A 243793-nucleotide genomic window follows, 5' to 3' on the forward strand; every position below is an offset into this window, starting at 1 on the left:
AGTGACTACCTACTGAGATCCTGCCTCGAAAGCAAACAAACTGCCACCACCAAGACACACACACTAAATTAAGTATTAAATAAGTATTGTCAAAACCGGCATAGTGGCACACGGCTCTCATCCCAGCACCCAGAAGGCTGAGGACAGAGGATCTCACGTGTAAGGACAGTTAAGGATATTCACACCATGTAAAGAAAAGGAAGGAAGGAAGGAAGGAGACACAAATGGACGAATGATAAATTGCAAACAGAGGAGACGCTGGGAGCCGGAGAGATGGCTGAGCTGGCTGCTTTGCAGCGCTGCTTACTTTTCAAGAGCTCCCTGGTCTGATCTCGAGCACCTACATGGCTGTCTGTAATTTCAGTTTCAGGACATCTGACTCCTTCTTTTGGTCTCTGTGGGTACTGCATGCAAGTGGTCCTCAGATGCATACAGGAAAAACACCCATATACATAAGTTTAAAAGAAAATTAAGACAGGGTCTTTCTTTACAGCCCTGGCTATTCCAGGGAGATCCGATGCCCTCTTCTGGCCTCCAAGGGCAGCAGGCACTCATGTGGTGCACAGACATACATCCAGGCAAAACACTCACACTCGCAAAAAATACAAAGAAATAGATCTTTGACAAAACAGTTAGTTTTCATTGCCCTCTTTCTGGCAAAGCCAGCATCCCAGGAGCACCGACTTCTGCCCCTCCCACCTCCAGCCTACACAGCATCACCCCTCAGTGGACCACCTCCTTCAGAGCCTCCCTGGCTGCTCTGGCTCACTGGTCCCCAACCACAGGGTGCACTGGTCTTTCTCCTCATTTCACCTCCACTCTGCCTGCACCCCACAGCCAGGTGTTGATTTGGGTTGGAATCACTTTTGTTTTTTTTTAGCACTACAGCCTTGGACAAGATGCTTATCTTCTTCAGGCTCCAGTTTCCTTGTCTGTCAAATGGGCAAATGTAACAGTACTGCCTCTGGAGATTTCTTGTTAGAGTTAAATACAGTGGAGTGTGTGAGAGAAGCGCTCAGCCCCCTCCTGGAGGTGCTCAGGGACTGGGCACTTCCTCTGCCTTGATTGTCCCCTCCCTGTCAGGCAGTAAATCATCCACTTGACCAGGAGCAGCCCCTGGCTTCCCAGCCCAGCACTCCTCACCCCTCCACCCACTAATGACAGGGCCATTGGCTCCTCATTAAGAAAATGACAACGAGGCCTCTGTGCTTAGCTGGGGTCCAATTTCGAGGCTTGTCCCAGTAAATGGGGAGTAGAGCAGGAACCAGGTCTAGGGGGGTGGCAGGAGGAAGGCGGACTCTGCCTCCTCGGAGAAGCAGCTTCTGCTCTGACCAGGGCAGATGAAGGTCAGGGGTCCTATGAAAAGGACTCGGCTTCCATAGTGAGGAAAAACAGAGCTCCTTTCTATTGGGGAGGAGGGGGACCTTGAGTACCAGCCTCAGTACCCACTCAGGGCTCAGAATTGAATGTCTATGGCAGGGGAAGATCTGAGGGTAAAAAATTAACTCATGGGCTGGAGAGATGGCTCGGAGGTTAAGAGCACTGATTGTTCTTCCAGAGGTCCTGAGTTCAATTCCCAGCAACCACATGATGGCTCACAACCATCTGTAATGAAATCTGGTGCCCTCTTCTGGCCTGCAGGCACACATGCAGACAGAACACTGTAAACAAAATAAATAAATAAATCTTAAAAAAAAAAACTCATGTACATTACCTCTGCATGTTCTTTATTTTCCACGTGAGGGGAAAAAGTGAAGTGAAGGGGCGCAGAGAAGAAGAGAAATAGGGGGGAGAAGAAGAGGAAGAGAAGGAGAAAGAAGGAGAGTAAGGGGGAGAAGCAGCAAGGAGAAGAAGAAGAAAAAGGTGTGATCTCTACGAGGTTTCTAGCTTTCACAAACATAGTTGGAAAATTCTATAGGCAAGGACAATAATAATATGCACATCAAAATCACAAAAAGGGCTGATAGAAACTGACAAAGCTGTACTCCGGAACAGATGATGCCACCCAGGAAAGAGCCAGCATCCAAGGGGAAGTACCTGGCACCCCAAACCACTAGATAAAGTTACTAAACACCCCAGAATCCTGGATTCACCCATTCTCCTCATCCAATCTCTTTTGTGATAACCAGCTTTGGGACACCCAGGTTTGTTAGCAAAGTTGGGGCATGCTGCCTTCCTGCTCAGTGCCTGCCTTCTATAGAAATTTCTCTGAGGTCTGTCAGCAGGTAACTTTGTGGGACTGTCTCTATGTAAATTTGACTGTTAGAACGAAGAGAGAATGTTTTTGCTCTAAGGCCTCATGGTATGGGGGAATGGAGCAAGGTCACTCCATTGCCTGTGTAGAAGCTACATTGCTCAGGTGTTTTAGGAATGAACCCCATTTTAAAAGGAAGAATCACGGCTTCACACGGTTTTTACAGATATGACAGTGACTTTTCCAAAAGACAAGTGTTCCCGCAGCTCTGCAAAACCCCGGTGCCCCATAAGTTGTATCCTGTGGGTCTGCCTTTATGAATCTGTCAGCTGTGCATTTACTCCATAGTCCTGTGGGCTCCAACACCTTTCCTGGGTTCAGAAGGCTGAATGACAGAGGTGGGCTCAGCGATGGAGATCCTTGCCCTCCCTCAGTCTAGGGTCTGGTGAAGTAAGGTGGGGTAGACCAAAAATAAGCTTCCAGTGCTGTAGATGTACACAGATGAGCACAGGGGGAGTGTAACTGTTAGCTTTCCCCCTGCTACCGGAAATCCGGTATCAACCTTTCTGTTCCGGTGGGTGTTTACTTCACTGTCTCCAAAGGTGTCTAGTGCCACATCTCTGCCATCAGCCATCAACCAACTGTGTGTAAGGTCTGGCTGGCCAGGTTCATTCTTCAGAATTGTCTTGGGTGTTCTAGGCTCTTTACACTCTTGGGTTTTTTTGAGGGGAGGGTTGTTTTTAATATGTAATCAAAACTTCAGGATGGAGAGATGACTCAAGAGTTAAAAGCATTGCCCGCCCTTCAGGGGACTCAGGTGGTACCTGAGTTACACAACCATGTGTAACTCTAGTTCCTGGCCTCTGACGCCTCTGAGGACACTACGTGCTCATGATGTGCAGATCCACATGCGGGCAAAACACCCATATACATAAAAATACATTTATACTGAAACCTTTATTGTAAAGAAGTTTCAAACTAAAAAAGCAAATAAGCAAATAAAAAATGCTAACCAGATCCAAAGTGTATACATTTCAGTGAACTTGTTTATAGTTAGGTGAGCCATTCTGAAGTTGTGGGGACACACTCTGTATTTTATACTTTCACTATCAATTATATTTCTATGTACTTAACCACCACACACACACACACAAACTCACACCACACACACACTGAAAAAACCGTGATGGTTAAAAGTAAAAGAACAATTAGCCTTATGTCTTCTTCCATGACTCAAGAGTCCATTACCTGGATTCTATCCTTTCTCCTCACCCACCATTCAAAGAAATTTAAGAATCCCTTCATGTAGTTCCATGACTACTGTATGATTAAAAACGCTTTTTAAATTGCTTGTTTAGTGTGCACATGTGTGTCAGAAGACAACCTGTGTGCATTGTTTTCTTCTTTCCACTGTGTGGGGTTGAACTCGGGTCACCAGATTTGGCAGCAAGCACTGTTGAGTCCTCTCACTATCCCTAGTCTGTATTTGTTTTGTTTTGTTTTGTTTTTTTCCTATTTTTTCAAGACAGGGTTTCTCTGTGTAGCTTTGGAGTCTGTCCTGGAACTCACTCTGTAGACCAGGCTGGCCTTGAACTTACAGAGATCCGCCTGTCTCCGCCTCCCAAGTGCCAGATTAAAGACATGTGCCACTGTGGTTTCTTTTTAAATCCACCCCTATGCATCTTTCTTTCTCAAGATGACTTCCCTAGTGTTGAGAGCGAAACAATGCCACGGTAATTCTCTAGTTCACATGCATACTCCATTGTGCACAAAAGAGAAAGAGAATGACCAGGCAGCTACCCCCTCCAAATCCTGACCCAAAAAGATTGCCGGCTAATGTGATTTCTTTTAAAACAAGATTGATTTATTTTTATTTTATGTGTGCGGGTGTTTATGCCTGCGTGTGTGTCTGTGGACCACACAAGTACAGTGTCCAGAAACGCCAGAAGAAGGCATGAGTTATAGATTACTATGCGCCACCAATGGATGCTGGGAATTGAGCCCAGGTCCTCACTCTAGAAGATGATCCAGCGCTCTTAACCACTGAGCCACCTCTCCAGTCTCTTGTTGCTTTTGTTTGTTAAGGTGGGGTCTCTGGGTAGGCCCTCTCCTACCTCAGCCTCGGGAGTGTGAAGGTTGCAGGTTGCCCACCATGCGGGACTGGGTTTAAACCAATAGGCTTGGCAAGAGTTGAGGACATGAGCAGTCATTCCCAAGCCTCACCTGCAGTACACTGGAACGTGGTGTGCGCAGATTCAGTGGGCTCCCCTCTGGCGTGTGGTGTGCGCAGACTCAGTGGGCTCCCCTCCCAGCCTGCCCCCACACAGATTCGCTTCCCTCTTGCCCCTTCCCTTTCAGAGTTGCCCAGCCATGCCACCCACAGGCTGGAAATGGCAGGGCTACCCGACAGTGAAGTCCAGACCACAGAAGAAACCTGGCCAGGAAGAGTGATTGGCTGGAAATACCCTCGTCGAAGGTGCATGAACCTCAAATAACTTTTTATGTTCAAGTCACTGATACTGGGAACTGACCTACCACAGCACCTAGAATTACCAGAACAGGGAAATGTTTAGATGTTTCCCCTAAATTTGATCCTAGCTCCTTGTGCAGTAGGCAAGGCAGAGTCCCCTTCAGCCAGCGAACAGTGCTGAGATTCAAAGAGCCCATGCATTTGCCCAAGGCACACAGCCACGACGGAAGCAGGGCAGGAAGGATGTGGCAGCAAAGAGGCAGGATAATCTGGCCCAACACACTCAAAGTTCTGGGACAGGTGGCCAGGAGTTTGAGTCCTGCAGGAGCCACGGCTTGCCAGTCAAGTGACCTTGTCATTTAATGGCTTCCTTCTGCGAGGACAAACTTTCAGGACTGTTCAGGAGATAATAATACGTGTAAGACTCCTAGCACCTAATAGGCATCCAACAAATATTTGATAAAGGAGTTAAAGTAGCGTTTAGTACAACTCGCAGAACGTTACCCATTGTTTCTGTTTAGATTTACTTCAAATATAAATATACTACAGCTTATTACTCTCAGGGTCGTCATCTCTACAAGATCCTGGAATTTGGAAGCCTCTCAAGCCCCCACCTCCCCAGGCTCCCCCAGACTTGCAGGCCTGTGCCTTTGCTTGCACCATAAATCAGGCCCCACAGGCCTGTAATTAAGGAACCACGAAGGCGGGCTGAGCCCACCCTGTCCCAGGGGCTTCCTGCACCCCGCCCTTCCATAGGGGGAGGGACGGGTTGGGAGCTGGGGGGTCCCTCCGCAGGCCCCTAATTTATGGTCATTCTGTGTGAAGGAGATTTACGAGCAAAGACCTGGAGCTGGACCAAGGTGGAAACACGGGGAGCGCGGTGCAGGACACTTGCTGACAACCGTGGGTGTCCCGCGCCAAGTGGGCCCGTGGACAGGGTGACTGCTTTCAGAACACTGGCTCCTGGCTCCCGGGGCAGCTCCTCGCGCTTGATGATTCTGTAGGACATCCAACCGTGTCCTTAGATCTATCACCTTGATTTTCAGATGACAAAATAAACGTGAGATTGCCGTTTCCTTGACTGCAAAGCTCAGAGGTCTCTGGCGAGCCAGTCACAGTCGCCCCCCAACTTCGGCTTCCTCACACCCCTAGTGGTAGGACTTGGCTAGGACAGGGAACAAAAGAGGACATCTTCCAGGTCCCGCAGGTACACTTAGATTTTAATCCCCAACGCTTGACATATCTGTTTGTTTGTTTTGTATTTGGAGACAGGGTCTCTTTTAACCCAGGCTGGCCTTGAACTCATCATGTAGCCGAAGCTAATTTTGAAGCTCTGATCTTCTTGCCCCAACTTCCAAATGCTGGGATTCTAGGTATGCACCGGACCTAGGTAGTGTCCGGCCTTCATGGAAGTGGAAACAGCTTCCAGGTGGGCACGCAGCTCAAAGTGAGCAGGTGTCTGAGTAACTTTGGGTGTGGCTGGAAGAGACCTGGGGCTACTGGTAAGACAGAATACATTGAGGGACACAATTCCTGGAACAAAGGGCCTTGGGACCTGGGGTGTCAGCAGCGGGAAGAGGCCAAGAGGCAGTTTAGCAGGTATAACCAACCAGATCTTTCTTTTCTAGGAATATGCTTAACAGCCACACCTAGGGTGGGCCATGAAGCCTGTTCACTGATGTAGCATTTAACCCTTGCCAAACCGAAATATACCAACTTCTGCAAGGGGTTGGATTTTTGTGCCCAGCAGGGGTTGAGAACCCCCATAGTCATCTAGGCAGTCATGCTAGGAGGTGTTCAACAGGGATTCAGACTCCCCCACTTATGTTGGGAGGTGCTCAACAGGGGTTCAGAACCCCCCAAAGGTGCTCAGCAGGGGTTCAGAACCCCCCATAGATGCTCAGCAGGGGTTGAGACCCCCACAGTCATGCTAGGTACTCATGCTAGCAGGAGTGGACATGACCCTTGCTGACCATTTTCAGTCCAAGAAAGAAATACTTTCCAACAGATTTTTTAAATGTTATCTTTTATGCGTGTGGGTGTTTTGCCAGCATGCATGTCTGTGCACCACATGCCTCCCTGGTGTTGTGGAGTCCAAAAGAGAGCACTGGATCCCTTGGAACTGAAGATACTGACCTCTGTGCGTTGCCTTGTGAGTGCTGGGAACTGTACTCTGGAAGAGCACCTAGGGCCCTTAATCACCCAGTTGTTACCATCCAGCCACAATGGTTACCTCTTTGTTTGTTTATTTTAGAAGGTAGCTCACGTGATAGCCCTGGTTGGTCTTGAACCTGTAGAGGTCTGTCCTGCCTTGCCTGCTGTGAGCTGAGATTGTAGGCACGCACCACACCTGGTCATCTGTGAGTGACGTCTGACTCGGACTCAGGTTTCATCTGAGGCAAGTGATTTACCCTCTCTGACCCAGATTCCTCATTTGAACGATTAGGACAATAAAAGCATGTGGTGGTGGTGGGGAACCGCTGGGGAGATGGCTCTCCTAGTGTAAGGACCAGAGTTCAAATCCCTAGCAGCCAAGGGGGGGGGGCACTTTCATCAGGAAAGAACGCTTGTTGCCAAGTCCAACCACCTGAGTTCAATTCCTGAGACCCATTTTCAAGTAGAAAAGAGAACCCACTCCGCCAGATTGTTCCCTGACTTCCACATGTATACATAGCATGTATATGGGCATCCATACACAATACATAGTAAATAAAGGTAACGAAAAATAAATAAGACAGGCAATTTGTGTGTAGCTATGCATGCCTGACCCCACAATCGGCAAGGCAGAGACAAATGGAGCTGAAGTGTCCACTGACCAGCTACCTTAGCCAAAATGGTGAACCTCCAGTTCAGTGAGGACCCTGTCTCAAGATGGTGAGGCTGAGGGGAGCATTAGAGAAAGACACCGTACATTGTGCTCCAGTTTCCACACGTGTGTGCACAGCATGTACACCTGCACACCCACAGAGCATGTGCCACACACACCATACAAAACACACACACAGCCTGCACACTCACAGAGAGATGTGTCATACACACCACACAAAACACACACACAGCCTGAACACCCACAGAGATGTGCCACACGCACCACACAAAGCACACACACAGCCTGCACACTCACAGAGATGTGTCACACGCACCACACAAAACACACACACAGCCTGCACACTCACAGAGATGTGCCACACGCACCACACAAAACACATACACAGCCTGCACACTCACAGAGATGTGCCACACGCACCACACAAAAACAAACAAACAAAAAAGTCAGGCAGCATCACATCAGAAAAACTAAAACTAAATCTTAAATAAACAAGGGCAGAGGGAATGGCTCAGTCATTAGCACACTTGTGCTCTCAACATGGCGGTGAGTGACAGATGATGATGTCACTTGACCCGTGATCTTTATGTATGCACACATACACACACATGAACATATGTATACACATGAACATACGCACTTCCATCTCCTTAATATGCATATTTGCTTCTTTTTATTTTCTGGTTTTTTAAGACAGGGTTTCTCAGTGTAACAGCCCTGGCTGCCCTGGAACTCACCCTGTAGATCAGGCTGGCCTTGAACTCAGAGATCTGCCTGCTTCTGACTCCTGAGTGCTGGAATTAAAGGTGTGCACCACCAACACCCAGCTGCAAATTTGCTTTTTAGTGTTTTAAAGTTTTTTCCTTTATTTTTTATTTTACATGTATGGGTGTTTTGCTGGTCCCTGACACATAGTTTATTAATTAAGGAAGAGCAGGGGCTAGAAAAATGGCTCAGTGGTTAAGCCCTGACCACTCTTCCAGAGGACGTGGATTTTATTTCCGACACCCACATAGTGGCTCACAACTGTCTGCAACTCCAGTTCCAGAGAATCCAATGCCGTCTTCTGATCTCCGTGGGTACCAGGCATAAACATAGTGCATCAACACACATGTAGGAAAAACACTCAGACATACAAAATAATAAATACGTGTAATTTTTTAAGAAATTAAATTTAGGGGCTGGAGAGATGGGTCAGCGGTTAAGAGCATTGCCTGCTCTTCCAAAGGTCCTGAGTTCAATTCCCAGCAACCACATGGTGGCTCACAACCATCTGAAATGAAATCTGATGCCCTCCGCTGGCCTGCAGGCAGACACACAGACAGAATATTGTATACATAATAAATAAATAAATATTTAAGAAAAAAAGAAATGCAAAGAAAGAAATTAAATTTAAAAATAAATTACATACCAAAGAATTGTTTTAAAATAATTTCTTTGCAAAAGTTTAGTATTTATATCTTTTACATACTTATGTATCCAAAACATACAGATAAAAATTTCTAACGTGAAAAGAGGTCATGAGTGGGAAAAATGAGGTGGGAGAAGTGTCTGTGACACTGTTTCACTATGTAACATTGGGTGACCCGGAATTTGATAAAACAGACTGACCTCACACTCACAGAGATCCACCTTCTTCTGCCTCACTAGGCTGAAGTTAAATGCATACACCACCACACTCATCTCGGTGGAAAGATTTAAAACAGCCGTGTATGGATGACGTGCCCAAATATACAATCCCCAAAGGAGCCCAGGAGCATCCTGCATCCCCTCACTGCCTACTCTACCAAGCCTATGGTCCACCAAGGTAGTCACACCCATCGGGACTTGTTCTCCGGTTTGTCTGCTCTTCCGCATATGTTCCAACATACACACTTCCGTAGTTAACTAGTTACAATCAATCAGAAATACAACAGAACAGAGTGGCATTTGCCTTTAATGCCAGTTGTCAGGGTGGGGTTGGGGTGGAAGTTATAAGCAGAAGGCAAATCTCTCTGAGTCCCAGGCCAGCCTGAGACTGTCTTTAAAAAGGGGGAGTGGTGGAAGCAGGGGAATCCAGCTTAGCCCCCGGCGCTAAGCAGACAGAAATAAGACTCCGTTGACGTGTCACCATTGGTGTGACACTGAAAGCTACCGTACAGAATCCACAACCCTCACACAATGGGTCCTCTCCTTTGTCAGGAATTCCCAGCATGAGAAGAGGCTTAAGAAGCAGGCGTCAATTCTTTCTTCTTGGAGCTGTCACTTAAGCTGATTCACCGAGTCCCTTGTCCTTTAAGCATGGGTAACTCATAAAACTTTTGCTCCTAAAATCGAAAGCTCTGGAACTTTGGAAAGGGTACCTTGGAAAGGAGAAAGAAATTTTAGATGGCTCGCTTGCGCTCTCTGCTGGTCAGGATGTGGAACTTTAAAGCGATGCACAGTTTTTGTGCAGACACGGGCTCAGGGTCTTGAGACTCTGGGGTGACAGCAACTGTAGTTTATTCTCGCATGTCGCCTAGCTCCTGCTGCTGGTGGGAGGGGGGCTCCTTCAATTCCTTGAAGAAGCTTTCCCTTCTCAATTTATTTAAAAGGGATTGGGGGTGATGTGGTTTGGGGTTTTTATCACATACCTTTATTTACTGTGTGTTCCTGCATGCACCTTTATTTACTGTGTGTACATGCATGCACCTTTATTTATTGTGTGTGCATGCATGCACCTTTATTTACTGTGTGTGCATGCTTGTACCTTTATTTACTGTGTGTACATGCATGCACCTTTATTTATTGTGTGTGCATGCATACATGTGTGAGAGTGCCACACTGCATATGTAAAGATCAGAGGACAATTGGCAGGGATTGGTTCTCTCTATCATGACCTTACCAGGGATCAAATTAAGGTCAACAGGCTTTCAAGGCAAGTGCCTTTACCTACTGAGCCATCTTGTTGCTTTTGTGGTACAGTTCATCAAATCTTGGTTCTTGCCCATTTTTAAGATTTTAAAGAAATTATGTGTATGTGAAACTGAACAGTGGTGACACAAGCTTTTAATCCCAGCACTCAGGCGATAGAAGCAGATAGATCTCTGTGAGTTTTGAGGCTAACCTGGTCTACAGAGTGAGTTACAGGACAGTCAAGGCTACACAAAGAAACCCTGTCTTGAAAAACCAAAAACTAAAATGCTGCGGTAGCACATTCTGCTACTTCAGCCAATAGACTTTAAGATACCAACCCACTTGGGCATGGTCTCTTATACTGTAAAAGCAGCGGTAACCATGCACCCCCTCCTCTTGCTTCTGGCTCCTGGACTCTGTTCCTGTTCCCGCAGAGGACTGTTGTCTAGGACAGTGGTCTGTAAGTTTTCCCCTTAAATAAATAACCCTTTTATTATTCATAATTCTGAACTGGTGTGTTTTGTTTTGTGACTTACACCATCACTAAAATGTGTGTGTGTGTGTGTGTGTGTGTGTGTGTGTGTGTGTGCATGTCAGTGCAGATTCCCATCGAGGCCCGAAGGGGACATTAGATTCCAGTAAAAAATTATCAAGTGGGTGCTGGGAGTTGAACTCCGGTCCATCTGGAAGATCAGCCGGTGTTCTTAACCACCAAGCCATCTCTCCAGCACCTATCTTTTTATTTTAATATGGTGCTAAAGATTGAACCCAGGGCTTTAAGTATAATAGGAAAGCATTGTATCACTACAGTTCCAGCCTTGGCAGCATCGTCTTGCATATTAAAAATCGGACTGGGGGAAGTGGCTCATAACTGCAATCCCAGTACTCCAATATTCCAGAGGCTGAGGCAGGAAGATTCTGAGCCAGTGACAAGAGACTGCCTCTCATAAAAGCAAAAACAACCACGCAAACAGAAAACACAGACATTGAGAGCCATGTATGGTGTGTGCATACATGGGAGGCTGAAGCAGGAGAATCATAAGTTCAAAGCCACCTTGGGCCACACACAGAGTTCAAGGCCAGAATAAGCTCTAGAACAAGACCCTATCTTAGGGGCAGGGAGCAGGGATCAGCAGTTTAAAGCACTTGCTATTCTTGCAGAGGATCTGGATTCGATTCCCAGCACCCACAAGGCAGCACACCACATCTGCAACTCCAGTTCCAGGAGATCTGGTGTCCTCTTCTTGCTCCTTCAGGTACCAGGCACCAACATGGTGCACAGACACACATGCAGGTAATACACAGATGAATAGAAATGGGTTAAAATGATATATAAGAATTAGACAATAAGAAGCTAGAGCTAATGGACCAAGCAGTGATTTAAATAATATGGTTTCTGTGTGATTATTTCGGGGCTGAGCAGCCAGGAACCAACAAGCAACTCCCTTCAACACTCCTAGAAAGAAAAGTTAGTATTTAAACTTCTTTCCCCAGGATGTAATATGGAACAGTAATGATAATATAAGTAATATTTGCTAGACTCTGACTGTGATTCAATCCTGCGCTAAGTTCTTGGGCAGATGCTACTCTTGCCCCACTTTACAGATGGGGAAAGTGAGGCCCAGAGAGGCTTGAAGCGTGCTAGAACATAGCCGAGATAGAGTCAAACCCAGACACTTAGTCCTCTCATATTCCCTTGCCCAGAGTCACCACTTTTAATAACATTGTCCTATTCGCACGACCTTGTAAATCTTTTTCTTGAACAATTTGAAGATGGCAGACATGCACCTCTCCTCCCAACACTTTATCAGGAGTATCCTAAGAACAAAGACATCTTATCATACAATCCTAGTAAGGGCTGTCAAAGTGTGGTGTTCTTGGACACAGTCCATTTGAATAATTGTGCCAGTAATGATCTCAATACCTCAACTCGCACCCTTCTGGGGCAGTGCCTGATCTGAGATCAGTGCTGTGTGTGTGGTCGTCATATGTGTAGCGTGTTGTCTCCCTCAATAGGAGACCAACTTTTTCAGCCTTTTTTTTCACCTTACCACACCCATCCCCTTTCTGCTATGCCTCTCTGACACTGACTCAAGAAACATTATAAGGGGCTGGGGAGGGGGCTCAGCAGGAGAGCATTGGATGCTCTTCCAGAGGACCAGGATTTCATTCCCAGAACCCACATGATAATTCACAACCCTCCACAACTCCAATTCTTCAGGACCCAATGCCTTTTTCTGACCTCCAAGTGCACCAGGCATGCCTGTGGTGCACATACGTAGCTGCAGGCAAAACACTCAGATATATAAAATTAAAAATAAATAAATTTTTAAAGGGCTTAAAGGAAATATTATAGGGCCAGCAAAATGGCTCCTAGGTAAGGGTGCTTGCCATCAAGACTGACTATCTGGAACCCACGTGATAGAAGGAGAGCACTGACTCCTTTAAGTTGTCCTCTGACCTCCAAATGTGTGCCATGGCGCATGTGCGGATCCAAAACCAAGCAGAGTCTTAAACATTAAGTACCTTACCCACACAGTCACTTCCCATCTCTCTCTCTCTCTCTCTCTCTCTCTCTCTCTCTCTCTCTCTCTTCTTTTTATTCCTCCTCCTTTCTTTTTTGAGACAGGGACTCACCATGTAGTTAGAAACTCTATAGATCATCTGGCTTTGAACTCACAAAGATTCACCTTCCTCTGCCTCCTGTGTGCAGGGAATAAGCTGTGTTCCAGCATGCCTGGCTTTTATATATAATTTATAAACACATATACATGTGGGGGGGTACAGGAGTGCATGCCACACTGAAGACACGGAGGTCATAGAAGACTTCTGGTGCTCAGTACACAACTTCCACCTTGCAGGCTAGGGGCAGGGTCTGGGCTCTCTGGTCTCTGGGTTTACTGTTTACTCCAGACTAGCTGATCCAAGAGCTTCCAGATGATTCTCTTGTCTTTCTCCCCTTTCTCCAGAGGGGTTCTGGGATTTCAGATGTGTGCCTCCACAGCCAGCTTTGTAAGTGGGTTCTGGGGATGGAACTCTGGTTGGCAGGTCTGCATAGTTACGGCTTGTACATGCAGAGCCACCATCCTGGCCCAGTCCCAGTTTCTTTGGGAGTTAAGGCTGAAAAACCTTTGAGTCCAAATTTAAGGTCAGCTTGGGTAACATAGTGAGATCCTGTTTTTTAAAAAAAAAAAATGGAAAAAGAACCAAAAAGCCTACAGCTTATCAAAGAAAAATTCTGGCTCTGCAGAATCAGATGTCCCCAGGTCCTCAGAACATCCTGAAGGATGAGAAGATAAAACCCAGAGCAAACACAGAGCAATGGGAAACTGTCCCTAGGGCCCCAAGAGCTAGAAACATTTGCTTCTGCTCCTGTTTCCGGACGGTAAAAGACTACACTTGTTTGTATTTTGTTTGGTTTTGTTTGAGATAGGGTACCCTGTAGCCCACACTGGCTGCAAACTTACTGTGTAGCTGAAGATGACCTTGAACTTCTGATCCCTCTGCCTCCACCTCCAGAGTGCTGGCTAGTTTTTTTCTCGTTGTTTTTGTTTTTTGAGACAGAGAGGGTTTCACTGTGTAACCTTGGCTGTCCTGGAACTCGTTCTGTAGACCAGGCCGGCCTCAGATTCACAGATCTGCTGTAAGTCCTGCCAATTGCTTGTTATTTTCTACTTAAAAAAAAATGAATGTGTGTGTGGCACGCTCATGCCATGGCATACAAGCGGAGGCCAGAGGACAACCTGGTGAAGTTGATTCTCTCCTTCCACTTTTATGTGGCCATGGGGATTGAACTCAGGTCACCAGTTCAAGGGGCAAGCATTTTTTACCATCCAGCCATTTCACCAGCCCTATTTTTGATTTTCCAAGACAGAGTCTCATGCAGCCAGGCTGGCCTCCATCAGCTGAGCCTGCTGCCCCCACCTCCCACGTGCTGGGATTAGGGAGGTGTTAGCATTGCTAGACCTCTAAACTTCTCTTTCCTTTTTTAAAAATTAATTTCTATTTATCTGTATGTGCACGTGTCTGTGTGGATGTATATGTCACATGTGAGCATATGCTCACGGAGGCCAGAAGGCATCAGATCCCCCTGCGGTGGGCTTTCAGGCAGGTGTGAGCCTCCTGTGTATGTGCTGGGAACTGAGCTCCCATCTTCTAGAAGATAAGCAAACGCTCTTTCCTTTGTACGGAAGAGGACTCTGAAGGGAACAGGCACTCAGATAAGATGGCTCTTAGTCACTAAGCCATCTCCCCAGCTCTAGAAACTTCTTTCCTTTATAAAGGAAGCCTGTCTTAGGTATTTTATTACAATGATAAAAATCTAATGCAGGCCTGGATCTCAAGACCACCGCCTTGCAGCAGCAGAATGAAATCTAATCTATCTAATTGCTCTTTATCAATAAAAAAATTGAGAGTCAGATATCAGGGTAAGAACCTGAATGATCAGAGCAGTGGAGAAGCCACCAATGACCTCCTCTCTCTCCAGTTCCTCAATGGAAAGGGGCTGAGATCCTCTCTCTGCCCCAAGCCTTACTTCTTCCTGTCTTCTATCTGTCCGGTCCTCTAAAACCTCAATGGTTAATTTTGGTCAGCTAGTGGCTAGCTCTGCCCTCTGACTCAAAGAGGACTTTACTGTCAGAATGAAATCAAAATATCTCACAAGAGCAGAACACTGACTCAGAGAGTGAAGTCGGACTGTCCGCATCCTCTCCGAAACTAACAGCTTTGCACGGAAGCGGACCCTGAGGGGAGCAGGCGCTCAGAGCTGGTTGGTTCCTGCAGCATGGTTGTTTAGGAAAGAAACAGATCCAGAAAAAGGCTGAGAGAAAGGGAAAAGGATAAAAAGGTATACTCTTTGTTTTATGGTTGTTGAGACACAGTAACTCCTCAATTGCTGGGCACCTTGTAAACATTGTAACACTGGGAATGAGGCGATCCTGGCGACTGGCAGGATCCAGACTCTTGCCGCAGCCTTACAGATACAGCCAGGCTCCCTCTAAGATTGCTGTCTGTGGGTCTCCGGGTAACAGACTATCATGTCATGTGTTGGGATTTCCCTCTGGAGGGAAATTGCAGGTTCCTGGATATCAAGGACTTCAAAAGGCTACTTCCTGAGGACCTCACATCCTGTTCTCCAAGCCCCCATCCCTGTTGCCTGACTGCAGGCTTGTTCTGTGAAACACCCCCCTTTCCTCAGAGATCTGTAGGGAAGGACCCAGACTCCACCACAGTGGCATGATTCCACAGTCTCTGCCTTTCGAGGGCTGAGATTAAAGGCGGGGCTACCACCGCCAAGCTGGTGTCCTTCTGACACATCTGAATGGAGGTAACCATTCAAGCTGAGATCCTGGGGCTAGGAAGACAGTTTTCCTAGTTAGCGCGCACTGTCATCTTGACACAGCCCAGAATCTTTTTTTTTTTCCTTTTGGTTTTTTGAGACAGGATTTCTCTGTAGGTTTGGGGCCTGGAACTAGCCCTTGTAGACCAGGCTGGCCTTGAACTCACAGAGATCCCAGCCTCTGCCTCCAGAGTGCTGGGATTAAAGGCGTGTGCCATCACTGCTTGGCAACCCACAGTCATTTAAGAGGAAAACCATAATTGAAGAACTGTCTAGATTAGATTGTGGGAGACTGCTTTGATTATTAATTGATGCAGGAGGGCCCAGCCCACTGTGGGCAGCACCATCCCTAGGCAGGTGGTCCTGGGTTATAACTAACTAAGCATGTCCTGGGTTATAACTAACTAAGCATGTCCTGGGTTATAACTAACTAAGCATGTGCGTGCAAGTGGGCTGCCTAGGAAGCAGCATCCTTCCTGGTTCCTGCTGTATTTTCTTGAGTTGCGTGTGCATTCTGTACTTAATGAATTAGCAAGCACTCCTCCCTTCAGGTTCCTACCTTGAGTTCCTGTCTTGATTTCCCTCAATGAAGGACTTTGTGACCTGGATGTGTAAGATGAAATAAACCCTGACCAGAGATTATTATTTCCTGACCAGAGAGTTTTATTTACCATAGCAACAGAAAGGGAACTGCTTTTTTTTTTAAGATTTATTTATTATGTATACAGCATTCTGCATGCCTGTACACCTGTATGCCAGAAGGGGGCACCAGATCTCATTATAGGTACCTGGGAGGCACCATGTGGTTGCTGGGAATTGAACTCATGACCTCTGGAAGAATAGCTAGTGCTCTTAACCTCTGAGCCATCTCTCCAGATGGGCAGTGGGAACTGCCTTCTTGAGCCTGCATTCAGACTGACCCTGAAGCTCTGGGCCTTGTATTCTGCTGAGTCTCACCTAGGGCTCACTCTTCATGTCTCAATTCCACAGGGAACCTTTGCCCCTCCCTGCTGCCTTCAGAGTCCCCAGTCTCCCTCTTAGGACTCCAGGGAAGGGGCCAGCATTTGAGGTCCTCCCGCCATGTAGAATGAGCTTCTGCTGAGCTCTGGGTGGCACAGGAGACTGGTGTGAGCTTGGGCAGCAGGGGAGGTTCTAGAACAAGGCTATTTTTAACCTGGCACAGATGGCCTCGTCCTTGCTAAGGGAGGGGGTGTGGTAGGTGGGAAGCAATCTTGCCTTTATGATTTACTATTTTATTAACCACTTAGGATGCTGGTGCAGGGGCCATCGCCTGGGTTCGCGGCTAGTTTTCCTTGCCACAACTCCTTACTGCTGCTTCTCCAGCAACCTTCTCCCTGCAGAGGCCCTAGAAGGATGGGGAGAAAATGGTATTGACCAAGTGATGATGAATAAGGGTAAGGAAGGGGTAAACATTCTGTCTTGTGCCGTCAGCAGTGGGAGTGGATCCAAAAAAAAACACTTAGCCCCTTGAATTGCTCACTTATCCTCTCTATAGTGAGCTTTCTCCAAATGGCTTGGAAACCCATTGCAGCTAATCAAAGGCAGCTGGAAGAAGGCCAGGCTGGACCCAGCAGGGGTCTGAATTGAGCCTGCATCCATTATCCTTATCCAGTCCAACGTTTCAGTAGCGGGTTTTCGTTTGATTTCAGGGTGAGATGGTTAGGTCGTTATTTGTTAAATTATAGCTTTTAATTAGTGGATCTATTAAAATGAAAAGCCCGAGAGAGGCACACAAGCCTCTAGGTTTTTATTTGGAATTTATAATTATCACTGTTTAGAAAAGATTAGTTGGGGGCGTTAAAGTCTTTTAAGAAAATCCTGTTAACAGAGATGCCAATAAGCGGAATATAGACCCCCCTGCTGCAGCTGCTGCATCATTATCCATGTCTCATTACTGCAGGAAACGGAGGAGGAAAGGGTTGAGGTCTAGCTCGGGGCTAGAGTACTTCTCAGCATGCTGGAGGCCCCAAGTCCCTGAGCTCCATCGCCAGCACTGCAGAGTCTATGAACTATCATAGAGTATTCTTTTTTTCGGTGTTGGAGATGGAATCCAGAGCCTTGCGAATGTCCACAAACACCGCCGACCAATCTCAAAGCCGTTCAGTACTTTTCCTAAGAATGGGCCCAACTGGTCACCCATTCCTTATTACTCTCGGATTCTTGGGTAGTAGGGAAGTTGGTGGCGGTTGGGAGAGCGACTTACTGGATCTGCCTGCGTAAATTTAGGTCTGGGGGATTTTTGCTTTGGAAGTAGCAGGACTAATATAATCAATCCTATTTGGTTCTGAGTTTCCTTCCTGTCGCTGTCCAACCTAGCTCTGCAGATTCTGCTGGGTGCAGAACAGCCTTGTTCCAGCAGAGGGCGCGCCACCGCCTATTTTAGATGCTTTCGCCTCCAGGACAACACACTCCCACCATCTGTGAGAGCATGGCTCTCTTTTGACTGTGTAGTTTTTCCGTCTCTGCTAACAGCAAGGAAGCCGAACACAATCTCTGCGCACGTCTGGCTTCGGGCTATCAGAGGCTGGCAAGGCACACGCTCTGGCTTTCTTCATCTTTTTACATAAAAGCAGAACCTTGCTGCTCACTGCACCAGGGGCTGAGACAACAAGGCTCTGGGCATCTAAGCCACTTCTTCCTAGACTTCCAGCTCTAAAAAAACCCTCCTTCCAGATGCTCTGTGTTCTGCAGGCCCCATTGACAGCAGGTGGAGCGCCTCTCCACAGCCTGACACGAGCCCTTGTCCACTGTCCCTTCTCTAACCTACTAGGCTTCACCACCTAGCGCCTGTCAGGGACCACAAACCCCACCAGCATAGCCCCTAGGGGCATCTTCTGTCCTCTATCTCCAGCAATCAGCACAGTGTCTGATACAGATACTCCAGAAACACTTAAATAACAAACGAGTAGTCGTGTAACTCACGTGAATCCAAATTTCAGTTCTTCCCCCCACCCCCAATACCATGCAGTGGGGAATCAGACATAAAAGGCACAATTCCTGTCCTCAAAGAGACTGTAACCAGAGGAAGGCGGACATGAATCCGGGCAGCTTGAATTTCCAGTTTCCTCTGGGTTGGTAGTTAATTTCACACTATCACAAAAGAAGGTTGCTGGCTGGCCAGACTAATGACAGCCCTCTGAAATTCGACCACCGTGAACTTGACTCCCAACCTCCGCCGGGGTTCTGTTACTCTGAAGCCCCGGCTTACACTCTGATCCTTCCTAGGAAACCAGACCACCTTGCCGAGGTCGTGTGACTGTGTATCGGGGTTTGTCTGGGTCTAGTGTCCTCACCAGGAACAATGAGAAAATCACCCACTGATGGTATGTACTCTGAAGGGGTAGGACTTTCGCTGTTGGTGGTGTGTGTTGTGGTTTCTTTGGTTCGTTTTGGTTGAGACAGGGTCTCACTCTGTATCCCACAATGGCCATAAATTCATAGTAATCCTCCTGCCTAAATTTCTCATATGAACCACCACACCCAGCCTGTTGGCTTGATGTTGCAGAATCTGTGGCCAGACCTGGTGTTAGCCTTTCCATGCGTTTGTCTCTATGCTTACTAACTGCATAAAGGAACAGTCAAGAGAAACCTGCTCCCTGCGAGGGCCAGCAGCAAAGACATTGAGGGCCAGAGCCCACAGATAGGCATTGCTTTCTGATGAGCCAATGCCGCACTCTGCAGATAAAGCTTTGGGATAGGAGCAAGGGCTGTTGTTATGGCCTGAAGCAACTCAGACTCTTCTGCAGAGAGCAGAGTAAATGTTTGGGAAATGGTTTTATGCAAAAATCTGGCTTCTGAAAAAAGGCCAGAGCATGAAATGAGTCGAAGAAAAGACTTCAAAGTGGCTCCCTCTTCGCTCAATTATTGGCTCTTTACAGTATCACAGTGTTGAAATTTTACCCCAAGTAAATGCTTTGTTTTTGTGGTTGGCATTGTTTTTCAACCACACAATTGTTCCAGCTACAGCTGTGTGCAGTGGCGTGCATCAAATGCTATCTGTCGTTTGGATTATATGTCTCCCCTCCGTAGCCCCCAGCAAGGGTCCCAAGGAACACAATTAAACCATTCACTGGATGGTTCACAGAGCAATTCTATCAAACCTTTGAAATGAATATAATTCTAAGGATTGCTTAAAATGTTATAGACTAGAGAGGAAAGAATACATGAGCACAAGACGGATACCAAACTCAACAAAGACTTCCAAAACTATGACTGTGATTAACTCACTAACGAATAGCAGAGCAAAAAGGTACAAATGAAACATTAATATGTATTACAACACAGAGTACTATAATTATATAGTATTTACCCCAGGAATTCAAGAGTGGTTTAGCGCAGGAAACTCTACCACCATCACCTAAAACTCCTGGTCATAGCAGACTAAGTTATTTGATGTTTTGTTTTGCTTTTGCTTGAATTTTCAGTTATCGTTATTGATTTTTGCATTGCTGTGATTTGAACTTAGGATATTGTGTACGCCAGGCAAGTGTTCTACCACTGAGCTATATCACAGCCCACATAGATAATTTATGAAAGTCTTTTTATGTATGAAAAGTCAGGAATTTACTTTGGTGACTAGAGGACCTGGCATCACTTTCCCCAGGAATGTTGGATAAGATTCTAAGGTATGTCAGACACAGTTTGCACCTGCAATCTCAGCGCTCAGAAGGCAGGGGCAGGAGGGTTATGAATTCAAGGTCCTTCTCAACTATATAGAAAATTCACGGTCCCCTTTGCCCCCATGTCTAATGACCTGAGTTCAGTTCCCGAGACCAACATAGCAGAAGGAGAGAATGGATTGCCAATAATTATCCTCTGGCTGCCTCCACGTGTGCACCATGGCAGGTGTGGGTGTGCACACACACCATAAATAAATAATATATGTCATTTTAAAAGTTTAAATGAAGATGCCTGGTAACAACAAACCCAAGTAACTGTCTGAATTAAAGCAGAGGTGAGATAAAGAAGTTCTGTTGTTTGCAGGAAAACGGAACCAGAGATAATCGTGTTAGTGAACTAAGTCTGTTTCAGAAAGATAAAGTTTTCTCTCTTGTACTTTCTTGATTTTATGTAGATACATCAAATCATGTTATACATAGCATAGAGGCTGAGATGAAGTTGTCTGGGGTTAAGGGGGACAAAGAGGAGGAAAGAAGAGGGGCACAAAAAGTGAGGGTAGTGGACACTGGGGGAGCATATTCAATGGATAATAAATACTTTGCATAAACTTAAAAAGAAAAGAGGAGAGAGGCTGGAGAGACGGCTCTGCGGTTAAAACTCTGCTGCTCCTTCAGAGGACCAGAATTCAGGATGGCACCCCCACCAGACAGGTGACAACTATCTGCAACTCCAGCCCAAGAGGACCTGGCACCCTCTTTTGGCCTCCAAAGGCACCCACATACATGTACACGTAACAGAAATAAACACACACCCATAAATCAATAAATAATAAAACTTAAAAAAAAAGAACCCCTGGGTATGGTGGCTCGCACCTTTAATGTAAGGTAGGTACAGGAGGTAGAGGCAGGAGACTTTCTGTGAGTTTGAGGCCATCCTGGTCTATGTAGTGAGTTCTAGGCCAGCAAAGACTACATAGAGAGACCAGGGTGATTTAGATGACAATGGTCCCCATAGGCTCATGTATCTGAATGTTTGGTTCCTAGTTGGTAGACTGTGTAGGAAGGATTAGGAGGTGTGGCCTTGTTGAAGGAGGTGTGTCCCCAGGGGTGGGCTTTGAGATCTCAGAAGTCCACAGCAAGCCCAGTCTTTATCTCTCTGCCTGTGGGTCTTATCTTCTGTGCCAACATTGTGCCTGCCTGCTGTCATGCTTCCCGCCATGATGATCATGGGCCGTCCCTCTGAAACTGTAAACACCCGCCCTGCCCCGTTGTTTAATGCTTTATTCTATGAACTGCCTTGGTCATGGTGTTATGTCATGGCAATAGAACAGTAACTAAGAAGGAGACCCTGTCTCAAAAAAGAGGAAGAAGGAAACTAATATATTTTTATTGTAACTTGTATGTGATGTACATTTAAAATTCTCTAGCAGGGTAAATAAGAGACGGAGCAGGGTCATGGCACCCAGCGACCAAGCAGAGTGCAGACAGTGGGGGAGCTTTTATGACAGTGCACTTTGTTGGAGGTTTGAGCCATGTGGGGTGTCTTATCTTTCCCAGCTGTGCTGTGACCTCCCGTGTCACCATGCAGTATTCTCACCTGCTTTTAAAGCAGCAGATGAACCGTATTTCCGAGCAACCAGGAGGTGCTGTCCTGAAACAGGCTCTCTTCCAGCCAAAGGCATTGATTGTTCCTTTCATCGGCTGGGCTCCCTGGCCCGGGGTTTCTGAGAATGGAACTTGTTGGTCTCTCTTAACTGTTGTCTCTTTGACTTAAATAAACGGTTTTTGACTTGGGGTCTCTCTACAGAACCCTGACTGGCCTAGAACCCACTCTGTAGACCAGATTGGCCTGAAACTCAGAGGGGTCCTTCTGCCTGTGCCTTCTGAGTACTGGGCTTAAAAGTGTGGGCTGCCATGCATGGTGACTACAATTTTAAGTTGTATTAAGGCACGCATAGAAGGTGGGGATGCTTGCCTAGCACACATAAAGCTGAGTTTAATCCTTAGCACCAAATAAAACCAGGTTCAATAGTGCATATCTGCAATCCTGGCACTTAGGAGCAGGAAACAGGAGGATCACGAATTTGAGGCCAGCCTGGTCTACAGAGTGAGTTCTAGGACAGCCAGGGATACACAGGGAAACCCTGTCTCAGGGTGGTGGGTTGATGTACAGTTTAGCGACATAAAGTACACTCACAATGATATCCAGCTATTCCAGCTCTCTCTAGAAGAGTGGTTCTCAACCTGTGGGTCACGACTCCTTTGAGGAGGGTCAAGTGACCCTTCTACAGGGGTCGCATATCAATTATCCTGCATATCAGGTGTTTACGTTATGATTCATAAGAGTAGCAAAATTACAGTTATGAAGTAACAGCAAAATAGTGGTGCGGGGAATTGTCTGTATTCTGTCAATCGTATTTTTTTTTAAATATTTATTTATTTATTATGTATACAATATTTTGTCTGTGTGTATGCCTGAAGGCCAGAAGAGGGCGCCAGACCTCATTACAGATGGGTGTGAGCCACCATGTGGTTGCTGGGAATGTCATCAGGACCTTTGGAAGAGCAGTCAGTGCTCTTAACCGCTGAGCCATCTCTCCAGCCCTGTCAATCGTATTTTAAATAAACGCTGATTGGCCAGGCAGGAAGTATAGGCAGGTCAACCAGACAGAAAGTAGAGGCAGGGAGACGAGAACAGGAGAATGCTGGGAAAGAGGAAGCCCATTCCTCCCAATTCCTGCCCAGATCACCGAAGAAACTGGATGTGACCTGCCCTGCTGAAAAAGGTACTGAGCCATGTGGCTAACATAGATAAGAACAATGAGTAAATATATGTTATAAGTGCTTCTACAAAGCCTGAGCTAATGGGCCAATCAGTTTATAACCTAATGCAGACTCTCTGTGTGATTTTTCTTTGGGGTTTACTGGCTGTGGGAACTGGGCAGGACGGAAACCCCAACTAGCAGGCCCTTATCTTACAAAACAGTTTTATTGTTGATGTTCTCCATGACATGATGTCCTAAGGGTGGCAGCGTTTGGGAGGCTGAGAACCACGTTCTAGAGCTTTCTCAAGGATTCCATACTGAAACTCCAGACTCTTTAAACAAACCCTCCACTCCCTCCTGCCCACCCCTTGGCCATTTAGTTCCTGGTAACCACGGTGTCTGAAGAATGTGCCCATGAAAGTGTGAGTCACACATGGCTGCTCTTTGTCTGACACATTTCATTGCACAGCTCATCCACACCATTGCACACCTCAGGAGCTTTTCCTTATTTATGGCTGAGTACTATCCCATTGTATAGGTGTATCCTGCTTTCTTTATCCATTCATCTATTGATGGATATTTGGATTCTCTCCATCCTCTTATGAATAATGCTGCTATGAATATTGATTCATACTTGCACAAGTAACTGTTCGAGTTCCAAATCTTTGGGATATGTGTACTTGAGAGTGCACGTACTCTCATTTTGATTAATTGGCTTAAATAACCCAGAGTGATACATCTCTAAGATTAAAGAGGATGTTAAAAAGAGGGCAGCCGGGCAGCAGTGGAGCACGACTTTAATCCCAGCACTCGGGAGGCAGAGGCAGGCGGATCTCTGTGAGTTTGAGGCCAGCTTGGTCTACAAGAACTAGTTCCAGGACAGGCTCCAAAGCTACGGAGAAACCCTGTCTCGAAAAACAAAAAATAAACAAACAAAAAAGAAGGTATCAGTTTTTCAAAAGGAACAGAAAATTGAGAAGGTGAAAATGCAGTCAACACAATATAAACAAATTTCTTCTCAATATAATGTATTCTAGGGGCCTGGAGGCGTGGCTTGGTGTTTGCAGCTGGGTATTTCTCCTTCAGAGGATCCAGGATTCACTTTCCAGCACCCACAGGCTAATCACAACCGCCTGCTAACTCCAGTTCCAGAGGATCTGATGCCCTCTTCTGGCCTCCATGGGCACTGCATGCATGTCGTACCTAAAGATACAATCATTCACTTAAATAAGTCTTTAAAAAGTTTTGTAAGTAAATACATCCTTTAAAAAAAAAAACAAAAAAAAAAAACATGAAAAGCTAGGCTTGGTGGCACACACCTTTAATACCAGAACATGAGAGGCATGTGAGTTCAAGGCCAGCCTGGTCTACATAAAGAGACCCTGTCTCAAAAACAAGCAAACAAATAAAGCATTACAGCTAATGGTCACAGGCTGCACTATTTCACCACTGTTCCTTTGTTCCTACAAGCAGACCTGTGTGTTTGTATCTCATGCCAACGCTCATCCCCGAGGCCCAAGGATTTCAGAAGCCACCTGACACCCACCCCTTCCTGGCTTGCACCGGAAGGACAGACAGACGACCTGCTGTGACCACCTGCCAGCACGTAAACAGCAAACAGAGCCAGGTCCCTAATGTTGCAGGTGCGATTGCCTTGGCACCTCGTGAACTTGGCCCGGGGACACCGATACAGCTGTGTGCTAACAAGAGCTCTGGAGAGGGCTGCAAGCTCAGTCATTGGCTGTCACTCCTGACCGCTGAGACGGCTTTTGGGAAGGGCACGGACACTGGTGTCCTGAAAAGTGAGGCTCCCTCTGCCCACTCCCTTCCCTGGCATTAGCTTCTCCTCGCTCTGGGCATTTAGTCTGCCTGTTCCAAGGTTGCTTGCTCTAAACCTCTGTACAGTGGGTCACACTTACTTACCCTCCACCCTCAGCTGCACAGCAGGCTGTCAAAGACGAGCCTGTTAGGTATATATACACAGCTGCTCACCGTCACCATGGGTGCAGCGTCCACATGGCAGGCAGATGGCAGAGCGAGGCTCACCATAACATCAAAAGTTAGCACACGGGTGCTGTGTTCATAGACAGTCTCCTCGGCCTAGGCCAGGGACAGACCAGAGTGAGCCATCTTAGTTCAAGCCGTATATTTTCTTTTTTTAAAAAAAAAATATGTGTTTTACATTACATTTATTTATTTACACATATATGTGTGGGGCACACACACATCACCACACATGCATGGAGGTCAGAGGACACCTTTCTGGAGTTCATTCTCTCCTTCCAATGTGAGTCCCCCAGGAATGGAACTCAGGTCCTCAGGCCTGGTGGCAGGCAACTTTACCCACTCACTGGTTCCTAACCTATCCATTTTCTTTTTAAAAAAAAATATTTATTTTTATTTTATGTGCATTGGTGTTTGCCTGCATGTATGTCTGTGTGAGGATGCCAGATCCCCTGGAGTTAGATTTACAGACAGTTGTGGGCTACTGTGTGGGTACTGGGAATTGAACCTGGGTCCTCTTGAAAAGCAGGTGGCGTTCTTAATTGCTGAGTCATCTCTCCAGCCCCCTAACCCATCCACTTTCATTTGCCATCCTCCTTTTCCTTTGCCAACATTGCCCTGATTTCTCATGGAGAAATTAACTTTCCCAGATAATAAGCCACAGAATGGAGGCTCTGTTAGCCCAACTCCCAGGTCTACAACTGGATCCTGATTGGTCTAAAATGGAGTCCTAACCTTTGACTGTGCAGATTGGTCATAAAATGCCACTTAAGGGGCCTGGAGAGATGGCTCAGGACAGGAGTTTGGTTTGGTTTCCAGCACCCACATCAGGTGGCTCACTATCACCTATAACCCCAGCTCTAGGTAATTGGACGCTTTCTGGCCTCTGTAGGCACTGACAGCCACAGAAAAATACCTACACACATACACACACAATTATATTCAAAAATAATAAAAAAAATTTAAAAATAAAATGGCGCTTAACCCAAACCAGTAAGAGGATGCTGGTGTTGCTGAGGATGAAAGGCCCTCCTCTTTGGGAGAAGTGTGCAAATAAGTCGGGATGTAAGCCTGATGTAGAGGCGTGTCTTTAATCCCAGCGCTTGGAAGGCAGAGGCAACTGGAGCTCTGTGAGGTGAGGCCAGCCTGGTCTACAGAGTGGTTCCAGGACAGCCAGTATGATATAGTGAGACCCTGCTTCAAATATCAAAAAGAAAAGACAAAGGCAAAGAAAGGTACAGTAAAAGATAAGGGTGAAGCAGTTTGAACTCATTCTGGGCTCAAGACTTACCCAGAACTCTCTGTCTCTGCTTCTCTCTCTCTCTCCCCACCTTCCCACCCACCCCCCACACTGTTACTATTGTTTAACTGTTTATATTTGGGCTTTTGGGAAGGGAGACTCACTGAGGAGCCTATGCTGGCCTTGAACTCCTGGCAATCCTTTTGCCATGACTTCCTAGTGCTGGGATTACAAATGGAAGCCATCACACCGAGCCTCCCAGCCATAAAATAAATTTTTAAGGGGGAAAAAAAAAAAAAGAGAGAGAGAGAGAGAGAGAGAGAATAAAGTGTGCAATTAGATCTCAAGATCTGTTTCATTGTTCAGCCTCCTCTGGAGCGGCTGAATGTTCCCTGGGCTTGCGGTCTGACACTGACCATTTGTAAGTAGGCTCCATGCTGTGAGCAGGCCTGCTGACACACGCCTGTGTGAGCACATCGTGTCCTGTGTCCTCAGCTGTCACTCTTGGTGTTGCCTGTATAACTCACTGTGGCTGTCGACAGACTCGGCTAAGCTGCAGCCGCTGGCACTATAGGTTAGCTGTCCTAGAAGATATGGTCACAGGTGTTGGTGCATGCCTTTGATCCCAGCACTTGGGTATGAGACCAAGGATAAGTTGGTCTATAACACAGTGAGGTCCAGGCCAGTCATGGGTTATATAGTGAGACCCTGTCAGAACAAGGGGAAGAGAGGCAACTTGAATTTCCTCTCTAAACAGGTAAGATGAGTAATACATTCACATTTTGTTTATTTTTACCCTTAAAAATTTATTTATTCTCTCTCTCTCTCTCTTTCTCTCTTTGTGTGTGTGTGTGTGTGTTGTTAGCATACCTGTATGCAGGTGTTTGTACCTGTGCATGCACATAGAGGCCAGAAGAAGGCATGGATGGGTGCTCACCTCCATCACTCGCCTCAATTTTTTTTTCTGATTTTTTTTTAATTTATTTAATTTTAAGCACATTGGTGTGACGGTGTTAGATTCCTGATCCAAACTGAGTTTCAGACAGTTGTGAGCTGCCATGTGGGTACTGGGAGTGTTTGAACCCAGGTCCTCTGGAAAGGCAGCCAGTGCTCTTAACCATTGAGCCATCTCTCCAGCCCCTTTTTTCTGATTTTTTTTGAGGCAGGGTTTCTCTGTCGCTTTAGAGCCTGTCTTGGAACTTGCTCTGTAGTCCAGGATGGCCTTGAACTCACAGAGATCCACCTGCCTTTGCCTCCTGAGTGCTGGGATTAAAGGCATGCACCACCACTTCCAGGCTTCTCTTCCCTATTCTTTTGAGTCAGGATCACTTCCGTGAACCTAGAGCTGTTTTCTCTACTAGGCTGAAAGCCAGTAAACCTGAGATCCTCTTGTGGAAATCCCATTCCTGGGGTTAGAGGAATGCACAGGTCATACAGCATGTTGTGTGGCTGCTGGAATCCAAATTCTGGTCCTTGTTATTATACAGCAAGACTGTGGAGCCATGTTTCCATATTTTGTTTTTGTTTTTGTTTTTGTTTTGTTTTGTTTGAGAGGGATTCATGCAGTCCAGGGAAGGTTACTCTTGCATTTTGGATCCTTCTGCCTCTATGGAGTGCTGAGGTTATAGGCATGTACCACTACATGTAGAGACCAAACCCAGGACTGTGTGCATGCAAAGCAAGTGCTCTGCTAACTGAGCTACACCCCGAGTCTGGCTTAGGGTTTGTTCTGTCTTTCACTTTGCTCTATGAGAGAAGCTCACTGTAGGCAAGCCATGCTCTTTTCAGAGCTCAAAGCTCCAGAGCCTCACTCCACTCTGTTAGAGAAGCAGTTTTGATTACAGAACACCTGAGCTGTTTATGATTACTGTGTTCCTCATCTCTTGACCTTTTAATCTTGACCACTTTCTTATAAAGTTGATAATATTACAATCCCTGTTTTACAAATGAGGGAACAGGCATAAGTCATGAAGTGGCTTCCTTAAGAACACGGTGTAAACAATGGTATTCAATCCCAGGCTCGCTCGCTCTCTCTGGTTCAGAGTCACTGTACTTTTCTGTTTCTATGGACACCACGCATGCGTGTGTGTGTGTGTGTGTGTGTGTGTGTGAGTGTGTGTGTGCACTCACCTTTGTCTCAGTCCACACACACTGATCCTTACAATCTGGATCTGCTGCTGTTTGGCAGTTCAGCTGGGCTGACTGGCCATCTAGGTTTTCTGAACAGCTTGGCCTAGTCTGGATCATGACCATGCCCTTTCGGGCTGGCTTCACCGTACCTATACAGGACACCTTTAAACACTTGTTGTCACAGTTAGGAGTGGGTTGGCTCTCTGGGGATGAATTCTCTGTGGCTGATGCTGGTTAGTTCTGGGGCCACAAGTCCTGATGCAGGAACCCAGATGAGAAAGTGAGTAACTGAGCAATGCTCTCACTTCTAAACAAGGAACACTTTTTTAAAAAGATATTATTGTTGTTGTTGTTGTTGTTGTTGTTGTTGATTTTTGAGATAGGTCTCTCTACGTAGCCCTGTCTATCCTGGAACTCTCTATGTAAACCAGGCTTGCCTCCTACTCAAAGAGATCCACCTCTCTCTGCCTGCCTCTTAAATCCTGAGATTAAAGGCCATGTGCCACCATTCACAGCTAAAAATAAATCTTTAAAAAATACATCCCTCTCTCCCTTTTCCCCCCAAAACAGGGTTTCTCTGTGTATCCCTGGCTTTACTGCAACTCACTCAGCTGACCAGGCTGGCCTTAAATTCAGAGATCTGCCTGCTTCTGCATCCCGAGTGCTGGGATTAAAGGCTTGTGACACCACCGCCTGGCTCCCTCTCTAATTTTTTTTTTTGAAAGTAATTTTATTAAATTATAAAGAGTTTCCATTTACGCCCCTCCTCCCAACGCCCTCCCACTCCCCCCCTCCCTCTTCTCCTCCCTCTTTGTCCCCAAGGGCAGTCAGGGTCTCCTGCCCTGTGGGAAGTCCAAGTTCCTCCCCCCTCACTCCAGGTCCAGGAAGGTGAGCATCCAAACAGACTGGATCCCAAAAATCCAGTATATGCAGAGGAAACCAGTCCCAGTGTCATTGTCAATGGCTTCTCAGTAAGACTGCAGGCCAGCCACATTCAGAAAATCCAGCCACATTCAGAGAATCTGGTTGGATCACATGCTCGTTCAGTCACGGTCCATCTGGCCTTGGTAAACTCTCATTAGATCCGACCCCTTGTATCAGTGGGTGATAGTATCCCTCGCAGTCCTTCGTCATTTTCTTCCTTCCATTTGGATCTTGGGGGGCTCAGTTCCGTGCTCCAACGCGGGCCTCCATCTGTATCGTCATCCAACGCCAGATGAGGGATCTATGGTGATAAGCAAAATATTCATCAGTATGGTCACGGGCCAAGGCCGGTTCAGGCACCCCCTCCTCTGTCCAGAGAACAATCTGGGGATCTCTCCTTGGACCTGGGATCCCATATATAATCAAGTTTCCTGTAAACTCTAATATGTCCCTCTCTAATTTTTAAAAGATAAGATCTTCTTATAAAACCCAGGCTGACCTCAAACTCAAGGTCCTCCTGCCTCAGCTACCAAACACCATCATAGCTGACACAACACGTTACTCTTAAAATGTGGGTGCCTCCTGGAACACCTCATGTACACGAGGCAGAGGGGGGTGAATCTCTGTGAGTTGGGGGACAGTCTTGTCTACATAGAGTTCAGGCTAGCCAGAGCTACACAATGGGACCCAGTCTCACACTAAAAAAATAGATTTATCTGTTTTTATTTTATGTGCATGAGTGTTTTGCTTGGACATTTGTGTGAACCTGTGTCTGCAGAGACCAGAAGAAGGTGTCAGATGCCCTGGAACTGGAGTTACAGATGCTTGTGATTCATTATGTGGGTGCTGGGAACTGAACCTAGGTCCTCTGCAAGAGCATCCAGCACTCTTAACCACTGGGCCATCCCTCCAGTGCGAGGTAATTTATGTATTTGAATGTGCATGCAACACACAAGCATTCACATAGGCAGACAGCGAATGTGTTCATGTTCTGTACATGATGACCTGCAAGATGCTCAGTAAACAAACCTATAGCATGCATAGCCAGTAAATAAATGTATCAGGGATTCATGGGTTGGAAAACACACTACACAGACGCCTGGAGTCTGGGAAGTGCTGGAGAATATCAACACTAGGGGAAAAGGCTTAACCCGGAGACTGGGTTAATGCAGACACACCTTCCAGACTCTGACTTTCTAGGAAATGCTAAGTCAAACTCCGCAGAGTGTCGCAGCTCTGCAAAGACCTCAGAGTGGTCTCTTCCACTTCGTCAGCACACAGACAAAGATGGAATGACACAGAGCGTAGCACAGTCTAGGCTGGAGTGACATATGACAAATGTCAGGTGACCACTCTGTGACTAATCGAGTTGGTATGCCTGAGGACAAGAGCTCCCCTCCGAGCAGAGGAAAATGAGAGCTTTGAGAGTAAGTCAAAACTCTGTCATCTTGAATACTAATTGGTAAATTTACCATACACTCATATCATATGCAAATAGGTATCTCCTGGTTTTGTCTACTGAACCAACCTAGCAACACACACACCTCTAATATCCTAACTGAGGCCTCTAAAATCCGTGTCTCACTGAAGAATACCAGGGCTCTTTTGAGAATGGGGGATGTCTGGTTTGGTTAGAAAACGTACAAGATAAGCTAAGAACATCATGCCAAACCAGAAAGTCAGCGACAAATCTACTGAAGATGCAAGGGTGAATTGGCCTTGAAAGCCAACTCAGAAAGCCTTCACTAGCTAAAGATGGGGCAATACAATTTACATCATGAACAGAGCACATACACATATTTTGGTGCCAAAGTTATTATTGTATTAAAAACAGTTCAGAACAAAGGAAAACCTCACTGATTGTCTTTCAGGAATACTAGTGAACCAACTCATTGTCTTAAAATGTATCTATTTAATTAATTTATTTTGTTTTCTTTGAGACAGAGTTTCTCTATGTAACAGTCCTCTCTGTCCCAGAACTCACTCTGTAGACCAGGCTGGCCTCAAACTCATAGAGATCTACCTGTGTCTGCCTCCTGAGTACTGGGACTAAAGACGTGCATCACCGTAGTAGCTTAAATTTATTTCTTAAAGGTTTATTTTTAGTTTCTATATATATGGAGGGCTGGGGAGGTAGAGACAAGAGGATCCCTGGAACTCACTGGCTAGTCAATCTAGCAAAAGTAACATATGTTCTTAACCATTTAGCCATTTCTTCAGCCCTGGAACTCATTACACAGAGCATGAAGGGCTGGCTTCGAACCCGCAGCAATCCTTCCTCTGCCCTTGACTGCTGGGAATTCTAGGTGCATGACACTGTGCCCAGCTCTCCCCTCTTACTGGTTTTTGTTTGTTTGTTTGTTTAGCAGCATCTTATGTAGGTCAAGCTAGCTCCTCACCTTCTGATCTTCCCGCCTCCACTCTCTGAGAGCCGGGATTACAGACGTGTGCTACCAGACTTAGTTTATGAGTGCTGAGGGCTGAACCCAGGACCTTGTGCATGCTAGGCAAGGACTCTATCAAGCTACATACCTTTCTATTTATATGTGTGAAATTCCCTACAACAAAAATTATTTTTAGTCAAAGGTATCCAATATTGGCGAAGACTTAGAGGACTGGTCTCTCTCATAACTCTGTATATGTGAGTGTGCCGCTGGGTATTGAACCTTGCCCGTGCTAGGGAAGTGCTGCACCACTGAACTATAGCCTCGATTCTCACTCACTCTTTAGTTTGCAACCAGGTCTTGTATCCCTCCTGGCAGGATGCTGGTAAGGGACTTCAGGTCCTCTGCACCAGCAGTACACACTCTTAACTAGCCAGCTCTCTAGCTCCAGGAGATGGGTTATTTCAAAGAGAGAGACTTGCACTATCAGACTATAGAGACAGTGGACTCCAGAGGGTTACATTTCCCCAGGAAGCCCATGCTGGAGAAAGAGAGGCTGAATTCCTTGTGCCCACCAGAGAAAGAACTTGTCTCTCAGAAAGGGATTTTACTCAGTTCTGATGACAAGTCTGTCACCTTGCAGGATGCCCTGAACCCAAGCCAATGATGGGTCAGTGGTGGGCAGGACCACCCCTTCACCAGGACATGCCTCTTTAAGTCTAAATCTTTAGTCAATGCCCTGAATTGACCTGGAGGGTCACTGGGTTCCTTGTTCCTTGTCTCTATGTGGTCACATTGAATAGATCTCCTTTCTCTGCTAATCACTACTACTGTCTTTTTAATTGGCATTCTGGGGGACAGACTGCTGAGCCTAGCCTATAGAGCTGTCCAGGTTTTGACCCTAAAATCTTTGGTGTACTGACTGGTTTTGTGTGTCAACTTGACACAAGCTGGAGTCATTAGAGAGAAAGGAGCCTCCGCTGAGGAAATGGCTCCTTGAAATCCAACTATAAGGCCTTTTCTCAATTAGTGATCAATGGAGGAAAGCCCAGCCCATTGAGGGTGGTACCACCCCTGGGCTGGTTGTCTTGGGTTCTATAAGAAAGCAGGTTGAGTTGGGTGGTGGTGCACACGCCTTTAATCCTAGCACTCAGAGGCAGAGGCAGGTGGATCTCTGAGTTCAAGGCCAGCCTAGTCTACACAGTGAGTTCCAGCATAGGACCATTACACAGAGAAATCTTACCTCAAACAAAACAAAACAAAGCAAAAAAAAAAAAGAAAAATAAAGAAAGAAAAAAGAAAGGAAGGAAAGAAGGAAGGAAGGAAGGAAGGAAGAAAGAAAGAAAGAAAGAAAGAAAGAAAGAAAGAAGAAAGCAGGTTGAGCAAGCCAAGGGAAGCAAGTCAGTAAGCAGCACTCCAGGGCCACTGCATCAGATCCTGCTTGAGTTCCTGTCCTGACTTCCTTCAGTGATGAACAGCAATGCTGAAGAGTAAGCCTAATAAACCTTTTCCTCCCCAACTTGCTTTTGGGCCATGGTGTTCCATCACAGCAATGGGAACCCTAACTAAAACATTTAGTAACTGGCTTACTAAGATGCCCTGGCAGATCTTGAACTCTCTCTGTACCCCAAATAGAGCTTAAACATGGGCTCTTCCTGCCTCAGGCTCCAGAGTACCAGGGACTATAGACCCATCTTCCTCATGCACTGTTAATGAGACGACAAATTGGCTTAGTTTGGGGTGGTGCAATTTAGCAGTGTCTGTTCAAATGTCACAGTACATATTCTTTAACAGAGGAAGTCCTCTCTGGGGCATGTAACTTACAGTCATACAGTGACACTCTTGACGATGTTCTTTTTGTAATAGGAAAACCACCAACTCCAATGTCTATCGATAGGGAAGATTTAGTCAATCATCTTTGGTACTAGCAGGGATAGGCAAAGACCTGTGGTGCCTGGCAATAATAGGAGATAGTAAATAAAGCAAGGTCCACCTATATCACAGAATTCCCCAAAGTCAAAAGAGGACTACCCCCACCTATGACGCAGTGAAAAATAAATATTTGCTACCCTTGGTTGTGACATAGAATCTCTATAAAAGTTTTGGAATTCACTGAACATTGTATTTTAATGAAGTGACTCATGGGGCTAGTAGGCTTCTGGACGAGGTCTGATGGCCAGAAAAACTGAGCAGGAGACGAGGGCCTTAGAAATTTCATGACTCTCAACCCCCAATAAACCATGAAATTTTCATGAAAATTAAAAGAAGTTCAGAGAGTTTCTGAGTTGTTGAACACATGTAGGAAGGAGACACATCCCAGTCCCCAGAAGCGATGGTGTCCTCCAGCCCTTTCCTGGGGTCCTCTTCTAGTGTCTGTAGTCTTTAAAGTGCCCCATCATTGAGACTAGCCTGTTCCTGTGATCCATTCTAGTGAATTATCAAATCAGAGGAGGGAGGCTGTGGGAACTCTTAATACGGCTGGGCAGAGCTGTGGGGGTAACGAGGACACACCATTGGCCGCTGGTTCCTGAATAGACCAGGGCAAGGATCAAGGCTGGGGGTATCTGGAAGGGAGGGAGTGAAGGAGGAGGGAGTCGGGGAAAGAGTAAGGAAGGGAACAGAGAGACAGGGAGAGGCAAAAATCTAGATGAGCTAGAATTAACGTGATGTGCTGTTGGAACCGAAGTAAGTCCTTCTGTAGAGGGTCATGCCTAACTGGACCCGGGGAAAGAAAGGTTCTAGAGAGAAAGTCATGAGGTGTCTTTGCTGTAAAGAGACACCATGATCAAGGCAACGTTTACAAAAGAAGCATTTATTAAGGGCTTGTGTACAGTTTCAGAGGGTTTGTCCGCTATCATCAAGGAAGAAAGCATAGTGGCAGGAATGGGGCTGAGAAGTAGGTGAGAGCTTTACATTTTGATTTGCAGGGAGGAAGAGAGGGAGAGGGGAGAGAGGAGAGAGAGAGACAGGGAGAGAGAGAGAGAGAGAGAGAGAGAGAGAGAGAGAGAGAGAGAGAGAGAGAGAGAGAAACTGAGTGTGAGCCTGGCTTCGGAATCTCAAAGCCCACGCCCAGCTATATGCCTCCTCCAATAAGGTGACACCTACTCCAACAAGGCCACACCTCCTAACCTTCCTAGTCCTCAAAGAGTCCTTCTGGGTGAGTAGGCATTCAAATGTATGCACCTCTGGGGGTCATTTTCATTCAAACCACCACAAAGGGTTTTTCAAAGGGATCTCTTTAGAAATAGACAAGGTGAAGGAGGATAGGGAACACCAAGGAAGGGCTGGGCCAAGGACAGGGGTGTGCATTATTATGGATATAGCAGAGAGAGTGTGGGGACACTGGGGGTGTCTTAGTGAGAGGAGTAAAGTAGAGGGCTTGAGGATTTAGAGTAAGGGAGAAAGAGACAGAACAGAGGGAAAGGCAACAGAGAGCTGCTTACTGATTGGGTCTCCCTGCTATGAGCAATAGGGCTCATTTCTATTAGCAACTTCTTTATTTTATTTTTTGAGACAGGGTCTCAGTATGCAGTTCTAGCTGGCCTGGACCTCACTATGTAGACCAGGCAGGCCTCAAATTCACAAATCTCCTGGGGTGCTGGGATTAAAGGTATGCCTCAGAAAGACCCTCAAAGATAGGAGCCTAGCAGTATGGTGGTGCACGTCCCTAATCCCAGCACTTGGGAGGTAGAAGGAGGAGGACCAGGAGCTCAAGGCCAGTCTTTGCTACCTAGAAAGTTCAAGGCCGGCCTAGAAGAAAGAAAGAGAGGGGTATTGGGGGAGACAGGAGCTGGGATCATTTACTAACCAATGCCTATTTTATGAGAGCTTCCCCATGGAAGTTTCTAGCTGAGCCACTCTTGAGAACATTATGATTTGAGAGAGAGAGAGAGAGAGAGAGAGAGAGAGAGAGAGAGAGAGAAATGGTGCATATCCAGGGTGTTAGCACATGCCTTCAATCCCAACTCTGGGTATGGGGAATATTTTTGTTACAACAAAAGTAACAGGCTACTTAAACTGCCCCTCCCCAGAGAATGAACACGTGATCTCTGGGTTTTGCATGGTCTCCCCCTTTCCTCTCTTCCCCTCTCCATGCTTTTCTGGAGCCACCCAGGAGCATTGCATTAAACATGGGCGTATTTTAATTTGGTTAAATTTGGTCTGATTGGAATTATTTGCATTGGCAGAGAGGCTCCTCTTAAGGAAAACCTAACAGACAATACCCCTTTACTTCCCCCTTTTCCTTTCTATTCCCCTCTACTCCCCTCTACTCCTCTCTACTCCTCTCTACTCCCCTCTGCTTCCCTCTACGCCCTTCTACTCCACTTTACTCCCCTCTAGTTCCTCTCTACTCTCAGAAACTTGATGTCTTGGAGCTATGACTCCCTTCCTCTTCTTTCATTTGCTTTTCACTGATTCTTTCAAAACAAACTAGTCAATCCTGAAAGACTGTGAGGTTCATCTCCAGCTAATGTTGAAAAGACAAAGTCACCACCAGTTAGAATAGAACCCAAGTGAACCTCCTACTCCAGTGTGCTTGCTAGCCCCGCTTGGGTTCTGGTGAATGGTTTTTGCAGAAAAGAAATGGTCTTGCCTCGCTGCTTTCATTTTGTTCATGTATTCTTTTGTATAATACTGAGATTGATTATTCATTGTTTGATTCAAACATCAGAAGGCAGAGGCAGGCAGATCTCTCTGAGTTCAAAGCCAGTCTGGTCTACAGAGAGAGTTCCAGACAAGCAGGGGCTACATAGTGGGATCTAGTCTCAAACAAAACAAAGAATGTTGTGGGGGTTTGCCTTTGAGGTGAATTTACCAGCAGTCAGGTGGGGGGGGGGGACTGCCCACCACAGCTGCTGCAAAGGACGCCTCCACCAGATAGCCCAAGGGGAGGTGACATGGGACATAAAATCATCTTCTGCGGAGAGGCACTCAGGTTGAGGATTGAATGGGTGCAAGCAGAGAACATGCAGGAAATGATGTGGGAAAACAGGCAGGCGTTAGAGTGCACACAGGGGAGAAGCCAACATGCCAGGTTATAAAGTTTAAACCTCCTTTGCCTGGCCCTAGCGCCTCCCAGGGGCTCAGCACATCTTCACTGGGAGAAGAAAAGCCAAATGCGAAGCTGCTGAACTTCAGAGCTCGGCAGACTAGCCATGACCTCGAGCCTCTGTGACCTTCACTCTCTGAAGGCAGCAACAGTAGCTCTCTCTTTATAGGGTAGTTGTTGTGAGGAATTAGACAAGATCAAAGCTGTGCGTCAACTGGAATTGTGGAGTTAATAACTGTCAGCCACCCTCCTCCTATCCTCGGATAACCAGAAGCCAGGGAACAAAGCTGCACCACTCACCACCTAGAGACAATGGAGGCTGTTGGGGACCTTTTGTGGAAGATGTATGCTGTAGCTCCCAGCTATATAGGTCCTAGTGGGAAAAATTAGAGGTTTTGGTAACAACTTCCTTGACTCAAAAGGAAATCATAGCACTGCTTTAATTAAAGGGCAGAGTTAGAAGTATCCTCTCTGGGAATTTAAGCATTCAGAAATTGATGCTTATGATGACTTAGAGTTTTTCTTCTTTCCTTGTTTGTTTCAGTATACACACCGCAAGCAAGATCTTTGAATTAGTGTCTGGGGCCATTCATTTCTACTGAAATCTTCACAGAGGCCACAATGCCTATAGATTCTGATGGAATGTCCCTGAATTGGTCCTTTGCGGGGATAGGGAATGCCTCAACCTTCCCAGGAGATAAAGGAGGTTGTGGTGACCTCTGTGACTTCAGGGTATAGAGCGAAGGTGAACGAGAATGAAGCAGAGGGAATAACTAGGTGAAGGACTTCAAAGTCATTCCAACTGGAGATTATGAACCCTGTGTATTTTAAAAGCTTTTCAGCCCTGTAATAGTCTGACATGACGACGCTATGACAACCATGCCAGTGTCACACCAGATCAGGAAAAAAATAAAACAGAGAAGGAGGAGGAGACAGTAGTAAAATCAGTGAACACAGACTTCGACAAGAAAGAAAATTCCAGAGTGGCGAGCCTCTGGGGGAAGCACATTTGGCCCATTTCTGAAGGCTGCAGAAAATGAGTTGAGCGGGAACAGAAAGGTGTGTGTGTGTGTGTGTGTGTGTGTGTGTGTGTGTGTGTATACATGTGCATGTGAGTGTGTGTGTGTGTGTGTGTACTCAAGTGGGCATATTCTGGCTGATAATTCCTTTATTCACCTCCCCCCCCCCCGTCAACAATAATTGGCCATCTCTCTCACACTCTGCAAGAGGCAGCAGGGACACAAAGTGGGAAAGAATCAACCTGTGCCCCTGGGTACTTCTTTAGAGGAAACAAAAAGTGTCACTAAATGTAACACTTGTAGGAAGTCAAAGGCAGCCTTGTGCAGGATCCAGTGGGGATAGGAGCATGCTGGGGAAGGCTGGAAAAAGCTTAACAGAGTTGGACCTCTTCAGTTGCAGGGAGGGGTGGTGTGTGTGTGTGTGTGTGTGTTTCAAGAAGAAAAACCACACATAAAATAACTTTTAGGGGTGGGATGGAGACTGGAGAGATGGCTCCATGATAGAGCCCCCCTTTTCTGTTTGGATTTTAACTCACAGACATCCACCTGCCTCTGCTTTGCTGAGTACTAGAATTAGAAGTGTGTGCCACAATGCCCAGCCAAAAATAAATATTTTTTTTATTAAGGAAACTTTGGGAACGGCATTGAGTTGTTAAGGCTAAAATACAGGAGGAAGGCAGAGACAAAACCTGGCAGGGCCCTCCATGCCACCCATTGAGTCTGGATTCCACCCTGCTGGTGACAGGGACCCAACCACTGAAGGAGCTGGAACCAAAGCATTGACACGATCTTGTTTGTGGCTAGAACATATCTAGCCAGCCGGGAGATGGTTCAGTTTATAAGATATTTGCTTACAAAGCACGAGGAACTTGAGTTCAGACTCCAGTACTCATTTAAAATCTGGCCTTAACCACAGGGGAGAGCAAAATAGGCAGATGGGGGGGGGGCTTACTGGCCAGCATGTGGAGCAACAGAATTGGGGAGCCCCAGGTTCAGTGAGCTGCCTGGTCTCAAAAAGTATGGTGGAGGTGGAAAGTGATAGACACCAGACCTCCAGCCTCTACTAGAGTAGGCCCTGCCTGAGCCATATATATAGGTATTCCCATGCTTGTGCATTCACACACACGTACATGTATACACACACACACTCCAGAAGAAGGATAGATCTTAGAACCTCGAAGTATGAATTGGATTAAAAAGAGGGAGCTGGGTGGCTTGTGTGGTTCAGGTGACAGCTGGAACAGCAGGAGGCTGGAAAGAAATCGTGTCCCGTCCCGTCCCGTCCCGTCCCCCCCCCCCCCCCCCCCCCCCCATGCTTTTGTTTAGCTCCAATTCCCAAAGACAGCGCCGAAAGGAAAACTCTCCAGCTCTGGAGTCACGTTGCTTCTGTGTAGTGTCAATTTCCTCAGCCTTGAAGGGAAGGAACCATGAATCACTGATAAGGTCTCCTCTCTCCAGCAAGCACGAGACAAAATATCAGGGCCTCAACTGCAAGCTGTCAACCTCACCAGAGGGTTAAGCCCCTACGCGGCCACACTTGTGCCTTCCCCCAGCTCCTATTTTCGCTCCCCACCTTCAAGAGTGCTGTCTGAGACCACGAAGAGAAAGTGGAGTGAAGGGCTATCCACTAGTCCTAGGCCTCCACAACCATGGCTTGCCTCAGGTTACTCAGGAACGTCCTCAGCTTTGAGGTCACAGGACCATCACAATTTCCCCTCCGGAAAATCTCTAGGAAGCAATGACTAGAACATTTAAAGGGATCCAAATACCAAAGTATTAGCTTCAATCTTGGATCGAGCTGCTCTATGATCTTGGACTAATTAATCCAAGGCGATGGATAAATCCTGGCTCTGGAGAGCCCAGAGGAACTTGCCACATGACCCTTCCCGCTTCTTTCTCTCCTCAGTCCCAGGTGCCAGGCTGACCCAAGGCAGGGTCTTGGAGAGCTAGGAGAGCAGGGCAGGTGTGTGTGTGTGTGTGTGTGTGTGTGTGTGTGTGTGTGTCACGGGGAAGGCTTAATTGGGACCCATGGCGCCCCGCGCGCTCCCTCTCCCCAGCCCCCCCCCGGCCCGGCCGCGCGCTTGGGTGCAGGGAGGGTGCAGGGAGGGGGCGCGGACCGGGCGCTGCGGCTGGAGCTGCGCAACCCGTTGGCTCTCCCGGAGGGTGCGAGCCGAGCAGCGGGCAGCGCCCGCGCCTCAGAGGTGGGCCACCTCGCCAGTCCTCCCTGGCGTAGCCCTCGCCAGGCTGTCCGCGCGGTTCGGAGGCGCGCCCGCAGGCTCTGGCCCTGCGCCACCGAGGCTCCGCCTCCGCCGCGGCTCTCCGCGCGCCCGAGCCCACCGGGCCGAGCCGAGTCCTGCGGACAGCGGTCTCCGCGCTTGCGGCCCCAGGCCCCCGCCCCCGCGGCCGAGTGGCTGCTTACGTCAGGGAGGCGAAACCCAGAAGAAGAGGAAAGGGGAAAAAAAAAGGCACGAGGGCGGAAGGGGAAAAACTTTATTTCTTTTTCTCCTCCAGGCACTGAAGCGAGGGGCAGGCGACTCCGCCAGCGCGCGCTTCCGAGAGAGCCCCAGGCGCCACCTCTGCCTGCTGAGGCGCACGGGAGCCGGGCCCCGGAGGCCCGACGGCGCGGCCGGGATGTGGGACCCGCAGGAGTTTGAACGCCACTGGCAGGCCGAGTTCCCCGGGGAGGAGGCTCCAGTCATGAGGCTGGAGTCGGTGCCGGACATGGAGCGCGAACTCGAGCGTTGCAAACTCAACCTGAAGCGGCTGCAACAGGTGTTGGCGGAGGAGAAGTTCAAAGTCTGGTACCTGCAGGCGGCCCTGAATGGAGAGAAGGTGGACCTACGAGACGGCCGGCCCGAGGGCGGGGACGCCGGAGGCTGCGGCGGCAGCGGCGACAGCGGTAGCAGGGGAGCCTCGGTGGAGGAGCAGGAGCCTGCTGGGCCCTTGCGCGCGCCGCCACTGCGCGACGAGGCGGGTGCAGCGGGCCGCGACCCAGATCCCCCAGGTCCGGAGGTGGCGACACCGGCCGAACCAGCTCCCTACGTGTGCCTGGACCTTCCTGCCTGGCCCGGGGCGATGGAGGGAGGGGGCGCCGTGCGCAGTCTGACTGCCGCCATCCACCAGCAGCTGGTGCAGCCTCGTCTGCTCTTCGGGCTCCGCGAGGACTGTGCGCCCCCCGGCCGCGATGGCGTGGGGTCATCCGCACCTGGAGAGGAGCGCTCCTCTGGGACCCATGCAGGGCGGGGCTCGGAGGAAGGCGAACCGGACGCTTCAGGTGGGGATGATGGAGGCGACGGCAGTGACCACGACTTCGAGATGGTGGATTTGAATGAGAAATTCGTCCTCGGCCACCTACTTGTGGCCCCCTACCGGTTTGGGACCCGCGATGAGGGCGAGAAGCCGGCGCGGCCGTGCAGCCCCCACCGGTGGATGCACCTAATCCCCGGAGGCTGGCGGCACCACCGGCGGAGTAGAGACCTGGAGCAGCTGGAGGCGGAGGATGAGCCCCCCAGGCGCGGGGCGCGGGAGCATCTCGCCCAGTGGGGGCGCAAGAGGTTCCTGCGCGTGCCGGACCGAGACTCGCCCAGTCACAGCTCGCCCGAGAGAGGCAGTGACTGCAGCCACAACAGCTCAGACCACGAAGACGGCTTCTCCGCAGGTAGGCGTACCCCCTCTTTAGGTACAAGAGCATGCAAAGTGACTCTGGGGTTCGGGTGAGTTTATGAAAATAAGCATGAGCAGGAACTGATGGGACGATGCACTTGACCAGACCTTGGTAGAACCTTGGTCTCCAGCCCTCCTCACAGGTCCTCCAGACCCCTTTGCACCATCCTGATGCAGAAACTCCAGAAGCCTCCCAACCCCCGAGATTCCTTAGTATGGAAGTCTTACTCTTTTCCCTAAATGTTCTGAAGTTGTCTTGTATTTTCTCGAGCTTGCGTCTCATGCTGGAGGCCTAGTTCACTCCTGGAGGTGCCCAAGGCTCCTCTTTGAGGGACTTCTCTTTGAGAAGGCTGCTTTGGGTCTGCTGGCTTCCCAGGAGAGGAGGGACAGGCTTGGCATCCCAGCTTCGAGCCTGTCTGGTTCTTAGAGAGCGGCTTTGATCCAATGCCTTCACCTGATAAAGAAGGAAACTGAATCTCAGATGTGTTCGAGCAGGTGACCTGAGACCTTTGCTGGTGTCTGCTGTCCTTTGCTTCCTCTCCTATCTGCCTTCTTTCTTGAGAACAGGGTCTGGTCTTATTTGTCTTTTAATCCCCTTGTGGTCTTCACAGTGCTCAATAAATAATGTCTGAACTAATGAGTAGCTGCATTGAATTTGAGAGGCTGCCCAGCTCCTCATAGGTCAGGGAGTAGAAATAGGTAAGGAGAAATAGATAACGGGGCTGTGAGGTGGTATACCATCTTTTGCTGCATTTCAGCACTGTTAGGGGCTCCTCAGGCATGCAGAAAGCATGCGTTGGTGTCTGGTTTGATTGAGTTGCAGCAAGGAACTCAAGATGCCTTCTTGCTCCGTGAATGGGGTGGTGTTGGGGGGAGCATACCAATGATTCTGGGATTGTTCCAAAATCTCCATTATTAGGTCTTATCTGGGTGAGTTTGCATTTGAATGAAAAACTGTCCACTCTGCTAAAAGCACATTTGGAAGATCCATCAAGTCATCTGTTTTGATCAATTACACTTATTCATTAGCAGCTATTGGCTGCTGTTCCCATAGGTAATGCTTCTGCCACCCCTGCTAGTAATCATTTTTATGTTCCCCTTTCATTTAAAGCAAGAGGTGAGGATTTTCCTCTAGTGCCAAGTTTCAAATGCCCTCCGCAGAGGCTGAAGTCTCCTCAGTTGCTGTATAGTTGGCACCTGTCCCATGGCTCCCAAGGCCCACATCAGTCATTCTGTCAGAGATGCTCAGTGCTCTGGATTGTCCCCAGGAGTGGTTGTTAAATCTGCAAGCAGTCTGTTCTCCAGCACCTTGATGCAAATTAGAAATTAGCACGGACTTGGGGCTAACTGCACAGGTGGCTCCTCAGGATGGATCAGGGATGAAAAGGATTCTCTTTCCTTTGGACTAAAGACTGCAGCCAGAGCACACAGTCTAGCACCAGTAGGCCTAGGCGTGCCAAGTCCAAGTCCCTCTAGGCTCTCTTCAAGGCAAATTTGTATAGGAACCCCCCCCACCCCGCCCCCTGCACTGCTGCAGGTGGAGATCCTCCCTTCTCTCTTCTGATGTCATAGGGATAGAAGCTTAGCATGCTCAAGGCCCTGGTTTCAGCCCCTAGGACCAAAAGTAAGAAGGAAGGAAGGGAAGGAGGAAGGGAAGGAGGAAGGGAAGGAGGGAGGCAGGCAGGAAGCATTACACGTGGTTAGTACCACTGTTTTACAATTTTGTTTTAATGACATAAATATTTGGGTAATTTGGATGCCGGGGTGATGGCACACGCTTGTTATCCCACACGCCAGAAGGCTGAAGCAGGAGGATGGAGAGTTCTTGGCTAGCCTAGACTACAAAGTAAGACCCGATCTAGAAAATGTGTCTGTGTCCAGAGGACTTAACTGTAGGTCAGATTTTATTGGATAATGTATCAAGCTTTGCCTTAGCCACAGGGTTTTAAGGAGAGAAACTTGTGAGGTAGCATATAAAAAAACTAAGGGTCTCCCCTCCATGCAATAGGGGTAGTCTTGAGGTTGAAGAGGCTTGAAGGACGTTCCACCGGTCACACAGCTTACAAAAGGAGTACACAGGGTTTGAACCCAGGCAGTCTGGTTCCCAAGTTCATGCTTTCAAACAAATGCTAAGCTTCTTGCTACACATGTTAGTATGTACCTCCCAGGATAGTTGTGAAGATCGAAATCAGGAAACTGGGAAGCTTTTTAGATGGGTTAATAGCACACTTGGTGTATGACCGTGAAGTCCATACATGTTTGTGTGTGTTGTTATAGCCTTCATTATCACTGAAGTCCCTACAAGACCTGAGATCATCAGGAGCTGGGGTCCCTTCTCAGGGCTGCCACCTTTCTATGGAGCTCCTGTCAACTGGGCCTTGTGAAGTAGCAGGCCACATGTTAGATTTCAGACTTCCCCTTAGTGGCCAGCCAGTCCTGAGCACATATAGCTGGATGTTCTCAAATGGAGGCTGGTCTCCCCTCTTGTGCTTGCATGCTTCTGCACCACCCCTGTCTAGAGTCGGCGGCTCTGTCCCCAGGAGTCACAAGTTCCTTCTGGAGCCTGTGGTTTCCTTTGTGTGTCTGTACTCCTTATGGACCCAGATGCTGTCCCTTTAACAAAGCTCAGAGGTGGCCTTTCCGCGTCCAGCATCCCTTTGACTGTTAGAAATTATTCATCTGATATTCTGGCTTCAGTTCAAATGCCAAAGTAAATATCATTAATATTGTAAATAGGTGGCATTTCCTTCTTGCATTAATTTTGCTCAGTGGAGGGAGTTTTCTCCACACACCCTTCCCTTGCTTCTGAGGTGGGGGATTGAACCCAGGGCCTTGTGTGTACTGAATAAGCCCTCTACCACAGCTACCGTCCAGTCTCACTCTCTGTTTCTCTATTTTTGATGGTCCTTGGCCGTCCATCCATCCGCCCATCCATCTGTTCTACTCAGCAAGCATTTATCAAGGTCGTGCTTCCTTCATGCAAGCAGTGTTCAGGACTAAAACTGCTTGGGTTGGTGGCCCAGCCTCATTATTGTTACTGTCTTTTTGCTGGGTAGAAACTTTGATTTTTCGGTAAAGCAGCAGCTTTCTAATGAACGACTGCTGTTAAATCCTGAGTTAAGGAACCAGACACAGGGCACATGCCTATAATCCCAACATTTTGGAGGCTAAAGCAGTCATGAGTTTGGGGCTACCATGTTTCAGAAAAAGAAAACAATTCTAAAGAATTAGGAGCTGGAGAGAGAGCTTAGTGGGCAAGGTGCTTGTAGCCAGCTGTGGAAGCCTGAAGATCTGCCCTTGATCCTGGAACCCGAGTCAAGGTTGAAGGAGAGAATCAACCCCACAGAACTGTCCTGTGTCCTCCCCATGGGTTCCACCTCCCAGTAGTAACAAACATTTAAAAAATGTCTAGACCAGGGAAAATCCTGAGTTGACCTGTGTCTGTGTCTGTCTCGGACAGGTGAGAACCCTGGACCATAAAAACAAGTTAAGGTCACGCTCAGGATCCTGAGGAGGTCTTAGGAATCGGAGCTGGGCTGTCCTGTCATGTCAATGGCCTTTTCTAGGAATCTAATCAGAGGACACAAAAGCTGTAGTCTGTGGGAGGCCAGGTGACAGAGCAGCAGGACATCTGAGCCTCGGCAGATGGCAACGGTTAGTCCCAATTTACAGGTGGCCAGTTCAGGCTCTGAAGGAGCCAATGAGCGCTATGGAGCTGGCATTGGGACACTGGTTGGTCCAAGCTGGCACAGAGCATACTGCTTACAACGTCATGCTGGACCAGCTGTTCAGGGCCTGGTTTCTTTCATTTTCTTTCTTTTTTTTCTTTGATTTTAGAGACAGGGTTTCTCTTTGTAGCCCTGGTTGTCCTGGAATTTGCACTGTAGACCAGACTGGCCTTGAACTCAGAGCCTGCCTCTGCCTCTCAAGTGCTGGGATTAAAGGTGTATGCCACCACTGCCCAGTTTAGGGTCTCGTTTCTATACCTGGAGGCCTGGCTGTTGGAGTCGGCTGGCTTCTGCTGGAGACCTTTTATTTTTAATCTTCATGGAAAATGCATTTCCTGCTGGATGCTCATGTTACCCTCGCTCATTTGTAATCTGACGGTGTCCTTCCCCTCCTCCCCCCTCGCACTTTCTGGCAATGACTAATAAGATTGTTGCTCTGAGAAGAATTCCTTGCATTCAGGAATGTGTCTGAATAACTTAATTCAAATTGAATTTTTAGTGGTAGCTGTAATAAAATAATTCTGTTATAGTCCCTGTCTTGGAGAGATATTAAAAAACCATTTCATGCCAAGTGTGGTGGTGCATGCCTGTAATCCTAGCATTTGTGAAGCTCAGTGGAAGGATTAGGAGCTCCAAGCCAGCCTGTGCTGTGTCACGAACCCTGCCTCCAAAACAAAACTACTTGAGACACATGCATTGGTGGTTTGTCAGGGTTCATTGGTGGCTGAAGTTGGCACTGAGTCACTGGCTTTTCCAGGCTTGCCTCCTTCCACCACTTAACCCTCGTCATTAACAGGTCCTTCTATACAAGCAGGAAATGCCACCAGCCTGGAACCCGTGACTCTTCTGGTCTGATTTCCTTCTGGTGAAGTGTTTTGTATTTGCCTCTAGATCCTTCTGTCATATATCAGGATTGTTCAGTGTGTGGGTACATGTATATGTGTACACCATGTACATGCGTGGTGCTCATGGAGCCCGAAGAGGGCATAGGGTTCCCTAGAACTGTAGTTAAGGACTATTCTGAACCATCACAGGGAAGTTGAGAACCGAATCCAGGTCCTGTGTAAGAGCAGTAAGTGCTCTTAACTGCTGAGCCCTCTCTTCGGACCCCACTTTCCCATCTTTTAAATATTGGTATAGACACTTCCTCTTGACTGGAGTGATGGAACACACACAGTCCCTTAAACTCTTATCAACAAAACAAACGAACTCCACTTCTCTTGTCTGGACAGCAAACAGGGCTTGAGGGTTGTGATACTTCCCTGGGATGACTTTTCCGACTTCCTCAAAGCTTCAGGTTCTTGGTCTGTGAGATGGGGGTGGCAATAATAGGAGTGCATCCTAGACTTGTTATGAAGCTTTAATGAGGTAATGTGAGGAAATCCCACAGCACAGCACTGGACACACTGTGTTGAGCAACTCTTAGATGGTTACTGTAACTGCAAATCCAGAGACTGTCAGTTGACTGAGCTGGGCTCCTATTTACAGCTTTTCTTTTTTTTTTATATATATTTATTTATTTATTATGTATACAATATTCTGTCTGTGTGTATGTCTGCAGGCCAGAAGAGGGCACCAGACCTCATTACAGATGGTTGTGAGCCACCATGTGGTTGCCGGGAATTGAACTCAGGACCTTTGGAAGAGCAGGCAATGCTCTTAACCACTGAGCCATCTCTCCAGCCCATATTTACAGCTTTTCTTTTCTTCCTTTCTCCCTCTGTTCATCCCTTTGTCTCTCCTTCCTTCCCTCCCTGCCTTCCTCCCTCTCTCCCTTTCTTCCTTCCATGTTGGACATGGAAGCCAGGCCTCAATGCATGCTGGGAAAACACTCCATCATGAGCTGCACCCCCGTATTTGCCTCGCTTCACATAAAGAAGCTCTCACATCTCTGTGCTTGCTTGTCTTCCCTTCTCCCTTCTTACTCAGTCCATATTTGTGCTGTTCCTTCAGAGGAGACCAACTTTCTTGGTTGTTTGTGGTCTCTGGCCCTTCTCTTTTCCCAAGCTTCTGCAAAGCCACCAGCTGGGCTCTCTGTGGCTCCTGCTCTCCCCACCTGCTCCAGCTAACATTCTTGCTGATGATGCTTTTTCATGTGTTCTTCCTGGCATTTGAAATACATGCCCCAGATCAACCCTTTGAGGCCTGCCTCTTCCTTAGAACCTGTGTTGGTTAAGATAGAGGGTTACTAGACTTGATAAAATCCTACATTGGTATGTAAGCAAGATGAGAGTTTTAGTAATCTCTCCCATGTGAATGCACTCCAAAAGTAAACGATATAGGGACATTATGGTGACTGCGTAATCATCAGGGATTCAGGCTGGTTTTGATCTGTCAGTGTCATGATCCAAAATGGCTACTGGAGATCCACCCATCACATTTATGCTTCAGGCAAGGGATTTCCAGAGCAGGAAAAAGAGTGAGTGGCAGTTGTTGGGTCTGCTATTTGCGGCACTTTCCTAGAAACCTCTCTTGACAGTTTCTGTTTTAAATCCCATCAGCCACCTCTAGCTACCAGGGAGCCCGGGAAATAGAGTACTGTATCTGGGCATGCAGCCCTCTCAAATCAAATGGGGTCTCTGTTACAAGGAAAAATGGAAGAATAGACAGTGAGTGGGCAGCTAGCAGCCTCTGGCACAAGCCTTTCCAACTACTCCATCCCGTCTGTGCTTCTTAGAGTGAGCCCACACTGCACAATTGTTTTTATCATTGCACCGTCTATTAAATCATTGACCCAGTGGACAAATGACAACAGAACCCCTTCTCTCTGCAAGGCAGATGCCTGTTATATTCTGAAGCATCGCTCTCAAGCCAAGGGGTTGGCTGATTGCTGGAGGGCGGGGAACGGGGTCCCTCTCTCTCGGCAGTGTCTTTCCCAAGACTGAGCATATGGCAGGCACTCAAAAAGCACCAGGTTGATTTTATAGTGGTCACAGGTGAGAAGCCCAGGGTGAAAAAAATAACGACAGCAAAAACCTCCTTGCCTTAGTTCTGTGGTAGAAAAGTCTGGTGTTTTGCGTTCCTTCTAGTTTTGAGGGTAGGCCGTGAATCATCTCCAAACATCAGAGCTGTGTGCTACAGCCCAGTTGTCGATTTTGGACACTGAGCTGCATAGCAAACAAGAATTCCGAGCAGAAGTCTCTATGCCCACCTGCTTCCCTCACCACTGTTTTGCAGAGCTGTTTCTGCCTCGTGAATCTCCCTTGTTACCTCTGCGCCACGTAGCTGCAGAGAAAATCTGCAGTGTCTCCGAGAGAGTCTGCTTCATTTCCCATCCTGTCTTCCTGCTTGATTCTTGCTATCATCTGCCTGAGACGAGGCTGTCTGGAGGAAGGTTGCCTGGAGCTCGAGGCACATCTTGTGATTGCTGAGCAAAAGATAGCTTTAAAGGCTTATTGGCACCTAGGTGAGAGGGAACTAAAATATATTTAGCACCTACTGTTTTCTTTGCTGTGTGAAGTGCGTTTCCCATTGTCATGGTTAATATTCAGAACAATCTTCTCTCCTGTACAGGCCTGAAATCCCAGCTACTCAGAAAACTGAGGTGGGAGGGTCAGAAGCTCAAGGTCAGCCTGAATAATTTAAGGAGATTCTATCTCAAAAGAAAAAGAAGGCTGAGGGGGTAGCTCAGTGGCAGGGTGCTTGCCCAGCATGCAAGTGGACCCAGGTTCAATTCCCAGGATGGCAAAAAACAGAAAAAGAGAAGGAAACACTACTTCTCATTCTACAGATAAGGAAACTGGCTGGATTAATTAGCCAGCCCAAAATTTCTCAGTGTTGTGATTAATTTTTTTTATTGAGAATTCATATACTATTAAATTGGCCTCTTTATTGCATTCAGTGATAGATTTTAGAACATTCACAAAGTTATGAAATTACTACTATCCTCGTAATTTCAGGGTTTTTTTTTCCTTGCAGAGGATTGGGTACATTTTGAGCATAGACTCAAACCTCAAATCCTACCATTGCATTTCTTCATTTGGCATGAGGTGTGATTTAAAATACCTGAAACTGCTCAGTTGGTAGAGTGCTTAAAACATTCACAAGACTCTAGGTTCAATTCCAGCATCAGATGAATGTTAAATGGAATCTCATGATTCATGGCCAGTGACCCCAGCACTAAGGAGGTGGAGTCTGGAGGACCAGTCTTTCAAGGTTATCCTTGGCTACGTAGTATGTTTGAGGCCATGCTGGACTACGAGAGATTCTGTCTCAAGAAAAAATATAATTTAAAAAAACCTGATAAATGGGAAAACATCAGAATTTTTGCTCTTTTCTTGGGTGATATATACACAAAAGGGCTGTTAGGGACCTGGAAAGATGGATCAACAGTTAAGAGCTTAACAATATATACTTTTTTTCAGAGGACATGAGTTTGATTCTTAGCACCCATGTTAGGTGGCTTCCAAACACTTAAAACCCCGTTTCCAGGGGACCTGAAGCCTTCTTCTGGTCTCTGTGGGTCTCTAAACTCACACATGCACCTTGTCTTCATCCATCCTTCAAGCCTAAGCTAGGAGGCTCCCTGCTCTGTGACGTTTTCTTTGTCTCCCCTATGTAGAACTAGGACTTGACTCTCAGTTAAGAGATGACTAACCAAGAAATGTAAGTGTCCTCTAGAAGCCACAGAATGCAAGGAAATGGCGAGTTTTCTATTCTCCAGAAAAGAACTTGACCTTGCTGGCACCTCAGTGTTAGGCAGTAAATCCTAGGCTAGCCTGGGCTACAGAATAAGCACCTCCTCAAGTTTTCAAGGTACAGAACGCTAAGACAGTAAGTTGATGATGTTGTAAGCCACTGTGTGCCGCAATTGGTTAATAGCAACCACGGGGTTCACACAGAGACTTCATGGACTAGGGATTTGTTGTTTTCCCATTGCAAGGACTGTTTGGTGGGTTATAACATCCCAATAGGGCCTTTCAGATCCTTCCATTGTCTTACAGTGGGAAGATGTTTGTCCTCTTGCTTGTGACATAGAGTTTGATATGTGTATATACTATATTACCTTGTGTGTGCTTGGAATTTAGGGAGGAAAGGGGAATAAAGGACTCTGGGTGGTTGTTCCTGTAAGAATGGAGCCCATACTTCTCATGCCCATACTTCTAGCAGGCAATTGGTCTCAGTTAGTTCTAGACCTGCCTGGGCTACAGAGTAAGACCCCATCTCAAACATAAGTTAAAAAACAAATAGTGATAATGTCATGGAAGTCTTACCTAACAACTCCTGTTGTCCACTTTTGGGCCAAACTGGGTCACATGGCCATCTTTAGCTGCAAGGGAGGCTGACCAGGAACTTCAGCTCTTCAGCCTCACCATGAAGGATGTAGGGGGAAAGGAACTGTGAATGACTTTAGGAAAACAGCTCAGTGTTGGCCCTGCCATCCTTCCCTGGACTTTGCACACTGGTATGTTAGGGCAGCTATATAACTGTTTTTAAGTGATTCATCACCCTCCCCACCCTCTGTGCTCAAGTCATTTTTTTTTAATTGTGGTATTCCTGCCTCTTAGACAATGCTGGCATAATTTTTCTTGTTGAACAAGTAGAAAAATGATTGTATTTGTTTTGTTGGGTCTTTATATTTTGAGGTAGGATCTCATTTTGTAGCCCAGGTTAGACTTGAACTCATGATTCTCCTGTTTCTATCTCCTTGGTGCTGAGATGACAGGCATGAGCTATAGCACCTGACTGATCATGTATTTTCAGGTAAGGATTTATTTTTACTTAATTTATTTTATGTGTATGGGTATTATGTCTGCTTGTATGTCTGGTGAGGACCTGCGGCTTAAGGAGGCCTGAAGGTGTTGTGAATTCCCTGTTGTTACAGATAGTTGTGAGCTGTCATTTGGTTGCTGGGAATTGAACCCTGATCCTCTGTAAGAGAAAGAGTAGCAAGCGCTCTTGACTGCTGGGCCATCTACCCAGACTCTTTTTGTTTATTTTTATTTTTATGTGTTATGGATGGTGTTGTGGTTGAAGGAGCTGTCTCGAATAGGTCTCAGGCATTTCAAAACTTGGTTTCTAGTTGGTGGCTGTTTGGAGAGTATCAGGAGGTACTGGATCTACTGAGACTGGTGTCACAGATGGTTGTGAGCTAACATGTGGGTGCTGGGAATTGAACCCCAATCTTCTGGAGGAGCAACTAGTGCTCTTAATCACAGCACCATCTCTCCAGCCCTTCAAGCGAGGATTTTGTGGGATCTGGAATACCTAGGCAGGCTATTGATTTCTAAGAATTAAAAGAAAAGACCTTTTCGTTCTTCTCATCCCTATTTTTTTCCTCCTCTTCTTCCTCCTGCTCCTGAAGCTCAGGCTACACCCCAGTCTGTATAGCTAGGCTATACAGTGTGACCCCCCTGGCTTTCCTCTCCTTATTGCTGTTTATTTTCTTCATCCACATCTTCTCTTCTTCCTTTTCTTTTGTACTGCTTGAGAGCTGTGGTGGATTTTTCTGTGTCCCTCCCTCCCTTCTTCCTTTCCTTCCTTTAATTTATTCTCTCTTTTGACAAGGACTCACTGTGTAGCCTGGGCTGGGCTGGAACGTGCTGTGTAGTCCAATCTAGTCTTGAACACACAGAAGTCTACTTGCCTCTTGGATGTTAGGACTAAAGGGATACACTAACATGCCGGGTTTATGGTGGATTTTTCTTATTTTACCCTTTTCAGACTTTACTGCTCCCAAGTTTCTAATTTATTTGTATAACTGTCTGCCTTTAATAGAGCTGTTGGAATGCTGACTTGATGATCAGAATACATTTACACATGGAGGTTTCTTTGAACTGATTCTTTTGCCTGACCTCAAGGACTGTGATTGCAGGCATTTATCACACACTCTTGCGTGTGTATGTAAGAGGTGAGCCTCACAAAAGTGAAAAACCGCGGTAGAAGTAAGTGGCTAAATTGTTTTTCTCTTTCCCCGTCAGCATCTCTACCCCACTCTAACCCATTCTCATGCTTTCTTCTCTTTTGAAACAAGGTTTCACTGTGTTGTCACTTTGTTCTGAAGATGTTCTCAAACTCCCGGGTCAAAGACATCCTCAGCTTCCTAAGCACTGGGACCCAAGGCTGGTGCTGCTGCGGCAGTCTTGATTTGCTGCAGCCTAATTCAGTAATTTACTAGGATAATATAATCCTGATAGCTGTGTGTGCATGTATAATATACTGTAACATTTTATTTATTTTGTTGTTGTTGGGTTAGTTTTTGTTTTTTTTTGTTTGTTTGTTTTGTTTTGTTTTTTTGAGATAGAGTTTCTCTGTGTACCCTTGACTGTCCTGGAACTCCTTCTGTAGCCAAGGCTGGCCTTGAACTCAGAGATCCACGTGCCTCTATCTTCCAAGTACTGCAATTAAAGGCGTGCACTACTAACACCTGGCAATAGATTTTATTTTTTTATGTATATGGTTGTTTTCGTGCATATGTCTGTGGGTTATATCCATGTGTAGATGGGAGGTCAGAAGAGGTTGTTGGAACTGGAAGTGGAGGTGGTTTTGAGCTGCCGTGTGGGTGCTGGGAATCGAATCCTGGTCCCCTGGAAGAAAAGCCAGTGCTCTTCTGAGCCATCTCCCCAGCCCTGATCTAAGTTTTCGTGTTGTTTAAAGGAATCTGACAAGCCATTATGTCAAGGTTCATGGCCCCAAATACAAAATCACTAAATCACTAGCAGTAAAAAAAGATCCTAGAATTTAAAACCATGCAAATCTGTTTTGTTTGGCTTCACATGGGTCTATTGGTATATTGCTTACTTGGGAGAGTGGAAGGTGTAAGTGCCCATTGTCCACTTTGATGAGAAATATGATTTCCTTGAGAGTCTCACATATTTGGAAGTGGTGGAACTACAGGCATGCAGTCTTAATGTTGGGGTCCTTGTCTAATAATTAGATTTTTTTTGATACAGGATCTTGTTGTATATCCCTGTCTAGCCTTGAATTCACTGGGCTCTACATGCTTCTGCCTCCCAAATGCTGGGATTAAAGGCGTGCATTACCATACCCACTGTAGATTTTTGGAGTCATCCTGGGCAATTTTTTTTTTGAGACAGGGTTTCTCTGTGTATCCTTAGCTAACCTGAAACTCACTCTGTAGACCAAATTGGCCTTGAACTCATAGAGATCTGCCTGCCTCTATGCCTTGCCTCTACCCTGGAATTAAAGGTGTGGACAACCACTGCCTGACCCTTACATTATTATCTCTAATCATAAATAACAGATTTATAAACCAAAGTATGAAGCTATCAATCTGTAAGTTAGGGACTACATTATTATTCAAAGTATATTTTATACTCATACTTTCTTTTGTTATTTTTTGTTTCTCACTTTTGATAACTATTTAACATCAATTACTCTCTTTGGTCTGTAGTTCTTTGAGATGGTGCTAGTGACCTTGCCCGTTGGAGAGGAGTCAGGTGACTTATCCTTCAACTGACTACCCAGAGCTGTTTTGTTTTGTTAGTGTATGTGTGGTGGTACTGGTGGCGGGGACGGGGGTGTTAGTAGTTCCTCATGTAGCTTAGTTGGCCTTAAACTTGTTATGTAGCCGCGAATGGCCTCAAACTTCTGGTCCTTCTGCTTGTACCTCATGAGTCCTGGCGTTACCATCATGTTCCACCATGCCTGGTTTGCATTACTAAGGATCCTGCCAGGGCTTCATGCGTGCTGGGCAAATGCTCTCCCAGCTGAGCTGCAGCTTCAGCCCTTGCCACTCCCTGTTAATTTCTCCAGACTGTAGGTCTGAAACAACGTGACTGCGCTAGATGATTTTCCAACCATAAGTTTTATGAAATCCAGTAAGTTAAATGAGCTGGGACTCTGAACCTTGCAAGGTGGAGCCTGGCTTTGGATCAGAGGAACTTGAGTTATGGTGTAGACCTGAAATGTCCCCAACAAGTTCATGTTTTGAACTTTTGTTTCCCAGCTGGTGACACTATTTGTGGATGCTGTGGAACCTTTAATTTGTGGGCCTTGGCTGGGTTGTGGTGGCACAACCTTTAATTCCAGCATTCAGAAAGTAGAGGCAAGCTGATCTCTGTGAATTCAAAGCTAGAGCGAGTTTCAGGACAATCAAGGCTACACAGAGAAACCCTGTCCTAAAACACAAACAAAAGCAGAGGTGGGTCCTGGCTGAAGGAAGCAGGTCACGAGGGGCTGGCCGTTGAAGATTATGATGGGGTTCCTAGTTCCCCATCACTTGCTGCTTCTCAGTTCATTGCTCTGTGAGCAGCTGTATAAGCCTGTGTTGTCTTGGACTAAGATGTTCCCAGTGCCTTCCTGTGATGGGCTGCAACTCTCTGAGACTGTGAGCCAAAACAAGTTATTCCTAGTGTAACTAATGGACTAGCTTTACAGCCGTGCCTCTGTAACTATTTGTAAATTTGCTCTATGAACTGGATTACTTCTCCTCTCTGTAGAGATATTTTCTTTTCTGAACATTAGGGATGATTTTACCTCATTTTGTGTTAAGATTAAGTGAGGCCTGGGGATGTAACTCAGGTGATAGGGGACTTGCCTAGTAGGTGTGAGGCCATAAATTTGATTCCCAACATCACACACATGCACACACACACAGTTTTAAAAAATAATGTACAAAAAGCAAGTGGCACAGGGCGTGACTTACAGCCAGAGCTGTGTAAATGCAAAATCCTTAGTGCAATAGTCAGGGTCTGGGGCTACATGACTTAGACGCAAGTCCCAGCTCTTTCACATAATTGTTGCGTGACCTTGATAAGCTTCTTGGCCTTTTTGTGTCTTAGTGTCTGTATCTGTAGACCATGGGAACCATACTAATATAAAATCCATGTCTAATTAAGTTGGGTGAAGACTATACAAATCAGTATGTATTTATCAAGTGCTTTGGACCTGGTACATAGCAGACACTCGTTGCAGGCTGGCTAACCTTGTCACTGTCATTACTAGTGTGGCCATGAGCTTTGTTGAAATAAACTGCCAGGCTGAAAAAATAGTATTATGCTCATCATGTTGCCTGGTCATATCCTTAATTGAAACCCGAGGCTTCTGGAAATCCTGCACTTTGAATAATCTAAGAGCTGGAGCAATGAAGCATCCAATTACAGATGCCTCTCGGCTGCAGCCCATCAAGGAGACCTCCACAAGGTCTAGCTGGGTTGTGATCCTATTATGGAGAAAGCCCTGCTTTGTATGCAGCTGCCTTGTCTTCGCTTGGCTGCATAATTGTGCCTTTTTGTCTTATTTTAAAGCATCTCGAGGAATCTGGAGCCCACTCCCACTGACAGCAGTGAAAGCCACCGCATGTCACAGCACTAATGAGTCTTGCAGACACTCTGAGGCCCCACTGAGGCAACTAGACCAGAGGAGGTGCACGGGCTAGGCCAGTATCCACCTCTTCCTTTGAACACCTCACTAGATTTCAAGATGGGGCTCCCCAAGGCCCCCTAGGATCTCCCACGCCTGTCTTCTTTATCTTAGAAGGGCATCAAGTTGCTTTCTGAATGTTGGGCTTGTTGGTAATCTTCGTGGGCAGCAATGCTAAAACTAATTATTCATATCAGTGGGCCTGAAAGGGCTATTGTTTGCAGAGGGAACTCCCTCTGGTCTCTAGAACCGCAGTCCCTAACGGAGACCTTTGGTCAGGCAGGAGGCAGCTGTGGCAGTGCTCCAAGTTCAGAAGTATGATGACCTGCTTTGTTTGAACTGCAGAGGGTTAAAATAAAATGGATTTTTTTTTTAAAATTTGGAGATTTTTTTCTGTGAATATATTTACTTCTGTCTTTTCTTGACAGATGGGAGACTGACAGGTAGACTAGATGGAATTTTGCCAGGGATTCTAACCTTTTTCCCCAGCCCTTTTATCTACTAGCACTGAGGGTATGGAGGGCAGTGGGCAGAGCAAAACTCAAGGGTGGGGGCGGGGGTTGCTTCCTGGCCTTGTGTCTGCCTCTGCTTAGTTTAGCTGCATGACCATAACCAAATTACAGAACTCTAGTGGCCTCACTTTCCTTCCCTAAAAAATGGGGTTTATAATAGTTTGCTTCATGGGTATGTGAAAGGAAATGGGTTAGTGTGTGTTCAGCCTGGCACATACTAAGTGCTACTTGGATATCTGTATCTACCAGTGTTACACTAGTCACTATAGACATTTGAGGTTACATTCCTTGTGTTAAGGGTTTTTTTCACAGAAGTCAAAAATGTCTTTTTTTCATAGTGTACCTCTGAGCTGGCTAAGAGTCTAGGTCTCAGATCTTGGAATGTAACAATTATGTCCCTGGATTGTAGTAATTATGTTAGGGTAACGCCATCTCAGGTAGCCAGACTTCCTCAGTGTTCTGGTAGCTGAACCTCGTGTGTGTGTGTGTGTGTGTGTGTGTGTGTGTGTGTGTGTGTGTGTATTCTGTTGCTGAGATAAAAACTATGACCAAAACAACATGGGGTGGAAAAATATTATACTTCCATGTCGTAGTCCATGATGGAGGGAAATCAGGGCAGGAACTCAAGACAAGAACCTGGAGTCAGGACAAAGTCCTTGGGAGAACGATGGTTATTGGCTTGTTCATGGCATACTTACCTTGCTTCCTTATAAGTCCTAGGACCACCTACCCAGTGATACCACTCACAGTAAGCTGGGCCCTCCCACATCAATCACTACTACCTAGCTTGTCCTTGAACTCACTACGTAGCCAGGGCTTATCCTCCGGCCTCCACTTTCCAAGTCCTGGGATCACAGGCGCCTAAGTCGAGATGTTAACCTTTATTTGAGGTTGAAGACTCTCACCAGCTGATCACTGGGTGTACGGATGGCACTTCCCTTATGACGATTGGTAGGCACGGTGGTGTGCCTGACCACTGCCTGTCCTGTCACTAAGGGCGAGACAGAAGTGTTGCTGCGACTCACAGTAGCCTCTGAGAAGCACAGAGGACAAACTCAATAATGTAGATATGCACTGAAGTGACCGTGACCAAGTGTCCTCTTGCTCTGACGGTGACCCTGACCTAGGTGTGCTGTTTGGGTCTCAGACTGAGTGACAGCTTTCTCTGTCCTCTAAATCACCATCTAGGGGAGTCAGATCTGGCACAGGTTATGGGAAAAATTGGCAGAATCTGCAGTTTCATGTCTCGCTGGTTCACAGATTGGCTTGACTCCTACCCTAGTACATGGTGAAATCAAGAAGCTTTAGAAACTGTACTGTAGAAATGACAGGTCTTCTCCTCTTCGGGGCTGAAGCTCGCTGGGAGAAACCCTGTGCTGCGCTTAGATAGGATGAGCACATTGTTCGTAGCTCTAGTCAAGGAGAATTTTATATTCCTTTAGTTGTTTGGCAAACAATTAAAAAAAAATCCCAAGCTGGGCAGTGGTGGTGCACACCTTTAATCCAGCATCTGGGAGGCAGAGGCAGGCGGATCTCTGTGGATTAGAGGCCAGAGTGAGTTCCAGGATAGCCAGGGCTACACAGCAAATCCCTATCCAAAAAAAAAAAAATCTTTTGAGTCAAACCCCTATTCCAATTATATCTTGATTTAACACCTGTTTGATTCTGCTTTACTGAAAGCAGATACTGGCCTCTGGGGGTAAAGGCTGCAGGCTCTGGAGACAGACCACTACCTTTACAACCGTTCTGCCACTTACTAGAGTTTACTTGTTTATCTGTAGGTTTGTTCTGAGACAGGGGCTCATTGTGTAGCTCAGGCTGCCCTCAAACTTGTACTGGGCCTTCTAACTCTGCCCCTCAAGAACTGGGCTTGCCACTGTGTGCTACCATGCCTCGTTTACATTGTGCTGTGGGGGGCTGAACCCAGGTCTTCCTCGATGGTAGACATGCGCTCTGCCGACCGAGCTACATTCCCCGTCTTCAGTTGTGAAGCTGAGCTAGAGAACCCTTGGTAAACAGCCCTGACACCCAGTGATTCATGGGTAAATACCTATCAGTCACCTTTGTTTTCCCGGTAGCTACTGGAGCATCACTTGCCACCTATCTACCTGGGAAGTGTTTGCTGATTAATCCTAAACAGAGATTGAGGAAATTACTAGACCGTTATTGTCCCTCTGCTTCTGAAGTAGTCTAGATAAAGAATTGACTAGACGCTCGAGAGATGGCTCAGGTGTTAAGAGTGCTTCCTCTGCCATCAGGAGGGCCAGACTTCTGACCCAGCACCCATGTAACAAACTGGGTGTCTGGTGCACACCTGTAACCCCGCTCTAAGTAAGGGTGGAGACAGGAGGATCACTGGGGCTTTCTGGGCCTAGCCAAGAAAAGTACAAGCCCTCATTTCAGAGAGAGAGACCCTGCCTCAAAGCAATTGGCAGGGAATACCAGGAGGACACTCAGTGCCATCTTCTGGCCTCTGAGTTGTCTGTCTCGGTGTCTGTCTGTCTCTGTCTCTCCCCCCCTCCCATGCACACACACACACACATACACACACACAGAAAAATGAATAAATTTTTTCAAAAATTGACTGCTTGTTAAATCATCTGTAAGAACATTCTAAGACAGGAGCTTCAGAGGCTGGAGAGATGGCTCACTGGGTAAAGGCACTTGATGCTAAGCCTACCAACTTGAGTTCGATTCCCAAGACCCTCATGGTGGAAAGAGAAAACTGATTCCTTAAGTTGTCCTCTGATCTCTGCACGGAATCCTCCCCCAAAAAAGTAAATAATGTGATTTTTTTTTTTTAAAAGCAGCTTTCTAGGCAGGCATGATGGTACAATGATACACACCTTAATTCCAGCACTTGGAAGGCTGAGACAGGAGATTTGCAGTGTTTTCTTTTTTTTATCTTATTTTTTAAATATTTATTTATTTATTATGTATACAATATTCTGTCTGTCTGTATGTCTGCAGGCCAGACCTCATTATAGATGGTTGTGAGCCATCATGTGGTTGCTGGGAATTGAACTCAGGACCTTTGGAAGAGCAGGCAATGCTCTTAACCACTGAGCCATCTCTCCAGCAGTGTTTTCTTATTTGTTTGTTTGTTTTAATTTTGGGGGGTGTTTTTTGCCTGCATGCATTTTGCCTGTGTATTGCATGAGTATTGTATACCTGAAGAGACCAGAATAGGACATTGGATTACAGATAGTTATAGATAGTTGTGAACCATCAACAGTTGGGTGCTGGGAAATAAACATGGGTCCTCTGTAGGAGTAGCCTGTGCATTTAACCTTGGAGCCACCTCTCCATCCCTAGAATTAGAGTTTTGAGGCTACCTGGGTTACACAGTGAGGTAATGAATGAACAGATTTCTTGTACCTGTATGTATGTATGCGTATACACACACACACACACACACACACAATTTTTAGGGTCAGATTATCTTTTATTGAAGTTCTCTTGCTACTTTTTAAGTAGCTGGGTACCCCACTGCACCACTGCTGATGTCATCTGTGATGTCATTGGGGTGGTGCCATCCACACGGCTGTCTACAAACTAAAGTGCCGAGGGTCTCCTAAGTAGTTCCAGAAAGTCTTTTCCTCTGGCTAAAGACTGGTGTTACAGGTGTGGTGTTGCATACTTTAATCCCACCGCTCAGGATGCAGAAACAGAATGATCTCTGTGATTTCGAAGTCAATCTGGTCTACATGGCACGCTTCAGGATAGCCAGTGCTACATAGAGAAAACCTGTCTCAAACAAAAACAACAACAACAAAAAAAGATCAACAAAACAAAACAGGTGAAAGATCTGTTGGTCAGGTTGTCAGTCTCATCAAAAGTGTTATTTCCACTGTGTTTTATGTTTTTCTGCTGCTTTTTCTCCCCATTCCTCAGGGGCTCTGGTGATCAGGATAGGGCAGGAGGTATCACCTCATCTGAGTCTGTCCTGAATGATCGATCACCATTACTGTAACCCTTAGACCTTTCCAATCACTTGTTGCCTTGGCAGTATCATCACCATTTTTTTTTTAGACAGACCCAGGGTGGATGTGGACTGGAATCATCCCCTGTGAACTTCAGGAGCACGACTTTGACCTCACTGGGGTCATATTTGTATGGCATGGTGGAGGCAGCTGGTGTTGGCTGAACCAAGATTTGGGACTACTGAAGAAAACGTGTGTGTGTGGTGGTGGTGGTGGTGGGGTGTGTGTGTGTGTGTGTGTGTGTGTGTGTGTGTGTGTGTGTAAACATTTAAAATTTAAGAAAGTATTCATTTTGGGAGTGTACAGGTGCCATAGCACATGAATGGAGGTCAGAGGACAACTGGTGGGGTTTGGTTCTCTTCCATGTGTGTCCTGGGGACCAAATTCAGGTCATCGCCTTTGCTCACTGAGCTGTTGTATGCCCTCCCTTCCCCTTTAAAAGGAGCCTTGCTTTGTCTTCCATGCTGGCCCGGATCTTCCAGCCTCAGGAAGCCATTTCTCTGCTTCAGCCTTTTGAAAGGCTGGCACTATAGGCGTATGCCATAGCACCAAACTCTAGAATCTGTATTTTTATTCACCCCAGGGGATTCTAAATAGCCAAAGTCCAGACACTAGGGTTTGGCAGGCTTCCCTAAGGTTTCTGTCAGGTGGTAATGAATGTCTAGTGAGTTTAAATATAGGTCCCTTTCTGCCCCCACAACCCAAAGGTTGACATTGAAAAGAAGCCAAAAAGAAAATAAAAAAGAAAAAGGCACCAATTTTCTTAAGAACTTAAAGCATTCCAAATAAAACAGGGTGGGAAAGTTCTTTTTGAGTTGTGTGTGAGTAGATAAGGCATTGTGAGACAGCTGATAAAATAATCCACTTGTGTTTGGAGCCTGCAAACAGAGGGGGCCCACAGTGACCTTTAGCTCCAGAAAAACACAGTAGCCAGCCCTGTGCTCAGCTTCTGTGATTATACCTACTCTCTCTCCCCTAGCTGAGCCTCAGGGAAGGGGGATTCCCGGGTAGTGTCAGATCTTTCTCTCCAGGTGACAAGTGACAGCCCCACAGTCCCAAGGTAACTGAGCTTCTATGTCTATTTTTTTCCCCTTGCCCAGAGAAAAGTGCCTTCTTTAATTTTGGTGTGGGTGGCATGGAAAATGTGTGTGTGTCGTTCAGGAGTAATTATGACTCTTTGCTCTCTGTAATTATGACTGCTTTGCTGTGGTCTCTTAAGTTTGCTGAATTTATAAATAGTTGGGTGTACCTGCTGGACTTTGATAAATGGAACCTTTCCTGATGTTTTAAAAATCATTCTGTAGTGCTTATAGCCTCCAATCCAATCAGTAAAAAGTCAACAAAAGACTTTTTGTAGAGTTCTCAGTGTTGATGGAGTAACCAAGCAACCAGGAACCAGAAGGTTAAAAAAGAAGGATGTAGACAATAAAACACACCCACTTCAGAGCAGGTCCAGAGAGTAAAGCATTGTATGACTTTATGGCCCATGGGAGATCAATTCTGGGCTACCATAAACTACTCATATCTAGGAACAGGGATGCAGGCACCGTTGACCCAAATGTTACTGATCTCTGGTTGTGCTGGGCAGCGCCACAGGGCTACATTCTGCTTCAAGGACTGGGGTCCTCCTGTGAGACCAGGTTGATAAATGGTATTCACTACATAAATGCTGTCCACAGAAACCTTCCTAAGAGCACGGATGCAGACAACAAGATAAGGGCTTGCTGTGTCTAACTGGCTTACATGACTCAAGGTTGCTCTTTTACACAGTTGGCAACCACTGCTGTTCAAAAGACAACAAATGGCACACCTTTGTTGGCTGACCAGAAGGCACAGGAGTGGCAGTATCTGGTCCACTATCTTTCACACATCCTTTGGGATTTTGCCATATTTATTCAGCTCCAGTGTCCACAGAAAACTCAGCAGCCTCCTCCTGGAGCTCCTCTCCCAGTCAGAAAGGAAGCCACGTCAGTGCTGATGGCCTCCTAGGCTGGCAGGGAACCTGATCTTGCTAGGAGCCAGCACCTCACTCTCATAGGGAGATTCTAAGACTGCCTTTCACAGGCCAGCAAGTTTTGGTGGCGCATGCTGGTGAGAAACCCAGCACAGCTGCCGCTGTTAGAGAAGATACTGATTCCTCAGTACTTGGGTGGCTTGGATGCCCTGGATGGCTGCTCCTCACACCCACTTTGTTCCAGATTACACATGGAGCTGTCATGTGACACCCTTCCCAGGAAAACCTCTCAAGGCAGTTTCTAGCCTCCACCACATCCTGGGCACGCCAGGGGCTCGCTGGAAGCTTCTTTAACCCTTAGAACTCAATGGGTCTGCTCACACCTCTTTCCTAGACAGTAACAGGGAGGTCAGTCTGATAGCAGTGGTCCCAAAGTGGCTCATCTTCTAAGAGGTGCCACCTAAGGAATTATAAAATGACAAGGTTTATTCTTCCAAGATCTCCTCTAGTCCCCCCTGTTCTTGGGGGCCCATGGAGATAACCCTAGAGAAAGGCCATGGGAGATAGCACTAATTTGTGGCAAATTACCTCAGGAATTGCTATTCCAAACAATACTGCAATGAGAAACCAAAGGAAACAATAGGTCACACAAATGAATGTTTCCTTAAAAAAGAAAAGTATCCAGAAAGAAAAGTATCCAGGAAAGATGGCTCAGCAGGTAAGAGCTCTTGCTGGTATTCCAAAGGGCTTGGGCTTAGTTCCCAGCATCCATTCTTTGGTTATTTCTTCTTTGTCATATTCTTTGCCCGTTTTTGGATTTAATGTGAATATGCCTCATGCCTCAAGATCGAGTAGCGTGATCATAATCTTTTGACTTAAGGAAGTTTCTTGATCTTTTTATTTCTAGTTTCCTAGAGCCATTTCCCTATCATTTTAAAGCAGAAATAGATGTTGACGTGTAGTAAGGAGTTGCGGGCAGGCCTGCTTTTCGCCTCACCCGGCTCCTGCACGGCTAGCTTAGCCCCGGAAATAACAACACACAAATTGTATTCATTTAAGCACTGCCTGGCCCATTATCTCTAGAGAGTTAGTTACTGGCTAACTCTCACATCTTGATTAACCCATTTCTAACCATCTATCTAGCATCACAAGGTCGTGGCTTACCGGGAGAGATTTAGCATGTCTGACCTGGTGGCTGGATCCATGGCGTCTGCCTCATTTCCCTTCTTCCCAGCATTCTATTCTGTTTACTCCACCTACCTAATTTTCTGTCCTATCAAAGGGCCAAGGCAGTCTCTTTATTGACCAATGAAAATAACACAATAGACAGATAACCCTCCTCCATCATTTCCCCTTTTTCTGTTTAAACAAAAAAGAAAGGCTTTCATTTTAACATAGTAAAATTACATATAACAAAACAGTTATCAAGCAAGAATTACAGTCACAATATTTATAACTATATCTTTATCATAATAATGGAAAACTATAACTATGACTATCCATTCTTCAACTCCATCAAAGACTCCAGAAGGATATAATAGTACCTAAGTAAACAAGAAGTAAGCAACTTCCAAAGCTCTAGAAATGACAGAGACATCTCACTGCCTGGACAATCACCCAAAGTTTCTCTGTATCATTGGGGCACCCATCTTCGGCCTTCAGGCCCATAATATCCAGAGACATTTCCATGAAGCAGGAAATTTCAAAGGCAGTTCAGTCACTATCTGCTATATCCTGCAGAATGTCTCGCAGACTCTTTCATGAATCAAGAACCTCGAAAGATCATCTCACCTTTAGGCAAGTTCAGCAGTCCTCTCTCTGCGGGTTCTCTGTGTCCAGTTTATATAACAGTCTAGGCAAGAGCAGTTTCTTGCCCAAATGGCTAACCAACTCCATAAGGAGCCTCTTCGATGCCCATCTTCCTCTTGAAGTAGATTGGTGCTGCCAGGAGCAGACGTGTCTCATTGTCCTAAGTTATTAAAACATTAAATGCTATGTTCTGTAGTCTTTGAAAGATATGAAGAATGTCTCTCTGAAATATATCTATGCACATCTAGAAAATCAGACTAACATTACTACAAGCTTGACTATTATCGTTGATTATCCATTAACAACCTATATTTTTAATTATACATTGCATTTTTAAATGAACTACACAATCAAAATCAGAAATATATACACATATAACAAAATTGACCTTAAAATCCATACCAATGCAAATTATTCATATCTATATCATATCCCCCTTTAAATGTAAAAGAACGTTTATAAACAATATTTGGGAATATGGACGTGACTTCCATGGCAAAAGTTTTTTTACTAAACACTCGAATTATTTTTTTCTAGAGTAAAAAAAAAAAATAAATATACTGAAATACTTGCACTAGAACATGCCAGTTACCCCAGGGAACTTGAAGTTAGTGGTGTGTTCTGTGCTGTTCATCCTTCATTTTCTCCCTTCATGGCTCACTTTCAAGGGTTTGTATCTAATCTGTGCACTGTTTGATTCTCACAACAACCATAAGGGGCGATTGTTATTATTACGGAGTCCTGGCTAACCTGAACTCCCTGTGCAGCACAGCCAGGTTCTTAAACTTCCAACCCTTCTGCCTCGGCCTCCAGGATGCTGGGTTAACAGGTTTACTAAACCTGGTGAAAGTTTGTATTAGAAACCTGCTTTATAGAAGAGAAAACTGAGCCCCGACCCAACAAACTAATGGGCCATCTTCTCATTTTAAAAAGAGCTGGTGCCTTTCTGAGAAATAGTCCACAGCTCTTGAAAACACATGAAGGAACCTTACTTCGGAGAAGGAGAATATTTTGTGTGTTACTGCCTGTGTTTGATCTGCTTTTTTTTTCTTTGCCATAAGGCTTCCTAACAGCTCAGAACTGCCTGCGTAGACTAGGCTGGCCAGCTCTTGCTGGCACCGGGATTACAGACTCACCATCACACCCAAGAGCTTTTTTGTTTTATTTTGTTGGTTTCTTTTTAACATGGATTATGGGGGTGGAACTGATTCCTTGCTCTTGTAAGGGAAGCAGTAACAGCCCAGCTCTCTTCCCAACCCCAGGAGTATAGTTCTTAAATGCAAGATTGAACTGAGGCAGAGATACTGGGTGGGACTGAGCCCTTCAACCTGTTCCACTCTTCCGTCTCAGAGACCTGAGCTGGACAGGGCCTTGCTTGATTTGGTCCAGTCAACCTTGCTTGGGCTTAACCTTTCTCTTTGGCGGGACCATTTTAAGTTCTACACAAAGACATGTTTAACTTCTGCCAGGGAAGGCTGTACAAAATGTTTATTCCAATATGTCTCTAGGGGAAATCCAAGTATCAGATACCAGCTCAGTGAGCTGTAAGGGGACCTGAGAGGATGTGGGCTGGCCCTGCCCCTGGCAGCTGGGGCTGAGCCTTCTCTTTCTTGCCTCTGCTCAAGAACTTAGCCGCCAACCCTACACTGGAGTCTAGGAAATGAAAACTCTGCTTACTTTAAAACCTAAACAGTGTCATCAGGTGTCACCCCCCTTGAGCTGGCACCTCCTGGAATGCCCCTTGCTGCCTGGCTGCTGGCCATTACTGAGGGAGGTGGCAGGGTACACCCCCATGTCACATCTCCTTTCCCCTGGGCTTTCCGTCACCTCCCAAAACAGAGACCCCAAGAAGGTTGCTGCAGCTGCCTCTTAGGAAGGTTCTAAGCTATGACAGTGTTTGCATCTTGATTACTATCTAAAGCCCAGAAAACAGGCTGCTTCCTCCATCCCCATACAGCAACAGGGCTTCTCCTTTGATGCTAGACTAGTCTTGAGTACAAAAGAAGGCAATTCTGCTTGCCCTCAATCATCCACTGTGGGTGCTGGGTTTCATGTTTAAAAGCCACAGGGCCTGCTCTTGACCAGGACCTCCCTACCCTGCCAAGGGACCATTCACTGGCTCTACTGGGGTTGGAAGCCATAGCCAAGAGTTCCCCCTGACCTGGCGACCTGACATTCACCAGGACAAGTGGAGAAACTAGCTGGGGCAGGGGAGGCAACTGAGGCCTCTTGGTGACTTTGTCTCCAAACCGTCAGTTTGTAGTTTTTAAGGTCTGCAACCTTGTGGAGATTTTCTCAAGGGGCTGCAGGTTAGAAACAGTGACTGGATTATCTTCCCTTTGCTAACAGGATCTTCAAATGCCCCATAACAGTTTCTAAGAGGTAGTACATGGAAATTTGAAGAGAATGTTTCGTACACTGAAGAGCTCAGGAGAGCTGGGATCCACTGAGAATCAGACCCGCTCATAGACGCGCCCTTAGCAGTGTGAGGCGGAGGCAAGGCATGCTTGCTTGTATTTGAGGACTGTGCGCTGAGAAAATAGGAAGTGGTTAGGGATAGTCATTCAATTTGTAACTGAGAATGAATGGTCACACTGAAGTCTAACATGAGTAATAGAAATAGAGATTTTCTTGTTTGTGTGCTGTGCTGGGGACTGAACTCTGGGCTTATACATGACTGGCAGGCATCCTATCACTACACTACATCCCTGGCAGCCCCACCCCCACCCCGTACCCCATTCCATACTGCCTTTTTTTTAGTCTTTAATTTTTAAATGGTTTTGTTTAAGTAGGCTAATCTGACCTTGAATTTACTATATAGCTTCCCAGACTGGTCTGCAAGCTTAGGCCCTCCATCCTTGGTCTCCAAACAGTCAGGATTAGATACGTGCCATACACCACAGAGATTTCTGTTGAATCTAATCTGTGGGGCTCTAGAATAGCTAGGTCTGATATCAAAGACATTCTTCTGGGAGCCAGGCCATGGTGAAACGCACCTTTAATCCCAGCACTTTGGAGGCAGAGGCAAGTGGATCTCTGAGTTCAAGGTCAGTCTGGTCTATAAAGTAAGTTCCAGGACGGCCAGAGATTCATAGAGGAACCCTGTCTCAAAACTAAACCAAATCAACCAAACAAACAAGCAACAAATAAAAGACATTCCTCTGAGTTGAAACATTATCTTTCTCTAATGTTCAGACCTATCCCAAGGGTGTGTGTGTGTGTGTGTGTGTGTGTGTGTGTGTGTGTGTGTGTGTTGGGGGAGGGAGCTAGGGACCAAACCCAGGACATCATATATGCTTAGCATTTTAACTTTAAGGTTAAAACATTTCTTTAGATATATTTATTTTATGTATATGGATGTTTTGACTGCATATATGTCTGTATGCCACATTTGTGCCTGTTGCCCAAGGAGGTCAGAAGAGGGTGTCAGACTCCCTGGGGAGTTACTGATGGTTGTGAGTCACCAAGTGAGTGCTGGGAATTGAATCTGGGTCTCTGCAAGAGCAACAAGTGCTCTTAACCATTGAACCATCCCTTCAGGCCCTCTTCTTGTTTTTTGAAGATAATGCTTTGCTATGTAATCCATTCTGGCCTTGAACTTTATTTTATGAACAATTTTCTTTTGGTTTTTCAAGACAGGGTTTCTCTGTGTAACAGTCCTGGTTGTCGTGGAACTCGCTCTGTAGCCTAGGCTGGCCTCAAACTCACAGAGATCTGCCCTCCTCTGCCTCCCAAGTACTGGGATTAAAGGCGCGCACCACTACCACTCAGCTAAAAAAATTTTAAAGATTATATGTTTGAATATTTTGCCTGCATATATGTATGTGTACCCTGTATGTGCCTAGGTACTTGATGAGCAACATTGTGGGTGCTGGAAACTGAATCCTGGTCCTTTGCAAGAATAGCAAGTGCCTAACACCTGAGACATCTCTACAGACCCATGGCCTTGAACATTTGACCCTCCTGCCTTAGCTGCCAGTGTTCTAGGATTGCAGGAATGCACCATGTCTAATATATGTAGTGCCAGGGGTTGAATCCAGGACTTCATGCATCAGCAAATACTTTAGCAAGCCTATTATGTACCTCTCCTGCCCCAAAGTTTTATATATAAGAAAATGATTCTCTTATCTATTCTTTTTGAAAATATTTAGACACTCTGAGTCTTTGGACTTTAGTTTTTTATTTGCTCTGGAAGGGGCCTTCACTTTAACACCCTGGAGAAAATCACTTGTTGAGGAAGTTTATATTAAATTTAAATCTGTATCTCTTGTTGTCTTTAAAATTTTTCAGAGACCCTTGTCAATCTCAAGAAGCCCTTGCCTCTTTCAAACATGACAGCTCTGAAATTAAGGTGAAGGGATTATGTTCCTTTTAGATGGATCTTCTTATTCTAGTTACTCTTGAATAACAAAACAACAAAGAAAATACACTTAGTAGGGACTAGCAGGCAAGTTGTTCACAGGTCTGAGGCTAGCCTGAGCTATGTAGTGAGATCTTGCTTCACTCAATAACTCCCTCCACACACACACACAATAACGAGGAATGGCACGGTCCTGCACACCTGTGTATGTGTGTGTGGCATGTGCAGTGAGTGTTTACGGAGGCCAGAGGCATTTTAACCCCCCTTGGGGCTGGAGTCACAGGCAGTTAGTTATAGCTGCCCTATGCGGATGCTGAGAACTGAACTCAGGCCCTCTGCAAGAGCAGTATGCGCTCTTAGTCTCTGAGATACCCTTCCAGCCCCTGTGCTGGAGGATGCCTGTGCTTGCTGTCTCTTATCAGTTACCTCATTTGTCCTCTCAGCCATCTCAGTTGAGCCTATTACCACTGTTATCATTTTATGTGTGTGTGTGCATGCATGTGGGTATGATGCTCAAGGAGGCCAGAGAGGGCGTCAGATCCCCAGAAACTGGAGTTTCAGGTGCTTGTGAGCTGCTCAACACAGATTTTGGGAACTTAACTTGGATCCTGTGATGGTTTGAATGAGAATGCCTTCATAGGCTCGTGTATTTGAATGCTTAGTTGGTGGAACTGTTTGGAAAGGATTAGCAGGTGTGGCCTTATTGAGGAGGTGTGTTATCATTTCTAGTTAGCCCTTTCTCTGCCATGTGTTTGTGGATCGTGATATAAGCTCTCAGCCACTGCTCCAGTGCCATGGCTGCCTGCCTGATCTCATGCTCCCTGCCATATGGTCACTGACTCAACCTCCGAAACTGTAAGTTCCAATGACCTTTCTTCTATAAATTGCCTTGGTTGTGGTGTCTTCTCACAGCAATAAGAAAGTAATGAAGACAGTTCCTCTATAAGAACAGTATGTGCTCTCTTAACCATTGAGCAATCCTTCCATCTCCCCGCCTCAGCACTTTTGAAGGGGGAGTCTTGGTTAGGGCTACTATTGCTGTGAAATTTTGTTGAAATATTGTTGAAACATCATGACCAAAAGCAACCAGGACAGGAAAGGGTTTATTTGGCTTACATATCCTGAATCACAGTCTGTTGGGGTAAGTCAAAACAGGAACTCAAACTGAGTAGGAACCTGGAGGGAGGAGCTGACGCAGAGCCCATGGGGGAGTGCTGCTTACTTGGCTTGCGCTTCATGGCTTACTCAGTCTCTTTTACAGAACACAGGACCACAGCCCAGGGCATCCCCACCACAATGGCTAGACCCTCTTATCCATCACTAATTAAGAAAATGCTCTACAGGCCTGCCCACAGCCTGATCTTATGAAGGCATTTTTTCAATTGAGGTTCCTTCCTGTCAGATGACTTTAGCTCACATCAAGTTGATATCAAACCAACCAAGACAGGGGGCATCGTAGAAAGGACTAGCCTCACTTAAAAAAAATTATTATTGTGTGTATATGTTTGTGAGTGTGCATGCATACTATGGTGTGTGTGTGTGTGTGTGTGTGTGTGTGTGTGTGTGTGTGTGTAAATCAAAGAATAACTTTGTGGACTCTTGTCCTTCCATCTTAATATGGGTTCTGGGGATCAAACTCTCTTCATCAAACTTTAGTGGCAAGCACTTTTTTCTGTGGAGCCATCTCTCAAGTCCTGTTTTGTTGTTGTTGTTTTTAATTCTTTGGGGCCCCCTGCCACCCAGCTCCCAAATAAATCACACACAGAGGCTTATTCTTTCTTATACATGCCCGGCCTAAGCTTGGTTTATTTCTAGCCAACTTTTCTTAAATTATCCCATCTACCTTTTGCCTCCAGGCTTTTTCCTTGTCTTACTGCTGTAGTCTTACTTTCATTCTTACTCAGTGACTGTCTTGCCCCTCCAGTCCTCCTCTCCTTGTTCTTCCTGCTTCTTGATCTCCCCTCCCAGATTTCTCCTTCTGTGCATTCTCTCTGCCTGCCAGCCCGCCTATCCTTTCTCCTGCCTTGCTATTGGCCATTCAGCTCTTTATTAGACCAATCAGATGTTTTAGGCAGGCAAAGTAACACAGCTTCACAGAATTAAACAAATGCAACATAGAAGAATGCAACACATCTTTGCATCATTAAACAAATGTTCCACAGCATAAACAAATGTAACACATCTTAAAATAATATTCTACAACACTGTTATCTTCATTTGACAGCCAATGAAGTCTTCAGGGAGTTTAAATTAAGAGACAGCAGGTGTTGAGCCGGGCGGTGGTGGCACACACCTTTAATCCCAGCACTCAGGAGGCAGAGGCAGGTGGATCTCTGTGAATTTAAGGCCAGCCTGGTCTACAAGTGCTAGTTCCAGGACAGGCTCCAAAACTACAGAGAAACTCTGTCTTGAAAAACCAAGAGAGAGAAAGAGAGAGAGAGAGAGAGAGAGAGAGAGAGAGAGAGAGAGAGCAGGTACTGAGTCTTAATGAATCCCACATCTTAGCTACACTGTTGAACTCTCCAGCTGCCTCGGCCTCAGCAGCAGCCCAGACACTAGCTCAGTGAAGCTGGTATGAACGGCTGTGAGAGGAGCACTACACAAGCTGCACATACACTGTGGTAGTGCCCAGTGCAATTAGATATGCACACTCCAACCGGGATGGGAGAGCCAGCCGAGCCAGGCAGGGAGCATGAGAAGAGAGCCGATGCTGTGTTGGTATCCCTGCTTTTAAGATTAAAGAAACTATCAGTTCTGACCTTAGTACTAGGCTTGTAAACTTCTGACTTGGGGAGGGGGTGAGGATCATTTTTACAAGATTGCCTAATGTCTGGCACAAGCTGGGCTGTGGCATTCCCAGGCTAGTGGTGAAGCTCTATCAGTAACCACACCAGCAAGATCGTATCCTCCTAGCAAGTGTGTCCTAGGCCTCATTATCTGTGTAGGTGAACTGACCTAGACACCGCCTCTTCCACTGTTTTTGGTTTGGGTAGCTGCCTTGGAGGATGCCATTGTGTGGAGGCTTCAGAAGTCAGAAATGCTGAGCTGATATAGCACATAGCTGTTTGGGTGTGGTGGCACACAACGTTTGTTAGTGTGTGCCAACATTTGGTAGGCAGAGGCAGGCAGATCTGTGAGTTCCAGACCAGCCTGGTCTACAGAGTGAGTTTTGGGCCAACCAGAGCATATAGGGAGACCGTGCCTTAAAAACAAACAAACAAATAAATAAAATAAACCATATTCCTGCAGTCCCAGAACTAGGGATGGATGCTAAAGCAGGTGGATTTGCATTTAAGGCTAGCCTGGGCTGCTTGAGACTCTGTCTTTAAAAACTAAAATGAAAACAGATGTTTATGAAGTTTGCAGCCAATGGGAATGATTAACTAACTGGGAGTTCAAGGTTTTTCCCTCCCTCCCAGAGTTTCCCTATGAACGTGCCCAGAGTGTGTTAGAAATGTGAGGGCATAAAGTTCCCCGCCCTTCATCTTGTCTCTGCCCACTAAGAGCTGACTCAGCCTGATGGTACTGAGCATATGCTGTCATTTTCTCGTCCACAGAGCAGCAAGAATGGAAGGCACCTCTGTCTTCTGTCAGACTGGGACTGAGGTTTGTGTGGTGGATGCAGCCTGTTTGCATAACAGTGCTTCCTGCACCCCATCTCTCTCTGTTTCCGTTGCTAACAAGCTCATGCCACGGAGACAGCCCTTGCTGGGGTAAGCCGTGGCAAGTGGATGGCAAAAGGCTTTTTTCCAATTAAATGATAAAACTTTGAACTTCTAGCCTAAAGGAAGAAATAGCTCAAGGCTCTGGCTGTCAGGAACAGTTCCTGGCTTCTTATCAAGGAGTACTACAGATTAGACCTTATCCCTGGTGGCCTGGACAGCCCGGAAAATCCAGCAGTACTCCTCACCCTCCGGAGGCCACACACATCTCACACTGTGAGCACATTCGGATGATGTACTAGAGTTTCCACACACAGTCTCATTTTTGCATCTGTGGCCAGACAGGCCCTGAACAACGTGAGGTGATTCCTCATTTATGTAGAAATCACCCTACTTGATGTAATAGGACAGTAGAAGAAAATGAAAGACGATGGCCTACCCACCACGATCAGGCTGAGAAACTCCGGAGCTGTCCGCAGAACCACTCTGACTTAAAGACCGTGTTGTGTACTAAGTGGGGGTGGTGCATTTGAGTCATAGTTTGCTCTTATTGTCTAAAAGAAGTATTTTTTTCCAGCAGCAGAGCTTTGTGTGTGTTAGCTCTATCCCTGAGCTGCAGCCCCAGCCCCCATCAAGAGGAATTTTTGTTGTGACTCTATGACTTTTACAACAGAGAAAATTAAGTTACTGAGTAAACATGCAGTTAAGACAATTATGGACGGGGTGTGGTAAGATGGCTCAGTGGACAGAGGCACATTAACCTGATGACGTGAATTTAGTCCTTGGATTCCACAAGGTGGCAGGAGAGAACCAGCTCCTAAGAATGATCCTCTGACCTCTACTTGTGCACATCTCCCCACACACATACAAAAATAGTAATAACAAAATATGTTCTAAATCAGGGGGTTGGACATACAGCTCAGTGGTCGAGCATTTGCTCAGCAAGCACAAACACACAGCACCACAAAAAGGAAAAACCAAACAAGAAATAGCCAATATACTTCATACTCTGTGCGGCCTCCTGGCGACATGTGAAATGCATACAAATGAGCAAATGACAGGATGCTAATTGTGGGGTGGCTTCTGAGCCAGCAACTTGGACATTCTTGGGGGCAGGACCTTGGCACATTTCATCTGTCGGTCCTCCCTGACACCTACAGAGCTGGAGAGAGGTTTTGCTCTCTAAAACAAGGTGTCTGTAACCCTGATGATTCCCAAGCAGTGTTGTCACCCTCACTGGCTTGCTCAGAGGATGAGGGCTGGGTAGGGGTGGTTGCCTCGTGCTTGGACACAGATACCTTTGCTAGTATCAGGTGAGTTGTAGGGAAAGCCAGCTTGTTTGTGTCTCGGGGCCATAATATTTTTTGGCAAGAGAAGAACCTCTTCCTTTTTTGGTCCTGAAATCACACTGGAAATCCTCAGCAGCTCGGCTGTGGGTAGATGTCCCCGTGGTTACTGGTGTTGGGGTTTAGTGGTCTTCGCAGAAGTCAAGGTTCCTGTCAGGCCTGGGAGGAAGTGTGGCCTGTGTTCATGCGCAGCTCTGTGTGTGGCTCCCGGAGAGTGAGCCTCTCTGTGGTAAGCTTCCTCTTCTCTGCTTAACTGTGGTGGGACACAGAGAGAGTCTCTCTTACAAAAACAACCCTGAGCCCCCCTGAAGAACTGACCCAAGCATTGAGGTGCCAGTCAGTCAGATGCAACAACAACATGTTTCCATCTGCTCAGCCTGCAGTATTTGATCTCATGGTCTTAGGGCACATTTGCCCCTCTGAGAGGAAGAGAGCACTTGGAGCCCAGGTCCTCCCGAGTATGCAGAGGAAAGGAAGGGCGTTCTGGGGAACTGAAAGCTGAGCCATGATCTTGTCCTGGCTGTGGTGGTCCCCTGGACTGAGCCAATACTTAGAATGGTGGCTACAGGAAGGCACTACCCACGGTTTTGAGAATGGGATCCAGAATAGGACTTCTCAGCATCCTTCCTCCCTCTGCTGGTGGCCTGTGGCTACCATCATGTGATAAACATGTGGTTTCCTAGGAGAGAAACTTGCACAATCACACAGAAATAGGAAACTGGGAGTTATTTCAGTGTGGCACATAAAGAATTAGGCAATGAGTTGTCTAGAAGACGACTTTGGGTCTTGAGAAGGGAGCCAGGTTTCCTCTGAGTCGTGTCTGTGTCCCAGGAGGCCCCTGGAGCCTGAACTATCTCATTAGGCAAGAGGCACAGGCCCAGTGTCATCAGTTCGCTGCCTGTCAGATGAAAATTGGGCACAGGGCTGACCTGCTCTGGCAGAGGCAGGCAGGGCAGAGATTGGAGAGCCACTGGGCTGTTGCTTCGTCACCCCAGAGCAGATCAAGCAGGGCCCGTGTTCTGATTGCTCTGAATTATCCATCTTCATGTGCTCCCTGGGCCCAGAGACGACTGCTGCTTGTGAGAAGTGCCTCCTAAGGCAGGTCACTCCTGAGCACTGCACAGGGCCTCTGCCCGGCTGGCTCTGTAGGGAGCTGCAATACCTCATGGCCTCTGTGCTTCCAGTTCCTGTGTGCGGATTTCTCAGAAGCACAGCTGCACCTCCTTAGGAAAGTGAGTCACGTGGTGTTGTCTTCGCATCCCTGTTCAGACGAACAGAGGATGTTCCAGGACGTTCAAGCTCTGAGCAGCAGAGCCATGGAGACTTGGGAAGGGGTCTGGGTGGGACAGGCTATAGAGCTAGTACCTCAGTTTCCTCCCGTGTTCCTCTGAGATACTGTCCCTCGAAGTGTTCATTGTGGGGGCCGGTGAGATGGCTCAGCCAGTACAAGTGCTTGCTCTTCAAGCCTGATGACCTGCTCAGTCTTCAGAACCTACAGCGGAAGGAGAGAATCGGCTCCTGAAAGTCATCCTCTGACCTCCGTATGTGTGTGGTGGCACCTGTGTACCCACACACACCTCACACACACACAGACATGGGCACATAAAAAATTAAAATGCTCCTCATATGGGCTTGAGGGTGTGCTCAGTGGTAAAGCATGCACCTAAAGGCCCTGAATTCTATCTCCAGTAACAAAAGAAGAAGAAAAAGAAGGATCTTTTTCTTTATAATCCTTACTTAGGTGCCTGCCAGGTTGGGACTGCCTATGTGAGAGAGATGCCTAGAGGCTAATTAACTCCAAAGTCGGTAAGTGTCCTTACCACCGGAGACTCTCTAGGCACAGGCATGTGCCTGAAGACCCCAGGGTATATCAGACCTCCTTTTAAGGAGAAAAAATAGAAGTCCATCTTTGTTCCTTTCTGATTCTGCCAGTTCCCTTGACAAATAGCTTAAGAGCTCTGCCGGTGCTGCACATCCTATAAAATCCTAGCACTCAGGAAGCTGAGGCAGGAGGATTGCAAATTTGAAGCCAACTTAGGAATGCCACTGTATCATGAGCACACAGCAACAGTGGATACACGCACAAGATTGGGCCTTTCAGCATGGATAGAAGTGCCCATGAGGCCTTGTCGCATCCTGAGCGCTATTGATTGTTAATGGTTTCTGCAGGGGCAAGGGTGTGTCATTTTCTTAAATGATGTAGCCACTGGGGAACTAGATGGGAAGAAGAATGGCTGCAGAGGAAAAGGAAATGGGATAACAGAGGGTAATGGAAAATGAATAGAATTGCATACATTGTATGTATGGATGGAACTGTCAGAAAATCAAACAGAAATAAAACCTACAAAAAGCCCTGCTGGTAAATTCACATCAGCATCTTGTACCTGTGCTGCCTCAAGTGCAGCTTCTCACCAGCCATTATCAGCAGGGCATCTGGTGAGGATGCTTGTTGAAGCCTCATGACTGGTAGCCAAACCACAGTGTGAATATCACTCTGCCCTTTGCTGGTCTTGTGACCCAGGGTCTCTTCTTCAAAGTGGGGGAAATGATTCTGTCTTCCACAAGAGGTATTACATACTAGAAAGGTGAAAGCAATGTGTTTAACATAGTCACAGTGTCTAGAACATAAATCTTGGTGACACTGGGGACATGTTAACTAAAGGGCTTTTCTGTAATTGAATAGTGGAAATTGCCTCTAAGGTCTGGTGTGTATTGAAGGGGAGAGGTCAGGTCTAAGAAGAGCTGCAAATTCTGTTGGGTATTGTCTTCATTACTTCTCTATTGCTGTGACAAAACCAAGACAGTTTATAGAAGAAACACTTTATCAGGGATTTTTTTTTTGAGGACTAATGCCTGACACCCAATGGCACAGGATAGCAGGCAGGCAGACATGGCGTTGGAGCAACAACTGAAAGCTTGCATTTTGAGGCAATAACCACCAGGCAGAGAGAGCTAACTGGGATTGGTGTGGGATTTTGGAACCTCAAAGCCCACCTCCAGTGACATACCTCTTCTAATAAAACCACGCCTTCCAACCCTTCCCAAATAGTTCCGCCAACTGAGGACCAAGTATTCAAACATGAGCCTATGGGGGCCATTCTCATTCAAACCACCACAGGTCTCTGAGCTCATACCATGGCAACCCCCTTGAATAGTGTCTTCATTAGGGACCCATTCTAGTTCCCCCATGCCTTTTCTTTTTCTCCCTCTTCCTCTTCTCCCTTCTTATTTAATATATCTCAGGCTGGTCTCCAACTTGTTATGTAGCAAAGAATTACCTTGCATTTCTGATCTTCCTGCCTTTACCAGCCAAGAGCTGGGATTACAGGTGTACACCATCACACTGGGTTTTATGTGGTGCTGGGGCTCAAACCCAGGACTTTCTGCATGCTTCGCCTGCATTTTACCAAGTGGGCTACATCCATAGCATTACACTAATCATTTTATTTCTTTTTTTTTTAAAATTATTTATTATGCATACAGTGTTTTGCCAGGATGTATGCTTACATGCCAGAAGAGGGCACCAGGTCTTATTATAGACTGTTGTAAACCACCACGTGGTTGCTGGGACTTCTGAGCCATCTCTCCAGCCCCCATTTTTTTTTTAAATTTTTATGATTTATTTATCTTTTATTTTATGTGCATTGGTGTGAAAGTGTCAGATCCCCTGGAACTGGATTTTCAGACAGTTGTGAGCTGCCATGTGGGTGCTGGGAATTGAACCTGGGTCCTCTGGAAGAGCAGTCAGTGCTCTTAACCGCTAAGCCATTTCTCCAGCCCCCCCCGCCCTTTTTTTAAGATAATGTCTCACTGTGTTGTCTAGACTGGTCTCTAACTGGGCACAAGTGATCCCTGCCTCAATCTTCGAAGAGCCTGGCTCTCCACCTTCATTTTTGCCTCTGCAGTTGTTTACGCTTTTCCTTCTTTCCCAGAATGCCTTGCCTCTCCACCCTTTTATCTTTGCCAGTGAAACATTAATTGTCATTCCAGGCCTCACTTCAAATTCCAGGCCTCTTTAGAAAGTGTGCTGGCTAGTTTATACCAATTTGAAACAAGCTAAAGTTATCTGAAAAGAAGGAACCTTAATTAGAAAATGCCTCCATTAGATCTGGCTGTAAGGCATTTTCTTAATTAGTGATTGATGGGGAGGGCCCATTGTGGGTGGTGCCAACCCTGGGTTGGTGGTCCTGGGTTCTATAAGAAAGCGCAACCAGGGGAAGCAAGCCAGTAAACAGCACCCCTCACCCCACTGTGGCCTCTGCTTCAGCTCCTGCCTCCAGATCCCTGTTCCAACAACACTGTAGACGGGTAAGCCAAATTAACCCTTTCTTTCCCAACTTGCTTTATGGTGTTTCATTGCAGTAATAGAAACCCCGGCTAAGACGGAGGCTTTTGGTTATCTACTCAGTTGGAAATGGTGACCACCTGACCCATAACATACCGTCCAAGCTGTATCCTGGATCCACCAGGCATTGCCTGGGCTCTTATTTCTAGGCCCCTCTCTCTCTCTCTCTCTCTCTCTCTCTCTCTTTCTCTATCTCTCTCTCTCTCCTTTTTTCTTTCTTTCTTTTTTTTTTTGTTTGTCTTTTGAGACAGGGTTTCTCTGTATATCCATGATTGTCCTGGAACTCACTCTATAGATCAGGTTGTCCTTGAACTCACAGAGATCTTGTCTTCCTCTCCCTCCCTAGTGTTGGTATTAAATGTGTGTGCCACCACCATCCAACTCCGGGCATGTTTAAAACCAATAATTACAAATATACTTGTCAAATAAACAGTCTTTAAAAAATTATTAAGTGTATAGATATTTTATGTATATAGGTATTTCTGTATGTATGTCTGTACACCATATGTGAACAGTTCCCTCAGAAGCCAGAAGAGGACATCAGACCCCCTGAAACTGAAGTTACGGACAGTTGTGTGGTAACATGTTGGTGCCTGGAATTGAACCTGGATCCTCTGAAAGAGCAGGCAGTGCTCTTAACCATGGAGCCATCTCTTTGGTACCCAGAAACCCTGTCTGAATAGATAACTTTTCCAGTCTTCAGTTCCATAGTATACTTAGTTTAATGTTCTTTCTCTTCTGCTGGAGAGAGATGTGTCAACAGATGTAGGAAGGAGAAGGCTGAGGGACTGCTGCATGGATTCTGGAGAGGCCTGGGCTGCTGTGGCCCCCGAATGTCTTGACACATATAAACTGCTTACAACATCACTAGCACAATGAACCTTAGTATTCTTGGTGTGGCGTATCTCACTCTTCTCATTAACGCCTCTCCCGGGTGCACTTTATGTAATAAAGCTTCCCAGGCTGACCACTTCATAGAGCGTTATTTGCCTCATAACTTTGGAGGTTGCATCCAAACAGCATAGCCTAGGTTCTGAAGATGGTTCACCTTGGCTTCATGATATCCTGACAGGAGCACACTCTCCCTCGCTTCATAAAGCCACTGGGATTCAATCATGAAGCTCTCTCTTAATGACATAGCCATTTCCCAAAGTTCTCTCTTTTCAACTTTTTGGCAGAGTGATTGTCTAGAATGTGAGGCCCTGGGTTCCATCCCCAACACTGGAAACAAACCATAAGACAAAGTCCCTACTTCTAAAGACCATACGCAGATTAAGTTTCTACCCTCTTTTAAAAAGGATTTAGTTAAATATGTAGGTAAGTCTCTATCTCTCTGGTCTGTCTCAGAGAAAGAGGGAGAGAGAGAGAGAGAATGCTGGAGTTATAGGTTATTTTGAGCTTTCAGATGTGGGTGCTAGGAATCAAACTCAGGTGTCCTCTGCAAGATTAATACACAGTTAACAGCTGAGCCATCTCTTCAACCCTGAGTTTTTATCGTCTTAATATTAACATATGTCCATATACATCTAACCGTCTGGAATATGGACTCTGATAACCTCAGGTGGCTTTCTGAGGCAAAGGACCAATACACGAAACCTTGCAACCGCCAACAGACCAGGCGAGTCCTGTATTCTCTGAGACTCTTTGGCCAGCTCAGCAGTCACTAGGGATCTAGGCACTTAACGTTGTAGAAGGACTCCTTAGCCAAGCCGCTGCCCCCTTCCCCGGTCAGACTTCTTGTAGACCCTCTCAAGTGAGCACAAGTCCAGAATGAGTTTCCACCAACTTCTCCCATCACTGAGCTGGAAAGCAGGTTCAGTCTGCCCGGTGAGAAGGCCTCTGGAGATGAGAGTGCATAAAGTCACTCAGGATGTTGTGTGGTGTTTCACTCTTTCCTCCTTAGGCTTTTTGATCTTTTGGGGGGGCCAAAGGAAGATCACCCAGCTCCCAGATAAATCACACACGGAGACTTATTCTTACTTATTAATGCCAGGTCTTAGCTTGGCCTGTTTCTTTCCAGCTTTTCTTAAATTATCCCGACTACCTTTCTGCCTCAGGGCTTTTTCCTCTTCTTACTTCTGTATGTCTTACTTTCATCCTTACTCTGTAGCTGGATGGCTACATCAGTCACCTGGATGGCTAGGTGACTGGCCCCTGACACCTCCTCCCTTTGCTCTCTTCTCCTCCTCCTCTTCTGTTTGCCTTCTATTTATTCTCTCTGCCTGTCAGCCCCACCTATTCTTCCTCCTGCCTCACTATTGGCCATTCAGCTCTTTATTAGATCATCAGGTGTTTTAGACAGGCACAGTAACACAGCTTCTCAGAGTTAAACAAATGTCACACACCATAAATAACGTTCCCCAACACTGGGAGGTGCCCTGGTTCAGCCCGTAGTTCTCTAGGCAAAGCAGTTCAGCGTCACTACCTGCACCCGAATCTTCTCCCACAGATTCCCAGGGTTTCCACCCTACTGAGAACAGAGGATTCAGGCCAAACAGACTGCCTCCGGAAGCTGTCTTCCTCCATGAAAACGACAGTTCACTTCCCTACTCTCCATAACCAAATTGCCTTGTAAATTTGGGACAGATCTAGGAGAAAGACTCCAGCTACGGAGACTGAAATTCCCTTAGTGGGCTGAATCTTTTCTAGGTTTCTATTCTATTTCCATGTTGGAAGCTGATTGGGTGAAAAAGAGTTCGACAAAGAATGTTGGCTGCTTAGCAGGGGAGGCTGTGCATTGGGGAGTTTTCAGTTGGGGCTTTGTGTGAGCAGTTAGAAAATAATTAGAGCAGTAATTGTCCTGCTCCAAATCTGATTTTAGGTTCCCCTGGAGTCATTACAGTGAATGTGGACACATGTCAACCGTCCAGGCCAGTTCATTTCCAGTTGTGGAACTCGGCTAGCTAAATATCTATATTATTTAAGTCTAGACTCTTTGTTGCCATTCATTTGAACCACTATTTGAACAACATGTTGGAGTTGCCGAGAAGAGAACTTTCTGTCTAGCAAGAGATGGCCCTGAATGATCTTTGATTTTTTTTAAAAGTAAAGCCATTATTTTATGCATATGGGAATTTTGCCTGTGGATATATCTGGACACCACATGTGTGCCTGGTGTCCCTGGAGGCCTGAAGAGGATGTTGGATCCTTTGGAACTGGAATTGCAGATGGTGGTTAGCCACCATGTGAATGCTGAGAATCAAACCTGGGTCCTCTGAAAGAACAACCAGTACTCTTAACCCCTGAGCCATCTCTCCAGGCCCTGAATGATTTTAAGAGCAGCAAGGAATCAGACAAGAGAAACAGGTCCCCTGACTTGGTTGTTAGGGAAAACACCTTAGAAGCCGTGATGTTTCAGTTTAATACCATGAAGTAAATAGTAGATGGTCAGGCAGAGTACAGGAAGCAGTATTTTGGTTTGTTTTCTTTTCTTCCTTCCTTTTTTTTTTGTTGTTTGTTTTTGTTTTTTGAGACAAGGTTTCTCTGTATCTTTGGAGCCTGTCGGAACTCACTCCATAGATCACACTGGCCTCAAACTCACAGAGATCCACCCGTCTCTGCCTCCCAAGTGCTGTGATTAAAGGTGTGTGCCACCACCTCCCAGCTTGATTTGTTTTCTTAACAGAGTCTCATTATGTCAGTCAGGCTGACCTTGTGCTTACTGTGCCTTCCTTTCAACCTCTCAAGTGTAGGAATAATGGGTATGTGCCACTATGTCAGCATAAGGAATGAACATCTTCTTTAATTTTTTAAAAGATTTATTTTATATGTACGAGTGTTTTGCCTGCATGTGTGTATGTATACCACTTGGGTGCCTGGTGCCACAGAGATCAAAAGAGGACATCGGATCCCCTGGATCAGATATTGGTGAACCACCATGTAGGTGCCGAGAATTGGACCCAGGTTCTCTGCAAGAGCAACAAGTGCTCTTAACCACGGAGCCAACTCTACAACCCTCAGGGCAGAACATTTTAACCAGTTATATCAACTCGTGCAATAGTTCAAAGGCAGCAACAGCAGGATGGAGCAGGGTGGGTGTGCTAGGTGATCCAAAGTAGTCTGCAGGTAGGGCCACAGCACCTGGTAGGCCATGAAAATAGTAATGGGGGGTAGGGTTGTAGCTCAGTGGAAGAACACCTGCTCAGCTTGCACAAGACCCAGGACCTGGTCCCTTATATCACAAAAAGAGAGAGAGAGAAAAAAAAATAATGCGCTATCTACAGATAGTGTCATGAGTGTACCTTAGAAAGAGGAGTGGGGCTGGAGAGATGGCTTAGTGGTTAAGAGCACTGCCTGCTCTTCCAGAGGTCCTGAGTTCAGTTCCCAGCAACCACATGGTGGTCACAACCATCTGTAATGAGGTCTGGTGCCCTCTTCTGGCCTGCAGACAAACACAATACTGTATACATAATAAATAAATAAATCTTTAAAAAGAGAGAGAGAGGGAGAGAGAGAGAGAGAGAGGAGTGGTATTACAGTTGTATTGAGTTGTATTGCAGCATGCTGTCGTGGCTTTGAGATGTAGAAACTTTCATCAGAACTTAAGTTCTGTGACGTCAACATAATGAGCTTGGGGCTGCTCAAGCCAACAGACCCTTGACACCTTTCACTGACTATTCTGTCCCATTTTTTCTCAGTTTCCCTCCACTCGGATCTCTGAGTCATGTCTGTTGGTCTCTCCTGTCAGCATCAGGTTATGTGTATGCCATGGAGCTGAGAAGCCTAGAACGAGATTCAGAGTCACGACATTCTGTAATGAGAAGCTGAAAGCACGCCTTGTGAGCAATGCATAACCCGGGACAGTTCCTGCACACAGAGCATGGCTGGGCTGAGTCAGCCCCTTCCACATTAAGATGACGGGGTGGTCCCTTAGGGGATTGTGATGGGAGGTCTTATGGTTTCTCAGTGATCATCTTTGGACTCCTGAGGATCTACCATACCAGCCTGTCTGTTTCTCCCTTCCCCAGGAGTGGTGAACCAGAGGGGGTTGACTGGATGCAGATTTAGGTGCTTGGCTTCCAGGCAGGGACAACCTTTAACACTGGCACCCCTTGTAGAAGTGGCCTGGGCCAGACCAACCCTCCCCCATCAACCCCTACATTTATAAAGGTGATGTTGGGCCAACAAGATGGCCAACTCAGTGGGTAAAAGAGCTTGCTGGCCAGCCTGACAGCTTGAGTTGGATCTTCAGGATCCATGGGGTCGAAGGAAAGAATCCAGAACTGGCTCTGGAAGTTTCCTTTGACCTGTTTGTGTTTGGTTCGGGAAGACACCAAAGGCAGCATTATGGGGAAAAGAACGTGGGTTTTGGAATTTGCCAAGGAGCCATTCTCTTTCTGCTAACCTCAGAGTGTCATCAGTACTGTTGACATTAAGGACATAATACTTCTGCCCATTGAATGGCTCCTTCACGTTAAAAACAATACTGTTTGGTACTGCAATGGCAGCTGCTCCTCTCTCAGTTAGGAACCACTGTCTTGTGATGACAGCACAAGGTTATATTCGGCTACATCTCAAGGCCCTGTAGCTAGCAATAGGGAAGCAAGGAAATCTCATTTAAGATGTTACCGGAGGAGTTAGAGATACCTTATCAGTTAAGGGCACTTACTGCTCTTTCAGAGGACCTGGGCTCAATTCCCAGCACCCACATGTCACAAGGCTTACAACTGCCTATTAACTCCCAGCTCCAAGAGAATCTGTTCTCCATGGGCACCCACAGACACGTGCACATAACCCCACACAGATACTTAAGCATACACATCAGTAAAAATAAAAAGTATTCTTTAAGACGATATTACTGGAGGATTTGTCCTCTGCTTACACCACTCTTGTTCCTCCTGGCCTTCTCAGACTCTTTGCTCACAATGGTAACCTGCAGCCCTAGATAGAGTCTGGTAGAGAAGCTGAGATTTGAGTCCAAGTCCTTGGAGGCTGCCTATCTAGAACACCTCGTGAGGCTGAGGTGCTACTGTGTTTGGCCACCAGATGGCACCTGAGAGTCCTTGTTTTCTGCCGCAGGACCAGTGGTTACAGGAGTTCACTGCAGAGAAAACTTGCCTTAAAAGAGGTCCGATGCTTAAAGAGACACTGTCACATACCCTCGGACTGAACCCTTAAATCTATAGAATGAGACTGAGCCACCGCAAGCACCACTGTCCAGGGTCAGTAGCTTCTTTGTCTTTGCCTTGCTGGATGTTGTTCCAATCTCCTTGACCACTCTCAGTTCCTGCAACCACTCCTGAGGCTGAGGGGACAGAACCAGCCTGGAGGGTGGTGTCAGAGCTACTGGCAGAAAGAACAATGTTGGTTGGCACTGGGATGCATCTGCAGAACTCAGAATAAAGAGTGGGAACCACAGCCGCCTTCAGGGAGGTGATGAGCACAGGAGGGCAGAGGGCCAGCTTGTGAGTGACCTCTGCGGGACTTGACTCTGCTTCTTTGGAGTGAGGAGACTGGAGCCTTTGAATTTGATCTCTGGGTTTTGGGGATTTTGAGAGTCCTTGTGTCTTCTTCCGCTGGCATCTTTCCGAATGCTGATGGGGACTCAAAGGTAAGTACATGAGGGAAGGGGCTCTAGACTTCACTGTGGAGTCATTTCACCAACTGTAGGAACCTTCCCATGTTGACCCCTGGGTGGTGAGGGCTGACCGCTGTTGGATGAGGGCCACATTAGCTGGAGCTTGGGAAGGGACCCTGCTCATCTAAGCCTGCTGCTCTGCCATGACGCTCTTTTTGGTGCTTGGGGGTAGGGATACAACCTGGGACATATGACATGAAACTTCTGTAGAGAAACGAGCTGGGTTTAGGGTGGGAAGGGGGCTTGAAGGTAGTTACTGTTGTCTGTAGATCTCATTGTCTTCTGGGAAAAGCCAGGAGACTGGACAGGGACAGGTAGGAAGAGAGCAAAGGACAGAGTCTTAGGCCAAGTCTTCTTTAATTACTTTAAATTTACATTTATTCATTCACTTACTCTGTGTATGTGTGTGTGTGTGTGTGTGTGTGTGTGCGCGTGCGTGTGTGTATGCACGCCTGTTCACATGCATATGAGTGCCACAGTACAAATGTGAACATCAGGAGAGCTCAGAGGGCAACTTGTAGGGAATCTGCTACTTACCATGTGAGTCCCAAGGATCAAACTCAGGTTTGCAGGCTTGGTGGTAAGCACACTGTGGGAATTTTCTTCTTCCCAGACCTCAGAACTGAAGGTGGATTTTGAGAGCAATAAATGCTGTTTTGCCTCTACTGAGAAAATGAAATGAAGTAGGGAGTTAAAACAGGCTACTTGCCAGGCATGGCAACACATGCCTTTAATCCCAGCACATCCCTGTGTGTTTGAGACCAACCTGGTCTATCGACATAGTGATTTCTAGTCCAGCTAGGGCTACATAGTGAGACTCTATCTCAAAAGAAAAAAAAAAAAGACAGAAAATCCAACCACATACATACTCACCAAACAAACAACAAAAACCTCATCTGGGAAATAGAAAATCAGGCTACTCTGGGGTCTTTTGGGAAGCAGAGTTTATAGTCTTTCAGGGCTAATAAGAGACCTGGAAGTCATGTACCTGACCTACCTGGGTGCCACCTTCTGCACCTGTGAAAACTAAGGTTGGAAAAGCTTAGGCATATAAGCTGAGGGCTAGGGACCTGGCCTAGCAGCCTGTCATTGCATTGCTTTCCAGCTTGTCTGCAGGGTCATCTGGCCTGTTGGAGATGTGGTTTTCTTTGGGAAAGAGTTTTCTGTTTGCTTACATGTTGGTGGCTCCTGGGAGTTCTAGAATGACACCATCTTACTTTTTTATGTAGCTCCAATTTCTTCTTCCCTGGGCTTAACTCTTCTGTATATTCATTTGTTCATTCACAGGCTTGTGTAGCACTACACACATGGACTCTTGGGCTCAGACTTGATTCATTTTCAAGTGTCTCCTGCAGGCTGGCCAGTGGCTTAGCCTTTCTGTAGCTCCGTTTCTCTGTGAAATGGAGCTAGTCGTAGGACCTCTCTTGCTTACCATAAGGCTAGGCCAGAAGAAACTTGTAAAGTATACAGAGCAGCACCTGGCAGTCAAGAAGCAGTGTTAGCTCTCACTAATTTTTATGACTCAATATGCATTTTAAAAATATTTTTATCTTATGTGTATGAGTGTTTTGCCTTCATGTATGTCTGTGCATTGTGTGTGTGCCTAGTGCCTGGAGAGGCCAGAAGGTGTCAGGTCGCCTGGAACTGAAGTTACAGATGGTTGTGAGTCAGGATGTAGATGCTGGAAATCAAACTTGGGTCCTTTCAGAATGGCTGGGATCACGAGTGTGCATGCACTGCTACACCTGGCTAAACATGCAATTTTGAGTGCCAGTTGGCTGTGCTTTTGGCAAAATCCTGTTTGTGTGTGAAGTCACTTGCTGTATAGCATTTTTGGAGGGTTCACATACACAGATGCTCCCTGCGTGGCCCCAACAACAGGACATTTTCATTTCTTTTTCTCTTTCTTTCTTTCTCTTTTTTTCTTTTTTGGGCCAGGAGTGACCACTGGGTGATCAGAGACCTTTGGGCCCTTCCTGTGGTGCACAGCGAAGCTGTGTTGCTAACACAAGAAGGGAAGAAAAGTGGAGCTACCTAGTTTGCTCTAGGGTACAATCACCCTGTTTCTTCCAGGCCAAGAGGTTGTAGAGCGAGGTCTGGTTGTAGGGAAGCAATGAGTAGCACACCCCGGGAATAAAGGGGGGCGGGAGAGCTGCTGGTCTTCAGAACGGGGTGCATGTCTTTCCAGTCAGCCCCTCAACACCAGCACAACACTCAAAGCTAACCTTAAATCCTATGATGAGGGAGGAGCAGGTAGGTAACCATGGAGATGGGGGGTAGGATAAACTGAGTGCATAGGTTGGGGATATGGATAGGGAATGGTTGCCAGGGGCTTGGGGAAGTGGTGTATTGAATGCTGACTCAGCCTTGGGGTGAACCAGGCACTTAGCTGAAATCAGGGAGGTCTGTCCGCAAGGATACCTACCTCCCTGCTGCTCTGACAGATCTGGCTGATAGCTGGGGTTAAGAGCACTTCAGGATAGCAGGCCTTGGGCAAACTACAGAGAGGATGCTCTTTAACCCCTTAGTTCCCAGAGTGTGTGTTGAGTTAGAATTTCCCCAGCCTTTCTCTGCCCTTGGTGCTCCTTGATCTAACTGGAGGCATTTATTACAATCTCAAGTCACCCAAGTGGTCTAAAGCCCATCCACTTATCTCTGCAAACAATGTTAGAATCAGACTGTGTGGTGGAATTCTTCAAGTAGCTACCTTTCCCAAGACAGTATAGGTCAGAAGTGGTGTTGTGACGAAACTTTTCCTGAAGAGACCTAACTAACACACGTCTACTCACCCCATATAGGGAGCCCATGACAGAGCAAAGTATCAATGAAAGGACCAGCATCTGCACAAGACACCCAAGACCAAATTCACCCCTCAAAGGGAAACCAGTTTGCCCCAGAGGAACCAAGGGCAGGGAATAAGAGACAAAAACAGGAGATAGAGGACAAGGGAGAAGAGGAAGGGATATTTGCCCCAGAGGGACAAAGGACTGCCTCTGGATGGAGAGGAGACAGATGTGGCCTGTGTGCAAGTGGCAATTTATAAAGGTAAAAGGGGAAACCCTGTGTTAGGATGATGTGTTTAATTATGAATTAATTAAATTGGGAATATGAATTAGGGTAGTCTGAAGGGGGTTTTTGATTGCTGGACTTTAATACTTTGATAACTGGACCTTGGTAGTTAGCTTTAGGAGCAGGAAGTGAACAAATAAGGGACTAGACCTTGGTGACTACAATCTAACGGTTTTAGCAAGGCAGAGGGAATGGGGCAGAACCTTCCAGAGCCATGTTTGCTATACTCAGGCCAGCTTGGTGGTCCACAGGTTTTATTGGGGTTACTACAGGAGCAGAAATGACTCCATCAAGGCCCACCCCAGCAGGGGTGAAGAGGTGACAGTTCACCAAAGTTGGGAAACCTAGAGCCCACTGCACAGTCTGAGGGTAGCTCAAAAGGATGGAGAGCCTTTCCACATGACTCTGGTCTAAACCTCCTTAGGTAGCTGGACTGGTCTGAGTCTTTGCAGCTCAGCTTCTTTCTTTCTGAGGAGAATTCTCAGCTTTTATTGCTTACTCTATGGGGTGGGGGGTTTGGGGGAGTTGGGGGATTGGGGAGGTGTCTAGTGAATCTGGTCAGTTTCTGGAACTTCCTGAAGCTGTTTTAAGTTGTTTATCTCCTAGTTAAGGAGTTTCCCAGCAGGAAAGAATGTTTCAGTCTTGGGGAAAACTGTTACACAACAGGTGGGCAGATGGTTATGGAACAAAATTGAAAGGGTTGTAGCAGATGGTCTCTCACTCATGGAGAAGGAAAGATTTTCAGGGACCTTCAATGCCTAGGATTACCAGTCAGCTGACAGAGAGGTGGCATGCATAGGATCCTAGCCCACACTATGTGGTTGGGTCACTGAACTGTGCCTCAGTTTTCTCATCTGGATAAATTCAGAAAACTGAGATAAGAGCTGGGTCTGGATGCATAGGTCTCTAGTTCCAGCTTTTGAAACCTCAAAATTGGCCCCTCATGGCATACTTCCTCTAACAAGGCCACACCCTCTAACTCTCCCCAAACAGTTCCAAGGATTGAGCACCAAATATTTAAATATATGAGCCTGAGGGTAATATACTCATTCAAACAACCACACTATCTCAAAAGATAAAAGGACAGAGAGTTGGAAGCCAGGCAGTGGTAGTGCACACCTTTAATCCCAGCACTTGGGAGGCAAAGGCAGGTGGATCTCTGTGAGTTCAAAGCCAGCCTGGTCTATGGAGGGGGTTCCAGGACAGGCTCCAAAGCTACGCAGAGAAACACTCTCTTGAAACACACACACACACACACACACACACACACACACACACACACAAAGGCTGGAGATACAGCTTTGGGGTAGAGTGCATGAGTAAGGTCCTGAGTTCAGTTCCTAGTGTGCAAAAAGAAAGTGGGGCGGGGAGGAGGATAAGGGATAAGAAAGGAAGGAAACTGAAGTAATATCACTGTTTGCAAGATTGTCTCTGTACCCTACACTGTACTGTGGAGGGGACAATCCTGAGCAAGATTGTCTCTGTACCCTACACTGTACTGTGGTGGGGACAATCCTGAGCAAGATTGGACAGACAATACTAGGGAAAGCAACTGCAACGTTTTTAGTTGTGGGGTGGGGGTGCTGAAAATAGCTTGCTCAAGCCCTCGTAGATAAAAATGTAAAATGTATGCAAATGTATGTGACTCACATAGAAACATATATCCATGGCTTCCTCACAGTCAGCACCGGATATGGAGATGTGGGGCTGTGGCCCACAGGAAAATCCCTCTGGTGTAGAAAGAGGGCCTGAGCTGCCTGGATATTGTGGGGAGGGGTCTGTGTTGCAGCCTTCAAGGGTTTGTAGCTGATCCCCAGGCATGTTTTCTCTGTCTCCTGGGTTCTGTGCCTTCAGAAAGTGATGCATAAGAATAAGGAATGTCCTTGTCCTTGCTCTGCTCCTCAGAAAGCCTGCTTGCTCCCTCACCCATCCCACCCATCCCGGAACTCTATTTCTGTATAGTATGGCTAGAGATGCACCGCCCCCTTCCTTGCCATGCTCCTGGTGTAGGCTTGGCCCTCCCAATCTTATATGCCAGCCAGGGACAGTGGGAGGGTAACAGTTGAGCAGGGAGGGCCAGCAAGCCACAGAGCCAGAAGCTTGGGTTAGGACTGGAGTCATGAGAGCTGAATGGGTACAGGAGGGCCTCCGTGTCCTGCAGGCACCTGTAGGGGCTTCTATACACAAGAGCATCTACCCTTGAGCCTCCCAGAGCTCCAGTGGCTCTGTCCTGTGCTCTTCTTAGGCAGCTGTGGAGGTTGGTGTCCACACAGACAGCTGGACACTTTACAAGGCTGGACACAGGTTTCCATATGGCACTGTCCTTCAGAACTATACCTGTGCTTGTTTGGGATGAAGAGGAGTCCTCCTCTGTGCTTTGTAGGCGCTAACAGCATTGCCTTCCATAGAGGTCATAGGGGAGCTTAACTCTTTGTAGACCCCTGTATTCCTGGAGTCCAAGAAGGTTTTTGCTAAGCTGTCTGAAGATGGGATGGGATAGGAACTATTCCCTGAGTAGAAATGCTACTATCCTGGCATAGAAAAGGTCTAATCCAGGTCTTCCTTGGTGGGTTTGGTTGCCTTCCTTCCTGGGAATTCAGGAAACAGGCTTTGGCCTCTGCTGGCCTGGACCACCCTAGTCTGGGTCCCTTTTAGTCCAGTTCTGTCTCCAAGTCACTTGGCCCAAGGAGATCTGTGTACCTAATATATGGGAAAGTTGCCATGGGTCCCATATCTTAGCCCCACTCCCCACCCCCAAGCCTTCAGTGCTGTTGAGGTCACTGTTAGGAAGGACTTTTGTTTAAGGTTTGGTTCTCTGAGGCATCTGACCTCTATCTTCCATTAACCCCTATGTGATTATGCACATATGACAGGCCTCCTGCACTGAGGCCAGGGGTCTGTCATAGGGCTTCTAGAGAGACTGTTTGACCCTGACCCCTGCGGTTGACCTTACTTTAACTACCCACCCCTGGTGGTGTGAGGCAGGAACTGAGGAGCTCTTAGGCCAAGAATGTCTGAATAGACGCGGTGCTTTAAGGTTTGGTAGGAAACAATCTCTGGGTGGCCCAGCCTTCCAGAGGGATACAGGACATCATTAACCCAGTCCATGCTGTTGCCTATGCCTGCCTAGAGGTGGGGCCTGGCAACTGCACCAGCCCTAAAATCGTGCTTAGAGATCCTGGGGTGGCAGGTGATGTCACCCCTGCGGGTCCATAGGTCTCCCTAGTCTGCAGGTTGCCAGAATTTCTGCTGAGCCCAACCGGAGGAGGAGGGGAGCCTCTGGCCCTGCGCCGCCGCCCGGAGACCCCGCGGGAGCTCTGTGCGCCGGCTGGAGGCCGTCGGTGGGGCTGCGGGCTGCTCTCACACCCCACCGGCCCTCTGCGGCTGGGGGTGGGCGCGCTGAGCCTCACGCCGATTGGCTGCCGCCTCCGCCCCCCGCCCCGGGCTCAGAGCAGCCCCGGGGAAGTTGCTAGTTGGCGCGCGGGCTGCGGAGCCGCAGCTCCCAGATCCGCAACGGGTCCGCGGTGGCCGCAGCGGCACACTGGACTCCCGGTGGCGCTCCCCCGCCCTCACTTTGGCAGCTCGGGCTTGCTCCTCCCTGCTACCTGTTTCCCTGGCGCGCCTTCCTCCACCCTGAGCTCTGCAACTTCGGCCTCTGAGTCTGGCCGCCCCTCCCGGCACCCCGCCCGCCGGCACCCTCCCTCCTTTGTTGTGCGATGAGGGTCGGGTTTCCCATCTGACCAAGGAGCCGCTGCCGCGCGGAGTCGCCGGCATGGAGCCGCTTAGCCACCGGGGCCTGCCGCGCCTCTCCTGGATCGACACCCTCTACAGCAGTACGTGTGCGCCTGGGCAGGGGGGTGAGGTGGATGGGTGGGAGGGAGACCCTGCACCCTCCCAGGATCCCTGAAGCCCTCGGGATCCCAGGTGCGGCCAGGCAATGGCGAGGGTTTCCCGGCACGGTCCTCCAGGTGTGCAGCCAGCCAGGAGGAGGAGCGGCAGCGGTGTGGGGTCCTTAAAGCAGACTTCAGGTGGTGGTAGGGGGCCTTGAGTGGACCGGTGCCAGGGGGAATTGTGCCACCCCTCCCACCTGTTGTGTAACCCAGCACTCCAGCGCTCTGGGAGTGGGGAGCGCCCTTTTTAGGACGCTTCCTCGGCCTTCTGTCTTGGCAGCTTTTCTCCCCACATTGAAGCAGAAAGGCCATTTTGGGAAAAAGTCTTTGGCGCTCTAGTTTAGTACCTCAGGGACATTCTGAAGCGTGTGTGTGATTCGGGTAGATGATGGGATCAGGTTGGAAGAGAGACTGTAGGTACGGATCTCCATGGGGGCCATTTGGATGAAAGAGCCACCCCCTAGCTCACCAGTCTTTCTTGTCAGCCTCATCGCCACCCCCATTATCATCACTACCACCACCACCCCCCCCAGAAAAGCAAATGAAGAAAAAAAAAAAAAACCTCCGGTACTCCACCCCCTCGTTCCCAAATCAGCTGCGATCATGTGATTGCTCTTGCACAGCCTGGGGGATGTGTAGTTGATCACTAGGATTTACTCAGAGGGGAATCATTTCCCCCCAGCCCTTGCCGTAGGTGGCAGTGCCATGCCGTTCCCCTCCCCCCTACTCATTGACATTCTGTGGTGTAGGGAGATGGTCCTTCTGGCCTCTAAGGAAGACAGTGGGTTTTGCTTTTTCTTGTGAAAATGCTGGGAACCTTCTCACTCTCAGCATACCCCAGCCCCGAGACAGGTACAACTAGATGGTGACTGTGAACGTTAGATGCCACAGTACAAGGACATTTTGAAGGGTTAACCTGGCTTGAATTTTTATTTTAATAGTCATATTCTAGCGGTGAGAGGAGATGATGTTTTGAGCTTGGAGATCTTGCCTTGGTGTCTCTGCATTACCCAACACCCAGCTCTGCCCTCTGCATGCCATTGGGTCTAGCCTCTGCCTTCTGCTCCCTGCAGGTTCAGCCTCTGCCTTCTGCCCCCTGCGGGTTCAGCCTCTGCCCTCTGCTCCCTGCGGGTCCAGCCTCTGCCCTCTGCTCCCTTTGGTTCCTGTTCTTCTTATAGCTTCTCCCCAGCCTGTAACCCAAGTTTCCTACCCCTCCTCCCAGGAACTCTCCTTATAATGGTTCATTCTGCTTTGGGTTTTCAACATCAAAGAAGCAGATCTGGTTCCCCTGGGTGTCCATCCTGTCCGAACCCAGCCAGTCCATCTGCTCTTTTCCAGTAGAGGCCAGCATTACTGGGTGAAGGTCAGGGCTCACAGCTGTGTGGCGTGTGTGTACACGTGTGTCTGTGCAAATGGGGACACACATCTGTTCAGGGCCCTGATGCAGATCAGCGCCTGACTCAAAGGACGGATTAGTGACCTCTGCTTCACTGAGCTCTTGCAAATGACAGTCATAACAATGCCTCATATTCATCTGCTGCTTACGCTCTTGGATATTTCTGGCTCTCTGCAAAACCCATTCCTGGTTTCCTTATTTCCCAAAGCATAAACTCCTATGGAAAGCAGTTTGTGATTTTCTCTCTATTACTAAGTTAATTCTATAACTTGGTCATCCAAACTCCAACTCTAGTCCCAGCCTGGAGTTGAGAGGCAAAACTACCTTGAGAATTCCTGACCAGAGGAATGTCAGAGTAGGGAGTCAGGTCAAAGGCCTCTTTGGGGGTGTTCTATAAACCAATCCTCACTCCGACAGCCTGGCACCTGAGCTGTCTAACCTATTGTAAGATCCTGGGCAGCTGGAGGTGAGAGTGGTGGGCAGGGGCACTGACTTGATTTAGTGCGTGGTGTCCCTGCCTCACTTTCGGGAATGGCTTGTTTGGGAGTCTGTAACAGAAGGCTTCCTGGGAAGGTTCTATGCAGTCATATTTGGGCTATCAGCCATCAAGTTTTCTTTTTGACAGGAACCTAAGTTAAACAAATACTCAGGCTGCCATTTGCTAGGCAACATGGTTCTGTGGTTCCTAGGGAAGTTCCTCTGCCTCTGTTGTTCTGCTTACCAAGCTCACAGACCCCCCACAAAAGCTAGATTGGGGAAATGTAAATTGGGGCACAAATGGCAGCCACTGTGACTGCTTAGAGATGTGAAATGGTACAGTGATAGAGGCTCAGGGTGGTGAAGTTCATGTACTCATGGCCTTTCTGGGCTATGCAGTGTGCCAAGTATGTCCTAGGTCCTTTCTACCTCCTATTCCAAACCTCACGGCCCTGGACTCTCACGGGAGTGTGTGTGTGTGTGTGTGTGTGTGTGTGTGTGTGTGTGTGTGTAAACGTCAATCATTTCCTCCAAGTCACACAGCTAATAAAGGGCAGAGGGGAATTCAGATCATAGATTATACCCTGGCCAATGAGGAAACTCAAGTACCTCCCAGATACGTCTGAGCTCTCTCGGGGGCCCTTTGCTGTCGAGCAGTTGGGGATACCTGTCTCTTTAGTCCTTTCTTCAGATGTTTCCCTGAAGTACTCCAGCTGGGTGAGTGGCTCTGATAACTGATAGGTGCCATGTTCTGTATCTGCATCTGGTTTTGGAGCCCATGCCAGGTCAACTAGAGGGAGCTTTAACCCCTAACTCCTTCCTCACAAACTTCTCGTTATTGGAGTCCTTGGCCACTTTTCCCTGGTGGCAGCAGCTGTGGGAGGAGAGTGTCCACTTTATCCCAGGTTGTGATGGTGGTAGCAGAAAATTCCCTCTGCTTGTCATTGGAGTCCTGAATGGCTGGGTCATGGAGATTGGTAGGCATAGTGTTAGATCATGGCTGCCAATGTGATCTGGGACTGATTGGGGCAGGATTCTTGGCCCCGATAAATAGCCTGAAGTGGCAGCCAAGGGCTGCAGCCACCTCAGGTTCCTGCCTCTTGTCATTTTCTGTATGGATATAATGTTGCCAGCTCCCTCCCTAATGCTTTGTCTTGATTCTTCCCCAGTGGCTGGCATGAGTCTCTCTGTGGGCTTATCTTCTTTCTCGGAATTCCTCTGTCTTTTCATCAGCCACCCTGGCCACTAAACACTTCCTACCCTCTCCACTGTACCATGGAGGTGATCTGGACTAAATTAGGTTCTGTGAGGGAACAGAAACATGAGGGTACTCTGAAACTCTGCCCGTCCCTCCCAAGTAGAGACAGCCCTCCAAGCAGATCGTCTGAGGCACATATGTGCACCAGGCAGGCTCATCATTTAGCTCCCCTTCAGACGGGAAATCTTTAAATATGTGCTCTAGATTTATTTAGAAAGGGGGCACAGAGCTGCATTCAGGTCTCCTCTTTTGCTGTTTTAGCCTCCTTTATCCCTAGCAATTCAGTACAGATCCCAAACATACCTACCCTACTGAGCTAAGCAGAAGCCATTCCTTTTTGGACTCCATAGGAGGCAGAACATGACCAGTAGTTACAGGAAACCCACCTTATGGAATTAATGTCTCTTACTCCAATAGCATTCAAAGACTAATTAGTCTCTCGGGATATTTTCATGCCTCTTATAGACCCAGCCTGTATGCCAGGACCTATGAGGCTATAAACTCATTTCTGATCATCTTGAGCTCACCTCAGGGTCTCATCCGAGCCCAATGTTTGCTGGGTACCCTAGAACCAAGCCACTAGCACTGAGTTTACTCAGTAGCTCGCTCAGCCAGGCTCCTGATGTTCCAGTGAACACCTGCAGATGGGTGTTCTCCGCTGAGTAGTAATTTATTCCTCCTCATCAGCACCAGTCCATATTGGTCAAGACAGTTGGAGTCTCAGAGGTAGATTAAGTCTAATAATAATTCAGTCATGTGTTCAATGAAAGTTTATTGTTGTTGTTGTTGTGACCATTGCTGCTGTTTGGAAAAAGGAAGGAGTGGTGTGAATATTTGTTGGGAATTGGCTAGAAGATACTTCTTGGGGGTGGATGAGATAGTGGAGAGGATGTTGAGAAAATCCATTTTGCCTTTGTCATGGGGGCAGGACGGATGCTTAGGCTGTTCTCTGAGGTATGATGTGTTTCCTGGGGTGATTCTGTATCTTCCTTGTGCCCACTCCTCTGTGGAGTAATGTCTCTCAGGGGTGTCATGTGGATCGGTTAGTTAATAATGTCCGCTAGCATCTGTGAGGATGAGGTACACTGCTGAACTGTCAGACTGTTCAGCTTATCACAGGCTCATCATGGAACAGGTTTTGCGAGAGCCTTACATCTGAGAAGACGGTGAGGGAACGGATAGGAGCCGAGTGCTGTGCAGATGTTCTGCTCAGCAAAACCCACAGAGTTCTAGGGAGTCCCTAGCTAGTAGCTCCTGTCTAAGCCCTCAGTAGTTTTGGGTGGTATAAGTTTGAGAGAGCAAATATTTTACCCCCTGTGGGCTGGTTTTTTGTTTTTTGTTTTTTTTTTGGCTCCTTTAACTCCTGACTCTACCAGCAGTCCCAGAAACACATCTGGCCCATTCATGAATTTCCGGGCATGTGTATTTGTTAATTGTAGTAGTGTATAGTGAATTTGGAGACCCCCAGGGGAGTCCTGTGCTTTGCCAGGGCCTGTGATTGGAAGACTTCTCTGCTGTGTTTGTGGTGCAGCTGTTTGACTAAGCTTGAGCCTTGTGGGAAAATCTGGAGGTAGACTTCAGAGGGCTCCAGGACAAGCCTGCTTCCTTTACCTCAGGTGAGATTCTAGGCTGTGGTGGGCTAAGGTGAAATGTGGGGATATTGCCCACTATGCCCTTACAGGGTCTTAGCACTTTTCTCTGAGGGTTGCATGGATCTGTGAGAAAAGCGTGCAGGCCTGTCTCCAGAGCTGTTGAAAGGAAGACAAAGTCTCATGGATCTGATGCAGGTCTTGACCTCACTGTGTAGCTAAAATCTTGAACTCTTGATACTGCCCTCAACACTTGGGATTATAGGCTTTATGCAGCACTGGAGATCCAAACCAGCCTTTCATGCATTCTGTACAAGCACTCTACCAAGTAAGCTGTATCTTGAGCCCGACTAGGTTGTTTTTGGTTTTTCGAGACAGGGTTTCTCTGTAGCTTTGGAGCCTGTGTCCTGGAATTCACTCTGTAGACCAGGCTGGCCTCGAACTCACTGAGATCTGCCTGTTTCTGCCTCCCGGGTGCTGGGATTAAAGGCATGCGCACCACTACCCAGTTTCAACCTTGTGTTTCTTAAGGAAAGATTTAGTCATCTGGAGCTGCGAGGACCCATGGTTGGTAGCAGGAGTCTTATGTTGGTCTTGAAGCTTGGCCAAAAGGTATTAGTGGGTAGGAGAAAAGAAACCAGGGCAATGGGCTGCCTACACGGTACCCATATGGAAGCTGATGACAGATGCTAGGTCCTGCTAGGTGTTTGGAAAGAGCCCTTTGAGGTGGTACCTTAGATGGTCCTATGACTCTTTGTGGATGGGGCACCCAGTTCTCTGGGCCCTAGATTCAGACCTGCTTTAGTTTCCCTCGGCTCTCTACCTCTGTACATAGTTGATGTCTCCTTTTATGCCCCCACCACATGCCAGAACAAGAAGAATCTGACTTTGTGGTTTGTATAGAAAATGTCAGGATCACCTGGCCCTCGGAGATGAGGCTAAATGGGGTGAGTTCTATAGTGACCTAGTTGGCCAGGTCCAATCCCGTCTTCCTTGTCTCTGCCTCAGTCGCATGCCTTAATGTGCCTTTAGACCACATGACACAGAGATGTCATTTTGCTTCAAGTGAGCAAGGTCTGCAGAAGGGGTTGGGTTCCTAGGAGAGCCTAGGATTGTTGAGGGATCTGTGGTTTTACTTAGGACTTCTGGGGAAGGATGTGGCTGTAATTAACTTCTTGGGATTGAAGGGCTGGTCCTGTTAGTGTGCTGGGCTAACCCCTTCCTCCTGGGCATTGCCTCCCAGGCAGCAGTAAGAGTTTAATGGATCCAGATTACACAGCATAAAGATGCCGTGTAATTAAGCTCAGTTACCTCCCTGTCTGGGGGACATCACCACACAGCACCAATTGAGTTCTTCCTTTGCGGTTACCTGGGTTGTTGGTGGCTATCTTGAGTGTTTTTTCTCTTCTTTTTTTTTTTTTTCCTTTTTCAGTGATTCTTTCCCTTGAAGGCACAATTCTAGGAGAAAGGCTCTTTTATGATGAGTTTTGGGGGTAGGTGGGAGTGTTCTGTGATGGCACCTGAAGAGAAAACTTGTCCTTGAGTCCCTGGATGACATTGTCCAATGAAAAGAATCTGGGAGTCCTGCTGGACTCAGAGAAACTAGGCTTTCCCATTTCAGAAAATCTGTCTTCCAATTTTTAAAAATTTGGATTATTGTTACTGAATGTATGTGTGTATGGTGGCTTGCATGTGGAGGTCAGAAAACAATTTATGGGGTCAGTTCTCTCTTCCACATTTTATGTGGATTCTGGGGGTTCAGCTCAGGTTGATAAGCTTGTTTGACAAGCACCTTTACCCAGTGAGCCATCTCGTTAGCCTGTTTTCTTCAGAACAACTGAAAGTGTGATCTGGTGAGATAGCTCTGGGTAAGTGTGATCTGGTGAGATAGCTCTGGGTAAGTGTGAGCTGGTGAGATAGCTCTGGGTAAGTGTGAGCTGGTGAGATAGCTCTGGGTAAGTGTGAGCTGGTGAGATAGCTCTGGGTAAGTGTGAGCTGGTGAGATAGCTCTGGGTAAAGTGTGATCTGGTGAGATAGCTCTGGGTAAGTGTGAGCTGGTGAGATAGCTCTGGGTAAAGTGTGGGCTGGTGAGATAGCTCTGGGTAAAGTGTGAGCTGGTGAGATAGCTCTGGGTAAAGTGTGAGCTGGTGAGATAGCTCTGGGTAAAGTGCTTTCCTGGGATTCACAACCTCACAAAATTTGAGTGCGGTGCCACCCTGGAAGATTCAAAATTCAAGGTTAGCCTTGGCTGTATAGGGGGCCTGGGCCACATGAAACCTTGTATCTTGGAGCTGGATGTGAGGTCTCATGCCCGTAAATCCAGCAACCGGAGACCCTCGGGCATGGTTTTGAGGCCAGCCTGGGCTGCATAGTGAATTCCAGGATAGTCTGGACTACTGAGTGAAACCCAAAGGAAAAGGTGAAGAAAATGTACAATTTAATTAGCCCTTGATGTTTTCTGTGTATTATCTAGAAAAACCCCAAACAGGTTAGTTTCTCATTTCCTGATAGAGATGGGTAAATGGAGGATCTGCCGGGTGGTGGTGGTGCAAGCCTTTAATCCCAACACTCTGAGGCAGACAGGAGGATCTCCATGAATTCGAGGCCAGCCTGGTCTACAAAGTGAGTTCCAGGCTCCAAAGCTAAAAAGAAAATGGAGGATCTGAGAGAGTCAGTACTGGGGCGAGTATCCCAGCTTGGGCTTGACCAGATTCAGTGTTCTAATTCCAACGACCACTCCGCTTCCTGCACAGTATCAATACAGCAGTGCTATGCAGTACATGCTGCGTGCCAGCCCTTGACGCAAGCATTCCACACATCACCTCTGCTCTTCTAAGCACAACACGTGTGCAGGCGCAGTTCCTCTATTTGATGGGGAGAAAGCTGGACTTAGTGGAAAGTAGGCACGGGGCTGGAATATCAGGTTGACCCTTAAAAACCTGCTCTACTTTCTACACTGGTCCCTTTCACAGTGGATCAGTCAGGGCCACAGCAGCTACTGCTTCAATGAACTGCATAGATCTGGTTCTCTCTGACCAGTATGTCAACTGTGAAGGTTTTTTTTTTCAGGGTGTGTGTCGGGTAGTGATGATGGTTGGACCTAGGACTTTGTGTGTGGTAGGAAAGTGCTATGCCACTGAGCTATATAGCCCTAGTCCTTCTTTACCTTCTCATTTGAGGCAGTCTCTTCCTAGATTGACAAGACTGGCCTTGTACCTTGATCCTCCTGCCTCAGCTTCCCAGATAGCTGAGATTGTAAGCAAGCACTACCAAGATTGTCTTGTTTATCCACGGTGTGTGAGCAGCTCAGCTCCTTGGGGTCCTTTATGTGCCTCACCAACTGGCTGTCTTTTCTGAGGGCTGGTCCCTCCCCCAATGGATATTTGGAGCTCATATCCCTGCATGACCTCATTTTGGGGGTTATTGGCAAGAAATGGTACTTGGTAATGAGAGGGGGAAAGTGGGAGAAGGAGAGAGAGGCTGACCATGAATCTATCTAGGCTTTGGAAGTGGGAATGGGATGTACTCAAGGCCTTGTTTTCAGAGCCCTTGGAGCTAGGGGTAAAGAAGTGGGAACTGGAAGAGAGGACTTGGCAGTGCCAGAGTGTGCTGGCCCTGCTCTTGAACCATTTAAAATTCACCTCCACAGTTCCAGAAGAAGAATAAAGAGCCCTCAGCCATAAATCAGGCCACTGAGCACCAAGGTCCCTTGCCCAGGCCCAGGGCCTGTTGGGTGGAGATCTGGCTTATGTCTGAACTTGCCCAGTCCAGCATGTTAATTATGGGTGGTGTGACGCAGGGGTGGTAGCCTCCAGCTCCTGTCTCTACACCCATGGAGGTCCCCGAGTCCAGGGAGCCCCTTATTGAGGGGTCAGTCCTCAGGGAAAGGCTGAGCCTGGTGACTCAGACCTTTGTATACCTCCCTTTGGCTGGGGCCAAAAAGGTCTAAATAAGACTGAAGGCATCCTTTCGCAAAGGGTTTGTGTGTGGTGCGCAGAGGAAAGAAAGCCTAAGCAGGGATCAAACGCAAAAGGTGGAAGCGCATCACACACACACTCACGTGGATTGGGGAAAGCTCTCCTGCTCCATTCCTTCTTTCTGTTGGTGTTCAAAATTTCAAGGACAGCTCACATCCTGTATTGACTCAGCAGTGTTTTTTTTTAGGAACCTCTGCTTGCTAGGGTGTAGGGATATAAGGACCCCTGTATCTCGTCACATATTTTCCTGTGGGGACACATGCAGTTCCAGCTGCTTTGAGGGCCTCTCTCCCTCCTGATTCCACTTCTCCCACCGCTCTGAGGCTGCCTCCTTCTGTGGTCCTGCTCCGTTCCAGCCTCCTAGCCCTTCCCCCTTGATTCTAGAATGTAGCCAGCACAGAGGCTCAGCCTTGCCAAGTTCTCTCCTCCTCTAGGTCTCTCATTCACCCAGAGCTTTCTTCTGCTCTTCCTGCCCTTCCCCTCTGCCCTCTTCACTTTCCTTCAAGGGAGCAGTGTCTCTCTGGGAAGACCCCTAACATAAAACTCCATGACTCCAAAAGTAATTTGAGGTCAGGGGAGCAGATTGTGGTGATGACATCCCAAGCCTCCAAAATACGCCCTCTCTCTGTGCAGTCGGAAACAGTGATTTGGTGGGAGCAGAGCAGGCTTGGGGAATACCCACTGATTGAGAATCTTGAGGCAGAGGCTGTTGTTCATTTTGTGTCAGGAGAGAAGAACCATGGAGTTATGGGGAAGTCCAGGATATAGCATTAAAAGGAATTTGGTCATGGGTGACCTGACCAAAGAAGTGAACACTACACCCTTGTTATTATTATTTTTTAAGTATTTAAGGATGATTGGTTTAAAAGAAAAAGGTATTTTATTTGTGTGTTGTATGTGAGGGTGCACATATTCCATCGTGCATGTGTGTATGTGTGTGTGTGTGTGTGATGGGGTGGGGTGTCTGTCCTCAACTTCCACCCTGTTTGAGGCAGGGTCTTTCCTGGGTGCCACTGTGCTACGTACCCTAGACTAGCTGGCCCATACTGCAGGATAGCAGGCCCGAGAGCTGCTGTTTCTCCTGTTTCTCCCCTGCCCATCTCACTGTAGGAGTGCTAGAATTACAAACATCAGCCGCTGTGTTCGACTCCAGTCCTCTGAACCCATGTCAGGCTTGCAGGACAAGCACCATTCTTATATTTAATAAAATCTAGGCGCTAGATAAGTGACTTGCCAGCTCTGTGGCAAAGCCATCACCTAAAACATCTGGTTTGCTCTCTGAGCCCGTGCATTCACAAAGAGCAAAAGTGTTGCTCGTGATCTCCAGTGTCTAAAACAAAATAGCGGTGCTGATGTTAAAGGGCTCTTTTAGCTGGGAAGTAACTCAGCAGACCACATCATCACTGTACAGCTGCTGTGTGTTTTGCCACATTCAGTTCACTGTGTTATTACATTCTTAATATTTTTCTTCCATTTGATTTATTGTCTTAAGATATAACTTAGAAAACAAGTGAGAAATGTAGCATTTGTAGTAAATAAAAGGTTAACTTATAAATACACCTACTGAAAACTAAACAGAATTATTAGTTCTGGTTTCTTGTTGCTGTTCTTGGAAGGTTCTGATTTTGAGCCTTCTTGCTTTTTTGTTGAAAGGGAGGTGGAGGATAGGGAGACCTTAAAGACATACTAGTTCTAAGTGGGGTCTTTTCCCCCTTACAAATGGGGAAGATGAGTTTTCTTAACTTGTGGCTAGGTTTAACCATGCATAGTGACTAGCAAGCAGCTGCTAACCAAACGACATCTACCCACAGATGGAGGCCCAGTGTTTCCTGTAGTGGCAACAGGGAGGGAAAGAGATGGTTTTCCCGAGGACCCTTCTGTTTCTCTAGAGCAGTGTTGCTTCTCCTTCTTAAGGCTGTGATCCTTTAATACAGTTCCTCATATTGTGGGGACCTCAACCACAAAATTATTTCATTGTTACTTCGTAACTGTAGTTTTGCTACTGTTATGAATCGTAATGTAAATACCTGATATGTAGGACAACTGATAAGCGATTTCCCCAAATGGGTCATGGCCCACAGGTTAAGAACCGCTGCTCTGGATTCTGGGTAAGTGAAAATAGTAACCCTTGGATTGCCGTGGTGGTGTCCACGTGTAATCCTAGCATAGGGAGGGAGATGGCCGTGAGCTTAAGGCTAGTTTGGATTATAAAGTGGGTACCAATCAGGGATGGTACCCCCATCCAACCCCCACACCTCAAACAAGAAAACAAGACTTGAGCACTCTCACAGTCTTGATCTCTTTTAATCCTCATAGTGTGTCAGTCAGCCTGTCTTTACTGTGACAAAATACTTTACATAAGTACCTGTGTGGGTGTGGTATACACATGTGTGTGTGGCCCAGAGGTTGATGGTTGATACTGGGAACTCCAGCTTATTTTTTCAGAGGGTGCCGGATAAGTGACTTAAATCCATGGCTGCAAATCCATTACATAAAGTGTACATTTTGCTTCATGACCAGGCTGGTCTTGAACTCACAGAGATCTGCCACCTCCTGACTGCTGGTATTAAAAACATGCACCACATGTGTGGTGAGACAGGGTCTCCCAGTGAACCTAGAGGTCACAGATTGGGTAGATCGGCTGGCCCCAAGCCTCAGGGAGCCTCCTGTTTCTGCTCCCCAGTGCTAGGATTACATATGCACACCACCACCCTTGACCTTCTATGTGGATGTTGGAGATCTGGACTCAGGTCCTCATGCTTACGCAGCAGGTTCCCCAGTCCTACATAAACACCTTCGAAAAGACTTATTTTGCTCGTGGTTTCAGAGCTTTAGTCCGTTGGTCACGTGACCTCATGTTTCTGGGCCTGTGGTGAGGCAGAGCACCACAGTAAAAGAATTGGTGTGGGAAGCTGAAATGAGACGCACCCTTCAAAGACATGCCTCTGGTGACCTGCCTCCTGCTAAACCATCTCCCAATAATGCCATCAAATTATGAATCCATCAGTGGATTAATCTACTTTTGAATTTAGAGTCCTCATGAGCCAGTCACCTCCAAGAAGTCTGTCAGCTAGCAACCCAGCAAGCCTTCATTCAACATGTGCATCTGAGAGACGCTTCATACCCGAGCCCTAACACAGTGAGCCTATGGAAATTTGTTACCCATGTTTTAAGTATGGAAAGAGGGCTGGCATCGTAATTAGCCACTGCTGGTGGCTTTTGCCTTGGGGGCACTCCCTTTAGGGGGCACACAGCCTCCCTCCTTCCTAAGTGTCAGCAATGCAGGCATCTCGTCTTTATGAAGGCCTCTGTCTAGACAAAAAGCTATGTTCTTCCCCTCCCCGTCTCCCCGTGATGGGCCAAGTATGGTGTTAATGGAGCAGAAATAGTGTTAATTTTATAGTGCATCATTGAGAGGGTTAATGAGAGACCATCTGGTCTACTACCCAGTTGCCTAGAACAGCCCTTTCCCCTGATTCAGGCTGACAAGTATTTTGCAGACCCCGAGGCATCTCCTGAGTTAGCGTTCCCTGACTTGGAGGTTTGAGGGTGTCCACTGTGATGTGCAGTAGGAGCTGTGCGCTCTCCCTGGTCCAGCAAAACTGATTTCTTTCTGTGGCTCCTGGGAGAAAGGATGGAACACAAGTTGGCGTTCAGAGCTGTGTGTGGCCTGAGGACCTTCTGTGGCTCGTGAGCTGCCACCACAGCTTGGGCCTTTCGGCGGGTGCCTGCAAGCATCTTTAACCCTGCCACCAAGGCCTCGGCCTCACTCCTTTCCAGTTGGGTGTGCCTTTGTAGATTCAACCAACGGCAGATTGCAGTTATTCAGGGGAAAATGCATATATTGAGCACACACGGGCTTTTTTTTTTTTCTTGTCACAATTCCCTAAGCTAAAGAAGGAATAATGAAGTTAGCTCAATCCATCTGCCTCTCTTTCTCTCAGAATATTCAGTGGGGCCATTCTGTTCCCACCATAACTGGTCCAAACTGCCTTTATGCCCCCCCATGCCTAGAGATCCCAGATTATCTACACTGATTCCCTGCCATCTTGGCACACTCCCCATGCTGTGGCCATGGAGACACTGCACTATCCCATAGCAAACCTGTGCTTCTAGAGAAACTCCTCAGTGTCCTGCCTCACCTCAGTCACCACTCCCTCCATGAAGCCCTCCTGATTTGACTGTAATACTCCTCCTAGGATGATAACTCTGCTTGCTCTGAGCCACATCCTTTAGCACTTCCTTACCTTCTGTCTTACAGTGCTGTGGTGTTTGATGTCAGTTACCTTCATCATGGAGAGTAACAAAGGCTGTGTTTGTAGGATGCTAGACACTGTTCTCTGCACTTTACAGACAATGTCCCATTTAATTTCACTGGCCCACAAAGTCCCAATTGTTCCTGGTCTTTTTTAATGGAGGAGGTCTATGTGCCCAGATCTGTCTGGGGGCATCATTCTGCAGGTTCCCAGAGTCTGGGGCTTTCTGGAGAACCTTAGTCAGTGTTTGGAAAGGTCCTCCACTTTTCCAGACAGATTTGGACATCAGGACACTTAACTATTTAACTCATTCTTTCCTTCTGTCTTCTTCCCTTTCCTCTACCCATCCTAGGATCTGTGGCTGAGCCACAAATTGTTGACATGAGACAGATGAACAGGCGCAAAGTGGCTTTAATTCAGTGCCTATGCAATGAGTCCCGCAGAATATGATATCAGAATGCTCAGATGGTTGCAGTGTGCACATATGGTCCTCTGTGTCTGAGGCTTCTACATCCGGGGATTCAAACAACTACAGTTGAAAAGTATTCAGCAGAATGGCCATTTCACAATGTTATATGTACTATAATGACTGTTCAGAGGATGTAGGGCAGAGGCTGAACCTAGGATCTTGAGAATACAGAACATGAACATTAATTACTGAGCTACAATCTAGCCCCTCCTTGTGCCTTATTTACTTTGTGTAGTGCTTGGGATGAAACCTGGGGCCTCGAGAAGGCCCTGTATAGCCAAACTGTAACTACCTCGAATGCCATTTTATACAAAGCATTTCAGCATCCAGGGGTTTTGAGATCCCTTGGGGATCCTGGTCTCCGTCTCCCTGCCCCCACATCAGTACAGATTCCTGAGCTACAGAAAGGACTAAAGGCCTGGGGCTTCTGGGGATGATGACATCACAAACTGTGGGAGGGGTGGGGGTAGGGCCCTGTTCAGTGAGTCCAGGATCTTTTGTCATACGTTAGACATGACAAAAAAAAAAAAAAAAAAAAAGGCATCTGATGGTAGTAGCTGTCTGGACCGGTCCTCATCCTGTCACAGATACTTCACTAACAGATTTCCATTGTAGATGTAAATTTATTTTAAAATGACGGTTTATCAGAGCTGTTTCCTTATCTGGGTTGTCTTAGAGTAACTAGATCAAAACATGACAGAGAAGGAGCCAGTCCAAATTCATTCCCTGGGACCCACCTGGAGGAAAGAGAGAACTGGCTCCTGCAGGCTCCCTCTGACCTTACCATGCTGGTTGTGACCCAGGATGCACCACTGCTTGTGAGTGTGCACATATAATAAGTAAATGTAGTTAAAAATGTAAAAAGAAAATGCGAATCCTCCCCGCCCCCGATTTGGGGTGGCATATTCTTGGTCTCCGACAGTCATATTTTGGGAGGGGTGCCCTGAGCTGAGCAGGTGGGAGGTTTGGGAATGCTCTGTGATTGTTTGGGGGTGGGGTAAAAAGAAGACTCATGCTGGAGGCTGAGAAGTGTTTTTCTAGCACAGGAGCATCCAAGAGAATTGTGAGCAAGGAGGATGCCAAGAGGAGGGAGGGCTGGGTCCCAGGAGGGCAGAGGGCAACTGGGAAAGACTGCAGAGCCCCGTCAGTGACCCTCTTTTGGCTTAACTCAGTGTTGGCCTTACCCAAAGCTCTGAATCACCCGCGTGTCTGTGAACGTGAGCGTTCTTACTGTACCTGCACAGTTAGCCTCCTGGTCTGCATTTGTAAGAAGCACCCAGTGATGCCGCTGATGCCCGCCTGCGTGAGAAGGACCTAGATTCCAGTACATCTTTAGTCATTCAGCCAGCGACTGCCCTTTACCTCCCAGCTCCCCATTCCCATAGGCTAGGATCTCTGTTCCTCGGACTGACCCTATTGTTTCTTGGACTTTCGGCTGAGAGCAAGTCCAGAGACTGGAGCTACTCATCTCAGCACAACCTTTCCTGGTGCCCCACCCACAGTAGGGACCTCTCACCTCATGGCTCAGACCCACTGTGCGTTTGTGCAAATTCTGCTCTTTTGCCTGTAGGCTTGTCTTTGGACCTTTCCGAGCCAGGCCAAGGTGAGGCTGAAGGTCTGGGGGAATGGGGTCTAGACCTAGAAGTTTCTGGAATCTTTCCCCATCCCTCCTCACAGGCAGCCACAGACCTTGGGCTTGCAGGGAGAGGTGAAATCAGGTGACTCAGTTGTCTTGCTTTGAACATTTGTTGTTTCTCGACACCTTTGAGTAAAAATAGAGTGGAGAATGACTGAAGTGAAATGCTCCTGCAGGGTCCTGGAGATCAGAGGTGGAGAGGTGGGGCTTCCTGGGGAAGGTGTGAAGGTGACCTGGGCCAGAAGGGGCCTCCTGAGCCCTCCAGGCTCTAGAGCAGAGCTGTACTTGCTGGCGTTTTCTGTCTCCACTGTGGACCCGTTTCAGGACTTGCTGTAGGAATTCTTCTAGGGCTTCCTGAGTTTTCTTTTGGACTTTCTGACGTCAGGTCCTGGCGTCCGGCAGGGATGGTCTCAGAAGGGCTGTGCCCACCACCCAGGCTACTCCACTACTGAAGGTTTCCTGATAGTCTGGTTTTGGGGATCAGTAGAACCCTCTCTCTATGTAGTTGAGCAGGCTGGGGCACAATTTTTTTGCCTGTCCCCTCCTCTAGAAAGGGCAGATGCTGCTGATTCACTCAGCATGGGCCCTGGAGGGACTGTTTCCTCCACTGTTCACTCCTTTGAGCTTTGTTTCCTCGAACCTATAAAATGGCCAGGGAGGGAAGAAAACATATCTGCTTGGCTCTTGATCCTTTATCAAGTCCAGGAAAGAGTTGCTGAAGTTTTTAGCAAATAAAAGTAGAAGATGCTTTCAAGTTTGAGGCATGCCTAGACCATGTAGTGTCGTTAAGCCAGTGAGGGCAATTTATTGAGACACTGGAAGGGGGAGGGGAGTGAAGAGGAAAAAAAGGAGGAGGGAGAGAGGGGAGGGGACAGGAGACGACGGAGGAGAGGGGAGGAGAGGAGAGGAGAGGGGCTGGTATGTAGTTTCGTGGTAGAGAACTTGCCTAGTATTTGCAAGGCACTGCCTTGGATTATCAGCATTGCAGGATGTTATGATCTAGTGAGCAGGTAGTTCCAGCTATTCTGCTGGCTGAAGCAGGAGGGTCCCATGAGCCCAGGAGTTCTAGACCAGCCTTGGCAACATAACAACACTCCCTTCACCCAAACAACAGTAGCAGTAGCAGCAACCAGACAAAACCCCCAAACCAGAAAACAAGCCAGTTAGAATTTTAGATCAATAATATGTTTGCTATTGTGTTGGGTTTTGTCAATTTAATACAAAATGTTTTGCCATAGCAATAGGAAACAAGCTAAGCCGGGTGGTGGTGGTTTACACAGAGAAACCCTGTCTCAAAAAAAAAAAAAAAAAAAAAAAAAAAAAAGGAAAGAAAGAGAGGAAACAAGATAAGACAGTAATGAAGAAGTTAAATAATATTTTTTTATCTAAAATTCATATTTAGCTGGGTTCTCACTTTCATTTTTCTTTTTAAAGGGATTAAAGGGTGCACTATTGTGCCGTGGTATATCAGGTTTAATCTGCTATCTCTACTATTGTATGGGATACAACACTTTTCAAGGATCTCTCTTCCATGTTCTGCTCTCCCCTTATACCCAGAGACCAAGCTGATTAAAAAAAAAAAAAAGTTCTGGGAGTTGTCATAGAAATATTGAGATTGTTTTTGTAGAAATAATGATGGGATTTCTGGAAAGATGCCAGGGAAATTGCTGAGCAATTTAGCACTTGCTGTGGGCCCCACATGGTTCCTGGGACTTTATAAGTGTGAATGCCTTTATTTACAACGGACCTATGAAAGAGAAAAGTAAGCAATCCTGGTTTTTGGGTTTTTTGTTTTGTTTTGTTTTTTGTTTTCCAAGACCGGGTTTCTCTGTGTTGTAGCTTTGGCTGTCCTGGAACTCACTTTGTAGACCAGGCTGGCCTCAAACTCACAGAGATCCGCTTGCCTCTGCCTCTGGAGTGCTGGGACTAAAGGTGTGTGCCACCATCGCCCCAGCTGCAATCCCTGTTCTTGTTCTTTTCTCTCTTTTTTTGGTGGGTGGTACTGGGGCTAGAACCTGGGGCCTGGGGCCTCTAGTGTGCTCCCACTGAGCTACACCCCCAGTCCTGTGTTCTTGCTCTTAACCAGGATTCTGTATTGCTCTGTCTTGTTTACCCAACTGTAGGAGTTCAAAGACTTAACATTGTTTTCCCAGGTCAAGGATGTGGAAACCTAGAGAGGAGGGCTTTGGAGAGCAGGTGATAGACTGCCTGGGTTCCCTTTGGTCTTTCCGTGGTTTAAGAACAGCGACATGGGAGATTACATTTTCCTGCCTAACACCCTTGACTGTCACAGCTCACAGCCATCTATAACTCCAGTTCCAAGGGATCTGACGTCCTCTTCTGGCTTCTGTGAGCACTGCATGCACATGATATACAGACATACGTGCACACTAAACACCCATACACAGAAAATTTTTAAAAATTAAAAAAAAATGAGGTATAGTTGGGAATGGTGGCACACACCTTTAATTCCAGCACTTGGAAGGCAGAGACAGGCTGATCTCTGAGTTCGAGACCAGCCTGATCTACAGAGTGAGTTCCAGGACAGTCAGGGCTACAGGAGAAACCCTGTCTCAAACAAACAAACAAAGTAAAAGTGTGGGGAGGGGGGAAATAATCGGTATAGACAAGGGCAGAGATGAAGGACGGTACTCAGGTATTAGCTGTATAGACAAGGGCAGAGATGAAGGACGGTACTCAGGTATTAGCTATATAGACAAGGGCAGAGATGAAGGACAATACTCGGGTATTAGCTGTATAGACAAGGGCAGAGATGAAGGACGGTACTTGGGTATTAGCTGTATAGGAAGGGCAGAGATGAAGGACGGTACTTGGGTATTAGCTGTATAGACAAGGGCAGAGATGAAGGACAATACTCGGGTATTAGCTGTATAGACAAGGGCAGAGATGAAGGACGGTACTCGGGTATTAACTGTATAGACAAGGGCAGAGATGAAGGACGGTACTCGGGTATTAACTGTATAGACAAGGGCACTCAGGCATTATATCCCCCCAAAGATGAAGTAAGTGTGTAGAGTGATTGACGATTAGGAAAATCTAGAGTCCTAGGGTATCATTGTCAGCCCTGGTTGCCCTGAAACCCAGATTCCTCTCCTCTCCCACCTCTGACCTTCCTAACCCAGCCTCTTACCTCCTTTCTGCTCCCAGTCCCTTCCATCCTCATTTCTCCCTGTCCTGTCCCTGGTCCACTCACCAGGGGACCAGGTTCTTACCTGGTTATTCCCTGCCTCATCATGGGAGTGAGCAGGAGGCAAATGGCACGCTTAGGTGGAAGTTTGGGAACTTCTGCCAGGGACTGTGAGCACTGAGTGGTCAGTATGAGGGCAGGGTCTGGCCTCCAGAGCTGGACATGGAGGCAGTGAGGTCAGGGCTTCCAGGAAGGCACTGTAACTTTCAGTGGATCCACAGCCGGGGCGGGTCACAGGGAGGGAAGGGGAAGAGAACAGGATGTGGGTCCAGGAAGCCAGCCCATGTCTAGATGAAATGCATGCCGAACTTCTTCCCATCACCGTGCCGGGATAAGGGACACAAATACCCACCTCCATGTGTCCTGGTCTGTGTGGAAACCAGCCAAGACGATGACTGCACTGGTGTTAACAGCACTGTTTTATGCCACAGCAAGGGATTGTTGGCATTAGTGATATCTGCTGGCTAGGTGCTCAGCTCCAGTGAATCTTAAACATCCTCATTTCTATTCTGGTGCCTCTAGCCTCCAAAGGATTGTAGGTAAATGAAAGAGAAATCACATGGCTGCAAAGCCTAGATTTAAACCCCTGCTCTCCCACTTAATGTCCAAGTAGCATCATAAAGCAAGTTAGACTGGTGGTCTCCCCCTCCCTCTCCCTCTCCCTTCCATTTCTCCCTATCCCCTCCTTTTCTCTCCCCCATCCCCTCTCTTTCTTCATCCCTCTCACCTCTTCATTTCCTTCCCTCTCTCTCCCTCTCATCATCTCTTTCTTTCTCTCTCTCCCTCCCCCTCTCTCTCTCTTTCTCACAATCTTACAGAGGTTGCCCTGCCTCTACTCTCTCGAGTGCTGAAATTAAAGATTTGCACTACTAGCTGGGTGGTGGCAGCACACACCTTTAATCCCAGCACTCAGGAGGTAGAGGAAGATGGATCTCTGTGAGTTCAAGGCTAACCTGGTCTGCAGAGTGAGCTCCAGGACAGCCAGAGCTACACAGCACAGTGAAACTCTTGTCTTTGAAAAACCAGACAAGCAAACAAACAAACAAAAAAATGTGTGCACCACAATGCCCAGCCCAAGCAAGTCTATTTTATGACCCTCACTCATCAGTGGAATGAACCTCACAAGGCTGGAGTCTCAGAGGGGATTGGACAGTACTAGCTGGTGACACAGGGTAGTTGGAGGACCCTGCAGGTGTCCTCAACCCAGTTTTTAAAAAGCCTTGATGTCTGGATTGTTGGGGCTTCTGAAAAACCCAGGTGAAGTGCTAGACAGGTGAGCTTTGTGGGCCTCAGTTCTGTGTCCTTGAGAAAGGGACAGGGTGGTTGGGTCTGTGGAAGACTGGAGCACAGCCACCTCCTGCAGTCTTCTCTCAGCAGCAGCACCCCCTGGAGGCTGGAAAGTAAACAGCAGTTCTGTTAAGCAACAGTGTCTCCACTTGAAGAGCTTGTTACAATTTAGCAGTTTAAAGCGTCAGGATTTACAGTGTGGGTTCTCTCTGTCCTTTGCTGGTTCAGTAGGGGAAGGGTAACTTACTGGCCGGGCTGTGGGCCCCACAGGGCAGCTGTTGTCCCAGTCATCTGCTCACCTACCCCAGGAGTCTGGTTGGTGTTCATGCCCTGTGTGTTGGTTCTGTAAACTTGGTACCAGTTTGGTTCTCTGACATACCTGCAGCTTCTGCCATAGTGTCTGAGACACAAGAATTACTTCAAGAGGGAGAAAGGGAGGGCGTGAGGTAGAGAAGGTGGGTGATTCTGCATTCAGTATTTTCCTTAGAGCCAGAGAGATGTGGGTATATGCCATTTCTCGGTTCTACAGGGCAGAACCTCAAGATCAAGGTTGGCATCAGCGGGGTTGGTTCCTTCTGAGAGTTGAGAATCCTTACTGCTTTCCTTTGGCAGTTGCTGAATGTCTTTATAGACAGCCACCAAAATTGGTGTCTTTGTCTTCTCCACCTTTCTCTCTGTGTCTGTTATTGTTTATTTTTTTGTAGAAAGATACAAGGCACATTGGAGTAAGGGCTGCCTGTAGCACGATTAATAAAAACCCAGAAACAGAAATTGGGGTTCAACCTGAAGGTCAGAAAAGCAAAACAACCAGCCACTGGCTCTTACCTTTACTTCAGTCTGAAATGGTGATCCTGCCTCCAGGAATCTCAGAATGAGACTGTGTCTGAGAGCTGTCTCCTCTCGTCTTATATTCCTTTCTAGGGCTGGGATCAAAGGTGTACACCACTGCCAGGCGATGGTGGCACATGCCTAAAGGTACTCACAGCAGCACTTGGGAGGCAGAGGCAGGAGGATCTCTGTGAGTTCGAGGCCAGCCTGGTCTACAAGAGCTAGTTCCAGGACTGGCTTCAAAGCGACACAGAGAAACCCTGTCTCGAAAACAAAAAGGCATGCACCACTACCACCTGGGTTCTGTGGCAAACAAGTGTGGCTACTGGGATTGAAGGTTTCCCTGCCTGGTCTATAAGGTTGACCAGTGGGGCTGTTTTACTCTCTGGTCTTCAGGCAAGCTTTATTTGTTAAAATACAAATGAAATATCACTACAGCTGCCCGCAGGACTTCATGTCAATTTTGTTGCCAATAAAAAGTTCCTGTTTTTCTGGGCAGTGGTGGTGCATGCCTTTAATCCCAGCACTCAGAAGGCAGAGGCAGGAATTTGAGGTAGCATGGCCTACAGGGCAAGTTCCAGGACAGCCAGGGCTACACAGAAAAACTGTCTTGAAAAACAAAACAATTTTTTTAAAAAATAAATTAATAAGATTGTTTTTTAGGTTTGTCTTTGTTGTTGCCTATAGTTCTAAATTATTCATTGTCAAAGCTGCCTAGAATTCTGTAGTAGGAATGAACTACAGCTTGTTTAGTGCTAATAATGGTATTCCCACAAATATGTGTATATTTAATGTATTCATATTTAATATGAATGGAGCAGGCTTTACAAAACGGCACCTCCCCATAGCAAGTAAGATATTTGCAGAGTTCAGCGATAGAGCCAGCACCATAGAAAGAGAAATTCCTTTACAATCCATTCCAAGAAGCCACTACCGGATTGATTATGCAGCCCACTAACGAGCCAACCTGCTGTTTGAAAGAACTGAAGGCCGATACACCCGTTGTGTATCATGTGTCTGCCTCGGTGGCTCTGTGGTTCCCTGCCTGGCAGGTGAGCCGGGCCATGGTCCCGCTGGTCACACCAGCTGTCTGTCTGCACACCCACTGAGGCGAGACCACATGTCTGCAGGTTTTCATCCTCCATCTGTCACCAGTGGCTGCTCACTGTTCCTACTGAGTCCCTTCTAGTTGTGGCCTTGTCCTTGTAGCTGCTGTAACCTAAGAGCGCACACACACATACACACCGCTCTCTCCCCAGACACACGAGCTGTGTGTGCCGTGACGGTACTGACTTAGCTTATAAGAGGATCACATCTGGAGCCAGGCTGCCTAAGGTTCTAACTTGGCTGCTTAGCGGCTGTGTGACTCAGAGGAGATAACTGACCACTCTGCTCCAGTTCCTTCATCTCCATAAGATGGGAAGAGTCGTTATGCCTATGGGGCTGTATATGGACAAAGTGAGTTTGGTGGTTGTGTCTGTCTAAAGTGTTGTCGTTTTGAGTCCGCCTTGGCACCAGAACCTGAAATTATTCTTTTTGCTAGGTATCTCTGGACACAGTGGCTTCCTTGGCGAGAGGTTAAATGTCAAACACCTGGTGGAGGTGGGGAGAAAAGCAGATTCTGCATTCAGGCTGCTGCAGTGGGTTTCCGGCTCTGTGCTCACTGCCTGGCTGTGATGAGCAAGTTGCCTTGACTTCTTGCAAAGTGAGGTGATGGGGAAGCAGGGCGAATAGTCCTTAAGAGGGTGGAGTGTGATAGTTCCCACAAAGCTTCAGTATAGTGTCTGGCTCTGCTTCCACGGTTTACCCAGGCAGAGTCAGGGGAGATGGGAAAGAGAAGAAAAAGGACACTGACCCTGTGTGTAGGGAGGGAGCAGCCACCTGGCCAACATGATTTCCTTAGTCCCCTTGGGTGGAGGCCTGGGCTCTTTCCCACTGGCCTCTGCTCCTCAGACACAGCCTCTTTTCTGAACTTACTTACTTACTGGTGTGTGTGTGTGTGTGTGTGTGTGTGTGTGTGTGAGAGAGAGAGAGAGAGAGAGAGAGAGAGAGAGAGAGAGAGAGAGAGAGAGAGAGAGAGATTTATTAGATGGCTTACAGGCTGTGGTCTAGCTAGTCCAACAGTGGCTGTCTGCCAGCAGAAGGTCCAAGAATCCAGTACTTGTTAAGCTGGATGTCTAACTGGTCTTCAGTATATGCTGGAATCCTGAAGAAATAGTGTGTAACATCAGTGAAGGAGTGGACTTGCTGTCCAGAGTGAAAGCAAGCGGGCGAAGAGAACAAGCTTCCTTCTTCCGTGTCCTTTATGCCAGCAGAAGTTGTGGCCCAAAATAGGTGGATCTTCCCATCTCAAAGATCTGGATTAGAAGTGGGTATTCCCTCTTCAAATGATTTTATTAAGAAAAAAAATCTCTCATAGGTGTGCACAGCCATTGGATCTTAGTTAATTCCAGACACAGTCAAGTTGACAACCAAAAATAGCTACCACAGTGCTCAAGGTCATGTAATTCAGAATACAGACCTTGAAGCAGACTGTCCTGGCCACACAACTTCACAGCTCCATGATCTTGGCCTAGTTACCAACCCTCTCTGCCTCTTTTTCGCATCAGTCACATGGTTTGCTGGTTAGGTTTTGTCAACTAGATACAAACTAGAGTCGCCTGGGAGGAGGGGCCCTTAATTAAATGCCTGAGCTAGGCAGTTGGTGGCAGATGCCTTTAATCCCAGTATTCAGGAGGTAGAGGCAGACAAATCTCTTGAGTTTGAGGCAAGCCTGTCTACAGAATGAGTTCCAGGACAGCCAGGGCTACACAAAGAAACCTGTCTCAAAAAAAGAAAAAAAGAAAGAGAAACAAGGCAGAGCGATGGTGGCGCATGCCTTTAATCCCAGCACTTGGGAGGCAGAGGCAGGCGGATCTCTGTGAGTTCGAGGCCAGCCTGGTCTACAAGAGCTAGTTCCAGGACAGGCTCCAAACTACAGAGAAACCCTATCTCGAAAAACAAAAAAGAAAAAGAAACAAATGCCTGCTTTGGATTGGCTTATAAGTGTGTCTGAGGCACTTTCTTGATTGTTGGTTGTTGTGGGAGGGTCCAACCCAGTGTGGGCAGTGCAGCCCCTGGGCACTGGTCCTGGGAGGAATAAGAAAGGAGGCTGAACATGAGAGCCTGGATGTGAGCCAGGGAGCGGTTTTCCTCTGTGGTCCCTACCTTTGCTTCCTGCCCTGCCTTTTTCCTCAGCAATCCACTGTGATCAGGACGTATAAGCCAAATAAATCCTTTCCTTCCCAAGTTGTTTTTGGTAATGATGCTTATCTCAGCAGTAGAAACCAAACTAGGACACATAGGAACTGAGAATTAAAAGAGCCACTACTCATTTGAAGCGCCTAATAAATGTATTTGGTTTCTGTCCATCATGAGTGCAGGGGTTGAGTAAGCTCTGCTTCCCAGCTTGGTCTCTATTCTGTAGAGCCTCTCCACCCTGACACCCTGAGTGCATGTTGGACATCTGCCAGTGGACTACGAAAGACCCTTCTTCCTTTTGGAGAAGTAGGTCTTAGATCCTTTGCCCATTTTTCACTTGGGTTGGGTGTCGGGTTCTTTTTTGCTGAATTGTGAGATTTATTTAGATGTTCTAGATTCAAGGCTCTTGGCAGATGAATAGTTTGTAGATATTTTCGTTCTGTGGATGACCTTTCCACTTTTTGTTTGTTTGTTTGTTTTTTTCTTTTGAGGCAGGGTTTCTGTGTAGCGTTGGAGCCTGTCCTGGACCTTACTCTGTAGTCTGGGCTGGCCTCAAACTCACAGAGATTCACCTGCCTCTGCCTCCCGAGTGCTGGGATTAAAGGCGTGCACCACCACCACCGGGAGACCTTTTTACTTTCTTGATGATGTCCCTAGATGTACAAAAATTTTAATTTTGATGATTACAGTTCTCTGTTTTCCTTTGCTGCTTTTTGTCAGTTACTTTTCTATTGCTGTGAAGAGACACCATGAGCAAGGCAACTTACAAAATAAAGCTTTCAGTTGGAGGCTTGCTTACAGTTTCAGAACGTGGCAGCAGGTGGGTAGGCAGGAAGGGAGGCAGGGCCCTGGAACTGTAGTTGAGAGCTCACGTACTGAGACAACATTGAGGCAGAGTGTGGGTGGGTGTGCACACAGGATGAATGGACACGACAAACTAGGGATGGCATAGGCTTTTGAAACCTCAAAGACCACCCCAGTGACACACCTTCTCCAACAAGGCCACACCTCCTAATTCTTCCTACACAGTTCACCAGCTGGGAGCCAAACATTCAAATACACTAAACTATGGCAGCCAGTCTCATTCAAACCACACTTCTGCTTTCATTATCTAAGAATCCTTTGTCCAACCCAAGGTTATGAACAGCTATTGCTGGATTTTCTTCTAAGTATTTCATAGCTGCAGTTTCTACATATAGGTCTTTAATTCATTATTTACTTATATGCATGAGTGTTTTACCTTCATGTATGTGTACCGCATGCATGCCTAGAGGCCAGAAGAGGGCTTCAGGTCCTCTGGAACTGGAGTTGCAGATGGTTGTGAATCGCCATGTGGGTGCTGGGTCTCAGAACCAACCCCTCTGGAAGAGCACCAGTGTTCTTCACTACTGAGCCATCTTTCTCATTCCCTTCAATTAATCTTTAATTAAATGTTTTTGTTGTTTTGTAGAGAAATGTTCTCACTCTGCAGTTTAGGGTAGCCTCAAATTCCTGCCTCAGCCTCTTACTAAGTGGTAAGATTGCAGGTATGAGCCACTATACCTCGCCCAGTTAATAGTGTTGTGGTTTTGTTTTATATTTCACTGTCTTTCTATGTAGCCCTCGCTGGCCTGGAAGTCACTGCATAGGTTGGGCTTGCCTTAAATTCACAGCTACCTGTTTTCCTCTGCCTCCCCTGAGAGCTGGGGCCAATGGCCACCATGTCCGTCAGGCAAGAGCTTCTTGTATGCTTTACCAATGAGCGACATCTCCAGCTCTGAGTTAAATTTTTAAAATTGTCATTATTGTGTGTACACATGTGTGGGCACACGTATGCTACAGTTCGTGTGTGTGGAAGTCAGAGGACAATTTTGTGGGGTTCTCTCTTTCCACTTTTATGTGGGTCCCAGGGGTTGAACTTGGGTTACCAGGTAAGTTCCTTTATTGGATGAGCCACCTTGATTGATGACCCCTGAGTTTTGAAATGAGTTTCACGTCACTCTCTTGCATTTGGTGATCTAGTTGTGCTGGTACCATTTGTTGAAAAGACTGTTCTTTCCCTGTTGAGTTTTGGTACTCTAGTCAGAAATCAGTTGATCGGAGGAAGTGCTTACCTCACGTGCCCAGGGTCCAGGGTTTGATCCCAGTCCAAAGTGTCCCCTTTAGGAGGCACAGGCTGAGGATGTTAGATTTGAGGCCAGTTAGGCCACAGAGAGAGACTGAAAAACAAAAGCAAATTCCTTGAGCCCAGGTATACAGGTTTATTTCTGGACTTTTCAGGTCTGCCCTGGAGATGTTTGTTGGAAGCCACCACCAGCAGTTTTCCACCTCTCTGTAGTCCTGGAAGTTCCCACAGGACGTGTTACTGGGCATCCCATGGTGAATGCCTCTCCCAGGAGGCTCCCACAGCTAATCACTTCCCGCATCTGTCCAGGTGATCACTGGGAGATTGCAGTGAGGCGCCCCAGTGCAGGCCTCTGCCAGGGTGCAGGTCCCAGGGCAGGGCCTGTTTGTGTGAAGCCCGGCTACTGATTGGGCAGATTCCCTGAATGCCCCAGGTAGGAGAGCTCCAAGGACAAGGTGGGAAAGAAAGCTGGGCTGCTGGAACTAGAGGCATTTGCACTGACATTGGCCTGCGAGGGAGGGTGAGCCCTGCATCCATGGGTAGGCACTCGGATGGGATACTAGCCTGCCTTGCCAGCTCTCCTGTAAACATGGTCCTTTGTGGGGATGGGGGTGGGAGTGGGGAGTTGACCCCCTCAACTTTCTGAGTGCTTATTCCATGAAGTTGGGGGTGTTGGGTGGATCTTGGCAGGCGTGTCTTAGATGTAGAGTGTATAGAACTCTCAGGGAAGCAGGAGCCCCTCAGAGTGGAGCGGAAAGTTTGGTGGTGTCAGGGTGAAATGTTAGCATGCAAGAGAGTCCTGAGATTGTGGGTACTTCGATGCAGCTAATACTGCGAGTCCAGCTGACAGAGAGCTATGAACTACATCTGTCGAGTTCTAACTTGTTTTGGTTTTTTGTTGGTTTGTTTTGCTGTGTTGGAGATGGAGCACAGGGCTGTGTGCATGCTTAGCAAATGCTCTAATGACACACCACCCCTGAGCCTGTTGACTTCTGAAGAGTTGGGGCTACCTGTGGGACCAGAGAAGGGGTGGGTTGCAGGATGTTGGCGCAGCAGGTGGGAAGGAGTCTTACGAGAGTAGGGAGTACCACGACAGAGTCTGTCTTTTCATATCTTCCAAGGCCTCTGAGGTGAATCTTCCACAGGTGGCATCCACAGGCAGTGACAGACACCATGTTCATTAGGGATATGGGAAGAGAACCCACTGCTCGCTTCATGGTCTTGGTACCTTAGAGTCAGCCTTGAATGGAGGTGGGAGCAGAATGTCTACAGGCTGTGAACCCATCTCCTCCCTCCTCGTTTGTTCTCCCCACTCACCCACCCCCAAGTGAGAACAGAACTGTGTGCGTGAGTCGGAGTTGCTCACTGCCTGAGAATTGCATCAGCCCGGTCTGGCAGACTGGAGCGGGAGCCTGTTGCTATGGTGACTACCGGGCTTCAAACCAGAGGGAAGGATGAGGTAGTGGCAGGGTGTGTTTTTCTCACCTTGTGATGATGCAGTGTGATAGGCACCACCGGTGCTGGTGGGCCTACATCCCCACCACTTCATGGAGGTGTCTTCTACTTCGCCAGGCAGCATGGCACTGTGCCAAAAGCTGGTGGGCGTCGGCTGTGTTTAACCAAAGGACACAGGTGTCCCTTCCTGGGTCCTCTGCCTAGTTGTGAGGTTGGGGTGAGGCTGGAATTTGACGAAGTGACCTAGATTCTGAGGAAAGAGATCTGGTTGTACCACCGTCGCTCAGAACCCCAAATCCTGGATGATAAACCCACTTGGGCTGCTTTGTGCAGCTGCTGCTTCTTCATCTTCCTCTTCCTCCTCCTTCCTTCTTATTCTTCCCCCCAACGGCACATCATCTGACTGGATATAACAGACTTGGGCAATTAGTCAGATCCGTCTCTCATTCTTGTCTTCAGTGGGAAAGGGGACCAACTCCGTTCTAGTGCACTGAGCACCTGTGAGGTGTTAGCGGCACAGCAGACCCACCCATCCTTCTGGGTGGCCTGGGCTCTGCTCTGCTCAGGAAATGCTGCCTCAGTGTAGCAAAACGACAGAGAGCGTAAGAACTTAAGGCCTTGCTACATCACAATCCTGGGTCTCTGTGTCCTGTGCTTTTCGGATTCCAGAGACCTCTGTAAGTCACAAACCTTTAGTGTCCAGTGAAGAAATGCACAATCCGTCCTCGGGTGGGAAAGTCACAGCATTGTCTCTGCAGGTCTGTGTGGGGTGTGACACACAGAAGGGTGCTGGTGACAGGGACTGCATGGCACAGCACAGCCTGGGGGCAGACGAGACTCTGTCGGGGCAGGACATTGACAGCACTTGTGGTTAGGGTAAAGCCCGAGCTTGGGGCTCTCACAGACCCTCAGGACCCTTTGGGGATAGGGGCCAGTTGTCAGGTGAATTCCCAGAAGTGATTAGGAGTGAATAAGATGTCTGGGTCTGGAGGAGAACCTGGACCTGTTGAGAGCTCAGGAATCGGATCCACTGAGCGTCTGTGGAATAACAGTCAGAGCTGGCACTCCTAAGTTCACTCAGGATGTACTTACTCATCCCTCCTCACAGAAACCCTTTGCATGTGGATGCTATTATTAACCCATTTTGAAGGCAAAACAGAGGCACAGAGAGGTTACAGTGACTTGCCAAGGTCACACAGCTGATAGGCGGAGCCTGGGATTCAAGCCAGGCAGTCTGGTTCCAGAGTTGAATTCTTACTGAATGTTCGCTGACTCTTACCTTCCAGAAAGATGATTGTGAGTCAGCTCATGTGGCCTCCTCCCCGCAGGAGAGACAAAGAGGAAGGAGCGAGTGTACAAGTGCATGTCAACCTACTAGTGCTGGGGGGACAGCTGGGGACAGTGCTGTGAGCTGTGTGTTGGTGGCTGTACTTTTTCTTTTTCTTCAGGAGTGTGGGGGTAGGGAGCCCTCTTCTCCCCTCCACCCTCCCTGAATGGTTCTTGGTGGGGGTGGGTTTGCATGGACCACATGCCTAGACAGCTTGCCCGACTCTGTGGAAGCGTCCAGGGCTAGGATGGAGAGTGAGTGACAGCCATGGAGGGAGCAGGCTGTCAGACTGGGGAGTGCAGCTTCCATGTGTGAGGTCCTTCCTGTTGTGCCTCTGTTATACTTGGCAGTGTATGCGCACTACCCACACAGCATGCAGCTGGCCTTCTTGGGCTCTTTCCCAAGGCCAAGACAGTGAAGAAATAAAAACAACAACAATAACAACAGTGGTCATAATAATAGCCGCGACATCACTTGTTACATGCCAGGCACTGTTCTTAGGGCTTTATCAACTCATTAAATGGTCACAAAACCTCTGAGATTTGAGTGCTCCTGTGATCTCATTTTATACACAGAGAAGTTAAGCAGTTTGCTCAGAGTCACACAGCTAAAAGTGGGGTTTGAATTCAGGGAGTCTGGAAGCCTGTATACTAACTACCATGTCTTCTTGTGGCTCCTGGAGAAACACCTGGCACCGAAGGCTTCCTCTGGCCTTCTATTCAGAACCTCACATTCCTTTCTCCCGAGAGGCTGGGACGTGTCGTTTACCTGCCCTTCTGCCTGTGTGTGAAAAGTGATTTACCTTATTAGCCAGGCTCTGGATTTTGTGGGAGCTGTGTCCTTGTCCTCATGTCCAGTCATGGAAGGGACATTTCCAGCTCTCTTTGGAGCAGGGGTGGCTGGCCCTATAGCCCTACTGGTCTACCTAGAGCAAGGCAGGCCCACCAACCTGGAGGCCTTGTGTCCCGTGTCTCTTGGCCTCCTATATCTGTATGGTCTGTTCTCTTTAGCAATCCTTGCTGTGGGAGCCAAGCAGAGACATTTGATACCTTCATCATGTCTGGCCTTGTGCTTGGTTCCTGCTGGAGACTGCTAGCCTCTGGAGGTGCAGCAGGCATATCTTACTGGCAGGTGGGAGGGTGGGGCTCTCCAGACTGAGTGGGAAACCTAGTGATATCAGAGAGGTGGGACTCAGAGCCAGGACAGGTAATATCACTGGGGAGTCCTCTTCCTTGCCATAAGCAGGACTGCTCAGCATGCTCCCAGAGACACTGCCACTGGCACCAACCTGACGTGGAGATAGATTGGGCTCTGGGGTGGGAGCCCAGGTGCTGCCTGATGTGAGGGAACACTAGAATTAGAACCCACAAATGCCTGGCAGCCCTGCTTAGAGCTGAACCAGTCTTGTCGTGTGCCACGATGCTCATCACAAAGCAGAATGCATTTGCTAATGACACCTGCCTTTGCAAGGGTTTATATATATATAAACATATATATATATATATATATATATATATATATATATATATATATGTTTTCATTTGATGTCATGAGAGTTTTGTCTGTGTTTGACGTGCAACATGTGCACGTAGTGCCTGAAAAGGCCAGAAGAGGGCATCACAGATTCCTCTGGAACTGTAGTTAACGGATGGCTGTGAGTCCCGAGTGCATCCTAGAATCTAACTCAGTGCTCTTAAACACTGAGGCATCTCTTCATTCCCTTACAAGGGTTCTTATCCCTGGTATTGATCCCTCTCTGTCTTCTAAAATACATATTTTAGTCAGGTGTGGTAGTACACACATTTAGTCCCAGCCTTCAGGAGGCAGGAGGATCTCTGTGAGTTCCAGGCCAGCCAGGGTTATATAGTAAGACCATGTCTTTATATATATATTTTTAAAAAGTGTTTTATTTTACTTTTCAGATAGTATGCTATAAATGTATATATCTATTAAATTTGCCATTATTTTAAGTGCACAGTTCATTGGGCTTAAATCCATTCACATGATGGTACACTGCCAGCCACCCCAGGACTCTTCTCATTTTGCAGAATGAGATTGCTCCATTAATCACCAGCTCCCCATTCCTCTCTCCTAGCACCAGCAACTCCCACTTTACTTTGTGTCTCCACAAGGGAACACTACATTTATTTATTGGTTTGTTTGTTTGTTTATGGAGACCAGCTTATTTAATATAGCATAATGTCCTCAGAATTCACTGAGATTATGGCATGGGTCTGAATTTTTTCCATCTCGAGCCAGAAGATACTCCATTGCTTATAGGTGCCACATCTGTTTATCTTTTCACTCCTGAGCGACTTTGCATTGCTCCCACCTTTTGGCTTTTGTGAACAATGTTTCTGTGAACAGGGGTGTTTCCCTACCTACTTTTGGGCTCCCCTCATACATTGGTAGTCTTTCCTTGAATCTTAGTCTCGGCTGGGTCTGTGGGCCTGGACTAGGGGTAATGGCAGAGGGCAGGAGTGGCATAACCGTGCAGCGAGGGCCTGGCTCTGTGATACCAGTGGCTACTCAGCTATCATAAGCCTGGCATGGTAGTACCTACTTGAAATCCCAGTCTCAGGCTCAGAGAGTTCAAGTCCAGCCAGGGCTACATAGTTAGTTTCTGGATAACTTGATCTATATAAATCCCCCATCTCAACAAAACAAATAAAGCAAATTCTTAAGGCTTGGGGGCTCCTGGAACCAGCACCTGCTGGAGGATATTCCAGATTTCGTTCCCCTCAGCACCCAGAGGTGCTATCTGTAGCTTACCATGAGCTGGCCTGGGCCTTGTTAGGAAAAGGGGAAGTATGGGTGGGGCACGCATGAGCCTGGGGTTGGTAGGATGACCACAGAAGAGCTGGATTCCCAGGCTAGGGATGCTGGTTATATTATAGGACCAAGTAAACTTCCAGAGTCCTGACATAACACAGAGAAGGCTGCCTCTTGTGTGCAGGTCCATTGCAGGTAGGCAGGGTTCTCTGTGCCATGTGGTTAGTCAGGGACCTGCCCTGTGGAGACTTTGTTATCTGGAACACTGGCTCCAAGCCCATGACCTCAGGGGATACGGAAGAGTGAATTATGCGTGGCCTCTCATTGCTTTAGTCTGATCTCCACTTAAATTTTGGTGACCAGAACTGATCATATGGCCTTGTCCACCTGCAAAACAGCTGGAAAACAGTGATCCTCAGAGCATCCAGGAGAGGAGAATGGGATATTGTTGAGTGCTGGGCATGTTGGGCATACTGGGGCCATGACACTTGTGTGAAGGAGGAAGGCCCTCAAGCCCACTCTGTGACTGGGGTGATCCTGGCAGGTGGGTTTCTGTGTCACTGGGCTGAGCTTTTTACTGTCATTGTGCCCTGGAATCCTCACAATGAACTTATTCCTTTTCATTGTTGAGGAAACCATAGTTTCAGGCCACAGACTCAGTCAAGGCCAGCTGCTTCTGTGCTTGCCACCTGTGCTGGGCCTGATTAGAGGTGACGGGGCCACAGGAAGTGGGTAGATATGCCTGTGTGTGCACCGTGTGCACCGCGCATGAGTAAGGACCTGGGCTTTGCTTTTTCTGTGCTCAGACCTCACCTATCTTTGCCTCCACATCCCCAGAAGGTAACGCTGCTGTAAATCTGAGTGAATCTTCTTGTCTCTCTGAAGCAGCAAAATCGCTGTCATTCTGGAACCCAGGGGAGGGCATGCAGGGAAATTTGAAGGACCTCTTTTAGTTCTATTCAGTAGAAAAAGAAATTTCTTTAAAGGTTGGGAACTGAGTCCAGGTGCTGGCATATGCTAGGCAAATGTCCCACCACTGAGCCGGAGCCTCAGCTTCAATGGTAGAGTTCCTTTTATGGTCTGGGTGGGGAGACAGAGCCATAGAGTGGCCTCCTAGACACATTGGGCACAAGTACCTTTGTGTATGAGGGTGTTCAGTAGTAATCAAGTTGGGGATGCCTTTGTTAACTTCTGTAGGGCAGTGTGGATGTGTGGAGCCGTGTGCCTTTGGGGATTCTGGTCCTGGTGACTGCCAACTCACAGCTTTGCGCTCGGGCTCTTACTGACTCCTCTCACCCTCAGGTGACTTTTCTCTGAACTGCCCCTTGCTGCTTCTCAGCGCCAGATTGAGAATCATTTAATTTTTTTCATGAGTACCCTAAGGACTTATGAAACCATTTAATGGGAGAGGGGCTCTGAGGGAGTACTTGCAGGCAGGTGATAAAGAGCCTTTGGGTTTGAAGATCATCATGACAATGGTCTCTTGACTGCCCCATTATGCCTCCTGGCTGCTAGCCCCTTTGTGGCTTTGTAGCTGAACATTTTCCACTGGAGACAAGGTCAGAAGAGAAGGCCCTTGCTTAAATCAAACCAGTCTAGGTTTCCTACTTGTTACTTCTTACTGAGAAGGTCCAGAAGGGACTGTTTAGCTCTGATAAGGTTAGAATTCCTAAAGGCTTGTCAGAGCAACCTTCTGCTCCTACCCCTTAACTAATCAAATCGGTTGTCCTAAGGAGAGCTTAGGAAGCTTTTTAGGGAGTTGTGACAGCCAGCCAGCAGCTTCTGAGCATGTGCTATGTGAATCCTGCCCCCAGTGCCAGAGTAACAGGGTTTACAAACCAAGGCTGTTTTTTGCCTTCTAGTCTCCTGCCACCTAGTGGAGAAAACAGAACATGGCAGTAGACAAATGACACTGTACAGTTAGATTTATTACTGCTCTTTTGGTTCTGATTGACCAAATGATTTATTGTCTGTGAAATGTCCTCCTCGTCGGGTGTCTCTCATTGTTCTCCAGGATATAGTAAACATCCCAGGTACAGATGAGGAATTGGAGATGCCAAGAGAGCGAGGAATTTACAGAAAACGTGCAGAACTAAGACCTGGACCAGGTCTGTCAGATCCCTGTCTTGGTCTGGGTCTCATTGACCAGGTGACAGGCTGCAGTAATGGAGCTGGGGTCAGCTCCTACCCCTGCATCTAGCATGTGATGTCTTATGAGGTGTTTGCTGATTGGTAGGGTTGTTCACACATGCTGTAAGCTTCCCTTCCAATATGGAAGGAAGGACATATGTTTGGTAGTGTCTGTCCTATCTGTTCAGTACACATGTAACTGCCTTTCCTACAGGGTAATTGGTGTTTTTTTGTTTGTTTGTTTGTTTGTTTTTGGCTAGGTGTGATGTTGCATGCCTATAATTCTAGCACTCAGCAGGCAGAAGCAGGAGGATCATAAAATCAAGGCCAGTCTGGGCTATATAATGAGGCCCCACTTCTACAAAAGAGATCTAGAAACTGGTGAGATGCTTCGATGGGGTAAGAGCACCTGCTGTGCAAGCATGAGGACCTGAGTTTGATCCCTGGTACCCATGTGAAAAGCTGGGAGTTGCTGCACACACCTGTAACCCTAGCGTGGCAGCCGTGGGGGTGGGAATCAGAGACAGGAGAATCACAAAGACCTGCTGGCCAGTCTAACTGGAAAATGTGAGCTCCAGGCTCAGCGAAAGACCCTGCCTCCAGGGAATAAAGTAGAGGTACACATGCCTGGGTACCTGCATGTGTGTGTCTGTGTGCACACGACACAGATGTATTTCCGAGCAGTTAGGAATTTTATTTTGCCTGAGAAGGGAATTATGTCAGAGCATAAAGACAAATCAGACTTAGTTCGAAGAGCAGGCTTTAGGTTGCAGCTCGGTTGTTGCTTATTACCCGATGGCCTCGGTTGCCGGCTGCCTCAGTTTACATCCTGGTTATGTACAAAGGGGTAGATGAAGCAGAGTGACAGTACTCTGACAGCCTGCCTGGCTAGCAAGGATCGGGTGAGCTCCTGGCTGTAGGCTTGCTGTGTACACCAAGAAACAGGGTGCAGATTCCAGGCAGCATTTCTGTCCATCCCCAGAGCCTGGAAACTGGTGAGGATGTTCCCTCTTCTACCCAGAGCCAGTTGGCATACCTCATGTTCAAGACCCAAGATTCCTTTTTGTCTCTGACTTTGGAGCCTTGGCTTTCTCCAAATGGCCACGGTCTCTGCCTTCCCTTCCCAGAGGAATCCTGGAGGTGGATGATTAGATCAACGTCTCCATGGCAACCAGAGAGGTCCTTCTGCACTCCCACAGAGGGCCTGGAGTCTGTTCCCAGCAGTGGGGGCAGAGACAGAAAGGAGAACTCCAGTGACATTAGCCACACATCTTTTAGTAAGCTGCCACGTGTCTTTGGCCAGGTGACCAGCTGCCCCTGTGCTGATTTAGTGAAGGTGGATGCCCTTCTGTGCTCCAAGTAGTTACTGCGTGTTGACTCGGGAGACTTGGGTGAAGGAGCCATGGGCTACCCTCCACACCTGGTCACAGTATATGATCAGATCAAAGCAAAACTCATCTTGTCCACTGCCTCCTTTTCTATCCCCAGGAAAACCCTGAATCCCCTAAGACTTGTGCAAGCCCTGCTTCTTACCACCAGCCTTCCCCCTGCTTAGGGAGTTGATAGTGTGCTGAGCTGACAGTGCCGCCGAAGGCATCGGAGGGTTGCTTCAAAATCTGAGCTCCATTGGGCTTTCGGAATTCTTACCTTAACCGGGTGGATTTCTGCTTTTCTAAGAAGTAGAATTGCCCAGGGTCTGGGCAGTATTAACAGCCCTGGTGCTCCACCTACCCACATGGATTCAGCTTGAGTCTCTGGGATGGAAGCTAGTTACCGGGAACTTCCAGCACATGTGAAGTTAGGAACTTATGTCTTAAAAACTCAGCATATGAACCACAATGGTCCTTGATGCCTTCCTCCACGCTGAGGCTACTTACAGGAGGGTGATCATTTGCAACTGATGGAAGTTTGCTGTGACCTTCTCAGCTGTCAGTTTCTCCAAAGCCCTGGTTTTTGTAGTTTAAGAACCAGGAGATCCTTGAGGGCACTCATTGCTGGGAAGCAGTCAGAGTTGTACTGATAATAGCTGTTGTTTATTTAGTGCTTGCCCTGGGCATTGTATATATTTTTACCATTACAAGTCCATGAAAATTTGATGAGCATTGGGTTTAGAGGTGTATACCTAGTTTCCCAGCACTTGGGAATATGGAGGCAGCAGGATCAGGAGTTCAAAGCCCATCTTGGCCAAATAGCAAGTTTGTGGCCAGCCTGGGGTTGAATGAGACCCTATCTCAAAAGAGAAAAGTAACTAGGAACGTATTTTAAAAATTAAAAAAATACACACAAATTGATTAAAGTGCCCTTGAAAAGAAAAACTTAAGGGTGCTGGAGAGATGACTCAGTGATTGAAGAGAGATGACTCTTGCAGAGGACCTGGGTTTGGTTCCCAGCACCCACATAGTGACTTCCAAACGTCTGTAATTCCAGTTTTAGAGGATCTGACATCCATGGGTGCCAGGCATGCACATAGTGCACATACATACGTGATGTAAGCAAAATACATGTACATAAAAATTGAATATTCAATTTGTAGAGAGCATTCCCTGGACTCAGCCCCCAACACCCCATAAGCAGGTTGAGGTGGTATATACCTATAATTCCAAAACTCAGGAAGTGGAGATAGGAGGACCAGAGAGGCTTCAGGTCATCCTCAGCTACATAGAAAAAGGTTGCACAAGATCCTATCTCAAAGGAGGGGAGGAAGAGAAAAGCAAAGCAAGGCTCATGAGGTGAGTGCAGATATTATTAATCATCTATTTTACAGATGGGAAAACTGAGGCTCTGCATGGTTTAGTAGCATGTCCAAAGTCTCATGGCTGGTAAGAAGATTGAGAATAGAAATGGTGTCTGATTCCATGGCCTGTGCCCTTGACCACTGCGTTGTCCCAGCCTCTCCGCCATCACTTATGGGACAGCAGGCACTGAGAGGAGGTGGCTTGTGCCAGGAAAATACCTCATCTTGATGTTAGGCCATGGCCAAGGGCTCCAAGTGTTATCAACTGTTCAGCACAGGTCCTTTGGGCTCTGAAGGTGCCAGCCCTCCACTCTTCTGTGTTCCCGGGCTGTCACCTTCACCATTTTCTATTTACCACACCAAGTTCTTGAATGTCATTCTGTCAGCCACTCTGTTGTGTGGGCATTGTCCTTATCTAACAGAGAAACACTGAAGCTCAGAGAGGCTGTGGCTCAAAGAAACCCAAAGCCAACCAGCTGGTAATCTACATCTGGTGTTTAAATCCAGGCTCCCAGCTTCGTGGCAGCTCAGCTTTGGCATGAGCAAGAAGACACTGGATTGTTTGTGTGCCTTGGGAACTGGCTCTCCATCAGGGTAGAGGGAGCCAAGGACAAGCCAGTAGCAGAGGGGGACAGGAGACTGTGAAATTGGGCTTGCGTTTGATGGACTTGGGGGTTCTATAGAAACTGTTCTATTAGAGCAGATGGTAGGAAGGAACTCTGGTTACCCATAAGGGCTACTCCTGCCCCCAGGAGGCATGGACAGATGTCCAAGCGTCTCTGGCTCTCAGAAGCAAGCCCTGTGTTAGTTGGAGAATGAAGACACCCAGAACACAGTGTCCATTTGGAGAAGTATGATGCAGGGGTGGGTGGGCCCCTCAGTGCTCAGAGGCTGTGGATTCTGCCGTAGCCTCCTTCCTGACCCTGAAACTAGGCCACCTCAAGGCATCCTGAGCTCAGAGATATAGTGACCAGCCCAGACTTAACCTCTGACTCTAACATTCTAGACCTCTGTTCTGCTGTTTAGTTTGGAGACTGGGAAATGACTGCTCACTCGACAGGAGGAAGGATCTAGCACCTCTGGCAGTCCTTGCCTAACAAGACTGTTGTCTGTGCCCTGCTCACTTGGAGTGGGCAGCGGCATAGCCTCTGGCTCTGCTTTAGTTCACCTGCTCAGCTCAGACTCTCTCCTGGCCTCTTTGTGGAAGAGTAACTCTCTTTCACTGTCTCTTTCCTCATTCTCCTTGCTAATGACTTTGGCCTTTGCCGCCCCCACCCATGTGCTGTTCCAGAATGCCTGGTGTCCCCCCATGTTCCCAAACCAGGGCACCCTTCCTTCTTGATTCTCTTCTAGACCTGTACAGCTCTTGCACTCTAGAGTTTAACTTCATGGCTCCCACGACAGCCATTCTTCATCCTTTTTAGTCCTCAGCGACCCCTCCTTGGACTTGGGTGCCTTCTTTGTTCTTCTCGCTCTATTCTTCATTTTGTTTTGTTTTTCTAGACAGGGTTTCTCTGTGCAATTGCTATGAGTGTCCTGGAATTCTGTAGACCAGGCTGGTCTCAAACTCAATAGAGATCTGTCTGCCTCTGTCTCCCAAGTGCTGAGATTAAAGGTGTGCGCCACCACCGCCCTGCTCGCTCTTTCCTTCTTCATCTAGATGGTTCGTAGAGTCTGTCCTCTTCCCCTGGCCTGCAGGCTGCTGGCACCTGTTCCCAAAGATGTCCTAGGTGCTGTCATTGTCTCCTATATCTGAATGGACTGGCAGTGGCAGGAAGATCAGATCTTTCACCCTACAATGCTTGCATGAGGGTTCTGACTCTTTTCGATCATTCATTCATTCATTCATGGGATCAATGTTGTAATATTGTTATAAACACTGGAGATGCAACAAGGCATAAAATTGTAATAATCCATGTCTTTCTGGAATTTACCTCCTCACCATGAGGAGACAAGGAATAGTTCGAACCTCAGAGTAAGTGATCTAATATGTTAGGAGGTGGAGTAAGAACCATCTGCCACGTGGAGATGGTTACTGCTTATGATTTCAGGGTGAAGCTGCCCAGCGAAGGATTGTAGGAAGTGGAGAGTTGGCCATGAGATAAACTAAAGGTCTGAGGTGGCACCAGAAGTTCGGTTTGGAAAATTGACAATGGGTGTGGTGGCTCACACCTGTAATTGCAGCATTCAGGAGTCTGAGACAGGGTAGCTTACTGAGAGTCTAGGCCAGCCTGGAATGTGAGGTGAGAACCTGTCACAACACAAAACAGAACAGTTTGCTGGGACCAGGTGGGCTGGACCATTTTGTAGCTCTAGGGTAGAAGGAGCGGCTAACTAGCATGCATAAGGCCCTGGGTTTAATCCTCTGCACTAAGCAGAGGTGGGATACACTATAGGGGGAAGGGCAAGAGTAGAGAGACCCGCCCAGAAGGTCTACTCAGGCCAGCCCAGCTCAGAGTAGTGCTAGGAGGTGAACTCTTCCTCAGGGAGAGCCGACAGGAATTTCTGCTGGAGTGGATGTGGGTGAGAGAGAACCTGAATGACTGGCAGAGGATGATACCTCTAGCCGAGTCGGGGAAGCTGTGATACAGCAGCTGCGTGGCACTTTGGTTAGCCGTCTTACATTGGGATGTCTCTTAGACATTGAACTTGAACAGACAGGCACTCTGCGTAAAGGAGGGAGATGTGGGCTGAATATATATCTGAGCGTTGTCAGCATTAGAAGATGTTTCAGAGCAGGAGCCTGGGTGAGGGTGCAGTGCATTGGGAAGAAGTCTTAAGTTTCCCAGTTCTCAAGTCCTGGGCCAGGGAGACGGGAGCACTCAGATCCTGTGCTGAGACAAGCGTTGGGCCAGGAGGACTAAACACCTAGAACAATTCGTGGAAACCAAATGGAAGGAGAAGTGGTCCACCACCCTGATTGCTGCTGAGTTAAGTGAGGACTGAGCTCTGACCGTGCTTTGGTTTAAAAACCTCCCCTCTGGATGTTAGGTGAGAGTTGTTGCGTGTTTCTTCTTGGGTTCTAACTTTGTTCCTCCCCAGGAAATGGGTCAGCAGTGAGGACTGATCCTGGGCCCTGGTACAGTTTGGCTTCAGTCTAGTGTCCATCTTGATTTCTGACCCCAAGGCCAGTTATTGCAGCTGTCATATTTAATGCAATAGAGACTAGGATCTTGTCTTTGTAGGTTTAATGTCAGTTCCATATCTGATGTACCATCCCACTGCTGTCATTCCAGAGAGCCAGGAAATAGCCACTGAGCATCATCTAGTTGGTTCTGTGGTCCAGCGTCTGGCTCTGTAGGCTGGGGCTCTACAGGCAGTCACCTGCTGCACCTGAATCCAGCGTCTGTGCCCAGGAACCTTTCCCCCTCTCTATCCATACTACCTTCAGTCATTCAAGCCCAGGGGGTCCCCTTCCCGGCTGTACGTTGTATATTATCTTCCACATCCAATCTTGTCCCCTTGCTGTTACTACCCTTTGCGATCTACAGGAGGACTGTTTGCTCCACTCCAGATCGGCCCCCCTGTCTTGAGTGGCTTACTTCTGACGCTGCGCTGCTCTTTGGCTTTAGTGGCCCCCTGTTACTGACTGGGATTGACTCTAGAGCAGAATGCACTGGTCCCTCCACAGCCTGGTTCCTCTGGACTCCAGCTTCCGTCACGTCAGCCCACTTCTCAGTGCTGTCCCTCCGCGGTCTGCACTTGTTCCTCCGCGTGGGAACCTCTTCTTCCTCTGTTTCTTCTCAACACAGGTTGTTTCATTTATTCCTGGGTGTTGTTGAGAGACATTTCCTGCACTCTTTTTTCTGTGTCATTCTATGTCCAAATTACATGATGGAGTAGCATTGGTCCCAGCATCCAGTTACCGTGTTCAGTCTGGTTTTCTACCTAGACCCTCAGCCGTGATCAAGTAGCTGAACTCCCAGGGTCATCATTGCCTCAATTATGAATGGAAGTTGTACAACTTATGGAATTCTTAAATTCCTAAAATGTTTTTCCCTTTTTTAAGACAGGTTTGTACAACCCAAGCACAAACCTTGAACTCTCAGGGATCCTCCACCACATGCTGAGATTAGATTGTGTGCTTCACAGCCAAAACCGAGATCTATGTGTCAGGTGTGGTAGTGTATAACCATAACCCCAGCACTCAGGAGGATGAGGCAAGAGGATTCCTGTGAGTTCAGAAACAGCCTGAACTACAAAGTGAGTTAAAGACTTGCCTGAAGCCAGGCGGTGGTGGCGCACGCCTTTAATTCTATCACTAGGGAGGCAGAGGCAGGCAGATCTCTGTGAGTTCGAGGCCAACCTGATCTACAAGAGCTAGTTCCAGGACAGGCTCCAAAGCTACAGAGAAACCCTGTCTCATGTCTCAAACAAACGAAAACCAAGCTAGCTACCCTACCAAGAAAACCACACATTTGAAGTTCACCAACCTTAGGTATTCAATTGAGTGGACATTTATTTCCATATGTCTCTTTGTATAAGCCACATGCGGATGGAGAGGGAAAGTTCCCATCACCCATGAAAGTTCCTTCGGGCAGGCCTGTCTCAGTCAGCACACTGCCTGCCTCCAGCCCTGGGTTTCATTTGTTCTTAAATTCTGTGCTACAGAGTCCTGTACTGTGTACTTTCCTGTCCGGCAGTTTCTGTTCTGCATGGTGTCTGTCAGGTGGACCTTTGTGGATGAAATGAAGTGGCGGGTTCAGTGCCACACGGTGTGAACCACAGTGTGTAAGCTTTGGTCGCAGGAGCTCCTGGGGCAGGACCGCTCTCTGGAGGCATTGCTTTGGTAGGGTTATAGGCTTGGGCTTTCCTTCATGCTTCTTTCCTGCCCTCCCATCTCCCATTTGCCCCCTGTTGGTTCCCAGGTAGAAAATAAATGTATAGCTTTTATTATTATTTAATTAGTCTTGATGTCACCCCTGCTGGGATGTCAGGGCCACTCTGCACCTGGAATTTTATCCTGTACCTGTGAGTTCTTAGAGTCCCTTGAAGAGGAAGAGAGGACCCCACACCTTTTGTCAGCGTGAAACTTGGAGCCCCAAGTGTATATGTCTAGCTATGCCTTTTGGTCCTTGCTTCAGGACAGCCTCAAGCCAAAATTGTACACAGTGATCTCCCCCAGTGGGCACCTGAGGTAGGAGGAATGAGGTCTAGCCACTTGGGTGAACTTACCTCTCACTGGCCAGTTCTCTTCGTTACATGAATTTGTGTTTGAGTGCCTGTCATCTGGCATCTCTCAAGTATACTGGTTTCATTACAGGCTGAAAATAGGGTAGCTCACATTTGTGGGTGATGTCTTCTCTGAGTGACACAGGATTGATTCTGCCTGCATAGTGACTCCACACGGGAGCGTGTGTCAGGACAAACTTCTGAGAGGTAGCTATGTTCTGTGAAACCACGGCTGGGGTCCCTGGGCTAGTGGGCTTTCTCAGCAGAGCCCCGAGTCCTGCCCCACCTCCAGCTTGACTCAGGATGTAGTCTGTGCCCCCTTCTGTCGTGCCGTTCCCCTCCCTCCCTTGCTCACTCAGTGTTCCAGCCATGGTGGCTATTTATACTCCTCTTAAGGGGCCCTGCTGTTTCATACTTGTGCTGTTGCCAAGCCTCCTCCTTGCCTAGAGCTCTGCTCCCGGCCCCCACCCACCTGACAAGCAACCACACATTGTTCAAAAGTCAATTAATAATATTAACAATAGCAGCTAAGATTCATTGGGTGCTTGCTATGTGCTAAGTGCTTCGCATGTATCCTCCAGCTGAATCCCCTTACTGTCCCTCTTTACAGCTACACAGCCAGTGTTGTTGAGAAGTGGCTACCTGGTGCTAGGCACAGAGAGGTTTGAGAAGTGACAGAGAATGGATGGAATTTGAGTCTGTCTTCTCCATCCCTTGCTCTCAGGAAGTGATAATCTCTTAAGTATTTGATCCTCTCTGCTTTACTGTGCCTGGGAATTTCATTGCTAGACTGTCTTCCTTTACTGGGAGGTGAGGGTATCACTTAGAAATGTTTTCATTTTATGTGGCAGAAAGCCTGATATTCTAGGGCTTCCATTTCCTACTTAGCAAGAAATGAGTTGGGCCTGCTGATCCTCGTTGGCTCGGTAGCTCCCAGAGACATCTCTTGTCTCCCATGGCAGCAGTATGGCTATCCTAGCTCCTGTCATTGCATCCACGTTCAAGGCAAACAGTCAAACCAAAGGTCTTTCAGATTTCTCATGGGCCAGATAGTGATTGCTTCTTCTTGTAGACATCTCTCTGAGAACAAGGTCCATTTCTGCTTCATATAAACCAAGCAGGGAAGAAGAGGTGGTAGAAAGCTAGCAGTGTTTACTAGTGTCCTGGGAGCAGTGAGACCACAAATTAATTCCTTCCAGGTTTCCAGAACCTGGATGCTCAATAATGGTTATTTTTTTCCTTTTAATTTGCTTTTGTTTGGTTCTTTGAATGGACAGGGAGGGGTACAAGGTCTTGCTGTTTAGCCCAGGCTGATCTTGAACTCATAATTCTGCTGCCCCAGTCTTCTAAGTGCTAGTATTATAGATGTGAGTCATTGTGCCCAGTTTCTATAATCATGTTATATGTAGTCTCCCCAGCTTCGTGTACACATCAGACATGCTACCATGCTTCTGTTATTCTTTTCACTTACATGATGACTTATGTCCCCCACATAATGTTAAGTGGTTGTATATTAGTCTGTCTTGAAGACATATCATAATTTATTTAGCCAGTTCCCTACACTTAATCACTCAGATTGTTTTAAATATAATTTTGCAGTCATAAACAGTCTTGTAAGTCTATCCAAAATTTTTAAAAAATTTTAATTCTTTGGGTGTGGTTTTTGGTTGTTTTGGGGTTTTTATATTTATGTTGCTTTTTGAGACAGGGCTTCATTATTTGCTCTGGCTGTCCCAGAATTCACTATGTAGACCAGGCTGGCCTTAAACGCAACAGAGATTGCCTGCTTCTGCCTCCCTAGTGCCGGGATTAAAGTTTATGCCACCACGCTTGTCCTTGTATGGGTGTTTTGTCTGCATGCCTGGTGCCCACAGAGACCAGAAGAGGGTGTCAGATCCCTGGAATTGGACTGGTTGTGAGTTACCATGTGGGTGCTGGGACTCAAGCCTAGGCCCTCTAGAAGAGCAGTCAGAACTCTTAACCACTTAGCCAACTCTCTACAGTCCCATGCAAGTATATTTTATGAGTATTTATAATTACTTATATATTCTTATCTTAGGGCACAGTTTTGAATTATGCTGGGTAGTTGTAGCAATTAAACACACCTTCAGGATCTCTGCGAATGTGTCCTTTTACAGCTCTGGGCTTTATTAATTAATACTTTTCTTTTGTGGTGCTGGCCTTCACCCTCAGGGCCACACACATCCTAGACAAGAAGCCTATCATTATTTTTAAGTTCTTGTTAATTTGATAGGAAAATTACACCAAGGCGGAAGGGAAAGTAGGTTGCATTTTCTTTTATTGCAGTGAGGTTAACCTTTAAAAAGAGTATCTCTGGCCATTTGCTGTTCTATTTTAAGTTTTCTTCTCCTTTCCCTAGCTCATTAGAATATGATATAATTATCCTTTTCTCATCAGCTTGTAAAAGCGCTTTATCTACCTGGAAACACAGGGAAGTTCTTAGGAGCTGACTTTGAGGGCTAGAGAGGTCTCCTTGATGGATAGAGAGCCGAGGACAGGGTTTAAGGAGTCATAACAGCAGGTGCAGTGGTCGAGGGGTGGGGCAGGGATGAGGATTCATGGAATGCTTTCCTTGCTATACACATTATCACAAAACTGGTGGCTTTAAGCCACAGAAAGTTATCTTCATTGTGTGCATCATAGGCCCCAGATCAGGGCCCGTTGGGAAGCCCTTTCTTCCAGGCTTCAGGGGTCGAATTCCTGCGTGTTCCTCTCAGCTAGTGCTGGCTGTACGTGTTCCCTCCCTGTCTTCAAGGGTTTTTTTCTGTCTGTGTTATCCCCTTCTGTCTCCTAAGGACTTCATGGGATTTAGTTCCTATTGGGTTCATCCAAGATGATTTTGTTTTGCAATCTTCAACTTGATGACGTCTTCAAGTATCTTTTCTTTCAATTAAGGTTATATTTACAGGTGCCAGGGTTTCAGACTAGACTCTCCAGCTATATATTCAGACAGTTATGGGAACTGGAAATGATCTGATACTACAGGGCAGGAGGTGACCATGTAAAGGGGAGGCAGATATGTACCAAGAGGAGTCTTCAGCTGGCAAGTTAGGCTGTTTGAGCCGTTAAGAGTTGGCAGAGAACTGTGAGGTGTGATTGGGTTTTAGCTTGGCTGCTGTGGGGAGAAAATGACTGGCAAGAGTGGGGATTTGAGAGATCCATGCAAAGTGGGAAGGGGAGGGGTCTGGAGAGACTTGGAGGTCTCCCATCACCTGCGGAACTACCCTCAGGTTAAAGTTGATGACTGGAAGATATGTGTCCAGGAAATAATCAGAGATGGATGTGCAGTCCAGACCTCTCAGCAGAGGGTTTAAAAAAAATGGGAGAGGACACAGAGGAAAGGGTGGCAATGGTCTGGAGAGCACTGTCCCCTGTCCCGTCATTTTATTAGGAGAACTATCAGACGTGGAGAAAAGTTGAGAGCATCGCACACTGAACAGCCCATTCATTTACTGCTAGCTAGAGTCCGTACTTACTCATGGCTGCCCCCTTTCACGTCTGTCCTTCTCCTGTCCCATTCCCTCTTATGTTTTCCATATTTCAGAATTGCAGATGACTCCTTCAGCCTGGTGTATCATTAACGAATGTTCAGTATTTAGTGAACTGCATAAATATTCACTGTACTAAGATTTGGTAAATTCTGGTGACTGCACCTGTCTTTGTACCTGTCCCTGCCAAGATAAGGGATGGTTCCATTGGCCCAGAAGTACCTTTGTGCCTACTATCATTAGCTCCTGTCCACACCCCATGCCCAGAGGCCACCAGTGTTTTTATGGTTAGTGTTTCCAGACATTGGCCAGCTTTGTCTGTTCTGAGACATTATACATGCTGAAACATTCAAGCTGTGCACTTGTATTTAGCGTCATTCACTTAGCATAGTATGTTCAGAAATCACTAATACAGTTCCTTTCTGTTCCCTGATGGTAGTCTATTTTAAGAGTCTATACGGAACAGCAGTTTTTAAGAGATGGGTGGTGAAAGACTTCACCAAGGAGATCAAGAACAGTGAAGGGGGTAGGAGAAAACTAAATATAGTAGTGGTTTAGATAACATGGACTCTCTTTCTCTCCCCGCTCCCAAGCCCCCTCACTTCTTGATTCTCTTTTTATAAAAAGAAGTCTACAGGTAGATCATTCCAAAGTCAAAAGGTGGTTTCATTATCCCATCAGTGACTCAGACTCCTAGTTGTCTGTTCCGCCATCTTCAATTCTGCCTTCATCTTCAGAGTCATCTCATGGTTAAGCGTGGCATCTCATGGCTGCTGCAGTTCCAGTCATGCAAACTGGCAACAAAGGAAGAGCAGGCGGGCAGGGGGCAGGGTACTTCTTACCATTATTATTATTAAATTATATGTGTGTGGAGTGTTGTATACTTGTGTGTGTGTGTGCGTGCATATACATGTGTGCCAAAAGTCCAGTTCAAATGCTTTTGCTTTGACACTCTCCACTTTCAATTTTTTAAAATTTGTGTGTGTTTGTGTGTGTGTGTGTGTGTGTATGCGTGTGTGCACACGTACACACATGACTGCATGGGTATGCCAGAAAATGGCATCAGATTCCCTGGAGTTGGTTGTAAACTGCCTGACATGAATGCTAGACACTGAACTGGGTCTTCCAGAAGAGAAGGTATATATACATATATACACTCTTAATCTCCTGTCTTCATGCACGCCATGCACCAGTGCTGAGGTCACAGGCATGTGCCACCATCCCTGGCTACTGTGCTTGAATGGCAGGCACTTTACCAACTGAGCCATCTCTCCAGCCTCCTTAACCAAAAGCAGCCTGGGGAGGAAAGGCAGCCATCTTCAAAGTCTCTAACATCTACCTAGCACCCCTACCCTTAGACAGGGTCTTGCTGTGTATTCCAGACTGGTCTTGAATTTGTAATGACCCTCCTGCCCTGACCTCCCAAGTACTGGGGTTACAGGTCTAGGCTGCTATGCCCAGCTATTCCTCTTGCTCATTACTGAGGACTTAATTACACACTACAAAGAAATGTGATCCCTTTACTAGCCACTGAGTGTAGGGCCACTCCGAATACTGTGGGGTTTTTGCTACCGAGAGGGGAAATGGAGCTGACTGTCAGCAATTGCATTGTCTCACTTTCTTTTTAGACTAATGGCCAGGCCACAGCCACTTAGTGTTCTCACCTGTGGCCTTCATAGATCGAAGCTTGTCTGTGCCTGGTGGGTTTCTTTTTCAGCCCTCTACTTTCCTAGAGAGTTGATTTCTCCATCCTTTTATGTATCCCTTTTCCTAATAGAAGTGTTCCATACTCCCAGCATTTTATGAAAGGCATGAACAAGAAAGGAATGGCCTAGGAATGCTGTAGAGGACACTGGGCCAGTCCCCATGTCTGTACCCTGTGCTCCTCTCATTGGTCAACCTATCCCATGAGGAGGACCAAAGGCAAGGTGCTGGGATTTCTTTGGAGTGAAATTCAAACAGGACAGGGTAGCCCTTGAAGACTCAGAAGGACACAGGGTTAGATCCTTACCTTGATCTTAGGCAGATGTCTGAGGCTTAGTGGCCTCTTCTGCGAGTACTGCCTTGAAGAGGTGGTTAGATTGACCAGGATTTGGCCGGGTCTGATTGTGCACACAGAGGAATGGCTGCCAGAGACCTGGGAGATGCCAGATAATGCGTTAGAAGTGAACCAGGGCATATTCTCCTTTGGCCCATATGTGAACTCTGCCCTTAGGTAATACCTTCATCCCCGTGATGCCTAATCAGGTCAGGCCAGCTGTTGGCTAGACCAGGGTGTTCATTTGTCCACACTCTTGGCTTCAGCGTGACCAGGGAGATCCAGAGCTCCTGTAGGAGTAAAGAGGACTGTGGGTTTTCATGTACATGCCTGTCCTGAGGAGATATAGCCTATGTCCCCAGACAGCTTAATGGGCATCTGCTAAGCCCTGGGATAGGAAGTCGGCAGAAGCAGGTGCAGAGAGCCCAGGGGAAGCTATTGACTGCCAACACCCTGATTGGACTGAGTGTAGCCGTGGCCTGCCTGGTGTTCCATTGACCTGGTGACACCATTCTCAGGCTGCTAGCTGCCTGTGGGCTGGTGTGTTATGACAGAGGAGGAGGAGCCACGGCCTCCACAGAGAGCTTGACTCAGTGGGGCCTTCCTGGCTTAGACCTCGGGTCTGAGATGGATGGTGCATCCTTCTTGTTCACTCAACTACTCCTACTTTCCAAGAGCCTGTTACGTGTCATTTGTGGGTGCCAGGCACTTGGCCACAGCTGAAACACTCAGTTCTTGCCCCTGAGGCTTCCGGGAGACCATGTGCTATTGGTAAACTGGGTTCCCAGGGAGAACATCCTGGAGGAAGTGATGTCTGAGCAGATAATGGGACAGGCCCAGCCAGACTCCTCTGACATACTGGCCACAGTCCCAAAACCCAGGTCTCTGCCAAGGTTTAGGAACCATATGACAAATTCCTGTGATTTCAGCAGGTCCAGGGTGCAGAGCACTGGCTGCCAGCAGTGACTCCAAGGCTCCCTGTTTGCCTTCCTCTGTGGGACATGGTGCCAGCTCCTTCTGGTCTTTCAGAGGCAGTACCCTTGGCCCCTCCTCACTTAGGATTCCTTCCCTGAACCAGGGTTCAAGTAGGAGGAGACCTTGCATCTTACTTACAGCAACCCCACTGTACTCTCAGATATCCCCATAGTGAACTGGGATGTTAGGAACAGCAACACCCAATCCACTGGCCATTCACTGCCTGAGGATGGTGCAAGGGTCTTAGTGAGGCTATCCTGTAGCTTTTGTGTAAACCCTGGTGGCCTAACTTATTGCCCCCAGGAGGGCATCTGTGTGGGCGCTGGAGCTTGTGTGGCGCTGGGAGTGCTGAGGGGTTAATACAGCTTCACTTTCTGTCCCCTTCCCTCCCTCCTGCTCTGAAGGAAACTGCGTTGGAATTGTAGGCATAAGTGCTGGCTTTTGAGGAGACTGCTGCTCCCCCAGTCCCTGCCAGGCCTGGGCACAGCCCTCTCTCCCACGCCTGCCTTCCTTGGGCTCTGTCCTGCTTGCAGAGTCTCATTCAAAGGACTGAGGGCCTCCTAGGGCACACTTTCTGGGTCCTTCCTACCCCAAACCTGCCCTGCTCACCCCCTAGGGATTGAGCTCCGTGTACAATGGTACCCAAGGAGGAGGGACCGAGGAAGTGACATCGCTTGGCCCGCCCCCACCTCCTTATTCCCTATAAAAAGCAAAATGGTGACTCAGAGAGAAGTTGGAATCGTCCTGCCTCCTTCTCCCACTGTTAATTTTTAGACGTGGAATTAGGCAGGAGGCAAAGGAAACACAGATCCACATACGCAGCTGACATGCTATTAGGCGGGTGGCGACAGCAGCTCCGCTCCTCCCTGACTCCCAGCAGCCTCTGACGGACTCAGCAGAGCCTGTGCCTGCTGGAGCTCCCACCCTCCTCCCCAGGCCTGGCTGTGCAGCCCCTGCCCTGGCCCAAGGTGCATGGTGCAGCAGGGACCATGGCAGCTGGGGGCCGGCGCCGGCGCCCACTGCGCTACCAGTCCCTGGCAGCCTTGGTGGAAGACTCTCAGTGGCCTTTCTTGTTCCTTGTCTCAGACTTCAGCTACGGTGCCGAGGACTACGACGCAGAGGGGCATGAGGAGCAGAAGGGGCCCCCCGAGGGCTCGGAGACCATGCCATACATCGACGAATCACCCACCATGTCGCCTCAGCTCAGCGCCCGCAGCCAGGGTGGTGGGGACAGCATCTCACCCACCCCACCTGAGGGGTTGGCACCTGGGGTAGGTACTCCTGTTTCCTCTTCTGGGGAGGGGAGGTAAGACAACTTGTGTGAAAAGTGGGCCAGGGTCTGCTTAGGACAGTGTTAGCAGTGGGGCTGGGGGAGGGTGGGCCCGGACCCCTGGTGCCCCACTGTCATGTAGGTCCTCTTCTGTTACCCCTGTTCCCCTGCTCTGCCAGCTGTTGATTCTGTCCTGGGCACCCTCATTCCCCTTTCAGCATCTCTTAGTCTCTCAACAGGATGGGGAGGGGACCCTGGAAGGACCAGACTTTTCTATCTGAACCTGGCTAAATGCATAGTGGCCTGTGGGCGAGTGCCCCACAAAGCCGGGACTGGTGGGGGTGTTCCCCAGGACTGAGGGCCTCCAGCCTTGTTCCATTCCATAGGAAAGGATAAGCCTGAGATTCCTGTCTTCCCTGCTTCCCAGAGAGGCAGGGGCTCTCCTCTCAGAAACCTTTTGGAAGAAAGATTAAGTGCACTTTGACAGGGCAGGGAGATAGGAATGTGTGGGGGATTGTAGTACTTAGGATTAGTGCTGTTCCCGGTGACAGGGACTGACACTGGGCACAGCTCCTGAGTGTGCGCATCTGAAATACATGAGCGAGCCAGGCAGAGAGATTCCTTGGGGCTCTTTTTCTGGAGTTGGGGAAAAGAATCATAGCCATTTGTTTTGGTGGCAGGAGCTCAGTTTCACGGGTCCTTTTAGTCCTGGTATTTGTGGGGTTCTCTTTCCTCTCTGAAGCCCTCAGGGAGCATTAGCAATGCTGTGCAATGCATTTCCCTTCTCTAATGCCTAGCCCTCCACCCCACCTGGAGACTGCCTGGACTCTACCATTTGGAAGAACCCCTGCTCCTTTCTACCCTCTGCAGGCTCTCACCCCCTCTTCACACACTGGGGTGGCTGCTATAGCCTTTGGCAACAAGGGCCTTGGCAACCAGCATCCCACTTGGGGGAAGCCACATTGTTGCCATAGCAACAAAGGCCTAGGCAGAGCTTAGCAGCTGCCAGGTGGTTCAAGTTTGGGAAGGGATGGTGGGGGGCAGGTAAGAGGTGGAGGGGATGGGTGTGGGTGTTGACCAGCCTCAGGCTCCCCACAGCCAGCATTCTTGGGTGTTGTTGCCCTAAGGAGGGGTGGTGGATTAGAGACAGCCATTTTGGCCGTGTCGAGGCAGTGTTTGGACCAATGGAGGAGAGGCTGTTCTGCGATCTGGACTCAGGCCAACCAGGAGAAAGAAGAGAGGGAGAACTCTGGTTCCCCATCTCTCTGCCTTCTGGTTGTGTGTCAGTGGGGTTCAGATCTCGCCTAGGGATTTAGCCCATAAGTCCCACTGTAAGCAGGTGCACAGTGATGCCCTGTGTAACCTCTGTGCGGGACCTGGCCTCCCTCTTGTCTCTGCCGTTGTCTCCCTTCCTCTCCTCCCTCTTGACTACCTTGTAGGAGCATTCATCCATGGGTATTTGGATTTCCTGGTGAAAAGTCCTGCCCATGTTCTATGCGTAGCAGGACCATATCCCTGCCTTGTGTTCTTTGCTCTGGGTAGCAGCTTCACTTTGTTCCCATTGTTCTTGGTGGTCAAAAGGGAAAAACTTGAGTGGAAGGTTTTGAAATGTTGAATATTTCACAGAGAGAACAGTCATCTGAAGTACTTGGGGCCCTCAGTACCAGTTTGCACTCCGTTGGATAGGTAGGGAGATCATTGATGCCAGTTGGGAATAGCTGGGACAGTTCTAGCGGCAAGCTGCTCTACTCCTGCCTGCCTGCCCCAGCTATAACCCCTGCCTGCCTGGAGCTAGCTTCTGTTCTGCTTTTTCTGTTGCATTACTGGCCCCACCTAGTGGACCCTGCAAGTATTGCCATTTGCAATAGGGTGCCTGAAAGGTGTAAACCCCCTTTCCCAGTACTTAGGATGGTTTGTTTTTGTTTTTTAAAAGGTGTGTTCATGCGGGGGGGGCTCTCTCTCTCTCTCTCTCTCTCTCTCTCTCTCTCTCTCTCTCTCTCTGTGTGTGTGTGTGTGTGTGTGCGCGCGCGCGCACTTTATGCTCCTGCTACTTGGCTGTGCTCACTTGGCCAGGCAGTCTCCTCCCCTGCCAGGCTTCCTGTTAGGAACTTGGAAACAGGGGGGACTTTTGGACCAAATCAGACAATTGTAATTGTTCTAGATATTCAGATATCTAGCCTTTGGCACAGCCTGGCAGCCGAGTTTTCCACACCCAAACATACAGCCAGGCTGTACCTGTGAGATCAAAATTTGGCTTATGTGTTAGAAAAACATAACCCAAATGGTTGTGTGTGTGTGTATGTGTGTGTGTGTGTGTGCAATTTGTATATAGAGAGATTTGATAGATGGAACTGACTTGTGGGTATGGAGGCTAAGAAATCCTACCCTCTGCAGTGGATACTGGAGTTTCAGGAGAGCCAATGTGTAGTTTTAGTTCCAGTTCAAAGGCCCAAGAATCAGGTGATCAAAGGTAAAAGATTTTAGGTGAAAAACCAATAGACTTAAACTCAAGATCACCCAGTGTTCAGTCTGAGTCCAAAGTCTAGAAAAGATCAGTGTCTCAGCACTAGCAGCCATGCTGGTGGGGCCCCTGTCTTTTTGAGACAGGATCTCTATGTTTCCAAGGTTGTCCTGAAATTTACTTTATAGTCCTTAGCTGGCCTGGCACTCATAATGCTGCCTGGGCCCTGGGTCATGCATGCTGGCTGAGTGGAACCCCTCTTTCTTGGCCTTTTTGATCTTGGGTTTTCAATTGACTGGGTGAGGCAAAGCAGGCTCACCTTGGGGAGAGAGAGCATCTGTTTTGCTCAGTCCGTAGATTGAGATGTTCATCTCATTGTGAACCATTCCACAGACACCCGGGATAATGTTTAGACACCCTAAAATTAACACACAGAGTGAACTATCAGTATCTTGGGTCAGTGACCTAGAGTCTGGAAATAATGTAAGCTTTGCACAGATGAAAATCTGCTTTCTGGCTGTAGGACTCTGAACAAGGGTCATAATTCCATGGAGCCCCATGTCCCCAGGTCTGTACAGCATTGGCTCCTCTGAAGGGAAGTGTGAGTAGTGGCTGGGGGGTTGCTCACATGGAGCCTTGTTGTATTGATTATGTTTGGTTCCAGCAATCAGAAGGTGCAGAAGAATTGTGGCTTCTAGGCTAGACTGGGCTATATAGTGAGCCCCTGTCTCTAACCGACAAGACTTTTGTCATTGGATTTTAGAGGGCTGAGTCCAGCTGCATTGCAAAGACTCAGTCTGGTAAATACCTCCTGGGAAATGAATCTGCCTTTGCAGGCCACCTCCTTGCTGGGTCTGTCCTCCCAAGTGTGATAGCCTCAGCTAGGGCCTGATCTCCTCACTCCCCGGGACAGCTTGCTGTGATATTTTCATCTTGGTTTGTGCCCCAGAGGTGACAGGTGAACCCCAAACCCTGCCCTGCAGACCTTTCCCAAACCTAGGCTGGGCAGTGTACCCTGGCACAGGGTCAGGGGTTATCAATTGCTGAAGGCTCAATTTGACTGAGAGTGTGTAGTTTCCCTTGGGAGAAGGGCGAGGACACTCCCACTCAGCTGCAACTTCCTGTTTCAGAACCACAGTCTTATAGAAAACCTCATTCCTATAGACCTCAATTCCTGTGGATGGTGCAATAAAAGGGACCCCCAAGACAGAGAAGACATCTGGGTTTTTTTCTGTCTTCTGCTACTTTGAAGATGTGTCACCCAAGAGATGTCACCCTCTCTGAGGTTATTTATTCATCAGTAAATGGAAGATTCGGAGAATTTCCTCCCATGTGACCTGACACGGCTACCACAAGTCTGCCATGAGATGTCATTAAGGGCCAGAATACCATGTAATTTGCAATATCTGATCTGGGTAGTGGTGGCTCACACCTTTAATCCAGCACTTGGGAGGCAGAGGCAGGCAGATCTCTGTGAGACCAGTCTGATCTACAGAGTGAGTTCCAGGACAGACTCCAAAGCTACAGAGAAAACCCTGTCTTGAAAAACAAAAAACAAAAACAAACAAAAACAAAAAAACCAAAAAACAAACCCCACAAAAACCAGCTTATAATATCTGTATGAGTGCAGACCTCAGTTGGCACGAGGATCCAGAGGTAAAAGTGGAAGTGAAGTGAAGAAGTGACTGTCATTATTGTCTTAGGGTGTCTATGGCTGTGAAGAGACACCATGGCCATGGCAACTCTAACTGGGACTGGCTTACAGTTTCAGAGGTTCAGTCTGTTATTGCCATGACAGGAAGCATGGCAGCTTGCAGGCAGACATGGTACTGGATAGGGCTGAGAGTTCTCTATATGGATTGGCAGGCAGCAGGAATGTGTATGTAGCTTGAGCATCTGAGACCTTAAAGCCCACCCCAATGACACATTTCCTCCAACAAAGCCACACCTACTCCAACAAGGCCACACCTCCTAATAGTGGCACTCCCTGGGGGCAGTCCATGATGTCTCTGCATGGTATGTGCCCTGCAGGCTTATCACTGGGGAAACTGAAGCTTACGGAGTTGACATAATTTGCCAGAGACTAGTGTATCCAGTGGGACCAGGACACATTTCAACTTGGGGTCTCGTGAAGCTTAAGCCTGGGTGGTGCTGCCAGACCCTTCTCAGTCTCTCCTGGGTGAAGCTCTGACAGCCCAGCTGGCCCCCAGTTCTTGGGGCTTGCGTCTGCCATTGTAGATAAGAAGCACCATTTAGTCACACCTTTGTGCACCCCTTAGATTCCCATGTAAACTCCCAGGCACCTCTGGGTTCCTGTTTGGTATTTGGGATTGAATTGTGAAGTTCTGGAACCTGGGAGGGGGGGTAGGAAGAGTGGGGAACAAAGCTAGGCAGAATCACTGTCTGCTCTCCCTTCTGTCTCAGGCGGAGAGATTGCGGCTCCAGGGCCTGCACGTTCTTCTGTGTTCTAATCTGAGGGTGGTGGGTGCCCTGGTAGAGACTCCGCAGCCCCGTGCATCTTCTCCCCTGCTGCAGAGAGCACACCAACCACCCCTCCTGTGCATGGTGCTGTGCTTCGTTGCCACCACTTCCAGCGGCTAGTGGAGCTCTTCTTACATACATGAAAAAAAATCTAGGGCTCAGGTGCTTTGTGCCTTAGCCAAAAACTGGAAAGGAGGCAAATACAGTGCCTTACTTGGGATACTGTCCACTCTCTAGTGAACTCTTCTTATCCTCTCCAGGCCATGCACCCCCTTTCGCACCCCATAGTAGCTTCCTTGGTGTCTTCCCTGATGGGCTGCACCCGACTGGCCTGGCCACCTTTCCCTTGTCTCTCTTCTCCCACTGGCCTGCTGGGACCACAGTTTGTGAATGTGTTTCTTACCTGCAAACCAGGCTACTCCCAAAGTCATATTTATTCGGTAAAGGTATGCTAATCTACAGGTGCCCAGGGCACTGTGGGTAGGAGGGTGGGCCCAGCCAGAACAGTTCTCTGCCCTAGATATCCTGAAATTGGAAGGAAGGCAGGAGGGATAAAAGAGGCGACTGATGAAAATGATTTCAGCAGGTGTTAATTGCCCACGAAACAAGCGTGGCTGTTACCAGTAGTGTCCTCAAGCTGGGTGTGATAGCCTTCTTCTCTAGCTAGTACTGAGGAAACTGAAGCAGGAAGATATTTGAGTTTGAGGCCAGCTTGGACTCACTATGAGTTCTAGGCTAGACCAAATAGGGAGACAGTGTCTTTTCTTTTTTTCTTTTTCCAAATGTCCTCATGGATGGCACAGAGGTGAAGCGCTGGGGTCAGAGGCCCTGCCTGTCTTCTTTGTGTTCTCCCAGGGGCTCAGAAGACCCCGGCAGACTGCTCTCTACTTTCTGTTGTTGTTACTGAGTTTCTTCACTGGTAGGTGCTAGCAAGGCCAGCACTGTTTTCTTCCCTTCCCCGAGAGGATGGCTTGCCGGTGTGGGAGGATGGCGTGCCGGTGTGGTAGGTGGTCCACACAGCCCTCACCCGCTGCCTGCATGGCAGGAAGATGTAGAGGAAGGCTACACACACTTAACAACCGTAGTACTTTATGGGCAGCTCCAGTCTTCTGCACTGTCCCATCTCAGATGTGGGCCCGAGGGTGCGCTGATGCTGTGTAATGTAGTATATTGCAGGGCACTTGTAAGCACAGTCCTCTGCTCTTCCCCAGACAGGAGCCTTTAGAACCCTTTTTGCCTCCTTTGAGGCAGTACTCATTATGAAACCAGGCTGGCATTGAGTTTGCAGTCATCCTGCCTGGGCCTCTTGCATGCTGGGATTGCATGCTTGAGCCACTGTTTTTGTCTAAGTTTTACTCCGTGCCATGTGGCATTGGACAGTTCAGCCAGCATCACTCCCCTCTACTGTAAATGGGGCTAAATAATCCCATTTGGAGGGGTTTCTACAGGAACCAGGTAACAGTTGTGACAAGGTTGTGACAAGTCACAACAGTTGTGACAAGGCCGTGCAGTGGACTGCTCTGGAGATTAGTTGAATTTGAATCCCTGTGGGATGTAAATGCCACTTTGTCTTGGGCTTCTGCCTCTGGAGTGCTGGGATTACAGACCTGTGCCACTGGCTGAAAACTAAATGTCTTTCCCCCCCTCCCCCCAAAGGGCTTAGAAAATAGTTTGTGATGTGATGTTTGAAGTGATGGAATGGCATTGTATAGACTACTGCTGTTTCACCTAGCTTACTGACATTCATAACTGTTCATGTGGCTGTACGCACTGAGAAACTTCCTTCACATTTGTTCTAATGCATTAAGTAAGGCTGCTGCTTTTCTTTGTGTATGTTGTAATGAAGGCCGCTTGTTTGTTTTCCCGGCCGCCCAGACTCCCAAAATAATCACACAGAAACTATATTATTTAAATCATTGGCCCATCATTTAAGAGTATTGCTAGCTATCTCTTACGTCTAGTATTAACCCATTTCCAGTATTTTATATTTTACCATGAGGCTCGTGGCCTCTTGGCAAGGTTTCAGCATGTCTGTCTCTGACTGAGACTCCATGGCTTCTCCTCAACTCTGCCTTCCTTCCCTCAGCATTCAGTTTAGTTTCCCCTGCCTACCTAAGTTCTGCCCTACCAACAGGCCAAAGCAGTTTCTTTATTCACCAATGATATCCACAACATACAGAGGAATCCCACATCACGTGTATATGCGTGTTCCTGTGTATGTGTGTGCACATGTGTGTCGAGGCCAAAGGTTGATGTCTTCTTTGACTGCTTTCTGTTTTATTTTTTGAGACCCAGCATCTCTTTATCTATCTTTGTGTCTGTTTTCCCCAGCCCTCTTCCACCAGGTTTCCCAGCTTTCTGACTTAGCTAGATTGGTGTGTCAGTGAACTCCAGGAATCTTTCCCCCTGCTCCCCCAGTGCCTGGATAACAGGCGTGTGCTGCCACATCCAGCTTTTTACATGGGTGCTAGGAATGAAATTCATGCCCTCCTGTTTTCAGGACTAGAGCTTTACCCACTAAGCTGTTTCCCCAGCTCTGTTTGTTTATTTTCTATATCCATGTATAGCTGTGTGGGCAGATGTGTACCTATCAATCTAACAGTGTTTGGCTTAGATTATAAGATCCTGAGAATCAGAACTTGTCATTCAATTCAATCTTGAATCAAAGAGATATTGACTAAGTATGCTCCCTAGTGACAGCTCTGCCTGAAAGCAAGGCACATGCCACAGAATCCCAAGGCAGAGACTGACCCTAACACAGAGGGGAGACACACATTTTATAGTGTGTTCTCATGAAAAAAAAAAATGTGTCTAGCCAGGAAAAACTGTAACAGAGACATGGTTACACACACTGACTGTTCTAACAGAGACATGGTTACACACACTGACTGTTCTAAAAGAGACATGGTTACACACACTGTTCCACCTTGGTTTTCTGTTGTGTGTTCCTCATCACACCATAAGCACACTTTGAGGAGTTACCATACAAAATACTTTTCAGCCTTATGGGTGGTGCATTTTTGCTCTCAGTTCTGTCCCCTCATCTCTAGGGTCTTTCAGTACAAATTAAAGGGAAAAAAATAATTAGATGCTCACTTTAGCCTCCTCAGATAGACATATGCATGCATACCTCTCTCCAGCCTTCAGTCATGGTCCCCCAGCTAGGACACTGTGGTGACCATGTTTACTGAGCAGGCTGGAAGCATCTACTCTAGCTCCTCACAGGTTAGTGGCCTGCACAGGGCAGCCTTAGATCTGCATCATGGCTTCTTTAGCTGCTTCTCTGCTGCCCAAACCTCAGGAGACTCTGTCATGAGCACAGGAGGCTATTTAACCTGGGAACTCAGCTTGTTTATTATATACAGCACTACGGAGGAGGAAATAGATGCAGGTTTAAAACATTTCCTAGAATGTGGGGAGCAAATGAAGTCCTAAGTGAATGTGTGTTATTGAAATGAGTAGGTCCAGGTAAAGGACCCCAATGCCTGAGATACACAGGTGTGCTGAAGCCTTCCCCTGGTCTAAGCACACATATTGACCCTGTATGTATAAACTATCGGTGGCAGCTTCTTCATCCCAAGTGACTACAACCTGAGACGTCTTCCCTGAAACTAAATGTTAATTTGGAGGACAGAAAGAGAACAGAGAGCAGTTACTGTGAGATAAGATTTGAGTTCAGTGACCAGGGCATTGGTGACGCAGGCCTTTAATCCTAGCACTTGAGAGGCAGAGGCAGGCGGATCTCTGTGAGTTGAAGGCCAACCTGATCTACAGAGCGAGTTCTAGAACAGAGAAACCCTGTCTCCAAAAACAAAATGAACAAACAACAAACATTTGAGTTCAGCTGTTAACTGTCTAGCAAGCCAGTCATGGCAGTACATGCCTGTAATCTTAGCGTTTAGGAGGTTGAGGCAGGGGGATTGCAAGTTCCAGGCTGGTCTGGGGAGTGGGAGGAGGTGAGGAGGATAAGAAACAGCTATCTAGCATTTGTGCAGGTAATGAGCTTCCTGTTCTTGGAAGGATCCCAGGAGAGGCTACTGACTGGAAGAGATTCCTTCCCTGGTAGTTATCTTCTGGGTTGCCTTTTGTGCTAGGATACCACTCCATTGACTGAGTTCTTAAGCTGAGCCCTCTATTTATCTGATTCTTGGGGGACCCAGGGTTATGTATATGCTAAGTAGGTACTGTGTCACCAAGCCACATCCCAAGTTCCAGATTCCCCCTATACTAAGGCCATCCATGCAGCATTTTTAAGAAATGCACAATATCCACAAGCCAGGCAGTGGTGGTGCACGCCTTTAATCCCAGCCTTGGAAGGCAGAGGCAGGTGGATCTCTATGAGTTCGAGACCAGCCTGGTCTACTGAGTGAGTTCCAAGACAGCCAAGGCTACACAGAAAAAACCCTGTCTTGAAAGACAACAACAACAAAAAAGCAGAAAAAGGAAGAAAAAAAAAAGAAAAGAGCTGTACAATATCCTCAAAAGAAAGTCTTATGACCTTGGATGGGATCTTAGGGAATGGGTCTTGAAAGGGGTAGAGGTAAGAGAGCTGCATAACCACTGAGTGTGGAAAAGGCCCTCGAGGTTTGAGAAACAGAATAGTCTGCTGTGGGTGAGTTACTGGGTCCCCTGGAAGAGGCTGGAGGTAACTCTGGTGGGTTTTCCCTCCACACACATCTGCTGAAGGAAGAAGAGAAGAGCTGGTGCTTGCTAAACACTTAGCGCAGGTCAGTTAGCTGCCCTGTGTGCACCAGGCCTTCTGGCAGCCCTAGAGATGGTGCAGTAACGATCCCCATTTTATGGAGTCAGACACACTACCTTTGCACAGCAAGGTTATTCCCATTTTATAGATGAGGAAAACAAGACATGTTTAAATGCTTTGCCCAGTGTTACAGAGCTGGCAAGAGGCAAAAACTAGAATTCAAATCCAGAATCCAATGGAATATATTCTCTCTGTGTGTGTCTGTCTTTCTCTGAGTCTCTCTCTGAGTCTCTCTCTGAGCCTCTCTCTCTCTCTCTCTCTCTCTCTCTCTCTCTCTCTCTCGTGTATGTGTGTGTGCGTGTACGCACGCATGTGCATGCTGCCACCGTGCATGTACTCAGAGGACAACTTTGGATGTTGGTCTTTGTCTTCTGTCCTGTTCTTTCATCTCAGCCTCCCATCTCCCTGTAGAAACATGCTGGGATTACAGATGGCTGCATTACTTCTGTGGACTATTAGGTAGGCTCTGGGGATCCACACTCAGATGATCAGGATCATGTTCCAAGCTCTGAATTCCCTGAGCCATCTCCTGAACCTGAATCCTGAGTGCTTTTGTTACATTTTAAAAAAACAACTTATTTGGTATTTGTGTGTGTGTGTGTGTGTGTGTGTGTGTGTGTGTGCGCGCGCCACAAGTGTGTAGAAGCCCATAGAGGCAAAAAGCGAGTGTTGGATCCCCTAGAACTTGTGAGCTACCGTGTGGGTGCTGGAAACTGAGTCCAGATCCTCTAGCAGTAAGCACTCTTAACCATTGAGCCATCTATCCAGTCCCTGATTTTGTTAGTCTTACCATATAAACAGTTGATTTATACCCAGTAGCTTTATGCTATTAAATTCTGTTGAGGAGCTGGAATGATGGCTCAGAGGTTAAGAGTACTGGCTGCTCTTCTAGGGGTCCTGAGTTCAATTCCCAGCAACCACATGGTGGTTCTCAACCACCTGTAATGAGATCTGGTGCCCTCTTCTGGCCTACAGGCACATATGCAGACAAAGCAATGTATACATAATAAATAAATCTTTAAAAAAAAATTCTGTTGAGTTTTGTTTTGAGGCAGTATCACACTTGTAGCCCAGGCTACCCTTGAACCTGTGGCAGTTCTTCTGTCTCTTTCTCCCTAGAACTTGACAGCCAGACTCATCTGCTGTGATGGAAAGAGAAGGCAGAGGGAGGAGCAAGGGTATAGGGGGTGAGAGTCTGGTTCTTGACTCCATCTGCCTTGGCACTGCTCCAGGGTCCTGCCAGGCTCCCCAGCCTGGTAGTGGGGCTTGAGCTTCCGCCGGAAGAGTTATGTGAACATCTTCACTTCAAGGAAACTGTGTTTGGCAAGGCCTGGAGATGGGAATGTGCCTGGCCCTTGTCACCAGTGTGATGGGTTGAGTCAGCTGCCCTTATTTGGTCTGACTTAGTGGCTTCCTGTTGAGCACAGAGTGAGCAGTGTTTGAGAATGAGTGACGTGTTGTCAGATGAGGGGTACATCAGAGAATGTCATGTGACTGGCCTGGAATCCTTCCTCACCTTCCCTGCGGCTATAATGGTGAAATCCAGAGCCTCCCACCCTGTCAGACTCGATCACTTGATTCTTTGCTGGCCTCTGAAGCTTCACCGCCAACCTCCAGCTTGGAATATAACTCCATAAGACTTCCTAACTGTCTCCCAGCCTCCATCAGTGTGGCCTGCCCATTCCTTCATTGTTACTTTACTTTATTGTGTTCTGAGGCCTGAAGGTAAGGACTTAATGTGAAGGAAGCATTCTTCCACCGAGCTATGTCCCTTGCCCTTGTTTCTTTGAGACAAGAGTCTCCCTTTGTAGCCCAGTTTGGTTTCAAACTTGTAACCCTCGTCTTAGCCTTCCAAGTGCTAGAATTTCAAGCAAGTATCGCCATGCTCAGCTAGGGCTTGGTTCTCATGTCACCACCTCCAGGGAGTCTCCCATGGCTTCTCACTTATTACATCAGTGCCCCTGCGTATGCCTTCCCAGCTCATTCTAAATTCCCGCCATAGCACTGTGTGTATGTGTGGGAGGGGGAGCAGTTATACAGCCTTGAGAATGCCAAGTACTCGCTCTGTGACTGAACTACACCCCAGCCCCCACATTTCTTTTTATAACTTTATTTTCTCTGATTACATACTCAAAATTCTCACTGATCAGAAATACATCATCTAGTATGTAAAAGCTCACATCCTACAGAGAGCTACTGGGTTTATTTATTTCTCCTTGTTTTTTTTTTTTTCCATATGTAGGCTATGTTTTAAAATGAGATCATACTATTGGTAGATATCGTGTTATTTTACTTTTGTGGCTGTGTGGTATTTCATTCTATGGCTATACCAAAACCCATTTAACCAGCTCCCTTCTCCCTCTCTCTGCTTTTTTTTTTTAAGGTGGGGTACGGAAGAGGGCAGTCCTTGGGATTGAACCTGGGTCTTGCACAGTTGGGCAAATACTCTGCCACTGAGTTACAGTTCTAGTCCTAATCAAGCCACTTTTTTGTGTTGTTTGAGATTGGTATGTGTGCACGTGCATGTGTGCGTGCGGGTTAGACCACTGTATAGCTCAGACAGGCCTAGGACTCGAACTCTTCCTGCCTTTGCCTGAGTGCCAGACTTACTCTTGAACCATCACAGCAGATTCGGCTCCACTCTCAGACATTTGGACTTATGGCAGCCTTTGCTGCCTTCTCACGTCAGCCAACATTTTATACACACACCTTTGTGCCCTTCCAGCAGGGCTTTTTTCAGGCAAATCCCTAGAGTGGGATTGCTGAGTCAGAGGGTGTGAACATTTAAAATCACAATAGCCATTTCCATGTTACCCTTTCTGGAGTTGTACCACAACAGCATAGCTAAAATGTGCCCCTCCCCAGTCCTGCCTTTCCTTTGGCACAGCCTTAGGAGTCAATCACGTGGTCATTCTGCTCCTGAGACCATCAGCTTCACAAAGGGCACGGCTCCCTGTTTGCAACTGCATTCTGAGTGTGAGCACAATGCCTGGTATACAGAAGGCAGTTAATAAGTGCTGGCTCATTGAGTTGGTAAGGGAGTGTGGATGGAGATTTGAGTGTGAGGAAAGCCCTCTGTGTGTGTGTGTGTGTGTGTGTGTGTGTGTGTGTGTGTGTGTGTGTGTGTGGAGAGAGAGAGAGAGAGACAGAGAGAGATACCGAGAGAGAGAAACAGAGAGACAACCCACTGCAGGCTTTGAGATAGGGACCTAGTAGGTGTCAGAAGTCTTGACTGGTACCTCCTGCTATAGGAAGTCCATGGTCCTTGTCCTTCATGCTCCTGTTTCAGCTGCCCTCCGTGTACTTACCTCCTGTTTATTTTCTCTTCTGTCCCTAACTTCTGATGCTCCTTAAGAAACCGTCCCTAGGGCTGGAGTGTGATGTAGCTTAAACAAGACTCTAAGTTCCAGCTTCAGCACCAAAAAGGAAAGAAAGGAAGAAACTCTTTCATGTGGGCCTTCCTCCCTTTGCCTGGAAAGACGTCCCTGTTTCCAGGTGCTATTCAGAAGCCCACCAGGTTCCCTTCTCAAAGCCTGCAGTGTTCAGCTCCCCACACATGGCCTTCTTCGTCTCGTCCTCTCACCCCCTTACAGACTTAATTAGCAGACACTCTCCAGTGAAGTTTTTCCTTGGCATGGATGCCTTTGTTCACTCCATCCTATTTTTCATATCTCCCTCACCTCAGTTCTTTGAGAGTACACCAGTGGTAGGGATTTGATCACACATGGCAGGCGTCCTCGGGGTACCAGTGCACACGGACCAGTGAGCAGACAGATAGAATGAAAAGTCTCAATGCAATGTTTTTAGGGTTGTATAAGTGTAAGGTGTTGCAAAGCCTAGCTGGGTTGTGGTTTGGAAGAGGGAAAGATGGAAGAACCAAAGAACTTAGTAAAAGGGATGTGTGGGGCCACAGGCACAAACAACCGTAAGATGACAGCCCACTGATGGAAGTGGCGAGGCCAGAAGAGGAAGCTGGGGTGGGGAAGAGGAGAGACTTACTGGTCTGGATTTGAGGAGCTGAGGGGTTGCTGCTCTGACTTCTAGGTGAGGAGATCCAGCTGCCTATGCAAATCTCAGGCCGGGAGGTTGCAGAACAGTGAGATGGGATCAGTTCTCCCAAGGCTGTGAGCATAGGGCTGTGGGATAGGACCTTGAGCCATGACGTCATATATACAGAAGGCAGGAGGAAAGATTGGCCTAAACCCACTGTGTGGCCCCAGAAGCCTGGGGACTTTGAGAAAATCAGAGGGCAGGGATCATATTGGCTTTTCTCTAGAGAGAAGGGTCTGGAACCAGGCTGAGCAGTCAAAGTAGGAAGGAAACCTAGGTCTGGGGCCTTCTTGAACATTTGAGAGGGAAAGGGAGGGAACACCCTGGGGATTTGTGAGTCACTTCCCTCCAGAGGGAGGACTGAGGGCCTGCAAATGGAGCCTCTGTGTCCACTGAAGGGGACATTTTTGTTACTCACTGGGATTTCCAACAAGTTGGAGTGGGTGGGGTAGTTTAAGCCTTGGATGTTTGGGGAGCAGCTTCTGGGAGGCTCAAGGGTTTGGGGAAGAAGTGGATGCTGAGTCTACTATGAGTCGGGCTGTGGAGAAGTTAAGACACTCTAAAATTAGGCTGCTTCAAGGTAGCTCAGGTTCTCTTGGATTGGCAGTAGAGACATGGACCATAGCGTCCTGTGCTGCCCGCTGCTCTGACCAGTTTGGGCACTGCATGCTGCGCATGTAGAGCTCCCAGGGTAGAAGGCAGAAGAACTTGCAACTCAGGGCCCTGAGCTGGCACATTTGTGCCCTAGGGAATGACCAGCCTGGCTGTTCCCAAACCAAATGAGGGATTGTGGCTTGAGAGGGCCCTTCAGATCTGGCTATTTATAACCCAGTCAGAGCAAAACTGGACTGAGAGAGAAAGCAGTGGATGATGGGTAAGAGGTGCCTTTGCAGGGCACTGGTGGGATAGACCTGGACTGGCCCAGGCCCCAGAGAGCCCATCATACCTTTCTCAGACTCTTTCAGTTTTGGTGGCAGGATGGAGCCTGTATCTGGTGAGGGCATGTTTTCTATTGACAGAATGACAAGAGCCTCCTCCGGACTTCAGAGTTCCAGAAAATCTTTTAAAGAGTAGAATAAGAAGAAACTATACTCATTCCCTTTCATTTCCCCTCCCTCTAGGTGGCTCCTCAGCCAAGGTGCCCAGGGGAGTTGAGAGGAGTTGGCGTGGTGGGTCCCATTTGGGACGGTTTGCTTTCCTTTGGAAATGGCCTCAACAGTTTGACCCTGCCCTATGGCCATATGGTTGCCACTGACAATGAATGTGTTGTGTATGAAAGGCTGGTCATAAACGGCACATGAGATTTTGATGGACAGATTCAGAAACTGTACCACCTAGTTGGTGGTACCTGTTACAGAGATTTACAAAGATAAAGTAGTGGTAGATTGGTATATGAAGCTGAATTTTATTCCAAGCTGCTAAATCTTCTAAGAGGAGATGGGACAGAGAGACCCTTAGGGGAAACTCCTCCCACATAACTACAGCTAACAACCAATTGCAAGAATAAAAGCAGTGTGGCCATCCTTAAGCCTAGCTCAGAGCAAAGATGTTGTTTACAGTGTGCTGTGCTTTTTTTTTTTTAATGTAGGGCTGGAGAAATGGCTCAGCCATTAAAGGCTAGGCTCACAACCAAAAATATTTAAAAAATGTAGATTACTTGTTTTCATTTTAAAGTCAGGAGATTTTATTTAACCATTCATATTTTCCCTGGTGTGTGGTGACACAGATGAGGCAGAGTCAGGCAGGTCTCTGAGTTTCAGGCCAGTCTGACCTACATAGCTGGTTCCAGGATGGCCAGACCTGCACTGAGAGATCCTCTCTCAAAAACAACTGTAGGGAGCTGGAGAGATGGCTCAGTGGTTGCAAGCACGTACTATTCTTCCAGAACACCTGGGTTCAGTTCCTAGCACCTACATGATGGCTCACAACCATCTGTAACTGCTGTTCAGGGGATCTGATGCCTTTTGACCACTGCTAGCATAAGACACACAATTGGCACACATATCCACCCCGCCCCGCCCCCGCACACACACAGTGGGGGGTAGGGAGAGAGGCAGGCAGGCAAAACAACCATACATGTACAGTAAAAAGAAAAACAACAAAAAGAACAAACAGGTCTAGTTTGGCTACGTACAGAGATCCTGCCTCAGAACAAAACTAAAACCATAAAGAATACAGATTTTGCAAACCTGAGCCTGTGTTGCCTTTGGGGAACACGAATTGGCTGGAGCTGCCGTGGTTTCTTCAGCTCCTATAGACCCTCCGCGGCTCGGTGCTTGCCCCACCTGAACTTTGAATGAGTGCTAAAGATGCGCCCACGGTTAGTTGCCTTGGATGTTGAGTTGTGAAAGAGTTGCTGCAGCTGGCCCTAGACTCCTCCCCCACTGGGGGGGTGTGTCTCTTAGGGTCCGGGTGAGCCTGGGATGTGAGCCTCACCCTCTGCATGAATTTGGAATATGGAAGACACTGAGGGAAGCAGTCTGGGAGCAGGGAGGGTGGGTAATGCACCTGTCCTAGATTGTGTGTCCTGGCCTTGTAGGGCTAGCGCTCCCCTTGTGAGGCGCAGAAATACTCCAAGAAAGTGGCGTTGCCAGTAGCACCTAACCTTGATGTGGCTCCCAGGTAGTCCCCGGTGCCCAGTGACTTGTGCTTAGGACCCTATCTGGCACTATGCTTCAGTTGGGCATAAAGCAGGCCAGTGCCTTCCTGTACAAAGCCTCGTTCACTCTACCGTGGTGCAATGGCAACTGCGGTTTCTCACCGGCAGTGGGCCTCCCCTCTGCGAAGGTGCTGGAGCCTGAGGCCGGGGTGCGAAGGGGGCTTTGGCTTGTGACATCCCATGGGAACCTAGACTGAGTGGATTAAGGGTGGCTTCTGGGGGAAGCCTCTCTGTTGCTCCCCCTTGCCCAAGGGCTCCGGCGAGAAGTTGTAAATAAAGCTTGTCTCTGGGAAGCAGACCTCCCCCTGCGCCCGCCTGGCCTGTCTGCGGCCTCCTCCCTCCCTCCTCCTCCGCTCCAGAAGCCTCCGCCAGCCGCTCGCCCGCCCGGTGACCACAGAAGGAACGAGCAGCTCCACCTCGCAAGTCAAGACGTGTGTTTCCTGTGCTTTTGGAGCAATCGGGCCTCCGGGTCCAGAAAGGGCGGGCTCTGTGTGGCCGGCAGCGCAGCGGCAGGGCGCCTGGACGAGCCCGGCCGCGGGCCTGGGGCGAGCAGAGCGGCGGCTGAGGAGGGAACGAACCGCGGAGGGTGCTGGCTGTTGCCCCTGCCCTGCATTCGTCCACGAGCTGCTTCCCGGAGGCCCCGCTTCCCCTTTCGCAGGGTGGGGACGCGCGGGAGGCGGGCCCGGCGCGCAGGACGGCTGGAAAGCGGCAGCAGGAAAAGGTTCATAATGGAGCCTTTCATCGCGAGCCGGTGGCCAGGTGCCAGGACCGACTCCGCGGAGGCCAACATGCTGGTGTAGGCCTGCCCTGAGCTCTTCCCCGCCCGCCCGTCCCCTGCCTGCCTCCCTCCCTGCTGGGGCGCGCGCGGCTGCTGCTGCTGCTGCTGCCGCCGCTGCCACCGCTGCGTGGACCCTGCTTCCTGTTTGCCCTCTGCAGCTCTGGCTGCCATGGAAGAGGAAGAGGAGGCAATAGGCTTTTTGGACAAGGTTCTGGAGGATGAAGATGTGTTTCTTCTGGAGGAGTGTGAACTGGGAACCCCGACCAGCCCTGGCTCAGGGTCCCCCTTCTTGGTGGCTGTGAAGGTGGGAATGTGACACGCCCTGGATGCTTGTGGGGAGGGGGCAGGGCTGGCAGCTCTTGACGGATGCTGAAACCGTGTTTGGAGAGAAATGGCTGATGTGTGCACAAGCCTCATGGCTGAGTGGAAGAGTCCAACTCAGCATGAGATGGGCTGGCACGTTCCTGCCAGAGGATTGAGGGCTATGCTCTTTCAGCAGCTGTTCTTGAGGGAGAGGTGGAGTGCCTGCTTGCCCTGCACCAGTTGTCCTCAGGGGCAGTGACTGCTGGCTTTTCCCTCAGTCAGCTGTGTTAGGGGATCTTTTTGGCTGTGACATGAGTCACCTGGTGGCCTGTCACTGATGTGAGTCTATTGCCCCCAGAGGAGCTGACTGACTTGAAACTGGTGGGCAATAATTCATTGTTTCCGTGGCAACCAGAGGATAAGGGTATTTGTGAAGTGTGGCCATGGGAGCTACCCCTTTTCCAAGGAGGAACCTGGCAACTTGGTGCGTCTTGACTAATGCAAGTGGTCATTTAGGAAGATCAAGAGTCTGAGGTCACTTGGGCTTTCTTGAAGGAAAATAATTGAATCAGCTGGAGAAGGGGCGGGAACAACTGTCAGGTAGGTAAGCGATTTCCCCCAAGGTGGGCAGAGGCAGGACCAGTCCACTTCTCTAGGGTTGTAACCCTGCAGCAGAGCTCCTAGAGAGGTAGATAGGAAGGAAGGGGCTGTGCCAAATAGTTTTGTCTTCTTCCTTGTCCGTCCTTTCCCCGGGGTACAGCTTCCCCTGGGAATGTCAGCTCCAGCCTGGAGAAATACATTGGTCTCTCACCTACACCTACCTTTAAGAACTTTAGCCACAGCCGGTTGTTTCTCTCTTCTGCGTCTGGAGGGGGACCTTTGAGGACTGTAGCAGGGAGTATGCACTCTGCAAAGCCAGCTACCTAACCACATGGGCCCCAGAGGGTGTGGTGTTCAATGCATTACTAGGACTAGGTGTCTGAGACTCCCTGAGTCTTCCCTTACCATAGAATGATCACACCCTCACCCTACCCACACTCTGGTGTGGCTCCAAGAAGGAACTAATGGAGACTAAGAATAGACTGCAGACCCAGGTTAGGTAGGAGGCAGATAGGCGGGGTTGGGGTGGAGCGATGATGCAGACTTGGGTGGGAGCTGCAGTGGGATCCTGGCACCTCATCTCTGTTTGGTAATCTGGTGCTAGTTTAGAGCACCAGATTAAGTCATGTCCCTCGTTGGACCCACAAAACCTCTGTACTTAGGTTTTCCAGTCTTCCCACCAGTCTCTCTATGATCCAAGAAGCGTGCTGGGAGTTCAGCAGTCGTGGGATGACCAGTCGATAAGGTTCCCAATGAACCTCCCGGGCCCTCGCAGCACAGGTCTCAATACCACTCATGCTGCCTCCTAGGCACATCCTTTCTCTGGGTTGTCACTGCTGACCACTGCGTGGTACTGGGTGCATGACTGGGACCAATGAGAATTTTTGGAATGACTGAGGTTTGTTGGGACACGCAAAAGCTATGCTAGGTTCCTGACCTTGATAGGTGGCACATGGTTGCCGAAGGGGTCCTGAACACACAGCATGCCTGAAATCATCCTTCCTCCCAAGTCTCATAATGCCTGGATAGAGTTCTCCCTGCCCTCCCACTTCTCTTCCCTGCTTCCGTGTTTCTGGAGTTAGCTTCAACCTGGGAGCTTCTTGCTCATCTGTAATACCTCTCTAACACCTGCTTCCTCCATCAGGCTTAGCCTTAGCCCAGGGCTGCAGAGAAGTGGAAAGCAAGCCCGCCAGGTTATGGTCTAGCCTAAGCACTCCCCCTGGCACCGTGGAGGAGACAAGTGAACAAGGCATGGTCCTTCCTTCCAGAGTCAAGGATCAAGTTCACAGGGGATAGATAGGAAAGTGAAGTAAGAAAGCACTCAGGCCATGAGAAGTGTTCTGATCAGAGAATACCAGCATCCAAGTGTGGTGTGACTTCCTGTAATACTAGCCTTCAGGAGACTGAGGCAGGAGAAACACCAGGAGTTCAAGGCCAGCCTAAACTACATAGTGAGTTCCAAGTCAGGATGACTTATGAGTAGTTTCAGAACCATAAGCCTAATCAAGAAGACTCCCAGATTCAGAGGAGGAGAGAGACCACTTCTGATTGAGTCAGGGCTGGACCAAGTACATGTTTGCACGTGTGCAGGGACCAAACGGCCTTTCTAGGTGATGCTCCAGCGTCCTGGCTGCAGATGGGCTTGGCTCACTCCTCCGTGGCAGCTGGTAGGAATCCAAGGCAATTTGCTCTTTGCTATTACTTTACTTCAGGAGTACTTACCTTAAACAGTAGTTGTGCTGCTGTGCATTTGCCCAAATGCCAGCCCTATAAATCAATCCTGCGTTCGCTGTAATTTCCGAGGTGCTTCATCTTTCTAAGGGACAGATGCAGACCTGCCTAGTAGTTCTCTCCAGAGCCATAGCTGGAGCTTGCTACATCTCACACACAACCCGGCTTCCTCTCAGGAGTTAACGATCTGTAAACTCATAATGCAGATACTGATAGCAACATCACATCCCATCTGTAAAACGGTGCATACTTTTCCAAAAAGATTTTCACACAGTTCTATTTAAAGGTAGATAGAGCTGACGGGTGGGGCCTGGTAGAAGCTGCTATTTCAAGGAACTCATTTGTCAGGAATAAAAAGCCCTTTTATATCCATATTAACTCTTCAGGTATTATTCTGTGCTTAAAGAGAATGGGTTGTCTGAAATGCCTGTATTCCTGTTTGAATAACCGTTCAGGTCTTTTTCTTAGGCTCCAGCACCTTTGCTGCAGGGAGGCCCATCACCCCATTGGTGTTTCCTGAAGTATGGGCCTCATAGGCCCATACTTGAGGGACAATTTTAGGTGACACTTTGATATATATGTTTTAAAGTTAAGTATATGTTTTTAATGTAGATGAGGAAAAATCGGACTCATATCATAAGGCTTAGAATAAGACTGCATTTAAGAAAAATCAATACTTAGCAGGGCATGGTAGATCACGCCTTTAATGCCAACACTTGGGAGGCAGAGGCAGGAAGATCTCTGTGAGTTCAAGGCCAGTCTGGCCCACTTGGTGAGAACTTGTCTCAAGAAGAAAGAAAGAAAGAAAGAAAGAAAGAAAGAAAGAAAGAAAGAAAGAAAGAAAGAAAGAAAGAAAGAAAGAGAAAGAAAGAAAGCAAATCAGCACTGCTGCATTTAGTGGTACATACCTCTAATCCCAGTGCTTGGAGGCTGAGGCAGAGGAGTACATATTTGAGGCCATGTAGAAGGATTCTGTCTCCAAAGAAAAAAATCACTTGTAAAGAATGATGTTAAGTAACTAACATGCCAGTGTGGCAAGGCTGTAATGGTGGGACATGAGCAACTAAGATTCTTAAACATGTATGGAGTATGTGAATCTGCTCTAAATTTTAGGTAGCCGTAAGGTGGAAGATGAAAATCTCCCACCAAGAGAAGGGGCATTTGGGGAGACGAGAGACTCCGTGTACTGTACTTTCTTCGGTATGACAGGTCAGCTGTGCTGAGTGTCCCTTGCAAACTGGTGTGGCCCTTGGGCTAAATGGTGCTGTCTGTGAAGTCTAAGACCCGCGCTGCTTAGCTTGTGGCTGTATAGCACAGCTAGAACCGGCCCGGCCTGCTCAGCCCTCACTGTTGCCTTGGGAAAGATAAAGGCCATGGAAAGATTGTGTCTTGACTTGGCCTAGAACCAAACCTTAGGAGGCTTTATTTAGCCCCTGAACACTGCGGCAGCCCAGGCCAGAGCTGGCCACAGCGTATCCATAGATGCTACCGTAGTGACCTAGGGGCCTCGAGATGACAAGCTTTCAGCCTAGCAGACTGTGTAAATTGCTGGGGGTAAAGGGGTTCACTAGGGCTGCAGTTTGTAGGCCCTGGTTGGAGAGAAAGAGGTGTCACCCTTCCTATGTTGGGGAAAGGCTAGCTGTGTGTCAGTACCCAGGGGCTTCGGTGCACATGAGCCTCTCTGGAAAACATGCCGAGAGCAACCGTCTCTGCATTTGTGTTACCAGTGTCCAGCATGTAGTAGCGAAGGAGCAAATGAATGCTGAGCCCTCGTATTTTAGAGACAAGCAAATCCCCCATAAGGACTAAAGAAACAGTTGTCAATTTCCAGCTATTTATTTATTTGTTTGTTTGAAGTTTATTGATTACATCGCAAGAGGGCAGAAGCCGGACAATAACTCAAGAACCATGTGCACCTATATCCAGAATGTCCCAACGTAGAAACATATATGACCTCGAGAAATCCATCCCTTGTCCAAAGATGGAAGTCTCTTCAATACTAGCTATTAGTAAAATTTACAGAGCTTAACTTCACATCACTAAATTCTCAGGTGCCTACACCCCATCCTAGCTTGAATTTTAGGAGTGTAGCCCAGCAAGGGGACTCTTGGAGGTGACTGATTATTACCTTTTAAGAGTGAATCTTCCAGATAGCGTTTCAAAAAACCAGTCTTAGGGATAGGATTATGAGATGAGGGTCTTGTTAAGATGGACTGTTAGGAGGCAGAGGGTCTTGCTCCAGGGCGAAAGAAGGCTTCCTCGGAGCAGGGCCTACAGATCCAGATCTCCAGAATCTAAGGAGCACTGAGGAGCTCTCCTCTCTACAAGATGTTTGCCAAATACTCAGGTAGATCCTTGGATGCCAGGGTACAAGTGAGGTATATAGGGAAGCAGTGGTTTCCAGCACAGGGGGCAAGTGCAGGTCAGGTTTGGGAAGCAGCTGGCAGGGGTGGGAGGGGACGGGAGGCACTGTGGATCTGACTTGAGGGCTGGAACCCTGATGCAAACTCTAATCGATACTCCAGTGTGTGTTGGAGGCCAGCCTGTCTCCAGGCAGCCATTTGCACCCTCTGTGCCTCAGGGCCCTAATGGTTACACCTACCAGATTGTGAGATGCCGGTGAGGAGCACTTAGCACAGGTCCTGGTAGTTGTGAAACTGTCAATAAATAACTGCCCTTCCCTAGCATGGAGTTTGCCCTGGGTTCCTACTGCTGCCGAAACAAATCAGCACAAACTCACAGCTAGAAACATCCCTGATTTAGTGTCTTAGCTTCTGGAAGCTTTCAAAGACTAAATCCATTTCACCTTTCCCCTACATTCCCGGCTACAGGTCCCATTCTCTAGCCAGCGATTTAGCGCCCCCCCCCCCCACCTCGTTGTCACGTTGTCTGCTCTCTTACTTCCCTCTATAAGGACCCTCTGACTTCTAAGGGCCCACTTAGGAATCTTCTTATATTTAATCATATTCACCGAGTCCCTTAGTAAGAAGGACACCTGTGGAGTCATTATTCTCTTTATTTTAGGGTGAGATAACAATTCGGAGATTTGCCCCCCCCCCCCCCCCCCGGCAGCCTTCACACAATTGAACCACTCAGGAAATGGTGTGAAGAATACTCCTTCAGAAAGCCATCAGGGACACTGGGGTGGGTTTTCTTTGTGGCTTGAGACACTTTTCTGGCCTACATTGAGGGTATGTATTTGATGCCCAGAAAGGAGCTATTTGAGACAAAAGGTATATAAGTACAAGCTTGGAAAAGGTATAGGGAGCGAGGAAATCATCCCAAGGGTGAAAGATGGAGGAGTTGGTATCGGAGGATATGGGGTGGGTCCCAGCTCTGCCTTTTAACAGTCTCGGATTGTTTCTCTTGCTTAATGGGGAAATTTAGAACCCATTTCAGTGTGGGTGCCTGAGGGCCGAAAGGCAAGTATGGAGAGGGGTTAGAGCCTTTTTCAGTAAAGGTCAGGTGTGATGTGTGATGGAGGCGTGGGGAAGAAGAGTGCAATGCAGTTGTTGCGAAGGCCTGAGGGAGATCACCCACTAGCCAGGCAGGTACCATCAAGGCTGTGCAGGTTTTCGGTGCTGAGGCTGGGGGAGGAAGTGAGACTTCAGCTGTGCTGTGCTGAAGAAGTGTCACTTAGACAAGAGAAGAATGTGTCAGGCACCATCAACAGGGAAAACCCAGCTTCAGGGACCCAGCATGCCTAGCTTTGGCCCTGGAAGAGATTGGGAGCTGGGGAAGACCCTGAGGCCACGGCAGGTATGTAAGTAAGATACATTGCAGCCCAAGTCGTTGTTGATGTCCTCTTTATTTATCTTTGTTTCTTTCTATGTCTTTCTCTCCTACTAGATTATAAACCAGGCAGTGGCAGAGCCAGGGCTTTGCTTGTTTCCTGTGTAGCCATCGAGGCTGCCAGGCATTCGTTCAGTAACTGGTTTGTTTGTTTTTTGTTTTTTTTCGAGACAGGGTTTCTCTGTGCTACTTTGGAGCCTGTCCTGGAACTGGCTCTTGTAGACCAGGCTGGCCTCGAACTTACAGAGATCCGCCTGTCTCTACCTCCCAAGTGCTGGGATTAAAGGTGTTTGTTGAATGGACAGATAAGTGAACCTATCTCTCCTAATTGAATTTTGTAGTATTTATATTGAGTCTTTGAAAAGAAGGTGTTCTTGGGAGATGGACCTTACTGCAGTTGGCTGGAGAGAGGGAGAATTCAGAGGTCAGTTAGAAAAACTTAGGTGGGAGAAACCAGTCCTGGAGATAGCCAAGGAAACTTCCAAACATGACAGAGGGGAGGGAGAAGGACTGGAGAGCAGCCAGGAATAAAGCTTGAGGGGTCTATGTGGTGAAGATTAGATGGTTTTCACTGAAGGTAAATTTTTAACACTCTCTCTGTACCAACCACTGTGCTGGTTGGTGGCATCAGGCTGAACAAGGCATGATTGACACCACAGGGAACAGGAATTCAAGAGGGAGGGAAATCTAGCATGGATCTGTGCCGTACATCCTAAGGAATGGCTGAGGCGAGCACAGGCGGGTCACAGCTGACACCTGTGACGATGCTAAGTCCCTAGGACAGAAGACACCAGCACAGGTGGCCTCAAGGCCAGGGCTCCCATACTCATTTCCGTCCCATTCTCGTTCTCTCAGTTTATAGATCACTTCCGGGGGGGGGGGGGGCGGCGTCTGTCCTTTGCTGTTCTGTCCATAACCGAACTCAACCTCCGTCATGAAAGGATGTCTTTATCCGCTCTTCCCTCCCCAGAGCAGACGTAAAGCAGGTCCTTGGTGATCCTAGTTACCCCTGGGAAGTTCGCTAGGTAGAGAATGCTGAGAGCAGCAGAGGTGCTGAGAAAGCAAGGGTGGGAGAGAAACAGCACAAGGCGGTAGCAGGAGTGTGATGACCGCTTTTTCTTTGACATTTCAGTGTTTTCAAAAATTTCTGTAATATAGTATCTGGCATCGCACGGAGACTGATGACATCAACCTCAGCCCTTGAGATGTTGAGGCAGGAGTATTGCTGTGAGTTCCAGACCAGCTTGGACTACAGAATGGCATTCTGTGTGAAAACAGACAGCAATAATAATGCTAACCATATGACTTTTTGTCACTTTTGCACATGTTGGTTAAAAGAAGAGAAAAAAATGCAGAGAGAGGGGTTGGAGAGATGGCTCGGTGATTGAGAACACTGGTTGTTCTTCCAGAGGACCCGGGTTCAATTCCCAGCACCCACATGAAAGCTCACAGCTGTCTGTAACTCCAGTTTTAGGGGATCTGACACCTTCACACCAATGCACATGAAATAAATTCAAATAAATTATTTTTTAAAAATGCAGAGAAACTGGTGTCTTGGGCTTTGGCATCTCTTTCATGAGCCTTTGGCTTGCTTTCTTGCAGGTGGAGGCAGGGAAGGGCCTGGAGATGAGGAAACTCGTTCTCTCAGGCTTTCTGGCCAGTGAAGAAATCTACATTAACCAGTTGGAAGCCCTGTTGCTGGTGAGTACCTGAAGGAGGGTGTTGTTCAAAAACTGCTCTTGGCATTGGAGAGGAAGGGGACCCATACAGGACAGACATACCAGTGCGCCACTGTTCACAGCTGACATCTGAGAACTGGGTCAGTCACTGCCACGTTTTCATGACTGTGAGAGGCAGGGAAAGACACACAGGTGTGGGAGGACAAGCACTCTCATGGATGGTGATGACTGTGACGTTGTATGACGAACTGATACAGTGTTATGTACTGTGGACACTTTGTTACTTCCCCAATGCCGTGCTCTGGGTAGTGTCTACCCATCAATAAAGCTAAGACTTCTTTGTCACCCTGGGTCCAAGTCCTTCCTCTTCCCCAGGAAAGGAGACCATTAGCATCATCCTGAAGGCTCTCTGTCGGGAAATGTGAGATGGAAGATGTCTGTTTTTAAAAGTGCTGTAGCTTAGAAGCGTTAGACCCGCCTGAGCTCTCGGTAAAGATGAAGGTGGTGTTGTGTGAATCAGATTGGGTGGTGACTATTAAAACAGCCTCCAGAGATAAAAGCACCACACAGATGCGTTTGCCTTTGAAGGAAGTGCTTATTAGATGCGTCTGGGTATTATGCAGAGTGATTGTGTAGTGTAAATTCCTTTCTCTGGGTGTTGTATAGTCAGATGGCATAAAATACTGCTTTAAAAAAATCTGAAACAGGAGGATCATCATGAGTTTGAAGCCAGTGTGGGCTATAAAATGAGTTCCAGCCAGCCCGAAAACCTGTCTCAAAAAACAAAATAGATAAAATCCCCCAGAGAATCAGAGATAAATGTAGACCGGTAGACGATGGTCCTCTTAAGTAAGATAACGTTTATATACTTGCTGTAATATGAGGTATCGCTCAGTGTCTTGACATTTACGACCCAAGGAATGGCTATTGGATTGTAAAGCTACTTTGCAGGGCACTGTGCTGAACTTGTTTCAGGGTCTCCTTGGTAAGTAATGATTTCCAAATGGGAGACAATGGCAGATAGGAGTCTGGTCTGAATCTAGAGCCAGGACTAGGACACAGCCTTACCCTGCTGTTGATGGAGGGATAGTGCATTGTTTCCACACTGTGCGTCTCAGCCCCTTGGTGGGTTGTGAAAGTGTAGAGGTTTGAATCAGTATTTTAGAACAAATGGGAAAAGAGTTCATGTGCATCATCAGCAATAAAGGTTAGGTGCTGTCAGGATGTCTGTGTATAGGTGATGTACAGGGGCCCTTAACCTTTTATTATTGCCCCTCTACTCCCTCCTACCCCTGTCTCTTTCTCCCCTTTCTTTCTCATGCAGCCTGCAGTCCAGGCTGGATTTGAGCTCACTCTGTAGCTGAGGCTAGCTTTGAACACCTGATCCTTTACCTCCACCTCCCAAATGCTAAGGTTACACTTACATGTTGACCCACTACAGTTATTTCTTAAATGTTTTGTAGATTCCCAGGGTAGTGGTGGGACACACCTCTATTCCCAGCGCCTAGGAGGCAGAAGCAGGCTGATCTCTATGAGTTTGAGGCCGGCCTTGATCTACGGCGCAAGTTCCAGGACTGTTAGGGCTACACAGAGAAAAACAAACAAAAAACAAAAACAAAAAATGTTGTGTGGATTCAAAACCACTGCTCTGCCCGATGTGAGAGTGTCTGCTTAAAATCCAAGCATTCCATAGGCTGGGGCAGAAGTTCTGAGTTAGTTGGCAGCCTGAGCTAGAAAATGTGACCTTGTCTCAGAACAAGCAGGTGAGAGGTTACCTTTGGAAAGCATAAACTCTTTGATCCTTAGTTTTCTTGTCTGAAGATGATACAGTCGCCCCTCCCTTCTCCTGAGGATCTATCCCAAGACCCCGTGAATGCCTGCAAAACCCGGGATAGCACTGAATCCTAGTTATATGATGTATTTTCCTTTGAGTACAAACCTGTAAACAGATTAGGTACCTTAAATTATTAACAATAATTAATAAAGTTGAACAATGGTAACCATATACCATAATAAAAGTCATATAACATGGCTTCTGCCTTGGAAAGTCCAAACACTAGTGTTTTCAGAGCATCGATGGCCACAGCTAAGTAATAGTAGCAAAACATTGCTGCATTGACACCTGTCTCCCTCACTGGGTTGAGTAGATCAGGTGATCCTACAGAACGTAGTACGGTTGTACTGGGCACTAAAGATAGGAAGCAGACAGACCTGTACCCCAAACTGCATTACCAGCAGAATGCAGATCTGAAAGGCACTGGACCGCCTGGCTGTGAGCCCCCACTTCACACCCTACCTGTGTGCAGTGGGAAGACTGTGTGTTTCATTATTTCTGTCTGCAGTCTGGGTTCACAAATAGCACTCTGCCTGGGACTGTAGTGAAGGTAATCCGTTGTATTCGGTTCTTAGAAAAGGGCCTATGTGTTACCTGGCACGGTTACTATTTCCCACAGAGCTGAGCAAAGACAGGTGAAGGCCCCTGTGTTCTTTTTGGTTTTGTTTTGAGACAGGGTCTTGCTATGTAGATCAGGCTGACCCCCAAACTCAGAACTATCTTTCTGCTTCTGCCTTCTGTGTTCTAGATAACAGTGAGTTTGAAAAGCGATGTCTTGCCAAGTATAATGTTATATCCAGAGGCTGTAGAGTCTTTGGGTTCCCCAACCCCCACCCCCAGGGGGGAGGAGGTATTCCTGAGAGGCTTGCCTCTCTTACATTCCAACCTCCTGTATCAGATGTTCTCATCTGAGCAAAGATAGATTTGGGAGGAGTCTCCCTGCCACACCTTCCTCACAGCTCCTACCCCAAAGGCACAAGGACTGTGCTGTGCGGTTGCACACCCCTCCACTCCCATCCTGTTCACTCTGGACACTCAGGTGGGGAAAAGACCAGCAGGAAGGTTTATTGCTGAAGGCCCAGGGAATGGGTGGGCTGGTCTCTCGGCAGCCTCTGGCTCTCTGGATAATCCTCTCAGTCTCTCCAACCCTCACAGATTTGGAGGCCTCCCCTTCCACTTACTGGGGAGATCAATGCTGCTTTTCCTGGGTGGTCTAGCTTAGAGGCAAAACTGTTTCTTTGGCTTTCTCTCCCCCTCCTCTTAACCACAGACACCCTTATCCATCAGGGAGTGACTTGGAAGTGCAGTGTGTCTGTTTTCCTCTCAGTACTTCCTGTTGTGCGAAGAACTAGACCTGTGTACCTAAGACTGTACACGTGGGCAGAAAGAGACAACAGACGCAAAGCCACACCGGGCTCTGTCCCCAGCCCTTGGGTGTTGACTGGGGCCATGGTTAGTAATCTTTTTGAGGCTACTGTTCCTGATGCATGTCTGTTACTCCTGAAGTCCAGGAGCCCAGGTTTGGGGATAGGGGATGGAGCTGTAAAAGAAAGAAGAGAAAGCTAGATGGGTTGTAGTTCTACACAGGTCCTGTGCAGGTGTGGACTGTTGGCTACAGTCCATCTCACCTTGGAGCCATAGCTGCCACCGCTAGCCCCACTGCCTCCTTCTCTTAGCCTTTCATTTTTGCTGTTTCTGTCTGTCATAGTCCTGGGGCATCGCCCCTTGCTTATCTGCGTGATAGGTTAACTACACCTCCTCCCTGAGCGCAAGGCTAGGTTAGTAACTGTGCCTGGCAGGGGCCAAACCTTCATGGGAGGAGGTGGAGGAAGTGGGCAGATTTCTTTCTCCTGTTTCGAAAGACCACTTGCTGGAGGACAAAGCAGACATGACTGTGTGAGGTCAGAACTGGCCCAGCCCTATCTTTGGGAGAAGCTCCCAGGGTCAGAGTTGAGATCACCCAGGGGTTCTCTCTGAGAACAACCTTGCCATACAGCTGTACCGGGGAGGAGAGTTGAGGTGGCTGGTGTGTGAGGTGGCCAGTGTGCTAGCTCCCTGGCCCTAATGGCAATGTTGGGTCAAAGCTCAGTGAGAGGGGACTGGCCTAGAGGCCTGTATGTAAGTGTTGAGATAAAAATAGCTGACGGAGAGCCAGTCAGCCTTTCCCCCTTCCCTGTGGAGAATGGGGGTGAGAGCAAAAGTCGTTCATCTGGTGAGAAAGTCTCATGCCTCCGGTGCAGGCTGGTCCGTGTGACTGGTCCTGGCTAGAGTAGTTTTCTTCCCCTTTTGTAGACAGTGGGAAGTTTAGGAGGAAGCAGAGCTGTTGGGCCTGTCTTGGCGTAGGAGGTAGATGAGTGCGTGCTTCCCCAGCAGCCAGCTTCTGAGAAATCTTGGCCTTCCCAGGACTGTTCTCCTAATTTACTTTGCTCCCTCCACACTGGGGACTGTGCCAGGGCGCAAGGATGAGTGTCTGGAGTTCTGTGGCAATTTGTACCTGTCCATTGGGCCTGAGAGATGAAGAGGGTAGCCTGTTACGTCACATCTGAAGGGGAGTCCCCTTATCCTTCCACCTGGGCATGGGAGAGCAGTGTGCCTTTCTCCTGGCTCGCCTGCTCCCTTGTCTGTGTGATCATGCAGCTCTCCCCCTGCTCACCTCTCTCCAACTTGAGGCCCCATTAGATGTCCCTTCTTCTTGAAACCTTAACTTTGCTGCTCCAGTGTAGTCTTCTATTTTTGGTTGTGGGCCTGGCCTTTAACGGCTGAGCCATCTCTCCAGCCCTCCAGCATAGTCTTGAAACCACTTAGTTGGGATTTATGATCCAAGTTGGGATTATCCTGCCTCACACTGGCTACCATATTGTTTGATTTGTTTCAATCCATTTTTCAAATACAGTCTAATGTTTTTAAGAAAGGAGATCAGGGATCATCAAAATGATCTCCCACATACTAGGCTTCTGTCGCTCCCTCCACTGAAATTCCTCTGCAGAATGCTGGGTCATTGCATGGTCAATGGTGTGGTCAAAGCTGTGGTCCATCCAGCCCCGCCTCAGCTCCTCTCCTTGCCCACTTCACATAGGCTTGACGACCTTCATCTCCTGTCTCTCACCAAACCTATTTCTGTCTCCAGATCAGCCATCAAGGAAATCTTGAGGAGTACAATTCCCTAGGCCTCCCTGTTTCTGAGGGTAAATGTCCCCTCTTTGGAGAAGCCATCTGACTGTCCTGCCTCAGGGGGTCCTTTCCCTATTTTCTTCATTGCGTTTACTGGTGTGTATAATTAGATGCTGGATCACTGACTTGTGTTTCATTTGTCTCCTCTACTAGACTGGAAACCCCATGAGGAATGGGATTGTATGTGTTCCAGGCATTCCTCTGGGTATTAGGGATTGGCCTTATGTCTGGTACTTGATTCATTTTTCACAGGATGAATAACAGTACTGCTTGTCCTCTATATGCCAAACATGGACTAGATACTTTATTATCTTTAAAGATTTTTAATTATCTTTTATGTGTATGCATGCATGTCTAGATGAGTTTATGCGCACCACACGCATGCACCAGCTAGAGGCAAGAAGAGGGCATGAGATCCTCTGAAACTGGAGTTACAGGTGGTGTTGAACCATCATGTGGGTGCTGAGGACTGAACCCAGGCCTTCTGCAAGAGCAGGAAGCAATCTTAACCACTGAGCCATCTCTCCAGGCCCTAGATACATTATGTAATGTGTGACTTTTGATATTTGATCTACCGTTTTAGTTCCTCGGGAGCCTGCCAATAAAGTGACGATACACCCAGAAATGGGGTATCAACTATTAAATGACAGGCTCAGGGCTCCAGGCCACACTGCCTGGCCTGACCCAGGTTGACTCCCATCCTGTTTTCTAGAGAGAACTTGGTACGGAAGGTTACTTGGTTCTAGTGTCAAGAGGTTCAGTGGGTCTTCTTGACCCTGGAATTGTCATTGTATCTGGACTTTGTAGAATGTGGAGGATGAAGAAAGTCAGAAGTCAGATAATGTCTGGGTATTTGAGGCATCCTCTTGTGAGGAGATAGGGGAAGCGGGAGTACAGTGGGGCTGGCTCCTGTGGCCCCCGGAGGCTGACTGTCACAACACAGAGGGAGCCAGGGCGACCTGTTTTCCCTCAGTGTAGGTGAGCTCCTTAGGCCAGCTCTTTCAGCAGTTGACTCAACCATGCTCTCTTGTTAGACAGCTCATGGCCTCCTCCTGTGAGAGTTGACAGCCTAGTGAGCCCAGGCTGGACCCCTGTCATTTCCCCACTGCTCCTAGGTCTGCAGGGAAACACAGGCTATTGGAGACCCCTTTCCGTACTGCCATCAGATGGAAGAATATTAGCCATATCTTCCGTAGACTGCTCTCTTGGTTATGTGTGCCCTCTCTGCCCATATTTCTATACCCTGTCTCCTAGCCCACTGTAGTATAGTGTGTATTCATCTTTTAACATTCGAGATGGGGGTTTCCCTTTGTTTTACAGGCTGTTATCAAACTCCTATAGTGGTGTAGTCCTTCTGCTGCGGCTTCCTGGGCAGCCGGGACCACAGGCACTCACCCAAAGCCCATTGTCCCAAGGCAGTGCTTAGGGATCGGGCTGAGTTACCATCTACACTGTCCCTTCCACTTGTGAGCCCTGGTGATCTTGGTGCAATAAACAAGGATGACAGTTTGCTTTCATTTTCATATCAGCAGGCATTGAGAAAGAGTCTTGAGACCAAAACCACACTCACTCAGTGGGAAAGATCCTGCTCGCTTCGCAATGTCTGCATGTCTGCGAGTGAGAACTGAGACACCAGTGAACCTGAGCCAGTTGTTCCATTTTGTTTTGAGACAATCTCTCACGGCCTCTGCTGCCCAGCGTGGTCTGCAGTCTTCCTGCCTCAACCTTGCTGCATGCAGTGCTACCGTTAACAGACCAGCTTGAGCTGGTCTTGAGTCTCTTCATGGTTTTACCTCCTGAGTGCTAGAACTGCTTTCTGTTTCTCAAAAGGAAGCAGCTGAGGAGCTGGACTACCAGGCAACACTCCCTTCCACTGAAGCATGACAAAGAGGCTTATGACTGGGACATGAGGCCATTGTGGAAGAGACTAGGAACCTGTTAAATGGACCAGTGAATGCATACGGGCCAAGGGCTAGAGGTTGTGAGCTCATATGGGGAAAGGGACCTGCTGTGGCTGCTGGGGCAGATTGCCGCTGTCAGGTTCCCTCTCTGCATATGGCGTGTTGGGACCTGTGACAACAGCTCTGAGACAGAAACTGTGTTTCAGGTGCTCTGCCCTTAGCAGCGGCCTTGTCTAGGCAGGACTTGGGCGTCCCTGCGTGTCAATCAGTGTCACAATCGCCTGGGACCTGCCAACGCTCTGGTTTATTCATCCCCACCTTTGCACTTGGTTCCTCTTCCTCTTCAGCCCATGAAACCCCTGAAGGCCACAGCCACCACCTCCCAGCCCGTGCTCACCATCCAGCAGATCGAGACCATCTTTTACAAGATACAGGATATTTACGAGATCCACAAGGAGTTCTACGACAACCTCTGCCCCAAGGTGCAGCAATGGGACAGCCAAGTCACCATGGGCCACCTTTTCCAGAAGCTGGTGAGTCTCCTGTGAGGGCATTGTCTCCATGACAGTCTGGTGTCTGGGAAAGGATTGGTCACTGTAGCTTTCTTGGCTCTCTTGAGTCCTGGGTAATCTCTGAGCTCTTGGAGGCCAGTCTAGGCCTGTGATCTTTCAGTTACCTGGGCCCATCCTAGAGGAGCCCTGAAAGTGTTTCTAGGATAGAAGTGGAGACAGGTCAAGTGTGTGAGTGTTTTGGGGGAATGCTGCTTCATATATATGGGGGGGGGTCCTTTGAGAATTGGAATGGAACTTCCTCTGCCAGGATGCAGGTCCTCTATCTCTCTGTGGACAAAGAGGCGTTATGTCAGGCTTCAGGAGAAGGACCATTCACCTGAGACCTTGGGGGGCCATTGCATCCTAGGGCTGCCTTTGCAAAACAAAGCAGTTGGACTGCCACGGTGCTGACTGATGGTTGATCCCAGAGCAACGAGCACCAGCAGCCAGCCAGCTTTCCGTGCTGCTGCTCAGAGGGGAAGAGCAAAACTTAGTGTTGAAGATGTTCACAGAAGTCCTCTGGTCGCCAAGGCTTCTATGACACTCTCTCCCCTAGCTCTGTCCGAGTCCCCTTTATGCCAACGCACTTCCTGACCTCTACAGACTTGTGGCTTTGTCTACATAAAAAGGCCTTCCCCATCTGCCTCAGCTTTCCTTGGTCTGTTCCCAAGTTAGAATGACCTCAGAGAAGCTTTTCCAAGCCCTGTGTTTGTCCTTTATGATCACATAACCAGCTGTCCACCTGAAGCAATAAACTTGGGAACAGTCCATATTTTCTTCTCATTAGACTCCCAGAACCACCTCAGTGATGGATGAGTGAATGAGTGGATGGATAGGTGCATCGTGACCTTGACTGGGGCTGGGGAGAACTGAGTGTTGAAGGAGATACCTGTGTCCTACAGCCATGTCCTAAGTCACAAGTGTGGCGGAGGCAAGCACAACCAGAGCCAGGTCACAGCGGGCTTTGAATCCCAGCTTTGCTGTAGAAGGTCCCGTGACAGCTTACCCTGCCTCCTGTTTTCAGCGTTCTCCTCTATAAAGAGAGGTACTGGATTATTGGCAGGAGTGAGTGAGTAACTGGAAACGCTTGCTGTTTTTGCTGTTGTCGTTACTGCTGTTTTAGGCAGAGGTACTCAGGAGGTGTTGTTTTCCAGAATGCCATCCTTCTGGTTGTAGAGGACCCTGAACTGCTTCCCTTGGTGCAGGGATGGTAAATACCTAGTCATCTTTCCCTGTTCACAGAATATGAGATGACTGGCTTGGGGCAGCTGCTTCTCAGCCTTCACAGGTATAGAGAACCCCAAGCCCTGATGGGAGGGCAGGTAGCAAGAGTGGAGACAGAGTTCTCCAGTTTGATGTTTCTGTTGCTTTTTGGTGCAGGGTCTCTGTAACCCAGGCTGACCTTGAACCTGCAACTCTCTGTCTGCCTTCACCTCCCAAGTGCTTCTGGGATTGCGGGTGTGAGCTACCATGCATAGCTTTACCATTTTGTCTGTATCATTTGGACCCAGAGTCCCCTTGGTCTTAGCTCCACTGGTCCAGTTATGAATTTGCTTCCCACTGTCCCCAAACCCCAGCATCATGAACTGATGTCTGCCATCCTGAGGCTGCTTGCTTGGCAAGGCCTGGGTGGAGCCAGAGCAAGCTAGGCATCTGGAGACAGTTTATTTCAGATGAAGTCTCTGGGTATTTGATTATCCATTACCAAGAGAAGGAAATTAGCATCTCTGCTGTTTGTTTTATGAGATCACTCCAGTGCCAAACTCCTGTTTCCAAGCAACCTGCACTTCCCAGTTAATGACTCTGGGTCTCTGGCCTTCCAGTCAAGGGTAACTATGGAGATGAAAGTACCTGGCAGGGCCCATGACCCCTGCACACAGGTGGCTTCTGGGTTACAAGAGGGTAGGACACACGTCCATGCTTTGTTTTTCTCATGGTAATGGAGGAGACCAGGGTGTAGCTCAGCTGCTTGAGTGTTTACCTAGCTTGCAGAGAGCCCTGAGTACAGTCCCTTTCTCTAAATAAAACTGGATGTGGTCAGCCACACCTGTAATCCTTGCACTCTTGAGGCAAAAGACACCTTAGCTACACAGCGAGTTTGAGACCAGGCTGGGAGACTCTGAAACAAAGAAAAGAAAAGTCATGAGAATAGAGGGTAGAGGAAGCCTTCCTGGAAGATTGTGCTGACTTTGGAAGTGTCTGTCTGGGACGTGTCCTGCGGCATGGAGCTCCTGGGGAAAAGTGCTTTTGAGCCCTCTACCAGGAACTTTCCTTGGGCCTTTCTCCTCCCCAGAGGCCCAGTTCATACTCTCCACTCTGGCTTCCCTGTACCAAGAGCAGCCTCACCAGCTTCCATGAAGGCCTCCCCTCTGTCCCTACACCCTACGCCCAGTCTTTGTGTCCTGAAGGAACAGAGCGATGTTGAGTGGGGCACAGGAGCAACATACTTTCCTAACACCTTAGTTGGAAGCAGAAGCTCCCAAGGAAGCCTGCAGCAGCTGTGTCCTGTCGCTGCTTCAGTGGGAAAAAATCTAAACCAGAAAGTCTAGAGGATAATACTGTCAGCAACTGTGTCTGCAGCTCTGAGTAACAGGTGTTAGAATCAGCGGAGACATTTTTCCTTTTCTCTCTTATTTTATTTTTACTTGTCCTTTTCTTCCTCTTACCTTTCTCTTATAAAACATTATTATTATTATTATTAATTATTATCTGTGTGAGTGCATAGGGTGTATGGGCAATTGGGGAAGGGTGTATAGAATCTGTTCTCGCCTTCCACCATTACATGGATTCTGGGGTCAAATTTCAGCAAGCAATGTGTCAAGTGCCTGTACCCGATGAGTCATTTTATGGGCCCCTCCCCCAGGGAACTTGTCTAATAAAAATTAAGTTTTAGCCAGAAGGCTGAGACAGGAGAATTACAAGTTCAAGGCCAGACTGGGCAACTTAGTGAAGTCTTACCTCAAAATGGAAAGTAAAAAGAGGATTCAAGTCTAGGTCCAGCAGTCCACATCCGTAATTCCAGCACCTGGGAGGTGAAAACAGAAAGATCAGGAGTTCAGGGGCATCCTTGGCTACGTAGGAAATTTGAGACTAGCCTGAGCTACTTAACACCCTGTCTCATAAACAATAAATAAAATTAAAAAAATATGAAGTATTATAAACAGAGGTGAAGTCTGCTCCTCCTTTCTCTTTTTCTTTTGAAGCAGCTTGCTGGGAATTATATGGAGCTGTGTAGACTGCGGTTTGTTTGTTTGGTATTTCATGTCCTTATGATACTGCATGTACTTTTCTAAAATTTTTATTAATTAATTTATTTTTATGTACCAATCCCAGTTCCCCCTCCCTCCCTGCATGCACTTTTAAAATGTGCAGGCGCTTATGTGTATGCATTTTGCAATTTAGTCACCACTGGGTTTGATACGTGTCGGTGTTCGTTCATCTGAACCGTGTCTGTCAGAGTTCCTGTGTTTGTGGACATTTGTTCCCCTCTCTTACCGTGAGGATCCTTGCTCAGGCCTCCTTGGGCACAGTCATGTCCAGGTTTTTCAAGAGCAGTATTAGTCAATAGAAATAGGTTGTGAGGAGCATATAAGTTTTAATTATTTTATTAATTATTATTGCATGTGTGAGAGAGTATAGATGTGAGGGCAGCCGTGGTGCATATGTGGAGGTCAGAGGGCAACTTTCAGGAATTGATTCTCATCTACCATGGCTTTAGAAAGTGAACTCAGTGCAGTAAGCTATTTTGCCCACTGAGCTGTCTGCTGGACCCACATATATACATTGAAATGTCCTAGTAGCCACTTTTTAAAAAAGTACTAGTGGGGTTTGAACCCACAGCCTCATGTATATAGACGAACTCTAACACTTAGCGATGTTCCCCATACTAGGAACCATAGTTTTTAAAAGTAAAGACTGGAAATAGTTCCATGCTAAGGTTGTTGTGTCCCATACCCAAAGCTCTGGGTTTGATCTCCAGGAAGATGGAAAACAAACAAATACAAGGTAGGTGTGGCAGTGCCTGCTTGGACTCCCAGCTGCCAGGGAGACTGAGGCCAAAGGGTCACTTGAACCTAGGTGTTTGAGGCTAGGTGGACAATACAATAAGACCAGAGAGAAAAGGGAGAGGGAGACACAGACACACAGAGCCGGTGAGATGACTCGGGCTAAAACCCAACAACCTGAGTTCAGTCCCTGGATTCCACAATAATAGAAAGATATAACTGATTCCTGACTATTTTATGCATATAGGTGTTTGCCTAAACATATGTTTGTGCACCATGTAGGTGCCCACTGAGGCTAGAAGAGGGCTTTAGATCACCTGGGACTGGAGTCAGCCAGTTGTGAGCCACTGTGTGGGTGCTAGGAATTGAACCTGGGTCCTTTGGAAGAGCAGCCAGTACTTTTAACTGCCGAGCCATCTCTCCAGTTCCTGAAAGTTGTCTTCTGGCCTGAAAGCTGTGGCACATGGGCACCTGAACTCAACATACTTCTGTCATACACATACAGATAATAAAATTTTTTTAAAGGGTTGGAATGATTGGCTGGGCAGTTAAGAGTGCTTCTTGCTCTTGCAGACGAACCAGAATTGGTTTCCAGTTCCCACAAAGTGTGGCTTACAACTGCCTATAATGTGGTGCACAGACATAGATGCAGGTAAAACACCCACACATACAAAATAAAATAAACTTAAAAAAAAATAATGGGGGGGGGGGCTGGAGAGATGGCTCAGTGGTTAAGAGCATTGCCTGCTCTTCCAAAGGTCCTGAGTTCAATTCCCGGCAACCACATGGTGGCTCATAACCATCTGTAATGAGGTCTGGTGCCCTCTTCTGGCCTGCAAACATACACACAGACAGAATATTGTATAATAAATAAATAAATATTAAAAAAAAATAATGGGGGGACTGTGAGGCTAGGCACGGTGACATCTGCCTGTAGTCTCAGGACTCAGAAGGTGGAGGCAAATGGATTAGAGTTCAAGGTCATTCTCAACACATAGCAAGTCTGAGGCCAGCCTGGAATATGTGAGACACTGTTTCAAAAAACAAATGAAAAAAGATATGTTTATGTAGGGGATAATTTCAAGTTTTTGAAATTCGGTGTGGATTTGTTATTGTTTTGTTTGTTTGTTTTGTTGAGCCAGGGTCTCACTGTGTATTCTTGGCTGTCCTGGAAGTGGCTGTATTGACCATGTTGGCCTTGACCCATCTGCCTCTGCCTCCTGGATGCCTCCAATGTGGAGTTCTTACATGTAACATACGTCAGTTTTGCACTGGCCACATTGTACATGTTCAATATTTATATGTTTCTCTTAGCCACTGTATTAGACAACATAGGTTTGGGTTAATAGTAGATTTGCTAAGTCATAGGCTGAAGCTGCGCCTGTGGTCAATTTGATCAGTCACTGACAAATTAGCTGTACTGACATAACTATAGTCTGCGGTCTCAAACCAAAGCTTAATGCTATCAGATTCTAGATTTTGAATCTTCAAATGGACACGGCATGGAATTGTAGCTTTAATTTGTACGCCTACTCTTTGTTCTCTCAAGAGGAAATACTTGTAAACAGCCCAAAGAAATATTTGAACAACCATAAATATTTAAGCAATTAAATTAGCAAGCCTCAGTTTTCCTTTTTGAAGAAAGGGTGATGGGCCCATCCTTGCCTCATAATGGCAATGAGGCTTTGCCAATCAGGACACGTGTATTAGGATCCAGGTGGCATGTAGGTATATAGTAAGGCAGGGGGTCTGGCTCCTTGGAGGCTGAGGAAGTGGGACTCAGCATGGAGAAGGGACCTGAGGCTACTTTGTCTCCCCTGTTCTGGCTTAATTCTAAGGTGTGAAAGAAGTATAAGGGATTAGAAACTTCAAGTCCTGAAAGACCTTGATGGTACTAAAGGAAAAAACAAAAAGACTAACAACAACAACAAAAAAAAAAAAGTAAAGAAAAAAAAAAAGCAAGTGTTATGATATGTAGAATTTCTGGCAGGCCAACAAAAGCCCTGCCCTGCCCTCCCCACTCCCAGTACCCCCTTGCTAACTATTGGCTGAGGCAGTTTCCATGGAAACTGTCAAGTTCAAAGGGATACTGTAGTATATTCATCTCTGTCTTCCCCCTGGTTTCCAGCAAGCCTTGTGGAGCTGAGCTAGAGGTTCTGAGTGCTAAGGGGGCTTCAGGAACTCGGGTGATTCTTCTGTTCAGTAATCCTTTCTCCATCCCACTCCTACCCTCCACTCCCCACATCCCTGTCTCCTCCCTGCAGGCCAGCCAGCTCGGCGTGTACAAAGCATTTGTGGATAACTATAAAGTCGCTCTGGAGACAGCTGAGAAGTGCAGCCAGTCCAACAACCAGTTCCAGAAGATCTCTGAGGTAGGCAGCTCTCCCTACAGTCGCCCCCATCCACCCTGGGTTCTGGTAACAGTTTGAGAAGCTTCTAAGTCTATGGATTCCTTCTTTGCTTGCCCCAGGGAAGCTGTTCACCACAATAATGCTCAGCCTGACATTTGCTTTCTTGCATCTGACATTTTTCCTCTTAATACAAGAATATCGATTGGTTTGATTTATTTTTTTTCAGGTTAGAAAGTAGAACAGATGAAGCAATAAATAAATAAATAAATAAAGGGGGCGATATTCCCCATGATGTTTCCAGGTGACTTCCTGACCCTTGGCTTCTGTTTCTTCTCTTGTGGAAAGAGCTGTTTGAACCTCCCCAGCTCATCTCAAAACTCTGCTGATGAGGGTCAGGTTGGAACCATGATGGGCCTGCAGCAATTAAATGCTCCTGCTACTTAGAATGGTTCCTAGCACCCAAGTTAGGTGACCATTTGTAATTCCAGCTGCAGATCCAATGCCTCTGGCCTCCTCAGGCACCCACATTTGTGTGCATACCCACACACAGTTACGTACGTGTGCACACAATTAAAAAAAGAAGTCACCAGAGGCACTGTTTGGAGCGCAGGGGTCCAGGCTCCTCCTTTCTCAGACAGCTCGCTCCTTTTCTCTCTTCTCTCTCTCTGGCATCTCCTCTCTGTCTCATAACTCACTCTCTCTCTGTGCAGCTCAGGCCACAATCTTGCTGCCTCATCCCCTTGAGTTCTGGAATTACAGATGTGTGCCCTGATGGCTTGGATCTTCTTATTTGTGTGTGTGGGGCGGGGGGGTTGTTTGTGAGGGTAGGGGGTGTAGTTAGGGATGGATCAGAGGCAGGAGTTTACATTCTACCGGGCTCATGACTTACTGTCAGGAAGGAAAGTTTGAGGAATTCTGGACTAAGTACATAGTTTTGAAAGGTACTTGCAAGTCCAAGACTCCACTCATGGAATCAGCCAGGGTCAGTTAAGGACAGAAGAAGCCCTTAGACCCCTTTGGCCAGGAACATGCCTGCTGCTACTCTGCAGCTAAGCCTTCCCCTGCTCTGCCTATGTATGGTAGAGCTATGAAATCCCCTGCCATTGGTACTTCTTTTGTTATTGTTATTGTTGTTTTGTTTTTGAGACAAGGTCTTGCCGCATAGTCTTGGCTGGCCTGGAACTCACTATTTAACCCTGGCTGGCCTCAAACTTGCAGTAGTCCTCTTGGGTGCTCGGATTATAGATATGCACCTCTGTGCCCACCTGGCTTTGGCACATCTATCTAGAACATGGCAGGGAGAAGCTGGCCTCTAGGATCGGCTCAGCTTGTTCTTTATCCAGAAAGACCCCTGTAACATTCCTAAGCTACTAGTCTTGGAGGATGTACCCATTTGAGGTCAGGGCAAGTACCCCTCTCACCAGCTCTGGTGCTAGAAGAGTAAGGGAGACACATAATTCCCTGTAACTGCTGGGATTCCACGCTGTACCTAAGTTGGGGTCAGTCTAGAGACCACGAAGCAGTTGGGCAGGTGGAGATGAAAATGTGAAGTCAGGTGTGATGACACATGCCTTTAATCCCAGCACTCAGAAGGCAGAGTCGAGTGGATCTCTGAGTTCAAGACCAGTCTGGTTTATATAGCCACCTCCAGGTCAGCTAGGGCTACGTAGATAGTGAGACTCTGTCTTAAGAAGAGGGAGAAGGGGAGAAATGGAGAAAGGGAGTGAGAGCTTAAATAAATAAATCAAAATAAATTTTTAAAAGAGGAAAAAAATGTCAGTGTGATTACTAGAAAAAGCAGATCTGAACCTGTAGGTTTGGGTGTACAGTCACATGGAACTGGTGCCTCACCTCTGGGAACACATGTTCCGTTCCATTTCCAGAGGAGGCTTGTGCCCAGTTTCTTCTCCCCAGCCTCTGGGAGGACAGGACAAGGCTGGGGAAGTCCCTCTTGATGAAGTCATGGGGCTGCAGAAATGATGCCTCCTTTCATCTTCCCGCCTTCTCTGGGAAAGAAGACTCTGGTGTGTTCACAGTAGCTGTAATGAATGGGCCCTGGGTATCCAGAGGTCAGCATGGTCTAGAGAGTGTCCGGAGACTCTGCAGTCCCCTCTTAACCTGGCTGACTGCTTGTTCTCTGTGCATCCATGCAGAATTTAGTACCCCCTACCCCAAAGCCTATTCCAGAGGACAGAGCCAGGCCCATGGCCCTCTGCCAGGTGGCTGCTCATCTTGACTCACTCACTGAAAATGACGCTGATGCTTCCTGCTGGCGCTGCCACTTAATTACTGCAATTAGGCCCTTCTCTGCAGCAGCAGTGATTTCATACCTCTGGGCTGCACTGGAGGGGGTGTGGACCAAAATCCCTTAAAGCAGAGAATCCAGGCACCCATGAGAGACAGACTTGGTCTAGAGAAGCTGAGTTAACCACCACCCCCACGTTCCAGGCTCATCTCCTGGGGGTTTTCTCTGTCTAGAAACAGCTGGAGATGGTGCAGGAAATGAGCTCCTACTGTGTGGGCTTTGACTCCCCCCCCCCAGGCAGAGCAGGCAGCACCACGTGGGCATGTGACCTTGGCCTTACCTTGCCCCTTGCTTCCCAGGAGGACGTGCCTCTCCTAGCGGCTCCTCTTGCCTAGTGAGGATTGCATTGCAGCTCCAGTTGCGGGCTGCACTGTCCTGTTGGCAAAGCCTGGGGTAGCTCTTCGTCTAAAGCAAGTGGAAGAGGTTTAGATCTAATGATCTCTGTTCCCAAAGTCTGTTTCCAGCACCCATTCCTGGGTCACTTGTCATAGGTTCTAGGAGAGGTCATGGGGGAGGGTATGGCTTGGACTGGCCTGTGAACTTCAAGGCCATCTCCACCCTGCTTATTGCTCAGGTGTGTGGATCTCCTCTGTCTTGGCTCAGGGGTGTTCATTCCCAAAAGTTAGCTGTCATACCTAATACTTAACTGACTTCAGCCCTGGCTTCCCAGGGCTAATGTGTGTACATCCCAGAGGAGTGGTTGGCGGGGGGGGGGGGGGGATCCCTGCACTTGGTCACACTCATCCTCTTGAAGCAGGGCATCAGGGGGCAGGTCTTAGTTCTTCTTGCCACAGAACTTTCTAGCAATCAGTCCAAACTCTGATTCCCAGAGTCTGCCTCCCTGTCTCTTACTACTTATGCCCTGGTCTTCGGAGCCCCTCTTCCCTCTAAGCTGAGGGTTAGGCCAGTGATTCTTCTCCTCCCTCTCACAGGAACTCAAAGTGAAAGGACCCAAGGACTCTAAGGACAGCCATACGTCAGTCACCATGGAAGGTACTTTGGGGAGTGGACTGGATTACAGTTGTCTTCCTTTGTTGTAGTGAACTATGGGCTGTGTGAATGTGGTGGCCTCCCAGCCTCTGTGTGTGTGTGTGTGTGTGTGTGTGTGTGTGTGTGTGTGTGTGTGTGCGCGCGCGCGCGCCTGCGTGCCTGCCTCTCCTCCCTAGGCAGCAGGCCAGCTACAAACGTGCTCCTCCTTAGGATGCCAGCAGGCATTTGGTCCCTCCTCCCTCCTCCCCTCCCTTCCTCCTGCCTCTCCACACTCCTGCCCTCCCCCTTGTTGGATGAGCACTAGGAAGGAAGCGGCTGCTTGATTCTGGAGGTTGTGCAGCAGCAGCCAGCAAGGTGGCCGAGTGGTGGGACTGCTTTGGAGAGCCAGGAGCCTGGAGCAATGGCTGCAGGTCCCTGCTACAGTGATAGAGGCTGCCATGGAAATCCTGCTCATCATTCGCTTCTGCTGTAACTGCACCTATGGTAACCCAGGCACCCTTCGTGGGAAATGGCATGCCTTAAGCCATCTGGGGACTGGCTAGAATGGACTTCAATCTGGTCAGCAGGATTTAGGGGCTGCAGGGAAGGGAGGATGGTCATGTGGTTGAACCCACTTGCATTTTGCTTTGTGGTCAGTCTGGAGTTGAAATCCAGAGGCTGCACAGCAGAGGGGCAGAGTATCTTTGAAATGGAAGGATCAGGCTAGAAAGGTACTCCTGAGGCTGTGTGTGAAACTGTTGGATTAGCATGTGCGTGCATGAGAATCATTGAGCAACTTCCTAAAGAGGCTAAGGAAGGTGACAGGCTGTAGCTGAAGGCCTGAGGTGGGGCGAGGGACAGCCTGGACAGCTGCCCCTCGAGACAAGAGGGTGACAGCCCAGGCTGGAGAGAGAAGTTGGGAGTTTCTTTGTTTCGTGAGCAGAGAGGATGCTGAGCAGCCAGTGCATTGTGTGCTCGGTGCACACGCTGCCTCCTCTCCGGACAGCTCTGGGAGAACGGGGAGTAGCTGGTTGTTTTCCGGAGCAGTGTTTCCAGCCCTTAAAGACCCTGAGCCCAGGTCCCAGCATTCAGTGTAGAAGGTCCACAGGAGAGGGGGGTGTGGCTGGCTGCTGCTTTGTGAAGGTCACACGCCCACTTCAGCAGAAGGACCTGGAACATCCTCTGTGTCACTTCTTCAGTTGGGGTGAGGAGGTGTCCTAGGTCAGACACATGCTGTTAGTCAGGCTCCTGCTCATAGGATGCCAAATCAGATGCAGGCAGGGAGCTGTCCAGACCTGGTGGGTGACCTAAGCTGCCTCCAGCAGGGTGTGAGGAACACGTGCTGCCTCCAGGCTTGCTGCTGTGGGCCCATGTGTGCCAAGGAGGCAGGTAGCTGGTTAAGGACCTTCCTCTTCCCTCCCACCAGGCGTTTTATCTGCACCCTTCTCAGTCACTTTGCGTGCCTATCTCCGTGGTAACCTGGGGCTCCCGCTACAAGCTGAACTGAGTGGAGGGGAGGGTGGCAGTTTGCTGGAGAAAAGATGCTGGATCAGGTTCCAGCTCTTTGCTAAAGGCCGTATGTCAGGGAGCTAGCTGTTGAGGACCATTGTCCCCATCGTGTTCCCTGGCTTGCTCTGCGTCCTGGGCTTATGGTGGAAGCAGCCTTTGTGTGCTGCCCTACCGCTGATTCCAACAGACTGGGGTCCGATGAAGAGTGAGACTTGAAGCCCTGTCAGGGGTCAGGGAGGGAATGCTGGGTCTGGCTGAGGGGCTACTTAAGTATCTGTGCTGGTTTTCTAACAAGGGAAAAGGGTCAACTCTCTGCCCCCTCTTCCCTCCTGAGAAGGAAGCTTAGTCTTACTGCAGCAGACCCCTGAAACCTGGAGTCTAGGGTCTCTTTGGTCCTCATGATACCATAATCTTTGAAGTCTGCTTCAAAGTGGGAAGTAGGGTGAGGAGCTGCCTCTACAGCTAGTGCTCACCTAGGTAGACGGAGCCTTTCCCAGAACTCTTAAATGTGGAGTTCCGCCTGCCACTCTCTCTCTTGAAGACACATGGGTGAACCAAAATTCAAAACCCACAGCATCCTCACGGCTTTGTGAGGCAAAGTAACATGTGCCTGGGTTTCTGCATGGTAAGAATGGGCTAGTGAAAATTGTGTTTCTTTCTAAAGACGGGGAACAATGCACACGAGGCAGTTCCTTGAAACATGGGACGAGACCAGCGTGTCCATAGTGGTGATCTGGCTTTGGTGTTTATAAAGTTGTGGTCAGGGAAGGCTTCTTGGAGGAGGGAGAGAGACAAGTATGACATCTTATTGGATGGCACCTATCTCAGGAAGACTGTGGTAGCAGGATGCAGGAGTAGACAGTGGGCTGCCCTGCAGAGCCCAGGAACAAGGAAGGGGCAGGGGCTGGGGGAGCAAGGGCACTGGGGGTACCCTTCCTTGCCTGATCCCCCTTGACCAATGCCAAGACTGCAGAATTCGGTCCGTGGCCCTGTCGGATGGACTCTTGAGGTGACTTCAGGCATATTAATACCCCCATCCGAAACCTGATCCACCATTTCTGCAGACTCCGAGCTTAGTCAGAAACCTTTTCCTCCTGGGACCCAGAGAGGGCTGCAGAGGATGGTGATGCAGTGTCGGCTTTCCTGGGGGATGGGACTCCCCCACCCCAAGCCTGTCTGTTGACCTTGTGTCTGCCATCAGGTCTCAGCAGTTCTGGTATCCGCTTTCCTGCTGTGGTGCCAAGGCTTGAGCCACAGGTGGGTGGGGTGCCTTAGACATCCTCAGACCCATGCACACGCCCAAGCTTTCCTGCCACTGTCCCAGTACACCCCAAACCCATGGATCTGCCTATTCCATCTCCTATGGCCTGTCAGGGGGTTGCTAGAAATGGCTGGTTAAGAAAGGGCTACAAATAGTTACAGGTGTTGTGTTTGTGTAAAACAGTGTTTTCTGGCTGCTAATGCATGTTCATGTCAGCAAAATAGCTGTTTATCCTTTGGAGGTTTTGGTTTTGTCGCTGGAGTGTAGAGAGGGCAGCAAAGCAAGGGCTATGGATAGGGTGCTTAATACACCTTAAGAACACATCCTCAGATCAGCAGGATGTTCCCTGAAGTGTTTGCTTAGCCTTTCACAAGGTATCTAGGGCTCTGGAAGACTTTGTTTTGGGGGCTGTCGAAGTGTGAAGTGTCTAGGATCTGGCCAGGTTCTGTGGGCTATTCACTTAGGGTTCTAGTTCTTCAACCAACATTTTGTCTCTTAGAGCACCTATGGCAGAACTCCAAAGGTCCTGGTCCCGGGACTTGAAGATCCAGGTGTAGGGCCAGCACTGAGCTACCAGGTTGGGAAGACCAGACACAGGAAGTGTTGGGCTGCTGGCTGTAGCCTCTACTGTCCCTGATGAATTTCGGTGATCATTATTCACTGTCTGGGGTCACAGAGGAGTGTGGCACATGGGACCTGGCTGTCCTTGCATTTTTCCAGCTTCTTGGGGACTTCTATAGCAAGACTCAACTGCAATTCTTTCAGGAAGTCTTTGCTCCTCAGTTTGCCACTATCCTGAGGATGGAGCTTGCCTTTTGACCCCTGAGCCGATCCTGTTAATGGGGTTTCCCAGCTGGGTGTAACAGCCCTTAGACTGGAAGCGCATGAGAATGGTTGGCATGAGGGAGGTATCCTTTCTGGAAAGTGCCAGGTGCCTTCTGCCATCCTGAAGTCCCGAGGGCACCACAGTGTGCTGAACTCTTTCAGGGTCTACCTGGGTGTGTCTGTATGGTTGTGGACAGGGTCCAGGGGGCACTTCAGCTGTGAGAACCTGGCCAGCACAGGACTGGGTGAGGAGAGGACGGTTGAAGTGGAGAGGGAGCCGGAGTGGACAGAGCTTATGTGTCTCCTACTCTTATTTGGCCTGTGCGTGGAGTAAAAACAGAGGTATGGGTTGCCACAGAACCCACTTGGCTTCCTAGTGAATATTCATTTGGAGAAACAATACAGATTAAAGGTACAAAGCCCACCACTATGATCCAGAGTTTGTACTTCATTGTCCTGTTTCCTTTCTCGGCCTTCCTTTCAGCTCTGCTCTACAAGCCTATTGACCGAGTCACTCGGAGTACCCTGGTCCTACATGTGAGTGTGGAGCCCCAGAGCGGCCAGGGGTGGGGTGGGAATTTTATGTGAAGGCATTGGAGTCACTGAGACTCCATTTGGGGAGCAAGGCAGAGGGTCCCTGGGCCCTGATTGTGCCTGCCTAGCCTATGGTAACCATGCCAACAAGGCCAGGTCCTAAATATAGCTTGGCTAGTGAGCTTGATATTTGGCCAAATGCTCCCTAGGAGGCAGACACTTGCTGCTGCTTCATCCCCTGCCTTGTGGTCTCTAGGGTCCTGGGAGCAGCTGTGCAGTGGGCAGATGAGCATTCCCCAGCTGCTTGGTGAGATAAGGCTTGACCCAACTGCTACCCCTAGGGAAAAAAGTCATGACCACAGCAGAAATCAAAGGGGCATTGCCTTCACCACGGCTGCTCTGACCCTGGTGTTTCAGTTCCGATTTCACAGGCATAGCTGGGTTAGAGTGTGGTCCTAGAGTATCCCCTTAGACTTCTTTGGAATTCTCAGAATTCTTTGGAGGATTGCATGCTCCCCACTGTCTTCTCATTTAACTTGAACCACTCCTCTCAACTCATCCGCCCACATCCTTTCCCAGGATCTGTTGAAGCACACACCTGTGGACCATCCAGACTACCCACTGCTTCAGGATGCCCTCCGAATCTCCCAGAATTTCCTGTCTAGCATTAATGAGGACATTGATCCCCGCCGGACTGCAGTCACAACCCCCAAGGGGGAGGTGAGTTCCGGGCTCTCACAACTTCACACCTCGACTGAGGAGTAGACAGTTAGCCAGGTCCATTGTTCCTGCTGTCCTTGGTGCCGGGCCATCATGTTGAGTGTCCTGTGTGCCCACAGCTGAAGGGAAGCCTGCAGCCCTTGGCCATATCTATAGCATGTCAGGTCCTATTTAAGAAGTTTAAGACTGTTGTCTCATTGGTCCCTATAATAACCTGGTAAGATAGAAAAGGAAACTGAGTCTAACCAATCTCTGAGGCTGGCACAGAGATCCTCACACAGAAGGGTCAGATTAAGATGATTACTGGGCTGTAAAACTTGACACGTTGCCCCCACCAGAGGCTGGGCCTCTGGTTACCTCATTCTTGACACACCTTGTCCCATTTAGATGATGCTTTCAGGGAGCCCCTGAGAGAAGCCAGAGCAAGGCAGTGGACCTAACAACAGAAAACACTAGTCCTGGAGATGGTTTAGGCCACCCAGCTGCTGTAACATCCTTGAAAACACCTAGATGTGACCTTTCGGCTCCCCTGGGATGGTGTGGGAAGCTTCCTAATGGATGAGTGGGAAAGCAGTGTGAAGAATTGGGGAGACTGTGACCCTCAGGGGTCACTAGTCTGGCCTAGATTCAGTGCCTTCTGTCTAATCGAGATAATTAAGGAGCATTTAGGAGGAAAGGCTGAGTGGGTTTATGTTCCCGTGTTACATTTATGGGCCGCCCATGTCTACTGGGAAGGGAAGTAATGAGGGACAGGGTCTGGAGCATGACTAATGGGGCATGGAGCTGTCTGCACGCAGTTCCCAGACCTGGTTTGCAGCACCTCAGAAAATGGCACTAGTTTGTCTTTCTCTGAGGATATCTGAAAACAATCTCTAGAAGGCATAGAGCACTATCAGTCTCGGGCTGTCTTAATCATATCCTCTCAGCATGCTCTCCCACAGACAAAATAGAGTATGTAGGTCACACAGTATATAGCGCACACAGAGAAGGCTGGAATAAATGATGACAGCTCTGAGGGCGGCACGGAGGAAACAGCACATGTCTCATGTGCAGCGAAATGCTTCTGACTGGCCTGATCACTGCAGTCCCCTCACGCCCTTGGGGAATCCCAGGGTCTGTCATCCCTAAGTTGAAGAATCTGCTGAGAAGTAGCACAGACGAGCCTGAGTGGGCTGGCTGGGCAAGATGAGCTGAAACTAGATCAAACTCTCTACTCGGGGGGACTGTGAGGTTGGAGGCGTTCATGGCCAGGGATGGAGAAACCAAGTCATTCCAGAGAGTTTTTATCCAGGGGAAGCTGGGAGAGGGTGCGGTTATTGAGTTACGTTAAGCGCGTACTGTGTGCCCCTGCGCTGTGCTGTTCCATGGTGAACGCTGCTTCACAAGGCAGATGCCACCCGCTTAGCTGTACAGACAGTAAATCTGAGAGGGGAGCACAGCTGAGAAGGGCAGGGTCTGGGCTCTGAGCAGGTGGGGGTGTCCTGTCTCCCTCAGACTCGGCAGCTGGTGAAGGACGGCTTCCTGGTAGAGATGTCTGAGAGCTCCCGGAAGCTGCGGCATGTCTTTCTCTTCACGGATGTCCTACTGTGTGCCAAGCTGAAGAAGACCTCTGCGGGGTAAGAATGTGGGGGGTGGGGCCACAGTCGGGGACAACTGGAGTGCCCCATATGGAATCCTCAGCAGCTTGCACCGTCTGTCACGCATGTTAGCCAGCCAGGAGTGGTGGCTCCTGTCTGTAGGAAGGCTAACACAGAAAGATTGCAATGAGTTGAAGGCTTCCAGGGTTACAGTGTGAGACCAACATGTATGTTCAATTCAGTTTTACTCTGTAGCCTCTTCTAACAAGAAATCCTGTTGTTTTAATATATTACAGGAGAAAATAACCTACTTGAATGTAAGCATTAAGTCTTCTGTGACTATATTTCTTTCCTGTAATTTTTTTTAATGGTTTTGTGCTTTTTCTCATAATTGTGCTAAAAGAATGCCCAATTTGGGGATCTACTTTTTAATTTTTTGGTATTTTCAAGACAGTATCTCACTATGTAGCTCTGACTGTCCTGGAACTCAATATGTAGGCCTTGAACTCATAGAGATCTGCTGCCTCTGCCTCCTGAGTACTTAGATTACAGGTGTGTGCCACTTCATCTAGCTTGGGCTCTGCCTTTTCTATCCCTTGCCATAAAAGCATTTTTCTTACTGCTGCTGGATGTCACAACCAGTGCTTTGCTTTTCTGTGTGATATTAAGTGGCTAAGCCATAATTTACTCAAGAATTTGACAAAGTTTTGTTTTGTTTTTGTTTTTCGAGGCACGGTTTCTCTGTGTAGCCCTGGCTGTCCTGGAACTCACTCTGTAGACTAGGCTGGCCTCGAGCTCAGAGATCCGCCTGCCTCTGCCTCCAGAGTGCTGGGATTAAAGGCATGCACTACCATTCCTGGTTTGACAAAGTTTGTGCTAAAACTGCAATTCTGCGACTATTCATTACATCTGCTGCCATTTATTGAGGTTTCTGCCACTCCAGGTGCTGTGACAAATGCCTCAGATACATTGTTTCTAATCTTCTGTCATCTTCACAAAGTGGTTACTATTTCCTCTCTCACAGTCAGAAGTCATAGAGAAGGCAAGTAAGTTGCCTAAGGTCACACAGCTAGAAATGGAGGAGATGGAATTTGAACCCTACTCTAACTTGGAAGCTCCTTTTCAACTCCTTTTCAGTAGTGTGGATATAACTCTGTGCATGACCAGAAAAAGTTGTTCCGTATTTCTACACATATTTTTCCATCTACATTTATAACCTATTATGTGCTAAGTATGTTGCCTCACACTATAGAGGAAGATCTGTGTGCTTGTTGAAACATAAGGGACTAGAATTGGGAACAAATCTAATTCTCAGAGGAAGTCAAAGCAGGGAGGAGGTTATTATGGTTGAGGACGTGACTCCCAAGAAGTAGACTGGCAGAGAAGCCGATAGGAAGCAGTGCACTGGGTTTATGCTCCTGTCTTACGTTTATGAGCCCAGTGTCTGTGGGAAGGGAGCGGGGAAGGGACAGGGTCTGCAGCATGTAACAAGACATGGAGCTCCCTCCACCTTCAGTCCTTCTCCCACAGCAGATATTAATAATCAACCATAGCACCCTTTCCCACTAGGTGTAGGTGTAGCTAACTAGCTTGCTTGCTTGACCAATTGACTGATTGACTATAGCCTGACCTGGCTATGTAGACCAGGCTGGCCTTGTATTTATGGAGATCTCTCTGCCTCTGCCTCTGAGTGCTGGGGTTAAAGTCGTGTGCCACCATGTCATTTTGTAACCCCCAACTCAGGGCTCTGTATGATCCCTGTGGATCAGAACTGGCATTCAGAATAGCGTCTGTAGCCCATCCCTGCTGTAAAGGACAATGAATGTGAGCTTCGGGACGGATAGACTAGGGGAGCTGGCAGGGTGTGAGGCTCGTGATAGGAAAGCATGAGCACCCCCCCCACACACACACACACACGGCTTCTTTCTACTTGATACACAATGATTTAGATATTTAGAAGCATAAAAAGTCCTACTGGATGAAGGACTATCAAGGTGAAGAACAGGCCTCACCGCTGGCTCACCCAGACCTGATTCTCAATGCTCCACGTGCGTGTGCTTGAAGTCCTCAAGGGCAGGGAGTGTTCCTGCCTCCCATGAGTCTCAGCAGATCCCTTTATGGGTAGGTTTTTTCTCTGGGTGAGCAGTTTGCATTGAAGAGGCTGCCTTGCTTAGCTCATGTCTCCTGCTTGCTTACAGAAAGCATCAGCAGTATGACTGTAAGTGGTACATCCCCCTGGCTGACTTAGTGTTCCCGTCCCCTGAGGAGTCAGAGGCCAGTCCCCAGGTCCACCCCTTCCCAGACCACGAGCTAGAGGACATGAAAATGAAGATCTCTGCCCTCAAGAGTGAGATTCAGAAGGAGGTAAGTGCATGGCCTTGGGTGTTCTGAGGAGGTGGGGGTGGGCGGGCTGCAAGCTCGAGGGTGTGATAAGGGAGGCAGGGTTCAAGAATGGGAGCCCCTGCCGGTATGTGTCAGTGCTTTGGGGAGGCCAAGGACCGCTGCTTAGAACCGAGTGGGTTTAATTATGGAAGGTTTCCTCAGTAACTGTGTGTGTTGAACAATGTAGAAAAGGAAAGAAAGAAGAGGGATGAGAGGCTTTCTTGGGAAAAAAAAAAAAACAGCCTGAAGAGCACAGGAGGCCCCGTGAGAAGCTGACGCCTCTGAAAGGCAAATAAAGAGGAGAGGGAACCCGAGCACCACAGTTGGCCAGCCTCCTCTGTTAGGCACTGAAGGGCATGCTAAGAAAGAAAACAGAGCATTTAAGAGCATTGGCTGCTCTTCCAGGTCTTCATATGGCAGCTCACAACTGTCTGTAACTCCACTTCCAGGGGCTCTGATACCTTCACAGACATACATGCAGGCAAAACACTGATGCACATAAAATAAAAAATAAGTAAATCTTAAAAACAAAAAAAGACCCTGAGATTCTTGCTACACATAAGCTAACCTTTTAAAACCTGATAAAGCCTGTGGGTCATATTCACAGACATACTGTAGAAAAGTTGTGCAAAATAACTAGACAGTTAAGGGGATCAAAATAGAAACTGAAAACTACTTAGAAGTGCATAAAAAATGAAATTATGGACTGGAGAGATGGTGGTTAAGATTCTAGAGGTCCTAAGTTCCATTCCCAGCAACCACATGGTGGCGCACAACCATCTGTAATGAGATCTGGCTCCCTCTTCTGGCCTGCAGGCATACATGCAGACAGAACCCTGTATATATAATAAATAAATCTTTTTAAAAATAATTAAATTACAGCAAACCAAAAACCGTGGAATGAGACCAAAGCAGTGTTTTAGAGGAAAATGTGTAGCCTTACTTTGGGGCAGGTGAGGTGTCTCAGTAGGTAAAAGCACTTTCCCAAACCTGACCGCCCAGGTTCAGTCCCCAGGACCCACATGATGCAAGGGAAAGAGCGGACTCCTTCAAGTTTACCCTCTGAGCCATCTTGCTGGCCATACTAATAATTTTTAAGCCAGGGAGACAGAGGCAGACAGATCTCTGAGTTCAAGGCCAGCCTGGTCTGCATAGTGAGTTCTAGATCAGCCATGACTGTTACACAGAGAAACCCTGTCTCAAAAAATCAAAAATAAGTAAATAAATAAAATATGATAGCAAATTTTAAAACTCATTTTTCTAGTTGTCAGTGTAATAAATGCCTACACTACTAATAGGAAGAGTAAAATTGATTCTCACTTCCCTGACGTTGTTAACCATGTCAAGTGTATGCGGGGAGGCGTCACAAGGACAACACGTGTCCTGTTCTGGTAGTTTCTAAGCTCCTCACAGAATTACACCTGGAACTGTCAGATTCCCTTTAGCAGCTACAGTGTATTCCATCTCCACTGTCAAACATATATCTGTGCACTTGGATTGTTTCTGGTTCCTTCTCTGTAGGAGGCGGGTCTACAATGCACATCACTGCCCTGTGTCTGAAGTCTCTACAAGTGACATGCCTGGACAGATGTGTGCATGCATTTGGCAGAGCCACCTCTGAGAAAGTTACTACTTTCTTCCTACAGGATTTTGAGAGCCATTGCCACAGGCCTGGCTGTGGGGTTTGTTAGAGTTTTGCCAGACTATTATGTTAAGGGCTGTGGGGATGCCTCAGTGGTTAAAACGCTTGCCATGCAAGCAAGAAAACCAGAGTTCAGATAAATAGAACCCATGTAGAGACTGGCTCAGTGGAGCGACTCTTCTGTAATTTCAGCACACGTGATCACACACATGCACATCATACATATCCATGAAGGAAAAAGAATGAGGTTAATCCAAATTAAAGAGCATGGGAATTTCAGTGACCCTGAGATCCTAAGCACAGGAAACTTCCTTGATGCAATAGAAAGTTGGAAAATTGGAGAGAACTACTTGGGCAGTGCAGAGCAAACTTGTCAACGAGCAGGGCAGACCAGACTTAGAGGCCCTGCAGTCAGGCCAGCAGCTGGGATTCGGTGCTGAAAGGTGTCTGAGGGCTTTCTAATAGAAGCCATTGAGTCACGGGGTAGAGTGGGAGGTCTCTTACAGAATCTATGAGAAGATCCCTTACTTTGGTGGGCTCTGGCTTTAGGGTAGTCTAGTTGTCTGGCCTGCCAGTGAATGTTTTGTAAAAGGACTTGGGACTGGGGCCACATTGCCTTAGTTGCATGTAAATGATAAACTCACAGAAGGGTTAGTTAGGAATTAGCTGGCTCTTGGGAGGTGCATACCTAGGCCCTAGATATCAAAACCTCATGAAATAGAACAAATAAACCCAATTAACACACAGGAGAATGTTGTGCTTAGCGCAGCTCAGTGAGACATGAAGTCTTTGTATGAGGAAGAACACCCGTGTCTTGTCTCCTGCAGAAAGCCAACAAGGGACAGAGCCGAGCCATTGAGCGCCTAAAAAAGAAGATGTTTGAGAATGAGTTCTTACTGCTGCTCAATTCCCCCACAATCCCGTTCCGGATACACAATCGGAATGGAAAGGTCAGGAGAAGGGTGGAAGGTCACCTGTTTCAGGGCCGCCCACTCTCCGAGGCTTCTGGCACTGACCCATGGGAATCAGGGTCAGATGCTGGGATCCCCATATCCCAAGAAAGCTGCCACAGCTCTAGCCCCTAGACACGCTCTCCCTGCTAACAGGAACCTACTGCCCTCTGCTGGCCACCATTGGCACTGCCGCTGCCACTCTTGTTATTGGCTTCCTATAAGGGCAGCCCCACCCTCGTTGCCTCCTTCAGCCTCTGAGGGGCCTGAGTAAGAAGAGGCTTTGATGGGAAGCCTAGAAGTTGGGGTTGCACTTTGTCCAGCTGTGGTCACTGTGCTGAACTCTTGCCTTTCCCTCCAGAGTTACCTGTTTCTTCTGTCCTCTGACTACGAGAGGTCGGAGTGGAGAGAGGCCATCCAGAAGCTACAGAAGAAGGGTAAAGTCTCACCCAGTCCCACACTGTTCTGAAGGCATCCTTGGCAGCAGAAGGCCTTGTGTCTTTCCCATCTTATCATGTCCAGTGTCTCTCCAGCCCTCATAGTTACCCCTTAAGATGCCAGGAGGTAGCATTGGAATGTTCCTCTCAGTTTAGGTCTGATTAAGGCACACAGCGAATTCCTAACAGGCTACCCAGGGCTCTGGGTGGGTGTCCTCCCTTCTCTTGCTTCCCACTCACGCACATGAGCTCCTTTCCTACTGCCGCCTCTCACAGCACCCACAACTGTGCTCATGTGAATACCTGCAGGACTTCCCCCTCTGCACAGAGAAGCAGCTCCCACACCAGAAACTCAGCTGATTTCCTGAAGCGTCTTCAAGGAAGAGCAGCAGGTCCTGTGGACCTGTAGTGAAGCTCTGTCCCTCTTGGCTCCTCCCACAGATCTCCAGGCCTTTGTCCTGAGTTCTGTGGAGCTCCAGGTGCTCACGGGATCCTGCTTCAAGCTTAGGACTGTGCACAACATCCCTGTTACCAGCAATAAAGATGGTAAGACTTGCAACTCCAGGCTGCCCAGCCAGCAAGTCCAGGCTACTGGAGTCTTGCTCAGGGTCTTCTACAAGGACGGAGGAGGGTAGATGTGGCTGATAATGGCTGATCTTTCTGCCCAGTGTGGCTGGAACTCAGGGATTTTAAATGGGAGGTACTCTCTCAAGGGCTCAGGTGTTCTTTGACCCCATCTAGTCTGAGAGAAAAATCTGCGCCGTGGAGCCCTGGGATGGTGTTGAGTTCATGAGAAAGTCTCCCAATCAGCAAAAGGCTGCAGGATGGGGCAGGGATGTGGGGGTAAGGGCGAGACAGTAGGCAGACTGGAGAAGGATATGGGAAATCAGGACAGGTGTTTTTGGAGGTAGATTTGGAAGGCCTTGATTACCAAGCAAGGGAGTTTGGGGGTGGTGCTGTAATTCCAGGAGCCTACAGGAGGGTTCTAAGCGGGGAGAGCTGTGATGAGACTAGAAACTGGCCCAGAGTGTTCTCTGGTGCTGGAAGGGTGTCTACTTTTCCCAGTGCTGGGATTTCAGGCTCACCTGGGGACCTTTGTGTCCCAGACCAGGCCCAAGACTTCCTCTGAGCCTTTTCTTTTTCATTAGAACAAAGTGACTCAAATCAGTTCATTTCCATTTTTAAAGATTAGGCAGAGGAGGGCAGCCTAAGATATGTTCTGAGGGAGAGAAGGTACTAAATGACTGACCTAAGATATTTGTTCTAGCTCCCAATCTGAACAGAGGGGAGAAGGACCCCTCTTTTCCTAGGTCACATTGTGGGGAAACAGTGGGCTTTGACTTTGTTTCCCAGATGGCCACCAGGTGGCGCTGTGGACCAAGGCCCCTGTCGGCCTTCTTTCTGACACCTCTATCCTCCAGTCTTTGATCTCTTGCAGATGACGAGTCTCCAGGACTGTATGGTTTCCTTCATGTCATCGTCCACTCCGCCAAGGGGTTTAAACAATCAGCCAGTAAGTGCCCCCTTAGCCCTAGAAAGAAGTTGAGTGTCCCTTTCCATTTTTCATAGCAAGTCCCTATGTTCCCACTACGTAAAGCTCCCTCCCCTCAGCTGCTCAACCCTGGCCTCCCCAAGCTGGGGTCCTGCTAATACGCATGGAGTCTTGGGACTTCCCCCGAAGTCTAAAGCCAGTTCCTCTTGTTGGCGAAGCCACCTTTGCTCTTTGTCTCCAAGATCTGCTCTCCATCAGGAATTTCCTCAGAGCTACAGACACCTAGACCCAAACCCAGGTCTTGTGACTGCAAACTCTGACTCTGGGCTCATTTCTTAACCTTCCTGAGCTTCAGTGTACTCTTCATAAAAGGCAGTCACAGGCCTGGAGAGATGACTCAGTGGTTAAGAGCACTTGTTGCTCCTGCAGAAGACCTGGGTTCAGTTCCTAGCACCCACATGGTGGGTTACCACCATCTGTAACTCCAGGTCCAGGGGATCTGACACCACCTTCTGGCCTCCACAAGCACCAGGTACATGTATGGTACATAGACATATGTGCAGGCAAAACACTCATATAAATAAAATAAATCTAAAACATTTTTTTCTTTTATATTTTGTTTGAGACCATCTTTATGTAACCCTGGTTGACCTAGAACTTGCTATGTAGACCAGGCTGGCTTCAAACTCACAGAGATCCTTCTACTTCTGCCTCCTGAGTACTGGAATTAAAGAAATATACCATCATGTCCTGTTGTAATAGAAGCGGCGGGCAGGCCACTTCCCGCCGCCTGGCTCCCGGCTAACTTTACCCAAAATAATTACACGGAAACTGTATTCATTTAAACACTGCCTGACCCATTAGTTCTAGCCTCTTATTGGCTAACTCTCACATATTGATTCAACCCATTTCTAATAATCTGTATCGCCACTTGACTGTGGCTTACCAGCATGAATTTAACCAGCGTCTGTCTCAGAGAGGAGAGCCGTGGCGTCTGCCTGACTCTGCTTTCTTTCTCCCAGCATCCTGTTCTGTCTACTCTGCCTAGATAAGCTGCTGTCCTATCAAAAGGCCAAGGCAGTCTTTATTTAACCAATGAAAGCTGTCCTATCAAAAGGCCAAGGCAGTCTTTATTTAACCAATAAAAGCAACACATAGAACGAAGACCCTCCTACTCCAATGTCCTCAAAAACAAAAGTCAAGGTGATTACATTTGTTTTTATTGAGCTAACTATTACTGTATGTGTACACAGTGTTTGGGGCTTCTAGGGATGGAGCCTCATTTCCTGCACATACCGAGCAAATGTTTGACCCTATACTCTATCTCAGACTTTTTTTTTTTAAGACAAGGTCTCACCATGTAGCTCTGGCTGTCCTGGAACTTTCTATGTATACCAGGCTGTCCTCAAACTCACAGAGATCCACCTGCTTCTGCCTCCTGAGGACTGGGATTAAAGGCATGCACCACCACACCTATCTTCAATTAAACTTCTTAATGCTACTTCTTGTCCAGTCAGTTTATAGTTCCTGTTTGCTGGATGAGGAACCGTGAGTCACAGGGATGTGAAATGACTTAATACAGCACACAGGCTCAGAAATTCAGGGCTTCTGGCTCCTGCTTCTTCATAACAAGTTCGTGCTTATTGGCCCATAAACAGCCATTCATTCAGCAGCATGTCTGGGAAACCTCCCCATGCTTCCAGGGTGAACAGGCCTCCCCTTTGTGTCCCCAGCAGGGTGAAGTGAGTCTTGGCACCTGCCATGCTGTTGTGTCCCTTATAATCTCCCTCTCCTGCTGTAAGTACTTCAAAGAAAGGGACACTGAATTTACAGAACACATACAGCATACCCAGAGAAAAGCAAGAGAGTGGCCAGGACCTTGGCATGTTTGAGGCCTTTGTAGGCTCATTTCCTGACTTGGTCTCCTGGCACCTCCCTGTGGACACTAATACAATTTCTGTTTTGTACATGGGAAGCTGAAGCTCTAAGGATTGCATAGGTTGTGTAACCCATAGAGACGCTGTAGGATCCACGTACCCTGGATACCAAAACTCAGGTCCTGCCCTTTAGAACCTATACCTGTCCCCCTTCCTTCCCGGCTGTTCGGGCCTCACTTGGTATGTCTGTCCTTCCCCTGCAGATCTGTACTGTACTCTGGAGGTAGATTCCTTTGGCTATTTTGTCAGCAAAGCCAAAACCAGGGTGTTTCGGGACACAACGGAGCCCAAGTGGGATGAGGTGAGTAGACGAGGCTCGTGTCCACATTGGTCATTGAACATACCTCTCTGCTGGGGGTGGCTGTATCACTGGCTGGGCCAACTGTGTCTCCCTTACTTCCTACTAGTCATCTGCTTAGACCAGTGGTTAGGACAGTGGGTCGGGGTTTTAGCTAAGGCTCCCAAACCCTACTCTGCCCATCACATAGAGGTCTCTAGGTACTCTAGAAAGTACCAGTGCCCCTCTGTGTCTTGGGATGTGGCCCTCCAGGGTCCTCCTTAGCCTTGCAAAGCCAAGGCCTATACACGTTGGGAACCCAGGAAGCTACAAGTCTTTCAGAGTCTCAAGGCCCTTTGTTCCTTCCATCTGTCGCCAGGAGTTTGAAATCGAGCTGGAGGGGTCACAGTCCCTGAGGATCCTGTGCTATGAGAAATGCTATGATAAGACCAAGGTCAACAAAGACAACAACGAGATTGTGGACAAGATCATGGGCAAGGGGCAGATCCAGGTAAGGAGCCAGGGAGAGACCTGGAGAGCTGCGAGCCAGGGTTACACAGTGGAGGAGTCCTTCTCGTACATCAAAGTTGAGACACATTCCCCAAGGTTGGCTCCTTGGTGTGTCCCGGCTGTCCATCGATACTGGTCCCCAGGCCACTATGCCTGGCCCAGGTAGACCACTGTTTCTGCAAGATAGACAGATAAAAGGGGGGTTTGCTCTCACAGTCGCTTTTAGGCTGTTGGTGGTGGCTTTTTGTGTGACACTGTGGGGAAGCATCCTGACAATGTTGTAAGCAGGAAAAGGGATGGCTGTTTATAATGAGCTGTGTTTGCTAGGAGCGTAAGACGGGAGAGAGTCCCATGTCCTCCACCGTCGCTCTTCTGTCAAATGGCTGCCGTGTCCATCCTATGTTGGGAGGCGCTGTCCCAGGGTGGGGCCTTGGCATATTAGTAGGTGCGTGCACGTGGTTCAGTTGTGTTTCTTGATGCTCTGAAGATGCAAATAGGTAAAAGGTTCTGTGCGTATTTTCATCTCCGGAACATTGTGCCAGTCTTGAAGATGGCTGCTATCTACTTAGGGATAACATTTAACATGGAGCCATTCACACTGTGGCCTCATGCTTAAGACACACTGGTTGTAGCTTCTGTGGCCATGAAATCAAGGGAGGTAATGGCAAGTTGGGCCACAGGCATGATGGGTGCTCCAGGTTTCCTAATCCTTGACCCCAGCAGGTACACTGGATCAGTCTTGATCAGGGAATTTCACGTTTTTTTAAATGTTTGTTTTTATTTTATGTTTATGTATATTTTGCCTGCATGTGTGTATGTTCACCATGTATGTGCCTGGTGCCCACAGAACCAGAGGAGGGTGTTGGGTTCCCTGAAGTTAAGGACGGTTGTGAGCTGCCATGTGGGTGCTGGGAACTGAGCCTGGGTCCTCTAAGTGGTTTTAACCACTGAGTCATCTCTCTAGGTCTTTTGTTAGGAAATGATTGTTCTCTGGTACATGTTGAGGCTGAAATTTTATATCTGGATTTTTATTGGGTGCCATTGGGAACTGTGTGGGTGTCCCCATCTCCCACCTGTATTGCTCTTGCATTTTGTCTCTGGGGAGAGGGGTGGTGCCCTCCAGTAGAGGCCCAGCCATCTGCCTCATGTTCCTAAGCACGGATTTCCTGACGCTGAGGAGCCTGTACCCTATTCCTTGGTGCTGTCTCCAGGGAGACAGTGCTGCTAGGCAACCATGTGCCAGCCCTTCATTGTTTTAGAAATGGGGATGATGACAGAAAGCTCTTTAAATTCAATCCCTGTCATATGTCCTCTTAAGTAGCAGGAATCCCATCGCTGCTCCCTTGGGCAAGGCCCAAGGAATAGGTTCCTAGGCCGGGAATGGGTTCCAGGCTGGCCTGGCCAGCCTTAGGAGACAGGCAGCCAAGAACTATGAGAAGCTGCCATGCTGCCTGGGCCACTGATGGCTGTGAAATGAAGGGGTGGCAGGAGCAGCCAGCTCAGGGAGCATCATGACCCACGGCCTCTCTACAATTCAGATATCAGAGCCAGGAGTCTCCCACCTGGATGGCATCCCTGCTGCTCTGCCTGCACTGTGCTCCTCAGGTCCAGAGGAAACACCATAAATCATTGACTCTTGCACAGAGGAGCAGATGGAGGTAGTGGGGGAAGGGATGCTGCCAGGTTGTGTTTGGCAAAGCAGAGAGCACATTCTGCTAAGGGAAATGTTTCTGTGTTTAAGCTTCGAGGAATGTTAAATGCCTGGGAGTTGATATTAAAAGAAACACAAACGTTCCTGCTGCCAGCTGACCAGGCCAGTGAGTGGGCAGCGGCTCAAAGCCCAAAGCCTCTAGAGGCCTTTGAAGTTCTCTAGCCCTCAGCCTCCTGAGCACAGCCCTGGGCTCCGAGCTGTGGAGCCACCTCACCAGCCTCCCGTGCTCTGGGGAGGGCGTGCAGTGGCTTATACCTCAGAGTCGCTCGGGATAGCCAGACTGGATGGATAGTCTGCACTGAGCAGGTCCCACATAGCCAGGCCCCACCGAGCTGTAAAACAACCTGTCCTCATAGCTGCCACATGTCTAAGGAAGGTAACCCACCTAGCTCTTGGAGCCCAGGTTGCTTTCTTTCAGTAGACCCTGGCCGGGGGCAGAACCAGAGGTGGTGTTACAGTGGAGCTAGGGCCTAAGGATGCTCAATGGGAAGGTGGAGAGAAGACCCGCTCTTGTGCCCCGTTTTCCCTGGGTCCTCTCCACACAGCCCAGCCAGGGGCTGAGTGCTAAGCACTTGCTCTTACAATGAGTTGCTCTCTCTCTTCTGGCCATGATGGTAGCAGAGCAGAGAGACTGGGTCGGGCGCAGCATTTAGTGCAAACACGTGGCAGCACGAGTCACTCCTGTCCTGTCAAGTGTTGTCTGATGTGATCCTGCTGCAGCTCTGCAAGGACGGTGACCTCCCTGCCCTCCTTCACAGATGAGGATTCTCAGGCCAAGGTGCCTCTGCTGACAGTATGTAGAGAAGGCACATTGTCTGCTTGGTGCTATGTCTCTGCATCTTAGTCCTTTATCGAGAAGTCTTGCAGCCCAGGTGAAAGGTCTTGGCATGGCTACTGGCCTGGTCAAGGAGCTGGACTGATGGTCTGCTGTCTGGCATAAGACGAGCCTCAGACTGCCTTTGGTTGGAGTACTGTCCCTTCTGGGAACAGACATTTCTGCCTAGTACACCTAGAAATTGGCATGGAAAAGAGCCAATCATTATAAATTTGGAGGTGGGAGATCACAGTGCCCCTGCAGTGAGCACCCACACTTCAGGGTACCCTGTCAGATTGAAGGGCTGGTATGCCAGGTCAGCAGAGAACAGTACAAGATGCCAACAGGGCACCGAGGAAGAATCCAGCACTGCGAAAGCCCTTAGCTATGGCCTCGGGTGGGCAGAAAGGGTTGTAAGGATGAGGACATCGAGGCAGTGACGGTAAATAACCTGTCCAAGGTGAAGGCAGGAGAGCCAGCACCTGACTTAGTCAACCTCTGCCACCAGAGCCCATTGCCAGGGTGCTCTGCTGCCCCCACTGCTCTGTGGAAGGAATGGTGTGGAAACTTTACAAGGGGAAAATCATCATGGGCTGGAGGTAGGCAGGCTTCAAGGAGGATGTGGGACCAGAGGGATCTGAGAGTGCCGAATCTTTTAATTCCAAAAACAGGATGTTTGTATTAAAAAAAAAAAAATTGCAGTCATGGTACAGAGACTTAACCATCAAGAGCCTTCTCACCTGACCCGCCTGCCCTGGAGCAGACCCTTTATTATGTAATTCTGTGCCTTTTCCCTCCCTTGGATGTGTCCACCTTTAAGTAGGCTTAATCATAGTGTGTGTTTTTTATGTTTTTTTATATTTTCATGGCATAGTATCACAAACCCCTGTCTAGGCCTGCATATAGTCTTTAGATATACCTTTTAAAAGCACATTATTGAAAATACTTTTAGTCGGTTTATATAGAGCCACGGTAATTGCCCTCTTAGGGCTTTGTTGCTTTAGCAAGTGGGCAGGTTCAGGGTCAGCAGAAGCGCGGCAGGCATTTGGGGGAAGGACCCTCACGGCAAGCGCATGGGGGCAGGAATGTGCAGGGAGTGGCCCAGGAAATGAAGGCATCCAGCTTGTCCTGAACAGGAGGGGCTGTGAGCCAGGCACAAGGGAGGGGTTTGAGGCCTCCTGTCTTAAGAAGGAAGCCAAGACCAAAAATGATGAGTGACATGCCTGCCATCACACAGCTTGTCTGACGGGCTCAGGGACCCCATCGAGAGTTGGCCAGGGTGGTTGGCTACTGGGTGGAAGAGTGCGTAGCAGTGCTCGCAGGTAGAATGGTGACTGTGTGGCTACTCGGCGTCTACCCTTTGCCACTGGAGATTCACTGAAACTCCTTACCAGCTTGGTCCATCTCTCTTCAGGCTTAGGGGTCGTCCCTTTCTTTCCAGACCCATGGGGTCATTCCTAGTGGATTTTCTGTACAGCCTCCCCACTGTCTGTCTCCCTGCTGGCCTCCCCAGCCCAGCCAGGCCAGGGTAACAGCTCCCCCTGAAGCGTCCCAGGGTTCTCTGCTCTCGGGGGATTCTCTATGTTTATCCTAGTCTATTTCCAGCTACACCACTCCAGACTCCAGATGTGATCTCCCCAACTGAGACCTACCCTCTGGCTAATTAGCATATTCCCAGGGTCCAACATGTCATGGCTGGTGGGGCTGAAGGGGAAAGGCAAGCTAGGGGGATTTCTTTGACATTTACGACTAGGCCACTTGAAAGGGAACAGAGCTCTTATAAATAAATGGAGGAAGTCATGAAGGCCGGTCCCCTACCTCCAGTGCTCAGATTGGCAAATCTGACAGTATCTAAACATTCGTAATTTTCTTTTCCCTCATACTGGGGTTCATGTAGCCCAGATTGGCCTCAAATTCTCTGTGTAGCCAAGGCTAGCTTTGGATTTCTAATCCTCTTGCCTCTATCTCCCAAGTGCAGAGTTATAGGAATGTTCTGCGGGGGGGAGAGAGGTAGGTAGGTAGGAAGGAGTGTGCTCGCCACAGCATCTCTGCATAGGTCAGAGGACAGCCTGTGGGACTCCGCTCACACTTTTCCCTGTAGCCATCACCACCATGTGAAAGTTTTCATCCTTCTCTGACAGCTGCACACCCATTCAGTACTCACTGCCCTTCTCCCCTCCCCCAGCCTCTGGTCACCACCATTCTCCTCTCCTCATTTGACCACTTAGTGTAATGCCTTCAGGGTCCAGGCGTGTTGGTGCCCTCCCATTCGCCTTCCCCTTTCCTTCCTTTTGAGGGCTGAGTAATACTTCACTATTATGGGCGTACTGCATTTTATAAATGGGTCCATCACTTGTCCATCCGTGGACATTTGCATTTGCTCCACGTTAGACTCTCATAGTTTCAAGTGGAAAAACAACCAAAGCATAGTCCTTGTAGGTGCAGATTTCATGGTCTCCTAGCCTCGTGTGTGCTTGTCGCTTCACCTGTGAAAAGACAGCAGCATTTTATGCCCCTGGGAAATAGAAACTAGGAACTTGGTGTGGTTAAGCCTCTTCTGACCTTCAGCCCCCTAAGGAGCATTTCTTTCTCCTTCCCTTTCCTTCCTCGGCTCTCCTGTCCATTCTCCCCTTGGCTGTTATTGAATGTGGTGTCCACAACCTGGGCTGTGGGTCAGAGAACTAATTCCTAGTTCCTTGGCCTTGTGGAGCCTCAGTTTCCTACTTAACTGAGGCTCCTCCTTAACTGAGGAGCCTCAGTTAAGTAGGAATTATTCCCACTCTTCACTGCCATCTTGTAAGATAACAGGGACTGGAATCCCACCTGGAGGAGCAGGTCAGAGCTCTGAATGCACACCCATGCCTTTCACTGCTTCCCTCTTAAATTTGTCTGCTGGGCACCCTGTACGTGACAAGCACAGATCAGAGGATCCTGTGAGAACAGGACTTCCCGACATAGTAAAGAAGCCATGAGAGGGTTTGCTCCTTTCAGCCTTCAGCCAGCTTTGACGGGGCCTCGAGGCCAGACAGATCGGAGGCTCTGTGTCTTGCTCCTTCTGTTCATTATTTGGGAGAACAGGGTGAGTTCTTCCATGTGTCCCAGCCTTGGCTTCCTTGCCTGTAAACCAGGCTGTGATGAGAACTGACTGAGTTTCTGATGCCCTTGGGACAGGAGCTGAAACATTTACTGCTTGGGTGATGACGAGGGCCTTTGCCCTAAGCTGACCAGCTCAGCTGCCCCCACTCCAGGATTCGCCTCCTGAGGCTGCTACCTGCGAGGGTCCTCTGTGTTTGAGCAGGGGTGGCAGCATCAGGGGTGTTCTCTTCAGGTGATGGGGCTGGACCAGCTGTGGTGAAGGATCCGAGGTAGCCCTGTTCTGTGTAGAGCAGCTTGGCTCTTCTCTTGGGGCTGCTCTCTGCTGGCTCAGAGAACAGTCTGAGGAGCCCTGGAACAAGGGGCCTTTGTCAGCTACGGGAGAGCTGCTTCTGGTCTCAATTACTCTGCGAAGAGAGAGAACTTGAAGGGAGCATGGGTCAGGAGCCTGCTGGAGCAGCAGTCATGGTTCCCCTACTAACGCCTACCCTCTGGCCCCTGAACGGTCTGTTGTCCCCATCTGACTCTGTCTAATAGCCATGTGGGCCATCTCTTGCCCTGGTAGCCTGGTTCTGGGACACTGCCCAGGTGACCTATCGTCTTTCCCTGAGTAGATGACGCGGCTGTTAATGAAACTCCTTGACACTTTGTTCTATTTGTCCGCCAGGCTGTGTTTATAAACACGGTGACCACAGCCAGTTCCGTGTTCCCTGGGAGAGGGCATGTTTTAATTGAAAGTCAGGGAGCCAGGGAAGGGAAGCCTCGGCCAGTGACCCTCTTTCCCTCTTATCCCTTCACTCTATCTAGTACACACATCACAGCTCCCTGCCCTAGAACATAGGTATAGCTTTTCTGAAAGACAGACTCCCTCCCTGCCTCCTGCCTGTGCCAGATATGAGTGTCCAGACAGCTTCCAAGCTCTCTTCCTCCCTGTCCCAAGTTCACGTTTTGTGGCCCTGCTGCCAGCTGCTCTCGGTGCTGCCCCAGGTGGGGTGCCTTCCTTTGCCACGGTCACTACCCCTCGATCGTCCTGGAGGCACGTGGGAACAGGCTTGGTTTAGCTCCTTGCCTCATACACCATCCTCTGGAAGGATCTAGATGACCATTGTCCTGCCAGGAACTCATCTGCTCCAACTGTTGTAGATTCCTTTCCCTTGCCCCAGTGGCCCTACTGTTGCTGTTCAAGGCTGGTCTGGCTGGTGTGCATGGAGAATGGGTAGAGGTACATTTGTTGTGGGGGCATGGGCAGATCTGGGAGAGTGCAAGCCTCCGCTGATGCCCAGGTGACCTGAAGACAGGAAAGACAGGAAGTAGATGGAAGCTCCCCTCCTCCCTGTTCCTCTCTATCTGGAACTTCCATCTTGGCATGTAGGCTTGATGCCACTCCTAGCCCCATCTCTGAGGATAGGGAGTCCAGAAAGGATCTCGCTACCTGCTTCCTTCAGGCCCTCGGAACACCCTTGCAAACCATGGGAAGGGTGCTGTCCCATCAGTTCTGGTTTGGGGGCCCCCAGACTCAGAAGCAGAAGGCGAGTTCCATGCCAACAACTGGGCATAGATACCTCTCAGAGCATGTCTTTTCAGACCTGGATGAACACCAGGAGACTTCCCTTCAGGTGGGGGCTGCTGCTTTGCCCTCCTAGAATCAAAATAACTGATCTAGTACCTACTTTAATTTGTTCCAAAGCTTTAAGAAAAGGACTCAGCAGAAAAACTCCAAGGAACTCCCTGAGTTATGGCTGAAACTGCCTATGTGTGCCCGTACAGGGTACCCGTAGAGTGGATTCTGCTGCCTTCTCCAGGATGCTCTGGTGTTCATGGCACTGAGGGTGTATGTACTTGCTATTTGGTAAGTCCTCACCCTGTGAGATTAGGTATTTGGATTTGTCCACATGCAGCCTGCTCACACCCTTGAAGGTATTTGCTGAACTACAGTAGCTTCCAGGCAGACCCCAGAGTGACTTGAGAATCCAAGATGGCCTAGAAAACACCGATCTGAATGAATGGATAAGTGTTAGCTCATCGGAATTCTTACAGAGGTAGGAGACACCTACAGTTTTCCCAAAGTAGAGCTAAGAACTGAGTTCTGAATCAAATACTCTACTTGAGAACAAGAGCTCCTAACCTGGGCAGGACGCGGTTGCCTCGACCTTTAATTCCAACACTCAGGAGGTAGATACAAGTAGTTCTTTGTGAATTTAAGGCCAACCTGGTTTACGTAGTAAGTTCCAGGCCATCCAGAGCTACAGAGTGAGACCCTGTCATCAAAAAGAAGGGTTCAAAAGGTTCTTAATCTCTGTAACTCCCCATTTTCCCTACCCCGAGGGGGAGCGAGAGCCAGTGGCAGCTGCCAGAAGAGAACTATTGACTCTGCTGGAGAGAACTTTAGCTCTGAACCGTAGATACCGGGAAGGAGAATCTAGGGCCATGTGATTCAGCCTGTAGAGCTTGGGAACTTGCAACGGGAACGTGCATGGCCCCGAGATGGGTGAAGGCTAGAGAACAGAGCAGGTGGGGTCCTTGTCCAGTTGCAGCCAGACTCACTACTCTTGGCATTTTTTTAACCTGATTTTGAGATAGGGAGATTGGGGCATAAATTTTCATATGAGGTACTAGAAAGAGATGGTCCAGCAGTTAGGAGCTTTTACTGCCCTTGCTGAGTGCCTGGGTTCAATTCCCAACGCCCATGTGATAACTCACAGCTGTCTGTAACTCCAGTCTCAGGATACTCTCTACTGTAGTGTGACCTGAGAGGCCCCGTGTGTCCAAAGCACACCTCTGGGGTCCCCAGGGGGTCTCATCTGTGTATGCCTCTGGCTACGTCCTGGGTCCTGTCCTGAAGTCAGGGTGGAGTAGATGGGCATGCAGGGTGGTGTTCTTCCCACCGTGTCCTTCAGTGGGTTTAGTTCTAAATGATCAAAATGTTCCCAAAGACTCAAGTGAATTTTCCACCCTTTCCACGGTCAAATGTGCCGTGAGAAACACAAGGCATTGCCAGGGACATGCTGTCCATCCAGTCTTTCCACAGGAGATAAACTCTTAGGCAATTTCAGCCTCTCTTATGCATCTACAGTCACTGTGAACTCTGGGAACAGCAACCTGGGGTGGTCAGGCAGCGTGAAGAGAGGCTCCATAGGAATCAGTACTCTGGACCATCCATGAACCAATACAGGCTTCTGAGGAGACAGCAGGAGAGCAGATCACCTTGAGTGGACTTGGTAGTTTTTGCATCCTAGTTAGAGTGTATATTTTAAACTTAGTCTGATCCTGAAACCTGCTTCCAGCCCTTACCCTGGACATCTATCTATAGCTACTGATACCTGCTTAGGAACAAAGACTTGGGGTTCCAGAGCTTACATTGCTATAACCCCATATATGGAGTTTATCAGGGAAAGGCACTTGAGAAGCTCTGGAGCCTGGGAGGGCAGCAGACTCCCTAAAGAGCCCTGATTACATCTATTGAGCCGGGGCATGGGGTACTCACTGGGGAGTGGCCAGGGTGCCATTAGGCTGAGTTCTGCTTTGAGCTGTAAGAAGGGCCTCAGCCCAACATGTAGTGAGTATCATTCAGTGGCAGATGAATAAATGAGTGATAAGTAGCTTCTTGGCTTAGCTCTGCTAATTGACTGCTTGCTGACTTTGAGCTAGGGGCTCCCGTTGCTGGGCCTAGTGAAGGTCTGAACGTTGCAGATACTAAGGACTTATTGAGTGGGTTATAACCTTAGAAAATGGGTCTTGATTTCTCTTCCTGGGGAGACTGCTAACTATCAGTATATGTGTTTTAGCTAGGGTGGTGTCTTAGGGTTACTATTGCTATGATGAAACACCATGACTGAAAACAGTTTGAGGAGAAAAGGGTTTAATTTGGCTTACACTTCCAAATCACTGTTCATAATTTTTTTATGTTTTTTGTTTGTTTGTTTTGTTTTTCGAGATAGGGTTTATTTGTGTAACAGCCCTAGCTGTCCTGGAACTCACTCTGTAGACCAGGTTGACCTTGAACTCACTTGAGATCTACCTGCCTCTACTTCCCAAATTCTGGGATTAAAGTCATGTACCACTATCATCTGGCTTATTTTTTTTTCTTCTAAGATTTATTTATTATGTATACAGTGTTCTGCTTGCACACCAGAAGAGGGCACCAGATCTCATTACAGATGGTTATGAGCCACCATTTGGTTACTGGGAATTGAACTTAGAACTTCTGGAAGAGCAGTCCTTGCTCTTAACCTCTAAGCCATCTCTCCAGCCCCCTTTTTTATGGTTTGTTCTGTTTTGTTTTGTTTTGTTTTTTTGTTTTTAAGACTGGGTTTCTCTGTGCAGCAGCCGTGGCTGTTCTGGAATTCGCTTTGTAGACCATGCTAACCTAGAACTCATAGAGCTCCATCTGCCTTTGCCTCCCAAGTGTTGGGATTAAAAGTATGTCCCACCACCACCTACCCTCACTATTCATCTTTGAAGAAAGTCAGTACAGGAACTCAAGCAGGACAGAAACCTGGAAGGAGCTGATACAGAGGTGAGGGAGGAGTGTAGCCAGAGTTTTTCTGTCCCGTCTGTCAGCTCTATCCTAAATAACCACACAGAGACTTAATATTAATTATAAATGCTCAACTGATAACTTAGGCTTGTTACTAACTGGCTCTTACATCTTAAATTAACCCGTATTTCTTATCTATGCTCTACCATGTGCTGGTACCATTTTTCAGTACAACATGTTCATCTCCTACTTCCTCTGCATCTGGCTGGTGACCTCTCCTTCTTTTTTTCTCTGTCCGTAAGTCTCACTTAACCTCTTCCTGCCCAGCCACTGATCATTAGCTCTTCATTAATCCAATCAGAAGGCACCTTGGCAAAGACACATCTTCACAGTGTACAAAAAGATTATAACATTTTCCCCTTTTGTCTAATTAAAAAAGGTTTTAACTTTTAGAAAGTAAAACTACATATAACAAAAACAGTAATCAATAATTACAGCTATAATATCTAGTCCATTTGTATTTGGAAAAAATTAGAGAAAATATTATCTACTTTACCTTTGTGAGTCTAGAGTTTTATACCTAATATACCTTTTATCATAACTAAGGAAAACTTTAAGTCTAATCATTTAATATGTAACTTCATCAAAGACCCCAGAAGAGTATAATGTTATTTAACAACAGGAACATCAGGCTGCCATGACCAATAATAATTTGCAACCAACTCCCTTAAACAAAGACAAACATCCATAATCTATCTTTTGGGAATGTAGGCGTTATTTTCTCTAAACTGCTTCCTGTTGTCTTGGGGTGCTAGCATCCAATTTTTGGGAAACCCTGAGAAAATTTAGGATAATGGTTAAATCTTTGCTGGAGTAGTGTGTGACCCTGGACCATCCCAGCTTGCAACCTTGAAGCTGTCCTGGATGCAGAACTCTGAGAAAACTGCAACAGAGGCATCTGAGATGTTAGATCACCTAGGCTCTTTGTTTTTATTGGTGTCTTGTTCCCTTACTCTGAAAACACATAAACTTTTAAAGGTAAAGTACATATCTGCACTCATTCAAGTATAGACTGTGTGTTGTACACAAGTCAACCACGAATGATTTTTGTTGTATGTTTGAGCAGGTAAATTATGTTACATGTTTTGTGGGTGTTTTTTTGTTTGTTTGTTTTTGTTTTTGTTTTGAGACAGGGTTTCTCTGTGTAGGCTTGGCTGTCCTAGAACTCACTCTGTAGACCAGGCAGGCCTCAAACTTACAGTGATTGCTTGCCTCTGTCTTCTGAGTGCTGAGATTAAGGCGTGCCACTGCCCAGCAGGATATTTTTTTTATGTTTATTTCTTTGAGGGTCTTCCCCTATGAAACCTGATCATCTTCAACTTTGAACGAATCTAAAGCCTTTCATTTTCTCTGGGAACAGAAGCACAACCTCTTCCCCAAAGCAGTGTATCTTTTGACTTCTATTTTGAGGTCAATATATTCTTAAAATATGTAAATTGGTTTAATCCAGCAGTTTTCATAATCCGGTGCCCTTTAGTAGCTATGTCTCATTCATCAGCAGTCAGAAAATTTAAAGACAACACAGTACCATACAGGATCCAGACTCCTTGTGTATGTTCTATCTCTATGTGACTTTTTTTAAAAACTCTCTTTAAAACTTTTATTATTTTTAAACTATTTTTTCTATGACTATCTATATCCTTTCTCTTTTCTCTCCGAAGCCTATGGACATTTTTAACACACTGTTACCCATTCAGAGTTTTTAGATCTGTCTTTTACTGCACATCTATAATCTTTTCTGTTTGCATGAGCAAAACTTAAACCCACCAAGCAGCCTAGCTCATGGCGTGCTGGCAGGGCTCCCACCAGTGGTTCAAGCCCATGGGCAGTGGCTGGGAGATACCTCTCTGTACTGAGGCCCACGTGAGGCACTGTGGGACTGAGAAACTGTGTTTGGCTCCATTTTTGTGTTTGGAACCTTTTCTTAAGCTTTTTTAGGTTTTATGTGGATATACATAGGCTCTCATTGGGCACCCTTTGTAAGCGGGGTGTTTTCTGTCTCTCCAGTCAATTGTCCCACCAGTAGGCTACCAAATAACAACACTGAGACTTATTATTAACTATAAATGCTCGGATGATAGCTTAGACTTATTACTAACTGGCTCTTACATCTTAAATTAACCCATGTTTCTTATCTACACTCTACCATGTGATGGTAACTTTTTCAGTGCGACATTTTTTTCTCCTGCTTTCTTGGTGTCTGGCTGATGACCTTGCTTCCCTCCATGCTGTCTTTCCCTGTCCGTAAGTCCCACCTAACCTCTTCTTGCCCAGCTATTGACCATTAGCTCTTGATTAATCCGATAAGAAGGCACCTTGGCTAAGACACATCTTCACACTGTATAAAAGATTATTCTCTAGCAGAGGGAGTGCTGCTTACTGGCTTGCTTCCCATGGCTTGCTCAGCCTGTTTTGTTATAGCATCCAGGACCTCAATTTCTTATAGCATCCAGGACACCCATTGTCACCACCCACAATGAGTGGGTGAAGGACCCTCCCCCATCAGTCACTAATTTAGAAAATGCCCTACAGGTTTGCCACAGCCAGATTTTTGTTGTTGTTGTTGTTTTTTGGATGGTTAGTTGGTTGGTTGGTTTTGGTTTTTTACGACAGGGTTTCTCTGTATAGCCCTGGCTGTCCTGGAACTCACTCCATAGACCAGGTTGGCCTCGAACTCAGAGATCTGCCTGCCTCTGCCTCCTGAGTGCTGGGATTTAAAGGTGCACCGTTATCACCGGGCATGCAGCCAGATCTTATGGAGGCATTTCTTAATTGAGGTTCCCTTCTCTCAGATGACTTTAGCTTGGGTCAAGTTGACATAAAGCTATCCAGCACAGCCGGGTACTTGTCAAGAGCACACAGGAATGTAGGACCTACCTGCAGAGCCATCATGAGGGGCCAGGGCCCTCTCCTACTCTCTGCTGCTTTCTCCTGTGATGTGCCGCCTCTCCCCTAGCTGGCACGGCCTTTCCATAGGACCTGGTCCCTGGACTTAGTGCTTGTCTTCAATCCTCCTCTGTTCCCAGAAACCTCAGCCTGCCTTGCCTTCCATTAGTCTGCCTTCCAGCTCCTTTCAGCTTCGTTCCTTTAGACCCACGCCACATTGCTGTCTTCTCAGACCTAGACGCCCCCTCCCTACCCTTCTCCCCCAGGCTCCTGTGTTCTACCAGGATTCTCAGAGTGGCCTGTTTTGGGGCGCTTCTCCTATCACTTAGGAGTCCCCAGTAGGGGGAGCTGGCATTTTGAGGAATTGGGGTTCCATTCTGGGCTGGGAGGAGGTAAAAGTTGTTCCGAGAAAACAAGTCACTCTAGAGAGGCAGCCTCTACATTCTGAGGTTCTGAGTAAGAACCTTCCTGCTGTGTTCATAGACCAAAGGACTTGCCCCAGGGCTGTCCCACCCATAGCTGTTAGCAAGGTAGTACTGCTGCGGGAGACCCTGTTCCTCTATAGCAGACCCAGCCCACGCTGTGTTCAGGGATTGGGCATTTTCCCTTTTGACCTCTTTTCCCTCAGCAAAGTCACTGCTGATCATTTACCCCAATTTTGCTTCAGTCACATCTGTGCTGGTTGGAGGGATCCCTCTCTCTACATAGAGCCTAGGGTCCTACTCACCTCGCTCTAGGGACAACTACTCTTTGCTCTGGCCAAGAGCCAAGTGAAGGGATGAGGGAAAATATGATAGTCCGCGAGGGATGTTTTTAATTCCAAAGGCAGCGACATCTGTTCCTTCATGAGACTTTACCACCCAAGCTCTGTTTATCCAGACACAGGGGCCCTCCATGTCCTCAGAGGCGGTTCTGCCAGGTGTGGCTGAACAGGGAGGATACAGCAGAGGGGGACGTCATTACTTCCTGGGTGGCCAGGCTGGTGTGAGCTTTGCCTATGTAACAGAGATGAGGACTGACTGTGATTGGCTACAGAGACCACTGTTCATACTGCTGCTTTTGAGGAACACTCTGGGATGTTCATCTTGCACACCCCTTCTTCTGCCCTGCTTTCAAGAAGGCCTGAGTGAGGCTTGGAGAAGCGAAGGCAAATTTGTGCTGTCCCCAGAGGAAGGCCCAGTCCTTAGGGAGGAAAGAAAAGCTGAGTATCTCCAGGGAAGAGGCTCCCAACTCAGCTACCCATCTGCTAAGGTACCTTTGTCACCATGGAGACCAGTTGGCCATTGCTTATCCAATCAGAGCTTGCTTTACCCAGACAAGTGTTGAGCCTGGGGTTCTTAAGACAGACAAGTGTAGGACTTTGGGAACAGGATTTATCCTGCCCCTTTTCTCCCACACACCCGTGGGGAGGGAGTGATTCCCTGAGACTGCACTCTGTGACATTTGACCCAGCTAGAGGGAAGAGAACCTTAGGAAGTCAGTGTCAGCCATTCTGAGATTAACAAGCCAGCACCAAATACCAGCTGTGCGTGTGCAGCAGGTGAATGAGGTGAGCAGTTCAGAAGGTACCTACCCGGCTAGTTATGCAACCAGCCGTTGCACCTTTGTGAAGAGGATGCTGAGCACAGCAGGGACCTGTGGGAGGGATGGAGCGACTTTCCCCATGCACATGGTTCCTCCTCTCCGCAGAGTGTCCCTGATTCCCTCCTGCCAAGAGTGATCTTTCTCTCAACTTTTTTGGTACTTTATCTTCACTGTCCTGGTCGTATAACCCCGGGCAGAATGAAGGCAGAGAGAGGACACCTCAGTCCTCATGTGCTACATAGTAGGTGCACGAAAGTGCTTCTGCCCCCTGCTGAGAGTTAAGTCCCACCTCCCTGCTGCCCTTGGGTTGCAGCTTTCTCCTGGCTGGCTTTTGGTTCATCTGATTTCTTAGCTCTTACTCCAGGGTCAGGCACTTAGCCAGGCCTTCCTCATGGAACCCTGGTCAAAATCAAGAGTGTCATGTGTACTTCCCAAAGTGTCATTCCTTCGAAGTGAAGAGAGCAGAGATGCTCTGACTTCAGTCTACTCTAGTTGCTCTATTTCCCCAAATGTAAAGCAGGAATGCTTGTTCTTCATAAGGTTGGAGGGAAGTTCTTAGCCCTTACATGTCAGTGTGGTACTGTCCACTCAATGAAGAGCAGTCTTTCTCTGTTCTTGGCTGGCTCTGCAAATAAACTAACTGCCCCTTTCCCAAAAGAAAACCCCCAAGGACTGTCATTGTTGAGAACCAGCGGGGTATTCAGAAGGCCAGACTGGTTCCTAAACATCAGTCCATCAGTCACTTCTCACCATATCCTGAGAACTTAGCCATACTTCAGCCAGGCAGTGGTTGTGACCCACGGGGGCTTTGGGGGCCCCTGCTGTCCCTTCCTGGCTGCAGCTGTATCTGTAACTCAGACCAGAATGCTGCTTCTCTGAGCCCCAGTTCTCACAACTCTAAAACGGAAGCGTGAGCGGCACTGTCATGTAAGTGCAGTGCTGAAACCACTGTGCATGCTACCTGGCTCATGGTTGGCACTGTGTGGATCGAGGTTTCCTTCCTACATGCCCAGCTTTGCAGTGGTGGGATGGCCAGGATAGCTGGGTTGCATTTACCCTAACCATCTAGGTTCTGGCTTCTCTCTGATCTTTCTCTTTAAATTGCATGGTTAGCTTAAGATAGGAGTCACCTCTCGTTCTTCAATTAGAACAAGAGCTTGCTCGGCCTCAGCATGGTGATGCCCAGCACTGGGGAGGCAGAGGCTGGAAGAGCTCTGAGTATGAGGCTAGCCCCGCCTACATAGCCAGTGCTACATTAAGAGATCTGTCTCAGGAAAACAAAACAAACAAGGGGAAAAAAAATCAAACCAAGCACTTACGAGTCTGTCTACCAAGATACTGCAGTTGCTTCTGTGCTGTTGGGCATCCTCTGCCCCCTGGAGCAGAAGTCTTTGTTGGTGAGGTGCACAGGGCTGCATCTAAAAGCAGCAGTGGAGGAGCACTCCATGTCAGACACCCATGACCAGAGCCACGTCTGCTTTCTCACAGTTACTGCCGAGGGCCACAGGGACCCTAATATCTGCTGGAACTGCTGGGACCCCAAAAGGCTGCTTCTTTATTCTACACATTTGCCACAGGAGACTTAGGAGAAAACAGGTGTCTGGCTCTGCCATCAAGTTGGCATTGAGGAACTTGCCTTGGGGCAGGAACTGAGTGAGTAGAGAAGTGGAACTCCAAAGCAGTCCTTTGCAAGGGAGGCAGGCAGCTCTTCGAGGCCACGTGCAGCCTTTACCCACAGCTCTAGCCGCTGGAAGTCTCTACCGACTTGGCCTCAAGTCTGGATACCTACCCAAGCCCCAGGAGCAGCCTGGTGGTGAAGGAGTTAATGACTAGGAACTGGCTTGTGCTTAGCTGCTTGTCAAACTTTATTTAGTAGAGGCTGGAAGGAGAGATAGAGGGTGGGTGAGGAGGAGCCCCAGCTTGCCAAGAGTTAAACCCCAGGCCTGCATGGTTTTTGGAAGGGGCAGCTCTGAATCCTACTTGGAGTCACTTTCTTTGGTGGGGCGGGAGTGTATGCGCACTGTCTGCAGCTGGCTCTGGTGCGCACCCGCACTCCGTGTCCTGGTAGCTGCGGCTCACCTGAGAGGGCAGCAGGCTGCCTGAGGGGAGGCACTGAGCCCTGGTGGTAAGCTCAGCTCAGACTCTGCTGCTTCCTGGCTGCAGTCTCTAGGGAGGGGGAAGAAGGGGGAGGACGCAAAGGGAGGGGAGGAGAAACCCGAGCCCCACGCCCCGCTGCTTCAGGACTGCCCCACTAACAGTCCCTGCTAAGCACTTGTGTGCAGACGGCAGCTCTCTCCAGAGCTGTGCGCCTCTCCGCATTTCTGCCTGGAGCTGGACCGGCAGGCTGGTCACCAGCATGACGGACATCCTGCCTCAGCCCGACTGCAGCCTGAAGGCAGTGTGTGAATCCCTGGAGCATTGCTGCCTGGATCCGCTGGAGGAGCCAGGGAACAAGCGTGTACCCAATACAGGTGCCAGGCTCTGGGGCCGAGTGCGCAGTAAGCTGCTCCGACACAAGGTGCTAGCCCGGGCTGGCGGGGTGGTGGAGGGGTAGACTGGCTGCAGGGCTGCGGGAGGGCTGGGGACTCTGTCTACCTCTGCACTGCTGCTCCTGCTGGATCCCAGAAGTCCCAAGATAGACTGGAATATGGGTCTGAGTATTCTTTAAGTGGCTTGAACTTTGATAAATGCTGGTGGCGACCCCCACTCTAACCCTGGCTGCCTTCTCTGTATCTGTCTATTGCTCAGCAGAAGGAGGTTTGTGTCCTAAGTAGACTCTGTCTGGCTTCCTCCTGAATATAAGCTGGCAGGAATAGGAATAGGCAGGCAGCCTCACTGGGTCTTATTGTTCTCCCAGGAGCCCAGCACAAGCATGATTACCCCCAACCATCTCTTACGGATATCAGCTCTCTATTCCTTTGCTGATGGGCACCTCAGCATGGCCTGCCATGTGAGCTTTCTTTGTGCAAGCTGAAAGGATCATTGCCACCCGGGAGGAAGGACTGGTGGTGGATGGGGAGTAATGTGCTGAGTCTGGGGGCTCTAGACTGCTTCTTCAGGGACCACCCAGCCAACTATTGGCCTGGTGCCAACTGGTTATCCAGCAACTCTCACAGCATGCCAGGGGGTTCCTGACCGAGCTATGCCAGGGCAAGCTGCCTGCATAGTCTTGTCTACAGCCCCAGACCTGAGTTGGGATTAAAGTCTGAGATGGAAGTTGGCTATCCTGCAGCTGGGCGGGCTGCCTTGGGGCTGGCTGTAGGCCCTGGCCTCAGGCGGCCAAGGAGAAGCCAGACCCAGTGCCCAGCACACAGTAAGCGTTTGATAACTCCACAAACGGGATCAACCGCCTAAATTGTTACAGGGTGTCGGTTCCGGTTGGCCAGAGCTTTGGTAATCCTTCAGTTTAGTTGAGGGACATAGAGTCTGTGATGGGACTTGCAAGTCTCCTTGTGGCTCAGAGGAAGGTCCTCTGCTGAGATCTGTGCCAGCCAGCACCTGACAAGAAGGATGGTCTTGGGCCCATTGGCTCCTGTTTGGTTTGATCTCCGTCCAGTGAGGCATATTTGACCCTATAGAGGTGACATCAGTCCTGGAAAGTGCTGGGCAGGGCAGCAACTTGAGCTGTCCTGCTTTGGCCCCTGTGTCACCTTCAGTCTCCCTGAGAACTAAGCAAGCAGAGCCCTACTGGCCCTGGCAGCTCCCAGAGCCCCTCTATGCTGAGGCAGCTGTCTGTTGCCGGCAGCTTGGAGCCATCCCCACCCTGTCCTCCTCTCCTAGGTCTTGCTGAGGCCAGCAGACACCATTCCCATACCTCAAGGCTGGCCAGAAACTGCTTTAGCAGGTTCCTGACCTAAAACTAAGCCAGTCAGATCCTTGTACCGTCTACCTGCCTCCCTGGGTACCTGGCAGGTAGGGTTAAAATTCTGCACCTTGAAAGCCACGCTTTCACTTCTCCTTTCATTTGTGGCTGGCAGAACAGAAGCCACTTTAGGGGCTCATTGGCTGGCTTGACTCTCGGTGGTATCTGACAGTTGTTTCTCTGGCCGAGGGTGGCAGGCCAGCTAGGTGCTGGGCTGCCGAGCTTGTTGGTGTCAGTGTGACTGCAAGATGGCGATGGCGCAGGGCTGTGCTGTGTAGCTGGTGATTCAGTCCCCTAGCACATGCTCTGTGACAAAGGGTGTCGGTGTCATTGGTACTGCAGGTGACAGAGGGACATCCGCCCTCCTGAGCCTACCTCATTGTGCATAGGCCAGTAGGTTGGGGGGTGACACCTGTTCTTCCCTTCCTTCTGGAGCCGTTAGCCTACTTATTTCAGAGTGGCTCACTGCCAGGCTAAAGGTGCTGAGATTGATTATGCAGGACTTCAGGTGGGGCAGGGGAAAGGTTCTGCCCAGCCTGACACAAGTGATCACATTATTAATTCATTAACCATACCTTAAGAATCTGATATTATGGATGCTGAGATACCTGTGGGCTTCTGCTCCCCTCTAACCAAAACCATTAAAAGCCAGAGGGGAGAGAAGGGTGACTCCTCTGGGACCCCACACTGGGGCTAAAAAGTCTGTTCGGGTAGAAATGTCCTGATATTACAATGGAGTGTGAAACCTCTGTTTGCTGGAGGGATGGAGGCAGAGGTACAGGGACTAGGGGCAGTGCTGGACTAGGTTCCTCTTGTCCTGTCTGCAAGGAGAGTTCTGGGGCTGAAGCTTCATTCTAGGCCCTGGCTTGGCAGTTGGTTTGTTGTGCAAGCATTTAGCAGAGGACACACGTGGCATTTGGCTTTGTGGGTTCTGCCAGGACGTGCAGTATTTAACTTGCATTTCAGTTTGCATTCTTCTTTTCTTTCCTTCCTTCCATCTTTCCTTCCTTCCTTTTACTTTCTCTCTCCAGTCATATTCAAGTAGAGCAAGCTCAAGAGTTTTGCCCTTCTTCCTATCCTGCCTGGGTCTAGATTCTTAAGTTGAACCTAAGAGGCAAAGGGACTGAAAAAGGAATTCCATTCCTAATCCTGGAACAGCCAAAGGTTTTAATAGGGTCCCTTGTGGGAATCATAGAGGCTAAGTAAGAGGCCCAAAGCAAGCCAGGCCAGAGACATTTGTCTGGTGAGAAAATGAAGACTCTTAATATTTCACTCACCCACGACAAAGATGCTTCTCATTCAGACCAGATCCTGGCCAGAAGTGGAGATTCAGGCTAAACTGAAGATAGGGAGAGCAGAGGAGACTTAAGGAAAGCCTCTGGGACCTTTGTCTCTGTTTCAAAGAATGGCCATGTGGGCCTGAGAAGTCCAGAAGAGCTTCTCTTGGCAAGAGTGGGGCTGGTGTTGCTAAGTATACCTGTTCTGTGATGGCCATTAATCCACGCTGCTTACATAGAGGGTCAGAGTGGACCACGCCTGAGAAAAGACAAGATACAGGGCACCTTGAGATCGCTTGTCTGGGCAACCTTAGTGTTTAGGAGGGCCATAGCAGAGGATTCCACTGTTAGGACAGGGCAGCTCCTTTGTCCCCTCTAGTGTATCATTTGGCTTGACAGATCTTTCCGGCATAGATTTGCATCCAATATGTACATCCCAAGACATTCAATTAACCATTTCTAGCTGTTCCTTACATTGAGGGTTCAAGAGTACTGGATATAAGACACACACTTGTCTTGGGCTCATTCATTCACTGTGGCTCTGAAGGTGAAGAGAGACCTAACACTGCGTACGGTGGCCCAAGCCTGTAGCCCTAGTCTTCAAAGCTGAGCGAGGAAGACCGGCACATGTTTGAGTCTAGCTTGTGCTGCATAGTAAGACCCTTTCTGAGAAAAGAGGGAGGAGAGATATTAAAAGCTTCTGCAGTGGAAACCCCCTGGCTGTGGCTGCTGATGCTCTACCCTACTGCCATCCTCCCCAACTTCTTATCAAAGAGAAGAAACTTGTGAGCGTGCCTTTGCCATTCACAGACCCTGCCGCGTCCCTGTAGTATTCCTTCAGCTGTGGGCAAAAGAACAAGAGTGCTTCCCCCAGGACTAGAGACCCTGCAGCCCTCTGTGGGCACAGGACTGTGGTCAGACCAGCAGGTGGAACCCTGGGACCCTGTGCTTACACATCCTGGAGTGAGCAGCTCTGGAACCACATGAATAGTCTCTCAAGCCCAGTTTCCTCACCTTTCCATTTGAGCTGTCTCTCCAAAGTCCCTGACTCTGCATATCTGCTGCACTGTAGCCCCACGCAGATGCAGACCCACCCTGTACACTGTGTGTATTGCACAGGATTCGCGAACCCTGCGATGGAAGCCCTTGCTTAGGATGAACTTGTCAAATTTTTTTGGCACCTGGGATGTCTTAGCTCTTGGTACTGTATGAAGTAAGTGCCAGGCCTCTCTGGTGCTCTCCAGCATGTTTGATCCTATACACAGGGTGACCAGTTGGTCCTCCTGGGCTTGGTGCCCTGCTTTTAGATGGTCTTGGACCAGAGATTGCTGAGCCTGCCAACCAGAGTGGTTCCTCAAAGGCCAGAGTTGCTGGCTTCCAGGGCTACAGTAGTCCAGAGATGGTGAGGTCCCAGGCCCAGAAGGACAGCGCTGGGAGAGAATGAAGAAGGATCTCTAAAACCTAGGCACGTGCTGTCTGGGGGAGTTGCCACATGTTGGCGAAGGGCACTCATATACGGGGACTTAGCCTTCTGCTGAGCTGACAAGGGACTATTTGTCTTCTTTTCCTCTGTCACAGCATGCTGGGTACAGGAAAGAGCACTGGCGTTCTGTCAGCTCCCTGGTGGCCTAGAGGAACACACACACACCCTGCTCCTGGGACCCGCTCAATGCCCAGGAGAAAGCCCATATCAGTCTTGGGTTTCCAGGAGCCGTAGACCAGGTGTGTTGTCCTTGGTCTCACGGGAGCCATAGGACCTATTCCCGGGCTTCTGCAGAAAGGGAAAGGTATCTGAGGAAATGTCCCCTACTCTGGCCTAGCTTGAAACATGCGCTGGGTTGGTAGGAGCTAAGAGGCTTCATTTTTTTTTTTTCAGTCCTGGAAAAATAGCTTAACTTGCGGTGAGTCCTTGGATAAACCTTCCTTCTGGTGTGGGTGCAGAGAAGGAGCTGAATGGGTTGATCTCTGTGAATCCAGCTCATATGATGGTCTTGGCTAGGACTTCATTCCTAAGGTTTAAGCCCTCACACGCAGCAGAGTCTGGATGGGAGAAGTCACATGGGTGCATGTGGGCCATGGCCAGCCATTCACTGAACAGGGGAGAAGACAGGCAAATAGGAGTGTTTGACTCCTGTCTTGAAGGAACCCTGGTAGAAAGTTATAGCCGTCTCTAGCCTACATCCTGGGGCACGGATGTTGATGGAGTACCTCCTGTGTACAGAGCCCAGGGATATAGAGGGCCAGGCAGGGAGGCCTGATCTAAAGAAGTCTGTCAATGAGGAGGGTTATTTCAGGCTGGATGGTTTGTGAAAAGAAAATAGGGTAATGGATTAGAATGGAAGGGTTGGGAGGTTTAGCCTGGAGAATTTAACTGATGAACTTTGATGGGTTTAGCTATGAAAGATCTCGGGACAGCGCAGTCCAGACTAAGTAATCTACAGGACTAAAGCCCTGGAGCAGGTGTATTCAGAATCAGGCAAAGCTTATGCAGAGTGGAGGGAACACAGTTGAAGTCATAGGGACTTGTCAGCAGCCAAGAAGGAAGCCAGTAGAACCTTTCAGCACAACTTAGTAATGTTGATGTGTTCTGAGCATGACCGGGGTACCGGCATCAGTCTTTGCTCTTGATCTTTTCTGAGGTAAGTGCTAGCATTATCCATGCCGTTTTATATATGAGGGAACGGAGGCTTAGAGAATGACCTAGATGATGTCACTTGGTGCTTAACAGAGGAGCTGGCTCTTAAATCCAAGCAGCTGGGCTCTATATATAGGCTCTCACCTATACCACCAGCCTTATGTGGCCTCCAAGGAGGAAGCCCAGAACTTCCTCAGGCCCTGGGGCTGCTTCTCAGATATCCAGTTATCAGGGTGGCCATGCAGCCAGTTGATAACCTAGATGGGAACTTGTGGAGGTGCAAGGTTCCTGCCCATCTAGCTGCCTTGTGGGTAGGATGTGCCACTTGGCCCAACATGCTGTATCTCGGTGGTCACAGGGATGCTGTTGATGATGTATGTGAACATGAGACTCGGAGCAGATGTGAGGTCTAGGGAGGAGTCTGTTCAGAGCTGCACAGTGGAATTGCCAGTGTCCCCATTTTCACTAGAAGTAGGCTCTGTACCTAGAAAAAAAGCGTTCCTAACCAGGGTGGGGAAGTAAAGTCAGTTTTAGAAAAGGACTTTATAATTCTTATGAAACCACTGCAAGTCAAGGCCTTTGAGCCCATGGTGGTCTTCCAGACCCTTGGCATTCCAACAGCAGCCAGCATGGACTTTGGAAAGCCTGCTGCCTCAGACAGCTGAGAGCCGCCTCTGCTGCTTTGGCCCTAAACCTCCAGACAGGGCTGCTGCCCCTGCTCTTTCTGCCCTGCTGACCCCAGCATGGCCCTGGCAAAGGCGGGGTAAAATACTTTCTTTTCACTTGAAGCTTGGCCCTGAGTAGGGAAGACCTTGGCAGAGCCCCAGGACTAAGGGAGAGGTGAAGGTCCAGAAGTGGTCCGGTTTTGAGTTTTGTTTGCTTCTCCTCAAAGTTCAGCCATGCCCAACCAGAAACTAAGAGTGTGGTCTGCACAGGATCCTGAGCGCACTGAGTAGAATGCTGGGAAAGGCAGGTTGCTATGAGACTAAGAGGCTAACCTGGCTTCAATAAAAGCCTCCTTCAGAGCTGCTAAACCCCTTCCATATGTGGGCCCTGGGAACTTCAAAGTTCTTGAGAGGAGGAGGGGAAGCAAGTAGAAGCAAAGGGGCCTCATCCGGGTATCTTAGGATGGGAGTCAGCTTAGCTCACCTGTGGCTGATTGAAACAGATGAACAGACTGGCCACAGAGCACCTTTGGAGCAGCCTGGCCAGCCCTGTTGTGCCTGTTCCAGAGGGAGAGGGCTAGAAAGGCAGAACTGGCTGGGCTTCACAGTGAGGCTGCCAGGCCACTGGGAAGATGAAGCGACAATTTCCTGAGCCTGACCCTGCTCTTTTCTGACCCAATTGCTGAGCTGGAAGGCAGGATAGAGGCATGTTCCTCTGCCCTTCCCTGAGCTCAGCAGCCACGTTGACAGAATCTTAAGTGCCCTGCTGCAGGAAGGCGAGGCTGTCTCTTGGCAGATTCCTCTCCCCACTGCCTGCCCTGCTGTGCGTCTCACGGCTGTGGTATGTCCCAATGACAGGCTGGCTTAGTTTCCCAAGGGATCCAGCCCTAAGCCTGTGACTGTACTGAAGGCAAGGAAAAGTCATCCCGAGGCCACCACTGTGGCCCTTGGTATTAGAGCCATACCCACAGCAAACATGGTGCTTCCATGGCCTGGTCTCCCAGGGACACCAGACTACGTTTCGTTTAGTACCTAGTTGCAGCTGATTTTACTGAGGTTCTTGATGTGGTGTGGCGCTCGCATGCCTCTTAGCAGAGCGGCTTTAGCACACTGGATCTACTGCCCTTGTTAGAGAGCATTTCATTTTTATAAATCTCTTAAGACCTAGAGGGGAGTCTATTCCCTTCCAGAAAAGGGCAAGGGTGGGTCTCAGTCTCAGGAGGCCACAGGCAGAGTAAAGTAGGAATAGCAGGAACAATGTTCCCAGGAGTGGGGGGAGAGGGGGTAGGAAGTCAGGGGCTTGTGCAGGAGGCTGAGCTACTCACAGCCTCTGGTCTCAAGTCTGTGGCAGTGATAGGAGGGGGCTCTTAGAAAGGGGGTTCCAGGAAGTAGAGGCCTGGAGCTTTGCTGAACATTGTCATCAGGGGTGTGCGTCATCCACTGAGCCCCTGGGTGCATCCCAGGGCTCTGCTTCCTGAGGGCTGCTCATACCTCTGCTGCTCTCCTCAGAGACCAGATTTTCTCTTTGTCTCTAGCTGCTCCTAGACAGGCCTCTTACCGAAGACTAAGCAGCCCACGCAAGGGCATGTTAGAAGACTAAGCGACCACACTCACCACTCCCTGGTGGGCTAGCTGTGTGATAGAGGACATGTGGCATAGTGGAACCTGGTCCAGCCGGCGGGAGGATTCGGGCCTGAAGATGGCTTTGTCAACTGATAGAGACTAGGAAAAGAGACGCCAGTGGTAGGAGAAGCACAGAACTGCTTTGTGCCTCCTAAGCCAGGCACCGGGAAGTAGCCAAGAAATGATGTGGTTACCTGCCCTGACTGGTGAAAACTAGGCCTGGGAGGAAGGGCTTTCACATCTGAGGATGTTCCCAAAACTCATACTGCGTGTTCTCTGTCCTTGGAGCCTCTGAGCCTCACCCTTCTAAGACCATGTTGGTGCTTCCTGCCCTAAATACAGGGCCACTTCGGTCTAAAAAGAGTGACAGCGAGTGGGGATTCTAGCAGAGCCACTGCATTATGTGGCTCATGGTCTGGTGCACTCTTGGACAGTGGTCTAAAGGCCTCCACTTCTCTCAGGGACGGGGCAGGATGTGTGGCCCCAGTGAGACTGATGCTAAATGCACAGACAGCTGGATTGCTCTGTGTGTGTGTGACCACTGCTTAATAACATCCTCTAAGGGGTTTGGGGATCTGTTTCTCTTTTGCCTCGCCCCACCCTGGAGGAGCCTCACTGCAGGTTTGTTACCTGTGGCTCTCCCCCACCTAGCTCCTCATAAGCCCCATCTGCCTTTCTCCTTCAGATGGTCTGATATCTTCCACTCAGCGCCTGTGCCTGGGACCCATGGATGGTACCTGTCTTCGGGGACTAATGGTGTCCCCTCTGACTGACATCCCTGGTGGCTCCTGCACCCTGAGCACTAATCTAATCAGGAAATAGCAGAGTCTACAGTTCCCAGGGGTTATAAATAGTCACAGCAGCTCAGGCAGCATCATTTCTCTGGAAAATGTGCCATGTCCCTCTCGGCTCCCCACCCTCCCTTCTCTGTATTTAAATGACATCCTGAAATAGACTTGGTTACTTGTGGCTGCAGGCCTCCTGGGAAACTGAGCATCATTGTCAGGGTACCGAGAAGCCAAGCGGGTCTTTCTAAGGGGATATTAGGGGCACACCTGTGGCAGGAACCAAGGACATGGTAGTAGTGGGAACATGAAGAAAACAAGACCAGTGCCTTACGCACAGCTGTCCTGAAAGGTTGGAGCACGTGAACCCACAACAAGCTAGTGCTAGACCTTAGCATCAGCAGGTACTTGCCTGTTTCAGCTCCCAGGTGTTGGGGGTGGCACCTTTAATCCCAGCACTCAGGAGGCAGAGGCGGGTGGATCTCTGTGAGTTCAAGGCCAGCCTGGTCTACAGAATAAGTTCCAGGACAACCAGGGCTACACAGAGAAACCCTGTCTCAGAAAACAAAACAAAAAAGGCTTCCAGGAAAGCAGACTCATGTGGGGAAGAGAGGAAACGGGAAGTTTGTTCTAGAAGCAGCTAGACACCAGACTGCACACCAAGAGGCCTGTTGTTGCTTCTGAGAGAATCATGGTGCCACCAGCCACCACTCCAAAGTGCAGGTGCCAGGCTAGGCATGGTGCATGATATCCTACAGACTGAGCAAAGAGAGTAAGTCAGGGAGACTTGCCTGCACCCAGCTCACATTCCCTAGGTCTTGGATACTGGGTAGGTTCCTTGTACTGTTTGAGTCTCTGTGTCTTCATCTTCCGGATGGGAACAACTATGAAGTCTTGAACCACACTAGTGGGTTATGATCATTAAATGAGATATGTGTACAAAAGATTTGTCAAAGTGTCAGACTTCCACAGAATGCTCATACTCTTGTCAGGCAGCCTTATGAAGTAGGCATGGCTACTACTGTGAGGAAGTCAAGGCTCGTGGAGCCTTGGCGATACTCCCAAATTCGTGACATAGAATGGGAGCCCCAGGTCAGCCATGACCACTAATCCGTTATTTCTAAACTCAGGGTAAGTCCAGATGCCACTCCAGGGATTGGGAGCCATTGGCTCTGTCAAGAGGATGTGCCAAACCTTAGACTACTAAGACAGGAAAGGGATATACGGTGAATTCAGCTAGATGTCAGGACCATCAAACAGCCTGAGGCTGCTGCCAGTGCTTAGACTTACTTTCAAAAGGATTGGTTGAAAGTAGGCAAGAGGGGCTGGAGAGATGGCTCAGTGGTTAAGAGCATTGCCTGCTCTTCCAAAGTTCCTGAGTTCAATTCCCGGCAACCACATAGTGGCTCACAACCATCCATAATGAGATCTGGTGCCCTCTTCTGGTCTGCAGACATACACACAGAATATTGTATACATAATAAATAAATAAATAAATAAATAAAAAGTAGGCAAAAATGTGCACATCTGAAATCTCAGCACTCAAGAAGCTGAGGCAGGAGGATTGAGAGGTCCAGAGCAGCCAGGGTGACAAAGCAAGACCCTGTCTCAGAAATCTTCAAAGCAAGGGATGCATCTGTCCCAGTCAGCTAGGGAAGGGCAATTGAGATCCCTCTACCCTGTGTGGCCACTTCTGGGAGATAGAATCAGGTCATCAGGTCAGACAGAGGCCCTGATTCTAACACCCAGCAGTCTAGATGCAGCAGTCTAGATGCAGTAAAGGAACTGGGAAAAAGCAAGCCGTGCTGCAGGTCGAGGATTTGGGGGCAAAAGTTGGGCAAGAACAGAAGTTCAGGAAAGTAAGGCCAAAGTTGGGGCTTCTTTCTGTTGGGACTCTCTGGAGTCCTTGGCGTCAAGCTTCTGAATGAGAGGGCCTTGGCAGCTGTCTTTGTTGGAGACTGACCCACTGTGGGTAGGGGCTCTGCCCAAGGAAGATTTCCACATGCTGCATTCTAGTCTCAGTCCCATTCCTCCTCTGTGCACACACTGACTGTTGGGCACAGGGCTCAAGCCTCTGCAGCCTAGATGCAGGCCCAGAGCCAGCCAGGTATAGCCCCAGACCCCATCAGAGGTCACTGACTCAGGAAGGACCTGGGCTGACCCTCATCCGTCATTTCTTTTTTATGTGGGTACAGTGTCCTGTTTAGGCACATGTACCCCTGAAGGTGTAGAGACTTGCCCAGGAAGAAGGTGGGCAGGGGAGTTGCCTCAGCTCTGATCCCTTGAAGGAGAGGGGCCTTGTCACCTCAAAAGATGAGCTCATTCTTGTGTTTAAGTGGATGATGGTGGGTGTTGAATCACTATGGTAATTAGATTCCACTGCATACACTTAAAGAGTGATGTCATCATCTTAAGATGTCAATATTTACATTATCCTGGAAATGATATTCTTTACAGCTACTTAAACTTGCCATAGTACTGTTGAGTTTAAAACATGCAGGGGTTGGGGGTGGCTGGGATATAATGCCTGGGCACAGGGTGGTTTTAGTGTTCCAGTCTTCTGGTAGGTGCCAGGAAACCGGGAGGTGCCAAGGCCCATCTGACTGTAGTCGGGAGCCAGCACGGTGACAAGCTTGGTGTCTCCTAGAAGGTGCCCCTCCTCTTCAGCGGATCAGGGGTCCTTCCCTAGGGAAGACTCGGGGGAGGGGACTGCGGGCTCAGGCTACTTCAACAGGTTGATTTCAAGATCAGCATCTAGCCTTCTGCCTTTCCCACCCTTTACCTGTCTTGCGAGACGACTGCTGACCAATGGGGAAGCTGTGCTCTGACCTCCTTCCCTACCCCCCCCCCCCCCCCCCGGCAGCTGGATCCGCAGACTGTGGAAACCAAGAACTGGCATACGGATGTGATTGAAATGAATGGGGTAAGGACATCTGAGCCATGGTGGGCACCCTCCTGCCACCTTCCCCTGGGTGCTAGGCTGCTTGTACCTCCCTCAGTCCAGTGTCCTCTTTTTGGCCACACCCTTCCCTATCCCAGCTGCAGGTGTGCATGGAGCCCTGCCAGCTTAAGGGTAGCCCTGTTTACAGTCCTGGGAAAGAGACCCTATATTTGGTGACACTCATGCCCTGGGGGATTTGTACCTACTCCACCCCCTGACCAGATCAAAGTGGAATTCTCCATGAAATTTACCAGCCGTGACATGAGCCTGAAGAGGACCCCATCCAAAAAGCAGACTGGTGTCTTCGGAGTGAAGATCAGTGTGGTGACCAAGTAGGTGCTGCCTTGGAGACTGAGTGGCTTGGGTACCCAGGTGCCAGCCACATCCCACCTCCCAGCCCCTGCCCGTGCCAGCAGCCTAGTCAGTCACCACAGGCAAGCAGTGTAGAGCCCAGAAATGGCTCCCAGGATGTTTTAGAAATAAAAAGTCCCACATGGAAACGGTGGACAGTCCCAGGGGAAGCCAGAGTGTGTTTCCTGCGGTAAACAAGAAGTGACAGTGATTGTGGGCCCACATGTGGGCTTGGCAGCAGTGAGCTGGAGTCAGAGGGTGGCTGGCTGGGAAGGGCCACGCCCGTTAGGTCACTCTGCCCCTCTGGGCGCTTTGTTCCCAGGTCTTGACCTACCCTGGTCATAGGAATTAGCTGCTTAGCCTGCCTGTGAACATTTTTGTTTGCTGTTTTTCCTTTCCCCTGGAGGATTTTTTTTTTATTGCATTGCTAGGGTGCAGTCCCAGGGTCTCACACTTGCTACAGCAGTGCCCTGCCCGCGAGCATCTGAACCCAGTGGGGTGATCTTTCACCGATCTTTGAGACTTCTTCCCCCGCCATGCTCATTGCCGTACCTCAGCAAGCAGGGAATGGGAAAACCTCTTCTCCAGGCCTTCCTTGCCTTGACTCCTGACCCCAAGGGGCTGATGCTGCATAAGGCCCTGCTACGCTGTGGGAGCTAGAGGGGCACAGCCAGTGTGAGAAGCTCCCTCCATCCATCCCCTGTACACCCGTGTCCTACAGGCGGGAGCGCTCCAAGGTGCCCTACATCGTACGACAATGTGTGGAAGAGGTGGAGAAGAGGGGCATCGAGGAGGTTGGCATCTACAGGATATCAGGGGTGGCCACGGACATCCAGGCACTGAAGGCCGTCTTTGATGCCAGTGAGTAGGGAGGCCCGGTGGGCATGGGTGGAGAGCAGGGAAGTCTTGGCCTATAGTTTGTTGTGGCATGACGGAAGCTGTTTCTGAGTCCTCTGACAAGTTACATGTTCTACGTTTTGTCACTTAGTCTCCCTCCTCAGTTTCTTACCCACTGCTACAAATAAGGACGGCATTCAGAGAGGTTGGGTCCCTTACTCTGGGTTACCCATCTCGTAAGGTTTTGTACCTCAACTTAAACTGAGACCTTTTTGACTCCAGAGTATATACTGCTGGCTCAGGCTCCTCCCTGCTGTCTCTGGGCCCTGTTACCCTGGGGCAGGTCTTTCTCGGCACAGCCCTTCTGTGGTCTGGCTCTTGGTTTCCTCTGGGTCAGGCTGAGGCGATGGTAGCATATCCCAGTGTTCAGGGTGCTTGAATTAGGCCAGCAGCAATGAGTCGAGCTAGGTAAGGAGGATAGGGACTGAGAGCATGCTGGTATATGACTCGCTGGAATGTGTGATGAGGTGTGTGCTATGTGGTGTGGATATAGCTCTGGTGCTCTGGGTGACAAGTTATGTCTCTTCTCTCTTCTGGGAAAGCCTGTCCCCTGCTGTCCTTTCCTACAGATAATAACTGAGCTGATATAATAGAGCTGGTGGGCACCATGTATGTTCTGCCTTTCTAAGGGGAAGCCAAAGGCTGAACTGCAGTGGGTAGAGGTTTGAGGGACAGATCTGGAGGGATGGGAACAGTACTGAGGGCTGCCACTGAGAAGATGTCTCAGGTCAGTGTAGCCTCAGACTTTACCCCCTCCTGTTCAGATAACAAGGACATCCTACTGATGCTGAGCGACATGGACATCAATGCCATCGCTGGTACCCTCAAGCTCTACTTTCGGGAACTGCCTGAGCCCCTCCTCACAGATCGACTTTACCCAGCCTTCATGGAGGGCATCGGTGAGGTTTCTGGCATCCTGGGAGGGTTGACTGGGCTGAGTCTAGGCTGCTGAAATGACAGGCAGGAGGAGATGCCCTGGGAACTACTGCCAGTGGCATGTCCAGTGCACTCTCTGTCACTGTGTTTGAAGGACCCGAGAGTGCGGTGGGCTCTTGCTATCTGCCTGTGTATCCCCTTTGTGGCTCCTCTTTATTTATTGATCTGTTTCCTAGAAGCACAGGCATTTAGGGAAGAAGGCCCTGAGCTGGTAGCTACCAGGACCAGAGAAGTGGGTTTAAACTGTAATATAGTGGGGACAGCTGCCCTGATCTCCACAGAATGACTCTCCTGATTGCTCAGGTACTAGCCAGTGAACCTCCTGTGCCCACATGGGCCACTTCCAGGCCTGGCACAATGCTCCCATCTGTCTTCTCCTGAGGCAGACAAGGCTTCAGACCCCATGGGGAATGTGAAATCTAGGGGAGGCTGTTGAGTCTAGGTGCCACCATCAGAAGTGTTTGACAGGAAATATCCCCACCCCTAGTAAGAATGTGCAACTCCTGGGTTAAACTAGCACCGAGTATGGCTTGTGTGGCATTGGGATAATGGCTAGTTCAAGAGGGAAGGAAGAGGCCGCTCCCCCAATCTGCTTTCTAGCCACGTTACCCATGGTGGGACATCCCAGGGGAACCTGCTGCTGACAGCCCCTCCAGCCAAGCCCTGCCCAAGCCCTTTCTCCTCCTGCAGCCCTGTCAGACCCTGCTGCCAAGGAGAACTGCATGATGCACCTACTTCGCTCCCTGCCCGACCCTAACCTCATCACCTTCCTTTTCCTGCTGGAACACTTGAAAAGGTAAGGAGGAGAGGTGGGGCTCAGGCAGAACTGTCACCTGTCCTGCCAGACCCATCTTCTCAACTTCACCTCATGGGTACTGACCTGTGCTAGGCCGCCCACAGAAGCCTGAGTGATTGTTTTCAACCTCCTAATTGTAGCCTAAAGTAATTGGCCATGGCACAGTGACACATGCCTGTTGTCAGGATGCTGAAGCAGGGGGATTGCTTGAACAATCAAGAATAGCTTGAAAACCATCCTCTTAGAGTGGTGGGTGAAGCACAGAGCCTTAGGTTGGTTTTAATCTCTGTGCTCCAGATGCAGCCATATAGTCGGTGCAGTTTTTTGCTTGTTTGCATTTACTTACTATGTTTGTGTGTATACATATATGTATGTGCCATGGCTTGCATGTGGAGCTCAGAGGACAACTTGTAGAAGTTGGTTCTCCTTGCTGAACTCAGGTCATCAGAATTGGCAGGAAGGACCTTTAACCACTGAGCCATCTCACCAGCCCAGTGTAGCATTTTTTAAGTGAAACAGAAAGGGCAGTAACAGGGTGGGTATCCTCATCACTCACTTTTCAGCTCAGGACTAACACAGACACCGACCTGGTGTTTCTAAATCCACCTGCTACGTTAGACCTGCTCCTCTGAGTTCATCCCCTTACCCAGGTGCTGGCTGTAGTTCAGTCAGGCCAGGCTCTGGAGGGCCAGTGGGGACTTAGACACAGCTGAGGCTGCTGCCTTGTTTTTCCCATCATGAGACAATGTCCCTCCCTCTGGTTTGGCGAGGAGCAGAGTCCCAACCAGTTCCCAAATAGTTTGGTGAACATTGTGGGAGGACACACTAAGGGGGAATAGGAAGGGAAAATTCATTAGGTTTTCCACCCTGGGAACTGGGCCCACATCTGGGTTCCTGGGTGTGTGTGTGTGTGTGTGTGTGCGCGCGCGCTAACCAGCTGCATAGCTCCCTGCTGGCATTGAAGCGTTTGCCTGTTTCCAAAGCAGTCAGCAGGCACATTTGTGACTCTTCCCCTAGAGGGTGGGAGTTGCATTGAGAGTAGGATGAGAGGCCCTGGCCAGGGTGTGTGTGTCAAAGCCTCAGAAACATCTTCTAGTATGCAGTCAGGGGAGGCCCAGAATTTGTGTTTGATGATACTGAGCCTGCCTGGACAGTAGGCACAGATGGCAGCTCCCACTGTCACTCGGGACATATCAATGGAGTACCTGGTCTGTTGGTAAGAGAAGCGGGGAAACTCTGGAAAGAGCCAGAGCAAGCCTGTGAGCATACCCTTCAGAGGCAATGGGGGATTCAGGCCTTAGACTTGTTACAGCTGTTCCTGCTACACACAGCCTGCATAACTGCAGGCCCAGCTAGCCGCTGCCTCTGGGCAGCACGTCCTCCTGCCCTGCCCTGCCCTGCCCTGTCCTGCCCTGCCCAGCCCAGCCCAGCCCTGCCCATACACTGTTGACTCCCCATAACTACTACTGTACTCCTGGGGAGATTGCTCAGAGTTCAGAAACCAGCTCTAGCACCTATTAGCTGTGTGACTCTGAATAAATCACTTAACTTCTCTGTACTTGGTTTCCTCACCTCTGCAGCGGAGAGGATGTTACTTGCCTCAAAATGGCTGGCAGTATACAGTATTACAGGAAGAGTTCTTAGAACAGTAGTATTTGCCATCTTTTTTGGGGGGGGGGATTGGTTTTGGTTTTTCAAGACAGGGTTTCTCTGTGTAACAACAGCCCTGGCTGTTCTGGAACTCACTCTATAGACCAGGCTGGCATCGAATTCACAGATTGACCTGCCTCTGCCTCCCTGTGTTGAGATTAAAGACATGCACCGCCACACCCAGTGTATTTTCCATCTTATTGCAATGATTTTATCTAAGCCAGGGGTGGTGCCATTGATAGTTGTTCATCCTGACTTGGCAGTTTCCCATCAGTTTGGCACATAGCCTAGGAGCTGGGGGTATGTTACAGCAATATACTGGGATGCATCTGGGACTTCAATCCCTAGTCTAATGTCCTTCCCTCCTGTAGGAAGGGAAGCTAGGTGACTACTCACTTGATGCCTGAGGGAGCTTCTTCAGGTGCCTTCAGCGTCCCTGCACCCCAGGTCTCCTGGGGCTGCTGAAGAGGGACTTACTTCTCTGTTCTCCTTCCATTTCCCAGGGTTGCTGAGAAGGAACCCATCAACAAGATGTCACTTCACAACCTGGCCACTGTGTTCGGCCCCACGTTACTGAGACCCTCAGAAGTGGAGAGCAAAGCACATCTCACATCAGCTGCAGACATCTGGTCCCATGATGTCATGGCCCAGGTACTACCAGCACTGTGCAGGCCTCCAGGCAGTTCAGAGGCCCCACCTCCCCTCCTAGGCAACTGAATTGGTGCTATATAGAGTACCTAAGCACAGGGCCACAGAGCACCCTCTCTGCTTAGGCCAGAATACCATGTCAGAGTTAAAGAATGCTTGTCCAGGTGCTAGCTGCTTTCCTGAGAGGGCCTCAGTCTCAGGTATAGAAGATTCGGGACTGGGGGTTGACCTCATGTATGAAAGATCTGGGGTTGCTTTCAGAGTCAGGCTTTCCTGGGCTCCCTTCAGTATCAGGATAGGCTGTCCAACCAAAGCTGATATCAGGCCCCCTTCTGACTTAGGCATGGAAGTTGCCACTAACCCCTGACCCTTGGCCCTGCAGCACCCTCTAGTGCTGTAAAAGAGTGAAGGAACCTAGGCTTCCTAAAAGGGGGAAGAAGCCAGAATGAGCCTGGGATGGATGTGACCTGGGCAACAACAGACTTGGCTGCAGCTTGGGAGTCATTTCTTCTCGGCATAGCAGGTGAAAGGGGGTCTAGAACATGAGGACTCTAACCTCAGTCTCCTTGTTTCCCCACAGGTCCAGGTCCTACTTTACTACCTGCAGCACCCCCCCATCTCCTTCGCAGAACTGAAGCGGAACACACTGTACTTCTCTACAGATGTGTAGCCTGAGTTGGGCAGCTGTAGGGGTGGCCAGAGCCAGCCCTCCAGCCAGGGCCCTACATAGACTTGAAAGACTGCGACAGAAACTCCCCAGCCTAGCACTCCGGAGTCCAAGGGAAGCCACCTTCCGAGAACTGGAACCTGTGCATCTTTTGTGCCACCTTGTACAAAGCCAGCTGACCAGCCCCCAGCCTCACCACACCCCAGCACCTACCCTCTGTACCTTTGCGTGTGTCTGATGCTCCGTGCTGTCCAAGATTGTTTTATGTATATTTGTGATGCAGAAAAGGTAGTGGCCAAGCTGGTGTGGGCACAGACAGCCTGCTTTGTTCTTTCATTTCTCCCAACAGTTTCTTTCTGCCTGAGTCCAGTTTGGGGACTTTTATTTTGCACTGTGTAACTGCTGCCAGCTTCTCCTCTCCTGGCCCTGCTCCCAGATTGCAGCCTCCCTGCAGTGTCTCTGCCCTCTCCATCATCCCAGCCTGCTGCATGCATGTGCAGCATGGGGATTTGCTCCATCACTGCAAAGTTCTGCAGAGGCCCTGGGCAGTGGTGGCCTGTCTGATGTGCTGTGTGCCGCCCTTGGCCTCATTGCTCTCTACCTATGGAAGCACACCTGCTTTCTTTGCTGTCTGTGCAAATGTTGAACAAGGAGACAGACACACACTAATTCTCAGCTTAGCACAGAGCTGGAGAGCTGATTTCTGGAATGTTCTATTTGAGAATTGCCCTTTCTGGGGTTTGTCTGTTCTATCTCCTGCCTTCCATGAGGCATCTTCAACTGTTTCTTTGACTGCTGGATTTTCTGTTTCCTTTCCCCTGGTATTGTTTTGAGTGTAATGACTCACACGTGTCCTGCTATCAAGAGAGGTCAGGAATGCACCTGAGGATGTGGTGGGCACCCAGGCTGTGAACCAAGACGGATGGAGCGGACAGCAGTGGCAAGTCAAGGGAAGCCAGTCTTCACAGTAAAAACCTGCAGAGGCTGTCCTAGTGGATGGAGCACGACCTCCCGAAGGGCAACATCTGTGGCTGAGTCAGGTGTCCAGATGAAAGCAGGCTCTGTCCTGGAACCTGGAACCTCATATACCTCGTGGTACTTTTGCCTTAGATTTTACACCCTCAACAGCCAAGCACTGCCACGGGGCAGCCACCTTGTCATGTGTGCTCCAGAGCCTAGGAATAGAAGGCACAACCCAGCAGGAACAGCCCTGCCCTGGCACTGGCCCAGCTTCTAAATAGAAACCTGTGGGTAATCCCAAATATTCTGGAAGTTGGGGGGCAGGCTGCCTTCCTTATATGTTCTGTTGGGGCTCCAGAGCATGGGGTCAGCAGGTGTCATTCCCAGCTTGGCAACCTATTGCTTGGTACTAGAAAGAGACTTGTTCCCAAAGCACCATTACCAGTCTGTGGCAATTAGCAGGGAAAGGTGCTCCTGTCATAGGGGCTTGAGCTAGACGCAGCTTCCTGGATCTTCTGTGTGGCAGAGTTGATTCTTGGCCCTCAGGATTGGGGAGACCAGCTCTCATTGTGTGTGCTCAGGGCTAAGTCTAAAGATGGGTTTGCTGGCCCCCAAGCTGTTGTTTGCTAGGTGAAAGGCAGGGCTTTCAGGTCTTGTTCATACCTGTTGCCTTTGACAGAACGGTACAGTTTGTGCATACAGGAGAAAGGAATGCCAACTTCCCAACTGCCTATTAGCAGTTTAACAAGGAGCCTTGCTGTCTCAAACAGGTGAAAGAGAATGCCTGTGAGTGTAGAGGTCACATCATCTAGCCACGGTCTTGGCACTCAGATACTGGTGTGTGGCATTTTTGCTTCCAAAGAATTGACAGTTAACAAATTATCAAAGCCCATCAAAACAGTGCCTCCTGTCTCTTTGAAACAAGGAATGTTGGCTTCTGGGCATTAGCTACTGCAGCCCCCAGGTTGCTTAGACAGTATAACAGCTGGAAGGCTGGAGGAGGAGCTGCGAAATATTAAAGGTTGCTATTATTTATAAATTCCACCCCAAGTGGGGCAAGTCAGGTGCCAGACCTGAACTGAGGTGCACCAAGGAAGTATCTGGTGTTTCTTCTGAGACAGGGGCCACGCAGCCCCATCACTACCAGCAGGACACCAGGAGGCAGGGTCCGGGAATCCCAGGCATGCCTGTACTTGCTTGGGCAGTGAGTGAGGGCTGCCAGCTTTTGCTGATAAGGTAGGATGGGACCCCTAATAAGTTGGTATGGATATATTTTTTTTGTCTCTGTTCCGTTTAAACTTAATGTAGATTATTATAAATTGATGTAAACCACGTGAGAGGGAAATGTTAATAAAAAAAATAACTGCAAAGCCCCAACATTTGCACAAAAGTCAGCCCTGTGGTGTGGATGTTTGTGTTCTTAGTAGTCTAGGGAAGATCACCAATCTAAATATTTAAGCCCTTCCAGCTGCAGCCACATGTTTCCAGGAACCTGTTTATCTGTCGATCCTTGAACCTCTGACTTTTGGGGATTGTGGCAGTTGTGGGGAAAAGCCTCTTCTCGCTCTCTACACATTCCCAAGTCCTTGCTGCTGTAGTTCCCTTCATGGGATACTCACTATGGACCTGGTCATCAGTGTGCCTGGGAAAAATGGCAGAGGTGGCCCATTGACTTTCCACTAACTTAGCTGTATTTTCCTCAAAATCGGCATGTTATAGCAGCCTTTGGTTGAATTTGCTTGTCAGGGACCTGCATCCCCCACCAAGAGACGACTCTCTCCTTCAGGAGAGCCAGTAGAGCTTGTGTGGGACTTCCACCAGCCGAAGCCATTGGACACTGTTTATTCTGGAGATGAGGAACAGATGTGTCTGCAAATTGCTGTTTAGTTTATGAGCTCATACTGACCCCCCAGCCATCTAAAACAGGAAGCTATTCATCTCCCCTTGATTGAATAGTCCACGTGGACAAGGCCTGGCTTGTTCAGCTGATGTCTACTGACAGCCCTGAGGCTCCTCTTTGCCAAGACGGTTGTGATGGCAACATTTCTTGTATTGAGGCTCATGTGGAAGACCAGCTGGTCAAAGACCTCAGGCACCTGAGCACTTTGACAGGTGCCAGCTAGAAACCATCTTTGCTTCAAGGTGTTCCTAGATGAAAAATTTACCAACGGTGTAGGAAACACTCCTATGCTTCAGCCGGTCTCAGTGATGAAGCCTCATGCTTATGAAAACAAGGCAGGCATCATACAGAATTCACTGGGGGCTACAGGCAGGGAGAGGGTCTCTAATAGAGTACTCGCCTAGCATGTTTGAAGCCTTGGGTTAAAATTTTTCATTTTTTGAGACAGTAGCTCTGGCTGTCCTGGAGTTCTCTCTGTAGATCCAGGCTGGCCTCAAAATCAAGAGATTTTTGCCTGCCTGTCTCCTAAGTACTGGGATTAAAGGCGTACACTACCCAAGCCTTGGGTTTTTTCCTCAGCAGAGAAGAACATGGGCCCCGTGCACTAGCTCACACCAAGGGAATAGCACAAAGGCAATACTCTGGATTTGATGCCGTCACTCACACACGATACACACTCAAATGACTACTGTTGAAGTGGACTCTGACGACTGCTTACAGGTAAGTGGAGATGACGCAAGCAAAGAAAGCGTGGAAGGGTTATTAGTATACAGCAGGAAGGAAGATTGACTGCTGGCTGAAGGCAGTCATTGCAGGTCTTTCCTGAGCCTCACACACAGCTGACGGGAGGTCAGGACCGAGTCCATTAACTCCATCCTCCTGCACCCACTACAGTAACGTAGTCCAGTGGCACAGAACAAGGACGGTGGTGCGCAGGCCTTCAACATTTGACTTGGGCCGGTAGTTACTGAATGACTGAGCTGGCAGGATAACCACAGCAAGACGCTCACGCATCTTTAACCTGGGCTGGGGTCTGAAACCACTGGTTCAGCAAGCTGCATGCATGACCACCAGCCAGCCCAATGGGGTTCTCTACAGAGGCAGAAGAGTTACCAGCATTTTGCAGTGCACCTAAGAACATGGCTAGACTGCTTCTGGGGAGAGGCCCAGCTGACAGTGACTGGTGACAAAGGTGCAGTTTCCACAAACCCTGTTTTCCAATCTCTCCACGTTTGTAGGAGATACAAAAGCTAAGAAAATAAACTCTTTGTAACAGTACATATGATCTTTAAAAAAGAAAACAAAGAAATGGGTATTTTGCCTACATGTATGAGCAGTGATGCCTGGCGCCCTCAGAGGGCCTTGGACCCCTGGGATTAGAGTTACAGATTGTTGTGAGCCACAATGTGAACCAAACCTGGGACCTCTGGAAGAGCAGCTAGTGCTATTAAACACTGAGCCATCTCACTAGCCCCCATATACTTATTTTTAACAAGGATAGCAAAGACACTAACTGAAATGCTATACTTGCCTGGATGTTTACTTTGCCCTGCCCTGGCACTCAAGATGAATGCTTGCACAGTCTAAAGGAAGAAGAGCTTCCTAGCTATGGGCAAACATACTGCTACCTCTCTGTTCACAACTGGAGAGCTGAGTGGGGTCAGGACTGAGCCTGGATCGAGCTCAATTCTTAACAGTCAACATACTGCCTCCTGATCTTTTTACTGCAAGGAGGCATACCATCTATGCTGAAAAACCTGGATGGAATTCAGAAGTAGAAAAGTACTGCTGCTCCAGCGGCTGGAAGCAGAGAACAGTGAGGTGGTTCTCTCACACCACCAACTGTAGAGCAAACAACTGGCTTCGCCCCTGAAGCAATGCCAAGCATGTAGAAACTGCTCCAAAGAAGAGTCCTGAAGTTGGTTGGCATCCTCCTTCCTTTCAGGCTATTTCTTTCATCGTAGGTAATAATCGATTGCAGCAGAGAAAGCAGCAAAACCTCCACAACCTATGGCCCCGGCCTTCACACCAGCTGCAAAGCAAACATGAGCAGTGTTACCATAGTAACAGGTGCTATACTGGACTGTACTTCCAAAAATTTTGCACCACAGATGCAGAGAAACCAATTTAAGCATGTTCAATCATTCAAACTCAGTGTCTCATTAAGATTTCAGTGAAGCAGCATATTCCATCCAAATCACTGTGCTTCGTTTAACTATACATTTCCTTAGTTCTCATTCCAAACAATTACTGTTTCCAGTTGTATAGAACTAGCCCCTCACAGTCAAGAAAACTGGTTAAGGGAAGTGGCCCTTGGAATCAAATGAAAGCATAGGGCCTTATACCCTGATCTGTTTATGGGATAAATTCCTGGGAAGGTGATCAAAGCATTTCTTCAACCAGCCCCCCTTGGTCTTTTGAGACAAGGTCTCTTGACGCCTTCTGAGTGATGGGCTTACATGCATGTATCATCATGCCCAGTGTGCACTTAGCTTTCAATCAGTAGAAATCTAAGAGTCCCCAACTGCAGAAAGACACAGCTATTAAAATTCATATACAAAATTAACACTGACCACTGGGACTGGGGCTGGGACTGTAGTTCAGTACTAGAATTTATGCTTAGTGTTTACAAGGACCTGGGGGTTCCCAGGACTGTAAAACAAACAAAACCCTGACAACAGTATTCAATTTTAAAAAAATGTTCAGACACTTGAAATGCCTGGCATTTCAGTTCTCAGCACAGCCTGCAGGTGTGGACAAATGGAGTGCTCGGGGCTGAGTGACTTAGCTAGGCTTCTGCACTATCCTACATGCCAACATACTACTTACCATGAGAACATCATCATCTCACACTCAATATGGAAGATCTAGCTCTATGGTTAATCATGGGTAATTTTCCCATGCTTTTGAGAACAGCAGGGGACACTTTCAGTCATCCCACCCTAAAAAGCTATAAGCATCTGGTCACAGTGCACATGATCTCATTCCACACACCAGCAAAGATTTATCTGGGGGCTGGAGAGATGCTCAGCAGTTAAAAGAGCATTTGTTCCTCCTGTAGAGGACCCAGGTCTAGTTCCCACCAGCCACATGTAGTTCCAGCCCTCTTCTGGCACCAGGCACACATGTGGTACACAGACATATTCATGCAGGCAAAACACCCATACAAATAAAAATAAATACTTTTTAAAAAGGAAGAAGAATTGATCTGGTCCAAAATCTCTGGAGTGCCAAGGATTAGACAGCCTAATGTAGTTGGATATATATTAAAGCTCCTAGAACCAAGTCAACATGGAAGTAGCCAGGATTTATTTGTCAGAGGGAAGAGTATCAAGCATCCTTAGAACACTCATGCTGAGAAATGTCAACATCAGCACGTTGTCCTGGACCACAAAAGAAAACCACTCGAGAGCTGTTTACTAACCTCTGAAACCAATGGCTCCGCCGGTGATGCAGCCGCTGATGACACTGTTCTTCCAGTCTGACTTTCCCCGGTACTGTGGGTGGAGAGATACTGTTTAGAGCCAGGGAAACAAGCCAGACCAGACGGCTGAGGAAGAAAACACAGGGCCTTCTGCTGCCTAGTTTACTCCTACCCAAAGGAAACCCTTAGTTTTCAAAAGGGCAGCTCCTAAGAGTTATATGTGCTTATACATGTTTCCTGCAGGTGGCACCAGAGGGTTGAAGTCAAGGCTAGCATTTGGGGATAATCAAAAGTTCTTATTCTCCAGTATAATTTTTTTAATCTTACTTCTTTATTTACTTCTTGTGTGTGGAAGCACATGTGAAGGTCAGAAGACCTCCTTCTACCATGAGGAGCCCAAGGATTGAACTCAAGAGAATCAGGTTTGGTGGCAGGTACTTTAACCCTCTGAGCCCTCTCCAGTATAAAACATTAACCACAATTACCGGGGTGGAGATGTGGCTCAGTGGTAGAGCACTTGCCTGTTATGCATAAAACCCCAAGTTCAATCCCCAGCACCAAATAAATGGGGAAAAAGATCACTTTTTGCCTATAGAAGATTAAAAAAAAAAGAAGCAAACCCCATATTATAAATATGTAAAAAGTTCAATTAGAGACTAATCTAGACCAAACTTGGACATTTTAAAATGCTTGTTTTGAGGCAAAGTCTTCCTAGGTAGCCCAGGCTAGCCCAGATCTCATGCTTCTCTGCTTCAGCTCCTTTGTGAAGTGACCAACACAGAGCACATCTAACTAAGGCTTGACATTTCTAATCTGCAGTCCAGGAAGATCACTAGGAACACTGGTCCTGTGTGATGGGCTGGGAATGGTGGCGCGCGCCTTCAATCCCAACACTCGGGAAGCAGAGGCAGGTGGATCTCTGTGAGTTCGAGGCAACCTGGTGTACAGAGCCATTCTAGGACAGCCACTGCTACACAGAGATTGTAACTTGAAAGACAGAAAAGGTATGGGATGGCAGCAGAGGGAATTCTCAGGAAGGAAGAGGCACTTACAGATTCTACCAGACACTCAGTACACGAGAACATGGCGCCCACAATGGCAAAATTTTTGGCGTATGACATTCCTCTTTGTCCCATGTCTTTCAGAACTTCTTTTGCGGTTGGTGTCCGGTAAGGGTCCTTAGGGTCAAAGCCTACATTGGTATCAATGCCGGCCGTAAAGACCCCAAATGCACCTCCCAAGACAAATCCTAGGAACAAGCAGAGACAAGAGTCTGCACACTCAGGACTACCATTTTGGGGCATTTGAAGACGGCCTTTTTGGTCTCTCACTATTCAATCTCAACCCTGCTTCCTCCACAGTCACACGTGGAGTCTTCCCCCCACCAAACTCTTCTAGGATTTCTTCTTCCTTTCATTTTCCAGTCTTTCAGCTTTAACCCTGTTTCTCTGTAGAGCAGCCACCCTCAAGCTCAGCTACCGACTTTGCATACCATTCCCTGAACCATGCCAACATTCTTAACTGTCACTTATAGGCATTACCACACATTCTGGAATACTCTTTTTCACAGTAAGTTGGGAAGTAGATGTTATTGTTCTCTCTTTCTAGCATTTTTGTTTGTTTGAGACAGGGTCTCACTATATAGTCCTGACTGACCTGGAACTCCCTCTTGTAGACCAGGCTAGCTCAAACTCAAGAGATCCACCTGCCTCTGTGTCCCTAGTACTTGGATTAAAAGTGTGTGTCACTACCATCCAGCTATCCTCTCTAAACCAAAGTTCAGAGACGTTAAGTAACTGTCTCCAAAGTTGCATGGCTATTATATGGGAAATCCTAGGTTGCTGTCAACAAGTGACTTGTCTAAGTCTTGGACATCTCTTTATGTTTATATGGGTGTAGGCCAGAGGTCAATCCTGGATGTCACTTCTCAGGAACCATCCACCTTTTTCTTTTCTTTTTTTTCAAGACAGGGTTTCCAGTGTAACAGCCCTGGCAATCCCAGAACTTGTCCTGTAGACCAGGCTAGCCTCAAACTCACACAGATCCACCTGTCTCTGTCTTCGGCGTGTTAAGATTAAAGGTGGGTGCTGGGTGCCATACCCTCAGTCACCTTTTTTCTTTCTTTTTTTTGTTTTGTTTTTGTTTTTGTTTTGTTTTTCGAGACAGAGGTTTTCCTAGCTTTGGAGCCTTCCTGGAACTCTCTCTGTTAACCAAGCTGAACTCGAGCCCAGAGACCCGCCTGCCTCCGTCTCCTCAGTGCTGGGATTAAAGGCGTGCACCGCCAGCACCTGGCTCACCTTTTTCTTAAAGAGGGTCTCTCAATGGACCTAGAACTGACTAGGCTAAGCTGGCTGATAACTGAGCCCCAAGGACCTGCCTGCCTATCTTCCCAGTGATGGAATTACAAGTAATTTTCAGGCATAACTGACTTTATTTATTTACTTACTTACTTATCTATCTATTAATGTGAGACATAGTCTATATAGCTGTCCTGAAGCTTGCTATGTAGATCAGGCTGGCCTCAAATTCAGTCAGCCTGCCTCTCTAGTGCTGGGATTACCTCCCCCGCCATACCTGGCTTTTACAAGGAGGCTGGGCATTGAACTGAGATCTTCATGCATGCACAGCAAGCCCTTTACCATCTGCACTTTCTGCCTAGCCATTTCTGCATGGATGTCTTACAAGATCATTGTAAGTTCAGTGAAACTAGACACCACCTCCCCTCCCAAAATGCCTCACTTTCCAATCCCTCTGCTCAAACCTCTCTCTTCTGTCTACTACACTTAAGATTTGCTTTTTGCTTGTTTAGTCGGTTTTTTTGTTTTGTTTTTATTTTTGAGATAGTGTCTACATCACGTAATCCTGGCTGTCCTGGAATTCACTATATAGACTAGGTTGGCCTGGAACTCTGAGCTCTGATTGCCTCTTTATCCCTACTTTTTAAGACCTGAACTCCTGCTATTCGGATTTCTTAAATGCTTTTCATTCCTACTGAAATGTAAACTCATTACAATTACAGTTAACCCTTTTACCTGCACACTGGAAGAGTGCTGTACATTCTCAAATCCTCCAAGGTTAATTAGTGGTTTTTTTGTTCGTTTTTCTAATGTCCCATTCCACCCCACGCCGACTGTCTAATTACACTGGCCTTTAGTTTTTCATTTGTTGTTGGTTTTTGGTTTGGTTTGGCTTTTGAGACAGAGTCTAATGTAGAACTGGCTTTCCTGGAACACTCTTTGTAGACAAGGCTAGCCTCGAACTCACAGAAAGCCAACTGCCTCAGCCTCCCGAGTGCTGGGATTAACCTCAAACTTCTGGCTTGAGGACCTTTGCATTTGCAATGCCCTATGTGTCTGTAGCACACTTCTGCCCGGGGTTCAGAAATTCTCTACCAGGGCTCCTGTCACTGTCATCCATATTCCCACTGCCCAGCACATGACAATTGCTTAAGTAGCAACTGTTAGAATGGACAAATGAATGAACAAAAGCAGGTACTTAGAAATCTGCAGGCCCTGGCTTTAGTTCTGATTCTCCGTTCCGATTCCCAACAGTGAATGTTAACCCCAGGATCAAGAGAGGCATCTTCGGGTTCATTAAGGCAGTCGGGGGGCAATCAATGGTCGAGACCCACAGGTCCTTCGCCTCCCAGGCTCGGGGTCTTAGCAAGGAACCCCAAGGCCCTCCAAGTCTGCAGCCTCCCAAGGGTCCCACGAGCCTCGCCTCACCTCCCACGCAGGCTAGCACAGCCTTGAAGGCGCAACTTTCCATCGCCCTCTCGATCATCTTCTGCTCCTCGCTCTTGGAGGGACTCGGGATCCCGCCCAGGCTGCCAGGCTCCAGGAGTCGCGGCTGACGCTTGTCGCCCACCAGGTACTGCAGAAGAAGGCTGTACTGCAGCGGAGCTTCGGCGGAACCCGCCGCCTCGGGAGCTGAAGCCCCGGCCTTGGAGGCAGCCGCCGCCATGACGGTAGGGGCTCTAGAACCTTTCGCGTCCTACTTCCCCCAGCAGATTCCACACGCTTGCCTAGGTGTCCAGCCATCGTAACGCAGCGGCAGATTCGCCACATTGAGGAAGCTGCGGTAGCAAAAGTTGGCCTATGCACCAGCGTCAAGGAAGTTACAATGTTTCCTCAAAGCCTCTTGTAAATACTGACTCGGGTCTGTATGGCATTGTTAAAAGACTGACAACAAGATTCAGGGTCTCCCGAACACCCCGTCAACTAGGTGGCTCCAGTGCAGTGCGTGCCGGGATTTGTAGTTCTAACATCAAACGTCTAACTACATTTCCCAGAAAGCTGTGCGTGCGCTCGCCCGGCCGCTTCCTCCAGAAGCTCTAGTTGGTAGCTCCCGCTAGACTGCAGTTTGTTGAACATCTAGCAGGGGGCGTGCGTGCCCGCTTTGTTGCCATGTCAAGCTGCAGAGATCCTGCCACCTCAGTCAGGCGGGTTGGTATTCTGAGATCAAATAATGGTACGTGCTTTGCAAGCAAATGTTGAACCATGGCATAAAGGTGTTTAATAGATATTTTA

The 243793-nt window shown here is 48.2% G+C and overlaps 2 protein-coding genes and 1 long non-coding RNA gene across 7 annotated transcripts; 2 read left to right on the plus strand and 1 right to left on the minus strand.

Annotated features, from left to right (window-relative positions):
* The first annotated feature begins 40193 nt into the window (after positions 1-40193).
* Abr (ABR activator of RhoGEF and GTPase) lies at positions 40194-235334 on the plus strand. Of its 5 annotated transcripts, none has more exons than XM_087910294.1 (23): positions 40194-41517; positions 140004-140188; positions 165407-165505; positions 172737-172922; positions 179209-179316; positions 182533-182593; positions 186649-186701; positions 187278-187418; positions 188913-189034; positions 191194-191359; positions 193847-193969; positions 194331-194406; positions 194848-194952; positions 195845-195919; positions 198039-198136; positions 198492-198623; positions 226958-227017; positions 227258-227367; positions 228108-228247; positions 229048-229182; positions 229910-230015; positions 232169-232316; positions 232894-235334. In XM_087910294.1, the coding sequence occupies exons 1-23, from the start codon at positions 40491-40493 to the stop codon at positions 232981-232983; spliced, it is 3546 nt and encodes a 1181-aa protein (XP_087766420.1). In that variant the 5' UTR covers positions 40194-40490; the 3' UTR covers positions 232984-235334. The 5 variants fall into 5 exon arrangements, with proteins under 5 accessions (XP_087766420.1, XP_087766423.1, XP_087766421.1 ...); XM_087910297.1 differs by lacking the exon at positions 40194-41517 and adding an exon at positions 83652-84094; XM_087910295.1 differs by lacking the exon at positions 40194-41517 and adding an exon at positions 90719-91023.
* On the plus strand, positions 50395-52451 carry LOC146893081 (uncharacterized). The gene is made up of 3 exons (XR_015003692.2): positions 50395-50953; positions 51968-52100; positions 52224-52451. It is a non-coding gene; the product is annotated as an uncharacterized LOC146893081 (long non-coding RNA).
* A 432-nt stretch (positions 235335-235766) lies between the features above and the next one.
* Timm22 (translocase of inner mitochondrial membrane 22) lies at positions 235767-243255 on the minus strand. The gene is made up of 4 exons (XM_085695352.2): positions 242990-243255; positions 240317-240513; positions 239265-239337; positions 235767-237872 (listed from the first exon to the last, which is right to left on the minus strand). The coding sequence occupies exons 1-4, from the start codon at positions 243225-243227 to the stop codon at positions 237796-237798; spliced, it is 585 nt and encodes a 194-aa protein (XP_085551478.1). The 5' UTR covers positions 243228-243255; the 3' UTR covers positions 235767-237795.
* Between the last annotated feature and the right edge of the window lie 538 nt (positions 243256-243793).

This window comes from Myodes glareolus, chromosome 9 (genome assembly GCF_982192425.1).
Source record: "Myodes glareolus chromosome 9, mMyoGla1.1, whole genome shotgun sequence".
Taxonomy (NCBI): domain Eukaryota; kingdom Metazoa; phylum Chordata; class Mammalia; order Rodentia; family Cricetidae; genus Myodes; species Myodes glareolus.

Bases quoted from the DNA above. Each gene is read 5' to 3' on its own strand.
- Abr (XM_087910294.1), top strand. From the start codon at position 40,491: ATGTGGGACCCGCAGGAGTTTGAACGCCACTGGCAGGCCGAGTTCCCC. The intron at 165,506-172,736 runs GTGAGTACCTGA...CTTCCTCTTCAG, and splicing joins AGTTGGAAGCCCTGTTGCTG to CCCATGAAACCCCTGAAGGC. The intron at 172,923-179,208 runs GTGAGTCTCCTG...TCCTCCCTGCAG, and splicing joins GCCACCTTTTCCAGAAGCTG to GCCAGCCAGCTCGGCGTGTA.
- Timm22 (XM_085695352.2), bottom strand. From the start codon at position 243,227: ATGGCGGCGGCTGCCTCCAAGGCCGGGGCTTCAGCTCCCGAGGCGGCG. The intron at 239,338-240,316 runs GTAAGTGCCTCT...CTCCACCCACAG, and splicing joins CTGAGTGTCTGGTAGAATCT to TACCGGGGAAAGTCAGACTG. The intron at 237,873-239,264 runs GTTAGTAAACAG...TTTGCTTTGCAG, and splicing joins CGGAGCCATTGGTTTCAGAG to CTGGTGTGAAGGCCGGGGCC.